General features: G+C 35.9%; 7 protein-coding genes across 10 annotated transcripts; 4 read left to right on the top strand and 3 right to left on the bottom strand.

Annotated features, from left to right (window-relative positions):
- Positions 1-49,665: 49,665 nt before the first annotated feature.
- LOC122525945 (protein dachsous) lies at positions 49,666-171,460 on the top strand (the record flags this gene model as incomplete). Its single annotated transcript, XM_043648987.1, has 17 exons — positions 49,666-49,701; positions 121,706-121,886; positions 126,894-127,367; positions 142,977-143,140; positions 143,293-143,697; positions 146,014-146,422; positions 149,957-150,235; positions 150,951-151,174; positions 151,351-152,017; positions 152,106-152,456; positions 154,873-155,199; positions 155,291-155,774; positions 159,061-160,006; positions 160,143-160,428; positions 165,003-165,299; positions 168,149-168,605; positions 168,701-171,460. Coding segments are annotated over 17 exons (8,313 nt in total), but the record flags the coding sequence as incomplete, so codon positions are not given.
- A 4,094-nt stretch (positions 171,461-175,554) lies between these two features.
- Positions 175,555-187,220, bottom strand: LOC122525226 (excitatory amino acid transporter). Of its 2 annotated transcripts, none has more exons than XM_043647920.1 (11): positions 185,941-187,220; positions 182,673-182,798; positions 182,374-182,581; positions 181,767-181,809; positions 181,431-181,684; positions 181,115-181,348; positions 178,294-178,488; positions 178,076-178,210; positions 177,876-177,984; positions 177,662-177,796; positions 175,555-176,876 (listed from the first exon to the last, which is right to left on the bottom strand). In XM_043647920.1, the coding sequence occupies exons 1-10, from the start codon at positions 186,113-186,115 to the stop codon at positions 177,674-177,676; spliced, it is 1,602 nt and encodes a 533-aa protein (XP_043503855.1). In that variant the 5' UTR covers positions 186,116-187,220; the 3' UTR covers positions 175,555-176,876; positions 177,662-177,673. The 2 variants fall into 2 exon arrangements, with proteins under 2 accessions (XP_043503855.1, XP_043503853.1); XM_043647918.1 differs by having other exon boundaries at positions 177,678-177,796.
- Positions 187,221-201,780: 14,560 nt separating this feature from the next.
- On the top strand, positions 201,781-248,108 carry LOC122525218 (gamma-aminobutyric acid type B receptor subunit 2). Its single transcript, XM_043647909.1, has 19 exons — positions 201,781-201,820; positions 206,611-207,968; positions 218,634-218,951; positions 219,114-219,218; positions 220,828-220,893; positions 226,198-226,401; positions 228,826-229,050; positions 229,393-229,453; positions 238,245-238,368; positions 239,303-239,419; positions 239,532-239,670; positions 239,766-239,882; positions 240,524-240,685; positions 240,858-240,961; positions 242,264-242,557; positions 243,115-243,359; positions 245,513-245,713; positions 245,981-246,208; positions 246,312-248,108. Exons 2-19 carry the CDS (start codon positions 206,667-206,669, stop codon positions 246,932-246,934), a joined length of 4,635 nt encoding a protein of 1,544 aa, XP_043503844.1. The 5' UTR covers positions 201,781-201,820; positions 206,611-206,666; the 3' UTR covers positions 246,935-248,108.
- A 1,543-nt stretch (positions 248,109-249,651) lies between these two features.
- On the bottom strand, positions 249,652-256,460 carry LOC122524891. Of its 3 annotated transcripts, none has more exons than XM_043647382.1 (6): positions 256,291-256,460; positions 255,783-255,865; positions 255,517-255,686; positions 254,978-255,195; positions 250,082-254,882; positions 249,652-250,005 (listed from the first exon to the last, which is right to left on the bottom strand). In XM_043647382.1, exons 3-6 carry the CDS (start codon positions 255,544-255,546, stop codon positions 249,979-249,981), a joined length of 5,076 nt encoding a protein of 1,691 aa, XP_043503317.1. In that variant the 5' UTR covers positions 255,547-255,686; positions 255,783-255,865; positions 256,291-256,460; the 3' UTR covers positions 249,652-249,978. The 3 variants fall into 3 exon arrangements, with proteins under 3 accessions (XP_043503317.1, XP_043503324.1, XP_043503333.1); XM_043647389.1 differs by having other exon boundaries at positions 255,801-255,865; XM_043647398.1 differs by lacking the exons at positions 255,783-255,865; positions 256,291-256,460 and having other exon boundaries at positions 255,517-255,765.
- A 318-nt stretch (positions 256,461-256,778) lies between these two features.
- LOC122524033 lies at positions 256,779-257,946 on the top strand. The gene is made up of 3 exons (XM_043646076.1): positions 256,779-256,903; positions 257,446-257,586; positions 257,690-257,946. Exons 1-3 carry the CDS (start codon positions 256,829-256,831, stop codon positions 257,819-257,821), a joined length of 348 nt encoding a protein of 115 aa, XP_043502011.1. The 5' UTR covers positions 256,779-256,828; the 3' UTR covers positions 257,822-257,946.
- Positions 257,947-258,252: 306 nt separating this feature from the next.
- Positions 258,253-263,437, top strand: LOC122525878 (polyphosphoinositide phosphatase). Its single transcript, XM_043648885.1, has 13 exons — positions 258,253-258,513; positions 258,587-258,812; positions 260,015-260,384; positions 260,450-260,696; positions 260,773-260,968; positions 261,056-261,254; positions 261,345-261,929; positions 261,998-262,110; positions 262,179-262,419; positions 262,503-262,718; positions 262,784-262,966; positions 263,043-263,217; positions 263,290-263,437. Exons 1-13 carry the CDS (start codon positions 258,430-258,432, stop codon positions 263,392-263,394), a joined length of 2,940 nt encoding a protein of 979 aa, XP_043504820.1. The 5' UTR covers positions 258,253-258,429; the 3' UTR covers positions 263,395-263,437.
- Positions 263,438-263,581: 144 nt separating this feature from the next.
- LOC122525450 (ubiquitin-60S ribosomal protein L40) lies at positions 263,582-264,824 on the bottom strand. The gene is made up of 3 exons (XM_043648280.1): positions 264,722-264,824; positions 264,056-264,255; positions 263,582-263,923 (listed from the first exon to the last, which is right to left on the bottom strand). The coding sequence occupies exons 2-3, from the start codon at positions 264,243-264,245 to the stop codon at positions 263,727-263,729; spliced, it is 387 nt and encodes a 128-aa protein (XP_043504215.1). The 5' UTR covers positions 264,246-264,255; positions 264,722-264,824; the 3' UTR covers positions 263,582-263,726.
- Positions 264,825-288,358: the final 23,534 nt, after the last annotated feature.

Genomic DNA, 288,358 nt, shown 5'->3' with positions numbered 1-288,358 from the left:
CGCGAGAAGAAAAATGCAGATTTATCGTTGCGAAATGATTTGTCTTTTTTTTTTTTTCTTTCTTTTTTATTTTTAAGTAGAAGTTAAAATAAAAATTTGTCATTTTAATCATGGCGATGAGTGGTAGAAAATTGATTTGAAATTCAACGAGTTAACGCAGGAAGACTATATTTAGAGCGTAACTTATATGTAAATAGCGAAATAACTTATAGGAAAGGTTGGCTCGGGTCGATTAGTACCGCTATGGTATGCTTGTGGATGTTAAATGGCGAAGAAGAGTAGGTTATTCGTTATGATCCAGGATCGGTAGTAGTATGGATTTATGTCAAGTCACTATGGGCGATGGGGAAGTGATTGTCATTAAAAAATATGACTTCCTAATGATAGGCTAATAAACGGTTATAAACCGTCAACCTTCAATCCATTATCGATTACATTGTATATCGAATCGATTTGATCGGTTTGATCGTTTTTCAAGATAAACATTATCTTCTAAGTACTTCACTGTTAAGAAACGTATTCGAGAATAATGAGAAAGTTTAGTCAGTGAATCATAGTGAATGTTAATCTTGACTTCGTTACTGTTACCATGATACCATACATCCTGACGCGTTAAATTAACGAGAAGTAATTCATATCAAAGAAATAATTATTTTCTTTTTTTTTTTTTATCTTTTTCTTTCAAATGTTTCAACATTCCATTTAAATTAATATTTAAGTCATTTTATAGAATGATATGACATTTCATGAATAGCTAGGTAAAATATTCACCAAATATGCGGAAAAGGTCTCGAGTGCAAAGGGTTAATAGTTTGAGCACGACTAAAATTTTCTCTCGTGTATTTCTATCTCTCTCTCTCTCTCTCTCGCTAACTAAGTGTCTTAAAGGTACGAGGGAAAATTGAGATCGACGTCTAGCATCTTCGTTTTAAGTTTGAATATATGCGCGACAGAACTCGTGACATCGTGCAGTGAAGTTGTGTCGTCGCCTGACCGCTAATGAAGCATACTATTCTCTCGGAAGGATTCTTAATAGGCAAGTGCGCTCGGCGACTTATTCGCAAAGTACTATCAGAGAGTTAGAGTTGTATTACATGGGATGATAGTTACGCTATAGTGAACTTAACGTGTACGGTATTAGTTGTCGCTAATGAAACGCTTGCTTCTTGCCACGTTCTATCCAATGCTCGCGTGCTTTTGTTATTGTGCTTGTGCTCTGGTCTTCTACCTACTACTACTACTGCACTATACTTACTACTCCTATGAAAGAGAAAGAGAAAGAGAGAGAGAGAGAGAGTAGTAAATACGCTTGTTGGATCGGCGCGTAGCATAAATAGTGACATAACTCGTGGCAAGGTAGCACGAGTCAATTAGTTCTCTCTCCACTACCGAAGGAGAGACGCTGCGTTTATAAGTAATGGTTAAACGTTAGCGTGCCGTGCACAGCGATTTATATTAGTCTTTACTAATGAACCTTATGCGCCTTCTTTTCCAACAGCATACGTAATACTCACTCCCTTTGCTTTTACGTTATACTAACGCCTGTTCAACGTCTCTTAGATTGTATTCAGAAAGGAAAGCAAGAGTCTCCTCGCCAAGGTCCAAGTTTAATCCCCTCCCATAAAGTTATGTTACTTTTCAAATGTCCGTTTATATATTTTATTACATTTGATAAAAGAGTATACTTTATACTATTTAGTATATCATATTAAAACATTAACTTTCTTTACTCAGAAATATATTTTTTTTTTTTGTAATTTCCAATTTGTATGAACAATGAATATTATTTGTACTATTACTTGTAGTTACAAGCTAATTATGTAAGATTTATTTATACGATGATCGATATTACCTACTAACAGTTTAATCGAAGATAAGGTCAATGAGGAGTCAAACAATCATAAAAGCAAATATCTATACCGAATCAAGAAACATATTCTCTTCTCCAGTTCATTGTTAACATAACCGCGTGCGTGGTTGCATAGACTGTCAACGCTTCATTGTTATACTTTAATGCATGCAGCCGACTATACGTCCACGCATTTCAACCGATCCATTCTTTCTTATTCTTATTCTTATTCTTGAACATGCATCAGTACGTCGAACTATCATCATCATCATCATCATCATCATCGTCATCATCATCATCATCATCATCATCATTATCATCATCATTATCATCATTATCATCATAGTCTTTGTTGTATTTGTACTCCTACCCGATCTTTCTTTCTAGATTCTATCCTTCAAAGTATCGAACAGCTTAGTACGAGTCATTAATTAACGAAGGATATAATAATTAATAACTCATCGAGAAAAAGAAAAAATGATAGAATATTTCATCGATGATGATTCCTTTCAAGAATTGCCATTATCATTTTTATTTCCTTTTTTCTTTTTTCTATTTTTCTTCTTTTATTTTTATTTAATTTTATTTTTGTTTGTTTGTACGTACGTACACACTTTACAATTAATTATATTCGTCTTCGTTAAAATTCTTTTTAGATTGTTATTAGTAATCGCATATTTCTATGGATATAACAAGCATCTTTCATTCTATTCATTTCATTCTAGACTGATTATTTTCCCACGTGTTAGAACACCATACCTTTTCTCACTTTCCTCGATGTCTTCTCGCATCTATGTATAATAGTTGCACCTGGTGTTTCGAGCTAGATACTCAGCTAAGATAAGCGGCAATACGATAGTCGTAATTAATATGCGAAACATTAAAACATAGCCATAGTGAGGATGATTTATATCGCGAGAAGATATAAACGAACTCGAATATTACCTACTTCGAGTACGTGCTACTCGATACAAGTATATAACAAGGTATACATACACTTACTATTGCATTTCGAGATCAAGAATACTTGTGGATTAACGGTTCGCTAAACGGATCAACGATTTACAATTTTTTGTTCTTTTTTTCACTAACACTTAGATATGTCATTTGTTATGTTAATTTATCATCTATGTCTCCCGCGTGTTATAATATATTTATCTTTTTTTCTCCCTTTTAGAGATAAGAACAAGAATATGATTTATTTTTTGATTTATTTCTAATATTAAGGATACCGTGAGCGTTTTGAATTTTTCCTATTTTCTCTGTCCAATTTAATTTTTGTTCGGTTAACTTAAGTATCCTTCTAATTCTATGATTACATTGTGGGGGATGAACATAGCAAGTTTTTCATTCTGTACAGAGTGAACATTGATAGATGAATCTCTTCAAGGTCGGCCGTGAACCTTGTTCGTACTTACGTAGGATCGAGTACCTATGAACATTGGTTGTCGAGTCTCGAAAGCCCGAGGAAGAAAAAGAAGAAGAAGAGAAAGAAAGAAAGAAAGAAAGAAAGACTAGTGAAAAATGAGAAGAACAAAGGAGAGAAAATAAGTAGATACGGGATGGAAGTAAAGGAAGAGAAAAGGAACGGGGTGGAAACGAGGTGGAAGAAACGGGGTGGAAGAGAGGGAGGACTGGGGAGGGAGCTTTTGATTTAACCAGCAAACTAGTAATTACTCGTAATAAATCATTATTCCGTCATTATTGTTTAATTATAATCAAAATCGCGACTTGAATATTGATTAAAAACTGGTCATGGTGCTTACAGCTGCGGAGGAGGGTCTACTTGATTTTTCTTATTCCTCATCTTCTTTTCCTTCTTGATCATCATCTACCTCCTTCCTGTTTCAAAGATACAGTAATTTAAAGAAGGAGGGAGAGAGAGAGGGAGAGTCAGAAAATGAGAATTAAAGTGAGAGAGAAAGAGAGAGAGAGAGAGAGAAAATCTTGGTCATATCATAAGTTACACATATATTTTGACTATTCCCAACAACGGTAGAGAGTCAAAGTATATATCAGCGATATAGCAAATCGCCAATAATTGTATCGAGAGAATTTGTTTATATTTATTATAAAGAAGGGAGACTGGATAAGATCATCGAAGAAGCTTCTTTCTTCGAGATTGGAGTGGGAGAAAAAGAAAAGAGATCAAGTATACGTGGTAAGAGGTAGAGAAAGAGAGAAAGAGAGAGAGATGATGATGATGAAGAAGAAGGGGAAGAGAACAGATAGAGCCGATAAAGAATAAGAGCAAGAGAGAAGAAGAGAGAGAGAGAGAGAGAGAGAGAGTAGAAGCTTATAGATCCGATCAAGTACAGCCGCTCATAATTCTCTGTTGTAATTATTGCAGAGTCTCGGAGCCAATACGATCCTCTTATTTTATTGATTAAATTGCTATTACGTTATATACGCAGAAGAACGAAGAAGAGAATGAAAGAGAGAGAATGAGAGAGAGAGAGAGAGAGAATTATCGTGCACGATGAGAAACTAGCAGGGGAAAAGAAGGAGGGAAATTCTCATAGAGGTTGAGAAGGGAGGAACCAGATAAATATGTCGGTACGAGGCACAAAAGAGAAGGCGAGCTCGCAGAAAGAAAGAGAAAGAAATACACAGAGAGAGAGAAAGAGAAAAAGAGAAAGAGAAAGAGAAAGAGAAAGAGAAAACTCGATCCTGTTGGGGCCGAGGAGGAACTCGTGTAAAGGATAACCCCACAAGGTTCGTTGGATAACCTCGATCTAGAAGAGACAGAGAACGATGTTGGGTGGAAGGAGGATCGAGAACTTGGCTATTAATCGTTCTCACCTCGGGAAAAGGTGCGTTACTACTTTTGCCATCCTTTGTCATCGTTTAATGCATCCGAATAATGCTCCTCGCGTATATTATATTTTCATTTGAATTTCGATTGCAGGATGATGATCGCAGTATTTGAATAAAATTGATAACCGACGTCTTCTCTCTCTCTCTCTCTTACATCATCTCTCTTACATACTCTCTTGGCATCATCGGAAGGTGTCATGAAAAATTTTCCTAAAATATCTGTGTTCATCTTTATCGTAAAACACTACTCTGAATGCAAAAGGTGTAATCCGATCTGTCCTACCGGCCTTACTAGCCTCCAGATAGAGTCACTTGCTACTTTCAGTCCTTGAGAGAACTCTTTATTCTCTCTTTATCCTCGTGTGTTTGTATATCTATGTATGTGAAATACCACACACGCGAACGGGATGCGAAACGCCGCGACAAATCGGCTTGGTGACAAGTTGCTCGTAAAAATGGTGACCGGGTTTGGCGTTGCAAGTACGCGAACGAAAGGATGCAACTACTCCGAGTATACTCGGTTCAACATCGGCCTCGTATTCAGAGCAATGAGCGGAACCTCGAAGAAGGAAGAAATTGAGAGGAGAACCGATAAAATACTCTACGATTCTTCGTTTTAAAACGATCCTTCTTTTACTCTCTCTCTCTCTTTCTTTTTCTCTTTTTTTATCTTCTTTCCTTGTTTGCTGTCAACGAGTGCCCTCCAGTTTGACACTTTTCATGAGAACGACGTGTTTTATCTCGCGTTAGGAAGGAAAGCACGATTAATCCGTAAGACGGATCTCTCTTCGAGGATTCAATTAAAGAAACAAGTCTTATCGTAACGTTTCAAGTCTCCTGTCGTTTTGACTACTCGAATACGGACCGTTTGATCTACGTGCTAATTTCGATGTTTTTCTTTCCATATATTTACGATAAACATTTCTTTTTTTTATTTTATTTTTTTTCTTTCTTTTTTTTTTTTCTTTTAAATAAATGAACTCCTTAACGAGCCCCGCTTGTGATTATTTTTCATATTGATTGTTTCCAGATACAATATTTATTATTTACATTCGTTATATATTATAATTATAAGATACTACGGTTAGAGAAATATTTTCGTAATTGGATATATGTACTTGTGTAGGATATGTATGTGCAACGATATTCCAGATTGGTATGCCAATGTCGAGTTAGTTGGATAGCTCGTTCGAAGTTTAGAAAAACTTGGTAAAAGGTTTCAATGCGAAATGGTTTTGCAGAAGCAGTTTCATTCTCTCTCTCTCTCTCACTCTCTCTCTCTCATCTTCTTCTTATTTTACTCTTTCTCTTTCTCACTCTGTCTAACCCGTATAACGTAGAGCTTCTCCCATGCGCGATAATGACACGGGGCGGTACCCGTGTCGTAAAGTATCGCCGAACTAAATTTATGGGGGTAAGAGAGGCTTGAGGATACACCATAGCAAACTATCTTCCTATTTGCACGCATATGCAAGCAATGTGCATACTACTTTCTATGACGTTATACGTATGCACATGGATTACGTTCTTAGATTCGAGAGTTTATCGTATCCCCTTTGCGTTCCGGGCTGACCTTTCGCGATGACCATCTACGTGATTTAAACATATTAGCAACATGGATTATGTAATCTTTATATAGGATTATTGCGATTTATCTGACACGTCGTTGATTCTCCTCGAACATTTAAATCTTTTCGATTACTATATAAACGTTTAATGTCCATAAAGAAATATTTGATTGAGTTTTTATGCGAATTATCTTCTCATTTTTTATTTCAATCTTTTCCATCCCCCTTTACCTCGCTCGCTCGCACGATCTTTTTTAGAAAGAGTAATGAAGAAGAGTACGTGAGATTCCGAGTTAAAAAATAAAAATAAATAATCAAGTATGGGTGGACGTGTGTGTGCATGTGTGTGTGTGTGTGTGTGTGTGTGCAATTTTAGCGAATCTACGGTGGCCAAAAAGAGACGGATAATACGATCGCCGTTCTTATTTTCAAGGAAGAATTTACTCACGACCGTTTCGTAAGAAAGAGGGATAGAGATAGAAAGAAGAGAGAGAGAGAGAGAGAGAGAGCGGCTTTTATAAACGAAGAGAGCGGAGTTGCTCCACATAATAACGCCGATACGAGCGAGATATATTTCTCTCTCTCTTTCTCTCTTTTTATCTCTATCTCGTGTTCCTCGTCTCTCTTATTGCGAGAGGAAACCACTCAAACAGGCTCGAAGGTATAAAAGAAAGAGAGAGAGAGAGAGAGAGATGCTGTAAGTCGCACACATGAAGGATCGTAGCTCGTCGTATAATGCTCGCGTACACCGATCGGAGGCCCGGACTAATCAGACGGACATAATTGATCTCACTTGTGATCTTGAGATTCGAAAGATCGCGGACGGAGAGAGGCTCGAACCAATAATTATTGTTAATACCAGCCGCACCCCACTCCAGCCACCGTCTCACTACACAACCATCTTCTTCTTCTTCTTCTTTTTCTTCTTCTTCTTCTCTCTCTCTATCTCTTTTCTGCCGTTAACAACCATAAGCGCGGTCTCTTCGTCTTTCTGTTTATCTCCTTTTCGTCCTACCTCTCTCCACTCTCTTTCTTTCTTGACCATTCTCGAAGGAAGATCCTGCTGCTGCTGCTGCTGCTGTTGAAGTTGCAGGTGGTGGTGGTGGTGGTGCTGTTGCTGCTGGCTTTGGTCCAGCGCTTTTATTTATATTAATTTCGTAGGCTTTTTGCTTTTTGCGCTGGCTTTCGGAGGCTCTCGAATGCTGAAGCGAAGGAAATATGAAATAATAATGATAATAATGAGCCATTTTGCGCGTAATAATATGGTGAGAGCATGGGGAGAAAGAGAAAGAAAGAGAAAGAGAGAAAGATGCGTCGCGAAGGAAGCTGAGCGCTATCCGCCTGGCTAATAACGCTCAGACATAGCAACGTTGTCCGTTGCCGATCCTGTTGGTGCTCTCGATGGATCCTTGCGTTGTTTTCTCTTTCTCTTTCTCTCTTTCTCCCTTTTTCTCTTTCGTGTTCATATCTTCCGCCCCTTTCTTCTCTCTCCCTCGTCTTTTTCCTTTTTATTTTTCTTCATCCTTCTCAACTCCGCCTTTTCATTCTTCCGCATCCCCCTTATGTGTATCTTTCCTTTCTTTCCTTCGTCCATCTTTCGATCCTCGTTTCTCGGATGATTTTTTTAATCGAAACTTATATATCATATATATATATATGTATATGCAATATATCAACATTTTCATACACTGTCATTTGTTCGATGATACCTTATTCAATGTCGTCCAATCGATCTTCATCGTTTCGTATAATGAAAATACCTTATTCTTTATTCATGCTCGTAATATCGTTAATAGGTTACATCAAAATATTTTCAAAGAAAGTTTTTCAATCCACCCTTTCCTCCCTCTCTCTTTCTCTTTCTCTCTCTTTATCTCTTTTGTTCTTAATATCTTTAGTTATCGGATATACATAAAAATGAAACAAAAAATCCGAAAATATAGGTAGTAATGCGAAAAGAAAAGAAGAAACTGAAGGACACGTAATACGCCTCCCGTCGTGCGAACGATGCACCACTCTAAGAATTTTATGACACGGAATGGGATTTGGGTACACTTAGCGGTTATAAAGCGGCGAAGGTGCAAAGAAGCATCCTTAGGCCACCCTCTCCGCGTCTACCAGTCGGCTCCTTTCATCCACGATGGAGACCACTTCTTTTCGGGGGGTGGGGGGTAACGAAGCTTTTACGGGGTCGCGTCCCGCCCCCTCTCTCTCTCTCTCTTTCTTTTCCCTACTCTCCCACCGTACTCTACCACCTGAAAATGCTTCCGAGCCTTTACCTTTCTCATAACTCTCAAAATCGATAGTTTCTTTTTTCCTACCCCCCTCTCCCAAATCCCCTTCCCTTCTCCCTTTTTTTGCACCACGTTCTTTCTTTTTTCGACGATGATTTTGACTCTACTGGCAACGATTTGTTGTTTCTCGATCGTAAATACTCGTCTTAGGCTAACGAATATCTTTTGGTATGAAAAAAAGAAAAATAAAATCAACAACAACAACGACTCGTATCATCTCAAAAAGTATTACGTTGATACTTAATGCGAGGAGATATAATTTTACGCCCGTTTTATATGTACATAGAAAAAGAATAAAATGAACTAACCGACGTTTCAACGGGTGGCGAGGGGGGGGGGAAGAGCAGGAGGGGGATAAAAGAGGAAGAAAATGATTTCTTGGTTCGAAGGTTAGGTCGTTCTCGAGTCTTGTTCGATTCTTTCTCGTTCATAGGGTGCGAGAGAGTTGCTTGTACCTCGCACCCAATCAACTTAGATCCGCGGTTCCAGATAAGGTACTACTATACTCTTTCAAGCGAGCCGTGAAACCCAGGTCGAGCTGAAGAAGAAAGAAAAAGAGAGAGAGAGAGAGAGAGAGATAGATAGAAAAAGACAGAAGCTGTGCGCAGAATGTATTTATACGCGTAGTCTGTAAGCAAAAGCGAGAGTAAAGAAAAGTAGGGTTTGTAAAGAGGAGGTGAGGGAGGGAGAGGTAGTTGCGGGGGCGAGCCAGTAAATACTAAGTCAGTGGGTGCAAATACAAGGGGGTTGTCTTTGGCTTCCCTTCTTGTAGTTGGATCTTCTACCCTTTTCTTTCTATCTCTCTCTCTCTCTCTCCTTTTCTTTCTCTTTCTTTCTTTCTTTCTTTAGTAGAAGTATCTCCGTCTCCCTCTTTTTCCTTCCACGGCATGCATGCACCCGGGTAACGAGCTTTCATTAGCGACGCTGTAGGCTAATGAGCCGTGTTAGAGGCTCTCGAGAATACCATCAGGATATTCTCTCTCTTTCTCTCTCTCTCTCTCTCTCTCTTTAACTTTCTTTCTTTAAACGTTGCTCTTGCTATCCAGCGCCTTCTACTTCTTCTTCTTCCGCCTTCTCTTATTCCTCCTCTTCCACATCTTTTTTTCCTTCTTCTTCTATTTCTACTTCTCTTACAGTTTCATATTATCCAACGTATTTGCAAACTGTAGGCAAAATTATTAAATAAATTTTAATATCTTTGTCCATTATAAAATCTATGAGATATTTACGTTAATTTATATTTTTCATTTGTTTTTATAGTTGATTGAAAATTTAATTAAAAAAAAAAAATAATAAAATATTAAATAATAATTAATTATTTCACAATGGTATAATTATATAACAGTTTATACTAAATAATCTAATGACATGTTTGATCGCTTAATTGTTTTCATTATTATGTCTTCATATAATATATATATACACGATTAAGATAATCTTTAATGATCTGTTCTTGATCTAATTTTTTCCTTTTTTCTGTGTGTTCTAGGTAAGTCTTCGTCGGGATGATAAATTACGGAAGGTATAGCAAGAGAAAAGGATACCCTAGTAGTAGTACGTGGAAATCGTAGAAACAAGCGAGCGATTAGCACGGAATCGCGAGATAAGAAGTTGAATCGCGAATAGGGATCGTCGTCGTGGTCGGCCCTTAGGACGACGACGACGACGCTGATGCTGTTGCTGTTGCTGTTGCTATTGCTACGCGGTCAGTTCATGGCAAGGAAGCGCTGGTATTTATGTTAATTACTGTCAACGTTAATTAGAGCCAATGCCTCGTGCAACCGGGGTTCTCCTTGGTGATAGGACACAGGGAAGAGAACGAAACGATACGGAGTGAGATCAACGAAAAGAATAAGAAAAGGATAAGGATTTAGTTCGTGTGCAGATGTGTGTGTCTGTGTATGTGTGTGAGAAAGAGAGAGAGAGAGAGAGTGAGAGAGAATAAAAAGAATGAGAATGCAAACGAGAAGAAAAGAGAGAGATCAATCGAAGTTTCCTACTTCTCTGTCTCTTTCTTTCTTTCTTTCATTCTTTCTTTATTTCTTTCTTACTTTATTTCTTTACCACTGTCGACATGGCTATTGTTTGTAATGCTCCTTTCGAGCATTGATAAGTACCGTAATTTCCGTGAAAAGGAAGTGGGGAAAGGGCCGCTTGTTAATGAGATTCTCTTAACGAGCCCTTGGACGACAGTGTGTTCTCCTGAAAGGTGATCGCTCGACAAACTTGCCAATGAAATCACGAGTCATACGTTAGATAGGTTCTTCTTTTAGTTTTGCTTCTTCCTTCGAATTTTCTTCTTCTTCCTTTCTTCTTTTTTTATTTCTTTTCTCTTTTCTTTTTTCTTTTTTTTTAATGTAATCTATCTCGCGGTTTAGTTTCTTAAGATTGACGTCAGTTTCTTTGTGCCGATGATTCAAATAATAAGTGTTGAAATGTTGCTGATAATAGAAGTGGTTGCGATAAAAAGACTTAGTGTTTTGAATGAAAAAGTGAACGAGTTAGATAGAATAAGAATGGAGATAGATAGATAGATAGATAGATAGATAGATAGATAGATAGATAGATAGATGGATGGATGGATGGATAGAACTAGCTTGAAGATTATCTTCAGTATATCGCGACTAGCAACTTTTCGATTATCATCGATCGATGTACGTCGCTGTTTTTCGATTATCTCGACGACAGCGTGCAATAACGCCGCATTGATTTCGCGTTGGGATAGGACAAGACGTTACAATGTTGAGAATGAGAGAGAGAGATAGAGAGAGAGAGAGTCAGCCGGAAGAGGAGGAAGAAGAAGAAGAAGAAGAAAAATAATAATAATAATAAGAAGAAGATAAGTTCTACCGAGATCGTTTAACTTGAGACAATGGACGAAAGAACGCGTCGAGTTTATGCAAATTAACTAGCCGACCGCATAGTACATTATGCGTTCGTTCGCTTTCATGTCTCGACGTCAACGACATAGAATACCTTTTTATCTCAACAATATGACCGATTATTAATCCTAATCGGCTTGCTTTTTCCAACTACGCGTTTCGAAAGACATTTCGATAGGTTTCAACTAAGGACCTTCGTGGCAGATTAATTTCTTATCTATTCGGCTTATCTCTAGCAAGTAGACTCGGAAAAGAATATTTTTGTCCTCTCTCTCTCTCTCTCTTTCTCTCTCTTTTTCTCTCCTTCGTTTTTGTGTTACACGATAGAATGTAATTATCTATTTATAAGCACTGCAAATTGTACTGTCTTTGTCTCTCGAATGTGGTCGTCGTATCAATTATATACAAAACAAATTCCAAATATCGTACACACGTTAATACACGTCTAATTCTCTTGTGTCAGTAATTTTCTAATTCGAAAGATCAACGATTCCATAAGCGAGGTTTGTTCGTACGGGCTTTCACCATGTGAATAAAACGAATTGAAATTCTCACGATGATTTCCCATAGCGTTTAAGCATAAACAACAAAAAATACTTAAACTTTCGAATAGTGAAAACGATTACACTTACCTTATCGGATAGAAAAGAAAATTCATATGTTGTCTTTAGTTGAACAAACTTTAAAATAGAGTCGTTGTTGAAGGAATCTCGATCGGGCAAGGGTTAAACACGAATATTCTCGTATCTCTTAGGGGGTATTTCCTTTAAGCTATATCCCTCACGACATACGAGCATAGAAAACCAGAAGCATGCTTTCTTCTTGCTGAATACGATGATTCTCTTTTTCTCTTTCTCTCTTTTTCTTTTTGTCTTTTTCTTCGAAGGGACGTTTCATAGGGGGTGCAGGGCAAACTGACGTTCGTACAGACGTATCACATAGTCGGTAACATAGGTATAAGAGACCAAAGAAGAAGAAGAAGAAGCAGAAGAAGAAGAAGAAGAAGAAGAAGAAGAAGAAGAAGGAGAAGAAGAAGAAGAGGGAGTACCGCGGGCGGACAGTTTATGATGCGGTACGAGTTGAATACTCAAACGTGCCGCTAGTCGTGTCCTTTTCCTCCTATCCCTCCCTCTCTCTCTCTCTCTCTCCTTCATCGTCCACCGTTCTTAGCAAGACACATACACATATCCACACACACACACACGCACATCTACACAATGCTATCTATCTGCATTGCGTTCCTACGTTTGTACACGAGCCGGTTCCTCTTCGGAACGAAAGCGACGGAAGGAGACAGAAAAGAGAACCGACGACGACGAGTTCAAGAAATCTACAGGAGATACGCGAGCCGTTTAAAGAAATTCTCTCCTCTCCTCTCCTCTCTTTCTCCTCTATTTCTTCTTCTTCTTCTTCTTCATCTTCATCGTCGTCTTCTTCTTCTTCCTCTCTCTCTCTCTCTCTCTCCATGCTCGACGTCACGAAGCCTCCGTAATTTGCATCGTTGCACGCTGGCCTACCTCGTTCTTTAAATCCATCCTGCCCTTTGTGAGATTATTTAGATACGGGGAAATGCTTTTCCGTTCGCGTTTCTACTATCTCTTTCTCTCTCTCTCTCTCTGTATCTCTCTCTCTTTCTTACTCACCACGCTTGAGAAAAGAGCCAGCCTGCACGCTGGATATGCACGAGCTGCAGCATATGCACGCTCGTGATTCTAACGTTTTTGATATATACCTCGGAAGGTTTCGCATAGCTTTGAGAGATTAAAATCGTTCCTCCTCGGATGGCTGCTACGAGCCAGTAGGATTATTCTTCTCGTTTGTCTCCAAACGTTTCTCTCTCTCTCTCTTTTTTTTCCTACGTTTTTATCTCGTCTCTTGTAAATTTCTCGTTACAAAATGTAAGCAAGTAATTTATTTTCTTTTTCCTCTCGTCGAAAGATCGGATCCGTTAGGTTTTCGTTGAAAATTTTCTTTAACGTTTTTTTCTTTTTTTTTTCTTTATGTTTTTGACATTTTATTTATTCCGTAGAAGAGAAATAGGTAGGATACGAAAGTCAAGGATTTTTAGAAAAACTCTTTTTGATTATCAGAAGGAGCGATTGGAAGTCCAGCTAAACTTGTTGGTGCTACGTACTTGGTGTACCTACGTATATCTAGTTCGAACTTAATGTTATAGTATAGAGCGTACCGTTACCTACGCTTATCTTTGCACTGCCAAAGAGGAAGAAAGAAAGAGAGAGAGAGAGAGAGGGAGAGAGAGAAAAAGAGAAAGAAGGAAAGAGGAAGAAGAAAGAAGCTTTGCGACTAGAGTAGAACTTAAATAGCGGTTACGGATAACAACGATCGTTATAACAGTATGCCGGGGCTTGACTAGAAGCAATTGCGATTGGCGACAACGATGGAAAACAGGAATAGCTAACCGAACTGCCGTCAGCAATAATTTTACAATTGTCGATACTTTCCGTTCAACTTATATGGGAATTAACATAGTTTGTTTCCTATCTTTTTTCTTTGAAATTTTCTTTTTCAAGCAATAAGAAACAACATAATATAAGGTATTTATTTCGATCATTTGCATGTTGAGTTCAATTAAACCATCGAGTTGTGGGAGAATTATTATAGTTTGTATCCTTTTTATTCAAATTAGAAAAGGAGTAACGATTGTTTATATGTTTTTTTATTTTTTTATCTGTCTATTATTATTATAATTATTATATATATATTTGTTTTTTATTTTTATAAATATTTTTATTATATATACATATAAATTGCAATTAATAATTTATGCGTTTTATGTTATGTCTATTATTTTATTGGAATGTCTTTCTTTAAAAATTGGCATTAATGATATCAGTTTAAATTGTACTTATAACGCGGACATAATCCATGGGGATATCTTTGGAACGAGAATCCTAGGTAATAGGAAAGAAGATACAAATTACGTGCGATAGGGAACTAAATTAACGGCGACGTTGAGAAATAAATTCAATAAAGGATCAAAATATATATCGGGAGAGAAACCGAAGCTCGATCCTTTAAATAGGTGCGATCTGTTTTCCAACAGCCGTTTACTACGGCTTATTTTGCAAACGAAGATTAGCATTTCCAAAGGAAAGGTAATAGGGATTATCTTAAAGGATCATTAAACGATTCGACGATCGTCTGATGATTTTTAAATATGATCTCTATCTCGAATAATCGTAATTTTGTAATAAAGTTTTTACCACGAATTAAATACCGTGCAATAAAAAAAGAAAAAAACAAAAATAATCTACAAATTATTACCAATATAATAAAATAATATAATCGATCGAAACGAATCGTAATGTTGCATTTTTGTCGGGGATAAAAAAATAAGAAAGATTAATAATCACGGAAACGGTTATACTAAACTAAGAATAATCGTGCTCGTTTGCTCGCGCATAGATCAACGATTAAATACTGTTTTTAGATAGATCAGAATCTATTATTCATTTAGACATTAACGACTAATCATTATTTTAAAACCATACTCGATCTAACATGTCCTACCATCATACTTGATTATTACCATCTCGAAGGATTACAAATTTATGACGACGAATTAAACTCATAGTTTAGATTAATCTTTTTATTTTTTCTTTTTTCTCTTTTATTCGTTTACGATGAATCTTGACGGAAGTGCGAATTGAAATTAATTTCGAGCGTGCATGGTTCGTATACGTGAATACAACGAGACGAGAGGGAGAAGAAGAATCGATAGGAGGATACACTTGAAAAGGTAAAAGAGGAAGGACAAGGACGGCGAAAGCGACGACTCTCTTAGGTGAACGAAGAGGTGGGTGGGGTAGGGTGGGAGGGACGAAGGTAGAGGTGGGTCAGCTATCAGTTAGGTGCATCGAAGGGAGCAAGCGTGTTATGGAATCCCAACCTCTTCTTCTCCTCTTTCCTTTTCTTCTTCCTTCTCTCGTTCTCCTCTTGTTCTTCCTCGAAGTCACCCATCTCGCGCGGGGTAACCCGGCGTGGAAGAAGAAATTGGAAAGATACGCGAAGGCACGATGCGGATTCCGTGCAATTAATTATCGGGATTGGTTCGGGCAACGCGCGCGCCAAAAAGTATCCGGTTACCGGTCTCTCTCTTTCTCTCTCTCTCTTTCTTTCCTTCTTTCTATGTATCTATTCATCTCTTTTTTTCTTTCTTATTTTATAAAATACGAAGAGTTGGAAGTAGAAGAAAAAGAGGAGTGAGGAGGAGAAGGTGGAGAAGGAAAGGAATCGAAAAAGGTGGAGTAGGAGTTGGATCTACCTTTTTTTACTTTAACAGAAAAAGAGAGAGAGAGAGAGAGGGGGGTGGAGAAAGGGGAAGACAGTTCGGATAAATTTGTTGTTTCGTTCGTGCCGCCGACAAGCGTACGAAGAAAACCGGCTGTGCGAATTTACGAACTTTGCTCCTCGACGTGGCACAACTCAACCTCGTAAGCAATTTCTTCTTTACTTGTATCGTTTCCTTTTTTTTTCTGTTGTTGTTTCTTCCTTCCTTCCTTCCTTCCTTCCTTCTTTCCTTAAATTTTTATTTCTGTTTCTTCAATGTACCTATCTCTGATGTACCGACAGAGTAAATCACAGAGAGCAAGGCAATCAATCGAAACCCAAACCCCGAGAGCAAGAAATATTTATTCCGTGGTAGGTATTAGCATAGAATTTGAAAATTGTCTCTAAAAAGCATGGAATTTTCTCACTTCTTTCTCTCTCTCTCTCTCTCTCTCTCTTTCTTTCTTTCTACCCACATGATTATCGGGTTCATTATTATACAGAGAAGAAATCAACTTGGTAATACGAGACGGCGAATGAAAGTAGAAAGTATAGTGAGGAAGGTATATACGCATAACTCGAATCGATTGGTAACCGACTTACTTCTCGGTAAGAGGATACCCGAAGGAGTTCTGACGCCTCAACAGCCGCCGGCGCGCAAGGGCCCTCCTTTCATCACGATTCGTCCTGCTTCTCATCTCGCGATTCGCACTTTTAACCACTTCGACGGCTAACTACGTAGCGACTTATTCGCGAGAGAAGGAACCTTCTTCTTCTTCTTCTTCTTTTTCTTCTTCTTTTTCTTCGTTTATCGTGCCACGTTTCGAACGGGAAGAGGGATCTTACCAAGTGATTTCCTTTTTTCCCATTTACGTTATTATCCAAGAAACGAATTAGGATTGATGAGAGAAATAATTGATCGTTAAACGATCTTCTTCTCCGTCTTCTTCTTCTTCTTCTTCTTCTTCTTCTTCGTTTTCCAAAGGGCTCTTGTTTTTTCTTTTAGTTTATTTTTTATTTTTTTACCTTTTTTCATGTTGTTTTGTTTTCTAATTTATGCGGAGAAGAAGAATTGAAAGATGACAGAGTTTTTTAATTGAACTGGATTAATTTTTCAATCTGCTCGGTTTTTTCCTTTATTTTTTGTTTTTTGTTTACCGTCAATTTTATTCCTCATTCGATTATAACACTTTTTATTATATAGTTTTTTCATATTTCTTCATTTACGTTGTTAATTAAAATAAGTGGCAATAAGTTGATAGAGAGAGAGAGAGAGAAAGAGAGGGGTTGTCCAAACTGACATAGAAACTCTCATTAGCATATTCCAACAACTTAAGAGGATAAGAGTTAAAAATAAATGAGGGTAATATTTTTAAAAACATCAAAAAGTACATTTAATGCAGACGTGAACGTGACAGGAATCTCTCGAGTATTTTATAAGGTAAAAAATCAAGACCAAGGAAACAGTTCTTGCTACTTTTGGGCACTCACCGTTTCCTTCCCTCCCACCTCACTTTCTCTTTCTATCTTTCTCTTGAAACCTTCAACGAGGCCGCTAATGCGCGAGTGCTCGTGAACGTCGAAAGACAACCGAGATTGAATCACGCTCGTTATCTCAACTCGAGAGAAAAAACTTCCCTCGTTTCGAGATTACGAGAGAAAGAAAGAGAGAGAGAAAGAGAGAGAGAGAGAGCTTTATACTTTCACGCCTTAACGCGATCGTTCGAGAGTTAATTACCGCTCGGTCATCGTACGTCCGAAAGTGGTGGTCATCCCCCCTCACTCGCCCCCCCCCAAGCTCCTATTTCAACCCAATCCTCCTCCTCTTTAACCTTTTCGTTCCTAAACTTTGTTTCTTTCGAAAAGATTTTCGATCTTCGATGTAGGTAAATGTAAACTCAACGCGTTTGATATTGGATACAAATATGCAACACACTTTTCGTACGAGGAAAATTTAGATCGTTTCGTATTCCTTCGTGGTATCGATAGAAATATTGGAAAAATAAAAAAGAAAAAGATAACGGGTGTTTACCTTTCGATGAAGGTTAAATAATTCGCTATAAAAAATCATTAGTATCATTATTATTATTCGGATTGGTTATAATAACGGTAGGATCTTTCCCTTGACATTTCTAATATCCCTTTTATAAGGGACTATAAGAGTACCTTTGCTCTTCAACTTAGCCGATCCTTATTTACGCAAAGGCGGTCGCGTTAAATCAACCGATTATCGAGCTTCGTGCTTCTCTTCTTCTCGCATTCCGAAGTTGAAAATAAGAGAAGTGTGCTTCTTCTTCTTCTTCTTCTCTTGTAGAAAGAGAAGTAAATGCTAAATCAAAAGCAACAAAAGTAGAAGAAGAAGAAGAAGAAGAAGAAGTAGAAAAAAAATAAGAGAAGACTTTTTCTTTGGATGAAGTTAAAGTAAAAGAAAAATAGAAAAGTACGGAATGAAAGAAGGAAGGACAGACAGAGACAGAAATGGAAAGTGAAAGAAAGAAAGAGAGAGAGAGAATGAGAAATAGAGAGTGACCATAATTTTCCGATTTTCAAATCCTCCTAGAAATTTCGTGATGGTCTCTTCTGACTATCTTTCTCACCCCACCCACACCAGCTCGGGGCCGAGAGAGGAGCTGAATGTGCCGTGGCTAATCGTAAGGTGTAAGGAAGAGAAACGTTCCACGGTGCTCGAAGGGACTTATATATGTATACGTCTCGGACGTTTAATTTATGTCCAAGCACCGGTCTTCGTCTCGAACTATTCCCCTTTTCTTCCTATCCCTTTTTCTCTTGGTAGCGAGTATCCTTCTCTCTTACTCTTTCTATCTCTCTCTCTTTACTTGACCCTCTCTCGATACATATAGGTGTATGTATAGAATAGAAAGAAAGGAATATATACATATATATGTGTATATATATATATATATATATAAATATATGTGTATATGTATCTTTATATATATATGGGTATATACCAGAGAGTAGAAAGTTCGTTAAGCGATTCATCTCGCCGATGGACGTAATTTAACTCGACGACGCCCCCTTTCGCCTCGGTGTTTTCCACGTTTCACGATCCTATATACCTTTATACCTCTTCCTTCTAAAAGCGGAAATCGGTACGTTCGTGTACACGATACGGGAATATCGATAAAGTTTCGATAAAGTCTCTTAGAAGACGATTTCAATCATTCAGTACAATACGCGTATTTTCGATAAACAATTTGTTTCATTAATAAACTTAAAGATTACACTAACATAAATTTAACTCGAAAAAGAAAAAAATCAGTATCGATTGATATTAAATAAAAGTGTAGAATATTGAATAAAGTTTCGATTAACCGTATTTTCTTCTGCAAAGAATTGAAAATTATTCGTAACATCGTTTCATTTTTAATTATGTTAATTAATTATATCAAGGATATATCAATCAAATGTATAATTTTGATTAGTAAATATATATGAATTTGTCAGTAATATCGAGCTACGTATAAAATTTCGTACGCAATATTCTTACCTCTCGTATGTATCGATGTATCAGCTTGAGAACATTTATTCAATCGATAGTCGAGTTCCTCTCAGCAGGTCTCATTCTCCGTTCTTCATCTTTCTCTCTCTTACTTCGAGGCACGTACCGCCTTTGGGCGAAGGGCATTTTTCATTCGCGCCCTCCTTCGCTCTCCTCCTCCTTCCCACACCCTCTCCGCAGTACCTCGACTACTTTCAAACGAAGAAAGAAGGTGGTGGAATTTTTTTAAGGGGGTTCCAAAGAAATCATCCCCCGTCGATCGAATCGCGTGGATTTTGGCGCCCCGGTGTGGACCTCTTATCCCTCCTCTTAATCCCCCCTACCACCCCACTGTTTTTTTCTCTCTCTCCCTCGTTTGCTTTCTCGTGAAACGATTTTACAGAGAGCACCGCACAGAACGATACATGCATTACGTCTTCGCGCGAGAGATACATGGCTCCCGCCCCTTCGAGTCACTCTCTCTCTTTCTCTCTCTCTGTCTCTCTCTTTCTGTCTCGTACTCCCTACTTCTTTTCGATTCACCGGCAAAAAGGTTACACAGCACGATCGGTGCATGTAACGCGAGCGTGTAAATCGATCGCCTCGAAATTGCCGGGCTCTCGTTCTTCTTGTCCTCCCGCGGAATGTACCAAAGAGCGACTTAATTAGGCCGTCGTCGGTAAGGAAGCAGGATTAAGAGCATCCGAATTGAAACGCCGGTTCACTGTTGTATTATATGTATATATATATATATATATACCTATATATAAGTTCGATTATTCTTACAGGAGAATAAATTATATCGGTAAATAAAAATAAATTTATATTTATAGGATAAGGTAATTTAACAAAAGAAACGGGTTTTTAAAGATCGTTAGAACGACAATCGTAGTTAGTCATTAAATTGGAGGTAGGATAACAACAACGGTACACCTGGTGGGTTTTAAAGAACGAAGACAGGAGAGGTTAAAGGAACGTATAAGTTCGTCAGAGTGTGACTTGACTCGTCGTCGACCCTTCCCACTCCATTTTCCTTCCCTTCGTCAAGCGGACAATGCGTAGGACCGATCGGTAATGAACTCGTGCTCATTGAATCGACGTATGTACACTCTACTCGAGTTAAGTGGCAATAAGTGTCCGGATAATGGCTCACGGCTTTGCAACTTACGATCGTCCAAACGTCCCCGAGTAGCGATCACCTTCCTTCATGTTTCCTTCTTCCTCTTCTTCTTTTTCTCCTTCTTCTTCTTCTTCTTCTTCTTCCTTATAGTTTGACATCGCATTTATGCCTTTTCCTATTTAGAAAAGCTAGTACCTAGACTTTCGCGTGTGTATTCAGTACCTTCTATCACTATCGTTACGTACTTAGAGGTACGTACCTATTCCAAACAGCGAACCCTTTAAGCATATTCCAAGAGAGTTCTTTCAACGTGTAGTCCTTTCTCTCCCTCTTCCTCTCTCTCTCTCTCTTTCTCTCTCTCCTTCCCTTTCTTTCTTTTTCTCTCTCTTTCTCTCGTCCTTTTCCTCGCTCGTTTAATTTACTGTCGGCCATATGGCGAACGGTGCGCGCGACAACCACGACAATTTGCCGCGGGGACCTTCTACCTTCCTTATCGTGTTCTTATTTCTTCTTCTTCGCTCTTACATGCCGTGTCCTTCCGCCGACAGGATGTCGAATTTAGCTGGACTTTTTCTTACCCTTTTCTTTTCTTCTTTTTCTTTTTCTTTTTTCCTTTTCTTTTCTTTTTTATTTATTTCTTTAATTTCTTCTTCTTCCTCTTCTTCTTCTTCTTCTTCTTCTCTTTTTTTTTTATTCATCCTCTTTAAAGCCAAGAGAATTTCCTGTTCCCTCCGAAAGTTCGACGCATCCTTGATCGTTTCAATCAAATTTGTAATCATCGTTCAACCCTTTCTCGCTTAATCTCGACGAAATATATTTCTCCTATGGGGATAAAATTAGAAAATAAATCAAATATTCGAAGGATAAGGTAAAAATTAGAAGATAGGATTTGGAAAGGAAAATAATCCTTCGTCTTTTTCAATCTATTTTTGTTTTTTTGTTTCTTTTTTCTTTCTTTTCTCTTAAAGTCGTATTTTTAAGTGACCGAAGATTCAGAGGTCACCTCCTGGTGAAGCACGACCAAGGCACACACCATTTCGCGACTAATTAATGAACGTTGCTTCGATCAATTTACATTTACGAAGTGTACCCGGCACAAGAGCTACAGGAAGCTTCCTTTCCTCATCCTCGTCCTACTCCTCCTCCTCCTCTTCTTCTTCTACTTCTTCTTCTTCTATTTCTTCGATACTGTTGTAATGGTTGGGGTGCGAAGGAAGGGGTGTAGCTTCGTTAGCGCCTGAAGAGACGTCTTAAAGATTCACCGTGCACGACCTCTCCCATGAATACCATAGTGAAAAAGGTCCTCCTAGCTCTAGCATCGTTCGTGTAATCGAAATACTTTGCGAGAAATAAACTGTGTCGTCTCTTAGTTGCGTATTCTAAAGAAGAATAAGAAGAAAAAGAATAAGATGAAGAAGAAGGAGACCGTAATTTAATTAATAGTCCTTAATCGTTAATCCTTTTATGGATAACCAACAAAAGACCGATCTTTGTTTATATAATGAAAATGTTAGAGACTATGAAAAAAAAATCGATTACAACAAATTCTATTCCATCTCCTATATTTCATTACGATCATTAATCTTGTTAGTCAATGTTAATTTCTCATTCGAGATATTATATCGCGATGATAATTTATTAAGAGGTAAGAAAAGAAACAACGTTCTTCTCGATCGTCGATTTCTTTACTTCTGTTATGTGGGTAATGAGTTAAAAAATTAGAAAATATCAAAGGATGTTTTAATCTTACCAGTCCATTGCTTGTTATAATACGATCGTTAAGAAATTTGCATTCTCTTTGTTTTCCTATGTAAATGTTTTTTTCTTTCTTTCTTTTTTTTTTTTTTTTACTTACAATTACAATGGAGAAACGTGGGAAGATTTCTCGTTGGGATTTTACAGAATAATCGTAGATTTCTTTTGATATTTCGTAATCGCGACTAAGAATGAAAATAAAAAATAATTAGGAAAAAACAGCGGGCAGGGGGACAAAAAAAGAAAAGATAAGAAGAGAAAAGAAAAGAAAAGAAAAGAAAAGAAGAGAAAAAGGAAATCACCGGGGAGTGGGATCCTCCTAGCAGGTAATCGTCATTACGTCTTCCCGTGTAAATAGCATCCAGCCGCGAGGGACACCTACTCTTCGCTTCGTACGGAACTTTCGAAAAGGATGATTATTTTATCTCACTCAAGGTCCTATCCCGAGGAGGTTCGCGGCTAATTTTGCGGTCGACGTTGAAAGAGGATTGTCGAGAAAGAAAGAAATAGAGAGAGAGAGAGAGAGAGAGAAGGAGAGAAAGAGAAAAACAAAAGATGCGATTTTACCACTCCAAAGTTATTTACAATCGCAAGAAAATAGAAATTGCTTTGTTGTCCTTGAAATCTTTATCTCTCCCACGTTTCTAATCTCTTTTTTCAAAATCTCGCGTTTATATTATATCTATATACGAATAGAAAATTATTTTTATATACAATCATAATTTATAATATTAAATAATTATATATTAAATATCTTAATACTTCGATTACTTTTAATTAGAAATCAAATATTTCGCATTTAATTATCTAACAAGAAAAATATATAATATTTGTCGTATCGAAATAATACGCGATTAGAATTTTGACATATTTGAAATAATATAAATGCAAGAGAGATAAGTATAAAATAAATAATATTTCGTAGTGTTATATCTTAGCTATTATGTGCATACATACAATATATATATAAAGTATACATACACACATACTTACACGTTTCATACACATACGTTTCTAATCTCTTTTTTCAAAATCTCGCGTTTATATTATATCTATATACGAATAGAAAAATATTTTTATATACAATCATAATTTATAATATTAAATAATTATGTATTAAATATCTTAATACTTCGATTACTTTTAATTAGAAATCAAATATTTCGCATTTAATTATCTAACAAGAAAAATATATAATATTTGTCGTATCGAAATAATACGCGATTAGAATTTTGACATTTGAAATAATATAAATGCAAGAGAGATAAGTATAAAATAAATAATATTTCGTAGTGTTATATCTTAGCTATTATGTGCATACATACAATATATATATATAAAGTATACATACACACATACTTACACGTTTCATACACATACGTTTCTAATCTCTTTTTTCAAAATCTCGCGTTTATATTATATCTATATACGAATAGAAAAATATTTTTATATACAATCATAATTTATAATATTAAATAATTATGTATTAAATATCTTAATACTTCGATTACTTTTAATTAGAAATCAAATATTTCGCATTTAATTATCTAACAAGAAAAATATATAATATTTGTCGTATCGAAATAATACGCGATTAGAATTTTGACATATTTGAAATAATATAAATGCAAGAGAGATAAGTATAAAATAAATAATATTTCGTAGTGTTATATCTTAGCTATTATGTGCATACATACAATATATATATATATATAAAGTATACATACACATACTTACACGTTTCATACACATACGTTTCTAATCTCTTTTTTCAAAATCTCGCGTTTATATTATATCTATATACGAATAGAAAAATATTTTTATATACAATCATAATTTATAATATTAAATAATTATGTATTAAATATCTTAATACTTCGATTACTTTTAATTAGAAATCAAATATTTCGCATTTAATTATCTAACGAGAAAAATATATAATATTTGTCGTATCGAAATAATACGCGATTAGAATTTTGACATATTTGAAATAATATAAATGCAAGAGAGATAAGTATAAATAAATAATATTTCGTAGTGTTATATCTTAGCTATTATGTGCATACATACAATATATATATATAAAGTATACATACACACATACTTACACACACGTTCAATTCGTTTGCTTTTAATAAACAGCAAAGTAGGGACGAGTACGTTACGTACGGTACGCGCGGAGTAGTAAACAAACCTAACTCACTACGAGGAGACGTTGAAAAACACACATGACTCGATTAGTCCTCTCTCGGTTCTCGTAGTATAAACATTGAATTCTAGCTCGGAGAGTTAAATATTAGATACGTTTTCGAAGCTTTAATGTAGTAGTAGGCACGTAGTAATAGTATATACCTTCAAGATAGTAAATTATTCGAATATTTTAGAATCTTCAAATGGTCGAATCGTTAGTAGCAAAGTCACCATCCTTCTTCTTCTTCTTCTTTTTCTTCTTTTTCTTCTTCTTCTTCCATTTTGAACACCACGAATTGCCTCTGCGGTTGGACGTAAAACAATCAGGTAAGGATTTTTTTGTCTTTTTCGCAGTTACTCGTTCCGCGACCAACAACGAGTAAAGCTCTTGTATATCCACGAATACTGTGTGTTGGACTACTGACTCAACTAAAAGAGAAAGAAATAAATAAAGACAGAAAGAAAGAAAGAAAGAAAGAAAGATAGAAAACCTTTACGGTCGGCCAACAACGCGATTAAAGTTTTTGCCGGAGTATGGTGGCCTCGGAGGAAACGGGCCGAGGAAACGGGGAAAAGAAAAAAAAAGAGAAACAAAAAAATAATTGCGAAGGATGGAAATGTCTTTGTAACGTTTTAAATACTACATCGAACATATTAGATTCATTTTATTTAATCTTCTAAACTTTACTTGATCGTAAATTGAATTTAATAAATACAATAGGAAAAATAAGAAACTTTCTCCCCCCACCCAAAAAAAAAAGAACGTACGTTTTATATCGTAAAAAAATAATTATTTTTATCTTCTCAATGATCAATCGATTGTTCGTCAATTTCATCAGTTACATTGTACAATTTTTCTTCGTTTCTTAATATTAATCGAGAAAGAAATGCTGTGCGGATCGACGCGTGAGGGCTGCCAAGGTGCAAACCTCATACACCTGGATCGTTACATCGTGAATCAGCGATTGCTTTTACCAAGTCCGAGGGATATTGAAATCGAGGGCTCGGGAGAGATAGATAGAATGTGAAAGAATAAGAGGGGGGTGAATAGAGGGGGGTAGAGGAGGTGGGTACCTTGGGACTCGATTTACGAAGATGAGGCGCGCTCGATTTACCTCGTCTTCTCCGCCTTCTTCGATGACGCCGACCTTCCTTCGTAGCATCTTGGCGTCGATGATTATCGCGATGAGACTCTTTCTCTCTCTCTCTTTCCCTTTATTTCTCATTTTTTCTCATCTTTCTTCTTTTTTCATACCTAAATGCCTATTACGCGTCGTTAATGTCGGATATCTTGCAAGCCCCCGGATGACGTTAACGATTTCCCGAATCGAAATTTTGATCGTTCCTATAGTTTTCTTAACGATTAATATTATAAGTATGTATTAGGGTTACCTCAAAAGTATCAAAGTCGATTTTTAAATATACAGAGGAGGAGGAGGAGAGTGTATCTAATAATCGTAATATAACGTTGTACCTTTTTCTTTTTACGGATAGATCAAATTTTTGGATCGTTTATAAATGAATGGTTTAACGTTTATATTAGGAATAAATTTGATGTAAGAGTTGTGCAAGGTTGGGATTGTATTATTATATAAAACTGTTGATATTAAATCAAGCATATATCTTTATTTCTCAATTCGATATATAAAATTTGTATTAGTACGATAGGGATACACATAGTTTATTTTTTCATATTGATTTGCTTTGTAAGAATAAGAAGACACTCCTCCTTCCAAGGTATTGATGTTAGGTTGAAATCGTGCCTTGTCATGGGTTAGATTTAAACCCATTGGAAAGTTCGATGACGTAAGGGATCGGAAAATAAAATAAAATGTAAATTGGTTTGTCAGAGCTTATTAAATCTATGTGAATAGATTCAATAAGGTCTATACGATAAGATCGCTAAAGGTGAAAATAATGAATGGAAAAGCGTGAAGAGTTGGTCTTCTTACTTTCGGGAGGGCCGAGATCATCTTTGAAAACTCATATCGAAATTTCGATCGCCGTGGATCAATCACCTATATCGGTATCGAGAATGACACCATGGTACGAGTCTATTAGGCACCACGATAACCACCGGATGCCACGTTCTTCGAGACACGCAGGCTCCTATCGTCGGACCCCATCGGCATTCCTTATCGACGCGATAATAATTTATTACCTTATCCCACAGTCCCCTGGTGTCTTTTCTCCTTCCTTCTTCGTTTAAAGAATAGAAGAAGGAAGAAGACTTTTAAAAGCATCCTTTCGGAAGGTTAAAGACCAAATTTTACCTCTCTAAGTAGTTAAAGAATGTTTTTTATCAAACCGACTAATCTTTTTCTTTCATTTTCTATCAGATATTAGAATTAGGAAAATAACGTTAGTTTTTTTAATCAGATTATTTAATCGATAATTACGACAATTGTTTCAATCAAATATAACACTGTGAACGATTTATTTAATTGTTGATTTTATAATAGATTTTTTTGTAGAATTTTTGTAAAAATTCTGCAATGTTTATCAATCAATTATATCATTTAAATCCACTTTTATAATTATCTTCAAAATTGTTTTCATTTTCTTTCGATAAATTGTCATGAAGTAATTTATCCAGTATATAAAAAAATCGTTTAATATGTTTATCGATCATTCGAATGGTCTATAAAAGTTTGCTTTCGCGAAGGTTCGTGCGCGGTCGTGATCGAACGCAACAACAAAGTTCGTTTACAAAAGACGAACAAAAGGAAGAATAATAATAATAAGAAGAAGCAAACAAGCAAGCAAGCAAGCAAGCAAGGAAGCAAGCAAGGAAGCAAGAGGAAAGAGAAGGAAAGAGGAAAGTAAACGGGTCCTTAGTAATAGCGGGAACGGTTTCGTGTCGATGGCCGAGGTTATTGGTATGTTTTTTAGGCCTTTATTACGTCTATCGCGGTCGGGAGTCGAGTCGACGCCAACACGTCGTAAGTCATTGGGTGGTATAGCCGAAACGTGATAAATGGTTTCTCATTGGTCGATAAAAAGAAAATACATGGCATGATATTTCTCCTCTTTCCTGATCTGTTATTCTTCCTCTTCTTCTTCTTCTTTATTTTTATTTCTGTCTCTAGGGATAATATTTAATACCATCACGAACAATCGTGAATTACTTGTTTTAAAAGGTGTGAAACGAATAAACCGTAGAGAACACAAATCGTATGAAATGAATTCTCATAGAAAATAAATGTCTATCCTATTTAAAAGAAATTCAAGAAAATATGAAAGTTTCTATACCAGTCGTCGTCGTCGTCGTCGTTCGATTAAAATGAAACAATTCAAAGTGCTAAGGTATATATCGTTCACCTGAGGCTAAATCAATTAATTTCATTTGTTCCAGCGTTGGGTTCGGTAACACGATGTAGGTACCATCCGGGATGATTGTGACGTTATAAATTACTTGGCCAGGGCCGTTCGTTCTTGAAAGGTCGACCCCACGATTAGAGGCACTAAAACGTGCCTTTGCCGTACAATCAACAGCTATTTGTTACTACGATAATTGTGGATTGTCCGAACGTGCCTGATCGAGTATCACCCCTTCTCATATTTTCTCTCTCTTTCTCCTTAACTTATTTCCCACTCGATATCGTTGTCTCTCAGTCAGTCGTTAAGTTATCGGTGACAAGTACCTACTCGAACTCGATCGGGTTCGTTGATCTTAACTTGGAGAAGATTTTTTCTTTAATTGTCATCTTTCTTTTTCTTTTTTTTTTTTATCTTTTTCTCCCAAATAATAATAATAAAAGATTTGAGAGAAAGAGAAGGGAGAATGAATGAATGAGAGTGGGGGGTAAGGGGTAGGTAGGATAGGGGGAACAATCAAAAGATCTATCCTTCTCTCGGAGAAAAAGAAGGAGAAATATACATTCCATTCTAGAGGATCACCAGGAGGACGATTTTACACCTACCGCAGAGTGCAACGGCCCTAACGACTTTAGCAGGGCAAATGGCCGGCACGGCGGCCAAAGGTGTTTCGCGTATAGCTGTCGAGAGGAAGAAGAAGAAAAAGGAAAGATCCTTCGCTTGGAAGGAAGAGTAAAGAAAGAAAGAAAGAAATAAAGAAAGAAATAAATAAAGGAAGAAAGAGTGAGAGAGGAAAGCTGTTAGGATGACTGAGCGCATAGTTTTGTACGCACGTGTACACGCGTGAACTTACATCATCGAGAGTGGCTACACGTTGTCGTGATTCTCGAAACCGAACGTCACGAAGAAGACGATCCCAAAGGTTGTACTTGCATTTTCGAATCTCTACAAACAATGAGCGCGTGTTCTTTCGACAAGCTTTTGTCGAATCGATCAAAATATTATAATTAGAATTAGATTGTTTTTTTTCTCTTGATGTCGTTGTTGTTGTTATTGTTGTTGATGTTCTAAACAAGCTTAGAATTATCGAATTATCAATTTCATTTGGAAATATTACTATACTATCGTAATTACTATCTTTGATAACTCGAGAGACATACTTTCATGGCACATAGTCGAAGCTTATAATTTATAAATCTAGTTTATATTTTCTAACGCTTGGATGTAGAAAAGATTTCTAACAATGTCGATCGAGTTACGTAATGGCAATTTTATCGATCTTCAAAGTGATATTTAAATCTTATTCAACGACGCTCGCTACAGCTTATGGATTTAATCTGCAAAGTATGATTTGATTTACTAGGATAACCCACGCACACGTATAAAATACACACGTGGAAACAAAAATACCTTCATTTGAAATACGTTACAGTATTAGTTTAACTCACGGTTTCTAAAGTAAGTCATAACATTAGACAATTTTGCGTAACGCTGGTAAGAACTAGAAAAAGAGATAGAAAGAGAAAGAAAGAAAGAGAGAGAAAGAAAGAGAGAGAGATAATATATAGTATAGGTATTAGATACACGAGTAAAGGTGTTAAAACACGCATTTGCTATGCGAATACCGGTCTGCATTCCCATCGTGTTTCTTTTCTTAGATGACCATATAAAAAAAAAGGAAAAAAAGAAAAAGAAGTATTTGACTATAAAGTTTTTGTCAACGAGTTTAACGATTCGTTAAGTTTTATTACGGTAACTTGATCCTCTAAGTTTTTCCCTCTCCCCGATGATATTGCATCGAATTGTGTTAGATAATAAAATTAAAAAAAAAGAACAAACAAAGGAGAGAAAGAGAGAGAGAACATAAAATAAATAAAAAAAATGGGTGTTTTGTGTGAGCAAGTAATTCAATGAGATCGGACGGGAGAAAGGCGAAAACTCGATAAGGAGCTACCGACAAGAGATCGGAGCCAACAAATTCCAGTGCGTCGTTTCGCCGACAGGTAAACTCGGGTTCGATAGCGAAAGCTACGATCGATCTACGGCGTCTTTCCTGCAGGTAACAGGTTGCAGGTACAATGCGTTCGGTACCGAGCAGCGCGTCTACACGCGTAAGCGAGAAATCCGCATCTCTCAGTCCGTCTATCCGTTTCTTTCTTTTTTCTCCCTCTGTTTCTTTATTTCTTTCTCTTTCGCACTTGTATTCGCTGGTATACACTCGATGGGTTGCTGTTGGGTACAGCTTTTAAGTCGAGCAACAGGTAATCCCATGTACAGCAAGGGGAAACACTAAGTAGATACTTGCTGATTCTACCGATGAGAAAAGAAAATATTTCTCCTTTGATTTCTTTCTCTTTTTTTTGTTTTATGTTTATTTTTATATCGTTATAGGTATTTATAATCGAATTAAAAAAAAAAGAAAGAGAGAGAAAGAGAGAAAAAACATAAGAAAGGAAGGTAATTAAATAGGTATTTAAATAAAGATGAAAGAAACGTAATAATAAAATGCAAAATATTCTCTTACGATAATATAATATTTAATAAAATATAATTAATTTTAAAAAGTGAATTAACAGGAAAGTTATTTCATTATCGTACTTGCAGGAATACTTCGAAACGATGAAGAGAGAACGTAGCAAAGAGATTCTCGACGGGGGTGCATACGAGTATTAAGCGTGAACGACCTTGAATGGGCTGCATGCGTACAGAGAGAGAGAAAAAGAGAGAAAGAGAGTATTGAGCGTTTTATGCGTCAGGGTTGCTATCGATGATAGATGAATCATGCCGCCGGGAATACTGATCGCTTCTGCGTTCTCTTGCATCGTTACTACTACCACACTTTTACTAGACTACTCGTATGCGTGCTTATAACCGATTACTTCTAAGGGAGAAAGAAAAAGCTCGGGAAAGATAGAGGAAGAGAGAAAGATTGAACGAGCGAGAAAGAGAATAAGATTGTTAGTAAGAAAAAGGATAAACCGAAAGCGAGAAATTCCAATGCTTTTTCCTTCTTCTTATTCTATGGCTTGCTTGGTGTTTTAGCTAGGTGGCAATAACGATAGAAAAAGACAGAGAATATCAGAGAGAGAGGGAGAGAGAGAGAAAGAGAAAAAGTGAGAGGTGGGAGGGAGGCAAAGAGAACGAATCTCGATCGCGTGCGTGAGAGCAAATAAAAAAATACGAAAGTGAATTTATGCCTTCCGATCGGCCAGAAATGTGTCTAGAAATAATTAAGGGAAAAGGAAGAACGGTATATATGTTATATCGGATTTGGAATTTTCCTCGAAGGTTTTTCGATATCGCGATCTTATTTCAGTTTTACAAATGAAAAACGAGTAATACTCTGACACGGGTTTATCAATTAAAATTCTATTTTAGAAATCATTTTCAACGTCCTCGAGTTCGATAATTTCATTCCGTATTTTTTTTGTCGAACGTATACGTTCGATTAAATCGTAATACAATTTAAAAAGCGATTTAAGAAAAATACTTATGAAATACCTTTTTTTACGGTTAGTCACCGAATCGTTATTATGATAAACGTTCGAAATAAATCATAGTAAAGGATCGTCAAGCTTTCAACGAACGATGCTAGAAACGGCATTTATTACTTAGCGCGGCTACGATCAAAGTCCGAGTATTCTCTCTTCGTGTTCGATGATTTTCCGTCGCGCGAATTTAATATCGCCATAACTTTGGTAGTTTAATTCGTTGGTGGTATCACAGCGTTTCGTAAAGAAAAACATAAAGAGAAATAAAAAAAAGAAAAAAAGAAATACGTTTTAGTCCCTTTTTCCTGACACTTCTTCTTTGACTTCGTCGACACCATTAGAAAATAGAATGAAACGAACGAAAACCAGAAATCAATATAAACGTCGTCAAAGTGTACACGATACTCGTGTCTTTAACAATATATTCTCTCTATAAAATAGCAATTTGCATGTCGCGTTTAACCTCGCTCATAAAAGACCTAAACGTTTTCACGATCCTCCTATCCTCGACTGGTAATCATTCGAACGTTTTCTTCTTCGTATTTCAAAGTGATTCGTTGAGAAACTCGCGAGGTTTGATTTATCGGAAGTGTGTGTGTCCATTTTTACGCAACCGCGTGCGTATCCTTTGGCTCGATAGGCCCGCATCTTCCATCTCTCGTTTCTCCCTTTTTTCTCAGTCTGCCTATCTCGAAAATTGCCCACCATATTTTTCCCATATTACTTCATTTTTAAGGTACCCTCCCTCTTATCTGCGTTATTCGAGCGTTTCAACCGCCATCGTCGCCGCCATCGCCACCGCCGCCGCCGCAGCCGCCCTTTGGATCGGTTTTCGATATTACCTTGGGCCCTGTTTATCGCTCCTCCTCGTCTCCTCGTCCTACCTCTTTCTCTCTTTATTTTTCTCGGAGGATCGGCCCGTCATATCCATCCTCCTTCTCCTACCTTCCATCCTTCCTTCCTTCCTTCCTTCCTTCCTTCCTTCTCCCGTTCGCGGTCATCGCTTCTTCTTCTTCTCCTGTTGCGCGCCATTTTGTTGGCGTACCTTCTTCCTCTCTGTATCTCGCTCCCTACGAAAATTGCTCTTTCTCCCCACCACCGCCAAAAATGGGAAGAGCACCCTCTCGCTTGGTTAACCTTATATACCACGCTGTAGTATTCTCGAGAATCTAGAAGGTACAACAACAACATGGCGATCGTTTCTCTCCACCGCAAGATGCAATATGCACTTTTTGCAATAAAATTTGGAGCGAATTTAAAATAATGATCGTCCCCTTTTTCGATGGATAACGCGACGGAGGATAGAGAGAGAGAAAGAAAGAAAGAGAGAGAGAGACTTAAAAAGGGGGAGGGAAAGAAGGAGGAGAAGGAGGAACAGGAGGAAGAGGAGGTGGACCCTCCTCAAAGAGAAACAAAAAGAAGAGATGGTAGAAAGAGTAAAAGAAAAGAATAAAAAAAGAAAAAGGAGAAAGAGAAGAAGAAGAAGAAGAAGAAGAAGAAGAAGATAGGAGGACGGGCCGGACGGGCGAGTTAATGAGATCACGCGTAACCGAAAATTGTCTGCCGTTCCGATTTTATTGGAACGGCCATTGGCCACGCGAAACGCGCTATCGAGACTACCTTACACTCGGGACGTTCCTCTCCTCGGATACTCACTCCGTCGTGGGGTACAATATACCGTGCGATGGCAGATACCCACCTTTTCAACAGAGGAGAGAAGAGGAAAGAGGAAAAGATGCGTGTGTACGAGAGAGCCGCGTTAATAATAGGCATCCGTACGCGCATGCTTTTACATGCTGCGTCCCTGTCACGAGCACGTTGTCTCCTCTCTCCTTCTCCTTCTTCTTCTTCTTCTTCTTCTTCGAGTTATTCTCTCCTCCTTCCTCTCCACCTCCTCATTTCTTTTCTCCACCCTTTTCCTTCTTCTTCTTCTTCTTCTTCTTCTTTCGATGAGATCGCAAGGCTTAACCGAAAATCATCGGACGATGGCTTTGCGGTGTTCGAACCGTCAAGAGAAGACGGTTGTTGCTTCGTTCCCAACCATATCAAGAAGAAGAAGACGACGAGGAAAAAGAAGGAATAAGAAATGAATAAGAGTAGTACGGTTGCACGGATATATCTATATAGATATATATATATATATATATATGTATATATATAGCTAGGTAGTTATATGTGCTACATTGTAAGACCGAAGATGATCCTGCGTTAAGTTAATTGGAAAGCTTCGTGAACGTTGCAACGTGGTAATGATAGCGTTTTGATACCTTCTCCATCGAGTTGCTCGACTTACAATCGAAACCTCGAGATACTTTTTATTTTATCTTACTCTTTCTTTCTTTATTTCTTTATTTCTTTATTTCTTCCTTTCCTCTCTCTCTCTCTCTCTCTCTCTTTCTTCTATATATATATATATATCTCTTTCCTTTTTTTTTTCCATACTATACCTTGTAATTCCTCGTTCCGAACTCGAGCAACGAGTACGTTCGGGAATTGCGTACGATCTGGTGCAATGTCAGGATGCTAAGCGAGCGAATCGATTTCGGCGATAATGACTTTCACACGCGATTTCTTCTATCTTTATTTTTCTCGCGAGAGAAGTAGTCTTCGTAAGTCGTACTTAGGTATAAACTGCCATCTTTGAGGAAGAAATATTCCGTAATACTCAGTTGCGTTTGCTTGTTCCTTTCTTTCTTTTTCTCTCTCTCTTTCTCTCACTCTCGAGGCGTATTCGTTCGTTTCTTCCCTTATCGATGATCAAAGAACGTCCTCGATTCACTCTCATCCGCGCGTAAACGTAAATTCCGCAACCCGTTAATTGCAACTTCATTCGAGTTATTTTCAACCGTATTTTCTTCGAATTGCTCGAAGCGAATCACGAAAGGTAGCCTTTTATCGGGTGCACTCAATTGCCCGATAAATATAAACATAAGTAAGAACACGAAATAACTGAAATTCGATGGGATCGGGTGCGAACAACTTCATACGTTTGCGTCAAATTCGGCAAAGAAACCAACAAAAATCTTTCATACTCGATGACAAGGGGGCTTGTCCTGTAAAAGATTTCTCAATATCTTAACAACCGTTTAAAGAAACTAATGCAAACTCTCTCTCTCTCTACGGGTGGTTGTAGATTTATTTAAAAGAGAAAGGAGAGATAAAAAGACGACTGGAAAACATCGTTCCTTATTTAAAAAGATTAAATTCGCATAGCTGACTGATCACCAAATTCGTTTAATCAGGCAATTGAGTAGATATTGCTCAATCTAAACGGAATAAGTACGAATCGAATCGATCATGTAAAAGAAAGAGAAAGAGAGAGAGAGATCTAACAGAACGTAAAGGGCACGCCCTGGTATATCGTGATAATAATACCACTAGTATAACCCTTTTCTTCCACGATCCTTCCACGATCGTCCTTGTCACACCGGTGTCTCAATGGTTCCGTTGCTATTGCTAGGAGATACGATCGGATACGCTCTCTCTAGGAAAAGGAAAAGCAATAGGAGGAAGAAGAAGTATAATAATAATAATACGAAGTGTACAGGTACCAAGAGACCCCTGCGAAGTCGAGAAAGCTTAAGAAAGAGACACCGAGAAAGAGAGAGTGAGAGTTAGAAAGAGGGTCTCGGAAAAGAAGGGAGGGCATTGGATACCAACTGACAGACCGGTCGTTACGTAAAGACTCGTTGCAACGGCTGCTGATAACCTGTCTACCATTACTGCTTAACAGTAGAACTGTTACAATGGCAGGCAACTGTTACACGGTCCGGCGACGGACGATTTGTTAGTCGACTCCTCGAGGAACTGTTGGATCGCGGCCACGAGGTAGGAGATCGGTTCGCGGTAGACATTTGTAACTGTTCTTTACCTTTACCTTCGATCCAACTTATTTCAAAGATCCAAACGTTTAAATTGCAATCCGATTTCCGACACGGAAATCGTTTCTTCTACGTAACCGAGAAGAATGAATTTTTCAGCTCGAATAAATTGTACGAACGATTGTGTTACCTACTTGATTCATTCCATTTCACGCAAACTAACTTTCTTATTTCTTTATTTCTTTATTATTTCTTTTTCTTTTTCGTTCTTATCCAAAATATCGATGACTTACTTTTGGTCTTCGATTTTGTAATACGTTTTTATGATTTCCTCTTTCGAAGAATAATCGTTCTATCGGGACACATTTTTGTGTGTGTTTTTTTTTTCTTTTTTTGTGCTAGATTCGTGACCACCTTGAAAGATGGTAGCCTAAAGGTAAAGGATACCTATCGGATCTTTTTATTTCTTTCTTCTTCTTTTCTTTTTTTTACTCTTTTTTTCTTTTTTCTTTTTCTTCTTCTTCTTCTTCTTTTTCGACTTTGTAGCCATCGGGTGCGTTCAACCATGGCGTAATTGTTTCGAAACGTATTATCAGACCCGTCGGATTTTATTTTCTTTACCAGTGGGTCCTCTTGTCTTTTCTCTCTCTCTCTCTCACTCTATCTCTCTCTTCTCTCTTACATTGACTTCCTTCTTTTTCTTCCATGATCGTTCCTACGATGGCCTTTTGTTTCGGCTCGTTGCGGTTTACCGAAGGACAGAATTCTCCGCGATCGAGTTGTACTTTAGAAAGTAAGTTCTTCGAGATTTCGAATCTTCGATAAAAAAATACCCCCTCCTCCTAAAAAAACGATATTACTTCGATTCGTTGAAGCAGGAAGATGAAGAAAAAAAAATGATTAAATTTATCATCCAATTCTAATCCTTTCTCCGTTCGTTCGATATTTCAGAACAGATGAGAAAAAAGAAGGAAACTTCAATTTTAATTTCAAAGTGTGCGTAATGGATCTCTCGTCTAAGGTACAAGGCACAAATTATATAATATATATTATATATTATATTATATATATCAAATATATTATTATATATTATATATTATATATTATATATTATATTATATTATATATTATATTATATATATCAAATTATATATAAGGTATAAATTATATATCTATGGGATAATTTCGACAAACGGTCGGATAAATCTAACGTGTTTTTCTATGCATTATGGTCGACGAAAATGTATAATATAGATCGTAGAATGGGTTAAGTTCCTAACCATAAGACTCGCTAGAGAGTCCACCATGGAATTAATCTCGGCATTATTTATTCCATGGTTGCCTATCCTCAATATCGAACTTCGCTTTGTAAGTATCAGAAGGGAATGTGCTTGAAAACGATCATTGTGCACGCTTCAACGGTGAAAATGCTTTGCAGAAGAGAGAGAAAGAGAGAGAAAGAGAGAGAGAGAGAGAGAGAGAAGAACGAGAGGGTGCATCGGAAGCTCGACGAAACGCGCGAGAGACGGTAATATACATAATGATGGGTTGCGAACAGACTAATCATAAGTCGGGCTATGAAATTTGCGCGAATCCGTCCTTGGGGCTTCGAAAGAAGTATGAAATAAGAGAGAGAGAGAAAGATAGGAAGAAAGAAAGAGAACTAAAACCGACTAATGTCTTCCTCACACTTTTTTTCTATCTACTTAGGTATATTCCTTTTCTGTTTAGACAAATTATTAAGTATAGGAAATAGTATTAGGTGTATAGCACCTAGCATAAATCTTCGAAAATCGGTTTATTTTATTCCATAATAATTTAGGTACATTTGGATTGCACTGTTGTAGTTTATCAATGATCTCATTACAGTTTGATATTTTTTCCGATCTTGATATAGGGGAAAGTAAAGATAAAAGATTTAAAATACTGCAGGTGGTTACGTTGCGTCAAATTTCATAAATAATTCTAATATATTATTCGCATAATTTACCCAAACCATTAAAAATTGATTCGAAGAACAATATAACTGAGATTAGAATAAATGTCAGTAAATTTTAACTCAATACAAACGATATAATATAACGTCTAATTAATCTTACAAAATCTAGCTATAAAATTATATTCTTGAGAATATTTGATTTGCACGATTGTAGCAATACTGTTATAGGTACCAAGTTTCTCGCTAGGTGGTATCGTTTGACACTTATTTTCAAGAGTAACGGGTAAGTGTAAAGATTTTCCATAAACGAGCAGGAGGTATCGAGAGAGAAAGAGAGAGAGAGGTTGGGATCGGTAGTTTATTCTTGATCTATTTCGTAGATCCCAAGGTAGGCACGCGAAGGATAAGCGTAACGTGTGCTAACGTAACGAGCGGGTACAGAAGAAGAAGAAGAAGAAGAAGAAGGTCCGTGTTACGGTATAGGTAAGGAGCGCGAAGCGGCAACAACCTCCGGTAGGAAAGTACTCAAGAGAAGGATCGAGAAGGAGGAGGAGGAGGAGGAGGAAGGGGCAAGAGAAGAAGTAAGAGGGGAAAGAGGTAAAGAAGGTGGAAGAAGAGGAGGTGGAGGAGGAGGGGAGGAGGAAGAGGTAAAGGAAGAAGGCTGGTAGGCAGACGGTGGTAGTCTCTCGACGGTGCTGGCCTGCCGTACCATATTATTAAGCCGGCCAACCGGTGTGACGCTCCGCGGCCCGGGAGCCAATGGGACCGCGTCTCATCGCGACTGGAATGCGTCCACTCCTACCTCCTTTTGCCCTCCAAACCGAAACCAACTCCCCACTGCGTTTGCCGTTTCCGGCACCAAAGACACCACCCTCCTTCCTTACTTTTTTCCTCCTTTTTCTAACAACATTTGTTGTTCTCTCCTCGCATCAGCGTTATCAATAAGTTTATTTTTTCGTATGATTACATTTTCTTTCCTTTTTTTTTCTTCTTTTTTCTCGATCTTTAGCGTTTCTTCAAATTGTTTTCTTCTTTTTTTCATTTTTATCGTATTTAAAAGTTTATCGTTTAGGACGGAAAGTGCTTTTTTGTTTAAAGATAATTTTGTCATTTGGATCGAAAGATTTAAGGAACGTTTTAATATTGTAAATTCGGTCTTTGTTCATATTTTTTCTTTTTTTTTTTGGAAATTAATGTGGTTCCTATTCGTTTCCCCGAAAGAGGATTATCAGAAGTCTCGATTAGTCGGGGTAGTTGAACTCCCTTCACCTGACGAACCAACCCGTTCTCTTCCAATCACGATCTTAATAACCACGCACGCTCGAAAAAGGGACGAAGGAGTGCACCACCATGGAGGAAGGGAGACAGAATGAGAAAAGGAAAGAAAGTATGGAAGAGAGAGAGAGAGAGAGAAAGAGATCGTGGTATCTCTGGCGCGTAATAACGATGACCAGAGCCTCCGATCTCCGTGGACAATTTACGAGGGCAAAGTGGGTCATAAATGTAATTACGGCTAAATTATGATTATAGAGCTACACTTCCGAGAGGACTAACTCGTCTGTCTTTGACGAGAGACGAGGAAAGAAAGATAAGCGTCTTAGAGTTTGAAATCATCGACAAATGGCGGAACTTTTCTAAGATTTCATCGTGCGAAGGTAGCAATGTAAAGAAAAGTTTGAAATTCTTTCGAAGAACGAGCTGGAAGAGGAGGAGGTGGAGAAGGAGGAGGAACTGTTAAAAGAAAGGGGAAAGAGGATTAAGTATCCTTATTAAAAGTAATACTTATTCGGGGACCCGAAATATCCCACCCACCTTTTTTCTTGCTCACTCTATCTCACTTTTTGTCTCCACCCTTCGGCGCTCCGTCAATTAAGTGGGATTCAACGGGTGGATCCAGGTTGGATCCAATTGGAAATAAAGATCCCCCAGATGCTTTCGCGATCTTTCGTAATCATAGAGTTTCGCGATATGCTTATTAAATCGGACCAATCATCGACCGGTATCATGAATGCAACCTTGTATATCCTAAGGGGACTTCTTTCTCTTTCTTTCTTCCTATATCTTCTTTATTTTCTATTTTCTTTTCTTCTTTTTGAAGTCCTTCTGTCTTCTCACATCACTCGGTAAGGTTACAGAAGGAACAACTTTTTCCTTCTATACTTAAATCTTCTTCTCTTACTTCGAATTTCAATGGGTAGTTAGCGTCTTTTGATTATTTAACTACTCACCCGGTGATGCGTTGCTTTTACTTTTTTGTTCCTTTTTTTTTTCCCCATATTTTTTTCGTTACTTATAATATATTATATACGTACCCATAGCTCGTAATTTTATCTATTTTTTTATCTCACTGTAATCTGAGTGGATTATTCTCGTGGCCACGATCATCCTCAAGGACACACACGACGACGATCGAACGAGTCATCGATCGTGAACGATCGTGAACGTGGAACATTCAACGATCTTCCGCGTTCAACGAGATCTTCTCTCTTTCCATGGAATCGAAGATATTCTCTTAGGAATGCGTTTAGATCTACGGGGTTATCTATACACGAGATGTTTATCTTTCCACGATGTTTCTTTTCTTTTTTTTTTTCTACGAACGTTCGTTACTTTTGAATAACAATCTTCCAAATTAAGTGAGATTACAAAATTCAAATACTATGTAAAATAATTAAGTTGAAATTCGCAATTGATTTAGAAATTTAGATAGTTTCGTTTAATTTTGTTATTTTAACGATATTTCTTCAAAGTTTTCTCGCATCAGGATCAAATACGGAATCTCCGACGTGTCCGGTACTACAAGAAGGGCCTCATGGGTCAGAGCCGAAGGTCGAGCGTGATTTTCCTGGCCCGCCTCAGCCACGTTCTGCTTCCCTCTTCCTCGGCAGAGACCTACTTCCTTAAATTCCTTCCTTTTACAAACCTTTTAACTTTACTTATTTTTCCATTAATCAAGAAATTAAATAGAAAATTCAAACACTTCGTTTTTCTTTTTTATCTTTATCAATGTTATTTTACAGATTAATTAGACGTTTATAATATTTAGAAGCTTATTTATTGTAATAAGTATGAGAATAAATTGAGAAAAAAAATGATTTTTTTATTGACTCGTAGGAGGGTTGTTAGGATTAAACAATGATATTCTTCTTGGAAATGATTATAGTAAAGATGACAGTAGTATGTAAAAATTTGTTGGATCTAGAGTCATCAGGAGACCGCCTCGAAGACCCCCACGAAGAATCGAGCATAAGATACGTCGTCGCCATCGAGAACGTTAGCGCGGCGCTATGCCGTCGCTACGAACACGACGGGGTGTCGAACTTGCTACCAGCCTCCTTTTTTACGATTATTTGGCAGCGTTATAGCCGCTTGACCTGCCATTAAACGGTTAAATGGATAGCACTACGAGAAAGAGTGAGGAAGATAACGAGATCAAAGGAAAAAAGGGACAACTAGGTTCTTTGATTTGATAATTCAATCGGTTGTAATGTTCGAATAACGATTCCAACATATTTCAACAATATTTTCTAATTTTTATCCTTGGTTGAAGAATTTAAAAAACGAAATAGAATGAATAAAAAAAGAAAAGGAAGAAATAACAAGTATTCTAGTAATAGAAGATTCAGTAAGTCCAACCATCTTTCATGGAAAGAGTATATTTTATCTGGACAAGTTCGATGATTGCAAGTATGGTGAAAGATTCATGAATTTATCAGTCAATTCCTTAAGAGAGTCTAACAACCGTATGAGAACCTGTTCCTCGTCCAGCCGATAGATCAGTTTACTTCGATAGATTTGTCTCTTAAGTTCTGCTTAATTAATACCACTGTTCCGTTCAATCGTCGCGGCTTGCTTTCGAGTAACGTTCAATTGCACGCTTCAACGCCTACGTTTATTATCTATTTGATCGTGATCATATATATGTGTATGTATATATATACTTTAAAGGTTTTATTTGGTTAGAATAATCAGACACAGGTATGTGTCCAGAGGTGCAGGTACGGAGATCGATCTGATGACGATTTGCGATTCGGTGGGAGAGCAATTTGTAAGTGCGTCTCTCTTTCGTGACTCGTTATCTTTTCCTCTGTTTCTCTCTTTCTTATTTTCTTTATATTTTTTTATTTCTTTTATACAAAACAACATATCAAGAATACCCTTGCGAAATCTTTTGGAAGCTCAGAGGAACGAAATCGGAAAGTCGTGTTGTAACCGTCGTCTCTCCTTCTCGTCGTCGTGATATCAAGAAACCAACAAAGACGACGACGTGGGTCCCCGCCTTAATTCCATTTATCGGTTCGACATTTTTCATGATCGCGGCATACATTAAGCCACCGTTGCAACACGTAGCCTCGCGGATATACGGTTAGGCCCATGTTTCATGCATGAGCCATAAAGTTCCCGGGGACGCGGCTCGACTGGTGCAGCAGCAGCAGCAACAGCAACAGCAACAGCAGTAACAACTGCAACAGCAACAGCAGCAGCAACAGTAACAACAGCAGCAGCAGCAGCAGGAGCAGGAGCAGGAACAGGCAAACAGGCAACAGCAAAGAACCGAAGGAGAAGGCTCGTGTGTCCTCGTACTATGCCAGAGTTAGTGTAGTTTGATTTTGCTTCCTCGATCGTTGCGTGGGTTCTACGTACGTGCAGCGATGCGCCTTGCACGTGGAAATGCGTGCGCGCAACTGTACTCTTTGTTATTCAATCTCTCTTCTGTCTCTCTTTCTCTCTCTCTTTCTGTCTTTACCATCTTCTTTCGATTCCACTGATTCCCCTAGTATTGTTACTGTATAAGAGAGCAGCCTAATTGAACCGAACGGTACTATCCGCTTCGCATTTACCAAATCTAACGATTCTCTTTAAGGATGACGGGGTCTTGATACTTTCTTCCTAATCGAATATACATGTAAGTGATGTTGCTATTCCCTTGGTATGGTTAGAGATCCTATCGACCAGTTGCGTATTAGCGGCATACTAATGTGTAATAGCTTTTACGAAACATTTCATTCGTTTATATTATCTCGATCGTACGTACAAACGCGTATCTTCCAATCAATATACTTTAATAAACTATACGAAAAATAAAATCGCTTATTATGACATCAATTCAAGAACGTACAATGCGCAACGTATAATACAGTTGTTAACAAGGAAGATCGCAGGAAGTGAATATCGCAACCCTTATGAAACTTGGTTAGTGTTTCAATGAAAAAAAAAAGGTATTTTTCCCCTTTCCGCGCACTTGGTAAACGAGCGAGGTAACGGTGCGTCGACAAACGAGACGTTTGTTAACCATGCGGAATACATTGAAGAAGAAACGTTGGAACAAGCTAGGCTCTCTTCTCTTCGTTCCTTGAGACGTCGTCTTGGTTCGACGAGGAGAGGAGGACGGTTCTAGGGTACGGATGGACGTTCTTCTCCGGTGGCAGCGGTGGTTAACCGCTGCCCGTGCTGTCTCATTTGCATTTACCCGGGAACTCGGGCGGCGCATAAGTTGCACGTAAGGAACACATATGGGATAGCAGTCGAGAAGGATAGAAAAAGAGAGAAAGGGTGATATTCTCTCTCTATCTATCTTCTTCTCCTCGTTCGATCGCGCTTCTTCCCCTCTTTCGCGTTCTTTCTTTTGCCCCCCTTTCCCTGCTCACTCCTCGCATCTTTTATTCTTCGAAGAAATACGTATAGTAACTATAGTTTCTTCTTCTTCTTCTTCCTCATTCCAAACGATACACCATCCTACCCGTTTAGGTTATCCGAAAGTTCCTTGAAAATCTCTTTAAATAGTTTTTTACATTTGACCAGGGTGTTTCGTGTTAAGATGAGAAAGAAAGAAGGAAGGATTTAGAATATCATTTAAAAAGGTGCAGGTGAGATAGGTGGTATAGGTAATTGTAAGTAATCGAGCCAGCTTGGTTGTGTATGTTTAGTTGGTGTAACTCGTGCCGCTCGTTGTTCTTGTCGTTTATGCCGATTCTCTTCTCACTGTATAACGGCACATCACTCGGAGGATAAGGAAGGAGCATTTGGAACGATCACTGTATTTGTCTGCTTGTATGTTGTGTGTGTGTGTGAAAGAGAAAAAAGAAAAGGGGAGGGAGAGAAAGAGAGGTTGCTTGCCAGCTCCGGGTTCGTCGTTTCGAGTTACATGAGTAACTCGCAGCGTGACCCTCACGACGTTTGCCTTTGCGATTCCGGGACCATCACTGCGAGTCCTTATCTCGCCCACCTTTTCTCTTACTCGCGGCAACCCTTGCGAAAATCCGTTACGACGATCGTTCATTCTATTCTCTTCTTTTTCTTCTTCTTCTTCTTCTTCTTGTCCTTTTTCTTCTCCCTCCTTCTCTCTTTCTCTCTCTCTCTATAAAATCACCAACATCAAATTTCTACTATCTATCTACTCTTTCATTGACTACTTTCGATTTATCGAAGGAAGACTTGAAAAAAAATTTCCACTCAGACGATAATCATTCTTGATCAGAACGAAAGGAAGAAAAAATAACTGAGAACGACCTTCGAACCGGATATGCACCGACAAGAAGAAATGGACGATGGCCGATAGTTCGAACGACCTCGAACTTCGCTCGACTTTAAGGAAGGTAAAAGTACTTTGAAGAAAAAGACTTCGACGAATGTAGAACGAAACCAAGAGAAAGAGAAAGAGAGAAAGAGAGAGAGAGAAAATCTTATCTAGATTGTTGGTGGCCTTGCACGTCGATTTATCATTCTCGCATAATAGGCCGTCGGAGGAGATATCCTCCCTCTTTGCCCCCCCTTTCCGATCCCCCGTTCCACGAGTTCAGCCCTTCAACTTTAGCTCTCGAACGGTCCCGCTTGAGAGAAGGGTGGTTCGTTGCTTCTACTCCCTTTCGTGCTACTCTTCTCTCACGACGCGAGAAACTCGATCCAATCTTAGCGAAGGGATCTATGTAGAACGCTTCGCTCATTTGTCTACCGTCCTTTTAAAGTTGAATTTCGCGATGGAGCTTCCTTCGTGTCGGCACGTTTCCCCGGGCAGAAACTCGAACTCTTTGCTGAGTGCAACAGAATGAAAGAGAGAATAAGAGAGAGAGAGAGAGAGAGAGAGAGTCAAGAACGAACCGGATACGTTCCGTTTGCTGCCGTTGCTGTTACTCGCGGATCCCTTTCGATCGTTTCATCGTTTCTTCAGAGAAAGAGAGGAAGGGGAGAGAAATCGTGACGTAGGAAAGTAAGTAAGTAAGTAAGTAAGTAAGTAAGTAAGTAAGTAAGTAAGTACTTATGTTTGTGTGTAGTCAAGACTCTTGGAATATGACGGAGATACCAACGCTATTCTCTTGACCATATTTTCGACGTTACTTATTTTTTTGTTCTCGAGATGAACGAGTTTAAATCACTGCTCATTAATCTTTAGTTTATCTCGGATGTAAAGACCGTGAGAGAATGTTTGTTATCTCGTACGAGTTGAAAAAGGGCAACCGGATAGAAAGAGTTAAGAAATTTTTCATCATTTTCTTCGAACGAATTGTTTTGTTTTTTTGTATTTTATATTTATTAGATTTTCAATAGAAGTCACGTAGGTAATGAATAGATTTTTCTTTAAATAATAATCATAGTTATATATACACTTGGGTAACTTTATTTGGGTATTGCTTTTAAAATTTGAATAATAAGTATTGTAATACGTACGTTCTCTATTTTAGTTTTAAAACTCGTTCGAGGTTGTAAAACATTTGCATAGAAAAATATTATCATCGTAACTTGAGCAATAGGATAGACAAGTAATTTATAGGCAGAGATTGTTATAGGCTAAGCTTATAGGGAAAGTAGTAACAGGTGGATGGATATTGGAACAACTCATGCAAATTCGTATCAATTCTTCTATCCTTCGATACATATTCATCCATTTGCAAATTGATTGCATAATAACTTTCTAACGGTCGACTAAGGTGTCTGTTCTTCTGTCGATAGATAAAACTACGAAAATTGTTAGATAGGAATTACCGTACGGTACAAAGAGTATTGTGGAATTTCGATTAGGTGATTCGAAAGAAATAAACAAAAAGAAAGAGAAAGAGAGAGAGAGAGAGAGAGGGAAGCGTGGGTCGAATCGAAGGAGCGAGATCGCAAGATATAAACAATAACGATCGTTCGAATTCCTAGAGGGTAATTTGTCTAGGCTAGGACAGTTCCGTGTTTATCGTCAACGGTACAGGACGTTTGGATTATCGAAGTCTATAGGGGACACCAAATGTCTCAGGTATTTTGCACTAAAATAAGATTCTTTCTTTTTTTTCTTTTTTAAAATATAAGATTTATTATTTAACGCTATAACAATTCAGTTCACCCGATTATACATTTTTATTTGAAACGTGATTTATTATTTATCGCTATAACATTTTAGTTGAGGGTAGATTATAAAGCATTTTTTTGTTGTTGTTTTTTTTTCTTATATCGTACGTAACGATTACGATACTTTATATAGTTACACATACCGATATACCCTATGTACTTGCAAGTGTAATACTTATTTATACATACGTTGTAAATACGTTTATGTATAGGTTGTTTTCTTTTCACAGCGCATAGGCTACTCTTCCTTCGTGTTTCTTCGAACAGCCATACTTCTTCGCGTTCTCCATCGTCTCTTTCTCTTTACAATTATACGTTCCAAATTGCTGGTTGTAGCGGTACCCCCGACTAACGTTACAATGTTCTCGCTTGTAAAAGAATAAAGTTTGCCCGACGGTGAGGTCGAAGCAACTGAATACGAACGAGATCGTATCGCTTTATCGTCATTTGATTTATTTTTGTCTTTCTGCACTTGGATTAATTTTTATTTCTTATTCTTCTCCTTTTTCTTCTTCTTCTTATTCTTATTCTTATTCTTCAATCTTTTTTTTGTTCGTTTCAATGATAGATTTCTCTTTCTTCGAACTTAACGTTTAATCTTTCTATCCTATTGTTTATATCTAGATACGCATGTATGTATGTATGTATGTCTTTTTACAAAGAGACAGATGTAATTTTATAGTAGTCGTTGAAAAGAGTAATATTCATTTTTTTTTTTAAGAACGGAAGTTAGTAATTTGCTCGACGATGCGTGAACCAGCCAGTGTGGGAAGATAGGATCTTTTATGGAATCGTCGAAATTATGATTTAGGAAGAATTCATTCATCGTCTTTCTTCCGTTTCTTTCCTCGGTAAGAGCAATTTCTATGAAACCATGATCGTTAAAAGCTCGTGGCCCTTCGTCCTTAAAAACCGAGTATATATATGCCTACAACTATAACGCGTTTTAACGACGAATTCACTTTGATGTATTTCGTAAGGTAAAGAGATTTAAGAGAAAGGAACTGTTAAGGAAAATAAGAAAACTAAAGTGAACAAAGAAAAATAGAAAGGGGAAAAAAAAGGAAATATATACACGAATAGGAAGAATGGCAGAAAATGGTCGTTGGCGCGTCCAAAGGAACCGTTACGAGTAATTGCTTTTCTAGAATGCGATTCCTGGATTCCACGGCGCGTTCCAATGCAAAAGATATAAAATACGAAGCGTTTCCGTAATCGTGCCGCACCAAGATGTTTTCCCGTTCCCGTAAGCTAGCCTGTAAACAGCCATTGTTTTCGATCGTTCTAGGCGACTATAGGTACCATAGGAAATACAGAAGCAAGAGAACGAAAAAAAGAATAAAAATAGAAAGATAAAGAGAATGTGTGTATGTATGTATGTATATATATATGTGTGTGTGTGTGTACGCCAGGAAGGGTTCGATCGAAGCTCGTGCACTAACGTAAACCTATCTTTCGCACGATCTACTTGTTCACGTCAAAATTCTTTCTAAAACACACATGGATATTTTGCTCGCACATTTGTTAGAAAAAAATTCACGAACGAGATCCAACCGAATAATTTTCTATCGAAAAATCTACATAATGTAATATAATAAATGATTGTGTATAATTTGTCGATAAGATTTCAACGACTGTTTTACGTAGTTCGATAAAATATGTTTATAACGAGTGGAGAATCGCGGTGGAAATCGATGCGTTAACAGGATCGTAAATGTCGTATTTCAGTGATCGGATTAAGAGAGAGAGAGAGAGAGGGAGAGAGATGGTCCATGCAGATAGGTATCTCTTTCCTTCTCTCTTTTGAAAGGGACGCCATCGGATAATCCTCAGCTCTTGTATCTCCTTGTATCTCTGGAGCGATCGATAGATACAACTCGGATCTTTTCGATTTATCTTCTTGCTAAGCGTCCATCGCGTGTAATCCATATTAATAACGTTTCGGCGTTTTACGTGGACGTTGTCGATTTAAATCGATCATAGACAGATATTATATATATCACGTATAAACCAACTCGAGTTAACTATTAATTATATTGGCGTATATAGAAAATATTTCAGATAAGAGAAATCGATATGTAATACGCGTGATTACACGTGTAATTAAGAATGTAATTGAAATTTTGTTTAATTAATAATTATACGCTTTAGTTTTATCCGTCTTTGGTAGGTATATTTATTTAATGCAATAATTAACCGATAATTGAAGATAATTGGGCATAATCGGTATACTTCGATAGTCTATATAATTAAATATTAATTTCTCTCTCTTTAAAGAGAGAAAGAGAGAGAGAGAGAGGTCATGAAAATCTTTAACAAATGTATCTTTTTATTTTTCCTCTATTTTTATTTCATTATACACCCTATTTTGAATGTTTCTTAAAGAAAACCGTCCGGCGGACACCCTACAGGCAAATCCTTGATTATTCTTTCAAAGGAAAGGAGATATCAATGCCCGGGTAAGAAAAGTCGCGAGTATGGCGGTGTGCTTTAGCGAGTACGAATAGGCTCAGAAGAACGTTTTACCGCTGTTTACGAGACAAGGAAATTAGTTAAATGTGTAATAATGCTCAACGGGTGGTAAGAGTCTCAAGGGGGATTCGTTCTTCCCTTCGTTATACTCCTCGTTTCGTTGAATAAATTGCCACATTCGTAATATACATATATTCCTTTCTTCCGAACGTGAATTCGTTTTATCTTCTTCTTCTTCTTTTTCTTTTTTATTTTATTTGTATTTTTTTCTCTTTCCATTTTGCATTTCACTCGTGTGCTCATTTTCATTAATTCATATACGTTCGTTTTCTCTCGTTAACGCTTCGAATATCAAGCTGTTACGTTTAATCTAGAAGACATTTTTAAATTGTCAATGATCAAACTAATACCATCGATGAGCAGCGAGTCTTCATTTACTAACTCAAATAAATTCGAAAAAAAAAAGAAAAGCCCGTAATAATATTCGATTAGAAAGCGAGAGTTTTAAGGAATATTTTTGGATACGTTTCTCGTATCAGGATTTCAGGGCTTTCAGTCTGTACATCTTTCACCTATTAATAACGATGAAATATGCGGCACGTCGTAAGGGCAACGTTTATGCGCAGAAAGAAAAGTAAGTACTACCCGTGAAAGCAATAATTATGCCGCACTCGTAATTAATTATTACGGTCTGATCCGCCGCCTATCGCTTATCGTGTTCCTTCTCTCTCTCTCTCTCTCTCTTTCTTTCTTTCTTTCTCTCAATGGAGAGTCCTACGTAAAGATATATTACGTCATACGATTACTGTATACGCGATAATTGGAGGAGAAAGGGCCGAGTAGTGTAATTATCGGTAATTATAATCGTCTTGTTGTATCTCGTTTCTTTTATTTTCTTTTTTTTTTTTTATCCTTTTTTGATTCGCAATGTTTGGAAATGTCTCGCGATGGATTGGATCAATAAACAAATTGATTGGTAGAATTGTTTTTTTATTTTTCTTTAACAAGTTCATTAAATTATATTTATTATATTAGTTTATTTTTGAGTATTACGTTTAGATATAAAAATGATAATAAAAATGTATTAAGAAAATGTTCAACGTTTGATATTTATTAATTATATTTATGCATGTAACTTTAAAGTATATATAAATGTATTACAGCGCGCTCTTATTTCGTTTGTAACGAACGAAAGACACATTTCACGTTGGCAAAGTATATTTTGGCGAGTGTTGAATTTAGTGAAGAGTCATCGCGATTAATCGAAACGAAAAGGTAGTTTTCGCAAGTCGGCAATCGGACTTTAATTTCTATCGCATCCAGCGGTAAAAACTACTCGATACTTCTTACCTACACGAGCAAGTGGGTACTTAAGTTTTAAGAGACGGCTAAAGATACGAATAGAGATACAAATAAAGTTGAAAGGTGGTCATTAACGTCATACAAAATATGGTCGTTCGGTTGGTCGCCTAATAATCTGTTTCTTTTCCGTCTCAATTTTCTAAACACGCCTTCGTCAAAAAAATTACATTGCTTTAGCTCGAAATCTGATTTTAAAATCAGTAGCACTGAATATGAATTTCTTTTCTACTTACCAATTATCATATCTAATCTTCGATAATATATATTAAAAAAAAAAGAGCAATCAGGTTTGTGTCAAGTACACATATTCGGATAATAAACTAGAATTAATTACTATCCAGAATAGTATGAAGCAAGAAGTTAACGCTTTAGCAAATCCAACAACGAACGTTGCTCGATTCATATATGTGAAAGTAAAAGGAATTCTATCTTTCTTTCCCTTTCTCATGCAGTTAGAGGCGTGAGACGATTACTATTCATTGCAATTGAAACGTTCACGTGACATCCGATCTGACCGATGCTTGCTTTTCTTTCTGTTTCAGGTAAGGTGGGACCTTCTTTTTCCAGCGGTGCAAAGGAATTTGAGAAAAGGGATATGGTTGTCTCTCAGAGTGAAATTCGATACGAAGAAGAGGAGTAGTAGTAGGAGTAGGAGGAGGAGGAGGAGGAGAAGGAGGAGGACAGTACAAGCAGAGATATAAACGTACAAGTGGATACGTATAATCTTTTTCATTTGAAAAACAACACATACACGTATATATAGTAGATATGGTAGAAGTTGTTGAGAATAAGAGATACCTACGATTGAAAAAGAGAGGTAGAAAGAGATAGATAGAAAGAAAGATAGAGGGGAAGAGTCCAGTGACTCTGCTAGTTGCGTAAGGGCTGGCGACCTTCGCGATCCGAAGATCCGTTATGCAGGCTGCACCGACTGGAATCGGCATAGCATTATCCGGACGCACTCTCCGCACCGCGAAACGACTTTCAAAATCGTTTCGCGGTACTCGATACTCTGCCGCAGCTGTTACAGTCCTGACCGCATGAAACCATCTACCCAATGAGAATCCTTTATCTCCTCATCGAAATCGAATCCTGTCGAAGGAAATTAAAATACTCTCAACGCGAGGTATAATATGTTTCCGACGAAATGTACCAGTAACGATTTCTTAATAGAAATATCTTTCTCTTTTCTTCTTCTTCTTTTTTACATTTTTTTTTTATTTTCTTATATTTTTTTAAATTAATATCCAAACAAATTGTATAGACGCAATTGAATTTAATTGTATAGAAGTAGTTGACCACCGATCAAAAAGAGTGAAAGAGATTTGATTTTTTTAATCGGAGCATTCCATCGAATGCTGACCTTCGCAACATGCCAGTCACCTGCTGGATGATTTTCCAATGGTGAACAACGGACAACAATATCTCTCTTTCTCTTTTTTTCTTACTCGCTCGCTAACTCACTCACTCACTCACTCACTCTGTACGTTCTCAATGTCAGAGCTACTTCTGTCTTTGAGCCAATACGAGACCGATACGATCTGCAAATCTCATCTCTCCTTTCGGTTCTTTCTCGAGTAGTAGTAGTAGTAGTATTAGTAGTAGTAGTAGTAGGTGGAGAAAGAGAAAGAGAGAGAAAGAAAAATAGAGAATAAAGGAAGATGGACCGCCTGTACCAGAGCCTGTACGTGCAATGTACCCGAGAGAACGAGATATCGGACACTGACCCGCGCAACTTACCGACTGACTACGGTTTCTCGCAGAGAATATATCATTTACTCTTTACACGGCCATTGTATGCATCCTCTTGTGGGAATAACGTATTTCACGGAGGCATACACCACGTTTTCTAGCTAGAACTATTCAATGGTTCTTTTTATCCAAGACACGTCCCTGTATATTCTTTTTTTCTTCAATGAAAGGGAAATGATTTCGGTACGGGTTTACAAAAAAAAAGGAAAAAAAAAAAGAAACTAAATGTTCCACTTACGTTTAACTACCATGATAAATCCCATACATGGGATATTTCACGGGTGCATACGGTTTTTCTAATTTGTACTAACTAGTGACTCATGTAGGTCTAAAACACGTTCGTGTAATTTTCTTTTTTTTTTTTTTCTTTATTTCTTTTTCCTCTACTTTATCGTCTAACGAAAGTGAAATAATTTCGGTTCGGGTTTACAAAACACGAAAAAGAATAGTAATTAACTAATACGATAAACCATATCCACGTATAGGCATTTATTATTATAGAAAAAATATCTCGGAAGATAGTTTAGATGCAAGGATTCTTTTGCTTCCTTAACGTCCGAAGTAGATCTTATCGAAATAACGGTAAGCAGATTTTTTTAGCAACTCGTTAGATCTGGATTGTCAGTAGCCAGAAAGATCGAGATGAGATCTCGATGGTGGTAGGTAAATCAAGTCGGAATATCTATCTACCTATATATATACCTTCTTGGAAAATTTCTTGTCATCTTTAATTGGCACCGATCAAAGTTCAATGACATTAATATAGAAAAAAAAAAAAAAAATTAAACAGTCAAATTGTAAGAAGAATAATTAGGCGTTAAATATTAAGAAATAGATACACAAATTTATCAAAATGGGAAATAATTTTCAAGTAGAGAAATTCTATTCGAGACAATGTGGATACAAGTGAAAACGAGTTTTTCGAGAGTTAATAGTGAAGTAAGTTAAAATAAAAAGAAAAGAAAAGAAGGAAAAAGATAAAACAAGAGAGAGAGAGAGAGAGAGTAAAAGGGCCCGGTCGCAGGTTTCTTTTTCCCTAATTGGCCGGCTCGAATATTTTTCGGAAGCGGTCACGCATATCTCACGGACTCGGAGCGTGAGGTTCATCGGAGGAGACTAGATTCCTGGGTTCCGAGGGATAAGAGTAGAGCGAAGGGAAAGAGGACTAGTCACCGGTAGCTAGGTGGCCAGTTAGCGGCCGAGTGTCGTGTTTGCGTTGGCTCGTCGTAAACCTGCCAAGAAGAGGGACCGTGGATAGCCACCGTGGAGGAGGCTGCACCTATCTTCTCACCCTCTTCTTCTTCTTCTACTTCTACTTCTACTTCTGCTTCTACTTCTACCTCCATTTCTTCTTTTTTCACCTCCTCCTTCTCTTCTTCGTCCTCTTTTTCCTTTATCTCCTTCCAACTTCTTCCACACTTAAACTTTCCTGTCCTTCTTCTTCTCCTCCTCTTCCTGTACGCGTCGATTTAAAATCTTTTCTACTTCTTACCGTCAAAGAATCTCGAAAGGAAACTATTTCTCCCGATTCCCATCGTTTTTAAAAAGAATTCCTAACTCTCGATTCGAGTATTAGGAAAACTTTAACGCGCTAGTCCGTTCCGAATGAATTTCTATTCGAATAAATATCGGTCCGATTCAATCGTCGTGTAAGAGAATTTTTTTTATATAAATTAGGTAAAAAAGAAAAAAAAAAGTAAAATACGAAGAAGAAAAAGAAGAAGAATATAAGAGAAAGTAGATAATATATTTATTCATCGCTGATACATAAAACATTCATTTCTTTTACGCATCTCGGTATCCGGTTCTAGAAGAAAAAAAAAGAAGAAACTCTATGAAAAATAAAAAATATGGTGTTACTCAGCCGGAGGAGGCGGCTCGTTTAAAAACACAACTTCGCGTTCCTCTAAGTAAGCGTAATCAGAGTCGGGATAACTAACTGGATATCACCTACGCGAAGTTACGACTAGATCGGAAATATCGAAAGGATTCGTTATCTGAGGAAGGTACTCGATCGTGTCATAGCAATGGCAAAAACAGGTTTAGTATCGAGCATGTTAGCGTGTGTAGTATAACAGTCCTTTGCCATCCTAGTCGTCGTCATCGTCGTCATCGTCGTCGTCGTCGTTCTCACATGGGTGTCTAGCCGATTTCCTGCTGGATTACCGATGTTCATGGCGTCCTTAATCAAAAGCCAAATGGCGAAAAGATTTGTGGGAACTCCGTGGTCGTAACGTTATATATATCTACCCAAAGGATCATTATTTATTAAAGGAAATTCTCAACGTTAAATTCTTATACGTGTCCTACGAGATCTTAATTCCTTCTTTAATACAATTAAATAAACGTCGAATGCGTATAGATACGCGTATTCGTACACATACACATACGCAAACATATATATACGAGATACTTACTTTTCCTTAGAATTAGACAGATCATTAGACGAATATTTGCAATACTTTCATCGCGAGCATGACATAGGAGGTAGCCGTTGGCCGTTTCTCGTTAATTTCTTCTTGTTTTTTTTTGCTCTATACTTTTTTTTCTTCTCTTTCCCGAAAGATATATATATGTATAGAAACCGGTGTGCGCGTGTGTGTACGTCAAGAGTAACATTTCGATGCAACGTATCGCATGATCGATGATCTCACCTTAACCACGTCGGGTTAGAAAATCTTAGGAGCACGGTTAAAGTCTCTAATCGACATTCTCGAGGTTGCTGCGATGGAAAACGAAGTGGGGTAAGAGTTGGAAAGAAGAGGAGGAGGAGGAGGAAGGGGAGGAGGGGAATTGAAGGAAGGGGTTTCTAGAGGGTTTCCTTATCCCACGTGCTATTCCTTCGGCGTTGACTTAGCGGAGAAGCAAACGAGAGTAAGAAAGAGATGGAAAAAAAGAAACAGAAAAAGAAAGAAAGAGAGAGAGAGAAAGAGAGGAGAAAAATATTCCGGTACACGAAAGTCACGGTACCGCGGACTCTCATGAAAGTCGATGAAGCAGTCGATTCGCTCGATGGTGTTCACGGCGAAGAGACGTCGTCGATTTCTGCCTTCATGCTCGACTTCCGTGCACGTCGCAAGATTATGCTCTCTTACTCCTATCTCTTTCTATGTTTCTCCCAACTTCTTCTCTTCTATTTTTCGAATAAACGAACTAGCTTTAAAAGAGAGAGAGAGAGAGAGACAGATCACCTTCCGGTTCTGCTATCCGTGCCTTGAAAGTAGATTTTAAACACGTTTATTTTACTCTTACCTTGAATTATGATTTTATTCAGTTGTTTTTTTTATCTTTTTTTTGATTCTCTCTTCTAGAAATTCATATATAATAATATAATTCCTATTATTTCTATATTATACGAATGTATATAGATGCGTGTGTGTATAGAGTTTGCATGTATAATTTATCACGCGATCTCTATTAATGCGAATTTAATCTCACACAATCGTACCAAGGACAATTTCTTAATTACACGATTGACTGCAAAGTCTTGATTTCGTAATAGAGGAATTAAGAAATATTGAACAAAAGAAAAGTGGACTTTAAGAAACGTGAAAATCGTTCGCGACTACTCACAACTGTTGTTACTTCATACGCGTTCACCTCGAAACCCTCCGTGAAAGAAGAACTCCTTCTCGTGATAATCCTTTATCCTTTCGACCTCGTTCTCAAATAATCCGTATTCACGATCGGCCGAGTCATTAATGATTCTTCCGTGCGTGCGTGTATGTACGTACGTTACATGCGTGGGTGGTGTGGTAATCGGTACGTTATAGTCGGAGATTGGTAACTGTGGATCTTGATATTTTGATCTTAAGTGACGAAGGATAATCAAAATTATTTCCATTGGTATGAAAAATTGTCTGATCATTTTTTAATACGATTTCAAATTTTTTTTTTTTCTTCGTCGTAAACGTTTATTAATTCGCATTTAAAAAAAAGAAAATATATATATATATATACATATATACGAATGAAAATAAATGTGCATGAATATGACGTTGGAAGTATTCAAATTTACCAATCAGGATTTCGAGCAAGCACCTTAACTCGACTTTCACGAAGAAACAGTCCTCTGGGAAGAGACACGCATCTCTCCGAAGAAACCAGAAGAGAGAAAAGAGAAAGAGAGAAAGAAAGAAGTCTCGGAAGGATGTTACGTAAGAGAGGATCCGTTCCACGAGGTATTCTTCCTCCTGGCGTCCACATCTATGTCCTCTTTCTCTTCTCTCTTTCTTGTTCGCATCGAAAAGCATGCTCGTTCCTTCTGGCTAAGGCGCGTCATAACTCAGAGACATCACCGTTTCGTGATTACGAGTCATTAAGGAGCTGCGAACCGGTCGCTAACAGCATCCTACTCCTTTGTGCGTATCTACCCTATCTCTCTCTCTCTCTCTTTCTTATCTTTTTTCTTTCTTTTCTTTTTTCTTTTTCTTATGTTAGTGACGTAGGAGGAAGAAGAGAATATAGCCGAAGGTGAGGCAGTGTCGCGTGGAAATTCCTCGTGGCTTTCGAGTTCAACATTTCGGTGGGTTCAAAGTTCAACCCTACGGTCCAGATCATTTGTTAACTTCGCTGCGGGAGCTCGTATCTCTGTCAAATTCTTCATCTTCTTATATTACATATGTATAATATGTTACGTTTCGTTAAATTTTTGTTCCTTTTTTTCGTCTCTTCGCACTTACGTTAACAAGATCCTATCGACAGACTCGAAATCGAGTTCGAAAGTATAATATATTTTCTATCTTTAAATCACGTTTCACGTACAGCGTCGTATTATTCGTTAAGTTCGATTATACGAAAATTCGAGTGACGCGGGGTTTGATATAACGGCAATGGTTGAAGGATGATAGTGGGAGAGAAAGAAAAAAAATTAATAATAAAAAAAAAAAAAAAAATTCTATAGGAATTTCTATGGTCCATTCTTAACTGATCACGCCAACGGAATTATTGAATATTTATAGCGTCCGCGACGTAAAACAATGAGTATTACGAGAGCCCACGCAATTCTCGACTTTGTCTACGTCCTACGATCATATGAATTTCAGCGTCTTCTTCGTTTTACGACTAGTACGTATATAAAGTCTTATTCGTATATAACGTAACTTAAATAGATATAATAGATACTCAAGATTATATTTTTATCCTTTAATTATCGATATAAAATTATAATGATTGAAGGCGAAGTTATTCTTATTTTTTTGTTTACCCGTTATTTCAAATAACGACGCTTATGCGTGCTCGTAATATGCACACGTACGTGTGCGCGCGCATGTGTGTAGAAATTAATGGACAATTAGCGATTATTTAAAGTACAAGGGGGAATAAACGTGAAATCATTTTCGTCCATTCGCTTTATCGTTTCTAATCGTCACCTTCTAATCTTTGCGGGCGAGTACCTAAGCAGTAGAAAAGCTAATTATCTTCAGGCTCGTTAAATAGCCGGAAGTGCCGTTTAGAAAGCTTTCTAATATGAAAAAGATTCGTAATGAAATAGAAAAAGAAAAAGAAAAGAAAAGAGAGAAAAAAATGAAAAATAATTGTATTATTGAAAAAAAAAAAAGAATCATTGCCGACCTCTCGACATCGTTCGCTGATTCAGCAACGAGCTCGGATAGAAGAAGAAACTCTTTCTTTTCCCCTTTTTCCGATTGACCTTGACGAAGCGTATAGAGGAACGTCCAAACGCGATATAGAATTCCATTAGCTGAATCGCGCCATTTCCTGATTCGTCGAGGCGAAAAGCGTACTTACATACACGTGTACACACATACATATATATATATATATATGTATGTATATATTCTCGGGAATAGGAATACATGGAAGGAAGCGTGCCTTAACGCTAATCGACTAATCTGCGAGCACCATCATTGAAGAAACTCGCAAGTGGTAGCGGCATGGATGGTGGACCAAAAGAGCTACGAGTCACCGATGATGCGCACAAGAAGGAAACGTCAACGCAAGAAAACTGGGAACCGTAATGTCCGCGATGGCTGCTTCTGCTGCTGCTGCTGCTGCTTCTGCTGCCTAATGCACTTCTCGCATGAGAAAGAAAAAGAAAGAAAGAGAGAGAGAGAGAATGTGTATCCCTTTCTCAGTCTTTCTTTTCCATCCGTTTCGCGTTCTTCTCTCGTCATCGGTGTAACCATCAAGAATGACAGTATCCTACTGAATATTATTTAGTCGGATGGAAAAGAAAACGAAGATTTATTAAAGTTGAGAAACTCGTAGTGTATTCTCACGTGTTACCTTCTACGCAGATTATTCGTACGTTTCTCTTTCGTGATCGGGTGTGTTTAGGATAGATGGATAAGAGGATACTTTGATCTTTGATGATTACCCTTTTTTTTTTTTTTTCGTTTTTCTTCTATCTATTTCTTTCCTACATCGTAGTTTTCTCTTTGACAATTTATTTCACGTAAGAATATAATATAATACTTTTTCCCATTTTTTAACGCCGTCCAATTTCCTTTCGTAAAAGAAATTTTAAACGAAATGAAATAGTCGTAACGATTTTAAATTGAATTGGTTATTTCGTTTCTTATAGTAATAATAATAATAATAATAATAATAAAAAAGTGTCGTAATAGCGCGTAAATGTCTCGTGATTTGATTTCTTTTTTTGGTATTAATTTAAACAAAAAAAAAACTCGTTATACGCTAAAATTTTTCGAATAAAAACGAATTCGAGAGAGATCATTGTAGAAAACGTAGACGATTCGAAATCGTACGTAAGAAGGGGTTATTCGCGAACCTTTACGTGAAAATAAAAGAAAGAAAATTATTCTTTCATATAGGACAAATATATCCGTAAGATTTTACACAAGGAATAAATATTCTTGCACGTTATCCGAGATTTAAGATTCGCGTGGCGGAGAGTAATCGCCGCATAGCGCGAAAGTAAAAAGCCGCGAGGTGTCCGATATCGTCCGCGAGCTTGTAACACGATATATCGCGAGAAGTCTCGGTGTACTTCTTGGCTCCCTGTATTCGTTTAACATTTGAAAATTCAATCGACCGAGATACAGGAATAACGCAAATTAATATTAAATATATTTATTGTTTTTTAATATACGTTTTGAATTAGTGATATCAAGTTTAAAATCGAGTTATTAAGAAAAATATCAATTCGAATGACATGGGTTAGATAATAGGGATATATGTTTTGTGTTTTTTCATAAGATTGCGAGCACGGTTGCAATATAATTAGACGGAGAGAAGAAGACTATTCGAATTGTTTTAATTACGTTATTTTTTTATTTATATGGTTTTAATATACGTTTTGAATTTGTGATATTAAGTTTAAAATCGAGTTGCTAAGAAAAATATCAATTCGAATGACGTGGGTTAGATAATAGGGATATATATTTTTTGTTTTTTCATAAGATTGCGAGCACGGTTGCAATATAATTAGACGGAGAAGAAGATTATTCGAAGAAAATAAAAATAAAAAAAGGAAAAAAAAAGTTGACCAGATTTTCTTCGTTCGCGTGTTAGAAGAAAACTTGTCCGACCACAGAAAGAAACTGGTCACACCTTGCGGTCGAAAAGTATCCATCCCTCCATTCTCGTGTTCGTAGTTTTCATCCATCTTCTTCGGTCCTACCTGCATTACCCCATTTCTGTCTCTCTCTCTCTCTCTCTCTCTTTTTTTTTTCTTTCTTTTTTCTATATTAGGTGTATAAAACATGTGCGTGTATATATCCTTGGTCGTTTGGTTATTTATAAACGAGCTTTTGCTAAAAGTCGAGCGTGCGTTCCCTCTCACTGGGTTCTAGTTATTTATAAATCGAGAAAGAAGGTTGGACCGACAGAAGTCTCCTGCATTACATCCTTTTTTGCGTCCATCTGGCCCGCCTTCTCGACCTTCACAAGAGTCCTCCACTCTTCTCTTCTACGCAACCGACTCGCAAAAAGCTTCTTCTCGGATCGTGCGAGTCTTTTCCAAAGGACTCTCTATATCCATTTCTCTCTCTCTCTCTCTCTCTTTCTCTTTCTTTGAAGACACGGATAGGTTAAATTAGTCTGGTAGGATGAACGAGAGTTACTTTTTTGTTGAACTTCTATAAAGTAATTTAAGTTTTATAATATACGTCGAGATAATTCGACGCTTTTGACAGAAATTTATGTTACCATGCTCTCGTAAAAATGGATTCTAAGTGATTGCGAAATCAAAGAAAGCAAAGCGAAATGAGAGTCTTGATATTATTTTTCTTTTTCTTATTTTTCCATTTGTTATTTTTACTTTTTCGTCGTTCGCTTTATTGTTTGTTTGGTCAAGGATTTTTAAGTAAAGTTTCGCGAAAAGAGATAAACGATCTCTATCTCTTTCTCTTTTCTTTTAAGCACGACTTAAGCGTACAAGAAAACCAGCGTTACATTGTGGTAGAGATTAGATCGGCTTTTAGTTTCCGCGTAAGAATCTATAGAAACGCGTGCCTGTGAGCAGTAAGATCGAATTGGGAGTTGGGTTTGGTTTAAAGTCCGGTCGTGGGAAGGGTCGAAATTGATCTCCTACGAGAATTACTTTCTCCTCTTTGTAAATACGTAGATACATACATACGTTGGTGCGTTAAATTCTTACTAACAAGCTAGGCTTTTCATTCTCATTATTGTCGCGTAACGAGTTGAGAATGTACAAATGTATCTAAACAAAACAAAACAATTTAATTGTTTTATTAGTATAGAATTTCAAACAAAATATCCTTTCGAATATTCTTTACGAGCTGATTATAATGCGCAACACGTTTCAAACTCTATAAATTATAGTACCATATATATTTCAAAATTAGTCGAATATTTTTCTTAAATACTATATAGAATAAAATATCGTTACTTATATACGAACACAACTTACGAAACGTTTTAAATTTATAAATAAATAATAACAATATAAATTCACTTAAAAACAATCGAATATATTTATATTAAATACTATAAAGTTTAAAGAAAATATCGTTGTTGTGTTTACGTAGCACAGTTACATGGGTAACATCTTTTAAAGCTGTAAATTGCGGTATCTCAGGTGTATCTCACGAGTATACATATATATATATATACCATAGTACAATCTCTCTAAAAGACATTTTCCATTTGTGTCCTTTGTTCGTAAAAGAGTAGGTAGGAAGATGGAAAGAGGAAAGAGAAGAGGAATGAACGCGTCGAGCATGATGGAAAAAAGAAGTTAGTGGGGAGGAGCGTTGGATATTATTTGCCACTAAAGCAAAGGACAATTTAAAAGCTATTACTATTACTCACCGGAGCTCGGTATGTACACACTTAAGGACGTGTCTTCTCGAAGGATAGAAGAAGAAAGAATAAGATACAGTCGCAGAAAGAAAGGAAGAAAGAAAGAGAGGGAGCGAGAGAGGGAAAGTTGCGCGAGGGGTTTCACTCCTCCCCCTTCTCTTTCATAGGATCGTTTTGCGTGACCGAATGCTTCCCTTTTCCCTCCCGCCCTTCCTTTTTCTTCTGGCATCCCTCCTCTTGTTCTTTCTCGCACCCCTGGAAGAGCACAGAGCAACGCTATTTTCACGGTGTTACGTGCGAATGTTTTACGCTCAAGAGTTTTACACGAGAAAGGTTACGCTCGCTCTTGCAACAGTTGCGAAAAGGGGACGTAAAACGATTTTAAGAAGAAGAGGGAGAGAGAAGGAGAGTAAATCTCGGTTTCGTAGCTTCAAAGAATCTCTTCTCGATCTTGCAACCTTCCTCCAAGCGGAAGGTTCCTTCGGGCTACCGCCTTCGGAGAACTCGTTTGCGCGAAAATCGTAAAACGCGAATGCAGGCTTGCGCTCTTTGATCCTTCCTTTTTTTTTCCTTCTTTTTCGTTGTTTTTCTCTCTTTTCTTTAAGTTTAAAGCTCGATGAATTCTCGTATTTATTTATTTTTTTCTTCTTCGGTTAGAGTACGGTATCGGTGAAGTAGAGTAAATTCAATATATATATATATAGATCTAAAAGATACAAATAATTACGTACCATGTCGAGGTAAGATATTTCTAAAAAAAAAAAATTACATTTACGTGATTAGAAAGTGTAGTATAAAAATGAGTATTAGAACGTGTTACATCGAAACGTAATGCAAAGAGAAATACGTAAGTGTCTTGCATTATATCTTACAAACACCTCCTCTGATAAAAAAAGATTATTATATATATCTGAATTACTTATTTTTCTAAGGTGTGTTAAAAAATATCAATTTAATATATTTCTACACGGAAACGATCTCAACATAACATTTTCAATCATTCGTATTAGTGAGGATATAAGATTAGCTTTCTAATAGCTCGATACATTTCTAATCTAACACATTTTCGTAGTCTGATCTATTAATCTTTAGATTGTATGTAGCGGTCTCCGAAGCGAGATAAAAAGAAAAGGAAAGATGATCCCGCTACTGGTCTCTCTCTCGAAAGAAAGAAAGAAAGAAAGAAATGCTCGTGTCGGGCGCGGTCGACCTCGAGAAAGGAAGGAACGAACGTATACTATACTTACTACTACCTTTGAACGAACACACCATGCGTCGCAACGTCCTCTTCGTCTTCTTCTTCCACCTCCTCCTCCTCCTCATCCTCCTCCACTTGCTTCTCTTTCTCCTTCTTCTTCTCCTTCTTCTTCTTCTTCTTCTTCTTCTTCTTCTTCTTCTCTTATTCGAGGCGCAACATTCTCGAATTCCTTGCGCGGGAGATTAAGATCGGCCGCTCGAGAAAAGCCAAAGAAGAAGCCATGGGGACTCTCGTGTGTGCGTGCGGTGACTCCGTTAAGACGAGTCAGACGAAAGAAGAAGAAGAAGAAGAAGAAGAAGAGGAAGAAAAAAAAGAGACAAAAGATATAGAAGAAAGAAAGAAAGAAAGAAAGAATGAAAGAAAGGATGGCTGCATAACGACGAAGACGAAGACGAAGAGTATAAGGAAAGAAATAATCTCACGAGGTCGGCCCTCGTTAGTCTCCGAAATCTCCGAATAATGGTCCATCCTCCATTAAACAAACAATCATTTTTGCTGAGTGTGCCTACGAATTATACCATGTCGATCTTGATTCTTATGTCGACGATTAAGTCTTCGGTACCATCGAGAAAAGATTCTTCGAATGATCTATGGATCTTATAAGTGGAATCGATTACTGTATATGATGTAAAGAAGAATAACGATGTGATCCTTTCTTAACGAATTTCATTTTCTTTTTCTTTTTTTCTTTCTTTTTACTCGGTTAATGATATTTATTATTTTGTCGTTGATATATATATACATACACAAATTTGTTATTTATATTATTTTGTTTTTTTTTTTCTTATACAAATTGCACGATATTTTTACATTGTTACACGATATAATGAATTTTTGTAAAAGAAAACTTTGAGAGACGTGGTATATAAATGATATTACTAGACGTGAGTTCATGCTTTTGGACTAATGATATTTATTACGTTTCTTTACTGAGAATCGTTGAAAGACAAGATTTCGTGATATACTCGTCATTACAATTTGGATGAAATCAGTGCGATATAACGAAGGAAACAATTTGAAGAAATAGATTCTTCTCTGAGTGGTGGTAGCCAAAGGCGATTTTTCGAGAGGTTGGTACTACCCCACTCGCGTCGGCAAAATCACTGACGATCACGACTCCTAATTCTAATAGCCCGAAGACTGCACCTGCCGTAAACACGCTACTCCTTACCGCACCTTACCGCACCTTACCGCACCTTACCGTGCTGTTTCATTCGAGGCGAGCACCGACAATCGTCCTCTCGCGTTTTTCTTTCTTCCTTTTCTTCCCTTTCTTTTTCTTTTTATTTGTTGTTTATTACTGGTAGCAACGCATATCCATCCACGGCGTGTCGTGCATGTAGCTCGTAAAATTTACGAATGGCAGCTCAAATTGCTCGAAATGGCTAACTTTTTTTCGGAAACTTTCCCAATCTCTCTCGAATGTGTATACTTTTTCGATGGGCAGGCAGGCATATACCGCGTGCATGCTTTAATCGATGATTTTTATAAGAGAAGGGTAAGAACCCCCTACTTTGTTCGACAAAAAGAAAATAATCGAACGAAGTAAAGTCTACATTGTTGCACGTGCAAACTGATCGATCTTTATATGTAATCGTCTCTCTCTCTCTCCTCAAATAATATTATAGTTATTAACTTTAGCGCGAATACGATCATGCGACGACGATTATGAACAATCATCGACAAAATTAGATTCTAATATGTTTTCCAATCGCGTAATGAGTATAACAACGATCTTTTTTGCGTTTTCATTTCCAATCGTGTAGAATTTCTCTTTTATATAATATAGAATAGTAATCGTTAAAATCGTTACAAAAAAATATGACCAATCAAAATGATTCGAAAGTTTAAACGGAAACCAAGGATATCGTTATGTGGAAATAAGTGAAGAGATAAAGAAAATAAAATAAAATAAAATAAAATAAAATAAAATAAAAGAAACTAAAAAAATAGTAAGAGAATGAACAGAGAGACGAAAGAGGTAAAAAGTTATGGGAATCACGTCCCTAATTATTCGCCGTCCGTATTACCGTATTCGCTCGCAATTCACGGCCGCAAATAATACAGCGTAGCGAGTAACACGAGGAGCGCAATCTCAACCCACACTGGTCACACGGCAACCTTATCCATGTAGATAAAAGAGAAAGAGAATGAGAGAGACAGAAACTAAGGACCCTAAGAGGATATCCTTTTTTATCATTCGTCTCCTTAGTAAACACACACACACACACACATACACACAAACGCACTCTCACTTTCTCGTTCTTACTTCATTCGCGTTGATTACGTGCCGCGATTGTCTCTCCTGTTCGCGACGACACGCATACCTCACCTTAAGCCTTAACGAGCTTGAATCCTACAGACTTATTAGGGACAACCATGAAGTGCCATCCCTTCCATCCTAACCCTAATATACCACGAAGAAGTCATTCTCGTTAAATTCTTGATCAAAATGTTTTAATTCTTCTGTACAGTTTTCTGATGTATTATATTCTCATTGTTTCATATTTCCTGGGTTTCATATATAGTCGCAGAAGTATTCGTACATGCTTTTATAATGTAAAATATTAGAATGATTATTGACTGAAACTTATTATAGGATAATAAATGCTTACAAATTGATTTAAATTTGAATGCGGATGAAAATGTTATTGTTAGAGAAATACATGTATATAATTTTGCAAATGTGATAACAAAAGTTAGCTTTAAAAGATATTTGTGTGCGCGGTTCACAAGATATAATTCAAATATAATGAATATTTGTATAAGTCGTATGCTTTTCACACGATTGAGCATACTCTATATATTTTCATAGTTTGAAATATATTTGATTTCATAAACGCGTTACAATTTTCTAGAGCGTGGAAGGATTTATTAAGTAAAAATGTAGAGAAAGGCAAATGGTGGATGAAGGAATTACGGGCTTTGGTAGTCACGATAGAACGCCTAATGATCCGTGAAATAATTAATGGGCTGCGACTCGTTCTCGTATTCAGTATTGAGGAAGTAGTTGAATTAATAAAAGGAATCTCTCGCCTCTCTTTACCCTTTGTTTTTTACTATTTAATTTGATCCGAGAATCACGGCAATTTCAGCAACTTCCCGAGTGATTTAAACGACGGTTATATCTTCGTGCTACTTAAGACTTACAATATTCTTCTCTTGTCGTGAAAATACGAATAGATAAAAGAATGAGAAGTTAAACGTGTACCACCAACTCTGGGAATAGCAAAGATTTATTTACCGAGCTAGCGAATCTCTTTAATTTAAATACAATAGATAGCAATATAGAGTATTGCTCTCGTTTCGTTTCGTTTCGTTTCGTTCGATTCCGTGCACGAAGATAATCTTCATCGATCATTCGCCAATTAAATAATCCCGTCCATTGTTTCGCGTAATAGAAACGTTATTATTTTAAATAGTACGTGTCAGGTATAATATGGAAAAACATTTGAAAAATGTTTTTTCGAATGTAAGAAGAAAAAGAGGAAGAGGAAAACAACGAGAAAAAGAAAAATATAACGGACGTTAAAGTTGAATAAATATCCTTACGCAGTTACGAAGTAACATTCCAGTTCCTCGCGTTCTCATTTTATCGTCAGGTGATTATCGGGAGCGTTCGTTGAATAAAAAGGGAAGACCACACGGCTAATTATACGAGGAATTTAATGATTCGCGCGAAACGACGATACGAAAGCGACGAGTGGAAGAGGTTCCCGTCGTCTAACACCCAATTATCAAGGCCACCGATAACGGTGGTGAAACGATCGACGAGAAAATCGATAGGCGTTCTTTCTCTCTCTCTCTCTCTCTCTCTCTTTTTCTTATTCCTCTAACATCCTACTTCTTCTCCATTTTCTCTCTTATTTTCGATATAATTACACGAAGGTCTCGAGAGCAAAAGAAAGAGAGAGAGAGAGAAAGGGAGGGAGAAAGAGGGAGAAAGAGTGCGATCAGCACGCACTGATATTCCTGTCAGCAAGGAAGAAACCCTCCGCTTTCGAAGTAGAAACTGGGCCTTACTTCGGCCGGCTACTTTCGAGACAAACCGCCGATAGGCAATTAATCTCGAACGCGACGTCCACGAAGAGAAAAGGAGAAGAAGAAGAAGAAGAAGAAAAAGAAAAAGGAGAAGAAGAGGGAAAGAGAAGGGGAAAAAGAGGAAGGCCGACGTTAAGCGAAAAATCTACAGAGTATCGTCCTTTCCTCTCTCTCCTCTCTCTCTCTCTCGTATAGGGACTCGCTCGGGACACCATCCAATTTGAGAGAGATATCTTAACCTGTTGCTAGTAGTCAGCAATACGGTCCAATAAATAATGTCGTGCTAAGAACGAGAGAAGAAGAGATAGAGGTAGACTCGTGGATAGAGATTAGTACATCGTGTGTTGCTGAGTACCATCCTTTACACCTCGTCCCCTCTCCTCCTCCTCCTCCTCCTACTCCTCAATCTCTTCCTCATCCTCCTTTTTCCTGGTCTCTCCAAAGAAGATGCTATTTCTGTCCTATAATTTCTGACCTATATATCTCTTTTATAAAACAGAAGAACCTTTTTCAATCTCTCAGTATTTTTTTTTTAGATAGGGATAAGTGTTCGGATAAACCAATGGACTACTTTCAAGATAGGTTGTGTCTGAGTATACGAAAAAAAAAAATAAGAAAAATAGTAATCATTAATGTTTTTGAGAAAGGAATGTTGAAATAATTTCTGACCTATTTATATCTTATAAAAAACGGATGAACCTTTTTCATTCTTTTAGTAATTTCTTTTTCTTTTTTTTTTTAAACGAGGATAAGAACCGAAGGACTACTTTCGAGATTGCTTGTATTAAAGTATAGAAAAAAAAAACAAAATAGAATCAAATGTTCTTTTGAGAAAGAAATATTGAAATTAATAGTTCACCAAAGGTGTTTCCATTTGGATCTTTTTGGTCTTATTAATAGTACAATTTGTGTTATTCATAAATCAACATATTCGTAATGCAAGAGTGAAATGACTCTTTTGAGTTGTGCTCGAGGGTTATCGTCGAGATCTTTATCGACTTGGTAATGCTAGCTATACTAGACACATTCTCTCAAAACACTGTCGCTCGATATTGCTTCTCGAAATGTATCAAGTGGAATCATCTTTAAAGACCTGATTCTGATTTGCATTCGTTGACATGGGGACAGACAGCAAAGATAGAAAAGAGGGACAAAAAGAGTCACAGAGAGAGAGAGAGAAAAGAGAAAAATAGAAAGGATTGAGCAAAGTAGTATTCTAATATGCCAATCAGTTGAATCATTTATTTCGAAGAAACATTTTTATGAAAGAAAATTGTATCCGATGAAATAACAATCAATACATAATAATTATCCTTAAAACGATTAATTAATCACATAAGAGAGATCAATTAGTAAACAATGTTCTTATTATTAGATAATCAAGAATACAATTGGAAATGTTTATCGGTGATTATGATAAACGTGTGTGATCGACGTGTTTAAATTGCGATTAAAAGTGAAGACTGAAGATTTCCATTGGTAGAAATCTCGCGTAAGAGATGTCACCGGTAAAGAGAAATATATTCACTGCCAGGTACATCGACGCATGTGCGAACAGGTGCACGCAGTCTCGTCGTACTTTAGCGCGTTTGCGCGCGCGCGCGCGCACCCATGCAAGCAAGCGTGCATGCGTGCATTCGTACGATCGTGCGTTCGTTCATTCGTACGTGTGTGCTTGGTTGAGAGTGAGGTGTGCGCGCGCGCGCGCCACTATACCGCCTACGGTGCTGGATTATGGAACGATACCGCTGAAACGAGCTGAGATCGAGTTATACCGATCGACTCTTGCCTCTCTCTTTCTTTCTTTCTTTCTTTCTTTATTCCTCCTTCTTTTTCTCCCTCCCTCCTTCTCCTCTCTTTACCCTTTCCCTTTCCCTTTCCCTTCACCACTTCTTCTTATACTTCTCCTCCTCCTCCTCCTCCTCACTCCCATTGCGTGCCACAGAACGTTCGCACGAGATTTCGCGCACATGGCTTCATTCATGTTCCTTCCTTCTCGGGAAGATCGGACGCAACTTGTACATCCGGTGAAACGGGAGTAACGTCTTAGAGAAATCTCCATCTTCGGTCTCTATACTCCATTATTTAACTCGATGCTTTTTCCACGATCTTTCCTAATGTACCACAAACACGCGATTCCATTCGCCATTCTCAAATATCTGTCTGAATTATTCTTGATATGCATTTGTTAATATATATATATATATAACATGATTGCGTTTTATATATGATGATTTGTAAAAGTAATTTAAGAAAGATGTTTTAGCGTATTAGGATTGGTTGAAAAATAATACGAAAGTGTATGGACGATTTCGTACGCGTGTTTTCTAATATTATGAAAATATCTGGTATAATTATTATTTAAATTTATGAAATAATGTATATTAATGATTATGTTCTATATGAATTTTTGATAAGTCATTTGGAAGGAACATTTAAGTGTTATGTTTAATTCACTTCGTTAGGATTGGTAGAGAAAGGAAGAAAGTGTATCGGAAAGGCTTGCAGACGGTCCCAGCCTAGATCGAGTTAATGATTACAAGTTTGGAGAGAAGGCAAAGGGAAAAGTAGTAGATAGGTAGGTAGGTAGGTAGGTAGGTAGGTAGGTAGGTAGGTAGATAGGTTATATATCTTTAGGAAAAGAGTTTCTGGCCGATTCGAGTTTGATGGTTTTACCAAGTGTGGCGATACGAGGGTCGACCAGCCGTTTCGAGGATTGCCTTTTATATATATAAGAGTTGAACAAGCTCGACTAATAATAAGTAGTACGCGGGGCACGATGAAAACGATTAAGGGATTTTCTGATAAATTAGACCCCGAACCATAAAAGTTTCAACCAATAAATCACATCGCGATTCAAGATAAACGAACCTCGTACGCAATTAATTATCGATAGACCTCTGGCTGACGCAAAGTATCAATGTAAGATCGCTCTTGGAACCGAGCCTGACCTCGCGAGGGCCCACCGTTTTCGGACCCCCTTTCTTATCAGATTCGAAATATTTTTGCTACCGTTTTACCGACCCTTGACTTACTTAACTCTTTCTTTTTTTTCTCTTTCTTACGTTTATCCTATAAGCTTATGGAATTACATTTGTTATATAATTTTTCAAAATAATTCGATAACGAATAATACATTGGTAGGATTTAAGGTAAAATGATTGGTGAACACAATTACGATATGAAATATTTTTCCTACCGTCTGACCGACTATTGACTACTACACTACTCACTTATGCTTACCAAACTGTATGGAATGAAATTGATTAAATAATTCTTAACTAATTCGTTACCGAATATCAATCAAACAGAATTTGAAGATACAAAGATACGTAAAGAAAATATGATTATGAGATTACTCGGAAAGATGTCGAAGAATCGATCGAGCGAACTGAATGTAAACGTCGGAGATCTTTGGCATGCGTTTAAAAAGAAAAATAAAAAAGAAGAAGAAGGAAGGATAGAGAGAGAGAGAGAGAGACAACTTTGGAGTTACATCCGCTTGGGCAAATTTCCATTTGTAATAAGACCCTTTTATCTTCTATCGAATTAATATGCATAAGAGAGTTCGGCACGCTCGATTCCTGGTACCGCAGACGGAACCGCCGGAGATCGGAGGGCAAGCTCGGGATTAAGCTTTCTTTTCTCCTAGCGGTAATTAACGTCGTTGAAAGAGTCACGAGGCGACGGAACTTTGTTTAAACCGCGACGTTTGCGATAACCGAAACGATACGGATATGTATGTACACTTGACACACACATATATATATATATATATACATAGTTATACAGATTCATACAACGATGTAACACACGCATAGCTATACGTAACTACTCTCACCGTATATGGGAATATAGATAAATACATGTGATAGATCTCACACATACACAAGTATACTTTTATATGCAAATATACAACTACTTACACACATAGATAAAATACGTATACGTATATCTATCTCTACGTACGATTGAATAATCGCGGAACTCGAACTGTCGCGTTGCGGTTTCTCGCGACGATGCCAGTGGCTTTCGCTCGTAATTAACGGAACCGTTAATGTATGTGTTTCTATATGCGTGCAAACGTTTCATTATGTTCGGTGTATTCTCTCTCTCTCTCTCTTTCTTACCAATATGCAGCTGTATCGAATGAAGCAACGGTTTATTTACAGGAGAAAGAGAGTTTTTAAAGATATAAAAAGAAAAGGGGATGAGTAAGACGATATCAATGCTGTCAATCTTGGTGACCATCGAAAGCACGAGGAACGATACACTAATTACCAACGTTTACGGTAAAACCATTCACAATGGCGGAGGTAGTTTCGCGGTTAAATTCGAGTAAATATCCTAATTGGCGATAATCTTGCCGCGAAAGATGCTCACGTATACACACACACACACACATACACATATATATATACGATCTTCGAAAGATATATCGTACGAACAAATGATTCTCATGAGAATAAAAATTCAAACCACCAACACGATTCAATCTTTTAAAGTAAATACTTCATTCGAGACTTCGTTGCTGTTTTATCTTTATAATAGAACATCGGTTAGAAATTAAAGTGAACTAAATTTTGATAAGAAATATTTTTCTTACCGTCTGACCGAGTATTTACTACTTTATTCTCTTTATTTCTATCGTTTATCAAACTATACTGAATGATTCCTAATGAATTAATTATTAAATAGTAATCAGGTAGGAGATTTTGGGTTCAACGTTTCGCGAACAAAATTTCGATGAGAAATATTCTTGCTATCGTCTGATTGACCCTTGACTACTACTCTACTCTCTTACCAAATTGTATGGAATTAAATTCATAATGTGATTCTAAATTAGATCATTACCGAATGGTAATCGAAAAATATCTTCTGCCTTGACTATACATTTAGAAATTTTAAAGAGTATCTTAAATTTATAACAGATCGAATATCTAATTTGTTTTTTTTCTAAGAAAAATATTTCGGATATTTGGAAATAACGCGAAAGTTAGATGGAAATGAAGGAATAAGAAGATAAAATAAAGCTCTAGGGACTTATTTCTTTCCACATATCGATTTATATTCCGCAAGGATTTATCGTAGGAAAGAAGAACATGTTCGCCGGTGTAGAAGCAGCGTCATGAAGGGGACCGTGATCTGACTACATCTCTTATGCGAGCTATATATCAGTCTGTCGGCAGTCGAGTGAGCTGAACGATGTATAAAAGGGAGAAAGAGAAAAGAAAGATAAACCGCAGCTTGGTGGAGTTTCCAATTGAAGAAAAGTGAAAAAAGAAATAAGAACAACAAAAGGAACCAATTTTAAGATAATATCTTCTGTCGTTTTACTTTTTTTCTTATTAAATTTAATTACTTTTTTTTTTCTTATACATTCGCGGATTTAGCATATTCATATTTTCTTTTTATCGTTGTTGTTCTATTTTGATTAAACTTCGTATATCTTACTTATTGTTAACCTTATCTCTTTGGTACCGGCACGTACATTTAGCAAAAGAAAAGAAAAAATTTGTTCGTGAACAATTTCCAAGAAAGGGGCGATGGTAACGATATAACAAAGCCGGGGCGGTCGTCACGTTGGCCCTTCTTCATCTCGATCGCGATGAAAGACGAAAAGAAGAAAGAGGAGAACCCATGGAGATCTTTTTCTACTGCTGGATCGTGATGACTTCTCGACGAGGTCGACAAAGAGAAAGAGAGACCAAAAAAATTGTCCCGCGGTGTATTTGCTTTTAAGATTAGCGAAAAAACGTGTACCGCCTTTCTTATAAGAAAGAGAAAAGCAAAGAAAAGAAAAGAAAAGAAAAGAAAAAGTTAAATAAGTAATACGTTAAAATACGTAAAAAAGAAAGAAAAAAACAAATAACAGAAAAGAAGAATCTTATCATTCATCATGTTCAATAATTAAAAAGATAAATTTATTTGGTAAAGATAATTAAGAAATAACGTTTACGTTAAATTTATTACAACAACTCTCGAGATATCGTTCAATTAATTTTAGTAAATTCATTATCGGTTCGAAACGAGAGAATGAATTCTTAAAATAAATTCCTTCCAGTGTTTCTTTCAATCCTTCTTTTGAGTTCTCTTCCAAGTATAGACCACCGCCGTTATTCTCGTGGTAAGTTCTTGCCTACCTTCTTTTCTCCACCTTCCTCTCCTCGCTACCTTCTCCCCACCCTGGAAGGGTGCAGCCGGTAGGACCTCTTCCGAACGCCGTAAACCTAAGCTTAATTACCAATTAGACGTAGCGCGGAGGCACGCTTTCGCCCGGTTAAAATCGATTAGTGGCATGGGACACGACGAAGGAGCAACAACGTGGTGCCGATGCTGTTGCTGCTGCTGCTGCTGCAGCTTTGCTCCTTCTCGTAAAACTGCTAGCTTCTATGTCTCTCTCTCTTTCTCTTTTTTCTTTCTTCGACATCTTCGCATCTTCTTCTTCTTCCTTTTCTTCTTTTTCTTCAACGTATGTGTTATGTGCAAACGCTATCGTTTGTGAGAGCCGCGACAACGACGACGACGACGGGTCTTATGCAAATAACCACCGTGCCGTGAAAAACATCTTACGTATATACCACCCTCTTATCTTTCACATTCTTCTAGTCTTATCCAGGCCAGCCAATAGATTTTTATTAGCGATTAGAGAAACGAGAAAAAAGAGGAATCCTCCCCTAAATCCTTATTCCAAGAGTTGCTTCTGCGAAATTCAATGATCGATAACGTTAAGATTGATCAAACCAAACACCCTTCTCTTATCGATTTAATTATTGTCGAAACGAGTTTCATTGCTATTGTCTTATCTAACGGATCTTTCTTGTATTCGTGTTATCTTTCTTAAGATTCACGACAGTATTCCGAGAAATGTTTGCAAAGTGACGAGTATAAATAAATGAATTTAAAACAAAAAGAACAAAACAATAAAAACGTCCCCTTTTCTTTCTCTCGAAAGAATGGAGAGTGAATCTTAGTTAGGATATTCGGAGGTTTTTCTTCCAAAGTGATTTAAGTGCGACGAAATCTCGCGAGGAGATATTTAGGTGTGTAGGGTGCGAGGAAAGGAAAGAATCGTAAGTAAGATTCGTGGCTGGAGAGGTACATGCAAGGAGGAGGAGGAGGAAAAGGAGGTGGATGAGAAGGTTGGGGGAGGGGATTGGTCAGGTTGTTCGTGTCGATGCTCGCCGGTAACACAGAAAGTCCAGCGAGGCAGGGTATCAATTTATGCGGTGCAACATTGGCGGAACGCGCGCTGGCCCTCATCTCGGTGGCGTAGGGTCGCCGAGGAAGGGAATAGTAGGAGGAGAAGATGAAGGAGGACGGTAAGAGGAGAACAGGGGGGTGGGGGAAAGAAACGAAAGGAAGGGCTGCACTCTGTGGTGCAGTCGAGCGCCTTGTAAGACCGTGTTGGAGGTCAACGATAATTCAGACGGAGGAATACCAGGCCGGTTAACTTTCGAGAGCTGAAAGAACTCCGCTTAAAATTATGTTCCTTCGAATTGACTACGGCTACCTCCCCACTTCTCCCCCCCTATGCCCCACTCTTTCACTCTTTCTCTCTCTTTCTGTCTTTTTACTTTGCATTGGTTACTTCTTCTTCTTTTTCTTCTTCTTCTTCTTCTTCGTCTTGGTTTTGGTCTTCCACCCGCGTGCTCGATCGAAAAGGCGTCACTCTGCTCGTTGGATCGATGCCTCGTTCAGGATGATGGATTCTAAATCACTGTTGCGATGCGTTTTGATTAATTCCTGCTCTCGGATATTTCGTAGAAGAGAGAGAGAGAGAGAGAGAAGAAGAAGGAGAAAGAGTGGGAGATCTCGAAGAAGGCGGTAGGTGTCTTCTTCCTTTTCTTCTTCTTCTTCTTCCTCTCTTCTTCTCTGGGCATCACAATGCACAGGCTCGATAAATTTGACGGACCGGTCGCTCGTCGATTATGTTCTTCGGACACTGGCCTCAAGGTCAACGAACTTTTTCTCTTATTCTCTTTCTCTCTCTCTCTCTCTCTCTTTTCAAGTTGTACATCCGCACTTCTTTAAATTTATAACGAACGTTGAATGTTTTATCGGTTCTATCCCTTCAAAAGAGATTTTTTCCTTCTTCCAATGCTTTCCAATGTACATGAGAAAATAGAATGAGAGAGAGAGAGAGAGAGAGAATTCGAACGCCGGACATATGACGTGCCGAGTCAAGGACGATTTTTCAGGACTCGATTTGTCAAGGACGCTATCTCGGCTTCTTTTTCACGAACGAGATTCCATATCGGGTAACGCGAAAAACGCATGGCCGATTTATGTCGGCCATCCTTACTCTCTGGATTATCATAAGGAATTATTTTGCCCGGGTCATCAGCCTTCCTCGTAGACACCAAACAAATCACTGCAACACAATTGCATTCTAACAAAATTACTACAAAGTTACTTTCTATCTTATTTCTTAATGTTCTATCACGTTCAATAACATTTTAATGAATTAACTTATTGTAACGGATAGAAAAATTTAGGTCATCGTCCTTGTCGTTCTTTTTTTTTATTTTCTTTTTTTATATTTAACAAGATAAGAGTTAGAATTTAGGATCGTTGCATTAAGTTAAATATCCTTGACCAGGAAGTACCACCCAAGGTGGAGGAGGAAGAGGAGACGAGTTGGGTACGCGCCCGCGCGTACACTCCGTTCCTCGATACTCAATTTGTCAACAAGGATACGTGGTTTTGTCCCACGAACCGGATTCCTTTTCGATGTACGCGCGACAGGGCAAAACACAGTCGATCGGGCACCCGCCTCGGCACGCTCGCTCGATTACCGTGCACAAGAGTAGCGCAAATCCTCCTCCTCCTCCTCCTCCTGCTGCTGCTGCTCCTCTTCCTCTTCCTCTTCCTGTTCTTCTTCTTCTTGTTCTTCATCTTCCTCTTCCTTGTTTTCGTCTCACCACTCATCGCAATATTCCTCTAGCTCGTACACTTTTCTTTCCTCAATAACCCATTAACTTTTTTCCTATCTTTAATATAATTCGAATGAAATATGTTAACCGTTCATTGTCATCTTATTTGTAATCGGTCAAAGTTAGATTAACTAAAATATTATCTTTTTTTTCCCTTTCTGTCGTTTTTCTAACGCGAATTTTCGAAGGACAACAAGGGGAACGATTAAGCCTTTTGCGAAAAAGAAGATAAAAAGTATGGAGAATCTGGAAGGAAGGTCATAGGAAGGAAGGAAGGAAGGAAGGAAGGAAGAAGGAAGGAAGCAAGGGAGGGAAGGAAAGAGTAAAGGGAGTAAAGGGATGACGAGAGAGGTGTAGGAAGGGAGAGAAAGAGAAGAGAAACAGCCTCTTTGGACGATTAAGCAACTTAGGAGCCGCGGGCAGGCAAAGGCGCCGCCTGGCGGTTGCTCGTGGAATGATTAAATAAATTAGTTGCTCGGACAAAGAAGGGCAGCAACGGGATGACTGGATGGGGTCCATACGAGGGTAATCCCCGTTGAAATCCTCCTAATTATGCACGCTTTACCATCACGGCTACCAGTGAGTAAGAAGAGAAAGAGAGAATGGAAGAGAAAGAGAGAATCACTGAATGAGGAACGAAGATGTAAGAAGAAGTAGAGACGCTGTTAAAAGTAAAAGGTAGAAAAAGTTTAAGAAACTGACTGAGAGAGAAAGAGGAAGATAGAGGAATACGAAGAAGGAAGGGTGAAAAGAGAACGCGAGGGAGGAAGACACATGCAAAAGGATATGTGCGTGTGTATACGCGGTGTGGGTTTATATACATGTATGTATATCTATGTATCTCTTCTCTTTTTCTCTCTCTCTCTCTCTTTTTCTTTCTCTATCTCTCTATCTCTTTCTTTCATTCTTTCTTTTCGTTTTCTTCATCGACCTTCTTCCAACGCGCCCTTTCTCGACTACCACCAGACGCAGGAGTTCTACCATCAGCCGTTTTACTTACAAATTCAATAAGCATATATCATATTTAATGCACGCCCTGAGCCGGGAATGTTTCGACCGCCCTGGACCACCTTTTTCCACTTCTTCTTCTTCTTCTTCTTTTCCTTCCTTCCTTCTTCTTCTTCTTCTTCTTCTTCCTTCCTTCCTTCTCACGAGTACCGAGCAACCGTGTAGTTAACTCTCTTCTTCTTTCGTTTGTTATTCCTATCTTTTTCCTTCCCCTCTCTTCTCTTCTCTTCTTCCACGGAATTCTCATTCGCTAAAAAAGGAAGGTAAGAATATAAAAAAGAATAAGGGAATTCGTTGATCTCTCAACATAAACTTAATCCCATTGATGATATCTTGAAATTCTAGGAAGAGGAATAGATCGAAGGACAACTTTTCTTAATTTATATTAGTATGCAGGTACGTTAGTTTTAATAATCATTCGATTAATCTGGCTACTATGGTTACGCTCGTTACCTCTATCAACCTATCAACGTTAAAGTTAAGTTAAGTACTTGCGAAATAATCTTTACCTACTTGGAGAAAATTCCTTATGAAATGAATTTAATAGCGGGAAAAAAGTATTATTTCATTCTCTATTTCTTTCCCATATATACGGAAAGTTAAACGGTCGATTGCAACAATCCTCGTTTGCGCTTGTTTTGTATTTTAAAAGAATGTCAGTACGTGGGAATGACCCGTGCATTAGTTGTGAATTCTTTTACATGCATACACGCATACGTACGTTCATGCATAAGGTGCGTGCTCATTTAAAGTATGTGCCAAGGTTGATTTCTATTAGGAAACGATGCTAACGTTAGATCGTAGGATTCCACGTACAACAGGTATCTCAGGTTTACGCATAAAAGTCGACAAGTTTTACCTGATTTTACTTGAAATTACTTAGACGAGAATGCAATTGAAACTTGATTTACATCTATCGGAAATTAGAATACTTAGAATAACTTTGGAGGGACATTGGTTAATTCAAAGAAACTGGTACATGGCTAAGATAAATTTTGTTGCTGGTACGAAAAGGGATATTATAGTATCTTGTTTTCGAGCATTGTCCTTTAGACAGAATTTTTTGAGAGGATCTTTCGCGAGGATACTTTTTCGGTACCACGCAGTGCCGGAAAATCGATTTGACGAAGGCACGGTGCGGGCAAACAAGACGTGGCACAACGAGGCCCTTTATATCGACGAGACTTTACGATTGAATGGCCTGTTAATAGACCTCACACGTCGGAACTTCGAGGCGTCAGGGATCGTTTTTAACCAACTTACCAATCCTATGACGCAATGTCATACCTTGCATTTGCATCTCGCTTAATGAGCATTTTTATCTTAACTCATTTCAAAAAGAAATTCGTTGGATTTGTTTGATATTACAATTGTATTGTCATTTCATTTATTTGAAATAAAATTGATTTGAAAATATATGAAAAAATAAAATGAAAAACAAATATATTAGCTCGATAACAAAATGTTCAATCATTAAGCAAAAAATCATGTCGTTCAATAATCTCTTTGATTAGTATTGAATAGATGTGAGAAAGTATTCGGAGAGAACTATCGTAAAAAAGAAAGTAAAAAAACACCATTTCGTTACTTATTGATATTATTTTATTATCATTCGGTTATATGTATCTTCTTATTCGCGCATGTCACTTTGTAATTGTTCTTTATAATCCCGGAAAACAAAACAGTTCTAGTTCAAACTAATATGTTTACATTGACGACAATCGATCGTATTAAATTTTCACCTTATATATATATATATATATATGTATCTTTCTGACTGTGAACGAAGTCACCTATGAAATAAAGTGTAAACACAGCGTCGTTCTTCCTCAGTTGTTCACGAGACTTCGTAAGAAACACAACACTAGGCCTACCGTTAACATCGTAGAGGATCGTCCAACAGCAAATGGAATCGGTAAGAAGGAGAAATCATTTCCCGTTTACGATTCAATTATTGCTCGTACCTACATGCCTACTTTGTCCGTTTGTAATAGCAAAGGTAGCTAGCGTTATCGTTTGAATCCAGAGTATCTTCCGATTACGAAAACGCGACTAGGTATAGGAAGGATAAGAAAGAAGAGAAAGAGAAAGAGAAAGAAAAAGAAAAAGAAAAAAGAGGAAGAGAGTGAGAGAGAAAGAGAGAGAGAAAAAGAAAGAAGGGACTATTTCTATGCGTGCAAACCGAAGGAAAGATTTCATGCGAGCGATAACAGAAGAGCAGCTTCATTACTCATCTCACCACGATCCACATAGGGTACTCGTTTTCTCTCTATCTTTATCTATCTCTATACCTCCTCCTTCCTTTTTCTTTTTCTCCCTTCGAACTTCATGTTTTCTTGGAGAATCCACGGAATTCAAACTCGAGCGTGCGCGTGCAACGCCGTTCTCAACAGATAAACGCGCTAACGTTTTCTACGTCTTACGATAATCCTGATAAGAATAAACGTTAAGTTTCAAGTTGATGGATTTAACGAGTACTTTCGTACCTTCCACTATCGATCGATTTTACTCGAACAACGATCTTACAAGAAAATATCTATTCTTGTTAAATCGTAAGTACGATCTTTTCAATCTCTTTGATAGTCCAATGAGAATTTATAAAATTGTAGGTAATCTTGTTGTTTCAAATCTTTCAAACAAATTTTATTCTAAATACATTCCGAGTGATAACGTTTTAAACACGATCAATGCATAGAAAATTATGAAAGTTTTGCCGTTGGTATGAAAAACGTTTAGTTTCAAATAAAACAACTCAAGTTTTTTAAATTTAATATTAACATTTTATAGATCGTTGGCCGATTAATCGGTTTATCGATTTTCATTTTTCTATCTTTTTACAAAGAATACATATAAACTTTGCAATATACACATGAAATATTTTTATTTAACGATTCGTCGTAGATTTATTAAGAAGATACTATAAGACAAAAGATAAACAAATATTGTTTCTATCATTTGTATTTTTATTCACGCATTCACACTTTTATCACGAACGATAAATAAAACGTTAATTAATTTTACAAATAATTTTACAATAACATTTATATTATAAAAAGAAATATTACGTGATATAACATCGCAATAATAATTATTATCAACGAACGTGTTAATTGCAGATGGTTATTTTTATTGATTAAGTGTAACGCGAAAAATGATAATAGCAAAGATAAGAAATAAGGATGAATATAAGAATGGATAATAAAGTATTAAATATGTATGTAGGTTTAAGGATTCCATAGAATTTACTTGTCTCCTTTGCAAGCTAAGTTTCATCTTGGATTTGTGCTCACGCACTCAGGCACGCACATAAGTAGGTACAACTCGAAGGTTGGACGTAGGTAGAAAGAAAAGAGAGGACAAGACACGGGACCGCGTTACCTACGGCGTAGTCGTCGGACGTTCGATAGAGAAGGAGATAGCGGCACGTCGTACGGTGGGAGGCCACGTATCAGGACGTATCTACTAATTAATTTATACAGGCTCCTTCGAGCGGCTCGCACTAATAGAAACAGCCGGAGAAGGGAAAGAAAAAGGACTTCAGTCCATCCGTCCGTATTATTCCTTCTTTTCTTCCTTCCTTCCTTCCTTCCTTCCTATCATCCTTGCTTCTTTTCTTTGTTCCCTTGTCTCTCGTTATTTTTTCTTTTTTTATTTTATTTCTATTATATACAATACAAAGAAACGATTGAGTTGATTGCACTAACGCCATTTTGTATTCTAGAGATGCGTTACGAAGAATCGAATCGAAGAAAAAATACTTTTCTTCCATGAATTATATATTTAAATATATATATATATTTATATAATAATTATAATTATTGCTTATCACAACCCGAAGAAAAATAAATATCTCCGTTTGACGCGTTCCTTTTTTCTTTTTTTCTTCTTCTTCTTAGTAGCTCCGAGGTAATTCGTGGAAAAGAAAAATTGTCTTAAAGAATAAGAAAGATGGATTGATCGTGAGGCTTGGCGAGGAATCAACGAAACGGGCGTTAATATTATTTATAAGGATAATTAAGATCAGCCACAGGGCAAGGAGCGAGCATCGAAGGTACGCGTGCGCGTTTCGAGTCAGGTACGCAGCAGGAGGTAATAAAATATCTTTAATGCCTTTTCGATTCAAATTCGAGCCCTTTAATGGTCGTAATAGCGATCATCGGCGCTTGCTGAGGAGCGGCTCGAATCGGTCTCTTTGCATCTCTTGATTTTCTTCGAACGATAGTTTCAGAGTAAGAGTAACTTCGTATATACCCACCAACTGTGGGGATAAGTCGCAAATTGTGCATCGGGAGTAACGGCGAGCCGTTGCTCGCGAACTTGAACAAGAAATAGTCGTTAATTTTAACGAAAGAAGAGATGGCAGATACGAACGGTGAGTAAAAGAGAGAGAGAGAGAGAGAGAGAGATATTCGGAGCGTCTTGAAATCTCATGATCGACGAAGGAATCGATGCTTCTTGTCGAGCAACGTTCCTACGCGTACGGTCTCAAGGACACATTGGACATACTGGAATCCAGAACCGGCACGGACGACGGACTTGTCGCGACATTTTTGCATTTCTTGCTATCACCCTCCTCTTTCTTCTCTTTCTCTCTTTCTACGTCTACTGTGCCAAGGGTGCAAGAAAACTTTAACGCGATTATCTATAAACATCACTAAAGTATGCCATTCATGAGGCAATTTACTTCGTCGATTTTACTAATATCAGCAAATATTTCTTTTTATTTAGTAATTTAACGTATTTAATAGTTGAATAAATATCATACGGGAAATGAGAGATAGAATTTTTATACGATAAATTTTTTCAATTTGTTTCGTTTGAAATAATAATTTGTATCGAGTGTTATGTACAAAACTATATTGAATTTTATTTAAACGAACTAACGCCAATGGGATATCTACGGTCAAACCCATAAGTAAGTACCCTTGACCTTTCGTTCAAGTTCGATCATCTTCATAGAAAGAGAGGGATGAGTCCATAAGAAACGATCAAGCGGTTGGTTTATCGATGAGGAGACAAAAGATTTGCAAGAGCGTTCGAGATGAGAAAAAGATTCATTCCTGACGGCTGGGATGATTCACACCAAGCGAGAGAACCCCTCGTACATCTACCGAGTGCACGTAGCGGCTCGGAGAGAAGATCGTCCGTAAGGAAGATCGTTTCGTGGAAAAGATAGAAGCATGAAAGAGAAAGAGAAAGAAATAAGGAGAGAAAGAGAGAGAGAGAGAGAAAGAGAGAGATCTCAGTCAAGTAGAAGGAAGCACCGAACGAACGAGTTTCTTCGATGTTGCGTAACGGTGTACATACGTAATGGCGTCGACGATCTTTTAATGCCTTTTTCAAGGTCGCCAGAAAGAAAGAAAGAAAGAAGGTAGGAAGGAAGGAAGGAAGGAAGGAACGGAGAAAAAAAGGTCTTTAGTAGTGTAGGAAATGGAAAGGGTAGAAAGAAATAAAATATGAGGAAAGATCGAGGCCCATTTCTGTTTGAGAAAGGACGTGGAAGTAGAGATCCGATTGTGAAATGACCGGATGAGCGACACTGCTTTCAATAAGGCAAGAACACGGCTCTGCAAACCGCAAGTCATGTTGGTTCATTACGCCGCCCCACGTGAGAGTAAGATGAGGCTTCGAAACTAACCTAAGCCGCTCTGATGGGTCCCGCCTCGTGCGTAGCGGCCTCGCCGATAGAAGAGAACCCGCGAACACAGTATTCTCTCTCCATCCTCTCTTCAAATCGTCCTTTTGCACTCGTCGTTCTCCACTCGTCCACTCTCCGCCAAAGTAGAAAAGAAAACGAGCCGAATAATGGTAAGAATATTTCGTCGCTGACTCGGTAAGTTCGTTTGAGAAGAGAGAGAGAGAGAGAGAGAAAGAAATCCATCGTCCTTTCATACATATAATGAATCCGATCAAGGAGTAAACGTGTTTTACCAGGAAGTTCATTCGGTTCTCTGATCTTAGCTTGAATATAAATCTTATGCTTTGATCATTTATGTGGGAGTCCTCCTCTTTCGTGTACGTTCCTATGCGATGATGTAACTTGATATATGTTAGATTAGAACGGAAGAAACTGCAGTTTTCCTGGATAAATAAATTTCACTGCTTTTCAGTATATCCTCTAAGTTATTAACGTTAGCTAAAAGGATTAGCATGAGATCGGACATTTCCAGAGTTATTGTCGATTGATGTATGTATAAGTAATATGTATTATTCTTTTATTCTGATATTATTGAAATTTTATGTACGGATACAGGAGGGATACAGTTTCTTCCATTCACAGATTGTAAAAAACAATTTTATATTTATTTAATACTGCATTTGCATTTTATTTCTTCATTTAACAATCGCCCTTAATAGGGAGAGGATAAATGCTGTATCTTAAAGCTTCCTTTTAAAGGGAACTATTTTCTTAAATAAATTCTTCTTTCGAGATTGTTTAGATCGAATGTTCTAAACAAAGTAATAACCTAATCGTTGAGCTAACTCAAAGAATTTCCCATGGTCGGTACTCGGTTGAGGGGACAACCGATTACCGGCTGACGATCTCGAAATTGCAATTCTTAGCGAGGTCACCGTACGTGGATGGAAAAAGGCGGCTCGCCACGTACGCCGCGACTTATGATCACTAAATTCCAATTAACCGACCCGACTGTGTAGTGTAACCGCCGCTGGATTCTAACTCATATCCCAGATGAGTCCTCCTAACCGCATACTTCCTACTCGCGTTTAATCATACTCCCGTACTCCGATCCATTCGTTCGGTGAAAGAAGAGATCTCCACCTTTCTCGGGAGGTCAACTTTATCCTCCCAATGTTAACGCGTTGATAATCTTTATCACATAGATCACCCGAGAGAGTAATCAACATTAAAATCCCATAAGAACATTAACGTTAGCGATCGCAGGATATTATTCGTTGATTTTGACGACAATGTTGTTGGTATCAACAGGGGGGAACTACTACTTTGTAAATTTATTCGCCTAACCAAAGATCGACAAACAGGATAGGTACTGTAAAGAAGTTGCAGAAGACCGATCGACGAAGCATCAGAATTCTTTTCGAGTCGAGGATCACCGACGAAAACTCGTCCTAGCTTTCTCGTTTCCGAGAAGTGCCTCCTAAAGAATTCCGCAGATAGTCCTGCGGACGTCCTGTCGCGGTGTATTCGCCTGGGACACCGTATCTACTCTCTCTCTCTCTCTCTCTCTCTCTTTCACGATGATAGCAATCTACATTCTTAATTCCGCAGGTTGTCCGCGGTCGCCGAGGTGGATCGTAAAGTCGAAACGTCAAAACGTGCACCGTCGCGGCTGGCTGGCCGGCTTCGCACGCCCACCCACGCGTCTCTTCGTATGTATCTTTTAGAGAGAGAGAGAGAGAGAATGCTTAAAGATAGATAAGGAAAGAAAGAGAAGGAGAAAGACCCGATTCGTGAGTCAAGAAAATGGTACTCGCGTGTAAATCCTGCGAAATACGCGAGCGCCAAGTGAAAGGCGCAGTGTACAGCCTTCTTGTAAGACGTTTGTATTAGTTGCGTCCTGTCGCGTGCGTCTACTAATTCTATCCGCGTGCATACGTGTTTTGCATTAATCTCGCGAGTTTCTCTCTCTCTCTCTCTCTCTCTCTCTCTCTCTTTCTCTCATTCCTTCTCTTTCGTGACTCGGTACTTTTCATTCATCTTTTTCTTCTTTTCGAGCGTCGGCGTACACGTACGTAAGTGATATCGGTAAACGAAAGTATACGATACGTAGTTTTAAATGATATTCGTTTAGTACGACTCGTTGTTTCTCCAAGTGAAATTAAATGAATTTATTAGATTTCTTCTTGATTAGCTGGCAAATGACGAAAGATTATTCTGTAACGAGTACTCCTTAATTATTATTATCTTTTTTTATTTAATTATTATTTGTTCGCGATTTTCGCGAAAGTTCTCGTCGAAATTAGGGCAGAACACATACTCACTCGTCTGATCTTTCATCGATCTCGATTGTTACTTCGCGTGTAATTTTCGCGTTACCGTCTTAGTAACGAACTCAACTCGTAATCAACTTTTAATATCCTAAGTACATTTGTCGTGTAAGTATAACCATACTATATATATATATATATATATCGTTTCTCGTTAATAAGTATACTCCTCGAGTGACATTAAAATTCTTCTACGGTAATAAAATTCTTTTTACGACTTCGACCATAATACCTTAACTGCGAGTAATTACAGTCTAATTCAATTGTAGTTCGTTCATTACAGGATAGTTGAAAGAGAGAGAGAGAGAGAGAGAGAGAGAGGGTGGAAGACGAAGGGAGGAGTAATCTGGGGGTGATGAATCGAAAAGGTTAGGACAATTAGCAACGATCAAGCTCCTGATTTTTTACAAAAACATAATATCAGCGATTCGAGCTCTTTACCGTGCCGCTTCCACGTCGATTAATTTTCTTTCGTTAAACAAAAAAAAAAAAAGAAAAAAAGAAGAGAAAAACGAGGCAATGTAATTAACAATCGGTAGGAAAGTAATAAGTTCGCGATTAAGTGCGAAGAGATAGAGACGGATGAATGCGTTTGCCTTTTCGCTTGGGCGAAATTGCATTTCGCTCCTTCACGACTCTTTTTTTCCCTGCCCCCTCGAAGATGGGAATCCTGATCATCTCGTGCGAAGCTCCTGCTAACTTACTGCTGGTGCCGTTGCTGTTGCTGTTGGAAACTGGGTGGACGAAAAAGATGAAGAAGAAAGAGCAGAGTCGAGATAAAAGAAAGCGAATTCTCTCTTTGCAACGAACTTAAAGAAAAATAAAAGTACACCTCCGATGGAGGTAGATAGGGGAGGGAAATTGGAAGAAGGAGGAGGGGTTGTGACGGTGGTGGTGGTGCTTGTGGAAGAAGGAGTAAAGAGAGTAACGTCGATGAAAAACTGGAGCTGACATGTTAACGGCCAACAAGAAGTCGACTTTATTGGCCGTAAACGCAGCAATCTCTAAGCCGGTCTTATCCTAGTCAGACTCTTGATGCACTTCTCTTCTGCAGCTACTAACGTCGAACTCTATTTTTTATCTTTTTTGGTCCCTTTTTTGTTTTGGCTCTTTTATATTTTTTATTTCCTATTTTTTGGTATTATATTTTTCTTCTTTTCAGCCAGCATATCCCATCTACCATTTGTCCATCGAGTTAGGCGTAGCCATTTTGTTATCTTTCTTCTAGATCGGTAAAAAGAATTTCAAGGAAATACGTTTGGTTACTTTTTTAAACGGTTCTTTATCTCTTATCTCTTATTCGATAAACTTGAACATCCGAAGTAGAACGACTCAACGTAAAGATATATATATATGTATAGTTATACACACGTTAGGTCGGAGGATAGATAGACTGGAATTTAAGATTACATAAGTCGAGGTCGTGAGAAGAGAAAGGTTTTCTCAAAGTACTTGGAGTAGCATCGAAATGCATATTTCATAGGGAAGTCGAGGGGATTTTAGCGAGGGACAAGAAGAAACACGAAAAGGGCTGCTCCCTGTACGCGTGTAAACGTCCAACGATCCTCGCTTTCAGTGCTCACAGAGAAAGAGGAAAGAAAGAGATAGAGAAAGAGAAGGAATACTCTCGTAGTCGGTATCGTGTATGTATTTTGTATGTGCACGTGTGTCCTGTGCGTGCGTGTGTCCGATTTCGATGTTTTTTTCTTCCTCTTCGTCTTTACTTCTTTCTTATCTTCGTCGCTATTCTCGACTTATTTTATTTCTTTTTTTTTTGTTTGTTTTAACTTTAGCAGAGTTTGGTGCTACATACGTGTTAAGCCTTTTTTTCGTATCTTTTTCGTGTTCGTAAAACACTTGTTCGATTTGCACCGTTATCATCGTACCTTATCAAAGAAGAAGAAGAAGAAGAATACCAAACAAAAATGTAAACAAGATGAAAAGGGATATACTTTTCAAGGCTTCCCAATAAATTCCCTTCTACAATTTCATCAGTATCTCGTGAAATTCTTGGGACGTTAGGGACGTTGTCGGAGAGACAGACGATTAGGTTTAGTTCGACACCTGTCGTCGGTCATCGTGAAGATTGAATATTTAGACCACCTCGGAGAGATCGTTTTTCTCTTTCCCCTTTCCTTCGTGCTCGTAGGAATTCCAAAGAGTAGCATCTGTATAACGTGATACATGGTGGTAACTACGTTTAACAAGGAATTTACTTACTTATCGATGTCGGATAATTTTCTTGAGAATTTCTTAAGCCATGGAAGAATTAAACAAAAAGGTAAATAAGTTAGTATCGAACAATCGATTACAACGTTCGGTGAAGGTTTGATTTATCGTTTAGATCAAATCGATTTGAGCTAGGTAGACTTTCGAAGTAACATTTCTTCTCTTAAGCATGAAATCGTAAGCAGTGGAAGATCAAAGGTCTCAATAAAATAGTTTTCAGTAAAAGTATCAAGTATTATATATATATACATATAGTATACAATAGTTAAGAATATGTATACGTAGAGAGAATGTTAGATCATTATGCTTATTATCAACGTCGGAAGAGAGGAGGACTTTTCCACGTAGTGTTGTATATTACTGGCACTCCCGTTGAGCACCTGTCGCCGATATAACACACCTTTCCAATATTGTTGTAGGTTAACCCAAAAAGGAAGTCAGTCGGCTTCTTTCTGATTTTTTCTTTGGTCCACTATAGTCCACTTCTTTGGTCTTTCTGGTGTTCATCTGAAATGAACCTTATCTCACTATACCGCGTCGCGACATGACGGATCGGTGCATTAGCGTGCTGATTAGGTCGTCCTTTAAAATTCTCTCTTTCTCTCTCTCTCTCTCTCTCGTTTATTCTTGTTCATTCGTTCATTCATTCGTTCTTTTCGCCAGGTTTTGGCAGCCTCCGGTCTCTTCTTTCTTTCAAATTTTTTTTTCTTTCTCTCTTTCTCTCTCTTTTAAACTATCCCTTCTCAGGAAACGATATGTCGTCAAAACGTTCACCACAAAGAACGAAGACTTAATTAAGAACGGATAATGTCATCCTGCTGCGAAAAATTCGATAACTCGAAGAGACGAATAGAATCCTAAGAATTCCTCCTATGATAAATAATATTTTGTTCGTTCTAAGCCGATAATTATTTTTTTTTTGTGAATTTTTATAGATATTTTTAGTCCATTATTAATCCTTTTAATACAAATTCCGATAATTATGACAGTGGAGTAATTAAAAATATACTGAAACATTGATTTTATTATTTTCATTTTACGATATTTATAAATAATCGTAATATCGTATAAACCGTAAAATCAATTATTTCAAATTTATTTAACTTTAAATTGGCTCATCGTTATAATTACCGGCACATATAATTTCGCGTATCTGTCTTATATAATTATTTTTTTCTTGCCAGTAAAATTAATTGTCAGTTCGTGTTTCAAGAGATTAATGTTTTATAACTGTAAGGTCCAGATTACATAAGATTTCTTTTTCTTTTTTTTTTCTTTTACGAACGAATAAAAATTAAATTATCTAGGGTTAACTTTTTTGCGTGCTCGGTAATGCTTCGTTAATCTTCATTGTTCGTTTTTCTCTTTCTCTCTCTCTCTCTCTCGTTCTCTCTCTTATTCGTTCTTCCCCATTCTCTGGGAATTATAAAAAAAAAACTTTAGAGAGACGAGAATGGTACTTGATACGAAATGATCCAACTGCTAGAAACTTTAATAATACTTAAACATAACACATCAATGTAGAAATACGATCGCTACGAAATGATAAAACGCGATAACACAGGAAACGTATTCTCCCATTCTCTCTGCTGGTCAAAAAGAGATCCTTCGGCAAATAAAGATAGCCATACGGCGTGCAATAATATCGATTTTCTCGCAATCACCATCGATGCACTTCGATCCACGAATCGTTTCCGTTATCTCGGATCCGTCGAAGAGGATCGACGAAGAAAAAGAAATTAATTTCGCCACGGAATATTCCGTTTTGTTCATCCTGCCTCCGCAACGGCGGCAAAGAAGAAAAAGAAAAAAAAGAAGAAGAAGAAGAAGAAGTAGTTGTAGTATTAGTAGTAATAGCAGTAGTAGTAGTAGTAGTAGTAAGAAGAGAGAAGGATGATGAGGAACAGATGAGGAGAGTGGGAGAAGTTTGTTGGAAGTGAGAGTGAGAAAGAGTGATGGGCGGGAAGGGGTGGAGAGGGGAAGGCTCGGTTTCGCCGCGGCAATCATTTGCGATTTGCGATACCTACTTGCCCGGTAATGGATTTCTCGAGGCGTAACGTTATGATTTTGCAACGGATAATCGACGATGGATTGTTTAACAGTGCGAACCGAGTGGTACAACGAAATACCACGAGGTAGAGGTAAGATAGGACGCGTCATAATGGGGCCGAGAGATGATGATGAACTTTGGCGCGAGAAAGATGCCGTTGGCTAAAAGAAAGAGAGAGAGAGAGGGAGGGAGAGAGAAAAAAGAAAACCAACTGGCTTAGAAGATTGACCAATTCACGAGCCGTGCATCTAACATCTAACTAATATCCTCTATCTATATATGTATGTAGAGGAGTAGAGTCATACTGTCTAACAAATCTGCGCAGGTTCTTTTAAGTTGAAGAGAGTGTGCGGCATAAATAAAGGCGAATCGAACGCGTCGGTGAAACGGTTAAACGTTCCATGCGAACATCATTCACATATATATATATATATATATATTAAATTAGGTAAGTGTGCAGGTGCGTACGTGTGTTAAAATGTCAGACGATGCAGCTCTTTAAATTGCGTTTCAATACAAATTTGCTCTATCCTAGGTAAACGTGTGGCATATATAAATATATATATGTATATATAATATGTATATACATATATAAATACACTTATGTTCTCGCATAGGTTTCTCGTATAGCTTGCGGTCGCAAGTCTATGGTATATCTGTAGAATGAAATCTTTAAAACTGCGTCGTCCCACTAACGAGTATACCGAGGAATAAAAGTGTCCAAACTGTGAGGGAATGCCTCCGGCGTTCGGTAAAGCGTGTATATCGTGGATCGATGTGCAATAAATTCTTACGATTAGAGAAAAAGAGAGGGAAGGAAAACGTAAACTCGATGAGCGGTATAATTTGTTAGGATAGACGGTACAATCCAGATACGGTCGAGGGAAAGCTCTCTGTACTCTGGAGAGTAGGTACATACTAATGGATGCTGCGTGTCTTTCATTTCGAAATCGCGTTTTCTGGATTTTCTTTAAAAGTCATGCGGAAGGTAAAGTGTTTCTAAATAATATCGGAATTTAAAAAGTATATATGTGATAGAGAGATAAGACACACACAAAAAATGTGAAAGTGATCGTAAAAGAAGATGCAATTATTAATAAAATTGATAGAAACAATTTACTATTATAAATCCTTCGAGTATAATAATATATGGCTAATCATAGATATATATTACTAAGTTATCTGAAACATTTTTCCATCGTAGAAAAAAAGAAAGAGAGAGAGAAAGAGAGAGAGAGGCAGAGAGAGGATGTAATAAAAGAAAGGAAGCACGATATAAATTATGTCATATGCAGCCGTTGAAACAAAAAGCCATAGATGTATACGTTCTCGCAAATGTAAATTATCCGATTAATCGGAGCTCTTCGATTACTGCACGTCGAAAGGCAAACAGGTAATACGCAGTCAAGCGAGCAGACCAAAAGACGACGACGACTACGACGACGACTACTACGACGACGACGACGACGACGACGACGACGAGGACGAGGACGAAGACGAATCTTTAAAAAAAAAAGCCACACGTTCGTCTAGAATCACCACGAGCCGTTTTCTCAGCAATAATCGCAACTCTCGAGCTCGATGCAAAACATTGGTGAATACGATAAGGGCGACAAGCGCATGCATACACAAAAAGATGCATATGCACGTACGTATATACATACAAATACATATAGTTATATATATATATATAAATACATATAAACGTATAAAAGAAAGAGAGATAGAGGGTTGCAGAGAGGTTGTGCGATGCGTAGGTATATGCTTCATGCGCACAGCGGATATAAAAATAAATCAAAGCTCCAGCGGGCATAATTCATCATCTCGATGATATTAATGCGATTGCGCGGCCGCGTTAGCCGGAACGTAGGCTCCTTGCGTCGTCGTACGTGTACGAGAACGACCACGGACTTTCGACGGGCCCACTCCCGAGAGAAACGAGAAAAGAAGAAGAAAGAGAGAAAAAGAAAAAGACAGAGAGAGAGAGAGAGAGAGAGAGAGTATGTAACATCCCGGGCCTCGGGATGTTTTCGCAGATGAGAGGCGATACCGCGAAGGCTCTACCTGCGCGCGGAACTTTATTGATGACGAAATACGCAATCTCCGCGATCTACCACCGCGCTACGTACCCTTAATTATATATAAATAATTAACTTTCCGTACCGGTAGACCGATGCGGTCCAATTAAATCCACGCGATGCGGATCGATTCGCTCCAGTTGATTCGCCGAAACGAGTGAAATCTATAGAAAAAGCTATTTCCTTTCTTTCTTTTTCCCCCTGCTTTCTTTCGGTTTTTTCTTTTCCCTTTTCTTTTTTTTTTTTCTTCTTTTCCTTTTTGTTTTTTTTTCCTTTTATTTTATTTCCTTATCTTCTTATTTCATCGTTGAAAGTTGCTAAACGAGAAACTCGCGTGTTTCGTATTTGTAACAGGTGTTCATGATTCTACAAAAGGGCGGAAGGGAAAAAGGGGAGAGAGAGAGAGAGAGAAATAATGTTCGTAATCTTTTTTATGAATCTAATCTATTTGAAATACAAGATAACCGATCGAGAAACAACCCGGTCACCTAGAAATGTTTCACGAAATGAAATCATCCGTGGAAATATTACGTTAGTAAGAAAAGAAAATCAAGATTTGAGGCAGTTCTCATTCTTCACAACGAGTATATTTAATGTTAAGATATATACATACTTACATATATTATATATATAATATATGTAGAACCCAACTATATATGCGTATACGCTTGAAGTAACTAATTATGCAGATAACGACGGAGTGCTGGAAAAAAGGACTCCATTGAGATACGTGTGCCACCTTTCTCGTGCCTTTTCAGCAAAGCCACTCTCTTCGATATACCTCTACCACCATAGAGACGTTCTTGGTTCACCTTACGAGCCAGATAAACGCGATTCGAGGTGCGGTAGAACGAGTCAGGATTAAAATTCAACTAAACAGAGTCATATCTATAAATATATATTTTTATATACAACCTTATTTATTATTATATATGTGTCGGTAATTATGACACTGGACTAATTATAAATTTAAAAATTATGCAAATTTATTTCATGATTTATTTTACAATATAAATAACGTTAATATAAAGTAAATCATACAAATACATTTTTTCCAGTTTTTTCTACTTAGAAAACTACTGTAATTACCCACACAATTTATAAATGAAAACTATGTATAAGATTTTATCGAAAAGGTGTAATATATAATATTTGAATATAAATACGATTAATCAACGCAAAAATCGCAACAATTTTTTAGCTCGCTTAATGCATAAATAGAAATATTGTATATGTATAATGCATATAAATGTCACGGATTGTTTGAAAAATTTATTTGGAAAAACAAATACGAGCGAGATCGAAGGATTTTAGTAAGCCATTCCCGTTAACCAGTGGAAAGATCATTGGTCCAGAGTCTTTCTCTCTCTTTTTCTGTCCCAGGATTGCACGCACACTGGCATAGTGCAGCCTGTTGGAGGAAAGAGCGCAGCAGTTTCTCATTAGCGCGGCCGCTTTTTCTCTCAACGAATTATGAATCGTTTTTATTACTTTTAAAATTGCTAATCAACCGCCACGGCCATCGAGGGCAGTCCCATACTCGTTACACGAGTCAGAGAAAGAGAGAAAGAAAGAGAGTATCGGAAAGCAAACGTAGTGCCCTTAACGCTTCTCGCAAGGCCGCTTTTAAACGCTTCTCATCTCTCGATCCAGACTTTTCTCCTTATTTCGGTATCCTTTGTTTCGTCGAATTAGAAGGTATGCGAGCTATAAATGCGATTTTTATTCGTCGTTATCTTAATTGGATAATTCGTTGTTCTTTCTATCTCTCTCATTCTATCTTTTTCCTTTTCAGTATTTATGTAGGAATATTAAGAAAAAGAAAGAAATTTTAATTCGACATATAATAAAAAATCTTCTTTATATACGTTCATAAAAATCGAAATAAATTATTGTTAAATTATATAGGACGTAGTCGGTAGTCGATAGTAACGATTATTCTAATTTAAAGCTGATATTATAAGGAATCAACGATTCGTCTCGATCAATAATAATCTTTTGTTATGAGAATTACGAGGAGACAAAAGGAAGATACTTTCAAGCTTGTTTGAGTGGTAGCGCCACTCCTACGCCTTTCGAAACATCATTTTCCATCTTTCATGGACATGATTCGAAGACTCTGATTCCTCGGTAAGATATCTTTTAGCAAAGGTACCTTACCAGTGATCGTCGATTTCTTAGCTTGAGCATCGTCGAAATGTCAGCGATAAATTTTCACGGGCTTATACGGCACGACATTTCTTCGGTTGCGTTTCGTTTCGTTTCGTTTCGTTCGATTAACATAAAAGCTTGAAGAGAGTTTGTAAGGATTTAACTAAGTCACGTTCCGCGAAAAAGAAAGAAATAAAAAGAAAGAAAAATCATTGGTCGTCATACCCACACGTCATACCTAGTTTTAGTGTCGTGTTTAGAATGAAAGATGGTTGTTGGATCTTATAGATACCTACATGCATAAGTTTGTTTTGTAAAGATAATAAAAGAATAATAGAAGAAGCGTGACACGTATGTCGAGAAAACTTGAATCCTGCTTTATAACGTAATGTAGATATCAGTTATATTGCGTCGAAGTAGATGTTAATGCCAGATATGTAATTGCTGTATTAACGTCTCTACGCATATATGTACCACGTCTTTTATCTTTTATCCTATTTTCTTTCTCTTTTCTAGTTTTCTTTCTCTTTTATTTGTTTGTTATGTTAAGCATACGCATCTCTCTGTGGACGACAAAAATCATAAGTCGTATTTGTACGATATATATATATATGAACGCATAAATTAAGTAGTAACATCTGTATTGAATCAGACATCCCAACGTGCAAGTACTTATTTACTTACATACAACTCGAGAAACCTGATGGTTTCTTCTTAACGATGATAATATACATCGTAGTTCGATCGATCTTTTTAGTACGTGTACACAATCTCTTTCTTTATTTATTTGTCCCTTTACACGCAGTAGGTACTTTGGAATAAATTATTTAACTCGAAGGTTAATATTCTCATATGTATCGGGGTATCTATAAATAATTTTTGATTCATATTGTATAGAATATATATTCGACGAAGCAGACATTAACATAACGGGCGTGGCCCCGTTGACATCTTTGCACGTCGAATCGATCGATCGTTGAGGTAGGAGAGGGGTGTGAACACACGCGGGGGTGTCTTCATGAGAACGTTCACGTGGGTCCAACGATTCCGAGAGTATCCTTTGCTACGAAGGGATGTTCCAGACGGAGTTTCGGACGTTAGGTGATTGATCGGTTCCAATATAATGAGAACCGATAATGACCGACACGGGACAAGGCATGGCACGAACGGAAACCGATCGGTCCGAACGATAGGAACACCACTGAGAATACGCTAACCTGTTCTTAACACTCGCACGCGTTTTTTCCATTCTTTTTATCGAAAATTTTACTCTAACGCAATAAGATGAAATATTTTCTAAATAAACGAACTATCTGTACAAATATTTCTTACAAATCTTTCCAATTTGCTGATCATTTTTTTGTTTATATGTACATATTCGAAATTTCGATATGTTTTCTTCCGTTTAAACGAGAATAAAGTAAGGAAGAAAAGCTCTATAGAGATTTACCTTACAGCCAGTTGTTACCCAGTGACACAACGAGGATTATGTTTGCACAAATGGCCATCGTGGATGATGTTGTCGACCCTGGTGTCGGCATTATCTCGACATGGAAGGGTACTTACCTACCGATAACATCTATCCCTCTCTTTTCTTAACTTTCTCATTCCTTTTTCTTTTTCTCTTTCTTTTTTCTTTCTTACGAGTACACAGTGCATTCATATATTTTTATTACCTATTAATACGTCAATCATAGTGTTATTATTGTATTTTGTATGTAATTGTAGAAAGAAGATAATTTTAAGTTTAAATCGGTCAAATTGAGGTTCGAGTTCTGTTAGAAGTAAGAGTTGTGATCGAGGTAAGAGTAAAGGTAAGAAAAGTAAAAGTAACGATGGTAGATGAATGGAAAAAAAAATAGAAGGAAGAAAGTAAAATGAGAGGAAAGAAGGAGCAAGGCTAAGGAGTCTCTCTAAGTCCGAGCTAACTGTGGGTAATGAGACGAGGAGAGGTTATCCTCCTACCAGCACCGTGGGTGCTGTTTATGCAAATGCAACCACGAATCACGTCGACGGTGGCAGTCGCTTCGGGAATTATTCCGAGATCGGCATAAAATGATTATTCCGCGGCGTTAAACTTAACTCTTCTAGTTGGTCCAACTCATGGTGGCACTGATATGTTATAACATCTAACACGTTCCGTGTTATTATACTTTTCATTTTTGAAATGTTTCTCGTAGTTACTCGCATATGATTCAAAGATCGAATATATAAATACGGTGATCGATATTGGATCATTTTTTTCGTACATTAATAACAAGGATACTACCTTGAGATAATAATCGTTGAAAGAACAACAAAAAGAAAGAAGAAAAGAAAAGAGGAAAAAAAAGTATCATTCCATGTTTAAATTAGATAAGATCGGTAAAAAAGTTTCTTTATAATTTTGAAAACTCGTTCCTACGATAACAGTCACATGTTTTTTCTTTCTTTTATCGTCTACAAAACGGAAGTGTTATTTTCAAAACGAACCATTTCGAACTTGACCGAACACAGAAATACAACTACACGTATATACACTCACGGAAACACACGTATACATAATCTCCAATTAAGCGGATTTAATACTTCCTTTTTTGAGAATCGGCAGGACCTTTTACCAAGTCTCGTGACAATTCCAATTAAGATTTCGTCGCTCGAATAAGAAAATATGTTAGCCTTGGTTCGAGAAGAGCGACAAAGGACAACACTTTGGTTGGGGGCAGCTTTTCCGTTCACGAGAGCATATACACGAACATGAGTGAGAAAGAGAGAGGTTTCAAGGGGAAGAGGTGAAGGAGGAGGAGGAGGAGGAGGAAGAAGAGGAAGAAGAAGAAGCAGAAGAAAAGGGAGAAGAGTAAGAGGTGGTGAGAAGTCGAAGAGGTGCAGCGTGGTCGTGGCCCATTAGGGACTATCGGCTGAGCGGCGAACCGGGGCATAAACATGCTCGACACCTCGCCGCCTCGTGGTAATGCGTTCGTAACTCCTGCCAATATCCTTCTCTTTCTCTCTTATTCTTCTCTCTTTCCTTCTCTTGACTCCGTTGGCTTCTCTTCCTTCTCACCTTTAGCTCCTGAGTCCAACCCTATTCCTTCGGAGTTCCGATATCGAAATGCACCGGACACACATTTCTTCTTTTCTTCGTTTGTTACTCGCAAGTGTATAACCCCCCTTTGGATATTTCAGAAAATTAATTCTAAAGATAGAAATATGATATAATTTCTTTATTTTTTTTTTTTCTACTTTTAGAAGAAAATATCAAAATAATAACGTATTAATACTAATTTTTTAGTATATTATTATATTATATATTATTATAATTAATAATAATGTATTATCATATTTTTTTTTTGTAATTACATTAAATGTCGTTATTAATTTTTCGTTAGATTATAATTTAATGATTATCACGCGTGATGATCTCGTTAGTATCGAATAGACCTTAAATGGAAATAATATTTATCATTGGCTTTCTCTTTTTGAATTTCTTAAAATACATTCTATGAAGAAAATAAATCCGTGCTATAAATCGATCGATAGATGATCGCCTAGTATACAAGACTCGAAACGCGTATTCTCCATTAAAGAGAATACTTCGAACACTTAGAAGAGAAAAAAAGAAAAAAAAAGAAAAAAAAGAATAAGTTTGTAATTCGGTCCGACGTATCGGTGGTTCGAAAGTTCGGTCTTTTGAGGTCTCTCTCATGTAATTTTGAAGTTGAAGAGATCGCGTTTTCTATCTCTCTTTCTTTCTTAACTTAGATAGGTTGGAGTTCTCTTCTAACGATATATCACCGTCCTAGATACCACGATCCATCGAGGCGCGTTAGATCAACGTCACAAGGCATTAGCCTTATACCACCTCGAAGGGTACACGTGAACGGCTCAAAGAAATGGGCGGTCGATGATCAAAAGACGGGACCTCTGGTATCCGTTTCGAAGGTTCTCCGCTATCCTCCGGGGCAAGAATTAATTTTGAACATTTTTTTCGGTTTTGCTTTTTTTTTCTTTTTTTTTTCATTTTAACAAGAGCACCTCAAAACGTGAACAATTTTTTAATCAAATATATGAAAATATTTGATCTGAACATCGTGCAGGAGTGGGAAAAAAAAATAAAAATAAAAAGATAAACACGCTTAGATATGATTTGAGGATGAAGAATGAGGAAAGGAATGTGGTAGCAAGAAATGGATCATTAGGATAAGTCAAAGGATCATTTCGATGAGTAGTGCGACACGTACTCTTTAGAAGGAAAGTAACACATCTTTACTGATATCTCGGAAGTTGTATAGTTGTCGAGGTTCGACACTTTGAGTTCGAGGTCGATGAGGAAAGGAAGAAGAAGAAGAAGAAGAAGAAGAAGAAGATGATGATGGTAACGTAACGAGGGCCGAGATACATTGAGACGTAAGTTTTTCGTCTTCGGCTAATAGCGACATTAGTCATTTCGTTTCGCGTCACTGATATACAAATGGAAGCATCAATAACAGAAAAAAGAAAAAAAAAAGAAATAAGAAGAAATAAGGTGATATTTCGAAAGAGAGAGAGAGAGAGAGAGAACGAACCGGTCAATTCCAGCCACCGAAGTTTCGTTTCGGTAGAAACATTTTAGCGTTTAGGAGACTCGGATAACGCACGAGATTAAGATTAAGATTCCATCTTATTTCGTTCTCCTTCAATTTGATTTCTTTCTTTAAACTCTTCCCATATAAACACGAATCGAGGCAGAGAAAAACGGTAAAAATTGACCGATGTATATTATTTCCGAAGATAAGTATTTATCGATCTTGAAATATATATAATAATCGGAAAAGAGAGGGAAAAGGGCAATAAGACTGTTCGAAGACGAGTAACCTCGTTACTAAGGATTATTTACGAGTAATTAGCTCAGGATCGTTCGCGTACCGGGTGCACGGTAATTGCGGTAGGTACCATTAATATCGGGCGCCTATAATTTCGGCGGACGTACCTTTCGTGTTCTCACTTGCGCTACAAGGAACTTGTTACCGTCGAATCGTTGCAATGAGAGAGAGAGAGAGAGAGAGAGAAAGAGAATACACGTGATATATAGAAAGAGTGAAAGAGAAAGACAGAGAGAGAGAGAGAGAAGAGAGAGATTAAAAGGAAGAAAGAAAGAAAAAGAGAGAAAAATGTTCGTTTTGAGATCGAGCAACAATCATAGCTCGTAAACCGTATGAACCAGCTCTCTCGGCACGACGACTCGCAATCTCAGGAGAAACGCGATACGATGGAAGGTAAAGAAGAACACCTAAGAAACGAATATAACGGGCTGCGAAGATGCACGGATTAATTACTCATAAATCGCAATCAAATTACGAAAACGCGTATCCCATCGAGTTGCTTTTGCCATTCTTTCTATCTTTCATTCTTTGTCTTTATTTTTTACTCTCTTTCTCTTACCTTTATCTTCTTGCTCTTTTTGCCTAGCTATACTTCTACTCTCTCTCTTTTTTTTAAATGTTGCCATTACGTCCAATCACCAATTCGACTCCGTTAATTTCGCGTTTAATTACACGAGACTGCGATCTCGAGTTCTCCTACTCCGACTCTTTCTTCTTGCTTTTTTCTTTTTCCTTTTTTTTTTTCTTCTCTTCGTTTCTCCTCGATTCCTTCGTTTCGTCCTCGAAGTAAAGAAACGATAAAGAAGGAGAATGAGAGTATGGGAGAAAGTGTAAGAGAGAACGGTGCGACATGTTAATTGGAAACGCGTGAAACGCGTGAATCTAATCGCTCGTTGTGAGACGAACGTTGAGATAAGCCGTCGAGCGAAACTATAAATTCTGATCGAGCCGCATTAGCACGTAGTGTCTCTCTTACATTGGGCTCCACTCGTCCAGGGCCGTATCGTAAACGGTTTTTCTTTAGATTTCACGCCATCCAAGTAACTACGACCTACGCGAAGAACTTTCTGCGATATCTTTTCTACAAACGGAACACTTAACGATCTTCGATTTCTAATGAAAATAATAGAAAAGATCATTTTCAAAGAAATTTTTTTCTCATTTAATTCTTTCAACACTCTGAATGCATATACATGTTCAGCGAAAACTATTGGTGTGGTGCAAAAGTATGAGTTCGGCAAAAAATCAGCTATTATCTAAAAGTAAAACGAAAATATCGTACTGGAGATAACATTCCTAATCTCACAGTTGAGAGTAACATTTGATAGAAACTTGATAGTAATTTAAAAGACTATAGGAAAATTGTTTAGAAGAGGATATTAATTATCTTTGAAATCCTAGATAAAGTGATTCTCTGAAACGATTAAGGCCCTTGTCTCATTAATAACCGGCCCCAGAGTTTGAACACCGTTAAATCGGATAAATATTCATATGAGAGCACAACTCGTGCGTTAAACGATAGCTTTAGCAGGAGGTTGGAATAAATAAAAGGTAAAGCGTTCCAATGTCGACTTATCCTCGACAATGGTCTATAAAACGTGCTTTATTGCGGAGAGTCGAGCGTTTAAATAAAAGCACCACCGCAGTTTGCGAAACTAAGATGAAAGAAAACGTAAAGAAGAGGAAGATAAAGAAAGAAAGAATGAAAGAAAGATAAAGAAATAAATAAACTAATAAAAAAAAGAAACAGAGAGAAATATACACACATATATATAAAATACCTGAGGCAGTGAAAGGCAGGCAAGTAGTAGATGAGTATCGTGCCGATGTAAATATCCGTGACAATAGATCGTTTTATGCTATTGGTTGCATACTTGACACGATTCTTAGATACGTGAACGGTGTTAACAGATAATTACAATACATTCTCTTCTCTCTCTCTCGGTAGCTGCAAGGTGTACGTAGATCTTTTACCTTGAACTCATCATCTACTCTTTTATTCTCCCACGATTCCGATAAATCTTTGTTTTAAATAGACAATAGGATGTTCGAGATATTCGTTCGTTCCAATTCGTATGCCATTACAGATACAACAAGTTTAAATGATATTTCATTTAGACAAACTTATTTCTATAGCAAGCAAATAAATAAATTCAATGATAATTTATAATCTCTAATTTGTTTTAAAATACACCGACGCGGAATGATATTTGCATCTAGATTATTCTAATATACGAGTAGTACTAATCGCGTATTCTTATTGCCAGAGGTCTCACTCCATTAGTTGTAAAAGCGCATGTAATTCGTTTATACGACCGCCTACCGATAATTAGATATTGTATAGAATGAGATAGATAGATGTAATGCTGCGTTATTACGTGCATACACATACACACACACACACTCCTATGTACCTATCGAAACAGTCGAAGTAATCTTCGTTCGAAACTAACAAATTTGTTATTAAACTTTCTATTAGTCAAATGTAATTAGACACGTATACAGGTACTAACACCGAATAGAAAGTAGGAGCATATTTCAGGACGATCGTAAAGGTAATTCTCTCTCTAAAGAATAAAAATAATAAGAAGAAGGTGAGTCCAATGTGGTCTGCCTTTTATCTTTAAACCGGAGCCAACCTGAGTGGAGGCTACTGAGAGAAGAAACGATCGCGTTCCATGAATTCAATCGAATCTCCTTTTATACTTCGCTTGGGATAGCGTTTTACTCCGCCAGTAATAAATTAGACCGTGATCTATCTAGTCGATACCAAATGGCGAGCCAGTTTTAACGAGTAAAACGCGTTACGACACACTGACTACCTCCTGTTTTTTTACCCTCTCCCCTCTCTATGTTCTCAATCCTCTTTTAAAACACCAACAGGTAATATAATTACCCAGATTGTCGCCAATTTTCTTGTTTTGTGTTTTTACTTTCCCTTATGCAATAAATTGTTTTGTAAGAAAGGATTATTAAGACACGTATACCGGTATATCTTCTTCTTTTTCATTTGAATATTTTAAACAGTTCTCGTTTATAATTAATTTTGATAATTATTATCATATATCTCATCGTAGTGTGTTGGGTTAATTAAAGGATTAATTAAAAAATAGAAGAAAAAAAAATATAAATGAAAAAAAAAAATTGATTTGGAAGAATGAAGGAATTTCGTGGAATTTCAAGGGAGAAGGGATATTAAACACAAGGAGAGGACATAGATCACGGTGGATTCTCGCCTTGAACTAATAGATCGTACCGGTCCATTACGTTGCACCATGTGCGGTGTACTCTCACACTCGACCGCCCGCCGATAATTAGGTACGGTCTGCGTGAGTTTCTCCAATCGTACGCGCGTCTAACGTCGATTCGATGCTTGCAACAACCCCTTTTCTTCCGAAACTTCTATCTCTCTTTATTTCCCTCTCTTTCTTTATCATATGAAAAAGTAAGAGAAAAAAAGTTGCAGATGCGTACGAGAAGGCAGTTTGTGACCCGCCGAGCGGGACGAATCGAAAAACCCGTGGGAGATCTTGGAAAGAATTAAATTCAATATCCAAAGAGAGAGAGAGAGAGAGAGAGAAAGTTGCATCCTTTTTGGAAACCACGAAAGTGGTAGATGAGATCCCATGAATAATACTTGTCAATTTAATTAAAAACGCAAACTATATTATTTCCCCTATTTTTCTGAATTAACCTCACTAAGGAGTATAGAATTAAAAAGGACAAGGAAGGTGTTCGTGTTTCAGGATACAATTATTAAATTTAATTTCCGGTTAGATGAAAGTACCTTCTTAGGAGGGTTAATGGGAGGAACAAATGGCGGACAAGGTTGCTCCTCTTACGTATCAGCTCTTTTTGCCTTTCCAATTCCGGAATTCAATTTCCGTTACTCGTTTTCCTCGAGTCTGTAAGAAGAGCAGAGAATGGGGACGATTATGCGAATAGTTGGATATTCTTTTCATTCGATTTTTTTCTCTTCGTCCCGTTCGATACGCAAGGAAGAATCTAATTTCATTTTAAGACGCTTCTTCTCTTGGAAACGTTCAAGGATGTTTTCCATCCTCTTCGCAACATTCTTTCGATGCAATTTTTTTTCTATCTTCTCTTTGAAGGGATCATACGCAAAGAAATAGTAAAAGAGAGACCACAAGAGCTAATATTCATCGTCTATTGTCCTCCCCACCTGTGGGGTCGTAACACATGTTATTATCTTTCGTTTTACGGGTCCCATTCTCATAATATTCCCATATACTTCCTAGAACTTTAAAAGGAAAAATCAATGGAAAGTTATTTTCTATTTGTTTGTTTTTTTCGAATTTTATTTTCCAACGGAAGGAAGAAAAAGCGATTGTATTCGGTGTCTTATGTACGATTTCAAAATATTAATACATTTCGTACCATTCGATTAGAAATATTACTGATTTCTTCGAACTAAAGTCGATCATGAACGAACTCGATTATTCATTCTTACGACATTAGAAATAGGAGACTGTTTGGTGCATTTTAAAGAGACACGATTCTGCAGGATCGCTTGCGTGTTGGTTTATACCACTCGTAAATGCCTGGACCAATCGCTAAACTCAGTTGAAGTGAACGACACGATCGATCGTTCGACATCCGCGTTCCACGCCAATGGATCGTCCCGTATACCAGACGATCATTTTTCTTTTTATCGTTAAAATCGAATATCTTCTCGAGGAGTTTACAGTTTTATTTAAATCAGATCGTACAAAAACCAGTGATTTGAAGTAGGATGAATAGTCGAGTATTAGCCGATGTGATTACAGTCATCGATTGGTGATAAACATTTTTTTTTATATTCCAGAAGAGGAATTCTTCTATATTTATCTATTTTAATCTTAAAAACGGGTCTAAGAATTTTAATATATTATAATAAATTTCTATTTCAATGCATAACAATTTTCACTATCAGAAAATGATCTAGCTCTAAATGTGTACTTTAAGAAAATTTATTTAAGTGATTGAATAACCAGATTAAAGTCTAGAAATTTTTTACTACTATCCTTATCCCTTTTTTTTTAAATTATTTTATTATTATTTCAAATATTTCAAATAAAAACTATGTAAGGGGAAGAATCCGTCAACGTTAAAAAACTTTCTCATTTATTTTATTCTACCATGATGATAAAAAGATAGAGAGAGAGAGAGAGAGAGAGAGATTGAAAGAAGGGCGAGGAAACGGTTGAAACAAAACAAAACAATAAAAACAACAAGAAAATAAAAAAAATAAAAGAAAGATACGCATTTATGCTAATTCGTTTGGCGCGCTGAGCTATCGTCCATCTTTCTTTTTTTTTCTCTGTCCAGAACGAATCGTCGAAACGTGAGCACTGAAAACCAGGTGGATACACCTGGGATACTTTGGTGCTTACGCTTATCATCTCTTATTCCGTCCTTCTCGTTCTTATTTTTATTCAGAAGCCATCTCTACGTTGTACGTACGTTCAATTCATCATCCCCGCATCGATCTTATCGATTAGAGAATAATTCGGTAGCGTGGAACGAAATATCAGAGTCGATTTCTCTCGATGACAAGACCCAAATTCTTGATAAAAGAAAGCAAAAAAAAAAAAAAAAGAAAAAAAAAACAAGAAAAGAAAAAGAAAAGAGGCCTTGAAAAAAAATATCATCCTGAACGTAACCCTCTCGTTAGAAATTTCTCGAACGAGTTTCAACGATTTATAATATCAATCCTTCGAAAAATACGAACACGTTTGATGTATACATCGAGTAGATCGTTTAACAATATATGTATATCTAAACTGTTGGTATAATGAATTTAAAAAAAATAATATGAAATATATTAGATAGAAGTTAGTTATCCTATGTAAAAGAAATAAAAAAAATAGAAGAGCAAAAAAAAAGAAGAGAAAAGAAAATTAATAATCCAAAAAGAAGTGTAGATCGCAAGGCACGTTCCTGATTTTACGTAGGCGCACTGGTTCCTCAACGTTGACCGTCTATGCATGTCGGTGTGTTCTCGTACACGGGATGCAAGGAGGGAAAAAGAGCAGAAGGGAACAGAGAGATAGAAAGAGATAGAGAGAAAGAGAGATGGAAGGAAGGAAGGAAAAGGGAGTCAGCACACGTCGTGGAAGTACAGTAGCGGCAGCCCCGGGCATCACCGCGAAGGGCACCTCATTATTTATCGCGATATCAACCTATATTTCACGCACACGCTTGTAACACGAGGAACAAGAATGCAAGTAGTGGAGGAAGAGGAGAAGGAGGAGGAGGAGGAGGAGGAGAACCCCGATCGAGAATGCGTCTCCTTTCTTCCTTTCTTCGTTCCTTCTCCTTTCTCTTTTACTTTACCCACATAATGTTTACGCTTAGGTATGCCTACTCTTTCTTTCTTTTTTACTTTATTAGAAAAAAATAAATGAAGAAACTAGGACGAAAGAAATATTTCTGGCGAACGTTAAGAATTTTTCTTCTATTCGAGTCGTCGGTAGTCGTCTAGTTTTGTTTTTTATTTTTAGTTAATTTTTGTTTTATTCCACGAACCGATCAGACGCGTTTAGAGTTGACTTATGTGGATGTACGATAGAACATAAAATTTTTTTTCTACTTGTGTGTAAAAAACTTAAAAAACCCATCGTAATATCCATTTCTTCGGGTCTTCGGACAAGATGGAAAAACGTGGTCGCGCTTAGGTGTCGATTATTGCGAGGTCCTTCAGTGCTTTAAACGTGGAACAGGATGGAATGGAAAGCAAAGATAGAATAGCACGAAACCGCACATTGCCAACATCCTATCTCGGATATTTACCACCACCACTACCGCCATTACAGATATGATTTTACGAGGATGTCGAGGTTTTCCTTCTCCCCTAGTAAATGTAATCGTTGCTTCTTATACTTTCCCTTCCTTTACTGTCTCGAGCAAAATCTAATTCCTACGCGAATTCTCATGAATCATGGAGACTTTTTTCTTGTTTTTTCTTTTTTTTTCCTTTTTTTTTCTTTTTTTTAATTTCAACAAAAAATAAATGGTTAAGGTATTCTAATCGAATGAGACACACTAGGAACGTAACAACTATAGGTAGAAATAAATATAATGGTCGAATGAAATATCGAAGTACGACATGCTCTTGAAGATGAGGAAAGGAGACGCAAAAGAAAAGGCCGAAAGTTATGAAACCGCAGATTTTATAGCGCACAGCGCATCACGCAGTGCGCATCGCATCGCATCGCATCGCGCATCTTTTCCACCGAGATGCATCTATTATGGCTATCGTTTTACGAGCTACGTCGACGTATCTCTCTACGTTCGAGAAACTCCGGTGTAATCTTCCTTCGCTTTTTCGATTTATACGAGCGCGTAAAGTGCCATCATCGCGTTGGTAAGTGATTCTGAAATAGCAACAGCCTCTGTTTTCTACAGTCTCGTTTCGAGGACTACGTTTCGTTCATGTGGAACCTTAATGAGGACATACCAATTATATATACATTTATACATGTAATATACAATGAATATAAAATGATCGGTTTCGATAAAAAACAAAAAAAAAAGTAATAATAATAAAAACAATTAAATTCTATTGCCGTCTCATAGATGAAAATAATTCTCTTCTAATCTTAGTAAAGTAAAGTGGCAATATTTTAAAAATATAATTCTATAAGCATAACAGTGTACGATTTTATGAGACACAGTTATTGTATATACGAATAAATTAATTATTTTCCACGCGAGACTAGAAATACAAAGTAATTAATTTATTTTCTCGCGTAAGTCTAAAGAAGAAATATAATCAAATTGAATAATTCTTCTAGTTATTCGTATACTAATATATCTTTTTAAATTCATGAACGAAACTAAAAGGATATTATGTTTTCTTGAAATAGTATTAGCGCTGTCGCGAATGTTAATTTTTGGATAGCTCGTCTAATTAACTCCCACGATTGTCGGCCCTCGTAAGAAATCGTCGAGGAGTGCACGCTTACGACTAGAACTAATCTCGGTTAACTGAAAAACTGGGTCTCGCGATAATTGAGGAGCGTGCTAGTAGGTACGAAAGAAAGAAGGGAAAAGGAAAAAGGGGGGAAGAAGCGAAAAAGAGAAAGACGTAGAGTATATATCTTTTTGCTAGCGGCCACTCTTTAAGTTATTTCGCTTTACGTGTGACCCGACTCGGAGAGATCCACTATGAATTTCTTCAAAGCTCGTGCACGTCATTTTACAACCATCCTCTTTCTACGTTTTCATCGCGAACGTAATATGAAATATAATTTCATTGTTGGTTGTTCGCAAAATTGGACAACTTTTTGCCCTTTTAATTTTTCTTTTAAATAAAATCTTGTCCCAGGTCACGCACGCTTTTTTCTAATATTTCATTCAAAATTTTCATCATCAACTTCGATGATTCACTTTCTCCGACCAACGCAAAACGTTTATTCGATTCGAGTCAGAAAATTTGATAGATACGAAATGTATGTTTTTTCTTTTTCTTTTTTTTTCAAATAGGTTCGTTCGCGTCTTCGAAATATTGACGCATTATCGAGTTCTTGGATCGATCGATCCTCTCGTTCTTCCATCGTCGCAGATTGATATTGTGTAATACTTGTTTTCTTTCCTTTCGACGAGAGCGTGTAACAGCGTGATACCGGTGCGTTCTGTGCGAACAAAAGTTTCCTGGCGCCACGGAAGTTTCGACACGAGCGAAGACGACGTTATAAGCTGACACGTGGACCGCTAGAGTAACAGAGAGAAAGAGAAAGAGAAAGAGAGTAAGATAGAGAGTGACAGGAGTAAAAGAAGGAAGAGGAAGAAGAAGAAGAAGAAGAAGGGGCCCCCCGTGGGTCGGCATCCAGTGACAAATTGTTTCTTCTTCTACCATCCTTCCTCTCAGAATCCCACCACTTCCAACAGGAAAGATGTTCATTCACGATAATTTTTGATACTTGTTAGAACCAAAAATTTGCTTCGTAATTTAAAATTATCTATAAAGTAGTCTCACGAGTAATGAATTACAATTTATAGCTTACATTACTTTACAGTAATATACATTCCAATTAATAATAACATCAATCCGAAGTTATAATACTTAACGAGATGGAAAATTGATAATTGTATTATTTTTACAAGCATTACAAGCCTAATTTAGGTACGACGGACGATTATAGTGGTTCGTTCTCTTAGTAAAATTTTGCCCAGTCGATTTCTTTGAAAAGATCCGAACGATTAATCAAGGATAAGAGTGACGAAGGTGATCATGCCAAATTAGTATAACGCAGACCCCCATCTTCCTCTTATATACTTTTCAGCGAGTGGAAATACGGATCGACGTTTGGTATGCGCCAGTCAAATGGATGAGCCTAAAGAAAGAGAGATAGAGAGATAGAATGAGAAAGAGAGAAAAGGGGGGGGCAGGGGAAACAGATAGAGAGGAGAGAGGAGTTGGAGTATAGACGTAGGGAAGATCGAAGTCAAAGAAAAAGAAAGGAACGAATTCGAATTCGATCCAAATGCAGCACGACTGGTTCTCCTCGCGCGATCGCAGGGAATCTTAAGCACCTGCCACTTAAGGACTGGATTGCATCGCGCGAATGAGAGAGAAAGAGAACGCCAACTCGAACTTAAGGAAGAGAGAAAGAGAAGAAAGAAAGAAAGAGAGAGAGAGAGAGAGGGAGAGGGAGAAAGAGAGAAATGTATCCTTAAGAATCGAACGATCCATGAACCTCTATCGACGTACGTATAAATGAACGTTCTCGTGAAACGACGCGGCGTTACTATAAAACGAAATTGAAAATGCGCTATCGGCTACGACCGGGTATTAACTTATCATTAGCGTGCTCGTTGTTATCGTAAACTTTTGCAAACTTTCTTTCTCTTTCCAACAGCAGCGGCAGCAACGAGCGGCAGCTCGTAGATTTGCAACTTTCCGAGTGTATGCATACATATATGTATATGTTTCTGTGTGTGTGTATGTGTATATATGTATACATATGTAGATAGCAGCATACGCGTGCAATCTGGTTTAGCGAAGGAACAAAGAGTACGTTATTGCACTTTAAAGATCGTGCAAGAGTATTTTCAACGATTAATATATCGTTGAACTTTTAAGGTAGTCTGGTAGTTATTAAAGCGACATCGGTGACCTCTCCGAAAAAAAGATACTTTATTAGTTGGATAGTTAGCGTGTATGATTTTACAAGGTGGAAAATTTCGATGCAAGGCCAAAACTTAACGATAAGAAAGAAGAGTTAAGAATAAATTTCACTCGTTACAGGATGATGATGATGATGCTCGAACTTCGCGTGGGAGAGTTTAACGAAGATAAGAACCAGTTTTTCAAATGGGTATGACTCATTTGTCGTATGAATATTTCCAGATACGTATATATCTATATAAAGTAATCTTAGTAGAGTATTCGAGTTCGTCTTTATACAAATATTTTCATCGAATAGAAAAGATCTGTTTGAGTTAATACTCGTGTGTGTGTGTGTGTGTGGATCTATCGAACGGTGGCTATCCCGGTACACGTCCATTACTCCTTAATATAGTCGAAAATTTCAATTCCAATGAAATTTATCGATATTAAAGCCGTGGCAATTTGCGTTCCGTACATCGTGTATTCTCGCCTGCCGATATCTTCTCGGTGCCGATTATCCCTGTTAAAGAGGAAAAAGGGACAACAATGGTCGGCCCACGGCTCGTGGATCGAACTCCTCCGAGCAACCATATTCTCTCTTTCTCTCTCTCTCTCTCTCTCTCTTTTTTTCTTTCTATCTATCTCTTTCTATCCATCTATCTCTCTTTCTCTTTCTTTATTCGAAGACGCGCCGCTTTTGCCGGGCGCCGTGTGCCACGGCACGACCGGCGATGAAATCATAAATTGGTGAACGCCGACCCGCCGGCACTGATAGCGAACAACCAATAATTATGCTAATACATACATCGTAATACATCCGAAGAGGCGGTCATTCGTACGTACACCGTAGGCTGCTAAGACCGGCCCTTTTCCGAACCTGGCTCATTCCTTCGTTCTCGCCCTTTCTGTTCGGGGTTCGAAGTGTGTCTTATACGTATGATGAAATCGTAGAGATAGACGAGAGCTCCTAACGTCTAAACCCCTCCTATATCCCGATTATGCGTGTCGCCTAACTATAAAGGACGTAAACTCTTCCCTATCTCTCTTCTATCGCTTTTATGTAGCCAACATATACATAAATATACGTGCGTGTATACACGTGTAGTCGAAAAGTCGCAACATTGCAACCAAGTGGAAACGTCGTGTAAACCGTTTTCTTGCTTTTAGTCGTCGATAACGCCTCCTCGATGCTTGAGAAAGTTCCTATAAGCGTGTTAAAGTAAAGTACCAAGTATACTACTCGCGATACCACCGGACAGCAACATCCAAGGATTCATTATTTTCAATGATTTTCTTCGTGAAACAAGCGTAGGATTGAAGAAAAATAACTTCGGAGAAAGATGGTTGAACGATTCTTAAGATTAATAACGGATCGACTCGCGATACACTTAACGCAATCATGTTACTAATGTTTCCTCACTAGTTTCCTGACGTTTCGACGTTCGTTCGATCCTCGACCTCGTTTCTCGATCGATATACGAACACGCCAGGGAAATTCTTGCACACACAAACGTTGTAGCTTTTAAAGTTCTTTGAAATTCTTTAAGTAAAAACATTCCGTAAAACGTGCTCATTGACCGCAAAGATCGTTGATGTATCGAAGCGTAGTCTTACCTAACTATATTTATGTATCTAAACTTAACTATACCGTTGGAACGAGAAAGAAGTTGATTTCAAGCTACGAGATAGGCGATCATTCTTCTTCTTCTTCTTCTTCTTCATCATCGTCTTTCTTTTTCTACTTCTTCTTCTTCTTCTTCTTCCTCCTCTTCTTCTTCTTCTTTCTCGTCTCTTTTTACCTTGTTCCTCTTCTTCTTATTGCTTTATTCGTACTTTTTCTTTTTCTTCTTTCTCTCTACTTGCATCACTTCCTCGAGCGTGCGCTACCTCGTGTAATTACCGGTACAATGGAGCTGTTAATTGTCAACATTAATTGGCGCGAAAGACTACAAGGAGCGAGTGAGCGCGCTGTGTCCAGCCCCCGAGCCTCTTCTTGATGGAAGGATCTATCGCTTCTGTTATTGAAGTACCGTTCTTTGCGACGATCTTATATACGCGCATCTTGATAGGCTAAGATCGTCGATAATTGACGCATTAAGTCCGGCTTTCTCTATCGAAGCGTTTCAGTTACAGTTAAGAGCCATGACCGGCCACGGTATTCCGGCTATGTACACTGACGCATTGATAACCGGTTAATAATACTTTTATAAATTACTTACTCATTTAGGTAGCTTCAGCTAACCAATTAATCCTACCTTCTGTCTTTGCATCGAGTATTTCATTAAACTTAACTTCTGTTTATGTATATACAAATGAGAAGAGATAAACTAGTTGTGTAACGTATATACTTATCAACCTCTAAGAAATGAGGATTGTAAAAATATGAATTGATTGATCGAAATATTGCTGTCATATCACAGTATATAAAAATGAATTTCATACATTGGCGTAGACTTAACTTAACAGGTTAATGATTCTTCAAGGAACTACTTTTCTTCGTAGATTTCATGGCATAAATTGAAAGGGTTCACCCTAAGCGAAGAGAACCTTTCTCTCTCACCTTTCCCACCTTTACCATCCGCGTTCCTTAGCTCTCGAGGTTCGTTCGGTAACGTTAAAATATTGATTACAAATGCGTCCTTATTATACGACAAGCCGTTACACGATAGCCTCACACATACTATTAACCAATATGCGTGTGTGTTAGTGTTCACGATCGGAAATACGGTGCGGGTCGATCGACCAGAAGGTAGAACCGACGCCTCGTCGGCCATAATAAATTCGTCTCGCTATATTAGGTGCCAGGTCGTCGTTGGAGACGTTCCAGGAGAGGTAAAGGGGGTACACCGAGATCGTACCAAAGGGAAGGGAAAGGGCGCGTTATTCGGAGACGCGATTATTAATCGGTACGATCAATTAAATCGCAATGGGATACGGAGGCTTGCGTGTGCAGGATCAATAACGTCTTCGACGGATGTACAAGGCGCAGAGGAATCCTTTAACGCGAGGATAGGTGTATCGATTATTGCGATCTTTCCCTTTCGTTCTTTTGTCGGCAACGAAGAGTACCTCGCAAAGATACTTCTGAATTTATACCTTATTTATCTATTTCTTTCTTTTCGTTTGTTTTGGTCCGTATTTTTCTTTCTTTTTTTTCTTTTTGGTTTTTTTTTCTTTTTTTTTTTAATAAATCTTCCTCATTACGTTCTCGGCATTTAAATTAAATCGATTCAATTTTTATTTTCACTTCTACGTTTATATTACATTTGGCAAATTTTTCTCCCTCCAAGCATCGTCTAAGGGAAAAATTTGAAAAAATGAATAATTGATTAATTTAATAAACGGATTCAAGATTTTCAGTAGCTCGATATTTACGATTCTACGAATGTTTTCTCTCAGTCCACGACTATCGTAGCACGCGAATCCAAAGTTGCTGGAAAATAAGAATGAGAAGTATAATAAGAAGAAAGAGAAAGAGAGATAGGTAGTAGTGGAAGAAGAGACTATGGGATGCACGCCAGAGAGCAGACAGCTATCTTAATCGACGACCTTTCTCTTAACCCGACGAAGGGAGACCCTCTGGTGGCGCAGCGCGTTCCCTCTGTCGCGACTTTGCTTTCAGCGAGGGTTCTCGCTGTGAAAGAGAAAAAGAAAAAGGGGGGAAAAAAAGCTGAAAGAAAAAAAAAGGAAAAAACGAAAACGACAGATAGAAATAAAGAAAGAAAGAAAGAAAGAAAGAAAGGAAGAGAGAGAGGAAGAGAGAGAGGAAGAGAGTCGCGGAACGCGGAATCTACAGACCGAGAGAAGAGAACGAGTCGAGGCAACCAGTTGGGACACGGAGAGATCGATCTGCGCGTGGGCGGTTGCCGAATAATAATAAACTGGCCTCTCCAAAGTCCAGACCCTTTGGGACCCTCCTCTCACCCTCTCCTCTCAGCCCTCTTCCTCCTCAACCTCCTCCTCCTCCTCCTTCTCTTCTTCTTCGTCTTCTTTTCTCTTTTTATTTTGTTCTTTTTCTTTCTTTTTTGTATTGTTCCCTTTGAACATTGCTTTTATCTCGATACAAACTTCACCGTGAAGTATTAATGTACCAACTTTCTTTCCTACAACTTCTCAAAATCAATGTTTTATAATCGATTTTCAGATAAGACTCAAACAGGACTCGAATGTGTTCGCTTTTGGGTCACCCCGTGTATGAACATATACGATTGTTGTATATCGATACCACTCTCCAAGTTGTAGGTATATGATAAAGACTATGTCTCTTCTCGATTCACCAATCCACTTACCTACGCTTCTGGTTATTCGTTATCGGATACGATTCGGTCCGTTGGTGCAATTCAACTTGCTCGCATACTTTTACAGCATCATTCCCTCTCGTTATATTTTCTTCTTCCTTTCTTTCTTCTTCTTTGTTTTTATTTATTTAAAAGAGAAGACTCCACAATACACGAAAGGACGGAGGAGAGAGCACTTAATAAAGCTCGTTTGCTTTCTTTTTTAAAGTTTCTTCCATTGCTGTTAAATCGCGAAGAAAAAAGGAATTATTGTATCTCCCGTGTTAAAGTTATTCTGTTTTTATTTCAGTAGCGGATTGAAATACTTTCGTATTTTAACCGAGGTTTCACTTATTTCTGTCTCTCTCTCTCTCTCTCTTTCTTTACCAGCCAAACGAAATCGTCGCATTCCAATTAGGTACCACTCGGAGTCGCGCGAGTTTTGACTCGCGCGGTTAATATGCGTATAAAAAAAGAAAAAGATAAAACGAAAGCAGAGAAAAAAGGGAAACAAATAAAGAGATGAAAAAAATATGGAGAAGAAGAAGAAGAAGAGAGAAAAGATTCTTCGCGTATACGCGGTACACCGTACAAACCAAGGTCCGCGTGTTTAAACTGCGAATTTAACTGTCGACATACGCCCACGGTTTTGCGAAGCATACGTTGCCTCGATTGTAAAGGCAGATTACTAACGAGCCCTTCTGCGTACTGGCACTACCACCTCTTCGCTCTACTTTTCCTCACGTCGATGTACTTACGAGAACGAGTATGAATTTGAAAAAAAGATTGGTGTGAGAATGAAGGAAAAAATAAAAAGAAACAAGAAATATCTAATATCTGTTATAAATTCACATGGAAAACTGTATTCAAACAGGAATGTTTGATCAGTATCATGTAAAAAAGAGATTTCAATGCTTGCCGAATTCGGGTTTCGAAATATAATGTAAGAAAATTTTAATGAGATACGTTTAATTTGTCTATGTTTCAAACGTGTACGAATTAAAACATTAAGATACGATTTTTCAAAACATAAATTCCCTTTTGGGACCTTTTTCCCCAAGGATTCGCCAGGTGTGATTAAAGAAGGCAAATGCCGATCCGATCGGTGACAACGAGACAAACCAGCACCATTATACGATTGCTGAATTTGTGAAAAATAAAGGCACGTTCTCTCGATGCTTGGGTTCTCGTCTCTCCGAGAGAGAAAAAGAGAGAAAGAAAGGGAGAGTAAGAGAGAGAGAGAGAGAGAGAAAGAACTGAAAGGGTGATAACGAATGGTGGAACATACGTCGCCGGGATAGCTTGACAAATATATATTAAACTATTTTAATGAGAAGTGGCCGCCATATCTCATCGCAATTACCGGCCACCGACCCGACAAGGTCCTCTCCCTTTCGACTTGGTGCTTCCCCAAAGGCTCGCCGGTATCCTGCGAAAGCACACACCACCACTGGGGAGAGCAAAGGTTAAAAGACGGTGTGTACGGAGTTGATTTTACGTCTTTCTTTTTTCTTTCCTTTTGTTTTTCTTTTTCTTTTTATTCTTTCAAAAATTATACATTTATTTTCTTTTTTTATATATAAAGAAAATCATTTCCGTGCGAGAGAATATTTATTATGCAATTTCGAACGATAAGTTTATAATATAAATTTTATTTAACTACCTGTAGAACATAATTCTGTCGTAAGAAACGTAACGATGAAATAAGAAAAGAGAAAAAAAAAGAAAAAAAAGAGAAAATACAAAATAAATATGTGGAAGAGATGAAATCGAAGAGCAATCGAGGGAACATCTTTGCTTACAACTCTTCCTTACGAGGAGAGAAGAAACGCAATGAAGGATAATAGTCGCGGAAGGGATCGATCTTCGACTTGCGATGGGCCCATACGCGAGGTGCGGAAGAGACGTGGGTGCGATCGTGCGAGGAACACGATCCTTTCCACATTTAACCGATATTTCTCTCTCTCTCTCTTTCTCTTTCCATAAGTCAGTACCTACATAACACGTACACGAACGTCGATACTTTCCATTGAAAATCAACGTCGATGAACCCGTTGTGGAACGCTGGCAGGACGCGAGAAGCGGAAAGTACTGGTGAAGAAGAAGAAGAAGAAGAAGAAGAAGAAAAGAAGAGGAGGAAGAGGAGGAGAAAGGTGAGGAAGAGAGATGAAAAAGAAAATGAAGGGAGAGAGACGAAAAGAGTGTGCCTCTCACGGCCGATTCTCTGAGCACAACAGTGAGTGACAGCTCTATAGAGTTCGTCGGGTTGGTAGCATTGTGCGAATTTCCTCCTCCTCCTCCTCCTCCTTCTTCTTCCCCTTCTACTTCTCCTTCTCCTTTTCTTCTATCCTTCTCTCTCTTTCTTTCTCGTTCACCCTGATCACTTTTGCCGTCTCGCGAGCTCGTATGTAAAGCATCGCACGGGTCTCTGTACCGGTTAGGACGTTTAGTACCGTACGTCGTGTATACCGGCTGTATAAACGAGTCGAGGGCAGGAGACGACGAGACACCGAGCCGTAGACACACCGAAGCTTCTTCTACCCGTCTAACGTCTCCTACCTCACGGAGACTTTGAATCGAGACCTTTTCTCTCTTTTTCTTATTATTATTTTTACTTATTTTACATTTTTTTTTTGTCCTTCCTCTACTTCTACTCATTTCTTTTTCTTCCTCTACGTCCTAATCGAGCGTTACCTCCGCGTTTCACCTTTTCCCTTTTTACACGATCCTTCGTATAATAACTTCTTCATTTCTTGTACGGTGGCACGCGTTGACGCGTTAAATATTTGACGATTCTCGAAAGATCGGCTCGGTTTGTTGGGATAAATTAGAGGATGTTTGTCGTTAATTGGAAATTCAGTGTTGTATAAACGATATTTGATTGGTATATTTAAGCTTGACAAAAGAAATAACTTTCCATAAGGTTTACCTTTCAATCTAGTGAATTCTTTTTTCTTAAACCACAGCAACCTACGTAAGATCGTACGATTGTGTAGCGTATACGAAACGTACGAAGAAGAAGATGAAGAAGACTCGGGATAAGAATGAGAAAGAAAGAAAGATAGAATGAAAGAAAGAGAGAGAGAGAGAGGATGAAAACGGTGGAAGGGAGCAAACACGCGCATATTTATTTATGCAAAGGGAATACGCATCCAGCTAATTGTGGGGCCGCACACCCGCGGTGACTCACGTGACGGGCTACCCGGGCATCGTTCCTGCATGTCAATTCGCGTGACAAAGGGTCGTGGTACTTTTGCTCGTCCACCCACGATACTTCCGGCTCGTCCTCCTTCTTATTCTTTCTTTCTCCCTTTCTCTCTTTCTCTTTATCTTTCTCTCTTTTTCAAGGTTAAAAAGAAGGTATGTATGTGCGTGTCCAAGAGGTTTGAACTAGCAGCGCGTGGTTGCGCTATTAGCTGCTCTTATGTGCAAATGAAATGGAATTTTAAGTAGCACTTTTTGCTTGAATTTAAATACTCTACTCCTAGAAAATAGGAAACTCATATATCAATAGATATATATTGCTCTCTCGAAGAAACGAAAATCTAAACATCGATAGAACGTTCCTTTATGTTTCACAAATTCAACATTTGCTTAATAGCGCCGGTTTCTCTCGTACCATCGTATAGAATGAAGTTTCGATTGGAGATGAAACTACTTGATATATGAGGAAATACCTTTTTTTTCTTAAATAATAAAAATACAGAACAAGTTACATATCAATTCTTTTGTATATTAAATCCTCTAATGGAATTATATATATATATACATAGAAATGTTTATTGACAAGATGATAAAAGCATCGTCGATCAATCGCAAAGAAGGAAAGCAAAAGAAAGATAAAGAGTTTAAACGAAGATGGAGGGTAGAATCGAAGTGGTTTGCGAAGCTTGGCGGGTAAGTGTCAGTCAGACAGAATGAAAGAAAGAGAGAATGAGAGAGCGGAAAAGAGAAGGAAGGAAAGAAGGGGGAGGGAGGGCGGCGAGCCGGGAATACCGAGGATAGCTTGCCGGCTTAGTCGGAGCGAACAGCTCTATCTGTCGAGGAGTTCGAGCTGAACAAAAAGCTGCGGCCCGCGTGGTCGCACGCACGACGAGAGACGAACGGAAAGTCACCGACAACGACGACGACGACGACGACGACGACGACGGGGGGTTAGGTCCACCTCTCTCCTCTCCTCTCCTTTCTTTTCTTCCTCTCCTCCTACAAAGAAGAAGAAAAATCCCCTCCCCCCTGAATACTTGGAGTTGCAGGGTGCATTGCGAGCGTGCAATAATCGAAAGATTGATATATACGTAGAAATGTTTCATTTTCTTTTTATTTTTTTAATTTATAATCCAATAAAAAACAAATACGATGGAATGTTTTATTATATTGCAAGTAAGATAATGCAATGATGATACTACGTAATGTTTTTAAGATGAGAATAAATGAATTTTTCATTGAAATAATGATTAAGAATAAGTATTAGACGTTTATCAGTAAAGGTGGTTAATTTTCAGGAAGAATAGCGCGTGATAATTCTATGAAATATCGGTATATTCAAGTATTCTCTTACAAGAGAATATGGATAGCGGCGTGTTAAGTAGAAACGATAAAATGGCGATTCTCTTGGCATGGTTGACCCTAGGGAATGCAAGGTCCTTCGGTAGGTTCTCCTTGGGTCTTTAAGAATTTGATGCAATATTGAAAAATATTTTACTTCTTTTTTTACCGCTAGATAGAAATACCGTATACAGGCGGTGGCCATTAACTCCTTCAATCGCTCCCATTAATTTCAAGTCAACGAACAGTGTGAACAGCAATTATTTAGGCTTCGTCTTTCCAAGAAAGATTAAGAAGATATTAAACTTATCCCTTGTTTTCTTCTAAGACGTTAAAAGATAATAACTTAAGTACAAAGTTATGAATTTCGATAAATTTAATAATATTGCCTCTTGTTAATTTAAAGTACCCGGAAGTATGTTTCGATAGAGGAAGACCATCCATTCCGGATGAAATAAATCCTTCTTCCTATGATCAGAGGATTCGATTGGAGATGAAATTGTTGGATAGATGAGAAGATACTTTTTTCTTAGATAAAGATACAGAACAAGTTACATTTTAATTCTTTACGATGGTTAGATCGTATAAGACGTCGATGAAAACCGGTTCAGCAATTACATCGAATGACCGATTATAGTTTCTTAATAGAACCTCCCTAAGGTTTTTCGTACTTCATTTTATTGTACCGTAACTTGGCAGTAATTGCATCGTACACGCGAACGTAATACAATTTCCCAAAAATAATATGGAAAATCCAGTTCATTGCTAGGCAATTAATAGAGATTTAAAATAATTCACATTGGTCCGTATGCTTGATAAAGAGGGTTGCTTTCCTTTACGATAAGATCTTAACGAATGTTAAGATTACGAGAAATGTTCATTAACCGGTTGAGAAAAATTATTATTGCGAAACTTGCATCTTTTTTTCCTTTTTTTATATCAAAACTTTAATAATGAATCAATGATATACAATAAAAAGATAAGGATTGAAAATTCATTCGAATAATTATATCGAATATATATTAGTTATGATAATGATTGGTATATATTATATTAGTTATGATAATGATTGGTAATATGACTCTCGTGATTTTCTAAAATGTGTGATCAGAGTTAAAGGGAAATAAGAGTTATAAAATTGGCATGGTATTCGAGATCGATTAGGGTGGTCGAGGATCGTTCTCTTGTCGAAGAGAGTGTAGCGTTTGGTCAGGACCACGAGGAAGGGTCCTCGTGTTGTAGCGCAGAGGCAGAACTAAGGAGAGAATCGGCCGTACGTGCGGTGGCTGTCTACACCGGTTATAAAATACGATGCCTTGGAAGGTTCTCAGCATGCTCGCGCCTCTCTCGCTTAAAGGACGACGCGCGAGACTCCCCTTCTTGTCCTCCCTTTTCTACCCAGATATCCTCCTCGCTATTTTTCTTGTTTTATTCTTTTTCTTTTTTTCCTTCTTATTCTTATTCTCCTTCTTCTTCATCTTCTTCTTCTTCTTCTTATTCTTCTTCTTATTCATGATCTTCTTGTTTTTTCGTAATGAAAGATACGATAGTTTTGCGAATTAAATTAAATTTAATTTCCATTGAAAATACTTTCAATTATATCTAGATGATCGAACAATGTAGTTAACAGGGATGTTTGATTTTTAAATCATACCATGACAATAGTATAGAAAATTAACCGAAGTAACATTGTAACGTTTACAAATGATCGTAAGATTAAAGTTAATCGTAGTTGTTTGCGAGTATGTTGATTTTTAAGGACGAGAAATATTCCTCGAAGAGTATATCTCGTAAGAATGCAAAAGGGTTTAATCCATGAAGAAGAAAGAAAAGAAAAGAAAAGAAAAAAAAAAGAGAAAAGAGAAAAGAAAAAAAAGTATATGTCTTCTCACAGATCCCGAATTCAAGTCGAATGAAATCGTTGTGAGTTGGGCTTTAAGATAAAAGGGAGAAAGGGTAAAAAGGTAGAAGTAGAAGGAGAGAGATCCACGGCGCGGATTGTATTCCGCGTACACGCCGATTGAAATCGATATTCCTCGCAAGGTCGGCCGAAAACAAAACCATTTGAACAATGCGTCACGTGGTCCATGTTCACTGGGATATAGCAGGTAAGATTGCTCGCGATTTAATATACCCCTGTGATCATGCGTAAAGGTATGCGATATATATGTACACACACACACATACACATATATACAGATATTCAAAATCGAATTTGTATGTATGCGTGAACGTGTGTCTCTCAAACTCGTAGATCCGGTGATAAAAAATAAAAATGTGTGAACGATATTAGGAAAAATATCGAATAATTTTTCATTTGAGATGATTTAAATAAAACTAAGATCTTTTATTAATAACAATTCTAACCGATATATTCGAATTAATTAAAAATACAATCAATAAACGTACAACATTTATTCGTCCCTTGATCCCTTTTTCGAAAGCGATGATATTGGAAGAAAATAGACAAGGATCTAAATGGATCGAATTCGAATAGAAAGATAAAACTAACGAGGAGATAGATAGAGAGAAAGACAGAGAGAGAGAGAGAGAGAGAGGGAGAATAAAAGATATTTCAACGGGGAAAAAAACGCAGCGTGGTCCCGTGTGGTGGGGCCCCTGGAAGCGGCTTCGAATTAGCTGGCCAGATCAGCACCGATACTGCTCGGCAGTAATTCATTAGCATGATTGTTTGGGTGGAGAGAGGAGACCGAAATCTCTTTCTTTTTCTCTTCCTCTTCCTTCTTCTTCTTCTTCTGCTTCTTCTCCTTCTTCTTCTTCTTCTTCTCCGCCACTACGGTCCTTACTCTTCGTCTAAGATCTTTTTTTTCTCTCTTTCTTGTTCGACCGAGAAGGATAAAGAGAGAAAGAGAATTCTCCTTCTCCTTCGGGAGGAGGTCTCGTGCACGAACCAACAAATTTCTCTTCTTCTGGCACCGCCTTTCCTCCTCTACCTTCTCCCCGGAGCTTCCTTTCTCGAGCACCGGCGTGTATCGGAGGCTGGGACCGAACCAACGAAGAAGAAGAAGAAGAAGAAGAAGAAGAAGAAGGTAGAGCCTTCTTCAAGGTGGCAACAGTGTTGGCGGGAAAGTTATTCGAGCGGCTACCACTAAATCATTCCTTGCGGACTCCTGCTTTATTATCTTCCGTCTCTCTTCCTCTCGCCTTCTCTTATCCTTTTCTTTTTCGTTTCTTCGTACCTTTTGCCTCCGACTAGCGCCTACCGACCGCCTCCCGCGATATTCGCTCGATTCTTTCCTTTCAGTACCTTACTCCTTCTTGCCATACACGATACTCCCGTGTATACGCGTCTGTATGTGCACGCTCCTCCGTCCAGGCTTATGCATATTTATGAAAAGGAAAGGGCTCTTTAATTTTATTATGTGTAAGCTTGAACTTTCGATCGAATTCGAAAAATGTTGTTGTAAGTTTAAAAGTAAGATCGATGAATCCGTCTCGTATGATCTGAAATCACTACTTTTATCACTATTCCATATTATAATTATCTACTTTTCTCTCTTAATCGCGATATTATGATTTATTTAATATACTATATATATATACGGTGTTGTTACTTATTTTTTTTTTCTTAAAGAGTTTCTTTACAATATCATTTCATAGCAGATGTAACTTTAAAAACGTAGTAGCTCGAGACAGAAGTAGAGTATATGTCTGATATATACGAACGATCTACTTCAAATACAGAGAAAAATAAAGGATACCAGCCAATTAAGAACCCTCGAACAGATCGTTATACGTATTCGGAACGAAACTCTCCGAGACGACTACTGCTGTCTTTGCTGCTCTCTAAACAATTTTGTCCTCGACCCACTCTACGGGACGAGCCTCCTCTTCAGACTTTCGTATCTCGTTAGAATCCCAATCGTTTCTACAAGAAGAAGAAGAAGAATCAATAATTTCCCATGGTAAGACAGCTGAGAATCTCAAACAACGATCGTTCCTTTTTTTCCATGAAGAAATCGTTAGATATTTATATATATGTACATATATATATATATTATCTTTTGTCTTTTTCTATCTAAAAAGAAGTAAGCCATTAAATTCGTCCCACCCACAAGAAGAGAAAGAGAAAGAGAGAGAGAGAGAGAGAGAGAAGAGACTTGAGAATTTTCTCGACGACGAACGGTCTCCTTAATTACGTCTCGAGATCGCAATCGCATTCTTTCCGCGCACCCTCTCGACGATTCTCACGCACCTATGTTCCCTTAGCCGGAAAGTTCTTTAGTGCCATGTGCAAACCTTATTTCCCAAGTGTTCATTTCGAAACCTATGCGACTCATTACGCTTCGAACGTTACTAGACGTTCTTACTTCTCGACGATGACGATAATAATACTCCAACTACTTTTATATCATATATGTATATATTTATCTCTTTTTACCATCTAATCAATTTAATAACAACATAAGCTATCAATCCTATCGGATTATTCAATGTTCATTATATCGACGATTGTATTGTATCACTTACATTAGTTTTCATACGAAATAGATTGCCATGAGATAACATTGGAGATCTGAGTTGTTTTAATAAACACAATACTCTAACGTGTTGTCATTCCACAAGGAGTAGCACAACAAAGATCAAGTAAGAGTGCCGTCAGTCGGAGTTGTGTTGTAGACGCCGAACGAGTAGGACGTCCTTCGCGAAACAGGTTATCCTCACAATCGCATTCATTAGTAACTACCCCTCTTCCCCGTTAAATAACATTCTTCGATCCTATATGCAACATTTTATCGTATCTCGTATCTACGTTCTTCGTACCTAAACGTACCTTCCATGAATATTTCTTCGAAAAGGAAAGTTCAACCACGGTCGTCGTGATGTTCCTTCTTTTATTTATTTACTTTCGTTCATTTTTTGTTTTCCTTTTCTATTTTCTTCTTTTATTTTCTAGCGATAAATGGAAATACCCTATCGTAGGAGAGAGAAGGAGATCTCAAGTCGCAAAACTCGAATATTCTCATTGGACAGGTCGTAACGAAGTAATCGATCATCGACGGGATCCGATCCTTCATCAGATCGAAAACGATTCGACGATCTTCGTATCAACTCAGGGCGTATCCCGAGTATTCAAGAATATCGTAGTTAGATCGTACTCGCGAGATATCGCGAGAGTACGCGAGAGGAAACTTTAAACTGTCATTAAGGCGACTCGCTCGGGTTAAGGGGTTCATTACCGTTCCGCAACTTGTTTCTATCTTTTATGCTACCTCTTTCTCTCTCTCTCTCTATCTATCTTTCTCTATTACTACTATCTTTTTCTCTACTAGGCTCGGTTTCTTCTACACGAGGTACACGAGAAGACTACCACCGTGGTACAAATTACGTCTCGGTTGGATAAATTTACGGTCTCGTACTTCGTCTCGTTTCTTCTTAATCACACTTTCGATAGATTCTAATCTCTCTCTCTCTCTCTCTCTCTCTCTCTCTTGGTCGGTGGATAATAATTCGAGTTACACATTTTTTAGATGGAATCTTTATGCCTTCTTAAAACATATGATCTATCTTGATAATCGAATAAAACTAGGGAATAAAAATATATATTTTATAAAGGAAGAATGATATGTAAATCGGAAAATAAAGGAGCATGGATTTTGTTTCTTTTTGTTTTCTTTTTTTTTTCCGTGTGTAAAATCGCAAGTATCTCTCTTCCATCGGATTTCTTCGAGTCGACGATACATCCTCGTAGAAATAAACGAGCCAGTGGTTAACGCAACGGAGGCGTCCATCACCGCCTCCACGTCCGTCCACTAACGTCTCCTGGTAGATACTTTTTTATTTTTCTTTTAAGAGGGTAGGAAGACCGAAAGAAGCCACTCGCAAATTAGTCACCGGGTCCAGATTACGAATGGACCACCTCTCTGCAAAAAGGCCCCTTAGGTATCCCGTTTCAGGAACGTTAAGAGAAATTAAACGAAGTACTTCGACTCGAGCGACTCCACCTTTTAAAGGTGGTTCCCGATGACACGACTCTCTTCGTCATCCCTCATACTAAGTTACTTTTGTCTCATCCTCGTTCCGTTACATTGTACGAACATACAGAAATGAAGAAAGAAAAAGAATTAGGGAAGAAAGATTGTTTTAACATTTCATATGCTATTCATTTAAATGATAGATTTCAATCCCTAGTAGACAATTTGTTATTTATTAAATCATCTAATAAAATAACTTTACTTTGATTTCCAGGTACAAGCTACCGATCCGGATTGCGGAGTAAACGCTATGGTGAATTATACTCTGGCAGCCGGAAGATTGGAAAGTGAATTTCTTCAAGCACGTAGCGACACAGGAGACATTTGCGTGAGAGCACCGCTCGACAGAGAAACTGCTCCCTACCTCGAGATTCCTGTAATAGCCACCGACAGAGGTGAGTTTCCCAAGGAAGATATATTCCTGCTTACTTGCCATTAGGATATCGAAGAAATTTTCTTCATTTGTTTGTTTATTTTTTTCAAAGAATATCCGCGTCACCTAGCTCAGATGAGTATCGACGTATATATACCATACCATAGGACGTATATCGTAGAAAGTTTAAGTCAGATCATGATAATTTACGAGCGACATAGGCCCGTTAAGCCTTGTCAATTTGTTAAGCGATTTATCGAGCGCTTTTAGCGCTACGAACCGAGCAAGTTTGCCGAGTGTGTCTAACCAAAATAGGCGAACGCGACCTGGCCGTTGAACGCTGCGGGCGAACAATGCTTTCTTCCTGATCCTCGTATGTAGCTTTTATTCCTTCGTTGTGCTCTCGCACGGGGAACACGCGATCGGGCAGGTGAGCCGCACCGATACCAAACAGAAATAAACAAATAAAGAAATAAAGAAAGAGAAATAGAAAGAGACGGAGAAAGAAAAAGGATATGGAGAATGCACGCAACGAAGAAACAGAAGAAGAAGAAGAGAAGGTGGAGGAGGAGGAGGAAGAGGAGGAGGAGGAGAATACGCAGGAGCAAAAGGAGCGAGGCGTGAGAGGTGGCTATCGCCGCGCCAACATCTAGTAGCCCTGTAATAGGCTTTATGATTTATGTCGTCGCTGAATTCTGTACCCATTTTCAATAGAATACGACTGCGTTCTTCTTCTTCTCCTTCTTTTTCTTCTTCTTCTTCTTCTTTCCTTCTTCTTCTTCTTCTTCTTATGGGAAAACGTACGGCTTAGCTTAGTGTCGATCCATTGATCGCGGAGATGTCCTGGCGCTTCGTTCGTAGGACAAGCTTTACCTACTTGCTTTTAGTCCTTTCAAGTTTTCAACAAGTTTAACTTCTCGTTTTACAAATATTCTTTATATTATTAAAAGAGAATATTTTTAAATGATAGATACATATATATATGGGGCAAATGGGCAATGCTTTTCAATGGAGTAAAAAATGATAAAAAAGTTTCAGCCAAATCGCATGGAGTCGGAGTCAAAAGTGGTCGATTTGACGTGGAATGCCTCATATTTAATATTCGATTAAGTAAATAATATTAATTATATGAATGATAAGTAAATAATTGAACTTTTAGTAATTGATTAGAAAATATTGAAAATACGTGTAAATTCAATATTTATTTATTTTACATATTTTTATACGAATAACCACGAATTTATTATCATCTAATAAACGGTCGACGTTGCGTACGCGTACCAATTCACGTAATTCTATACGTTTTAGTTCTAAGAATAATAAAAGGAGGAAAGGGGAAAGAAAAGATTAAAAAAGGAAGAAGAAGAGAAGAAGAGTCGGAAAGAAGCCGCACGTATCCCATTGTCGCAGGTTCGCACCGTTTTGCAAATAAGCACGTTTGTATGTACTCGTAGCTCGTACCGTAATTGTCGCTCGTTATCGATACGATTGTCCGACGTGTGCGCGCGCGCGCACGAGAGCACTGGCTGGGGGTGTCACACACGAAGATCGAAGTCTCTGCCGGCAAACACGAGATACACAATAGAAAAGGGCCCGGATATGACGGCGATCCCTGCAGCGCGTAGGAACGTTCCTTTGCGAGATAGAGAAAGAGGGTGGGGGGAGGTAGAAAGAGAAAGAGAATGAGAAAGAGAGAGGAATGGAACGGTGCGGAGGATGCGCTTCTTCTCGCGTGATTTATATCACCCACTGACGAAGCAGTGTATACTTACCAGCACTACCACAACTACTAACAGTAGGACTAGTAATACTACTACTACTACTACTACTACTACTACTACCACAACCACTACTCTTTACCGTCGCATGTTGTCTACTCTTCTCTTCTTACCTTCCCTTTTCTCTCTCTTTGATCGTTCATGCTCCTGTTTGCTCTTAGCTACATGCTGGGATGGTGTAAGACACTGATGCTCATCTCTTCTCTATGTCGATAGAATTTTCATTGATTGTAGAATTATCTGTTAGATTATCTACGTTAATTTTACGGTTAATATCAGAAAAACGTTCTCTTCTGTAAGTATAAAATTATAACGATTAATTTTTTAAATTGTTCTTTCGCTACAAGTAAATATTTATTATTTTTATAGAATTTCAAATGATATTAAAGATTAGTATCTGTAGGAAAAGTTTTGCGAGTTAAGATTTTTCGTGGTCGCGACCGTACAATTTCGGCTGTTCGTAGGCAATACCTACTTACTTCGTCTGATCATATATTTCAGTTACTACTTATGTCATTGCATAGGGAATAGGATTGCATAGGAATATGTCCCGAACTAAAAATCGTAGAGATTTCAAAGAAAAAACATTGTAAAGTATAAACATTCTAAATAATTTGATTAAATTTTCTTTCAATTAAGAAATGAAATATATATTATATTTGACATTAATTAAATTTCAATCTAACACAAAAATACAAAGAAATCGGAAGTGCTTATCTAAACGAGATGCAAGACTTGTAATTAATGTTACCTATATACAAATTCTAAACAAAGAAGATATGTTTGAAGTTATACAAAGGAAAGGAGGTACGTTGATTCGGGATAAAAATGTATTTACGTAGATCGTTGGTCCGAAGATTACGAGAACTAGGAAAGTTAACCTATTGCTTCTTCGACGATCATCGAGCGGAAAGGCCGAAGATAAGTCGAGTTGAGTCTTGTCTTGTATCTCGCGTTAATGGCGAAGGATAACGGTTGGATACGCGGTGGTGATCGATAATTATTACCTACGAGCGAGGTTGCTTTGAATCACGCGCTGAGATCCGCACCATCGGATGAACATCCTATACGCGAGCTTATAAGATCACCTCGAGGTGTGTGTTACTTTGTTTCAAGTTAGAAAAGAGAAAACAAAGAATATGAAAGATAACATAAACTATATATTTAAGTATAAATTATAGAAACTATAAACGCAAATCTTCATTTGGCTTAATAATACATTTTACAAAGTGTCCACGCTTACAATTAGCATTATTATTCGATAAAAAGAGAATAAAAAAAAGAATCGTTATGCGAATGCGCGCATTATTATCTCGTGCAAATTTCAAGCGTATCATTGATTTTCTTTTCCTACATTCTTTTTGATATCTTTTAAAAAATTTCTTTTTATCTCATATATATATTCAGTCGGACTCTCGCGATTACGTTTATTTAACTTCACATCGAAATCCTCTTATCGAGCCAAATAATGTCGGGGTAGTGAACGAAACTACGAGATTTACTTCGAGCAAAGTCGTCATAAATCACTAGAATCCTGCTTACCGTCGTCCTTTTTTCGAGTCCAATCAGCCGACCGTTTTTCTTTTTTTCTTTCTCCCGCTTTCTCTATCGCGTTTTGCATATAAGTATACCTACTACCTCTCCTTCGACAGTTGAAAGAAAATTCATTCAAGGGAGGACTTCTTAATGAAAAATAAAAGAACAAAAAAAAGAATAAAATAAAATAAAATAAAATAAAATAAAATAAAAAAGAAATATAAAATAAAACAAATATGAAAAAATTCTTATCTTAATGAAATGACGACATTCAATGATAATCAAAATCATGTTTATAATTGTATAACATAAGAATGATAATGATCCAACAGTTTTGATTAATCGTAAACGATAAGTTAAGAATGTCTCCTTTAATCCAATTAAGAGGATTACTTTAGTCATATATATTATAAACCTATAAATAATCCTTATCACGAGCGCATAATCGTAGGTCGATTGCTTTGACCGTTATATGGAATCTTCCGATTATAGAAGACGAGTGTTCAGCAAATGTATGTCTATGTGTATCTATACTTGTGTGTGTGTGTGTGTGTGTGTGAGAAAGAGCGAGAGGGGTAAGTGTTAATATCAAAAGACAGTATGTAAATCGGGTAATCCGATGTTTAAACGGTTTACACCCGTAACTCATAGTAATGTATGGACTCGAGTGCTCGAAGGAGCTCCGAGCTGAGAGGAGATTTATAGGTACTAGTGTCATTGGAGTCATGCGTCAACGGGCAAGTTTTCCCCTTTCGTCCCTCGAACCTTTCGACCACCACAGTATCTTCACCAGGGCTGGGGGAGCCTATACTGAGAAGAAAAAAAAATCACCTGGCTTTTGCTCGCGGTGAAGAAGACCAACTTCGTTGCATTCTCAACAGTAACGAAGTCAAAGAAAGCCTTCTTCGCTAAATGTATCAAATGAAAAGCATAAATTAGAACACGAAACATAACGTAAATCGATATTTATTATATAAAACTTAAAAGTTTCGATTTTTTTTTTTTTGTGATCGCTGCATCTTTTGCATTTTTGTTTTGTTTTTTTTTTTCTTGAAATTTTGTATTCAGCGTAGGATCAAAGGGCGGCAAAAGGGAATGGTTAGGTGTTTCCGAAGGACTCAGGGGTGTATCAAGTTTCAAGGCGAGTACATCGAGCACGGACACAGAGACATCGGAGGTGACTTTATTGACACCGGCATCATAAATCTTCGAGACTTAACTCCCACCTCCGTTATTCTCGACATTGTCGTACTCGTATTTCTTCCCCCTCGTCCCCTTGACTCTTTTTTTTTTTTCTTAACTTTGTGCATGCGTGCACAATTCGGCGCACATTCGTAGCCAAGCATGAAATTTTCTTACCTTGTATAACGTTCGAACGAATGCGGGCGTACAACAAGCTCACAGAGGTTGTGCTACAAACTCTAACACGAGTTACCATTTTATTCTTTAGACAATTTCTTTATTTTTTTACTTTGAACTGAGTTACAATATATTGTTGATATTGCGTATATACGATTATGTATTATATTTACGATCGTCAACGGTTTACAATTGTTGAACATTTTAAAAGGATCAGGTTTGCGAATATCAAAGTACACCGAATCATTCCAAACATTCCTAAATCATTTCAAATGGAACAAATAATATGAATTAAATTATGTAAGAAATGAAATTAATTTCATATATCTATTAACAAATATTTCATTTTGTTTCAGGTGGTCTCAGTACAATAGCAATCGTCCGAGTACAAATAACCGATGTTAATGACAACAGTCCAATATTTGAACCACAGAAGTACAACGTGACTATAAGAAACGACGTCCCATTTCAAGGACCAATTTTAAGGGTAGCAGCGAGTGATCTAGATGCAGGATTATTTGGAGAAGTTGAATATAGAATAACCAGTGGCAACGAAGCTGGAGTATTTCGAATAAATCGAAACACCGGTGAACTTCACGTTTCAATGCCAAGTTTTCTTTCAAGATCGGCTATATACAACCTCAATGTTACGGCCACCGACGCAGCTGGATTAAAAAGTACCGTCGATGCGGAAGTTAGGATAACGATGTACTCGCCAGGACACATGATAACTACTTGCGAAAGACCACGATACGTTCTTACAGTTAAAGAAAATCAACCACAAAGTACTGTCATCGGTGGTATTAAGGATACTACGTCATCATTATCAGGTAAGTTAAACTCTACCTTCGCTCGTTCCATAAATAAATTTTTCATCGTTTCCAAACAACAAATGCAAAATTTACAGTTTAATCTTAGATTCGAATCGGCAATGAATCAGTTTTCATAAAAAAATGAAAACCGACTAGGACTAGTTAAACGATCTTTATCAGTTTTTCTTTAGATTGCGTTTCTAAATGTACCGCGTGAATGATCAAGGTTAAGATTCCGTTATGTTGGAATACTCTCCATCTAAAAGATCAAAGAGAAAAATAAAACAAAACCAAATAGACAAAAAATAAAGAAGTGCAACGTAGCATGTAACTCGAGCGATCGTCGTTAGAAGTACCCAGTTCCGTCGTAATCGCAATAGCTCCGGGGGTCATCGAGAAGATCGGATAATACCTTCCGCTCATAAAAGAAGTAATCTAAAAAATTTGAGAAACGCGTTAGCATCTTCTCCTCGAGCTAGGCAGACCTCGCGAAAACGTATACAACGAAAACGTATTCCACGCGCGGCGCTACCGCGTTAGCATAGTCGCGTCACGAGAGTGAATAAGAAGAGGACTGCGACGAGGACGACGAAGAAGAAGAAGAAGAAGAAGAAATGGGGGAGAGAAGGAGGAGGAAGAGGTGGAAGAGGAGGAGGAGGAGGAGGAGGAGGATGCGAAAACGCCTACGTGGCGATTCGGTATACCTACAAGCACGTGCAAAGCACGATACACTATCGTAGGTAAAACGAGCTTGCTCTCGAGAATATTCTTCTCTTCTTCTTTCTTCCATTGGCTCTTCGGTTGGTTCCCTCAGCGAAGAGAAAGAGGGAACGAACGAGAGAGAGAGAGAGAGAGGATAAGAAGAGGTAAGAGAAGTTGGTATGAGCAAACGGCATGTAAATCATACGAGAATATCTATTCAACGTGATAGGAACGTGGAACACGCGTCTCGTAAGGATAACGCGCCATGCTCGTCACGGGTACTTCGTGCTTGGCTTCGTGCCCACAGGATTCGCAGTTTTCCTTATTGGTAACGACCCCATTTTGACTTCCATTCGGATAATTTAAACTCGTATTGTCGTACCTACCTACGTTCAGTCCGTCTACGATCTCTCTTCTCTTTCTTTATTTCTTTATTTATTTATTTATTTCTTTCGTGATCTTTTTTTTTATTTTTTTTATCTTTTTTTTTCATTTCGATCAACTAACATAGAAAACCCTGATGGATTGTCTGGGATCTTTAAACTCGAACAGGTTGATTTTCACCATGCGGGTCCTTCGTTTTTAATGAACGAAAAACCTTGAATCAATACCCAAGGTCGTAGAGTAGATTAAAATAATTTCATAAAAAAGTAAGAAAGAGTAAACAAAAAATAAGAAAAAAGTACAGGAATAAGCGAAGGTCCGTCCTGATGTACCAAGTAGGGTTTGTAAGGCGGGTGGAGTGGGAGGTGGGAGGAGGGGTGGGTGAGGTACGTAAAGGAAAAGGTAAAAGGTAAATGGAGGGAGGATGAGAGGTACGTATCCGTGTTTCCACACTGGTGGTACATCCGATGCAAGATACGGCGCGTCACGACCTGCGCTCACCGCGCCATATACCCGGTGCACCGTGTAAAGTGTCTCGGCGTGCATCGAGCACGGCTCCACGGTACATTATAGTCCCGACAATGGCGGATAGTTTACACGGTGGTGCCTTACCGGTGGTGGTCGTATTGTTCGACCGCCATGGCCCGCATATGCAGACCTCTTGCATATCAATGCGGATACTTTCGCGAGAGGGAGAGAGATAGAAAGACCTTATCCACCTTCCTCTCCCTTTCTCTCTTTCTCTTCTTATTTCCTCTTCTTATTTCTCCTCTTTGTCATATTATTTTTTGTCAACATTTCTTTTTTATCGGAAATATAACACGATCCCGTTGGTAACGAAATGTGTTTCCCAAGACGAGTTTCAAAGTAATGTTATAATATTTCTTCTTTTCTTTTCTTTTCTGTACTACTTTTTTTTTAATCGAAGAATTTGACGCTACGTTACGATCATTGCTATCCTTAATGACGAAAATTTGTGCACGTTTATTCGTAAAAAACGCAATTCATGCATATTGAAATGAACTCATCTACTTTAAAGTAAGTACATTTACATATTTCTTTTTTTACCCGAAACGCTCTTCAACTCTTGCCATTTAAGCAAGATCGTTCCATTTATCGAAAGTCGCTGATATCCTCTGGATCGAATCGCTGATTTTAGTCGATGATGATGAGACAGAGAGAGAGAGAGAGGGAAGGAGAGGAAGGAGAGGGCCACGCGTCCACAGAAGAACCTGTTCGCGCGAGAAGATGCGGCCCGGCGTGCGAGTTCGCAATATTTGACACACAGCAGCCAATCAGATTATCAGATTAAAGTTGAAGGGAGCCGGTGAACGTTTGTGAACGCTTGCGCACAAGGCACTCTATACATACACACAGACACTACGATTCGCATCGATGCTCAGCAGCTATCTTTTCCCCTACCCCATTTTACGACACCTGTTTCGATGAACACGAACTCGTTCTCCAGATGAAAGGAAAGGAAAAAGAAAAAAGGAACGCCATGAAAAAAGTTTACGAGAGAGAAAAGACAATGAAGGAATATCGTTGTTGTCCAATTGAATTTGTCCTTAAAGCAAAATTTCACAAGCTTCGAGAGAAATCGAAAAATAGTTGAAATAATTGTGAAAATTATAATTTAATGAATACTTAATACTCGCGAATTCTCGATTACATCGCCGACCAACATATCGAGCGTGGATGAAATAAAATGATAGGGGAGGGGATTCTAGAAATGGAGAAAAACGGATGACGCGGGACTTGTCCCCTCGAGGTCGATACTTAAAAACACTTGGAAGTAGACGAAGTCCTTATTGGGTGCGTCGTTCGAGAGGTGAACATGCCGGATACTGTATCCTTCCATAAAACCTCGCGACAAAATGAGGAACGGCTTTCATTTTACGGCCGAGTTTATAGCACCTCGAGAGAAGAGAGAGAAGAAAATCATCGGTCCGCATCAGATACAAATGAAATCTACCAGTCTTATCTTATCTAAGAAAACAACAACAACCGGCCGCTCCTAACTTTTCAGATATTCCACGCATGTTTGAAAAAAAATCTTCGAAAATCAGTAAAAAAGAGGGAACGAAATTCTTTTTAACGTGGATCGGTTTTTAAGAAAATACGTGCGCGAACTGCTAATATTACTGACAAATTTGAATCATTCGAAATAAAGGATTCCGAGGAAATTCTGACTTGCTAAAGATGAAGAGGAAGGAAGCATAATCGAATACCGTGACACCCGTGAAACGAAACAAGATCGATATGAACGTACTACACGACGATAGTTTGTCTTTTCTCTCGGATGTACGAATCAAAGCGGAAAGAAAGAAAGAAAGAAAGAAAGAGAGATTCCTTTCTCCGAATCGTTTCAAAGTACATCGGAAGAAACGATAACGACGGTAACAAGCGTCTTCGTTAAGGGTTTAAACGTAATCGCATAACGATCGGGACTTTCGCGACTCGTATTCTCGCTTCGACGAACTTTCCCGTAACGATCGTAAGTCTCGTAAGAGTACCTAAGTTCTCCAATCCAATTGGATTTTCATCGTACTTTTAAAGTTAGCGCATTTCTTCGGAATAAAACAAAAGTAAGTAAGTGAGTAGGTAAGTGAGTAATAAGTATCCACTGTTAAACGTCCATCTTGGTTAGGCTCGTGTTCAAAGTTCCCCGAGTTAATCGAAAATACTGGTTAAAATGGTGGCAAGCGTCCGAGGACAGGCAAGGGATTCCATCCGAACTAGCAGTATTTCGTACTTTTCGGAGTCTGAGATTCTTCGTCCCGAGAGAATGCGCCTCGTGTGCCGTTGAAAGAAGGAATAAGATGAGAAGAAGGAGGTGCAGGACCGTCGTCGTCGTCGTCGTCGTCGTTGTCGAGGTCGCATAAATCGTCGCGAGTCGGATTCCGGGCAGCCGAACGCAAGCTGCCATTGTCCAGGACTTTTTGCCCCTCTCTTTCCACCATGAAAGAGAGAAAGAGAGAGAGAGAAATGCTAGCTGCTATGGAGCTGCACTCTTTGCATACGCTTTAAATATCGCCGCTCCGTTCGCCTTTGAGGCCCCTCACCCTCACCGGATCCTACTCCTCCCCTCTTTTAACTCTTTCTCGACGTGGAATGAGATACGAGGGATTGCCGATGTGAAACTTGACGATTCCTTTTCGTGAGAGAAATTTTCTTGACTTTAATCCCATTTGATTTTCTCTTTTTTTTTTATTAACAACATCAAAGTGACAACATTTTACATCGATTATTTCGTGTTTAACGTTTGATTCGTTTCAAATCGATCGATAAATTCAAATAGAATTCCCTAATATTCTACTAAAAAAAAATCAAATTTCTTTGCCTCTCTTGCTTGTTTTTGCTTGTTTCGTTCCTTAATTTACGCGCGAGATATTGAATTTTGTCGACCGGAATACTGGTTTCTTGAAACGTTCCTAGTCGCGGTTATTATCGTTCTCCGCTCGTGTCTTCGTAAATTCCACGATATCGAAAGCGTGGTAATATAATCGAAATCTCGTAACGGTCGAACCCAGTTGCCTGTATCAGCCACGATCGGTAACAATAACGTTAACGACAAATACGCCTACCAAAAAAGCCGATTCCGTTCCTCTAATTGGTCGGTCGTGCCGATATACGATGAGAAGAAAAAAGGGTTGAGGGATGAGGAAGAGGGGGCATGGTAGGGGAGAATGCTAGGCGGAGATAATTATTTCGACACGATCAGGAGGAGCCGAAGTATCCTTGGCCTAAACCAATGCTGATTGTATTAGCACCGTTTTATATTCCAAGATAATTTTAATTCCATGACAAGAGTCATTTAATTTATTTATCACTTCTCGTAAAAAACCCGACTACCCTTCCTTTTATTTCCTCCTTTTATCCCTGGGTCTACTTAAATCTCGTCATCGTACTGTCCGTCTTTCATTCCAAACTAAGCGAGATAGAAACAGGATTCATTTCATTTTTATCGAAGATCTTTTGTAACGATAAAAAAGAAGATAATATGAACGATCGAGTCTCCACGTTTCCGAAATTCTTTATAAGCGACGAATCTTTTCGTTCGTTTAACGATTGCTATAAAGATCAAACTATTTTTTTCATGGCCGATTAAAATCCATTCTCGAGTTTTTTTCAAAAATACGCGTGATGAGGTCTTTCCGAACGCGGTTGAGTATACAAATGGAATTGTGACAGGTTTACGTTGAGAGTAGTGGGATTGTTTTACTTCGATAAAATTGCTACGAAAGGAAATCTTTTCTTTTTCTTTTCTTTCTTCTTTTTTTCTTTTCTCTAACAAGATTTTATTATACGAATATGTAGTTACCTTTAAAAGTTCTTGTCCGTCGCAATCGTCTTGTCCACCTTACATTAACTTCGTGCTTACACCGGACTTGCAAATTTTGTGCGACCGTCGTCGTTGTCGTCGTCGTCGTCTGTTGGTTGGTTGTTCAGTCCACGAAACTACTCGCTGAATATCCTCGACTTTCTGCATCTCGAGCGAAGGGATTTCTCGAGGAGTTCCGTGCTGAAAGATCCGCGGTTTGAGATAGCAAGGAGTTTCTTTTCTCTCTCTCTTTCTCTTTTCACCATGCAACGACGAATGCTCGCGGTCTGATTTGCGTAACTCCGTTCCCGGAATTTTGTACACCCCCTTCCGTCTCTCTCTCTCTCTCTCTCTGTCGTTCACGTTTATATTTCTATCCTCTTTCGGCACGTAGAATTCGGAGTGGAAAGAATTTAAATAGAATCAAACTGATTCAATTACCATCGCGTTCGGAAAGTAAATTGGACCGTTTCGATGTAGAAAGGTTACAAATCGAGCAAGATCCGATCGGTAATAACGATCATTCTTTTTCCCCGATTGTTCGCTATGCGTATTTCGACTACTTTCTGCAATTCCTACATATATCTGGCATAGAGAAATGTACACTATTAATTAGAGTGAAATTACATAATCGAGGATATCGGTAATGATCGGTAACTCTCATAATTCGTTCGAGTTTACCTCTATTAAGTTTTCCGTGATTGTAGGAAAGTAATAAAATCTACGTTAAGAAAATCGTTTTCGCATAAATACTTAAGTATTTTCTAGATCGATACGTAAGCTCAATTACAGATATAAAGGATCCAGAAACTAATGTTTAGTTCTTCCTTTTCCTCTGGTATTAACATCGCCATGAGAGATGGGTAGACGAAGGGGGGCATGGGGATGGGGATGGGGATAGGATGGGGATGGGTAAAGGGAGAGTAAAAGAAGCTCGGAGCACGTATGATAATCCCAGTTGGCTTCGCTCGGCGGGCCTCAGCACCCGTTTATATCATTTTCGACAGCGGCTGTTTATTGCCCGATGCAAATCGTTCTCTCTCTCCGTTTCGAGAGGGACGACCTCGTGGCATCTCGGCAAAGTACCGCGACGCTGTGGATCTTCTTGGGTTTTGCTCTTTCTCCATTCTACAACTCTTCTCTAGTTTATCACATCATTAGCAAATTTTATTGCACAATACCAACCCTTCAATTCGTTCCACGGTTTAATCTACGTTTAGAAATCCAAAATGTATCTCTTTCCGCAAGATTTACTAAATAAAATCAAATAAATAATTGCATTCCAAAGATTTAGGAACAACGAACATTTGGTAAAATGGAAAGAAAAAAAAGAAAGGAAAGGGAAGGGAAGGGAAGGGAAGCGTCGATCGATTTGGAAAAGGGAACAACAACGTGCTTGATCGGGTTCCTCTCAAGGCTAGGAAAAATCTTAAAGCGAGTACCTCGGTGAATCGGTGGAATCCTTAGATGCTCGTAAGATATACCGAAGCGCGCGCACCTCGGTACGCCTCGGTATCTCGTCTGAACCGTATACGAAGCGTTTCTCTCCCTCGCACATATATACACATACAACTTTAATGCATACACCTATATACCTATAGCACGATCGCTGGTTATTGGAAGACTCTGCTTGTACTACCGCAGTGGCTACGACGAAAAAAGTACGCTCGGGCGTGCAGAAATCACGGCTACTTTTACGACGTGAATCCATGTATGTGAGAATTGATGTAGGATGTGTGTATATGTCTAAATGTGTGTGTGTGTGTGTATAGATACGCTGAAGATACGGTGCATATGCCGCGATCCTAGATGTTGTAAAAGGCCAACGATAGACCGGCTCTCCCTTTTTCCCTCTTCTTCCCTCACAATCCCCTTTCCCCAACCCTATCCCTCTTTCGTATATGATGCACCTCCTCGACCCTTATCTCGCGCCTCGTTATCGCCGTTTACCATCGCCGCTAGCATAGACGTTCTCCGTCCCTTTTACTCTCTCTCTATCTCCCTCTTTCTCTCTTTCTACCTTTCTAACAATGTGTATGTGTGTGTGTGTGAATATATAGGTATCTATACGTCCTTCTCCTACCACAGATGCATTTCTTTCTCTCTCTACCCATCTCTTTCTATCTTCCTATCAGGTATCTTGTGCCGCTTCGATTCGAACCTCTTTAAGCTCGTGCCTCACTTTGGAATTTCGACGAGGGAGAATTACCACAGGGTAATACTAGATGAGATTGTTTCCTTGCGAAAGAGGATGGTAACTCGTTCAAGAGAGAAAGAGAGAGAGAGAGAGATCGTTCAACGTTTTCACGCATTTAACTTTTTTCCACGTAATTGAGGAGGAAACTGTTGAAGAATCTTTGATGATACGTCATCGAATACGAGCGAATTTAATTTCAAAAGTTAATTTTGTTTTTAAAATAGGTATTTATATATACGTTCGTATATCGGAATGATAATTTTTTGAAATAAATTATACTAGAGTAACAATACAAGAAACATACGAATATTATTATTTATTCATCCCGTAGTTAGAAACACAGATCGAATAGGCTTGTGAATCTGAATCTAGGAGGCCCCAAGTTGGTAAGACAACGTCTACCGAGCCATGTACGCAGAGTTTTGAACGTGTAGGAAAGAAATCTTCTTCCTGCGAAAGAAGGGGATAGCAATGGTGGTAGTTGTAGTAGTAGTAGTAGTAGTAGTAGTAGTAGTAGGTCTTTGGTGGTAGGCTCGCGCTAGCTAATGTCGAGCATCATTTTAATTTATTTTCGCGTCGTTGGATGCCCGGCAGCCTTATTGTCGCCGTCCATTGTCTTGTCTTTCTTGCGGTGCAGCGTCTTGCTAGAGAGACTCTCTCTCTCTCTTCCGTTCTCTCTTCTTCTCCTTCTTCTTCTTCCTCTTCTTCCTCCTGCTCTTTCTACTCCTTATTCTCGTTTTTCTCGAAGGAACATAGCCGACCATTTAGCCGCGTCCTACTCCAGGACGTCTTACGCATGTACGAAGCCCTATTCGTTTGTTTACCGATCTCCAATGCGAGCGTACGTTTCTTGCACTATTGTGCACTACTCCAATGCACGGCTCTTGCTACGATCCTCGACGTAAGTATATACGTGTATATCCTCCTACCAATGTTTTAAGAAAACGATTTCCATTTAGTATTTGTAATCGCGTTAAATGTGATAACGCATTTGAGTGAAATTATACGATCGGTTATAATGTATTCTTTATTATTTTGAAGAAAAACACATATATATCAACGTTTCTTTGGTATATGTTACATACGTGAGACGAAGCAATTTTTCAAATATTTACTCGAATGAGAAGAAAACACGGGTTAAGTTTTTTCAACGGGACGGTTACATTCGAACGACCACTCGCGACACTCTACGAAACTGAGGGAAAAACGATCTCGTAATTAAATAATGATGATTAGCCCCAGGATTCGCGGTAGAGTCGAGCGACGCGATGAATGCGATGAAGAAGCGATATCGCGGGTAAAGGAACGTTGTCGTTGACGGGGGTCTGCTCGTTCTTCTTCTATCTTCTTCTTTCTCTCTCTCTTTCTTCTTCTTCTCTCAAGAGTCTTCTTCTCCTTCTCGAGACTATCCGGCTTTCTCTGAGCCAACTCGCGACCCTCTCCTCACATTTCAATCCTATGTCGATTCGTTTAAGGAATATATATTGACGTGTCGTGGCACATAGACGCTAGGAGGACTTTACGAGACAAGATCAGGCTAACTCCAATCCCATATACCTAAAACGATTTCTCTTACTATCGGCAACTTTAATAACTGTATATACATCGGTTATAAAATCCTACACACGCAGGCACGTACGAATTAGTATAAATTCCTTTTTATTATATTAACAAGAAACAAAAATATCCACGAGAATAATTATTGTTAATTGTAATTAACCTAATTACTAATGTAGTATTCGTGAAAAAATTGGGCCGTTGGACTGACTGGACCGGGACTCGAACCCGGATCTTCCGCTTTTCGGGCGACTGCTCTTTAACCGTTGAGCTATCCAGGACCCACCGTCCAATCTCCTCATGAATGCCTATTTAAGTGTTTGGCTTGGAGACGCTCGCATCCCACACTAATTACAACGATTTTACGTAATTCTAAATTGTTAAAAAAAGATGAACCAATATCGGTAAGAAATACTAGTGCATGCAATTAGAGTTCGTGGATTGTACGTTAATTAACGATAGAGAAAACAAATTTTTCTCTCATCTTTCTACTAAGTAAGCTCTAAAGTAAAAGAAATAAGAAAGAGAAAGAGAGAGAGAGGGAGAGAGTGAGAAGAATAGAAGAAAATGAGTATCGTTCTCACGTGATCGTACCTATCACGATCGGCTCTTATAACCGAGCTTACCGGTCCAATTAAAAATCCTCGGATTTATGCAAACGATTAAGGGTTCCTTTCATAGTCTTACACTTGGTCTTGGACGTCTTAGCTCCGAGAAACCCGACTTGGGACATTCCAGGAGTCCTCCGCGCGGGAATAATCGATCGCGCCGGCTGCCGAGCACGTGTGTGTTAAAATGAAGAAAAAAAAACATTAGGTATGGGGATCGGAGGAAATGAGGGGAGGTGGAAGGGAGGAAGAAGAAGAGGATAAGAAAAGAAGTAGGAGCAAAGGTAGCGAGAGAAAGAGGCCGATCCCCATATTTAGAGCGGTACGGCTCGTAATTCGGCGGGTTACGGCCTCGCAAAATGGACTCCCCCTGGCCCCCCCTACTCCCCACTCACTCTCTCTCTGTTTTTCTCTCTGCTTCTTTTTCTTCTTTTTCTTTTTCTTTATCTCTTTTATGTTTATTTTTCTCTCATCGTCGATAGGGTAGCACGGTGATGTCGATGGAAATGTGTTCGTTGGTGTTGGTGGTTAAGAGATGGCCAGGCGACAAAGTATTTAACGTAGGCGATTACGACCTTTTCCTGAACGATCGTAAATGCGCGAGTCTCTCTCGTCGTTGGTGAGCCAGTGTGTGATGACGGCGCCGCCCCTGAAAGAACACAGCCGGCCGGCCGGTGACCGGACGACCGGCCACCGGAGTCCGACCTCGCTCGGTCCATGGGATGGCCCGTTACGAGTTAATTAGCAAAATAAAAGGAGCTCCAAACTTCACGACTACCATCTCGGTGAGCCGAGTTATTGAGAATGGTGGAACGTAAAAGGGAGCACCGCGTACGATACGTATCTTATATCGATCTATCATTATTTTTTTTATAGTATATTTCACTGATTTTATATTCTAGTTCTATAAGTTTTCTTTATCATTTCTTTCTCTTTTTGTATTGCAATGAATTATAATCGTAGGTAGAAATATTTAAGATACGTATTGTATGTATCTTACGTACTTAATTATACTATGCATAAAGTTTCTCGAAAAATTCGTGCCCCGCGATCTATAAATGTAAAATCGTTATCTTTGTATATACATTATAAAATCTTCGTGAAAATATTTTAGATCGAATCTAATGTTTTCTATGCAAATCTATAAATATTTCTACGTATAAACTTGAGATATAGATATTATTGAACGATCGTCGATTAATGGAATATCTCTGTTTAAGGGATCATTATAGATAAAGTCAATCTCATAGACGAGATTCACGGCTGATCGTTTGGTAATAGATTACAAAAAAATAGAGAAGATTGCTTAAAGAAAAAGAAAATAAAATGTGAAAATAAACGAAAGGAAGTTTAGAAAGAAGGTTGAGAGGTGTTTTATTAAAAGATAAACGTTTCGACCGGTTTATTATTCCGATCGGCGCTTCTGAAACACGAGAAGCGACAATAAAGGATAAGCGCTCGTCGTCGAGTAATGCCGATGGAAGGAACAACTTAAAGCCCGTGACAAATACGAGCCTGAACGACGACGTACAACGCGCTCTCTTACGATTTACGATCCTTCTACATTCCCAAACCCCCTTTTCGAACCACCTCGCACCCGTACCAATAAAACACCCCACCCTATCCCTTTCCACCCACCCTCGTCAACTTAGTCTCTCTCATCCTCTTCCTAATGTCAAAAGGAACGATCTAATTTAAGAGATTTAAGCTGCGACCCTCGCAACAAAGTGAAGAGTTAAAAAAAATAAAAGTTTAGAAAAAAAATATATAATTCTTCGGGATAGATCGGTCGATTATTCCGATCGGTGATCATTCGAAATGATTTCAACCAGTTTAGCAACGCCTTGATTTCAATATAACCACTCGGTACCAATTAGAAACTTTTTACCAAGATCGACGACGGGATCGAACTAGTAGCTACCAAGTAACCAAGCTACTCTCTTTCTCTCTCTCTCTCTCTCTCTTTGTGAGTATCTTTCTTTCTTCCACTCGATCCTTGCAAACTCACTCGACGTGTTTTCCGATCTACGCTCGATGCGGCGAACGCAAGAGCAAGAGAACTACATGGGCGCCGAAGGAAGAAGACGAGGAGGACCTACACCATGCTCTCGATAGATATATACTTTCTATGGGAAAGAGGAAAATCGTTTTCGAGAGATAGAAAAAGAAAGAAAAAGAAAGAGATCTCACGATCGTTCGATCGACTAGAACGACTTTTCGTGTATGGTCTTTTCGGTTTTCTTGTGATCTTCTTAGATAAATGTACACTGTTTCACGTTTAGATCTTGATTAGAGGTTGATCTTGATCATCCAAAGAAGCTATTGGCATAGAGAAAAAAGTTACATACAATTATAGGATTGAGTCGTACTTATCCGAGTTAAGTTAGGATTTATCAGAAAAGTTACCGAGAGAAGTTTTCAAGTCGACGCCCATGGTGATCGTCGAAGGGTGGCCTCTAGTGGACTCACGTGAAGACTATAGAACAAAAATAAATAATCAATAACGTACTACTACCGCGAGGACCCTTGCAGAGTCTTCCATGTCTCTGTCTTTCGCGGCCATCGTTGTCGAGTATAGGAGAGAGAGAGAGAGAGAAAGAGAAAGAGAGAGAGAGAGAGAGAGAGAGAAGAGTAGTGCGTTGTACACGTGAGAACGAGGCGAGCAAGGTATCTGAAAGGAGAAGGAATTATACGTCGAACAAGAAGGGAGAGAAAGAGGGGGAGAATAAGAAGGAAAGAGAGAAGTAGGTACATGGGAGTCAAGGAACTAGAAATGGATTCCGTTTGCGCGATTGAGAAGGAGAAAAAGGGAAGGAAAAGGATGGGGACACCAGAAGAAAAATAGAGAGAGAGAGAGAGATAGATAGAAGAGGGGGTTGAATAAAAAAAGTTAGCACGATGTCGGTTGCGAGAGACACTGCTAGGGCTAACGAGAGACTTTGTAAAAGAAAAGGAGGAGGAGGAGGAGGAGGAGGGTGAAGATGGTAGTAAATAAGGAAAGAGAACTCTGACCGAGACTTACCGTATACCTCAAGTCTCGACATTATACTACTAATCGTTTATAGGGTAGTTACCATGTAGAACGCATGAGTTTTTATATGTTTCAAACCGACGAAACTAATTGAAAATATTTTCTTATACTTTCGATGCCTAATTTTTCTGTTCTTTTTCTTTTTCTTTTTCTTCTTCTAAATTATTTTCCGTTCTGCATCCCGCGACGAGTATTCATGAATATTAACAAAAGATAAAGGAAACGTAGTTTTGACCAAGTTGCAAAAGGGGCGAGAATCAGTAATGAGTAGGTTGCAGAATGGTTTTCTCTCAGTTGTCGAGCAAGGTGCTAGCAAAAACTCGCTCTCGATTCGCTTCACGAACGCTCATCGGTCTCAGAAAGAGAAAGAAGAGAGAAAGAGAAATAAAAAGCGAGAAAAAAAAGAGAGAGAGGGAGAGAGAGAGCGAGATATTCGGGAGAAAGGTTCCAGCGTATTAATCAAATACACGAGCGATTTGTCTTCGTTACACCCACGATGGCACCCTGATGAGAAGAAGGAGACCCTCGGGAGACATGAAGAAAGAAAGACAGAAAATGTTCTCTTCCCCGTTCCGATGACCAGGAATCATTATTATTCGTTCGATCAAGCAAGCAAGCAAGCAAGCGAGCGAGCCAGCGAACAGGCAAGCAAACCCCTTCTCGCGGATTTCGCTCAAACTCAGCACGCATACTTTCATACTTAGGTATATATATATAGCAATGGAACGATAAGCTCGATCGCTCGTTAGTCCCAAAGGATCGATTCTATGCACTGATGGTGTTGGAAAAACGATTCGTCTTTCTCGTGGCCATGAAACGTGAAAGAGTCATCGATTTTCTTCGATCTCTTTCGGAATCACGTGTCTGTCTCGTGTCGAGTGGATAATTAATCGAACTTTGAGCATTAACCTAAGCCATTGGCAAATTGCACTTTACATTACAGTACAGTTTAAAGATCCTTTAGATATTTTTGTTGTATACCAAAGGTCAACAGTCACGATATCATCGATCTTACCTTAAAGATACGGAATGAGTATTGCGATGGAACGATATATTGAATAAATGTTTTCTTCTTTTTAAGAATAAAGCCAAGAGTAATAAGATACCCGTTGTCGGTCTCTTTTAACCAAAAACAAAACTACCGGGATACGTCATAAATGTTAATCCGTTTGATGGAAAAATCTATTAGATCTTTTTCTCCTCGATAAATTTTTATCGAATCCTTACGTTTTTACTTAATCGATCCAAGGATTTAGAATCAGATCGGTCAAGTTTGTGTTACACGAGCACACATATTCGTAACACGTATATGTATATAGGGCGGAGTTTGAGGGAAAGGTTGGTGACGAGGAAAACGAGTATAAATAGCGGTCAATAAATTATGCCGGTCACGTAAGGGAACGAGTAGCATCTTTAAGGACACTGCCTGAACGGCCCGATGTCACTCGATGTCACCGATGACGGTCATCCATGAGTAGGATGAGAAAGAGGTGGAACAGTTGGAGTAGGGTGAGCAACGGGGGGGAAGCTACTTTGCCGTCGAACGCCATCGGATATCGTGGAAATGGAAGAGATCGTTCTTAGACCGCCCAGCTACTCAACAAGACTCTTTTATATATATATATATATATACCTCTTTCTCTCTCTTTCTCTTTCTCATGGACACCGTTCACCACCAAGTCTACCTAGTTTTTCCTTCTACTACTCGTACGAGAAAAACTCGGCCGATACGTCGACGTAGATCGAGAGCAACGCGGGAGATCCGCAGGATTTGTCGGAAGCGTGATCGAGTAAAAGAGAGAAAGAGAGAGAGAGAGAGAAAGAAGAAAAGAGCGCGTGCTCCGTGATCTTACAGCAAAAGGGAAGATCCCGATTTGGATCAAAATCGTGGAGGATCGATCTATCGATCTCTACAATTACCCGTACGCGTGCACTGTATGTCTAACTCCATACCGTATTTGATGAACTGTCGATCACCCTCCTACGGTGAAGTACTTATTTCTCAATTGATTTGAAAATCATATTTTTAATAAATAAATACAGCTTTATCGGACGATAGATCTATCAACGATATATCAAGAACCTGATCTTTAAAGTTAATTTACATCACACTTTATAAGTACCAATGAGATCGATCGAAAAAAAAGTCTACACAGTTTTTGTTCGATCAGTCTTTCCGAGAGAAAGAAAAATCATTAAACTAAATTACTTGCGATCATGGGACAGAGAAGGTTGAAACAGGTACGAGTCTCGAATGTACATTTTGATGGAGCCGACTTAACAAACAAACATGGAGAAACCTTTTGGCTAATTAGCCAAATTAACGGGATACAAAGCGTTCGATCGTTATGTCGGTTACAAGGACACGTCGTCGAATTCGTTTTCGGTCTTTTCGTTTTCTTTTTTCAAAAGCGTTTACACATCCCCCCATGCACTTTCCTACCAAAAAGTCTTTTCGTGCGTTCGTTCGTTGGTACGAGTCTCTTGTCCGACCAAATCGAAGCCATTAATCGAATCCGAGTAAATAAATTGATTTGACATCCCGTACAACCCTCGAATTGTTACGCTACGAGTGGGTCCTACATTTTATCTTTTAACGTTTCGCCGAAACACCCGATACAAAAATCTTAACAATTTTCTACTTTTTTCTTTTATTTTTATTTATCCTCTATCGTTTAAGTGGTTTGCCAAAAGTTCATGAATTTCCTGAATAATGAAATAACGAATTAATTAAGCAACGAAATAATTGAATACTTTAATTTATCTTTCTGTCAAATTCATTTCTTTTTTATATTAATATTTTTGTTATTATATATTTTTTCAGGTGAACGACCAAATCGATTTTACTTAGCGACAGACGAACCTGATCTATCCATGGATCCCAACACGGGGATGCTGAGGATTCGATTACCCCTCGATCGAGAAACACGAGACAAATACATTTTAAGCGTCGAAGCGAGAAACGGTGTTTCAACTGGATATTGTCAAGTGAGTTGGTTATTCTTTTTTGGTAATACGATATTTTTCTAATCCGTGCGGAGAAAAAATAAAAAAAAAAAAGAAGATGATGTTGTTCACGATAACATATTTTTCTTATATTTATTTTAACGTCAAATATTTGATATCAATTTGTCTCTTAGGTGGAAGTATTAGTGGAAGATGTAAACGACAATGCACCCTTCTTTCGAAGTGTAAGCTTACGAATTTCGGTACCAGAATCTCATCCCCTCCACACAGCCCTGTTCGTAGCACACGCAACAGATCGAGACTCAACACCACCATTACCAATTCGTTACGTGTTAGTACAAAACAGCAACGATTTATTCGGCATAGATGGACGTACCGGTGAACTTTATCTAGCAAGACGATTGGATTACGAAACTCAACAGAGGCATGGTTTGCTGATAAGAGCTTTGGATGGTGCAGGGCTCTCCGCGAATCTTAGTTTGAGCGTGGAGGTTCAGGATGTGAATGACAACCCCCCAGTGTTCGAGAGGAACGAGTATCACGTGGAGGTTCCCGAAGGCGCCAGGCTCGATTCCCAAGTGAGAAAAATCTTCATTACACGCCCGTCACACGCCCATTTATTTGTCCAGTTGAATCCGTTTCTTTTTCCACGATGTATGGGTGTCCGTATTAAATCTTTCCGCTTGTGATATTCACTACCGGTCAAAAGCTTATAATCGCTACGTAAATTCAGAGAAACGGGATATTTGTATATATTTAAACAAAAATGAATACCTTAAGAGTAATCGAGGTAGATCAGTTTGTCCAAAAATCTTATGAGCAATATATTTTACATTTGATATTATTTGTTACTTATCAGTTTGTTTTTTTAAACATTTCTAATCGAATATTTTTCAATGCTTCTCATAGAAGTTACCAAAGATGTTCCAATAAAATAATTCATTAGGAGCATTACTTTAAACTATACAAAACTAAGCTATATAAAAGCATAATAGACAATACAAAATCTGAAATCTCTTAAAACATAATTCAATTTGTTAAAAAGTTAACAAAAAAATCGGAGGATAAATCGCAATAAGATTTAGAATCTTAGTAAAGTTAATAACCTCTTAACGTCGGAGTCTCCTTAACTTCATTATTCTCTTCATTTGGATTCTTAAAGTAAAGTCTTCTTTAGCGAGTATGTAATTTCATTCGGTGGGAGTTATGTGTTTTAATAGATAATCGTCGGCCGTCTTCGTATTACGCTTCTGAATCAACTCTTTAAAGAAAGAGAAACGAGAGAGAGAGAAAAAGAGTGAGAGAGAGAGAAAGTAACCTAGACAAACGACTAGAAAGGGATTAGCTAAGTCGAATCTTACTCAAGAGGGATTAGCTTCGACCAACCGAGAGCTTAGGAAAGAAATTGTATTCTGAGATTAATAGGAAATAGCTTGATTATCTGATATATACAAATGTGAGTGAAGCAACATAAATGTCAGTTTATAGAATTGATAGGTAACAGAGCTGAAATTAAATACGTACAAGATTTTCCGCGCTTGTCTCGATCAAATAAGTGATTTGAAAAAAAAAAGTAATGAAAAATAAAGAAAAAGAAGAGGAAAAAAAAACGTCTATCATTAGTAAGGATGCGTTTTACTTGAACTCGTATGAAAAAGATGACAAAAATGATCATCAACTTATGGTATTTTCTCTTTCTCTTTCAATGATCGTCATCGAAGAAGATCTTTCTGCGGGACGGATAACCCAAGCAGGGATCTTTCTCGCGATGTTAGCAACAAACGAACGTAATCCCGAATACGAGGATCCCGATGACGAATGACCCTGAGATCTTTGCCGCAAGATACGCCCGTTAAATGACGTCACATTTTTAATACAACTCGCACGAGGGAGCGATAGAAACGACCTTTCTCTCTCTCTCTCTCTCTCTCTCTCTTTCTCTCTCCCTCTCTTTCTTTTTCTCTTTATTTCTGTCTGTCTCTCCTTTCTTGAACCTTCTCCTTCTTCCTCATTTCGGTACTCGATCTTTCGTTTTATCTTTCTCTGGTGTACACGTATATATCGGTAGTATCTATCGGCGAAACAGATCTGTGAGCTGTCGGTGCTATCTGGACAATATCTTGGCTTGCAGTGCTAAAGAAAGAAAGAGAAAGAGAGAAAGAGTACATAGCAAGAGTAACTTGGCTGCAGTGAGCGTAACCCTTCACCCGGTGCGAACTAATAACGTACAGTTAGACACATTACAGGCTGCTCCCACGTCAGGTTTTCTTCTAATGGTACCCTCGTCTCCACCTTCAGTTTCATTCTGGAAATCTAACAGATTCTTCTTTCTTCCTTCCTTCCTTCCTTTAATAATATTATTCTATTCTTTTACATTTCTTTTTATTATTCGTTGATTATTTTGCGGGGGAAGGGGAACAAGGTAGGGCTAGGTTTTTAATTTGAAATTGTATTCGTATTCATACTTGTGGTATTTGAAGTTTTATTGACCTTCCTAATGCACGATACTCCCTCACTGGAAAAGATCGACCGGTTCGAACGGGTTTAAGGTTCACGGGGTCCTAGAGGAAGTGTAATTAATACGGAACGACCGGATCGACGAGAATCTTTTCTTTTTTTCTCTCTCTCTCTCTTTTTTCCTCTTATCCCATTGGATACTTTTTCTTTCTTCCTATAAAGCCCATCGTACTATGAGAAACGTTTGACTAACACGCTTGAACCTACGTTTGATCCTTTATAATATCCGTTATTAAAAAGACTCGACATTCCGAGGTTTCTTTTAATAAACAACTTAGTGTATGTAAAAGAAAATTCGATGAATTTTAATCAGTCAATTTATTAAGAAAAAAAATATCTTTTCTTTACATTAACGACGTTCATTTTATTTCTAATAGATTCTACAAGTGACTGCAGTGGATCTCGACACAGGAAACAACGCGAGATTGAGTTATCGTCTCCAGGGTTCCGCGGCGTTTCGCATCAGTCCAAACACCGGATGGATTTACCTGGCGCAGGTGCTCGATCGTGAAAGCGTCGATCGGTACGCGTTAACAGTATTGGCAACGGACAACGGTTCACCGGCAGCTACCGCGAGTGCTTCCGTTCTCGTATCCGTTCTCGATGACAATGACAACGAGCCACGTTTTGAAAAAGATTTTTACGCTTTCGAATTATTGGAAAATTTGCCGTCCGATACAATAGTTGGTTCTGTCAGTGCAACCGATTCCGATCTTGGGAAAAACGCTTTACTAAGATACGCCATCGTTCAAGCTAACAGCAGCTTTTCTGTGGATCCTGATACAGGTAAGGAACCACGTTGTTTTTTTTATCTTCCTTTATTTTTTATTCTCTTTAGGATCAATACTTTATTTGTGATTCATACTTCCATCACTAATCTCTAATCCGATTACACGCTTGAAATTTTCTATCATTGGTATCGTGCGAATAGAATACATAGACGTCATCTCGCTTTCGAAAATTTATTGCTAATTGGATACATTAAGCGGACCATTACCCAACGGCCACCGGCGTATACCTTAAAGATTCTTCGAGATCTTAGAACGAGAATAATACACGTGGGGATATCAATGACGAAGAAATAAAGCATCCGAGAAATAATTTAACGGAAGTAATCTAACAATCGGAACGATTCCATCTCTTACGTTCGGGCCAATGATCCGATTCTCTTAATATCTTTTGTTTCCTTCTAAACTTTTTAGTATCTCAAGTATCTATTACTACCCTATCATCTTAATAGACATTTTATATAGCCTCATCTATATCGTTGAAATACCGCAAAAACAAGCTGCGATCGTAAACCCAAGAATCTATAAATTTTGAAGACTCTTTTAAACTATACGACCGCAAAAACGTGTTAATATTTTGTGTTCGTAGATAATATTATTTAATCCTTTCCTTTAACATTATATCTTAACGATGCAAAAAAGAAAAAGAAAAGAAAAAAATCTTTTTAAACGCCTACCACGTTGATTAGTTCAAAATTATTAGTTAACCGAAAGTATCAAATAAGTATGAGAACAAACGATATAAAATGACGAATGAAATCTTTTCATCTCGGACATTTTTAAAACCAACAAAAGAAAATATTTCAAGCAAAGAAAGTATCTTGAAAAGCTTTCTTCGATCTCTTCTTCTCCTTCTTTTTCTTCTTCTTCTTCTTCTTCTTCTTCTTTACACACTTGATATTGTCTGGTCCTATCAATGGATAATTACGGAACAAATTTAGCGAGACGATTCGATTTTATTTCTCCGCGTTAATTGCAACGACAGAATGTCTTGCTTCGAAGAGTTGAGTGAAGAGAGAGGCACCAGGTAGAGGAGGGACAGAGAGAGAGAGAGAGAGAAGTGGGGGGAGGAGGGATCGTATCATTAACAAGGAGAGGTGTGCTGCATTGCAACGCGAAACGCATCCTTCCGTGCAACTGCGAGAGCGTTCTCGAAACGACACGTAATAAGATGCAGTGAGTGAGATAGCATGTGCTCGCGACCGCGTACGTGACGCTTTTTGCCCTTTGCATTCGTGTATCCTCTGGGTCATGGGTATCAGAGTATAATCTCGTAAGAGGTGGTGCTTTCGCTTCATCGGCGTGTAACGAATCATCGGAAACTGGCCCAAGAATTGCTTGCGTGTAAGTGTACGTTAATGTATACGTGTTATGTGTGTGTGTGTGTGTGTGTATGAATGTATGTTTGTGCGTGCGAGTAGTCGATCCCTTCCACTCTCTCTTTCTCGTTATATACCTTTGATTGGCATGCGACGTAAGAGTATTTGTGTATGTTCTCTTGGTACGTGGCAAGACCAGACCCTTGCATTCTTCACGAAAAAGAAAAAAAGAAAAAGAAAGAGAGAGAAAGAAAGAAAGAAAGAAAGAAGTGGGGGGTCTCGTCGGACTGCCTGTTTGCGCTCGATGGAAAAAGTTAAAATAAAGAGGAGGATCCTACACTTGCCGGAAGGATCGGTCCTCTCCTCCACGGGTATTTATATGTTAATCCTTCGACAAAAGATGCTCCCTGCGTCGTTCCGTACAACTTGAAATACGAAATTAAGACGACGAGGAAATGAGACGAGAAATTCCTTTCTTACAACTTTATGATTTTGTAAATAGTCCGTAATTGTTCCTCGGACAAATATCTTATTTCGTTTTTCGAAAAGACAAGAATAAGCAAAAGGGGGAAAGAACTTCTGTCGAAACGATAACAAATTCAAGGAAGTAAAAGGAAGGTGTGGAAATTGTTTTCAAAGTTCACTCGAAACGTGATTGGATTTGGATCGGTAAACGATACACGAATATATTCCTAAATATTGGAAGGATCGCGTATGCCTTGGAAATAAAGGGGGGAAGGGGTACGGGAAGGAAAAGCGAAGAAGGTTGGGTCCCACGGCTAACACGAGAAACGCATTAGCACGCGTCCTACGATATACTTCTTATTGTTCCGCGATGGTATCCTTCGATGCCGGCGCGTTTGCATGTTTCTCGTCGATCGTTTGTCTTGTCGACGAGGTGGAGGACTAAGAACGAACGAATGAACGAACGAAAGAACGAACGAACGAACGAACGTACGGACGACGTCGACGACGACGTTTCTGCTGGGTGTGCGCGAAGGGTGAAGAGAAAAGAGAAAGAGAGAGAGAGAGAGAGAGAAGGAAACAGGGACCAAGCTACGTTGAGAATTCGTCGAGGCACGCAAGAATCTTTTTTCCTCCCTTCTCTCTCTCTCTCTCTCTCTCTCTCTTTTACTCTCTCTCTCTCTCTTTCTGTCCACGAATTATTATCCTGATCCTTTTTCAGATCCAGGAATAGTTATGCCGGCAGACTAGGCGCTTCCTTAATTACCCATTAATACGCAGACCGGTCGAATGGACAGCCAACACCAGCTTTCCCTCTCTCTCTCTTTCTCTGTCTCTCTGTTTCTCTTTTTGGTTCTGACTGTTTTCCACTTTTTTCATCTTTCTTCTTCAGCTTTCGTAATTACAAAGATGCTCGTTACAGACGATCCTACGTACGTCCTTGAAACGGTTATTATATACGCGAGAAAAGTCACTTACATACGGAATGAAAGAAAGAAAGAGAGAAAAGGGAGAGAGACAGAAAATGAGGGGGAATGTCAGAGACCATCACACGAATGACGATTATCCAATTAACCATACCTGGCGAAGAAAATTGATAAAGTCTCTCCCTTTCTCGTATTTGTCCTTCTACCCTCCATTTTATTACCCTAATCTCTTTTTGCTCTTTATTCCATAACTTCGTGTTGGAATTTGAAGCTGAAAATCGGTTTAGTTTTATCGAAGGAAACTAAGACATTTGATGTGGAGCGTTTTAAGTCAATGTGGATATCCGGTATCCTTCGAGATTACTATTAAACCATAATCGATTTCATCACGGTTATACTGTGGAATAGAAACTTGCATTAGGACTTATCTATCTCATTAGACTCGATAGGGATTACCTACGTATATGTAATAATAATAATAATAATAACGAGGACAAAAATTCTTGAATGTATCTTAATTCGCATCCGCTCGAGGATAAACTTGAAAAATAAAATATATAAAATTGTTCAAAAGCATAGTATATTAAACATAAATATCTTTTTAAGATCGAGACTGATGAGCGTATTGCTTTTTGTCGTTGCTCGTAAACATCTAAGTCACTGGAATACTCGTTTTCTTATAACGAAAAGAAATAAAAGAAACGAGTAAGAGGAATCACTAACGGATCATTAGGCAGTTCGCTATAGCCAAAAGAACAAATCGATTTTTTTTCCTTATCAATTATCATAACTTATATGTTAACTTTCTTGAACGATTTTCAGGCGAGATTACAACACGCGAGCCTCTTGATCGCGAGAGGAAAGGATCGCACGAGTTGGTACTAGAAGCAAGAGATCAAGGGACACCCTCGAGGGCAGCTAGAGTGTCCTTGAAAGTGACCGTGCTCGACGTTAACGATAATTCGCCAGAGATCGTCGATCCTCAGGGTGACGTCGTCAGCGTGAGAGAGGAGCAACCACCTGGAACCGAAGTAGCAAGAGTCAGAGCCTTGGACACTGATCTCGGTGAAAATGCATCGGTAACTTACAGTATTTTGAAAGGTGAGTTAATATAATATCACAGTTTTCGTAAAATATCGCAATAGTAAAAGCTAAATATTGACCAACTTAATTTTTTACTATCAGTTTTATCCGTCTTTCATTCCTTCTTTATTTATCTATTAATTCATAATGTTTGAGTTTCCTTTTCGTTTTATTCCGGTGATGTTCGATCATTGTCCAATTACGATTATCTCGGAACGAGCTGAAAGCATCGCAGTCGCTAATTACGAGAAACGAGAGTGAAAGGCAATAATAATGTCTCGTTGCTTAGTGGCTACGAAGCTGTTGCTTGGTTCTTTATTATCGACCAAAGGGTTGAACTTCTTAACGCTTTAATAGCCAAAGCGCAATTACCCAAACGATTATGCACGGCTTTAATGGCAAAGTTAAGTGTTTTTGTCTTACAATATCCAACAGCAATATAGTATCGATTAGAGAACGTCGCCGCAAGACATTCGTAATAACAACGATCGGAAATGAATTTTCTTTCTAACAAGTTTAAACAAGATTCCTCGATGCCATTTTCAGAGAGCAAAATCTTCAACAGTTATTGACACTTACGAGTCCGTAACTTTGCACATCATTTATTTTAATTTATTCCAATACTTTTGTCAAACATATTTTTCGTCCAAATTATTCTGTAAATCGAAACGGTTAAGAAATCATGCTTCAGTTTGAAATTGTCAATGGATCGTTTGAAATTCTATTATCACAGATCGCGACTCCGATGGTTACAACGTCTTCACGATCGACCCGATCACCGGCATGATCAGGACCAAGGCCGTTCTGGATCACGAAGAACGCAATGTATACCGGGTGTCTGTGAAGGCAACGGACGCTGGCCGGCCACCACGACACAGTGTCCGTGCTTTGAGAGTCGAGGTTCTGGCACTTGCCGATAACCGGCCGACCTTCACCAGCAGCAGTTTTACCTTTAACGTGAGTACCATACGTTTTACCGCACTATAGGGTTTGTTCTTCCCTCGTTTACTTCCTTTACTAACTTCTGGATCGTTCATGACGTGACAGCTATACCTAACGGGAATATTCTAAAAGTCTAAAAGTATCCTGGTAATTTGAGATATCAAAAGTTTCGAACGAAAATAATTTCACAGGTGTGCGAGGACGCAAATATCGGACAAGCAGTAGGATCGGTATCAGGAGCAGGTCCAGCAGGACGAGTGGCGTTTACCTTGCACTCGTTAACTCCCATCAGTGAATTCCCAGCTTTCGACGTAGATCGAGGTTCAGGTCAATTGGTGGTCGCCCATTCTCTTGATCGCGAAAATGTGAGCGAGTATCATCTGGAAATTCGTGCGTTGGACACTACGTCGATCGGAAATCCACAAAGTATAGCAGTTTCGGTGAAAATCGTCATCGAAGATGCCAATGATAATCCACCACGTTGGCCACAAGATCCAATAACGGTTCGAGTCTCGGAAAAAGCTATGATAGGCTCGACAATTTATAATCTAGTAGCTACCGATTTGGATAGCGGTTTGAATGGTGATCTGAGGTACGGATTGGTTGCTGAGTTTCCTGCGAGTGGTGGATTCGTCGTTGATTCCCTAACCGGTGCCTTGTCTCTAACTAAACCTCTGGACAGAGAAGAAAGAGCGGAATATACTTTAATTCTTAAAGCTTATGATCGTGCACCACCTGGCGAACAATTGGCTTCAACTGTTACGGCTCGAATAATAGTCCTTGATCAAAATGATAACGATCCAGTTTTCGTCGCTCCAGAGACCACTAAAATCGCAGTCACATCAGATATCTTACCAGGCAAGAACAAATTTATGAACTATTATTTTTATAATCTGTGTATCTGTTAAGATTCTTATTAACTTATTTGTCATGTATGACATTTCAGGAGCGACTTTAGTCAGAGTGGTCGCCGTAGATAAAGACGCAGGTGACAATGGTCGAATATCCTACGTGATTACATCGGGAAACGACGAGGGAAGATTTTCAGTAGGTTACGAGTCCGGTATAGTGAGCCTGGCGAGACCCATGATCCGACCCACGGAACTCGAGATCACGGCCAACGATCACGGATCACCGCCACGCAAGGCCACCCTGAAGCTGACCTTGACCCTTGCCGCTGGACAGACCAGAGGACCTCCTCGACTACTGCTTTCCAATCCTGTCGCTCGAATCTCCGAGGATCTTCGAACTGGCGCATCCGTTATGGACGTTGCTGGACCAGCCATCGTCGATCAAGGTAAGAAAAGATCTTAATGATTATTTATTTCAGTAGTCTGTAACAGCCCTTAAGAAAATTTGTCGAGCAATTTAAAATCTCTCTTTTTGATAAATGATATATTTATCTTTCTTCGACATTGTTCAAAGAATTAATCGAGTTCAAATGGCAGTTCCTGTTATTAAGAATATAATCGTGATATTAGAGTTGGATCACGTTGTAATACTTTCGTATCTACTCTTATTATTTTTTCACGATCTTTTCTAAAGAAACATATCACTCATCATCATCATCATCATTGAGTTCTAGTTGAAATTACAACCTCGGTTCTTCTATCTTCATCTCTTCTTTCATCCTCATACTCGATCCTCTTGATCTTCCTCTCTTTCAGCAAAGAGATATAATACTACTTTCCTGGTATACTCTATAAGACACCACCTACACGTACGGACACGCGAAGGGTACATAATCGGAGACCTCGTCCACGAAGGATGTCCGTTCTCGGCTAATAGAAAAGCCTTGCTATGAAAATACCTCGAATAATTGCCTTGAATCCGACCGGTACAAAGCATTATAGTAAATTCAACGAAATGACTCGCGGGACTACGTTGAACTCAAGAACGTGTTTCCTCCTTCCTTCCTTCCTTCCTTCCTTTCTTCCTTCTCACGAAACTTCGCCTTACTCTCATAGAAATAAAAAAAAAAAAGTATCTTACTTCGTAGTATTTAACTTTGATCAACAAGATCATCGATTAGTTTAAAAATGAATTAAAAACAATTGATTAAAAATCAATAAATACATTCCTTATCTTACTTATCCAGATATTCACTGAACAAATTCAAATAACAATAACTATTAATCCTCGTGTTTCTTTTATTACACATAAACACTATAGAAATGGTGTTAGGATTTATAAAAGAAGAAAATAATAATCCTAGTAGCAAAGCTTACCTAGATACTTATGTTAGTAGCTAAAGCAAAATACTTGGTAGTAAAGTTGGACATCATGGTATATAGCTGGTTTGCCCTTATCTACGGGGGCGCTCGTGTATCAGACGAGCGCATTAGCGCAACCCCGAGAGAAGCGGCAAAGGACGAGTGTTTCATGGGGCTGTAGAGAGTAAACAGTGAGAGAGACAGAGAGAGAGAGAGAGAGTGGGTTGGTGGTGAAGGAAAGGTAACGGGTGAAGGAAAGGGACGAGGAAAAACAATGGTCACGTATATCATCGTGCCGCCAAGCTGCCGCCAAGCTATACGCATAGGCCATAGGGCCCATAGGCAAATCACCAAGCAAACACACCGACGACACATACTATCATCGTCTACGATTCTTTCTTTCTCGTATTAGTACCTGTTCTTAGGTGTGTACACGTATAGTATATGTATGTGTATACAGGTACTACCAACCTATCACTGGTACGCACATGCTACCAAACGTGTTAAGCCTTCGCTTTGTTCTAAAACCGCTAAAAATCGACAAGCAGATAGGCCGATTTCTTCGTCCTATGGAATTTGAGAGCTTCGAACCTGCTCGTGTCTCTTTTCTAGATATACCCGAGGAAATTTTTATCACATCAAGAATTCCTATGCTATTAAGGATGTGAGGAAACACAAAGAAAAAGTTATTTACCGATTATACTTACAATTAGTTTAATATCGTCGATCGGATCTCGATTAGAATATTTCATTGATTTTAGTTTTTTTTTTCTTTTTTCCCCCCATCGCTTCTAATGATTTTATATTCTTGATCTTGTGTCAGACTTGTATGCAAAATAGGTTACAAGTGCATGAGATATAACTACATATTATAATACTTTATCCCGGCATTAAATTCTTTCGACGACTTCGAATTTGTTTTATACTTTTTATACGAGATCTTTTGCAAAACGTGAGAATTTATTGGAGGACTCGCGTTTCTTTTTATACAAATGGAAATAAAGGAAGCGGGTGAGATACGGGAAAGAAAAAAACCAAGGATCCTCTTCTTTCGACGAGGCCACCCAAATTCCGATCGAACAACGCGCGAATTTTTGGTCCTCGGTGTTAGCGTCTTACAAAATTTATCCACTCAAGGGCTGCTTTTTCTCGATATTATTATTTTATAATACACCGAAAGATAGAACAACAAACAAAAACATATCTCATCGTGAAAGATTTAAAACGATAAGGATTCCTGTAGCAAAAAAAATTCGAAAGAGTTCAACGTTGTTTGTTTCTTTTTTTCTTTTTCTTTCTTCAAGGAGTGGTCAAGAACGATCTGCGTTTTATTTCCAACAGGTGAATTCATCCTACCGGAATAGTTGCATTCTTAAAAAGATAAAACAGCTATTTATAATCCTAATCGAAATAAAAGAGATTCTTATCTAAATCCTCTTCGTCATTTGACTTTTCTTTCATTATTATCTATATCATTAGAGAATCTTTCGTTTCTTCTAGGCAACATTAGCTTCAGCATACCGACAAACGTAGCCGCAGATAAGTTCGCTATTTCACCAAGCGGCCTTGTTACTCTTCGAGGATCTTTGGATAGAGAACAAGTTTCGGAATACTATGTACCAATCATCGCTAGATCTTCGAAGCTTTTGGATATCACAACTTTGGAAGTTCAGGTTTTGGATGAGAATGACAACAGTCCAAAATTTCGTGCTGGATCTTGCTACACTTTGGCTATACCCGAAAACGAAGAAAATTCTATTATTCATACTATCGCTGCTATGGATGCCGACGAAGGAAAAAATGGTGAACTTTATTACAGCATAATTGGTAAGTTTTACATCAACAATAAAAAAAACAACGTTCTATTGCATCAAATAATACAATATAAATAAAAAACAAAATGTTTTTCACCTATCAGGTGGCAATATTGGAAATAAATTCAATTTGGATTCTTCGTCTGGTGCATTATCGATGTTAAATCTCGATCGTGAAACCGTGCCAAAGTATGTTCTTACGATATCAGCGAAAGACAAAGGACGACCAAGTTTAGAAGCTCGTTGTAATCTGACAGTGATCGTTCTCGATGTGAACGATAATGCACCTATCTTTTCCCAAAATCAATACACGGAATCACGTTCTCGTGGTGGACTTCAAATCGATTACAGCGGTTATAGTTTATCCGGTGGCTTTCAATATGGATCATCAAACTATCCTACGAGTTATCATCCTGGAAAATACATCGCGACCATTTCGGAAGATGCTGCACCGGATTCGAGCGTAATGTCCGTTAGAGCAACCGATCCTGATCAAGGTGTCAATGGAAAAATCACATACGCGATTGCTGAAGAAAACAGCTGGTTGTTCAGGGTTGACAATTTGACTGGTGTTATAACTACAGCTGGGTGAGTACAAAATTCTTTCTAGTATAACAAATTTCAACGTAACAATATTTCATATTGAAAAAGGATCGTAAATTTATTCCGCTAATCAACGAAAATGTGTTTATCGCTTATAATAATTATAACAATAATACTTTTCCGATATTTTTTCTTTTGGAATACTCAAAGCTATTGTAAAAGAAAACGAATGAACAAACGACCGAGCGATAGTACTGATAGATAAAACAATTAAAACGTCCAATTTGCTTTATGACTTTCAAAGAATTTCATTCGACGAGTTTCCATTTCTCTTTTTCTTTCTTTCTTTCTTTCTTTCTCGCATCACGTAGAATCACAGTCTAGAACTTGTCTACCTAGCACCGAGGAACGTATCTTCGACCAATTTCATCCAAGCGTTAATTGCCGCGACCTTTATTGCGCGATTAGGATCATCGTGGAGGGATATTACGTTCGTAATGCTACGTCGTAAAATGTAGAAGCTGAGAGAAAGAGAAAGAAAATTATAGAAATAGATAGTGAAAGGTAGACAAAGAAAATAGAAGATCCATTCTCAAGGAATGAAGAAGTCCTATGATATGGCGAGCGAGGGAGGATGAACGTAGAAAATGTTCTTAGGAAAGTCATAAAATTATAAAATCCTCTGATGTGCTTCGCGGTTATTGTACTGTAACCGATTAGATGATTCTGTATGCATAAGCCGTTCGTGTATCTCGGAGACTAGAGAGACGGAAGAATGGATTCTTTTATTCTTCATCGCTATATCTCTATCTCTTTCTTTTTATTTCCTCAGTTATCCTGTATCTTCTAGTAATGCGTAGTCATACTTTCCTTTTTTTTTTGTTTTAAATTTATTTTATTCATATAACTGTGTATGTGTGTGTGTGTGTGTGCTTATTAAACTCATATCTCGGAACGTCATTAAATCGAAAAGATTTTTTCCAACTTCCGTCTTCCCAACGGTGCATTAATAGAATCACGGTTTAACTAATTAATAGATGATTTCACCGTATAAACGCAACGAACTTTGATCTTAACCATGCATACTCGGTTAAGTTTTCTTCGTTAAGATGTTCGTTAATAATAATGTTCGATCTGGCATCTTAGGCTTCATTCGAATATTTAATTATGCGTTTAAAGTAGGAAGAAGAAGAAGAAGAAGGGAAATAGAAAGATAAATAGATAGAAAGAATCTCAATTGGTAAAACGTTTCGTGAACGGTGCACGCTTTTAACGATCGTATCTCGCTTAGGACCGATCCATAAAGATAATCTTTAAGATAAGGTAGATTCCCGTAAGAGTTTCTCTTTCCTTCCGCCCTCCGCCATCATCTTCTTTGTCGTCGACGTCGTCGTTGTCCTCGAGTTGTTTACTTGAAACGAATGCTCAGCATACGCATAATGAGATCCGTTTCTTCATTAAAACCCCGAAGTTCCGAATTGAAATTTGCTTCACAATAAATTCCGTTTAACTTGGAAAACTACCATGGATGAATAGAATTCAAAATGGATTTTTATTTAACACACTCGATGACTCGAAAGAGGAACATCAAAATCTCCATCTTAGAACAACGTGTCAGGGTCTTAATTTAGAAAGCAAGAAGAAGGGTTGGTTAATCCCAATGGAGTCGGACACTCACTCGTTAGACCTTTTGTTTATTAATCCACGTTTCTCAAGAGCCTCTCTCATCCTCCTCTTGTCTCTTCTTCTTTCGTCTCTTTAAAAGACGCTCAACGGTGCGAGCAAAGGTAGAGAAGGATCGACCGTAACAAGACGGAACGTTAAGGTAGAGTGAGGGGGAGTGGGAGGTAGAAAAAGAGAGGAAAAGAAAGAAAGAGAGAGAAGGAGATGGTATTCGTAGCTGCGAAGGAGGAAGGCAAGGGCGTACTTTTGCGGCACGACAGCCGTGTGTCATTTCAGCGGGACACCATGTGGCATTTCAATGCATTATTTCAACCGGCAAAAAGGCTGATATGCAAAACGAGATCCCTAGTCTGGTTGGTCTCTTACCTCCTTCCTCTATCTTTCTCTCTCCCACTCTCCCTCTCTCTCTTTCTTTATTCTTTTTTTAAGCGATCAGTAGCCAGGCAAAGCCGCACTCTCATGTCGCGTTGTTACTGTTGCTGCCGTTATTGTCGTTGTTGTTTCCACTGCTGTTACCTTTGAAGGCCAACAGCGTCCACCGCCACGTACCCCGGCCAGCTCTAACGTGTACAGAACCACGTTCCAGGACCACCCGGTAGATAAAACGCGAATTCTCAAGTCGGATCTGGTCCTCGTTAGATCAACAAGATAGTACAGATTCGATGGAAGATTTGGAGTAAGGACGATTCTGGCAGTATAATTCGCGACAAAGCTAGCGGATCTTCTTCTTCTTCTTCTTATACTTTTTCTTCTTCTTCTTCTATTTCTTCTTCTTCTCTTTATTGTTGTTGTCTCCTTGGAGAAGTCCTTCGAGAAGCCATTAACGCTCGTGCCGAGTCAAAGGGGACACCGAAATACTTTGTAAGCTATCTTGATCTCATGCAACTCGAGCAGCCCATTTAGAACGATTTGCTTGGGGTTTGGCTTAACGAGGTAAAACAGACGAGAGAAAGAGAAAGAGAAAGAGAGAGAGAAGACTTCGTCTGTTTTACGTAAGAAGCATTGACGACGACAAGGAGGAGGAAAAGAAAAGAAAAGAAAAAAAAAAGAAACGGAAAGTAAAAAAAAAAAATAAAGAAATAAACGGGAGTTTATCGGGAATTGAATCGATCACAGTTCGAAAATGATAATTCACGCATTCCTTTTCTGCGAGTCCGCACGATTAAAGACGCGTATCGGTTCAGCACAGCATCTACCGCTTAGAGTGGATCCGCAGAGTTATGGTAATGGTGGACGTGGATTACACAAGATCGCCGTGCGCGATTAAGGTTTCCGTCACACAAACAAGCTGCCCGCCACGGAGCCGCCATCTCCTACTTAAATCCGGACTTCCATAACCCCCGTGGACGTTTCCCTTGTCGATTCGTACTATCGCTTATTCCTCGATGAATCGCCCAATGAGAGAAGGTACGAATGGCAGAAAGTGATAAATTCCTGCCATATTCGGACCCGACGTATTTTATCGTATTCCAAGTTTTACCCTCCTAACAGTCGATCTACATTATCGAACATGAAACTTGCATGAAACGTGTGTATACATTCTTTAACAAACAAACAAACTAACTAACAAAAGCCAGGAATCTCCCTCCTCGAAAAATGAATCTTATTTATTCAACGTGTTAGTAAGTATCTTTATTGGTAATTGCAGGCCCCTCGATCGTGAACGTCAGAGTTCGTTCAACTTCCTAGTCGTAGCTACGGACAGTGGAAAATACGACGCTAAGAGTACGTCGATACCGATCGAGATCACCATCACCGACGTGAACGACAACGCACCGGTTTTCGAGGAATATCCGTTCCGTGCTAGAGTATCGATAGGTACTCAGCCAGGTCAGAATGTACTTCGAGTCGTGGCGAAAGATGCTGATCACGGTGCTAACGGTGAAGTCGTTTATTCGTTTGTGCACGAACAAGAGAAGCCAAAATTTCGTATACATCCAAGTACGGGAGTAGTCACGGCAACTTTGTCATTGTCGCAAGACAACGGGAAGACTTATCGATTGGAAGTCCTAGCTCGGGACAAAGGAAATCCACCAAAAAGTGCTAAAGGTTTGATCGAGGTTCAAGTAGGAGAATCGGCCGATTTAGCCCCAACTTTAAAATTCCAAAATGAAACTTACGACGTGGTGGTCCAAGAGAATTCCTTATCTGGCACCGACATCGTCCAGATAACTGCCGTTCGTTCCGACGGCAGGAGACAACACGTGTCCTATTCGATAGGATCTGGAAACGACTTTGGTACATTCGCAATCGACGAGGATACAGGATTATTGCGTGTGAACGACCCAGCCAGACTGGACGCCGAGCTTTGGAACGATCTAACGGTCAGACCGAATGACGAACAACCAGACGAAGGCCGCACGAATGCTTGGGGTAGATCTCTCGAGAATCAACAACCTAAGGAAGAACCGAGGGAGAGCTCCAAGCACACATTGACTGTCGTCGCTAGAACGGCGGGACCGGATTCCCTTGAGGCCTATGCCAAGGTCGTTGTCAGGGTCTCTGACGTCAACGATAATCCACCGATCTTCACACAAACGCAATATTCCGCGACGGTACTTGAGGGTAACACTAAAGGAGATTTCGTGGTCAAGGTGAGAATAAGATTGAAAATATATATTATCAGTTACTTGTTTTAACCGAAATAGAAAGACTAAAATTATCTCTGTTAAAAAAGAAACACTTAATATGTTTATGCTTATTTTATTTATAATCATTTTCATTTTACAGTTATCGGCAAGCGACGCGGATCAAGGATTGAACAGTAGAATACTTTATCATATAGTTGATGGTAATCCAGACAATGCCTTCACCATCAGTCCCCCTTACAGTGGCATAGTTCGGACCAACATAGTACTCGATCGTGAGATTCGCGAAAAGTATAGATTAACGATCATTGCAACTGATCAAGGAAACCCACAATTAACTGGTACAGCCGCTCTTAGCGTCAGAGTAATCGACATCAATGACAACCATCCAACATTTCCTGAGCATAACGTAATTTCCGTGTCTGAAGGTAAGTTTCGCAATAAGAAATTAACAACAACAAAAAATGTAAAAGGAAAAGATAGAAATTTGGTGACTCGTCGTTTGCTAAGGTAGTCAGCAAGAAGTATTTTCTCAGAGATTTATAAGAAGACGAAGGATGCCGTGGCCTGTTTCGACACGGCACAGAGCGTACAGTGATTAGCTTCTCCCTGTAACCACCCTACACGTATGCTGTAATAGCTTAATTACCTTTGCTTTAATTAGCCAATAAAGTAGAGCGTTGGATATGAGTCAAGTATATACAAGAAGAAATTTGCTGTCTCTTTCAAGAAGGAAGAGAGAGGGAGGGAGGGAGGGGGGAGGGAGAGAGAAAGTCTTTTTAACGATTCGACGCGCGCGCATATCTCTCGCTACGAGATGCGAAGAGGTTATTATTAAAGGGGCGAGTTTCCAGCTTTCAGTCAAGCTTAGTGTGTCTTATTAACTCGAGCATTAAATCACAGGACTTGTCCCCGAGGTAATTTGTTCGTTGATCGATCGCGTTTATATAATAAACAATTAGAATGAATAATACGAATTGAATATAATAATTCATGACACTTGTCCATGTACCATCTCAATAAATGATGACGTCTGACGTGTTACTCGTAGTTCTTCGAGCTAATCAAATTTTCATCGTAACGAGTAAGGTTTTAACATTTAGCCGGTAGCAAATTCCACGTTGAATCTATGAGAAGAGCCGATAGTACGTAGTAAGTACGGTTCGGGTTTCAATCGTCGGGCTCGCGTGCACTCGTCTTCACGTGCAGGTCTCTCGAAATCTAGCCGCTCCTATGCGGCGGCGGTGGCGGGGGTGGTGGCGGCAGGTTAACCGGTCGCAAGGTCGCCCACGCGAAGAGAGAAAGAGACGTTCGTGCTGCAGGACGAAGTGTGCCACGGTGATCCCCGTCCCCTAAGAACCTACAGGCAGAGAGTATCTTGCTCGTGCAAGAAAGAGAGAAAGATATATGTATAGGTACGTGTAGGTACCTATAGCAAAAGAGCGCGAGAGAGAGAAAGGGTTAAGTTAAAGAGGAACGAAAAGCGTAGAAAGAAAAGGTAGAGAAAGAAGAAGTACCACGAAGTTAGGTGGGAGTGCGCTTTGCTCTCCAAGTATAAAGTTAAGTGGTAAAGGATTTATGCTGGCATTAAAGTCCGACTGTTCGGAACAATCTGCATAACTTAGGGCACGCTGCCGATGCGGGTTTCGTGGCTAACCATTTCTCTCCTTCTTCGACGTCCTCCTCTTCCTCCTCTTCCTCCTCTCCCTTCTCTCCTCTTCCATTCACTTTCCCTCTCCGAAGTTCTTACTTGACGGATACGATTCAATGTTCTCGAACGTGTCCCAATCGAATTTATTTGTAATGTATTATATATATACGAATATCGAATCGAGTTTAAAACAACCGACTGATTTATTCAATAGGATTAACAATTCATAAAGCACGGAATGAAAAATTCTAATGGAACATATCGAATGGGGCCCGGAAGGAAAAAAGAAAAAATAAAGTCACGTAATACTTCGTTTAAAGAACAAGACCTTCCATTCCCTTCGTCATGAAAAATCCTGATAGCGATCTTATAATTCGGATGATCCTTAATTCAAGTCCATGCTAATTGTCGGAACAAGTAAAGGACGCTTCCCCTTCTCCACTCGTTAGGTACCTTTCCCTCTTACACCTCCTGTTTCTTTTTTCTTTCGTTTTTTTCTCTTCAGAAACCTTGAAACCTTTCTTCCAACATCCAAGAAGAAGCTCGCGCGTTTGTGTACTCTCGCGCGCCGATGGCGTAACGCGAGATTACTATCTAATTTGTATCGCCATAAAACTTGAAGCCGGTGTAAACGAGGCTACCTACCACTTCTGTCCGCGATGCCGTGCCCGATAGAATTTATTTAACACCGCCCGCACTCGTGCACAACGAAAGGGGACTCTCGCACACGGAAAAAGAAAAGGATATCCCGGTAGCGAGTTAGCGCCGCGGATCTTTTCAGAGCCACCTGCAAGAACCCCGTAGAAATGTCACTCGAACGAACGAGGATCTGATTAAAGACCGATTAACAATATCCTCTCAAACCTCCCTCTTCGTTCAAAACCTTAACCTTTTACCCTATCTCATTCTCTTGAAGAAGATGCTCCCTCTTTCTCTCTCTTTCTCTCATCGTATATAATAATTAATAAAAGAAAAATATTATTCGTTTAATTCCCAATAATTTTCCTCGTTACGATAAAAGATAGAAATTAGATTATTTTTATAGGATATTAATTCAGCCAGAGATCGTTCTGCCCCTATGGGAAATATGCTCGATGCGAGGAACGTATCGATGATATCCTTCTTATCCTTTTTAGTTTCTTTCTGTCTCACTCTTTCTTTCTCTCTCTCTCTCTCTGGTTCTCTCTCAGGATTTCCTCCGAGCGTAAATCCCCAACAACGTCGAGGCGATAATCATTAGGGTCTCTCGAAACGGAAATCATCTCTATCGCGTCTCGAACTGCTGCTCCGATCGTATGTACATATATACGTATATATAAATATATGTACATATATATATGTAATACCTTTCGCCGATGCGCAACAAGGTCGAATTTGAACGTGGCACGTAGTAATCGTTCTTTATTACCCCGCCCCGGAATAAGAAATTTAATTACCCGTTGCGTTAGAATGAGAGGCGCGGTCGTTGCTTGATAACTCGGAGCCTCGCTCGCGTTCTTGCTCGAAGGCCCTTCGAGGGCCACGTGCGCCCATTGCGCGAGCGCGCGACCCTTTTGCCAGGGGAGGATTTAATCAAAGGCATCGATCGATTCCGAAAGTGGCATTGACACGAGATATCGAAACAATGGTAGACCACCGACGAGTAGATTTTCTTCCTTACAAGGAACACACCACGACCATTTTATTCCCATCTTGAGATTCCCATTCTAGGAAGCTTCGGAAACAGATCCGGGCACTACCAAGTAATCGAAATTAATTGTATTCGCGTTAGAGTTAGATGGGTCTTTCTAACATTCTCTGAGAACATTCATTCTCCTCTTCTAGAAAAATATTTGGCTTGATGCTTAAGAGGTTCGTCATTAAACGATCGTTAAAACAAACGATCCTTCGGTAATCCTCTTCTCTGTGTACATATATGTATATACATATACATATACATATATATATGTATATATATATATACACTTATGTACTTACTTACGAGTAGTCTGCTTAGCGTCGAGATTAAAGGCAACGTTTATAATCTTCGCATCGTCTTTCATCGTTTCAATTCTAATACCCGCATTTCGAGAACGTAAATTTTCCTCCCTGACAATATCTTTCTCCAGCATTACGAGTTACGAGGTTGGAGGGGAAATTCAAAAGATTAGTCGATACGTAAGGCACACTCGAAACCGATTTACACGACTTTAACGATCCGCGTTGAAATTTATGAACGGATTCAGCCGCGTGCCAACTAGTTGCCGAGGCCCCCTCGGACACGTCGCGCTCCTACGGAATAATTCTTTCATCGCCGCAGGTGTTGCAAGCCAGTCGATGTTGCTGACTCCACCAAGAGTGTGAACTCTCCTGGAATCGAATTCGAATGTCTCGCGATTCAATGTCATCCATTTTCACGTAGTTCTTTTACAATCTTCTAAGGATTGGTTACACGAATACGGAGGCTCCTACATTTTTATTAATAATCCTATTCCATATTTATTTATCTATTTATTTAATAATTTATTTATTTATTTATTTATATATATATTTATTTAACGAGTAGGAAGGTCGTAAAATTCGATTACACTGTCGAGAAGAATGACGAATAACGAGGAACTTATGAACGGATGTTAATATCGATCGATGAAGAAATTTTTACGAGAATAAACGTCGAAGGCTCGTTACGCGTTTACGAGCCAAGAGAAATTATTACGACTAACCAAAATGAGAGTCTTTGAAAAAGAGTTAAACAAGAGGCTCCGCAATTCGCTACTCGCGACAACTCCCGTACGATCTCATTGCTAAGAGATCCATCTCATTCTCTCAAGAGTGCTTCTTCTTTGCACGAGCGAGATAAAACGACGCGATAGTAAGAATCCAATGCATTTTAAACGCGACTCCTTTGAAGGGAGCTCCTTGCCATCGCAAAATGGCGCCACTCGATGTGAAAAGAATAAGAGAACGAAGAAGAATGAAGGAGAAGAAAAGAAAGACCAAGTTGATGCTCGAGTTTCGTATCGGAAAAGATCGTCACCGTTGACAATGCGAAATGAAAGATGTCGCGCGAATAAATAAAAATCGTATCTTATAGTAACCAACAAAGAATAATAACATTTTCGCGATAACTTCTTTAGGCTTATAGTTCAATTGAAAGTCTCTTTGTGTACAATATATATACGTATATATTATACTTGGATCAAAAAATGTTTCAATGGGTTCTACTTATTTAAGAATAATTGACTATTGTATAATATACAACGTAGAAATGTATGCGTAATATGAAATTATGATTAGACTTTAAAATACATTTATATATTCTTACCTTAATCGTAAATAATGTTATTTCTAACAATCTTTTCTATTTGACAGGTACTGCGGTAGGAAGCGTATTAACGACCATGACAGCGAACGACGTGGACAGTTCACCTGCGTTGATTTATCGCTTTAGCAATACAACGGATCCAGGTCCGTTCAGTATCGACAGATATGGTGGGAAAGTTATTTTACGAAAATCATTGGACGCGGAAAGAAAATTCGAATACACTTTAAGAGTAATAGCGAGCGATGGGATACACGAGGCAACAACGGATATGACGGTACGCGTAGCCGATTTGAACGACAACGCTCCGAGATTTCAACAAACTGCCTACGTCGCTACACTCTCAGGTAGGTATCTAACCTTTATACAGAGTTTAGAGGAAACGATAGAAAGAGGAGAACTAAAGATTAAATAGATCTTAAAGAGAGAATGAAGAATTCTGATCGAGTAGGATTTCCTTTTATCGCTCCGGACCGTGATGCTGCGTCCTTTGATTTATCTCAAAACGATGCTTTTTCGAGATTACCCACGGCCTTCTTCTTCTCTAGCTGCCATATTTACTATCGTTGGACCGTATCCTGTTCCGAGTTCAGTGTTATATCATCCGATAGCCTTTGTCGACCGTAAAGATCATAAGATTTTCTCAGATACATCGGCGATTCGATTCCAGTAAATTGTTCTACTACTCTCTCTCTCTCCCTCCCTCCCACCCTCTCTTTTTTCTCTTTTATCGATGATATAACAATGTGGGAACGTTTCATCGCTTTTAGTTCGCGTACAATTGCGTTTATCTCAATACACGATAACAAGAGATGAACGATTAATCGTCTTCCACGAGTCAAAAGACAATCACCCCTATTAATATAATAATTTATGAAAATGATTCTACGTAAATATCTTCTGCTGTGTTTCGCGTGATTATTCGCGATCTTCCAAATACAAGGAAATTAAAATAAAAACTATCGATGTTGGTTAAGAAAAAAACAAACTCGCAGCTTGATAACCGAGCCAAAGATTTCAGCTTGCTTTTGCATGTATTATTTTGCCGTTGAAGGACGAGGAAGAAATAAGAGAAAGATGAAAAATGAAGAGAAAAAGAGAGAGAGAGAGAGAGAGAGAGATACTTGGAACGAGCCCCCTCGGTGCGAAATAAACGCGCGTTTAAAAACTGGTTTTTAGTAGACACGCGTTGTCCTGTTGCCCGTGTTCCAAACTCGAATTGACACCGCGCCGAGATAAAGCGCGCAAAGAAGAAGAGGGAGAAGAGAGAAAAAGAATGAGAGAAAGAGAGAGAGAAAGAGAGAGAGAGAGAGAAAGCGATGAAAAGCTAGCTGCAAAAGAGAGAAGAGGATTGTCAAGGGGGGCAAGGAATAATGTGGGGTGAGGCGGTGGATTGCAAACGCCTCGCACATAAATAAACGCGGGGACACCGTTTGCGAGGCAGCCGAAAAGCCGCCTTCGTTCCAACCACCGACCGAGATCGCCGGCTTCGAAGTCTTTCGAAACTTATTAAAAATACATAGGACCAAGCCTAATGGTGTATTTGCTTGCCGGAGAGTGGGAAACAGAGTGAACTCCGATTGGCAGGAGGATTCTCTCTAGAAGAACATGTTTCGGGATAATCTTACGAATTTACATCTTATTTCTTTCTTTTATTCTTTAACTTTCCCCTCTTCTGTTATTCCTTCTTCTTCTTCTTCTTTCTAAAGTTTTTTCCCTTTTTTTTACACATCGTGAATTCGTGACACAAACCAAAAATGTCTGCAAAAGTTTCGTTGTAATGGATAGATATTATAATATAACGTTTCCCAAAATAATGTTACAATCGCGTTGTTCTCTCGACGAGATGAAACTGAAGGTACATTCGTGTATGTATTTGTGTGAGAAAAAGAGATAGAGAGAGAGAGAGAGAGACAGAAAAAGTTGGGATGGTCACGTGGTACAATGAGAGAATTCGAAAAGCGAATTCTCGTCCGGGGATCTTACGCACTCGGCAATAATTATACGGTCCGTCCCTCTCGAAAGGGTTTAAAGTCCCTTTTGCCATCGTTGTTCGAGGTCGTCCTACCACCTCACCTCCGAACATCCCCCAAAGGGCAACCGCGAGCTTTATATGCTCCTTATTTCCGATCCTACCTACCTTTCCTACCTTCCTCCTCCTTGGCCTCTCGCTTTACGCCGCGGCTTGGCACATTAATGCCGAGTTATCCGACGATTTGAAACGCATCGAAATGATTTTTGTGCGCACGGGGCCCTGGTCAGGCCCAGGGCTCCGCCGAGCGATTTATATAACTGGTTATTATTTCATACTTCCGTTCGGTCCGATGTCAGGACGGCTTATCCTCCTCCTTCGTCGGGAACAAGCCAAAGAAGAAGAAGAAGAAGAAGAAGAAGAAGTAGAAGAAGAAGATGAAGAAGAAGTAGAAAGGGTGGGAGAAAAAGGAGGACGAAGAAGAGGAAAAAGATGAAGAGGAGGAGGAGGAGGATGAGGACGTAGCTGGAAGAAGAAGAGCCCGAGGGTACTTGACCTCGACGCGCGTGATCTCTCGATCCTCTCTCGAGAACTCTTTTCGAGAGGTCCCGCGGCCTCCTACGATTCGATAATCGATTCTCACCGAGTGCGACGCAAGCATTTCTCTCTTCTACCTTATAACGCTTTTCGGTGTCGCCAAGACCCACACTCGGTAGAAGAAGAAGAAGAAGATGGAGGAGGAGGAGGAGGAGAAGGAAGAGGAGGAGAAGGAAGAATAAGAAGAAGAAATCGCGTCCCATGTCCGACGCGACAATAATTACGTGCTGGAAAATTTATTATCGGATCTCCCGAGCGTCATTCGCGTGAATTATCGTCTTTCGGGTTCTTGAGAGAACGTTTCTCTCTTTCTTTATTCGTCTCTCTCTCTCTCTCTCTTTGACTCTTACTGGCTCACACAACGCTTTAAACGACCAATAGAATATATTTTCTAATGGAGCGGATTGGGTAGACCGAGATAAAAAAATATTATTCTCTCTCTTTCTTTCTTTCTTTCGTTCTTTCTTTCTTTCATTCTCTCTTCGTCTAATACGCGTTGCACTTAGCATGGCTAATTTAATGCGTGGGTGACGCCGTGAAAGTTGCGTTGTGATTACAGTTACACGCTTTGTTCACGTTTGTTTAACTCATCTTATGTACAATCTTTTTTTTTTATGTTTCCTTTAGAAGGACACGGTGGACTGCAAGAAATACTCACGGTTAACGCTACCGACGACGATTTCACGGAAGACAATAGCAGAATACGATATTATCTTTTACAACCTGTCAAGGGTTTCACCGTTCATCCAAGTACTGGTGTATTGACAGTTAATCGTACAGCAATACCAAGACCATTACCAAAAGAAGTAGAACTGACGATTGTGGCCGAAGATCATGGCAAACCATCGGCTTCAGCGACTTGTTCGGTCGTTGTAAGACTCAGCAGTCTTAAGAACACTTTACCTGGACGAGAATACAAAATCAATGCGAAGGAGAACTCATCGAGGGGCAAGACTTTGATGAGATTATCGGATGTCGATCTTTTGGACGGTGCTATCGTCGCTGGCGACGAGACTGGAGTTTTCGAAGTGTCCAGGGGAAGATTGATCTTAGCTAAATCGCTTGATCGAGAAACGAAAGACATGTGAGTATTATATTTTTTTTTTCTTCTTTAAATAATTGCTATTATTTCACCAACTATTACAATTATTTAAACCTCTCTTTTTTGTTTTGTTTTAGATATACACTTAAACTTGGTTCGAGGGATGAGAACACAACAATGGGTTCCTTGGTAGGAGATGAACTTGTCACAGTGACAGTTATCGTCGAAGATATAAACGATAATTATCCAAGCTTCCTTGAAGAACTTTATCAAGTTTCGATTAAAGAAGACGCAGCATTTGATAGTACAGTTGCCATGTTACATGCCAAGGATGACGATTTAGCTGGCACCCCAGCTGCCACTTTGACGTACGATATCACGTCGGGAAATGATGCTGGACTCTTTCGTGTGGAGAAGAATACTGGTGCTATTTTGGTTAATGCAACTCTCGACTGCGATTTAGAACCAGAAACTCATAATCTCGTTGTCATGGCATGTGACAGCGATCCCTTGCTACCTCTTTGTGCTTTGGCAAGATTAAGAATTCGTTTGGAAGATGTGAACGATAATTCACCTAAATTCCCTGTTTCTGAATATTTAGAATTCGTTGGTGAAAATGAGCCAGCTGGTACGATCGTTTTCTTAGCAAGAGCATCCGATCTCGATCGAGGTATATTTGGATCGTTGAATTATTCGATCGTATCGGCAGCTGCAACTGGATTTTCTGACATCGACGATAGTTGGAAACTTTTCGAAGTTGATGCGAAATCAGGAACTGTCACTACGTGTGCTACGTTTGATTATGAACAACGAAATCGTTATGCTTTCACGTTGCGAGCAACTGACATGGGTGGTCGTACGGCGGCAGTAAGAGTCAGAGTAGAAATCGAATCAAGGGATGAATTCTTCCCTCAATTTACCGAGAAAATGTACAAATTTGGAATTCGAAGTGGTTCTCAGATGATGCCGGGTACTGTGATAGGTCACGTAACTGCTACCGATCGTGACAAGGGACCAGATGGACGAGTGGTTTATCAATTGACGTCCCAACATCCTTATTTTAAATTAAATCGTACTACTGGTGCGTTAATCATCAAACAAAAATTAATGCATATGGATATGGATGTTGAAGGATCTTCTAGATTAGTAGTAAGCGCCAGTTCCGGAAGACAAGGTTCTCTGTCGAATAGTACAGTAGTAGAGATCACTTTGGTAGATAACGACAGTAATGATTTCAGAGGAGCAAGTGCTACAGCAATACCAAATGATATTGGATCCAATATGGCCGTTGCCGCATCGAACGGTTTACCTGATTGGGCTCTTGGTCTTTTGATAACTTTACTTCTTCTGGTTCTCGCATTTGGCGCTGTATTTTTGTATTTTCACTTGCGAAATCGTCGTCACAAAAAGCCTGGGACAAAGCCAGGTTTAAACGGAGAAAACAACGCCACTGCCTCCAACAGTTATGTGGATCCCAGTGCCTTCGATACTATTCCAATAAGAAGCGTCGTTGGAGTAGGTGGAAACGGAAATGGAGGTTCTGCTGGAGGTGGTGGCGGAGGAGGTGGTGCTTCGTGTCAGTTCGCACCACCCAAGTACGATGAGATACCACCTTATGGAACTTCAGGACAATCCGGTCAACAGCAAGCTACATCTGAACTCTCTGGTAGCGATCAATCAGGATCATCGGGACGAGGATCAGCCGAGGACGACGGTGAAGACGAAGAAATAAGAATGATCAACGAGGGACAACAAACGGGAGACTCAGCGAGCGATTTGTCCGTTCACAATACACAGGAGTATTTAGCTAGGTTAGGTATCGTTGATCCACCAGCTGGTACTCCGAGAAGACCACCGGAAGCTCTTCCTTTGGATAGTCTCCATTTATTTGAAGACGAAGCTGCGACGGAAGCAGACATCGCTACATTGATATACGGAAAAATCGGCGAACCTGGAAGGCCTACGTCAGGTCTGGAAGTACCTGGTGGACCCAGCATGAACGGTTCCTTAAGTTCCATTGTTCATAGCGAGGAAGAACTTACTGGGTCTTATAATTGGGATTATCTTTTAGATTGGGGCCCTCAATATCAACCATTAGCTCATGTTTTCGGTGAGATCGCTAGGCTCAAGGACGATGCTGCCAGCGTACAAAGCGGAAATTCTGGTAGCAGTGGTAGAGCCAAGTCTGTACATAAAGCACCGCCGCCACCTCTTTTAACTTCTGTTGCCCCAAGATCCTTGGCAGCTCCGGCCTTGGCCAGAGCTATCTTGCCAAGATCACCAATCAGTCACGATGCTTCCACTTTCCCTTCGGCTGCTTTGAGTCCAAGTTTCTCACCGTCCTTGTCACCATTGGCTACTAGGAGTCCAAGTATCAGTCCTTTAGTTCCACCTACAACGCAGAGAGCCAGTCAAAGTGCCAATAGAGGTATCCCCGTTACCAACGCTGAATTGAGGATCTAAATTAATTACTTCAACAAATTTGTGGAATAATATTAGTATTGTTATTGTATATTTAAACTAACGGCTAATGGCTGTTGTCATCGAAATCAATAACTTTATAGAAAGACTGTGTAAAGGAACATTTGTATACTAATTAATTTGAAAAATTGTTAGAGACTCTTCGTTAAAACAGATCAAACGTGATAGTTTTGTATTGATTATTGGGTGCTGTTGAATAACGAAGATTGTATTGCGAGTGAAGTGTCGATAATAGTAAACTGTAATATTTGTTTTCAAGTGAATGAATGTGTTTTTTAACTCCTTGCATGGATAATACATTATTTCTAACCGAATGTAATAGAATTTTTGTGTTCTAAAATATTGTCGTTAAAAGGAGTTTATGCATTTTCTTGAATGAAATGTTTTCCGTTTAAATGAACTTGTTGTATTTAAAATGTAAAAGAAGAACTTCTTTAGTAGATAATAATTTATAGATTTTTCTTCGTGTCGCGAACGTAAGATCATATATGTTCGACAAAAATATAAAATAAAAACGGGATGTGTTGTATGAATGTAAATCTGGTGATAAAGAGAATACGAGCGAGAAGAAGACTGATCGCATTTTAAGAAGAGTTCTCAATAAGATGTATTATTGTATAATAATTATTTCGATCGATCGACGTTTTATCGATAGTTTAAATAATAAAAAAAAGAAAATAATACTCGTGCGAATATTGTAAATACGATAAATAGTTTAAAACGTTTAAGTAGACGTGTAAATAATTAATTAAATCGACGAAATCGTAAGGAACTCGCCGTTATAATCAAAAAATATGAATTTCAAACAAAAGGTCTAGAGACTGTTTGTAAAATAGAACAAATAAGAGAAGAAGAACAAAAGAACTTCTTAAAGATCACAACGCGTTCGACGAAAGTTTATTACGCTCTTGTACAGTTAAAACTAAATTCTCTTGTAATAATTTTGTAATAATTATTTCTAATGTAGCGTGTTCAAGTTTATAAATCGGTAGCGTTTCTTTCGTCGAACACGTCGTGCTCGTTCGCATAATCGATTTAAAAAAAACGAACGCATTGTCGCGATCGTACTGATCGCTATTAATTAAATATTCGCGACAATGTAACCTCCAAAAGCATTCCTTTTCCTCTTAATATCTTTTTGTTCATTTCTTTTCTCTCTCTCTCTCTCTCACTCTCTTTCTTCTTTCTTTTTTTTCTCTCATCCGGTTCTCGAAAAAAAATCTCGATGTAACGAGAACCGGTCTTCATCTTGTTCAAGTAAATGAATATACATACTCATCAGCGAATATAGATAATGTCATATTTTGTATAAAAACAAACGTTCTCTCATTCCATTGTACAAAGACTCTTCCGAGCCGAAAAGGCCTACTTTATGGTGGGCTTTAATTAAATGAATTTTTTAACAAAAAAAAAAACAATCACTCGTACTTACTTTCTTAACACCATCACAGACCCTCCATTTTCAATTGCAGGAGATTTAAGCTTTTTCAAAGAAAAGCTTATTGTTATATCTATTAAACACAATAATACTTTTTAATCAGTTAGCAGCGATTGACGAGAAAACTTTCATATGCAAACTATACGTTTAAATTAAGTATACATTAATAGTTAATATTAAAATTAATTATTTTATACAAGAATAAAAGTCATTTAATTACAATTTAATTTAATATTACAGCAGCTATGCATACTCTTTATTTCACGAGTATACTCGTCATAGTTTCATTTTGATAACACTATTTTCAGGTACACGCTTTTCAAAGAAGTCGCCACTACTAACTGATGAGAACAATAGTAAAAGACAAGGTAAAGGATTAATTAACAATCACAAATTTCTCCACGTACAAACCTGTATTTTATTATACAACACGTTAAGATGTTATATCTATATATTAACACGTAGTCTTTGAATATCTTGATAATTTGATAATAATTACTTTTTTTTATTCTTTATTATTCTTGTTCTTGTTGCTGTTGTTGTTGTAGTTGTTGTAGTTTTGCGTTTAGTATGTTACTTTTAAATTATTCATTTTACGAACACAGACAGAACAAAATTTGTTCTTTCATATATATATATATATCATTAAGGTATACTGCACGCGAGCGTAAAAGGAATCATGTCCGATAATAATCTTGTAATCTGAACACGTTTTGTTTTAATTAAAACGTGCAAAATGTTGTTTGAATATGTGTATGTGTGTTTATAAGAATTCAAATGAAGAAATCGATCGAGATCGGAACACCGGCTTTATTTATATCTAAAATTATTTCGAAGCCTTCGTAACGTGTGACAAAAAAGAAAGAAGTGATCATTGGTCTCTAATCAATACCGTGTACACCGGTAAAGCGTTTTTTTTTTTTTTTGTTTTTTCCTTTATAATGGTACAAATCGCGTTGGCCAGCTCGCATGAAAGTTATTCACAAAAGAGATTGAAATTAAAATAAGAAAAAAGTAAAAAAAAAAAAGAAAAAAAAAATAAAAAGGATAGGAAAAGTCGAACTCGCCTCGTTTCAAAAATCCGTACGAAATTGAAACAACGTACGTACCACCTACGTAAATGCTACGTACTCGAAATATTTTGTACATTGAAACAGCCTCTACGATAAAACACGTATCGACCTACCTATTTAATTTGTCTAAAATTAGCGAAACCTTATAGGAATCGTTTACCCATAATAATACATTATGCCGATGAAAAAGACGATAATATTTATCGTATGGCGTGTCCAGTCTTGATTATCGGTCCCACCGAAAAGGGGACCTAACTAATTAACTTTCTTTCTTTCTTTCTTACTCTCTCTCTCTCTCTCTCTCTTTCACTTTCACTCTATCTCTTTCTCTCTCTCCCTTTCGCTCCATTTCTCTCACTCTTTCTTACTCTCTCTCTCTCTCTCTCTTTTTAACATCGAGATAAAAATTGCAATGGTATTCTGTTCTCGGACGAAATACTAACGACACTTTCCTCGATAACTCGTGAACGATGATAAAAGTGGGATGCATATGTGCTGGTTTGTTCTTTCTTTTTTTTCCTTTCATTCGTTTAATCATTGTATGTGTGTGTGTATATATGTGTATATATATATATATATGTTTGTAGTGTATATATATACTTGGAAGGCGAGCTGTCTTACTGTGGAACACTCTAATTACAAAAGTGAGACAGAATAATTATTATCTTGATTGATCGTTGTTCATCGCATTCGTCGCTCGCGAAAAGTTCGAACTGGTATGAACAACTTTTTAATCTTTCGAGGAGACTCAGTGAAGATGCTATCGGAACATCTTTTATATCATTTTCAATTTTGTCGTCGATTATTTACTTATATATTAAAAAGTATCCTCTAACTTCTCCTCACGTTTTATTTTCCAAATCGATACTCGCAAGTTTTTACCCTACCCCCCACCCCCTCCCCGCCTTTTCTCAACCGGAAAGTAATCGAGGATTGTAAAGGGTTTCGAAAATGATAGTTAACGCTGTATCTGTATACGATAACCCTCTCTCGTGTGTTAATTTGACAAACAATTAAACGCGAAACTGCGCGATATGACGTTTTATACCTGTATCAGTATTATTATTTGAAATCCTCTCTTCTTATCTATCTCGTCGCAAAAATCGATTTGAATCCGATTCGATCGTAAGTAAATCGACGAGAATGTAGAAAAAGCAACGTTTGTCCTTTTTCCCTTACTTTCTTTCTTTCTTTCTTTTTTGTAATCAATTTTTTGCTTCTTCTTCTTCTTCTTCTTTTTGTTATTATTTTTTTGATTATCATGTCCTTTACTTTTCTTTTGTTTCTCCTTTCTTTTTTTTCTTTTTTTTTTTTTTTATTATACAAGCAATCGAATCATCATAGCCAATGACGCGAACACTACGAGAAAAAGAATAAAAATAAAAGCTAGGCTAACTCTTTTCTCTCTCATTCGTGAGAGGAAACAACGACGTCATTAGTCTTGCGTAAACATCTCGTAGCACCTTTCGTTTTATTTTATTTTTTGGTTTTTTTTTTTCCCTTACGTTCTCTCTTACACGACTAGCAGCGCATCGCGGATATGTAATTATACTTAATTACAACGAACTTTTTTAATATCTTAGGATATCTAAGTATAATCCCTCTAATGTGGTGCATTATTCTTTTACAATCATCATTATTTTCTCCCCCGAAGCGGGAAGGGAAATACGATCGAGTAATTTGATTGCTAAAAACTATCGGACGAGGCTTGTATTTGTTTAATGCATTTTTTATATTATAAATGATTTTTTTTTGTTTTTTGTTTTTTTTTTGTTTTTGTTTTTGTTTGTTTTCAAAGGGTTCGATGATGCTAAACACGTTTAACACGCAGGAAACACTACTCGTTTAAAATGTATATTTGTGTTTAAATCCTTAAATCTCACTCTTCTTACTAGTTCTCACTTACGATGTCTCACTTACTATAGGTATCACTCGCGATGAAATTTTTCTTTTACTTATTTTTATTTCCTTTTTTTGTTCTTTTTTTTCTCTCTCTCTCTTTTGTTTATCTTCAAACCACTGACACGATTTCTATCGCGTCATTGACTAGGATCGATCGATCGATCATCGTACGTCGATGATTTTAAATACAAAGTACTAAATTAATTGTTATCATCATCGTCTGTCTTCGACGATAATAATATCTAAGAAAATGTTTGCAGGAAAACACATTACTCGTTTTTTTTTCTTTCTCTTTTTCTCTTCTTTCTCTTTTTTTTGTTGTTGTTGTTGTTGTTGTTTCTCTTCAAAGAATTAATGGATGATGTGTTGTTAAAACGTTAATGAAAATTAATACATCAACGACGCGCATTACTTTCATCGCACCTGATCCGAGGGCGCATCGAAATTAAGGCACCACCATTCGACGATGCGAATGATCACTTGTCAAGTGAGACAGACTAAATATTTAGTTTTTTTTTTTCACGTTAATAATCGACAAGTATGTTTTTTTTTTTTTCATTTACCAGCAAAATTGTCCATCGTTTTTTTATCGTTCTGAAAACTACCGTTTCATTCGGAGTAACGAATACCAATTTTGGTTAGAAAAAGAAAAGAAGAAGAAAAAAAAAACAAGAAAGAAAAGAAGAGGAAAAAAAATCGTACGAAAAAAAAAAAGAAAGATCTATTAGAGAAAAGTAGACGAAAAAATAGACGGGAAAACACACTTTCGTAGTATACACGAGCGAGATTTTTTTACGCGCGAATCATCGAATCTCCGCACCTCGTTGCTCCTATAATAATTTATAGAAGCGCATTTTTTATCTTTTTTTAAACTTACGTATCTCAAATATTTTATTGCTACTCTTGTATCGTAAACGCATGCACGTCTCGATACGATATTGACTCCTTTTCATTTTTTTGTTTTGTTTCAATATTTTGTTCCTTTTAAAATTGTCTTGCGTTCGAACCTTCTCTTTTTATCTATCCCTCTTTTTCTCTAGTCTATCGAATCGCAGTCTAAAAACTTTGCTCACTTAAACTCTTTCGAAAAATGGAGAAATACTAGTAAATCCGTGACTTTTCATAGTCATCGAGTGTCCAAGCCGAGTGTCTCTGTCGACATTTTCTTTCTTTTGGGGGATTGAAAAGTTGGTAACTCTAGTTTTTTTTTCTTATAAATAAAATTAAACGAAAAAGAAATGAATAAGGGGGAAAATAAAGGCACTGGCGTGCCTAATGTTTAACCTCGCCACTGAGAGTTTATGTTCTCATTCGATCGGCATACCTCGTTGGTATACCGTATTAAATTGTCTTGCGAGATCGGCCATTAGTCAAACGGTCTCCTCCGTTACACTTCGTGGTATTGGTAGTACGCTGATACTAAAAACAAACCAAAAAGACAAATATCCAAATGTAAAATAAAGTCTTAAAGTGTCACTTTTGATAACGAAGTTTGAACTAATAGCAAGATTGTTTCCTGACATGAACAAAGGGATAATACATCTAATGCAACAAATGCACGATCAAAATGAATCGAAGGTACTTCAAATGATTCTACATCACGTGCGATAATATGTTCTTGAACGAATGACAACAATTAATGTTAGATTTATGTAATTAGTCAAATGAAAGAAAGGATTGAAGTTTGCACTGTTGGTACTTGTTAGATATTCATCCAACGAACGATCGATTTACAAATAACAAAACGATAAAGCAGACTTTCATCTATAGGTAGAACAGACAATAGTATTTTTCCACGTAGCTCTAGCCTGATCATTGAACTATAACGTGTAAACTGAATGTTCTTACATCATCACGTATCGACTTATCGTGTTGTATGTATTTTAAAGCTGGTTGCGCAATGATTTGCATACAAGCACATGGTGGTGAGTCGAGTTCGAGACTCGTTTCATGAATCGTTCCAACGACAAGCGCGTTACATTACCATCGATCTATTATTTATGCAATCTACTATGTAATCAATGACTCACCCTCAAAAACAAACGAAGTTAGAAATAAAAGCGTATTAGAGGATGGTTTGATGGTTTAATAAGCATTTGATTTTCAAATGAAAAAGAAATACTAATCGATAAGCTTGAGTAAGTTGATTGGATTTGCAAAGCGAATGTCGTTAATGAGCATATAAAGTGATAGCCTAGCCCTACCAACAAGTTAGTTTACTTGGCGATGCCGGCTATCCTCGTGTCGTCTTGCATTTCAACGACGATAGTATCAGGATCGGGTACCCTGTTAGCCGAGATGCATCCATTGGCTAAGGTTGTGGGCAGTACTGTTTCAGACTTGAAGAAAGATCACAAATACCGATTAGTAATGATACTTAAATATACAATAATTACCCTAACATTGATTGTAATCTACCTGATAAGCTGCTGCGTCCAATGCCATTAATTCTTTTTTAGACAATTGTTCTACTACAGCAGCCGCATAACAATCTCCTAACATATTATTGGTCGTTCTTATACGATCTCTGTAAAACATAGTTCGTATATAGATTGTATTGAATTGTGTTGAAGATATCTATATAGAGATATAACTGTAGTATAAAATAAGAAACTTACACAAACCAATCAATAGCAAAGAGAAGAGAAACGTCATGAACAGGTGCGTCAATGGCACTCAAAACAACTAGTAATAAAACTAGAGCTGCACTTGGAACCGAAGCTGAAGAAACGGATGCTGCTGTGGATGTCAAACTACAAAAAGAAAGAAATGAAGTTTCTTGTGACTAGTTCATTAAATATTATTGAACAACAAATATGTTAAGTATTAAACTTACATAACCGTAATGATCTCCCCGAAACCCAAAATAATCCCGTTCATCTGAGCGATGAAGATACTTGCAACCGCGACGAAGAGCGCGGTACCGTCCATATTGATGTTGCACCCAATCGGGAGGACGAATCTGGTGACTCTGGGATCGACCCTGAGCTTCTCGGTCATCAGTCGAAAAGTAACGGGGAGTGCGGCGGCCCTGTACAAAGCTATGTTAGAGAAACACCAGGCCAACGTTCTCGTTTTTAATAAAAAAGGATAAATCCGCATGCCCCAGGGTTGCTGCCGATAAGGATCATTCTGGCGTTAAATAAGAGATCTTTTTCTATCGATTAAAAGAAGTACTTTCTTTCTAAACGATATAAATATTTTAGAAATGTATAGTATCATCGTATTATTACATATTCATCTATATAGATAATATTATACGAAATGATTGAATTGGCAGTAATAATAGTAATGATAACAATACGGAGAGGTCATTTCATGCTCACGAAACCGAATGATATGCAAAACGAGTCGACTAAGACTCGTTCATCTAACTCTTTTTCGTTTCTAAACGTACGAACGGGAGAAGGATCGAGAGACATCAGAGAATCTATCAAGGACAGCCAGAATGACCGTGACGAAGAACTGAAAATCAAGCGGCATTAATCACGGATTATGGTTGAGGTGGCCTGCTAATCGGTCCAATTTCCAAGTTGACGTTGAAGTTAATTTAATCTGTAACAGACAATTGTATGTACCTTCATCTGCGGCCATTAAATACTTACCAAGGGCCACCCTCGGTCATTCTCTCTCTCTCTCTCTCTCTCTCTTTCTCTTTTTGTTAGTGTCAACCACCTGCAAAAGGCCGCGTGCAGCGCGTGTTCTAATACATCATCATGATATTCATATAGTCTTTGTTCAGATACACTGATAACTCAGTGTCTCACAGTGTCACAGTGTACGCACAGTTGTGTACGATTCTTTTCTGGAAAAAGTTAATCCACAGAGAAAACAGGTTGAATTAGATATGCACTGTCGATGATTCGACGTTAACGATGATTATGGCTGAGTGATTAAGGTCCAGGGTGAGGGAGAGAGGAGCCAAGGAAAGCTGGAGGTCGACCGTTCTGGTTAAACCACAGATTTCCATCGGATACTTTTTCTTATTGGCTGGTGGAAATGAATTCGTGGATTGACGTAGAAATGATATTTAGAAAATTGTTTCGAACTTTACCGAACGATTCTAAATTTACATTAATTTTCGAATCATGATCGTAGGAAGAACATTTCGGAATAACACTTACAATTTTAGGTTCGAAGAAGGAAGACCGGATTTAATAATATTTTTACGAACAAATAAAGAGACTTTACAAGTAACGCGATTCGTTTATGAAATATATCGAAAATATTAAATAATATTTAATATAGATTTTGTTCAAGATAGATCGGTGAAATTATTTCTTGCGCACTCTTTAATATAAAAGTAATTCTACGTCAGCGATTTGGGAACGTGGAAAGGTCATTGAACTGGAAAAATGATCGTTGCTTCGCGCGATCCGCACAAATGAATGATCGAGATGTAAAAAATAATGATCGCACGTGGTCCAGCAGCTCTCGCCAGTCAAGGACGTCCCCGTCAAACCTGGAAGAGCGGGCTCGGCGCAAACAACCAATATTTTTCCAGTTCCTCTTGAAAAATTGTACAAAATGCTAATACTTAGCTAAATAAACGATGAAGATATTATCAAACGTGGAGCCCTCCTCGAAGAAATTCGAGGAAGCTTCCACGCCACAAATCAGTCCAGGTGACACGGAGTCAGCCGATTTCCGGTGTTGAACGACATTAACAATTTTCCTGAAGAGTTCCACCAACTTTAAATAAAATGAAAAATAATATTGCCTAGATGAAAAAGTACTTTTTACGTGCGTTACGTGGAAATCTTTCACTCCGATTTTCACTCGAACTTCCGTAATTTAAAATCGATAATTGGATCGGAGGAAGTTCGAGTCACGGAGTATCAGGTACCGGTAGTAATCCACATCCTAAGTGCCACCCGGAACTGCATACCTCTCTCCCTTTCTCTCTCTCTCTCTCTCTTTCTCACTTTTTCATGGGGCATGACGAGCTCTCCTCGCGAACAACGCGATAACAATAGAGAGATTGTGTAAAATGTTCTAGGAAGGATGGGAAAGGATAATTATCACGGCTAGAATTATACAACGTTTTGTCGACATGAAAGGAAAAAAAAAAAAAAAAAAAATAACAAACCTAATTGACAAGACGTTTTCCGCAATAGGGAAACGATAATGCAACACGATAAGGTAAAATAATACATCTTTTAAACGCCGTATAAATCTTAGGGCCAAATTTTAGGGAATAGGATTCGGGGACCACGGCCTCGTAAAGCCACTCCACTCGGCTGGCTGAAACACATTGTTTCTATAAAAAATCGATTCAAGTCGTTTCGACACGCCCTTCCGTTTCTCGAAAACGTTCACTGTCTTCACGTCGTCATCGGTATATCGTGCGCGTGCAGATTTAATAGGACGATCACCATCACGTAAGAGAGTCACATATGATAAATAGATTAGAAAAAAATTATATTGAGAAAGACGTTTGGGAAAATGATTATTTTTTGTAGTGTTGGGAATAGAAGAAACTGATATTTTCTTAACGTTCTTTCTGTTCTCTTAAATGATGTGAGGAAATAGAAAAGAAAAAGAAAAGTGGAGAAACAGGATCGAAATCGACAATGACGATGACGACCGAGGCCCCTTAAGGCAGGCGTGATGGGTTCTCTGAAGGTCGGGCTGGGATTCGAAGGTCGACGACTCACGTTGATGCCATGGCGAAGGCGGTGAGTGTACCCTGGGCGAGGCCGGCGTAGAATCTAAAGGGGTTCTTTCTCACGACGGCCAGGTAGATCAGCTGCATCACCACCAGCTGATAGAAAAAGACACCGATCACGATCGTGACGATGAACCAGGCTAGCTGCGACATTACCAGCGCCAGATCGTTCACACCGAGGACTTTCCCTGCTATTACCGAAGTTATACCTATTGGCGTCATCCTGTTTAATCAAAATGATTTTGGTTAATAATCTATTATAATTTCAATTGGATTATTTTTCTTGTTTTTTAAGATTTACGTACCACATTACAGTGGAGACCATTCGCATAATGACCTCGAAAACAGCCTTGAAGAAATCTATCACAACCTGACCCTTTTCGCCAAGGGTACCTAGGAAAGTGCCAAAGACTAGACAAAAGAAGACGATGCCTAAAGTATTGGTACCACTTCTATATTGGATCACTCTTATCAGGTCTTCTTCGCCAACTACTTTGACCGATAAACCATCGGTTTGATTTTGTACCGGTGGTTTTCTTGGTACGTAAACGGTATGTGCCTTTAAAACAATATCCATTATCATTATTATTCAATCTTTTTATTTCTTTTTGATATAAATAATTAAAGAAGATTCTTTTTACCTGTTGAAATGCAGCTTGAAAGAGGTTGTCAGGAAACATGTTCCTAAAAATAAAAGCATAAAAAAGGATTGAATTAAATGACGTCTCTACACCCAAGTAGCGTTTATATAAAGAGGACACTTTACGATTCGAAGACTTTGAACAAAACGTTTAGCAGTGCCGCCCATATGACGAAAGATACCACGGACAAGGAAAAAGCGTACTTCGCGCATGAATAAATCACGCACGATCGATGCACATCTATTTTGGTCTCTTGGTTAGTAAATGTAGTAGTGTCCGTGATCACAATGAGTGTTCTTCGTTTTAATAGTTTTGGCGATCGTGAAACCGAGCGACCTTAATCCTTCAACTTAGAAGCTACGATATTTCACTTTTTTCCCTTTTCTACTGTCTTACGAGTTAAATCTTTCATTAATCTACACCTACACAGTTTTCACGCAATAAACCACGGGGCTCAATGTTATTTTGGTTATTCAATAAACAAGCTTATTGAATAACAATAAGAAAAAAAGAAATAAAGAATTTATTAGGAATGGAAATGAAACTTGTCGACACCTACGCCTTGGAAAATGCCAGGATGGAAGATAAAAATAGAACTGTTCATTACCTTCCTAAATCCAGAAGGCTGTCTAAGATGTTGACGGCTCTGGCGTGAGTCGGAAGTGTAATCGATTCCCTGATTCCTGGATTTCCAGGATGAATAACAAGAACAAGGATAACTCCTATTACGGCATTAAGGAAAGACGTGAGTATGAAATAGACGAGAGTTCGTACGGCTATCATTCCGTTCATCCTAGCGTTCAAACTGGCTGAACCTTTAAAATCAAATCAAAAAATGATATTTAACAAATGTGATATTAAATGTATTATTTTGTTTTTGTTTAAAGTATATATAATAAGACTTACCTGATATGAGGCTAGCAATTACCAACGGTAGGATCATTAATTTCAGTATTCGCATAAAAAGTTCTCCAGGATAGCTGATCAACATGACAGCGTCTTCGCTAAGGCCCAATGGTCGCAAACCAAATCCTTTAATTATAAAAGATAATTTTTGTAATAGAAGATACTGTAACATGGTAAAAGTAGATTTCAAAAGAAATTAATCAACTCCTTTAGATTGAAGTATCCCATCTATCGAGATAATTATATCTCTAATTGAATAAAGTTTTCTTTTTTAATATAAGATGTTACCGAGTAATTGGTAGAAAGCGTTGGTGAACGTTTCATTGTATTTAAATAAGAATTTATAAGACGTACTAAGAAGCTCGTAGAAAGGAAGACATTTGATAAGTTGAGCTTTACTCTCTCTCTCTCTTTCTCTCTCTATTCAAAGAAAATAACTACTTTTCGAATAATCTTTCAAGGAAAGGTTTACCGAATGAGAGGATTACCGAAAAACCGTAGGTGGAAATGCACTACGTGCATTCTATATGGATTCTAATTCGATATAATATTAAGAAGAAACAGAAACCGTCCTTGAACCTTTCCAAAGGGTCATGTTAAAGATACGAGTTTAAGTAAGATCGAGTTTCGGTAGGAAAAGTTAATTAGATGAGACTTTTGAAGGAAACCTCTCGTCGATGATTGACACCTTTTAACGGGATAATGTGACCACAGCAAAAGTTTTACGTAACGAATACGGTAATTTCGAACTGGGTCGTCAATAACGTACGAGTACACACGTAATCAATTCCACCCCGACCTATTCGCCCGACACACACACACACACGCACACACATTAGAATAGTATTCTTTTTCTTTTGAACATAATCATTCAGAATTTTTCATTACGTCCTCGTTGGCACGAATTCTTACGAAATTCACGATCGATATTGCGAAGATGACTCGAGCATCGCAGATATGAAAATTAACGGGTGGAAGCCTTGAAGATACGAGCAAACGTTTCTATGCATAACCGTTTCTAAAGAACAACGTGCGTGACGTTTCTCTTTTGAATACGTTTCCTAATTATTGTGTTATCTATTATTATAAGATTATGATAACAATTTTTGTAATTATTTTTTAATAAATGATTATGCACATATGACTACGTTTTTTAAAAGCATGACGATACGTTTTATAATACAATTATGTTAGTTTACTTATGAAGTGTAAACTTTAGAAAATTGATTTTTTTCTTCTACTACTCGTAAAGTTAATGAAATATTATTAGATAGTCATTTGAAAGCGTATAATCGAACGATCCCTCGTGTTAGTCTTCCTTACGAATGAAATAAAGTTAGAAAATGATTCGCTTCGTAAATTTTACTGAATTCTCCTCTCGATCACTATTTTACGCGTAACTTTGTAAGTAAAATCTATATCGTTGACGTGGAAATATAAAATATAACTCTCATAAACTTAAGCTTTATCGATCGAAGCAAATACCGACTTTGCAATATTCTTTGCATAATTATCTTTGTAAAATATACTTTCTCTATTTTACAAAAATAGTTCACGAGATTATAGCTGGCTTTGATTTGTAATTTAATTTAATATTTATGAACATTCTAGCGACGAAAATCTAATGTCATCGGGTATTGAATTATCAACGAGAGCCACATTGTTTTATTATGAGCTTTCTGTCGTACGCTTGATTCATGATCGCGAACAATAATAACAAAAAAAAAAAGAAAAAAAAGAAAAAGAAAGAATTCTTTCAAATAATACAAAGTTGATACCATTAAAGATGACAACTAAACGATATTATTCAGTTTCTCGAATTATGGCTCAGAAATATATTGTCATTGAAATCGCATCGAAGATATAAAGAACATTAAAGTAAGAGTCCACGTGATAAATCGTTTTCACGATATGCCAAGAGCAACTATATGCCAAGAGAACCAAGGCCAACAGAAATATAAAGGACAGTGTACATATGATCAATCATGAAGAAAAAAAAAAACTAGGTAGAAATAAAAATGAGAGGTGTTCCACTATTGACAATAACGATAAGTATCTGTTGTTTGCTTCAACACAGTAACGAACTCGATCGAATGCAAAGAAAACATACGAATGCCAATGGTAAAATAGTTCGTTATTTGGTCATAGTTGTACACGTCATTTTGAATAATAATAATAATAATAATAATAATAATAATAATAATAATAATAGTAAAAATAGAAAAAATATTTGGTTAAAATGGCTCGTGAACTTTATCATATCGTTTTATTAGATAGGATCGATACTGTATTTTAAAAGACCAGTACTTGGAAACGTATTATATTTACATGTACGATAGACAATTCTTTGTACAAGAAAGAATACAAAAGCGATGTGGGAATTTGAAAGGACAATAACTTTAATGTATATGTACCTAGCCCGATATTCCCTTCTCGTTCTATAGACAAGCAATTACTTATCGACCATACATTTGCATATATGCACTTGGTACGTGTGTTACTTCAACATCCGTACAATCCATTGATTATCGAGAGTACACGTGTGATACGATAGAAATACGAATGGCTCTATTACTTATTTCAATTTTTTTCTCTTAAGATAACTTTTGATTTTTTTTTTTTCTGTTTTTTTTTCAACGAGCGCAACTTAACCTTATTCATTGAAATTAATTTGAAACAATTATTTAATCGATAAAAATTATTTTACAAATACGTAAAAAGATCCTTGAAATATTTTATCCGAGTAAAATAATAAATATTGAGAGAGAGAGAATACAAAATTAAAATTTCGAGAATAGATATGACACGTAGCGTAATATAACGAGGTGGCAATTATCGGTTACTTTGGCTTCTATGGTAAATCATTAATTCGCACTTTATCCTGCAAAGTAAAAGCCGTTTGACCCATCCCCGTCCGAGGTTTATAAATAAACAAATGCGGTTACTGAGAAAACTGTTAGGGTAAAATATGCCTTGTTTTTTTTTAATCCTTTTTTTCCTTTTTTTCTTTTTTCTTTTTAATATCAATAAAGAGCTATATCATAAATAACAAATCAATCAATCTCACTCTTATCGCGTTATTACCATATTCAAAAAAGAAGAAGAAAAAATGTATGTATGTCCAGTTAAAGCATAGATAAAGTATTCTCCTTGGGGATATTTCGTATGCGCGATCAATAAATTGATTGCGATATGATAATGAGATAAATAAACGAATTACTAAATGGTTGTTTCTTTTATTTATTTTTTTTTTTTTCGGAATACCTACCAAGGATCACACCAAGAAGTACACCTGACAGAGTGATCATAAGCAAGAGATTCTCCCGCATCCACTTCCTAGTGTCGGCGGTCACCTTGCGGGGACCCTGAGAGGCCGAGACGTCCTGCCCGTCCATCTTGGCGAACAGGTACTCCGAGAAGCGCGCCGAGGACTTCTCCTCCATCTCACTTGGCCGCCAACAAGATGCGGCGTAGGAAGCGGTGGTAACGTTTGCGGAGGAGGCAACCGATCCGCTCGTTGATCCTCCGATCGATTCTGCCGTGCTCCCTTCTCGCGATCTCTCGCGGCTAACGGCGGGGCCCCGGCAGCACCACGACAACGACGGGTTGCCGTTTTGGGAGTGTTGAGATAAATCACTGCGGAACGAGCAATCGCGAGCGCCTACCAGACGTCCCAACAGCCTGCCGGGCTTCTCCCTGCCTGTTAACTCGATCGTTGTACTTGAAAGAATATTCGACACGAATGTTTCGACTGATCAAATCGTGTTTTGCACCTTATCCTCCCTTTTTATTTATTCGATTTCTTTTTTATTAACTTCTTTTTATCGTAGAATAGGAGAACTAAATCCTCTCCGAGAAGAGAGGGAGTAAGAGAGACGGAAATAGACAGACAGAGGATAAAGGAATATAGACGCAAACCGATGTCTCGTTTCTCGATGAATATCACTAATAATACTTTATCAATAAATATTTTTCTTTCTCTTTTTTATGGATAGTTAGTCAAGGAACAAGTTGTAGTTTTCAAGTGATCTCCTCCTTCACGTTAGAAGCTTTGCGATAGGATCGGGAGAATTGCCACTGTTGCACAGGGTCAGTTACCTTCGTGATATCTACTCGATACCCTACCAGCGATATCACCCTTCCTCCCCTTCTCTTGTATTCACAGAACTACGATTCAGAAGGTGGTTCCGCCTTCCTTCCTTCCTTCCTGCTTTCTTCCTTGCTTGCTTGCTTTCTTTCTTTCTTTCTTTCTTTCTTTCTTTCTCCCTTTTTTCCTTTCTATCTTCCCTTTTTATCTTCCCTTATGCAATTAACGTCGCTCAACTTCCTCCTTTTCTATTTTCACTAGTAATTATTTGGTTTTCTGGTACGAGGTCGATCCTCGTTTATGACCTTCGACCGAAATGGACCCTCCTGATGACGACTATGCTGACGTAGTAACGTTGTTGATCTTGCACTAGCTTCGATGCGATACTTGCAAAGGATGAGCCCCGACTGGGCCGGTTACCGGCGGACATTGCCGTATTGATTTCCCTGACGACCCCTTCTGTCTTCTCTCACCCTCTTCCCATCCTTCTCTTACTCGCTATCGCGAGCTTTAGCAAACGGGCGCATGTGCGAACTCAGACCGCCTAACTCGGTCGCGACAGAAAACGAGGATACGTGCCGATGCTGATACCTTTTGCTGCTTGCTAGCTCGATCGCATGAGAGGCGAAAGTGAGATGCTAGAAATGGAATGAGAGAAAGCTTCATGACAAAGGAAACGAGAAAGGGAAGGGATTTAGCCGAAGGGCAGAAAAGCTTTTCATTCTTCCAATGCGTTATTATTGTTTGGAGCCCTATGCGTCCGTCTGTCGAGAATGAGAAAAAGAGACACGTTTTTCAAGTCATCTCTTTATTTTACCGAATAAAGAAATGATACTACATTTTCTTTTCATTCTTCTTTTTTTTCCCTCGGTTTTAGTCGTCGTCGTCGTCGTCGTCGTTGTCGTGAGAATCCAAGCCGATGGGAATAATTTCATGAATACCTACGTACTACTCGTTATTCCAGTTATTCGTCGATCTTTGTCTCGACTCGAGTTGTTATGTAATATTTGCTATATGCATTATGACCCAATTTTTAATCGTCAAGGTTTCTTTTTAGAATCAATCCCGCTGAAACCACCCTGTCCCAATTTCGGCCACGATTAGATTGTATTTTAGGTGCAATTAAAAACTTTACAATAGTTACATGCCCTTACTTTTTGTTAAAATTTCGTGATTGTCCGAGATTGCCTTGGGTATTCTCCTCGTAAAATAAATATAATTTTATCTTAGGAAAATCAAATTCTTAGATGTGTTGAAGAAATACTTTGCCGGAAGAGGATAAGCGAATTTTTACGTTAAATAAATTTTCGAAACTTGAAAGGTAAAAAAGAGCTTTTATTATTACCTAACCAACGTTAAGTATCTTATCAATCGGGTTTGTTTCGGTTTCGTGATATCAAATTTCTAGCACAAAAAAGATGGCATAAAACCGCAACAACGGAAAAAAATGAATAAGTGCTCTTAATTGCTCACTAATTGCTCTATCAAAATCCATAATTGCTCACTTTATTAATAATGAAATATAATAGAAGTTAATGCGAAGTCTGTTATTAAACAGTTACCGTATATAAAAGCAGTACTTTACTATCTAAATGTTTTAAAATTATCAGCCATATAAAAAGAAAGTTCGTATGTTTTACGTAAAGATTCCTTAATAATTAAATTATAATTTTTCTTAAAAATATATTGTACATATATATATATATATATACTTAAACTATAACATTTCACTTAAATATGAATAACTATGTAGACGATTGTTTAATTCAAACAGTGAATAAGTAAGTTACTCGAGTGAGCCACTATAGTGGCTCATCGACCTGGAAAAAATAATCGCAAAAGCCACTTTAGTGGCAGGCCGGCTAAGACCTATATCGGTAATTGTAGTGCTCTACCTTTATCATTTCGACCGTCGGTAACTGCCACTGTTGGTAACTGCCATCGTCGGTAACTGCCACTGTCGGTAACTGCCACTGTCGGTAACTGCCACTGTCGGTAATAGTAGACTTGAAATTTTTTTACTCTACGTCGGTAATATTTTGTATTTAGGTTTCTGACGGTCAATATTATTAAAGTACAAACTCTCATTAAAAACGGTCGATGTTTTAAAAGTAGGAATCAGTTACCGACGGTGGCAGTTACCGACGGTAGCAGTTACCGACAGTTGCAGTTACCGACGGTCGAAATGATAAAGGTAGAGCACTACAATTACCGATATAGGCCTTAGCCGGCCTGCCACTAAAGTGGCTTTTGCGATTATTTTTTCCAGGTCGATGGGCCACTATAGTGGCTCACTCGAGTAGCTTACTTACTCACCGTTCGAATTAAATAATCGTCTTCATAGTCATTCATGTTTAAGTGAAATGTTAAAGTTTAAGTGTGTACAATATATTTTTAAGAAAAATAAAAAAACAGATCGATAGAAAACTTCTTGGTATTTTTGTTTGACAACTAAAGATGGGTGCACTATGATTCTACTTGAACAAAAAAAGAAAAAGGAATATTATTATTAATAGCACGAGCTGTTAAGTACTACACTGTCGAAATTTGCATATATTTATTACTTAATTTACATCAAAGTTTTAATACAAGAACATTCTTCTTATCGACAACTTTTTGAAGAACATTTTTAAAAAGAAAAAATGCATCTCAACGCGCTATAGAAATACAGTTAAAAGATATTTCTTTTTTTTTTAAATAAGATATCGAAAAATAATTTGAACCTAGTAATTTGCAACTCGTTAAGTATAGATCTTGTTTGTTAAAAAATGATAAAAAAAATTTCTCGACAATTTCTTTCTCTCTCTCGTTACGCTTATCCGATAAAAATTGATAATAAATTTTAAATAAAACGAACGATATAACTTTTTGATGAGCTAATGCAAATATAGATCATATCCGTATTAATAATCTGTTGCGTATTCTGTTATATCCATTATTCCTTAACACGTAGAACTGAAATTTCACCTAATTTCCATCGGACCAAGAACATCCAAGTTTCTTGACGAACATATCAGACCAAGTTATACTCGGTACCTTTTCCCCTAGGATAGAAACAACTATATCGAGATGACCTTGCTCAAAGCTCTCTCTCTCCCTCTCCCTCTCTCTATCCCTCTCTCTATCCCTCTTTCTCACGACCGAAACATCCAGATAGGATATGATAAAAAACGAAAGATAAGAAAAGTTACATTCGCAAGAGACAAACGTGAAACGAAATAGATATACGAATGTACTAGTAGTAATCGAGGTAGAGAACAAAAATTGGCAGCTTATTCCACGAATTGATCTTTCCGATCTAACCGATTCATTCTTATCCTAACTTCGTTGTTGAATAATGGAGATGGCCTAGAGTACATTACCGTGCTAACAGAGTCAGGTCTCATCCAGCTCGTAAATAATCCGGAAGCGTGAGTTCACCGTCAAACGTCGTTTCTACGCTTGCTCGCCTATTTACCATGCTTCCCTTTCCATATACAAGAGCTTGGCCCGACGTGTCTTGCATTCTTTCGTTTTTAGATGCAAATGTTCTCCCCTCGCCCCTTCTCATTCAGTCAGTTTATCCCCTAACCCGTTTCCAGAGTCCCGGTTTCTCTCTCTTTCATCTTCATCTCTAGAACGAATAGGGAGTATTTTTCTCGTTCTGATTCGAGTAACAGTATTCGGGATACTCTCGCGAATAACTCAACACCGAAGGATCTCATTAGAATCGAACGACAACGTAGGAGTAAAAAAAAAAGTAGTTAGGACGAGACGAGACGGGACGGGACGGGACGGGACGAGTCGATTCAATTTGTAGACCGTTCGAAAGAGAGATAGAAGATATAGGTAGAAGGAGGTGGGATTTGCGCGTAGGTAGATGAGAAGCTTGGCTGAAGTTGCCTCGGAGTGAGTGAATCGTAAGGTCGAGAGGGAAATACGGAGGATTACTGTGCCGCCGGAGAGGAAACGTAGATTCGATTCCCTTGGGTAGTTTGATTTCGTTTTCTCTCTTTCTCTCTCCCTCTCTCTTCTCTGTATCCTCTGCGTTTCTCACTGATTTTTTTAAAATAAAATAATAAAAAGAAGAAATAAAAAAAGGACGCGCAGTCTTAGGGAAAAAAATCAGCGATACTTCTCAAACTCTATTATGATTGTCCCAAATAGAATCTTTTGAGATTTGATCCTATCTATTCCGAGGGAGTTGAGAACAAATTTCTTATCCTTAATAGTAAGACGAATATGAGAGAATTAGAGAAAAAAAGGGGATGCAGGATTAGGGGAATTGATGTAGGACACGAATTTAAAGATGAAAAACGTAAGCTTTCTTTTCTCTCGTATAACTCTTAAATACCTCTAAGATACTTTACAAAGTAAAAAATAAGAAAGAAAAAAAAAGAAGGAAGAAGTATTTGCAGTATTTGGAGAAGAAAATCAGCGATACTTTTACAAACTCCATTACGATTATTTCAAATAAAATCTTTCGAGATTCTATCGTATTCGTTCGATTGAATCGGATTACGAGGAAAATTTGTTATTCTAATTGTGAGACGAATACGAGGAAATATAAGGAAAGATAAATAAAAAAGAGCTGCGATATACTCGAAGATAGATGTAAAACTTTTTTTTGTTCTTTTTTCTAATCGAAAAAAAAAAGGAAAGGGGGAAGAAAACGTGGGAGAGTTAAAGGAGAGGTAAAGAGAAAAGAGGAAATGAGGAAGCGTAAGGCGAGGCTTGCTAAGCAGATTTAACGACGCTGGGTGTCGCTCAGCGACCGGTGAGTCGCCTCAAGCTTGAATAGAACTTGGAACCGCGAAGACAAGGGCCATTATACCGGCACGTAAAGCCACGTCAGCTAAAGCCTCGAGTGTTCCTTCTTCCTTTGCATCTTCAACAGGCTCCTCTTCTTCCTTCTCCTTCCTCCCCCTATTCCAACTTTCCCTTCCCCCTCCCATTTATGACGTCACGCGGACTAGCACAGTAGTACCAGTCAACCATTTCGTCTCCTACCACCCTTTCCACAATCCTTTGTTATTTTCTTTCCCTACTTTCTACTTTTTTCTCTTAACTTAGTTCTCGTTGATGTTCGGTATCGCATCCTAAAAGATATGCAACTATGAATACCTGAACGTTTCCTCTATCTATTCCCCCTTTTTTTCGCTTTTTCGAAAATCACTCTTTCGCTTCATTATATCCTGAGAAACGTTCAAAGTTATACTCTCGAATGTATTCCTACTTTTTCTTTTTACTTCATGCGGTGTAGTAGAGAGTTTTTACTGGGTCAGGAGGATGATTCCGTTTGAAAGTTTTGTATGTCTTTCTCTCAAATATGTTACACCGGGAAATTTGTCTACTTTTCGAAACTAACAATAAAAAGACGTGGTCTGTTTCCGGGAATATCATTTGTGAATTGTCAAATATATATATATATTGATAATAATATATATTTAACGTTATGTAAATGTAATATACGTGAAATGTTATTCGTTCATATATTTTACAATAATTTTCAATCGTCAAAGGAAGATCGCAATAGTTGTGTTTCTCAGCTTTGTCCCAGTTTAATTTCGTCTTCAATCAAAAGTAATTACCACATCGATGTTAAAGACATTATACTTGAAGTATTCTTGAAAATCATTTTCAAGAATACGACTGTTGAAAGAAATTGAAAGGAATTTAAACTGCTTCAGTTATTTCTACTCTTTCCTTTATATATCAAAAGACACCTCAAACGTTCACTGTGAATTCTTGGTTATCTTTAAGGTTAACGCTTTTAATAAAACAACCCCTTTTCTTTCAAAACCATTTCACCTAAAAGCATTTGCTATTTAATGGAAAGATGATATTAAACTTAAGATTGGTTTCCTCTTTCTTTTTGTTCTTTTTTAACTAGCGTAAAAAACATCCACAAATGTATTAGCAAAATAATACTCTACTGTATCCGAGAATTTCTTTAACGATCTTCGAAGAAAAGAAAAAAAAACACGTATATGTATATGTTACTGTCAATGTATAGAATCTGGGCTAATCTATAGAATATCCTTGTCAAATTTCGTTTGCGTCTATGAACAGATTATCCTGGACATACTCTGAATATAATCTATTAATCTGATACCACACATTGTTTCTGTATTATCTTCCCAAAAATCTAAGAAACACCTACGTTCTCTCACGTTAAATATACGATGGAATAATTTAAAACAACGTCCTTGTTGCGATGGATAATGTATTTTAAAATAAAATCAAATGATAAATTTGACGGGAATCTCTCCCAAAGGATATTTCCTGGAAAGTAACTTCTACTACTTTTGAAAGGTCATCATGATGTGGTCGCAAAAGTATCATTTAGTTTTTCCAAAATTAGTTCCTTCTAAATTGCATTAAGCATTCTTCAAGAATTATCATGTTTCAAGAAAATATTTTCATTCGTATAATAATTAACAATTCGTTGATCTAATTACAAGTTCATTAATTAATTAGTAATACTTAGAACTATTTTATATTTATTAAATATTCTTCAAGAATATCACACGTTTAAAAAAAATGTTCATTGATAAAATATGAAATAATTTCTTGATCTAAATATGGATTCATTAATATAATTATTATACCAATTGCAATAGCAATATAATAATAACCAACATTTATTCAAGTAACATACTAGCATATGTGTTCTTTGAATATAACAGAAAGAGTTGTAGTTTTTTTTTCCCCTTATCTCGAAAAATGATAAAACTAACGTAAATATTGAAAGTGATATTCAAAAGATAAGAAAATTGTTCTTCGAATATCGCTTTTTTAACAACACAAATTTATTCTCGGATAAATGCATTACTTTTTCTTTCTCTTTCTCTTTCTTTCTGTTTTTTTTTCTTTTTCTCTCTTTCCGGATAGTGGTGGCTTCTTATTCTGAATTCCAACAACATTGCCGGAAGCACATCGTCGTCGTAACAATACCATTTCCACGTTTTACACTTGCATAGTCTAGACGGCGAAAGAGGATATCAGCTCGAATGTGTATTATATTCTTGCGGTGGTATGCAACTTAGAAATTCGCATCGTTTCTTCAAACTAGCAATAACAAATCGTTTCCAAATACGATAAGAATAAAATAGGAAAACTTTCCTTAAGGATTTTCCATAGTTTGCCCATACTATTTCGAAAGATTTTTGAAATTAATGATTTCGACCGAATAGAATCAAAAACTTGAAAAAACATTAGATTTTAATCAAAACTTTGAAAATGTAATATAATAAAAAAGCAAAACGAATTGTTTTAATAAACTAGATTTACGTTTTACCATCTGATAGATAAATAACGTAAGAAAAAAATCTCGAGGTTTGTAGGATAAGCTGCACTCTCGTGAGACGTGAAAGAAGGAGAAGAAGAAGAAGAAGGCGAAGAAAAAAGTAATAGTTTAAGAAGAAGAAGAAGAAGGCGAAGAAAAAGAAGCTTTTGCGCGACGATAGTATCTCGACTTACAACGAGTGCATTTTATCCTCCCATTTTTTACATTCTCTCTTTCTCTCACGGGACATTGGTTATCTATGCAAATTCAGATTAATAATTCTTAAGAGAAAAATATTGTATAAAGTAAAGATCGAGAAGCGACGTGATGATCTATATAAAACGAACAAATTCTTATTTAACATAAATTGAATCTGTTCTAACGATCAATAATAGAATTTAATTATTGGTACTTTCAAAGCCCACTCATCTATCAGATCATTTTCTGTACGTACAGATAGATACCTATGCAACAGCTTGTTTAGAACGAAATGTGGTTTCACGGATAATTCAACGGATTTCTAAAATTCTCTTTCTACGAAATACGTATACCTATATTACGTATTAGGTATCACGTATTAGCTATCAAAACTGTTCCAATTATTCATAACATTATTTTCTCGTAATTCGTTATCATGCGATTTTTAATATATAATTTTAAATAAAGTAGTACTTTATGTAGCCATAAGAGGTAGAAAAATCTTTTGCGGAAATTTCGCTCCTAGTTATTGGACAAGGAGAAACAACGCTTAGATACTAGGAAAAAGGGTTGTGTCTGTGTTAGTATGAATATGTGTATACAAGTTGAACGATATATACGTGTGAGCGAGAAAACGTTCAGGATATTGGTTCTCTCGCAATAGAGACCTTGCTTTTCCAAGCTACGAAGAAATTGTCAGACGCGACTTTAATATGTCGTTACATTATTTCAATATAAAATCGTATTTTCATTCGAGATCGACGAAGTATCGATAATTGACGAGCTAACATTACATGTTCGAAACTTTGCATAAAAAATAATGTACGTAGCCTCCAGGCACGATAGAAATGAAACTCGTATTATCGTGTAGAAAATAATCAATTGATTCATATATACAGTGAGTGTCCCTTAAAATTGTACACTGTTATAATTACTCGACTTTTTTCATGAAACCTATTGATATAATGTGTTTAAAATGAAGACGATACATTAGTATACATTAATTACATATTTAATAAATATAACTTGAAAGCTTTAATTATAACAATTAAATTAAACAAATATGAAAATAATATACAGGAAACATCTGTCACTAAAAATCGTACGAGTTGGTATAACTGTAAAAACAGGACGAATACCTGATTTTTTCGCATCAAATAAATGATCATCCTTTGCTTTTAACTGTTATTTAAATGTTTTTATAATATCAGAATCAATTGAATACTTATTAAAGTAAAAATAATACAAAGTACATTTATTTCAAAATTACGTATCTATTAATATACTTAGAATATTAAATAATTACGATCTGATATATTATTAAATGACAATTTTCAACTCAAAGACATCAATGATCAGGAACGTTAAAAATATCCTAAATATTGGTAGAATATATTAGAGTATTAAAAATACCTTAAATGATTAATTAATTAATCGAAAAAAGTGTATATTGTAATCTAAAAGCACGGAGTATAAGTTCTAGTTGTCACTAGGCTAAAACGTTAAAAAAAATATATTTTAGTTTAAACAATCGAAAATATTAATAAAGTACATTAGAATGTTCGATCTATTTTAAATGATTATTAATTAATCGAAAAAAATGTGGATTGTAGTTTAAAAACACGGAGTATAAGTAAGAACTACCTTCCTCTTCGAAATCCACCGTTAGACTGTTTCATTGTCCCCTATGAAAGTCGTTTAAATTTCTTATGTTGATTGTCGTTTATACTACTTTCCAAACGTTATATGTATGCATACCGAAAACAATATGTATAGTAAATAGAATATATTCTTCTGAAAGTAATAATTAAAAGTATTTCATTAATTTCCTAAGATTATTTTCTCTGTTAGCTTTTTAATTATAAATCACGTAACAAATTTTTAATTTATTCCTTTATTAAAATCATTTCGCGAAAAAAACACCCGAGCCCTTCGAGAGATACTTCTTTCTTACGATCTATTTCGTAACGTCCAACCCAAAACCGCAAATAAATTTGTAAGAAAGAATTGCCTTCTCGGATTGGGAAATCAAATTGTCGCTGGACGAACGCACGGGGGTGTATTAGAAAGATAGAAAAGGGAAAATAATAAAAGTAGGGTAAAAAAAAAAGTAGTGAAAGATTGTAGGGTTTAAAAAAGGGACGAAACGGTATGGCTAATTGATCAGTCCGGACATTTCGTTTACGTCCTTCATTTGCCACCTGAGGAAGAAGAAATAAAGAAATTATATTTTAACAGCGTCTACCGGAGGGTAAGTAACTTCGTAAAAATTTGCAAAACGGAAATTGTTAGTAAGCGACAAGTTAACTTCGTACTCTTTCGTACATCTTTCCTTGAAGAATTTGAATAATCGATGGTCTTTCTTTTCAAGGATTTGAACATTTTTTAAACTATCGCCTAATCGATTAAAGATATTCAAATTTTAAGTGTAAACCACCCTGTGTAAAAAGTTTAGGAGGAAAGATTTCAAGTTAAAAGAAAACAAAGAAAGAAAAAAGAATATATATTACAGATATAATCATATAAACTAGGATTATATATTTCGAGCTGCTTTATTTTGTTTTATTTTTCACCAGTTAAAAACATTTCGAGTATAAATCATTCGATTTTAGATGAGATATAAATCGTAATGATTTATATTACCTATCCCATGACCTTACCACAGATTGCTAGATTAATCCGTTAACCTTTGCTTCCCTTTTTTCTTCTTCTTCTTCTTAATCTCTGTTCTCGTTTGAACACCTACGAATGAACTACAAGCATACGTGTATCCATGTATCAGAAAATTAACAGTTAAATGCCACGCCAATTTATAAGAAAATCCCCACTCGTATGCCAGGCTGAAAACTTTTCAGCTCGTCTCGTATGCCAGGCTCAAAACTTTTCAGCACCTCTCGTCTGTCAGGCTCAAAACTTTTAAGCCCGTACGAGAGCTGACGGAATTTATAAGGAAATTCCCGTCATCTTCTTAGAAGTGAAAAAAAGTTAAGTGTGACCGTGTGTTAACATTTTAATTCTAACGAATTGTCGTAAAAATATGAGAAATATCTTAAATTCATTTAATTTTTTATTTCTGGGTAACTCAAGGAACACTTATATCCGCTTTAATTTCTACTCAAGAATATATATATAGATATATACATATAGATACGTAACTCTTAATCAACTTCCCTCATTTAATACTGAAGATCTTGAATTTGACACAATTTCGAAATACGCGGTCGTGCAATCAAGGTACTTCATCCTCTTATTACACTTAACGCAAAAGACGATAAGAGATCGATAAAGTTTCAAGTTCCAAGACAGAATGAAGAAATTTAACCCATTGATTCTATTTCTCGTGATTTTAATGGGACCTATTAGGTCGATAGACCACTATCGTTCAAGTCTGTCCAAGTCTTTGGATTACAGTCTACAATCTGGGAATTAGGTAGCACTAACTTCCAAGCACGTACCGTTGAATTTAAATTAATCTAACAATTAATCTAACTTTGCCGCGCCAAATCGATTTAACTACTGTAAACCACCTGTGTACATCTTTGAAACTACAAACTGGTTATTTTTATTATTTCTATTATAAGGATTCCTATAGTTCAAACATGAAACAAACAACGATTACATAAAAATCTGAATTTCTCGAAAGAAAAAAAGTAGAAAAGCAAACGATCTAATTTAACTTAGTTAATTTGAAATCAAATTACCAACCATAAACTAATCGTTTGATTATTCCAAAAAACACAGTTAAAATAACGTGGATCGATACGTCGTTGTCATCCTATTCTTAACCCTTTCAGTACTATGGATACGTATATGCGTTTATCAATGTTCTCAATCTCCCTAACGCTCTTAAGATTCTTTTCTTTTTTGTCCATTTATTCAATCAACATAGTTCACATTAGCAAAAAAAAGTATTCCTTAGATAACAATCGCAATCGCTAGACACGTGCTGTTCAACCGGATTGCTTTCTCCCAGGCGTTTTCAGCGCTCAAAGGGTTAACTAACAGTAAATGATCCGGAATATCTACAAAGCATGACGAACAACCTTGAAGAAAAGTTAGCCCTTACGAGATATAGGACTAGGAATAATTAACAAGTTCCTTAAAGTTATGTGGTGCGAAACTCGTTAGGGTTGTTTGGAATGATCTTCCAAGAGCAAGCATGTTGGGTGAGTGTAACTCCAAGAGTTCATCGCTATCACCGCACAAAGACCACACACTCCTGCCGTTCCACTCTTCAACCATCTATCTCTCATTCTCATTCTCGTTGTCGTTGTTGTTCCCGTTGGTGGTCTACGGATGGCCTACGTAATCGGTTTACGCTAGCCACCAAACGAGGATGTTAACTCGATAAGCAAAGCAAAATAACATCAACTGGATATATAGTACCAACCTAAAAATATAAATCGATTTTTTTGAAGTTTCTTTTTTTTTATTTTTACTTCTTACTCTATTTTCATATTCTCTCTCTCTCTCTCTCTATTTTTAGAGGTTTCTATTTCTCTCTCTCTGTCTCTTTTTCTATCTTTTACTTTTTCCCCCCCGTTTCGTTGGAAGATCGTAAAAGCGAAATTGATTTATAACTCGGTAGAAAATCCTATTAAAATGGCGAGGAATGGAAAATGTAATGCGAAATAAACTCAATCCGTTCGTTGCAGCTCTATATTTTGTTCTTCTTTTTCTTTTTTCTTTTTTCTTTTTTTTTTCCAACAACAAATTTGAAGTAAGCAAGGCTTTTGGTACTCCGCTTCGAACGTTTTTATTTATTTACTTTCTTTTTTATCTTCCTTTCTTTTTTTTCATTTTAATTGATGGGTCCTTCTATAAAAGGATTTCATCGAAAATTCGATTTCGTCGTAGGACGACGATCGATTGATACGTTCGTTGTGCTTAACGAAATTATTGATCCTTCGACGTTGCCTAACGAAGGTCCTCAGAAAATTTGACTTTCCTTCCATCCAAACTCGATATTACCTATAATATGCAATCAGCTTCTTTTCTAAGTGTTGCATAACTTTTCTAATATTATTATTGAGAATTGAACGTTCAGTCGGTTGCTGATGCAATTACTTAAAAATTAATATTTGATCTTTCCATCGAAAATAATAATGATTTCAGTTTCTACAAAAGAAAAAAAAATGATTATTCTTGAGATGCTAATTTCATTCTTAATCAATGAATTTTAAAATGTGAGTGAAGAAAAAACGAGTATGAAACGAGAAAACATCGAAATGAACGAACGAACGAACGAATAAGTTTCTCTTTTCATGCTTTCATTAACTTCTCCAATTAGCAAGTTCCTCGTCTCTCGCCGAAATACATCTGCGAACTTACCAATCAAACTCTGCTTTGACTTGGTAAGTACAAAACAAAATTTCTATATTTAAAGACGTACTTACAAACAAGGGATGATTTTTTCTTTTTTTTTTTTTTTTTTTGCGAATATAAAGAATAGAAAATCTACATGATAAAGAAAGTAGGAAATCAAAGAGACGGACGCACTACGTTCTTTGCTTTAATTAGACATGATTGCAATCGAGAAACTCACAAAAGAAATGTTTTTTCTTTGCATTTAACTGGTAAATATACGATAGTTATATTTCTATCGATGTTAATCTCGAAACCACATCGACAACGATATTATAACGATAATGATTTTTATCAAACCAACGGTTGTAATCCATTCTCTGTAAATATGGGGTAGGATAAATGGTCCAAAAGGTACGATTAACAAATAAAAAAAGAAAAAAAAAAGAAGGAAAAAAGAAAAACTCGATAAAGCCAAAACGAGAACTTCAGGCTTATAAGGGTGGTTTAGAATCGTTTGGAAAAATATGTCGAGGAAATTCTTTTTTTTTATATATTATAGCTGTATTTTTTCATCTATCGGCCGTTTGAGGACAAGTGCTTTTCTTTTTCCTTTTTCGTAGACTAGCGCAAGTTTAGTTTTTTAAACCGCTTTAAACGAGGATTACTACGATGTCCGTTTAAAAAAAAAAAAAAAGCGACGAATCGATTATTTTAACAAAAATTTCGATCGAAGTCCCGCGTTATCTTTTTTTCATTTTTTTGTACTCTTATTCTAATTCAAAAATCAAATTTTTGTTAACAAAAAATATATTAACTATAAAGTTGGTATCTATCGTATCGAAAGAAATAAATGTTAAACGACAGCTGGTCGATTAAATTCTACGATGAAGAAACTTGTAGATTATTATCGTATTAGAGAGAGAAGCAGAACCTTGTAAAAAGTTATCTACGAATAGGATTTTAAGCTGAAAAGATTAAAACTCAGCTACATAAGTGTTAGTTTGACTCATTAAATGATACACCCGTTTCAAGCCGGTCTAATGAAATAACTTTTGAACTATCTCATTGTTTCTTTGGTCTTTTTTTTCTTTATCATCAATTTAAACTAGCGACAAACTTAACTATTGCTTAAGACAATAAACGAGCAAATTAAAAACAGGATATTACTTATTCTTCTGCCAGACATCAAAGGTATCCAATTTATTATTTAAAAACTTTTATGAAACTCTTAATTGATCATTTTAAATAATATATTAATTAAATAAATTTATATACATTCTCTTTCGATTATCGATGAAAGTTTAAACGAATTTCTGAAATTCTTTCTCAAGAGATTTATCCGTAATATTAGAAAAATAATAAAGTTTTTTTTTTTTCTTTCTTTTTTTTTTGAAAACCTCAACAAGTTTTGGGAAAAAATTAAACCGCGTGGTGAAGGAAAATATTTTGTCGAATCTACTTTCTGTTATTATTATAAAAAATAATGAAAAACCTAGTGGGGTGGACTTAACTTGGAGGAAAAGAGGGAGGCGTCTGCGCATTGACTAAGAAGGAAAACTATCCTCTGGTGGTAGTGATGGTGGTGGAGAATTCGTCGAGTTTGACCGAATGACGACAGTGTGCGAACCGCCAGCACGCGACGCGGTTGCTTTCGTACAAATGAACATTTGCTTGTTTTCAGCAATGCTTCGATTAATAATTCTTACATCATAAAAGAAAATTATTCGACGAGAACGATAAGACTTATAGAAAAAAAACTTCGAATAATAATAATAATAATAATAATAATAATAATAATAATAGTAATAATTCAAAAATTTATATATATATATATAAATATTTTTTTTTGTCATAACGAGAAAATCCTTGAAAAGTATGTAAAATATATCAATTTTGTAAGAACATTTGTGTGAACATTGGACGAAAAATTTGTCATCGTTGTTATTATTTCTACACAGCAACGACAAAATATATATGCTATCGGATGAAAATAAACGTCTGTGGAATTGTGTGTGACATTCGTGTGCGGTTGGACACGACGACGGAGATTGCAAAATCATTTTATAACGTAATTTCGCGCGTAAAAATTTCGCGTTCAATATTGAAATTTGAAATTTCAACGCGTCATCTATACTCGGTGCGGAATACATACATCCAATTGAAATTGCTCCGAGGGAAAATTTAAAAAAGGAGTAACTACGAAAAAAGATAAAAAAAAAAAAAAAAAAAAAAACAAGAGAAAATGCTGAAAATGAAGCGGAAATGTAATATTAATATAGGAAGGATACGGTACGTCGATTTGTACAATCATACGTTTTATTTGTTGAAAATTATTAAATAAAACCAAACTCGCATTACGTATACGTAAATATTTATACATCATCGTATTAACACCGTAATACGACTAAAACGATTACAATACAAAATTAAAATACGCTTATCTGCAAATTTTTAAATAAATTCATCCACGTATTCTCATAAAGATTATTAATAAAAAAATATTGAAATTATCAATTTAAATTATTAATTTAAATAAAATATAGGATATATACATATATAGGATATATACAATATATAAATAGAAAAGAGTACTTCTTACCAGCTACGAATTTTCCCAAAGGTCTCTGACAAATTTAAAAACAATTTGGAATACTTCGAAATAAGGATTCGGCGGCTACTGAAAAACTTTGCTATCGAGTTTTCCATGAGTTCTCCAAAAGAATTTTCCTTGAGACTTCTTGGGACTGGAGGGAAGAAGGGCTTCGGAAAGAAAAAAAACACGAGAAAAAAATATGATCTCGAGCAACGTATTCCCCCGTCTACGTATAATAATTTAATACCCTACCAATACTAACAATTTGATCAATAGTAGTACCAGCTAAAGTACCTAACGAATTTGAAAAAAAAACTTGCGAAAAATTTTCAGTACTTTCATTTTTATCACACACGCACACACGCACGCATATATATATATATATATATATATATATATATATACGCAAACTGAATAAAACTAATTAAAAGCTTTGGATTTCATCGCAATTGTTGGAAAATGAAGGAATGTCCACTATTACACAAGTATCTTTTACATATAAGACAACTAGGGTATACTCTCGAAAGTTTAGTCATTTTTATTTATGGTACGTCAACTCGTTGAACAATCTCGTGAGACTTTTTCTTGAGATAAAAATTCACGAAGAAAAAAAAAATTATTCACTCTGTTCTCTCTCTCTCTCTCTCTCTCTCTCGAACAAACGAGTAAGGACAACTTCAAAATCTCGTATTATACGTGCTTTACATTATAATGAAGCTTCGAGTTTTTTTAATTATTTTAATAGCAATTATTTCAATGTAACTATAAACTAACACAAAAAGATTTCATATTATTACATAGATATATAGTAGAGATTTATTTTCACTGTTTGTCGTATTACATTATTACGAACGTTTATATCCAACGTGATAAAACAAAAATTTTTCGAACAATAATTTCAATGGGTATTCTTTATCTCGTAATCTTCTAATCCGTGAAAATCTATTTAAAAATGTCATTTATAACGTTTCACACAAAATATCGGATTATTTTTATATATCGTGGCTCTTTGTTTTATATAAAGATAGTTAATATTTGTTGTACGAATTGTGCGAATGATTGGTCCCGTTTTCAACGTGAATAACATTACAGGATAAAAAGAATGGATGAACGGATTTTCATATTATGTTTCTGCTCCTCCCCTCCCCCTCCCTCTCTTCTTTCATTGCATGGTATATCATAAATGCAACGTTTAAAATTCATATCGAAGGTGAACACACGCTTTTATCGCATAGAAAGTAGAACGTTTTCCTTATTACTTTACAATGCAATTGGCAACAGCACCTACCTTCTATAATGTAATTTTCTTATTGCATATATTATAACGATTTAGAAGTGTTATTACTATGGATGAGAAAAATTAACGATAATTACATAAAGCCTGTCACGTTACGATATATTAAATCAAGGGTAACATACCCGTTTCACGCGTTATACGTTGAACAAGTTTCTACATATCCATAATTAATTGCTGGAAACCACACGAGTACGCTAACGCACTACCCTCCTCTTCAACATAATTTCATAACTATTTCGTAGTATAGGACACCTATATGTTTAAATTAACGTACGTCTAATAAAATAGAAATGTCCATTAAAAAAAGAAAAAAAAGAAAAAAGAAATAAAATAAAGAAAAGAAAAGAAATATAAAGGAAAAAAAGTTTGTTTAATGGAGTGTAATTTTCAAAAATATAATCTTGGCATTAACGAAACTCATTAAAAATTACGAAGATTTTATATCAACCAGGTGAGATGTTTTTCTTTCCCGGATAATAAAAAATTCTTTCTCCATGCTTTTTCTCTTTCGCATCTTCCTTTTTTCTTTTACCCCGCTTTTATCCTATCATTCTATTTTACCGTCCTCCTTTTCTCACTCTGTCTCGCACCCCATTCTGCTTTCTTATTTTTTTTTTCTTTTCTTTTTTTATTATTATTATTATTATTATTATTATTATTCTCTATCCTTTCTCGCATAGTTTCCCCTTTTCAAGATACGAAAGAGCAATCGTCGTAAAAAACAAAAAAAATGCGGCTCATTTTTTCCCCGAGTATCCGGGAACGGTGTGATATATTAATCATCAAATAAAATCAACGATAACGTAACAAGCCACTTACGGGTTCGATTATTCTGTCATTTTTAATAATACTTTTACGTGTTAAATATTCCTTTTTGTATCACTAAGACAAATGTTCGCGTTATTTCAAATCATGAAAATATTATATTGACAAGAGCTTCGTACCGAACAGATTACATCAAAATTTGAAATTAAAAGAAATCTTTAATCGATTTCATTTAATAATAAACTATGATCCATACCTACGTTGACTGTGTAAATATACATTCGTCATAAAATGTAACAAAGTTCAATAGAATTCACGTATATTCTATAGCATATTTAAATCGAGAAGCCTATACGCATAAATATTCAGATAATATTAACATATTCATAAGCCACGTACCATCGGGTTCGATTATCCACAAAATGTCAGTTTAAATCCTTCAGTATAAACGTACACAATCCTCGCGCCTTGTCTTTATAAATTGTCAAAAATATTTTTTCAATACGTTAGCGATACAATATGGCGGTATTTTTTTGCGTTATCCAAAAGTTCATGGGGAATGTCAAATATTGGAATTTATTGAAACGACCCAAACTGCTTTTTTCGATACATTCGTATATTCGATAAGAAAACAATGACGGAGAATTGTAGTTGACACAAAAAACCGATAATATTATCGAGGCCTATTTTTACGGTCACAGTTTAAATTTAAAGGCAAGCAGATTCGTATAGACTCCATTTATCCATTGTTTTCATATTTCTGAATACTTTCGTTCATTTAATCTTTCCCCTCTTACACTTTTGGGATACACATACCATACAAAGGAGTTTATATTGTGAGGTAGGTCAGGCGGTCGAGAGGTCTGCCCTAATATGAGACTTCGAACCTTCCAGTTCTCTGTCAACTAAGTACCTATCAGAAGTGTCACGTCCTAGTCCATTCCATACTAGTTTCAAGGACATTGTAATAAAACTATGACAGCATCTATAAATCGAACCGATCGATTCAAAATGTTACCTTCCTTAAATAATCAATCAAATTTTTCTCTTTAAAATAGATCAAATTTATATAATATAGATTTGAATTAATAATCAAAATTCATCGATCTCGATCAACAAGGAATATTTGCATTCAGTATCAAACACAACAATTTGATAATGGTCTCATTTGGCAGAACATTAATATACGGTGGACTGTTAACGGGTAGCTAGTACTCGACAATGTCATTTGACGTTGCATATATCTATGCATTGTAGAAGGCGTGAATACGGATCTGTATGTCTAGCTCTCGAATCGACAGAATGCGGATCAAAGGTATTGTCCAAATCCCGCAACTAGGGTGTCACGTTACGAGCCCTTTCAAAACTCTCTATAGCAAGAAGTTCGTCATTGAGAAGTGGATCGAGGATGCTGGAACAGTTCCCTTTTCGAAATCGATAATATTCTTTGCTTCTTTTTTCCTCTCGTTTTATCTATCTCCTTTCCACTCTCCTTTTTTTTCTATCTTTTTTTCTGCAAATGTAATATTGTCTATGCGAATAATATGCCTAGGTCGATTCATATTATGTTCTAGTATTTTCATGCAAATATAATTTCTTTTTTTATTTTTTTCGAAAATGTTTTCTCTCAACCATCCCCGCATCTATATGAGCTTCGTTTTTAATTTCCAATCTTTTTATGTTTTTTTTTTTGTTTTTAGGATATTTTTACATCCATATATAGTTAAAAAGAAAATATATATATATACTGATACGTGTTACGTTTGTATATACGCGAATTTCATTTCTTCGTCGCTTAAAACTTCATATTATCACAAAATATATATATATATATAACGTAATGTAAATTTATATATGTAACATCGTGCATTAAATTCATTGCTCGACGAAGCTATTGCATTTATCAAACATATATAACTGCGTTATAAAAGTCAATATCAAAAGAAAAGAGCAACCGAGATCTCTTATTGTTAACATCTTTTCAACTTAAAACTTTTATCGATAAATAACGTTCATTTGAAATAACAAACCGAACTTTCACCCTTTTTTCTTCTCGAAAAAAATTGCAAAATGTTCAGAGATCATATTTTAAAATAATATTTTTTTGTTTCCGATTCTCGATATTTAATTGATCGTTTCATCGATATAAATCGAGCTGATAATAATGAATTAGTGTAAAAGAAAAACAAAAAAAAACAGAATATGTTGTTAAACTTAGGATAAAATTAATATAATAGAACATAATCAAATAAAAATGAATTTAATTTGTGTGAGCGCGCTTCAAATAAATTGTGTCTCTAATGAGATTATCAAAGTTATATTCAGTCGAGCGATCAGAGTAGTTTAAGTTGATGGTTTAGCAAGAACAGTTGTTGCAATTCAAAGAGAAAGTAATATATCCATTGGTGTGGTTTCTGTTTGCAGACGATGAAAATCCAAGGGGCAAACCCGAGTCGTCGAAAACACGACGACGACTGATTATGAAGTTTAGTCGCACGAGCCGTCATTTCTCTCGTCACCTCCTGTCGTATTCTCCCTCCGAGGCCCTTCATCTTCGTCACCTTCTAACCTTCCTATTAATCGGACTGACCTTTTTTCGTAGTGTTTTACCATGCAATTGCGAAAAATCTAAACGATACGAAACAAACAAACTTTTAATAAAAGAGGATCAAATATTATATCCAAGAAACGACGAATCCAATGAAAAAGAACAACAAAACGTGTCTATCGTCGAGGAGTTTTCAAGTAAACCGGAAGTTCATGATTCGATAGATGAATCGATCCAATCCGACGATATTTTCGTGAATGATCTTTTAATAAAGGAAAACGATCCGAGTACGAGAAGACGGAAAAGAAGAAAGAAAAATCGTACAATCGTAGGTACGTCACAAAGGGAAGATACTTTCGTGGTAAATGACACGGATTCTCTAACGATTATTTGTGATAATACGACCATATGTGACACGAGAAAAGAGAACGATATTAATTCGACTGTTAATGGTACATCAGTAAAATGGATTACTCAAAATGTTAGTAAAGTTTTGGAGGAAGATGCACCGTTTCTTGGTTTTGAAGGTTCCCAGAAGTTTCCCGTTAAAGTTACACATAAACCACCATTGGTAGTTCCGCAACAGGAGAAATTTGATCGGCGTCATTTTGGTCCACCGAAAATTGACGTTCAAGAACCGACGGAGTCAGCAACGTCGATAGAACCACCTGATCTACCGAAAAGTCCAAGCAGAGATGTTCCTTTAAGACGTAAAACGGAGGAGATCGAAAGTTCGACGATGAAAGAAGAAGAGAAGAAAGAAGAGGAAGAGGAAAAGGAAGAGGAAGAGGAAGAGGAAGAGGAAGAGGGGGAAAAGGAAAACATCTTTCAAATGTCTGAAATTTCATCAACTACAACAGACGAAACTTCGAATGTGGATATCGTTTCTACGATCAAATCTACGATATTCCCTATCTTGACGTCAACAAGTGCGATCGAAAAGGATTTCCCTTCTTCTCCTCCTCCTCTTCCTCCTCGTGAGAATGTTGAACGTGTCGTAGATATCGAAGAAACGGTGACGAGGATAAAAGAGGAAGAGGATACTGTCACGGATACGAGTGTCTTCGAGAAAATAAATGTTACAATCTTGGGACTGTTCGAGATGACACGAGGACAAGAACCAAGATCCGCAGGACCTACCGAATTCCAGGCTGCTAAATTGGCCGTTGATCGGATCAACGAGATGAACATTCTGAAAAAATTTCATCTACGTCTCATCCATAACGACACTAAGGTAGGAACGCTAGAAAAATTGTTCCTATTTCTTACTTCTTTCTTTTTTCTTTTAGATATTAATAGGAAAATACCGTGTTTTGAACTTTAAACAAAATTTATCAATATTAAATCAATACGTTCGTCGTGATAAAATACAAAATATTCGTTAATTCGAGCTAGGAATGATTTTATTTACGACAGAACATTGATTTCTCTAATTCATATCTATTTCTACCAACGCTATAATATTTTACCTATTCTTTGCTAACAATGCATTGACCGATCATGAAATAGATCTGCACAATGGTCTCGCAAAGAATGATTCATAATACGATGCACGCTCATTCATTCATGTACAATGAACGCTCGACATTGCTATGAGTTTCTGGTAGACGCTTCGACGAAACGAAAACCACAGGTATCCTTTCCTTTCACTTCGTTTCTATAAGTAAATTTATGCATGTACACATTATATATATACATAAAAATTGTATAAAAAAATATAATAATTGAAACAAGTAGCGTAATGTACAAGAATATTGAATATCGTACAAAGCAAACATCTGATTTTGGTTTTATTTCTATTTATCGGAATCATAGTTACATGGTTTGAAATTTCATACGCGTTTTATTCCATAAACAATCATCCATTAACGAATAATTTGCTAAGAGCCATTCCATATTATTTATCACATATCTCACTTCCGCATCGCTTTAATTTATGTGACAACGAAAAAGAAAAACAAAACTTCAATCGATAATTCGATAAATTTTATAAAATCGATTGAATTCTTCTTCTACAATTGCAAATGACACGTGAAATAAAATAAATGAAATCAATCAAACGCGTTGATTAAAGTTTGATACTTTTAGCAGCGTCGTGATTAAAAAAAAAGAAATAATCTTAGCTTTTTATATTATGTCTATTTCAAAGAGCAAAATATACTCGGTATGCCATCAAAAAGGCAGCACACGTAATCGATAAAAGTCAACTTTCATTTCGCGACGCGATAAACATTCCACATACGACGATTTTCCAAATCTGACAAAGTACAAACGTCAATTTTATTTTTCGGTCCGATCGGAACTTGTTGCACCCTCGTCGAATCGTTCGGACAAAAACGTCCTCGTCAAACGTCCCTCGAAAATTCGTTCTATTTTTCTCAACCGAATTTTTTTCTCCTTTACCTTTTTTCCTGGGTCTCCCCGTCCAGGACAAACGAATGTCTTTTAAATTGCAATTGTTATTAAATTGTAAAGTAATCGAAATGGGTTCCGGCGTGGCAACATCACTTTTTTACGATTATTGACGAACGAGTTAACTTGACTCAACCTTTTTCAATTTTTGACTCGTTAAAAATGATTTTAACTCCCACATCCCATCCACCCTTTTGAATGTTCCCTTGGTTCTATCAACACCATCATTTTCAGACATTATCGTTGTAACCGTATTCATGATTTTGCATAATAATAACAGATTCGTTTCAGTTTACGCTTTTATGCATTACAAATATGTTCGTGTGTGATAACAACATATTATAATTTTAAAGTGCTTATATATAATATATTGAAATTGGTATCATTTTGAAGCTAATCGAACAATATAATATAATATTCATAAAATTGTAATAGATAAATTATAGGTAAAATTTGGATTTCATTGAATTCAGCCAATTAATCATAATCATAATTAATGACGAACATATATAAAGTTTCATTTTTATATAGAAAAATAAATATGATAAAACATAAAACTAACACTAATGATTCCGTTAGAGATCCGTGTGCACACGATGACGTGTGCTCATTCTGTACAGTAATTATCGTATAATTAATCTTTTACTCATCCATTTAATGAATCCAAATGTTTCTTTTTTGCGAATAATAAACTATCACGAGGATTAGAAAAATTTTCTCTTTGAGATAAATTTTCAATAGAAAGAGTAACACGAAAGCACTACAATTAGCAATATTTTTCTTATATTAAATAATTTACAAAAAGAAAATAATATTTCTAATTAAATTGTAAAAAGTAGCAATCGTAAATAAATAATATTAAAAATTTGTATATGTGCATATTTGACATTATGAAGGAAAGCGTTTAACGACATAGAACTCACACGGGAGCGTAAACGAGCTTTATTAGTAAAACTACTTCCATCAAAATCAGGATGGTAAGCGCGGGATCAAAGGAATTTTCCTCATCCCTTAAGTTACCTCGACGTTTAACGTCACAAATTGATAATAAGAGTCAATTTGGATGCTTAGAGAAATTCAATTAAATCTTTCTCTCTCTTTATGTATGTCTCTCTCTCTCTCTCTCTCTCTCTCTCTCTCTTTTTCTTTATCTTGTCGAAATTTACCGAATAAAATTCTTCCCTAAAAAAGTAAAATTTCAATTTTTTTAAAATTACAAACAAATTCATCTTCCTCGGATAAAATAAACGACAGATGAAAAAAAAAATGTAAAGTACGTATGATCATTTCCCGAGTTCGATGCAATCGTGCATCGTTGACCCCTAGCTCTGTCGAAAACCTCATTAAACGAGTAATCGAAGCACCACGTGGCTTTTATACGCGTTTGCCCGGAGCAAGTATGTATATATATACATGTGAACCGTTTACATCAGTTGTGTTACAAACCATGCCGCAAGCTATTCTGTAATTTAACCAATCCTCCACCGAACGAAACTCCATAAAAGCTTTGCCTTATACGATTGAGAAAGTATCCCGAAAAGTATCTCGAGTGTGACTAAATTGGAATTCGAGTTATGTTTTTCGATAGTCGTAGAAAAGGTGCAGCCTTGCGTATAACACGAACCTTCCTTTTACCTCCTAGCCTTTCAATTCCCTTTATTCTATATTTTTATCAATTCTTTTATATTACCTTATGTAAATAAATTATATTCAAATGTTTGTTTTACTTTTTCTTATTATTAGTAAATTTATCATAGATAATATTTTGTATTTTATGACATTTTACTGATCGTGCGAATGATATACGATTAATTTTGTTCTATTCTACCTTTCTCCATACATATCGTATATAGTTAATTTAAATATAAAAAAATAAAAAATATTCTCTATACGCGCAAAATTTACTATTTTAGCGAGGAAAAAGATAGAAACTTTTGAAACGACTAAACGTATATATTTGTTAATGAATAAAAATATAATTAAGAGGGTTTTTTAATTAAATGCTTTCTTTCTTTGAAAAATTTGATTACAAATTCACGAAAATTCGATGAAATAATCTTTAATAAGAAAACAAGGATTAGAAAGAGGAGGAAGAGGAAATTTCGTTCCACGAGCGTTGAGATTGAAATGGGTTACTGTTTCGAAAAGTGAATTATCGTGGAAAGCACAGCGTGTTCGGTATTATTCGATTAAACTGGAATAGAGTAAAAAGGTGGAAAAAGTAAAAACGTAGGTATAACACAACACCTACAGAGATATATACGTCATAAAATATATTTTATTTAAATAAGCTTATTTATTTTTGATTTTATTTGTAATTAATATTGATTTCCAGTAAAAAGGATACGAAGGATCGGATCCGGACCAGATGTTTCGCTTGTCCGCAAGACGATTTTAAAAAGTTAACGACGAACGAGAATCGTGCATTTACCAGACGCATCTACATATTTTAATTAAATGAAAGCGTTCGCACGTGAGAGCACGATTCCGTTCCAGAAAACGAACTCAAACTAATTTGCACTTCTTCGTTCAAGGACCAAAATCAATTTAGATATTAGTTTGACAATTAATCGGACGTAATTGGCCTTGACAATTTAACATTTTCTCTCAGAAAAAGAAAATGATTTACGAGAAACGTAAATTTTTCAACGAAAATTAATAATAACGAATCGCCGTAATTATAGATGAAGAAAATCGAACGTGAGTTACGACCAACTTCGAAAACTTTTTTTCTTCGAATTTGGCGGCCCTTTTACGAGCTCGCTATATATATATATATATAGCAAACAGCTTTCTCATGAAAGTGTGTAAAAAAGCGCGTGATCGATGACACGGTTTTTCTTGACATACAAAACGCTTTTCCACTTGCCCGTAGCCGTAGAGTCTTGATGTTTTGCGCATATTTACATAACGCTGAAGCGCGTATTCTTTTTTAAAACACGCGAGAGATCAAAAGCTGGATTGTACTTTCTATTTAATGTATACATACATTTCTTCTTACACTTCTCTCTGTGTAATATTTTCTTTCTCTGTTTTTTTCTTTTTGTTTTTCTTTTTCTTTTTTTCTTTTATAGTTTTAGTTTTAGTTTTAATTTTGAGCAAATCGTCGAGGAGAAATGCATCATCGTAGAAAATATTTATATAGTATCACGTTACACGTATCGTTATCGATGCTTCAATAAGTCCAACTGATGTATTAACATTTAATTAGCTAGCTTCCACGCAAGTTCACCTACGTAGATAATTCGTGACGTGCTCAGGAAATAATGAATCCTTTGTATGCTTACTAATTAGACGAAAAGTCATAATAATGAAGAAACGACGATGAGGAATGTGGGTGATTTATAAATTATTCAAATGTTATCACAGTTGGTCGTATAAATCGTGTTTTATCTGCATAACCTTTTAGGAGAATTATTGTCGAATTAAAGATTATAAATAAAAAAAAAAAAAAGAAAGGGTCAACTTTCGGTGGTAACATTTAACCGCGATCAGATAGAATTTTGATTAATTGCTAACTGTCCCAACGTGATTTCCGTTCTCGACACGATTCATTTTAAATCATATCTCTTCTTCCATCTTTCTATCTCTCGCTTACTCTTGTTATACCTAACGTAAACCCTTAAAATCCTTAAGCTTCTCCACGTAGCGGAGATCACATCGTGTTCTTCTCGAAAACGGCATACGGCGGGCCAGATTTACGGTATAATCGAACTTTCATCCTACTCAAATTCGTGCACTTATGTTACCTATATATATCTGTTCTTATTCAGCGTAGAAGAAATATTCTATTCACTCTTTCATATATCAGATCAAAAATTGATATCGCGTTGCGATAAATTATTTGGATAATGAAATTTCTAAATCTCGAAAGCTCGTCAAACATTTCGATACTGTCGATACAATATTATCATTTTTAATTACTTCTACGAATGTATCATTTTCACGACGAACTTATTGGAATCTCTCCTTTTGCATATTTTTAAACGAATTAAAATAATATTTGTCGAATAGATACGAGCATAGATGTATCTAAATTTTCGACTTAAAAACGTTAGATGAATCAAAAGTGTTAGAGAAACGACAAGCTTGAAGCTTATTTGTCTCACGTAGCACTAAACGAAAATATTTTCACTAGAATTTCATCCTGAAAAGATAAATTTTGGAAAGAGAATATATATTGCGGTAACTTTACTTTTCGAACTTTACATTGTTGCTTATTGTTCTGCTGCAATCTACGTTCCTAAAAGTAACTTGTGACTTCGTATTTTATAGTTGTATCGTTGATTAAATGCACAAAGTTCGCTCGAAGGGTTGCAAATTGCAGTTACTGTTTGGGATCTCTCTGGTAACTCATTTCAAGGTGTTACAGTATAACGTGACAACAATTCGAAAGTATTTTATGAACCGCCGGTTAGAATTTTGTTAAAAGCTACCGTGATTACGGTAACTTCTTTCAAATTGGCGAGATTTCCTTCAATTTAGAAATCGGAGCCAATTACGTACGGTCACAACGCTTTGGATTCCCTTATTCGATATTTGCGTGTATGTGCACGTATGTTTTTCTGTATGCGTGCGTGCATGTGCGTGTATGTGTGTGTCACCATTTTCTCCCCTTTCTACGTCTCATCTGCCCTTCGCAATTATCTTCCAACGTAAAACCTTTAACCATTCCAATGTTCGACACGTCCTTCGTATTTCTGGAACTAGAAAACACGTTTACACGACTGAATCGTGGTTTCTTTTATATTTCCTTTTTTCTTTTTGGTTCGTATTATTGAATCGAATAAAACTCGCTGGTATTTAAACGATCAATAGAATCATTTTTGTCTTTTTGTTTTTCGTTTTTTTCAAACTTGGGAAAAAGACAAACGAATAAAAATAGTTGAAAAATAATTCGAATGCGAATCGGTTATACGAGACGAATATTAAAAATGATTTATGCAGGGCTCGTACTAACTTCTCAGAAAGTTAAACATTTTTTTCTAAATATAAACGAAAAAGAATATGAGAATTTCAATGGAGAAGCATGATAACTCACGTATATATAATATATATATATATATCGTAAAGGACTGATATAGAATTATAAAATAGTCAAGTTAATAAAAGAAAAACATTCGCCAAGTTGTCTCGTTTCACATTCAATAGAAAAGAAATATTTCTTGAAATCTTATTATCGAAGTAATCCTATATTCATTCTGAAAGGTGGTGAACGTGTCTTTCACAGTTTCCTTTCTTTTACATATTACTATTACGAATACTAAAACAAAAATAAATTACGTTTCTAAATTGCAACGCGAGACGAATAATTATTTTTTCATTCTTTCGGATTAAAAGTATTTTTAGCAGATTTTATTTTTTAGCATATTACAACATACCAATATCGATGTGACTATACAGAATAGGAGCTTTCGAGTGATCAATAAGTAGCCTTAGGCAAATTACTTAATTAATATAAGATGGATTCTCAAAGCGAATGAGATTGCAGGTAGAAATTTCAATGTGCTTACATTTCGTGTAGTAATTTATATTCACAGGTATATTGTTTCATACGCATACGCATCATTTAAATAAGAATAAAAATTTATCCAGTTGTCTAATATAAAATATTTAACTTTTTTTTTTCTAATAAAAGCAATTAAATTCTGTTTCACACGAATGTATGTACAAAGAAAATTTCTAGACTGTAACGGGAATTTGTACATGGCGTTTATCTTTCCTCTTCCACTTTAATTCTTTTACTCTTTCAACGTCGATCATCGACTTCACTGTGATAATGAAGCAGAATCGAGTAAACTTGATTAAATTAGCAACCATTTTCCATTGTCGCTTTTATCTTTGTTTCTTTCACAAATAACTGTCCTCGCAAATAACTTCCCTTTTAATATTGTTGAAGATAAATCGATGAGAAAATACAAAAAGAAAAAAAGAAGAAAGAAAGGAAAGGAAGAAAGAAAAAGATCGAGGAAGTTCCTTTCGAAAACTTTTCAAATGAAAAAGTTGAAGTTACCTGGATGTTAGGAATCGGTGCTAATTGAATCAAAACTCGAAAAGGTTAACTTAATTATCCGACAAATCAACTGTACGATCTTTAAATTTATCACCGAGCCAATTTGAAAGTTATCGAAATTTCGGATTGATTGAAAAATTCAATCAAAATTCAATATTCCAACACTTGTTCGTGATGTACTTAGCCTGATTTTTTGGTTATAATAGATTTTTTTTTAATCGTATTAGGGTTCTTTATCTTGAATATAAGGACTTTGAACAATCCTATCACAGAATACACACTCTCCCTTCCTCTTTTTCTCCTCGGTTTCCGTTCTATTATCTCCCTTTTCCCCCTAAACAGGAGATCTTTTGCGAGAGACGAGGGCGACTGGCCAAAGAAGAAAATGTTTTATCCAGCTGGCATTTATCGTACAACCTCACCGCATGACGTACGAGCGGTGGCTTCATACGGCATCAGCATTTTACGAGCTAGTCAGTGAGATGCGGGAAAGAAATGGGCTAAATGTTGAACGAAGAACACCTTTTGGAAAAAGAGATCAACGAAAGACTAGTGTGTACACACCTGCTGGCCCAGCGCATCGATCCTTTTGAAATTTTCCCGATTTTCTACCGCCCACACCCCCCCTCCGTCCTATTTTCGCATCAATCATCCTCTTTTCTCCTTTTTCACTCTCTATGTATCATTGTCTTCCTATTTTTCCACACTACGTACATACTCCATCTTGATATAAATTATATTATATTTATAACAAATCTTACGATTTTTCTTCTAAAATTCATTCAACGCTTAATTCAATCTTATATATTGAAAAGTTTTATATAACATAAGGAGAATATTGTATCCGTATCTATTTTGGAGGATTAAGTATAATATCTTGAAATTTATTAAATCAATTAAACGGATAAATACAAAATGCTAATCAATTTAAACTTTCGTTTTGGTATTTTAAATATCGTACTCGGTAATATAATTTTATAAAATAATTATCAAGTTCACTCCAGGTTCATTCTTCATAATGTTCATACTTTGAATTTCATGTATAAATATCAGCAATATATAAATATGTTATAAAAGAATATGTTAGAAAAATCCGAAAAACGTTTATACCTCGGGAAAGAAGATTTTTCATAGCTGTCAAGGTTCTCGTCTTGTCACACGTCTTATTTCGGGATTTACCTTGACAATTGGAAAAAGTCCATTTCAACTTTCTTCCATTCTAGTGATTACTCTTTCTCTATTTACTTCAGTATCTTCTCAGCTTGCTTGCTTGCTTGCTTGCTTGCTTGCTTGCATTGGTAACAATTTATCGACTACGATTCGCAATCTGTTAAACGTTTCTCAGTTTTACCTTAAAAGTGTCGACAACACGTTTTCGTTTCTCTCTTTTCTTCTGTAACAAAGTAATAACGTCCACCTCGACCGGACACAAATTGACTAGAAACTATTACGAACTCACTAAATAAATTATTATAAAATATATTATATATTAATTATATATTATTTATTATAAATTAAACAAATTTAAATAATTAGAGAGATTATAAATGATCACAATACAAAAAGTGAAGAAAATAAATTGGAAATTACGAGAGTTTACTTATTATTTTCGATTTTGATTGTACAACAGAGAATACACGAAGATCATTCGAAACGATATAAGACTAATTAAAAAAGTATCATAATTCTGTAATGTGGACTAACGTAAAACTCATTATCCATTGATATTGAACTACTTTCGCAACAGGTCTCAAGCTACAAGTCGTTATTCTGACCATTACTTTCTTTAAACATATTTTTTTCCATGTCGTAATAATACTTAGAAAAAAATAATCCTTTATCCTTGAGGTGTCTTAAAATAATTAAAGAAAATAAAAAACAAGAAAAATAAATCTCCATGGAAAAATGTATAGAGACGATCTGTTAGAAAAAAATATCCATCATAAATATTGATGATCTGAAACGAAAACTTTTTAAAATGTTGGACAATGATAGAGATTTGGAACAAAATTCGAATAGAAAAAGAAGAAAATTTAATGAATTTTATTTAATAAATGAATATTTCCATATATATTAACGAAACTTCTAGGATGGATTTTGCAATATTTATCAAAACGAAATAACTGGGTGCTTTGCGTGAGAAATTCACTTTAGGTCCAATCTGAATTCTAGGACAAAATATTTTTTTTTTTATTTCGAACGATTTTAAAATAGATTATCGAAGTTTGATCTTACCTATAGAAAAAGACAAAATTATTTAATTTGATCTTTATTGCGAAATGATAGTTGACAAAAACTTGTGCGAATATTGTAACGGTTTATTCGTATAAATATATATATTCAATTATTTTTTTTCATTTTTGTTTTTTAATATTAATTAAAACCCGAAAGATACAAAGAAACAGAAGTCGGTAAAACCGAGAATCAGAGAATGAAAGAAATAGTAACCACTGCTTTTACGTAAACAAGAATATTCAGGGACGAAATAAAATACCAGAAATTAGCGAGACTAAGCTTTTCATAAAAGTATTGCAAGAAGAAAGTTTCATTTTGTAGTTGTTGCGAGAGTAAACTAAACGGGCGTAAAAAAAATAAAGCGTTTTAAAAGTGGCATTAAAATTATGTAAATATTTCCTTTAGAATATTAAAAATTTCCTGATACTTGTGTGCTTTCTCGAGTTAAAACAAAAAAAAAAAGAAACTATCGAAAGGCTAAATGAAATATAATAATTCTTGTTTTCTTTTCTTTTTTTTTCTATTACTTTATCAATTATATTAATATCTAAATTTTAAATTATTTGAGCAATGGAATGGTTCAATATTCGAATTTCGTATTCAAGTAGCTAGTACTCGATACGAGCCCGACGAAATTGTAACTTGTAAAGTGGGAAGTACTCGAACATGAATTGAATCAAGAAGTTCCTACTTCCTCTCGACCCACCATGAAAGGATTCACGCAAGAAAACCGTTAAGCTTTTCTGAGTTTCCAGCTCATCCGGGTTGAATAATTGCTCGTTAAGATTTACCTGCTTTTCTCTCACCTTACTGGATCTAATAAATTTGTATTAACTTTTTTTTTTATGTTTCGTGCGTGGCTCAAATGGCATCCCATAGGTTATATGGGATAACTGAGTTGATCCTTCACTCTTCCTTCGCCAAAGATACCTCCTTCATTCTACAAAGGAATCTTAATAAATCACAACTTTTTTTTTCTCTTCTCGTAATAAATGTGGTCACGTATATATAATAAATAATAAGAAGAATATTTTATTTTCAAACTTGTTTGAAGTCTAATTAAAATAATATAATGAAAGGAAATGATAAAATTTACACGACAACAAACTTATCTTTAAGAAAGTAGAAAAAAAGAAAAAAAGAAAAAAGAAAAACAATACATCCAAGAAAACACATAAATTCAATCTAGGTTAACCTAATACTATCTTCTACCTCATTTACTCCAATTTCATGTTTCAGTGCGATCCTGGCGTAGCCGTGGACAGATTCTTCCATGCTCTCTACTCAAGAAGAACTAACAAGCTGATGCCTCTCCTCCTTGGTACAGCGTGTTCCGAGGTAACTGAAACCTTGGCAAAGATCGTACCTTACTGGAACGTGATTCAAGTATCTTTTGGCTCGACCGCACCTGCACTCTCAGATTCGACCGAATTTCCATTGTTCTTGCGAACTGTTGCTCCGGATTCCAGTCACAATTCAGCAAGGATAGCTTTGATCAAACATTATGGTTGGGATACAGTAAACGCGCTTTCACAAACTGGAGATATGTATTCTCTGGTAAGTAATCAGTCACTAGTCTAATTACAATTCCTATCATTTAAATAATAAATATGCAAAATTATATTCGCCATACGAAAAACAAACAATACATCTACATAGTTACACATTTCTCTATCCAGTTAATAAAAAATGTTTAAATTTTAAAATATATCGTTGCAGGCAATAAACGATCTAGTGACGGAATTGGAGCAAGCCAACATCTCATGCAGGGCAACCATCACCTTCGCTGAAAATGATTACAAGGAGCAACTGCGAAATTTAAAAGTAAGAATTACTTACTGCAATTATTAAAACTTACAATTCGTGTCAATTTTATTCGACTTTATTCGCTTTAACTTTCGAGTGTACGAAATGCGACGTATGTACCTTTAATCTCGAAAAAAAAGTACAATGCTTCTTTCGCGTTATCTAAAAAAAAAAAAAGAAAAAGAAAAACATTTTAAACAATTATCCACGTTACCTAATCACTATATTTAGTTAACGAAATTCCAATTAAAGTGGAGCCAAGTCTTTAATCAGTTAATTATTGAAAAACGATGCGCTTTAGTGGAAGATCTTTCGTTTTAAGAAATGGCACACATATAAGAAGATACCTCCTACTACCTAAAGTTACCAGGTCTTTTGTATAACGGAATTTATGAAGAAGAATTAGGGTGGTACATTAAAGACCATTAGGTCGACGCGTTAAATGAGGCGAACGCTATTACTCTTACGTTCTCTCCGTTCAAGGAAGGAGAAGGTTCCTCCCCTGGCCCCTGCTGCTCGTTTTCGCGACTACGTGTGAAACAGCCAAGTGCAACCTAGCGTAGAAAGTCAAGTGGAATTATTAACCTACTTCTCGTATGCATTTTATTTCGTTTTACGATTTCCCAACTAACCGAAAAGTCCCACCTAAATCGAACTTTTCTACCATTGTTCAAACGTATAAACAAGAATATAAAGAATAATAATAGTAGTCTGTACTACCGACTCGTTCTGCCTTATAAAAAGCGACGTCGAATAGGGGAGGAGGGGGGGATTGGTTAATAAAAAAAACAGGTAGAGAGAATGAGGGGGATAGAAAAACACAACAAAAGATATCGATCGACTACTATACGTTCGTAATAGATTCGTAAAACTATCAATTCGAGAGAATCGTTTTAACGAGAATTCCTTTAGTAGAAGGGTATTATCCAAAAAAAAAAAAAAAAAAATTAAATAGAACAGACGTTTCGTCGTCGTCGTCGTCGTCGTTCGAATGATTCTCTCTCCCCGGCTGCCGGCTGATAAAAGAAAAATCTATCTGGATAATCGAGACCAAACAACAGCAACAAAAGAAAAAGATTAATTCACGTTTATGCGACACCTTAATCGAGCTTTACAAAGAAACACGCTGGTAATCGATGATTCATCGTTATTTACCTATAATAAAAATTTTATTAAACCAAAACAATTATGATCGAGAATACATTGATGTCATAGTAAAAAAAAAAATAGAAAAAAAATAGAGGCGGGGGGAGAGGGTGGGGATAATTTAAAAATTATCTACGAAAATTTAGGAAATAGAAAGAAAATGTTGTTGTTCGTCGTATGATGTCTCGCTTTAGAAACTCGTAACGATCCTCTCGTCTCCTTGACTATTTTCGTTCTGACGAACAATGTCACTCGCAGATCGTTACGAGAGTTCCCTTTCTCCCACCCCCCTTGTTCTCCTCCTCCTTCTCCTCTTTCTCACGTTCTCACTCTCTCTCTCTCTCTCTCTCTCTCTCCCTCTATATCTCTATCTATCTATCTTTCTCTATATCATTCGTTTGATTCCGATAATAACCATTATCGGCTTGTTAATTACGCGATAATTACGTGTACGTTCTATCAACTTGATGTTTTATTACAGGAGCTCGATACTCGAATCATCATCGGCAGTTTCTCACCAGAACTAGCACCCTATATATTTTGCGAGGTAAGTTATCTCTTTTTCTATTTTTATCCGAGTATAAGAACTTTGTATGCTTTAGAGAAAAGTATCCTCTCTAACTTTGTTAGAATTTATTGGAAAATAGGGAGTAAGAAGATAAACTCGGATTAAAAGAGAGTAAATCCTTTTAATGGTAACGTTAGTATCAATCTTATAGAAAATCATTAAATATATTATTCATAATATATTTGTGTCTAACTTTTCTAACTTATAACACCTTCTTCTAACTTGAAAAGTAACTTTTCAACCGAGATATCTTTATATTCGAATTTAAAGATGATAAATATTCATCGTAAGTTAGATCGTTGATTTCTTTAATCTACAGGTATAAAGAAAAAAAGTGCTAATTACTATGAAACTTACGTATTTACTTTCGTAGCTTAAATACTTGTAGTATGTATACAGTATGTATAAATATATATATATATGTGAATGTGTGCATGTACTTTCAAAAGTTCTCCTTTTAAAAAGTGTACACTTTCGTTTGACTAGACACCATGCATCCTTCTACAAACACATTTATCTTCTCGCATGCAATTGCATTTAATATTGGAGGGTACGCAAAGATTGTCAAGTTAATGATTTGTTTTTTTTCTAAGATCATATTACCTATTACTACTGAATCTCTTTCGACGTATATTCCCCTACCACAAACACGTACATTAAAAGTATTATTGTCAGTAGAAGTTTACAAGTTTAATCAGCCATCTAGGTACGTTCTCAAAGCGTTTTTAAAAACTAAAGTTTTACTATAAGGATTAATAAAAAAGATCTTGTACAAACTCCTAGATATTATTTAACAAAACAACATTTTATTTCATCTATTTGAAAAAATACGTTTTCTTAAAGCCTGATATTAAATTGTTAAAAAAAGAAAAGAAAAGAAAAAAGTAAGAGAGAGAGAGAGAAAAGATAAACCACACCATCAAACAGGATTGCATTCCTTTAAAGTGGACAATCTTTTGAAACAAGAGAAAGAAAGTGTGCTTTTAAGTTTCTTTAAAAACCTAATGGTTTCCGTGTTTGAAAGGGATGTAGAATGAAGATGTTTCTCTTAAGAGATATCTTCTTCCTATCTTGAAACTCTGAGCGAACTTAACTGTGCGCATCTCCGTGTGAACACGATAAACAGTAGGTGGAATAGAATTTCTTCAATATAGATCTGAAAGATCGATTTGCTAGATCTATCTTATCTTGGTCAAGCTTTGGAACGATCCAATAAACAGATGGCCGATGTTCATCGAGTGCCATTACGTTAAGTAATATCTCTAACGGGTTTTCCTGTCACTCGAAATAATCGATTCGGCCATTGGTTTTTTTCAATATTTAAATAGGCACTTATTATTCTCATATTCATGAGAGAACACTTCTGAATACTTTTTAAAATATATAATATTTTTCTCTCTGCTCTCGTAATACGAAAAAATGAATGATGAAAAGATTTCAGGTAACTTTGTGTTTTCTGATAAATGTGAGAATAACGCATATGCGAAAAAATGACATATTGACGTGTCTAGTTTTATAAATGATTAGATTGATATTAATAGAATCTCGATAGAATAACTTATCGTTTTTTTTTTTTTTTTTTACTAACAATAAGAATATTACGATCATATCGAACTGGGATACAAATGAGTGTAGTGGAGTAAAAAATTAATTATAAAAGGCAAGAAACGTTGAGAGAGATAAAAATATGTACAATTTCATTCGAGATAATTAATTCTATTAATTGTTAATGTTTTCTTTTATTAATATCAATGCGACAGTCGATGTAACTTTATTGCACATAATACGAATAACAAATATAGGGAAATAAAAAATATTATCGATCGGTCATATGATTCTAAGATATATTAAATAACATTTCATATTGTGTTTCCTAACAAAACATTCTACTCGCATACCGTTGGTGATACGTTGAATTTTTTCTCAAGGATCATTTATTTTTATATGAAAAATATTTTTTTACCTTTAAAAAATTTGCGTTAGATACTCGCTAAAGAACGAAGAAATAATTTTTGTAATTAGTAATAATTATATTATATTTCACCCCTATCATTTTTTCACTAATTATTTTCTTATTTTCAATTAATATCGTAATTCACGTTTTCTTTTTCAATTAGATAAATTTTAACAACGAATGAAATAATAACGTGGGCCATCGGTGGCTTATGCGACTTGAATGGAAAAATTAACGTATTAATTATCTTGTTCTAAACTGCTGATAAAACTTTCGATTACATCTATTTTTACAAAAGAAATAAAGTTTTACGATTACTGTGTTTCCATTAACGAACTTCAATTTACCGCATAAATGCGTTTCCAGTCATGCGAATCGAATCTCGTGTTTTTTCATCTTGCACAAATAAAACGGGAAGGATTTTTTTTAAACGATAAAACCACGTGATTCATTTTCTGCGTGATCAATTGTAATCAATGGAATTTACGTAAAAAGAAAAAACAAAATGTACGTAATCTCAACGCGTGGTAAAAATGAAACTTGTAATATCACGTGAAAAATAATCAATTGATTCGTATTTACAGTGATTGTCCCTGAAAATCGTACACCGTAATAATTACTTGATTTTTCCATGAAAACTATTGATATAATGTGTTTAAAATGAAGAAAATACATTAGAATAAACAAATTATATATTTAATAAGTATAACTTAAAAGCTTTAATTATAACAAGTAAATTAAACGAATATGAAAATAAAGTGCAGGAAACATCTGTCACTAAAAATCGTACGTGTTAGTATAACTGTGAAAACAGAACGAATAGCTAATTTTTTCGCATTAAATAATTGATCATCCTTCGTTTTAAATTTAAATGTTTTTATAGTATCAGAATCAATTGAATATCTATCAAAGTAAAAATAATACAAAGTACGTTTATTTAAAAATTACGTATCTATTAATATACTTAGAATATTAAATAATTACGATCTGATATTATTAAATGACAATTTTCAACTCAAAGACATCAATGATTTCAGGAACGTTAAAAATATCCTAAATATTGGTAGAATATATTATAGTATTAAAAATACCTTAAATGATTATTAATTAATCGAAAAAAATGTGGATTGTAGTTTAAAAACACGGAGTATAAGTAGGAACTACCTTCCTCTTCGAAATCCACCGTTAGACTGTTTCATTGTCCCCAAAGAAAATCGATTAAATTTCTTTTGTTGATCGTTGTTTATATGACGTTTAGAAGGTTGCGCATGTGTATAACTAAAATAATATTCGTAATAAATAGAATCTCTTTCTTCGGAACGTCATATAAACAACAGTCAATAAAAAAAATGTTAATTTACTTTCATACAGGACAATGAGCAAATCTAACGGGGGGTTTTGAAGAAGATGGTACGTTGAATTTATACTGGGTGGTTTTAAATAACAATATATATTTCTTTCGATTAATTAACAATCATTTGGGATATGTCGAATATTCTCAAGGTATATTCATCCCCACTAATTTCCATAAACAAACGCATCTAACAATAACTGTCTATCGATGTATATCATACATACCTACGCGCACACATACATACACATTACACTTACACTAAAATCTTCGATAATTTCGTTCAACTGTCGATCGACTGTGGGGTGGTTATATTTTACTCTCTCTCTCTCTCTCCTTTGATGAAGTTTCATAAAATTTTATCTTCATCGTCTCTTTAGAAGTTATCACTTCAAAAATCGATCGATTAATCTCATTTTCTTACAACGTTACAAACACAAAAAAATAAAAGATAAGAGAAAAAGATAAAACAATAAGAAGAAATGTCGAAAAATATTATTCTATCTGATGAAGAAAAATTACGAAGTATTACATACCTACAATAAGATTAAACTTCGAAGTTTTTGAATAACTTTAACTGTTAATCTCGACAGTGAGACAGGAATTTTAAAGTCTCGCCTATATATTTTTGTTATCACTTTTACTACTTTCCCCAGTTGAAGTGCAAAGTAAAGAAAGGAGATCCCGATTTACGGCAAAGTGGAAGAGTCCGATACCGTGAAACGATGGTTGCGTATCGATTTTTTCATTCGCCTTCTTTTATCCTTGTTTTTTTTTTTTCTTTCTTTTTTTATTTCTTTTCTATTTTACTTTTTTCTATTTGTCGAATTATTTTTCATCAGAGAGGGATACATATTTTCTTTTTGATGGATCGAAATAAAAAACGAGTCTTCGACTTTTCTTTTTTTTTCTTTTGAAAATCATTAAAATGCGACAGAGTTCGTAATAACGAATGGAAGAACGTATATGCGAATGTAAAATAGAAAATAAATGTAACGTATCACAGAATGGTTGGTGCAAGTAATACGCGTTTGATTGGTCGAGACAAGAATAGTATATAGTTCGTTAGAGATTCAGTTTTTTTTCCAATTAAAATTATAACGTGGGATGAATCTTATTTTTATTGTTTTTATCCTCGTATAATTCATGTATTTGGTTCAAAACGAGTGCAACACAACGGTCTTTTTTTTTCTTTTTTTTCTTTTCAATGTTTATATTTTTCCGAATTGTTACACATTTGTTTTCGTTTCATGCGATATGGGATATTTCAGTTTCTAAGCGAGAAGTTATACGATAACGTTTTAATATCGATTGCCGTTGCTTTTAAAAGTAGTTAAAGGTCGGCGTTGGTTAAAAGAAACGAATAGACGAAAGGAAAGGAAAGACAAAAATAAATGGAAGAAAGCAAATGGACGTATATATGTGTGTGTATATATATATACAATACTGTATAAAGACTTTAGGGTAGGGTAGCTCTATTTCTTCTTGATGTCATTTCTCGTTATATCGAAGATAACGTCCAACTGTCAAAAAAGATTTTTATTAATAATGCGAGAATCCGTCTATCATTTCTTCAATCAGACAAATAATTCTCTTGATCTTATTACGTTTCTCAATTCTGACACGTTACATCAAAGATTAATCAAGAAAAGAAGAAAAAGCCGCGCGATTGCCGGATATTAAAATCAAATAAATGTAATAATGAAAAGAAAGTAGAATTTTCGAACGTTCAAGGACCGGTAGAAAAAAAGTTGTCAAGAAATATGAAAAAGTGAAAACATAAGAAGGAGAGGTAGAAAACAGGTACAGTTAACCGTATACAGGTACTCAAACAAATTGGATTTCACTAAAAGAATTGTCCAAAGCTGTTATGAAAATAACTCCGGGTAATTCCAAGAGAGAAACGTTGAAGAGAGTTAAATAAAGGATAGAACAATTAATAATTCATATAGCTTGTATTGTCTTCCTTTGTTTCCAGGCTTGGAAACTTGGTATGCTCGATGGGGATTACGCTTGGATTCTACCAGGTGACACCATGAACCGGTTTGAGGGGCCTGACGATTACATACCCTCCGGACCTGAGGAATGTACAACATCTCAGTTGATGCAACCTTTGGATGGGGTGATCATAGTTAAAAGTCATGATCATACTCTTAAAGGAGAGGTCAGCTATTCCGGTTTGGTAAGATTTCATTAAAAAGTAATCAAACAATTCAAATCTTTATCTATAATGTATGTTTGTAATCACGAAAAGAATGATGTATATATGTATATACGTAAAACTTATTTGACAACGAATATTCCAGTAAAATCCTCGGGATTTATAATAATAATAAATATGTAACAATTCAAATTAGACTAATGGAAATGTAAGAAAATTTCTGTTCATTTTACTTTATACTTCTTCTACTTAAACTTTGACATTCTTTCTTTTACATTCGAGAAAATAAAATTCTTGTTTCATAAGTATTATTATATCTTATCGATTAATAATGATATTACTTAGAAACTTATCTACCCGTCATCCTTGCCGATTAAGGTTAAAGGTTCAATCATTTTCATGGTAATAAAACGGATCAAATGTTAACGTATAACAATACTTATGGTTAGCCAAGAGCTTCGGTATGGTATAGTTACTTCCGATCAAAGTTAAAACCCATTGTTTCCTCACCTTACGATCACAAGGATTACACTATACACTGTGAGTAAGAAAATTGTTAGATATAATAATATAGAGGTTTGTACTCTTTGTTATGGATACATAATAATCGTAAACTCTTGAAGGGAAGCGTAGACACGAGAATAAGCCCGAGAATAGAAAGCTAGTTTGCAGCTGGTTCTGGCTTGTACCATTGTCAAGGCTACTAAGAGATGAACTCACTGTCATCCCATATTCTTGATTCAAGCGAGCATCGCTCGGCTTGAGAAAGAGAATGCTTGGAATATCTTACCGACCTTCTCAATATCTACCCAAAATTGTTATACTCTGATATTAATCAACTAATGAAAAGCTTCAATGTAGCAAAATTTAAATAATTTTACAGAGAGAGACGAAAACAAAATAAATAAATAACGAATGAAAATATTATTATTACTCTAAAATATTAAAAGAAAATAATAGGCAGTTTATTTCGTAAGAGTTCTACTTTAAAGAACACTCATTTCTTAATATTTATCGGTTGACGCATTAAAATTCAAATAAAACGTGAAACTCTATTGTCTTATTCTACGATTGCGTCGCCAACGGCACACGTACACTACGACTGCTCTTTTAATATGTGCGTCACAGGGCACCTTTTTTTTACTTTAACCGTGCCTTCGCCCATTTCTGAAAGCCGAACATTTCGCGTAGGCGGCGAATGGCCGACTTCTGCTATGTTTCAATTGTCGTCGTTCTTTTCTCTCTCTTTCTCTCTCTTTTTCTCTCTCCAATGCCGAAATATTCTAGAAAAAAAAAAAAATAAGCTAGGGCACTTCACTTCTTTAAACCATTCCGCTTCGTGCGTCGATGTTTCTCAAGGACGTAAAAACAAAAAAAAGAAACAAAAACCTTTATCTAAGAAACAAATGAATTTAAATAATTACATGCTAGAAAATAACTCGAAAATACGAACGCGCATAGACAACGGTAAAATAATAACTTTAAACTCCACTCGTACGCTCTATTTAATTAACTTCAATGTGGACAATAAGTAATTAAAAAAGCCAACAAATCAAAATAATGTTGTTAAATTATGCTTACATGTAGAAGAGACTGGAGTAAGTTGATTTAGAAGTAGGTCAATAAAATCAAATTATCTGGGCACTGTGTATACATACACATTCATTAATACTAATTGTTTAAAATTTATTATTTATCTACTTATTATGATATAATATTTGAACAACCGTATATGCTGACAATTGCAATTCCCATGGTCTAACCTAATTGGAGTGACAGAAGATCGTTACACGAATTACCTTAGATGACGATAGACAATCTTAATTTATTCAATCTACGATGACAGAGAATATCGATCTTTTTAAAATATGCAATAATTCATATAGTAAATGATCTCAACCTATTATTCAAATAATTACATTAATTTAACTATAATAATCAAGAGACAGATTAATATTTCGCAATTTGACATATAAGTCGAAGTTTGATAAGTGAAAAGCTTCGATTATAGAAATCCTTTAAATAAGGGTTCAAGAGTAGTATGAAAGTATTTACACGTGATCGATAAAAAACAACTTCGATCATCCATAAGATCATTCGATAATCTATTTCTGAAATTTTGTCTTTTCCAATTATCCAGGATTTACATTTATTAAAGCGACTTGTAACATTAAAGTAATTCGACAATAATCCAAATAGACATTGAAATTTAACAATTTATCCAATTAAACATATTTAGCATATCGAATTTACATAAACATTAGAAACAGATCTGTTTCATAAAACAGATGTATAATATAATGTGCAATATGCAAGCTTTAAAGGGAATAGATCATTGATAATTCTAAGTATCCAAACGATTTTATAAATAGAAAAAACTTTCCAATTTTTATTTTTTATTCCAAATATTTCATCTATTTAACAATAATCTGATCTCTTTCACAGACAAGCACTGAATTTATTTCGGAACTCGCTAAACGAGGTGTAGCATCTTCCAAATTTGCTGCACAAACGTACGATGCTGTCTGGGCAATGGCATTAGCATTGAATAAAACTGAGACTGAATTAAACGAAATGAACATGACCATGGCCAAATATACGCATCAAAACAAGACTTATGCTGAATATCTGCTCGGACAACTTAAAATCTTACACTTTATCGGTGTTTCGGTAAGTATAAGAGGATGTGGTTTATAAAATTTATTATAAAAACACGAAAACTATTTTAATTTCCATATTTATAATACAATAATAATAATAATAATAATAATAATAATAATAATAATATAAAAAAATAAAGAATTTTTTCTATTAAGAGAGAAGTTAAAAAAATCGATCGTACGAGGACATTGGCTTAGTTCGTTGGATGTATTTCCCGAGAAATATACACTATCCATCATTTCTATGTAGCAAAAAGGAGGGTTTATTAGCTTAGCGGTGATACGTCGATATATCGCGAAAGGAGTAGAACGAAAGGAAGGAGTTTCGCTTTGACAACGCTTTTGCTTTTAGGGGCCGGTTTCTTTTGACGGCGCGGATCGTGTTGGAATCACCGCCTTCTACCAAAGGCAGGGTAAGTTAAAACGCTAGATTAATCTTGATACATTCCCTTTACATCCTACTAACGCATATAAATGCAAGAGAAAGAGAGAAAGAAAGCCGTGCTTATTCCAAGGTTAAACGTTGTCCTAAAAATTCCTTACGAGCTACCACGTGTTGCACTTTTTTTTTCATGCCCGTTCAAATGCATTTAGTTGCATTGCTGGAATGAAAAAAAATCGAATATTCCAAACACTTCTATCATCTCTTTCTTCCTTTCTTTCTCTAATTCTAATCTAAAACTGATTTATTCATTATGATATATAAAATAGTGTTATATTGATAATAACTGATGGGCGTGTTCTGAGACGCATAAAATGCCTAAAGCTGAGTAGAAATTGTCAGCAATTATCTACGCGTAATACTATAATAAATCGGATATCCTCTCCACATATCGCGGCTAACTGGCACGTAAACGCTCCGATGATTCCATTTATGAGATTTCCATTGTGAAGTGCACATCCCAACGATTTTCACGCTATACATCCGTTACGGTAAAAGCACGTTCGTTTATAGCCGATATGTTGTAAAAGCTACGTTCTTAACCAAACCAGGAAAGATCATGTTGCCGTGCGGAAAAACGATTCTTCTTACATTAGAGTTTCTTGAGAGAAAGAAAAAAAAAAAATAAAGGACCGTTACGTTAACTATTACAAAAGGAACAAGAAATTTCTCGAAGAAAATGAGAAATTTTATATTACTGAAAAAGATCAAAGTTAACCCGTGGTATATCGAATTATTAATAAATTTTATCCGTTATCAAAGTATAAATTATTATTATTATTATTATTATTATTATTATTATTCTTTTCCAATAACTCGATTTACATGGTTAAAACCAGGTAAGTGTAGTAAACTCCACTCACACGGGGTTTTTTCCCAACCAAGTATGAATGGGTTTTCCTATTCATTGTGTTGATGGATCCATTATCTGGATTTAATTGTTTCTATTTTTCTTTCGCTATATAGAACAACATTCATCCATTTCGTTTATCCACTGCATACACTATCTGAGTTTTCCCGTCTTTATTGTTAATGGTCAATGATTGTAATATCATCGAAGCACTTTCGACATATACAGTTTAGGATTGTTGTGTGCTGTTTTGTGTGGTTATATCCGATTCGAGTGTCCCACAGGGTGTGTTCGTCTACACAATCGCACCCTACTAGTGGTCTGCAAGCTGTACCCTTCAAACATGGCCTGATGAACCTCAGGAAGGAGTCCTATACGTTTTCTTATTGTTTTCTTTATCCATTTTTTCTGGATTTTTCCCTTTTAGTCGCCTCTTACGACAAGCAGGGATTACTGAGGGGGTATTCTTATCACCCGCCCCTCTCACGGGGTTTATTATTATTATTATTATTATTATTGTTATCATTAATTAATCATGTTTTTTCTGTATACAAAATGCACGTAACTGACTGTAAATTAGATTTTTCTTTCCTAAAATAATGATAATAAAAACTCATTACATTCTACGACGCGAATAACTTCGTGAAAATATATAATTTTCGTAAAGGTGATAAATATATACATATGAAAAGGTAGAGATGGAAAGACGATAGAAAGAAAAAGAGAAAAATCTTTAGAAAAATATTTTGAAAAAGTCTCGAACTATTATGACAGATTTTAATTATGCCATCTCAACGACAAATACAATTGTTATTTCTAACTGGAAGGGACGATGTGTTCTTTTATTTCGACGTGCATTCTCTAATGAGTGAATATTTTTATACAATTTCTTTTCCTCGTCAGACTTTGATAATTATAACATAATTGATGCTCACGATAATGGTGTAGTTCTTTGCTGACTAACGAAAGAAAAATAAAAAAAAATAAAAAAGAAAAAGAAATGAAAGAAAAAACATTACTCGCATACAAACATAAATGATTTTTGTGCAAAAATCCCATTGGCGTTTGGATCATTTTGAAAAGTGAATTCATTTCTATCGCGGAAAATAATTAACTAAAAATGAATATCGAACGATAATGATCGTCGAATTCATAATTAGGAAAATCCCACTACACTCACGATTACCTCGATTTTGTATGTAAATTATGGAAATTGCATATTCAACTGTCATCAACTAAAATGCAGATTACCATATTTTAAAATCAAATGTCTATTAATAAACTCCATTGATTCACTTTTATACGATTATGCACACAAAACAATGAAAACATTACATAATCGTTATGTAATAACTCGAATAAAAGTGTGACGTTATCTGAGATAAAAAAAAAATGTATTCTCGAATTAAAATACATAGTTTCGTCGATTAAATTTCGATTTGAATTTCTCTCTTAAATTAAAATCTGTGAAAGATAACTGACAAAATGCAACAACACCAAAATATAAATTAAAAAATAAGAGAAGCAAAGAAATCGCACGAAATAATTGAATCGACTAAAGCGAGCATGGCAATACAGGCAAATCCGATGATGAATATCCAATCAGTTAGTATAACAAAAAGGGAAATAACCACGAGAACAAATTCAACATCGAACTCTATTAATTTTTCCGATAGCAAGCCGATCAAGTTTCGCGTAATATTTATCGCCGCAGTTCAATTAATGACCGATCGAATTATTATTATCGCTGCTGTCTTTCATTTTCAAAGAAATTGCGTATAACGTGAAACGTTAATCTTTTCTATATAAAATCTTTTTCTATATAAAATATGCATTACGATGTTTTAATGTATGTTAAATGTTTATATTTCTCTATATTTTAAGCGTACAATAATAATGGCTTTTTGCGTTTACTGTTAATTAATTAATTGACATAAAAATGCGAAAAAACACGACACATGTGCGTTGAACATTTTAACTCTTTATAGGTCCGTTTAACTTTGAAATCACGTAACAATTAATTAATATTATCTTCCAATATAATTTTCTTCCCCCTACGTGGTGCATATATAATATTTCATAACGTTTATTTTGTAATCAAAAATAAAAGATCCCTTATGTGTCGATATCAATTTTATCTTGAAATACGAAAATAAATCACGGACGAAAATAATCGAACTATAAAGAAGTTCAAATCATTTTAACCATTTAAATAAAACCTAACTTACGATCTTAACTTAATGAATTAAAAAAACAATTACTTTTAAAGTCTATATAAATCTTTTAATAAAAAGTTAAAAAATTATAATTAAATCTAACTTAACTAGTAATTTTAATGAATTAAACCAATGACGTTTAACGCCCAGAGCTTGTAACTAAAAGTTTGAGAATCTTTCTCATGGGGTGGGAAAAAAAAGAAATTCGAAGAAAGCGTACTACGGTTACGGGGTGATCTCTAGCGATTTCTACAAGTTGAAAAGTAAAGGCCGTAAGGCATTTCCGATATAAAGGAGATCGCGGACTATAAAACGAGAAAGGATCGTAGGATGGAAGGAAGGTTCGTGCGAACGGGGCCAAAGATACTTGGCATTCTAACTACTGGATATTGGCAAAGCGATGATGAATAATTAATCGGAAGAGGACTTCCCTTGGGAAAACGATAGGGAAGGTAAAAGGTTAAGATAGAGAGATATCTCGTGTGATAGTTAAAAAGAGATAGTAGAAGATAGCACCGGTCAATATTACTGTTCTCTGTAAGAATTTCAAATGTTTGTGTTCGTGAAAAATAGAGGGTATAAAGAAAGAGAGAAAGAGAGAGAGAGAGAGAAAGAGAGAGAGAGAGAGAGAAAGAATGAGAAAGAGAAGCGAGAAACGGATTGACGGCGAAACTAGTGTCAAATTTAGACGGCCACTTTCTGTCACGAAATCGAATTAAACTCGACGCTGATAAATGCATCGTAGCGAATACGAGCACGTTGACTATCGGAAATGCATCGGAACGCGTATAACAAAATGAATTTCGGCGGACAATGGAAGAGGGACAAATAACATCGTATTTTCAAACCGATGAATGTTTAAAGAAAATACGAACCAAAAACAATAACGCGAGAAAAATATTATTCTTGCAAGAAAGTGCAGCGCAAAATCTGCGATGAAAATAAATAAATAAATAAATAAATAAAAAAAGAAAAAGAAGGAAAGGAAAACAAACGATTCTTGGCGCAGGTGTGTGCACGAGCTTTAATTCATGATCGCGCACAACAAACTAATACTATAGCTTATGCGTTATCTCACGAATATACATATATGAAATTTACGACAATGGTCGAAAGGTCAAGACTAGAGGTCTCCTTACTCGTAAGAAACAATCCCGATGCATAATTTGAACGAACCGACAGCATTGGAATGCTTATGGTAGTACGCCAAGTATTCATGGTGAAATAATAGCTCGAGGGGTGGGAAGGGGATGACTATATAAGTGCATTCTGCGCATGCAAAGACGTCTAGGAAAATGTATGATCATCGATAAAAAAACGAAACGTATGTCCTTTGGTATCTCCTATAATATCACGATAAATAGTTTGAGATATATGAGAAAGAGGGCCCATTAATTCTACGAGATTTAATATAGAGTGGTGTGTGTTTCATAGTCTTGTTTACTGGTACAACCCGATCGATCACAAATGAAAAGAAAAGAGAGAGAGAGAGAGAAAGAGCGCAGTAGCAAACCGTGTCGAAAAAATCGAGGCCGCGATTCATTACTTTCTTTGTCTCGACTCAATTGTCTTTCGGTCGACGAAAAATCAGGCTGGACTGGAGAATCGTACAATCTCTTAAAAGCTTCGACAAAAAATTCTGACGTGTACCTATACCTTTCTCTCTCTCTCACGCCACTCTTTCGAATCCTAGTCTTCCTATTTAAATCCTTATCCCAAGACTTTGATATGGATAGATAGATATTCAGATATACCGGAGAAGGAAATATCGACTCGATGATCAGCAAATCTTTCAAGATTCCCTTAGGATAATATTCAAAATTAAAAAAAAAGAAAAAAAACAGAAAAAAGAAATATAGAGAGCAAGAGAGAGAGAGAAGAAATAGATATTTCCTGTGACATTACAACAGAATTTTTCTTCCCTGAGTAGTTCTCTTCATTCGTTTTCGACACACTCATGACGAAGTGGATGAACAGCCTTAACCTTTACGAGCTCTACAAACACTACTAACATTTTCCTCAAGTATCTATCTTTCCTTTCTTTTATCATTTCTAGCTTTTTACTTCTATTTATTTTATTTTATTTTATTTTATTTTATTTTATTTTATTTTATTTTATTCATTGGCTGATCATTTTTTCAAACATCGATTTTAAATAAAGCCAATGAACTGGCCACGAATTTACTTTCACCCAATGGTACCACGCTTAAAAAGAAAAACGTATCATTTGTGTTTCAACAAATTGGATTTATCATCGTTGCATTTCTTTTTCTCCTATATATTTTTGTTTTTTTCTCTTCTCTCTTTCTTTCTTCTTTTTTTTAATTGTTCCACCTACACGAGCATCACGTTACCCGATCGAGGTGCTACGCTCGTCGAATTGTATCGAACGATCCTACGGCTATAATCCATCAAATAGCATGTCGTAGGGTGGTGTATCATTGGACCTTTCCGATGATACGCTTCGAGAACGCAAGCCCCAAGGCGAAAAAGAAGAAAAGAGAAAGAGGAAAAGAAGGAAAGCAAAGTTTGGTCTTTCTCTCTTCTCAAAGTGCTGATAAATCGTATGACAGAAACCTGACATCATCTAACAATACTGATTTTCCGACCTAAAAGCGTACTACATAGGATACGAAAAATGATAAGAAAATTGTGAACTAGTTTTACTCCGTTCTTTATTAGGCATTAACGAACAAATTTTGTCTTGGTATAGCAACGTTTCATCATTCCAATCATTTTAACATTATCTTCTGACGCTTCTTTAATGAGAGAGAAATAGAGAGAGAGACAGAGAGACAGAGAGAGAGAAAGAAGAGAAAGGAAAAACTTATAAAGAGAAAAAAACAAGACAAGACTTTGACGGCGAACCCTTTGTCGAGATATTTTTTTAGAAAGTCTATTTACCGCTGCGAACGTGCAGCAACAACAATGACAAAAAAAAAAAAAGAAAAAAAACAAAGCCGTATAACAGCAATAGACGACGGAAAAAAGGAAATATAAAAAAAAATATAAAGCAAATGCGTACAATGTTAGATGTTACTTAGGGAAAAAAAAAAAAACTTGTTGTAAATTTATGAGAACAACAGAAAAAAAAAGAAAAGAAATAAACTTTTTGAAATAGAACCGAGAAGTTGTGAGAAAAAGAGAGTGTGTGTGAGAGAGAGAGAGAGAGAGAGATCCGTACTATTACATATCTGAATACGTCATATAAAGAAGTTCGCACGAGTTTTCCTGTCACACGTTTGTCAAGGGAAATTACCTGTTCCATGTACCGAGTCGAAAAATGTTACGAATAAAGGTTACTAGGACGCGAAAATAAAGTGTTGGATAAATAACTTTTACAACAACTATGATAGCAAATGATTCATCAGTTTTGATTATAACAAACTGAATCATTTTGTCAAGACAGGTAGTCGCTATTAATTCTTTAATATTATGTACTTCTCCTCTGAAATAATTCATTTTTTGAACTGTTAAATTCGACAATATTTCGCATCAAATTTTTATCGTTCTCTTTGGAATTCTTCTTTTTTTTTTTTAATAGAAATAAAAAGTTCGACAAATTATGGCAGGAAGAAGGGGAGGAAAAAAAAAAGAAAGAACAGGAAAGAATAAAGTTTTGATAAAAGTTCAGGAAAAGAAACAGAGCGAGGAAACAAGTAAAATTCCAAGTTGAGAAAAAAGTTTCGCGCTCTTTGTATCGAGGCATGTTTAATGAAATCGAGTGTAGACAAAAGGATGATTAAAAATGAAAGTAAAAATCTTTTTTTTATGCTTTCGGGATAAAGTTCGTGCTTTTCTTTTTTTTTTAAGAAAAAAAAGAAAAAAACCGATAAAAATTCTTGAAACAATGATGAACGATCTAACATTAAGATTTATTTATTATTCACAATTCCAGTTGATCAAAATTGTCTCGACCGAAATAGAATTTTTTTTCTAAAGCGACGTCGATGACAAATAAACCCCGAAAGTAATTTCGTTTAATGATCGCCCAGTTCGCGAAGAACTCTTAAAATGGTCCATAAAGAACAGATAAGAAGAAGGAACGTTTATATACCAATGTGATATTTTTTAGGATGCACAGTGAATCGTTTTAAGTGATCACAAGTCAGACATCAAATGTGTGGTCAGACATTTTTTTCAAAGATTCATCGTAAGATACGTCCTAGCGAAAGATACGGGAGAAATTCCATCGAAAAACGATCGTATATATACGAGTTTTTTTTTTTATTTTTTTATTTTTATTTTTATCGTTCGATTCTTGTCGCCTATCTTTTCTGTCCTTTCGTTAAAAAATGTACCAGACGAGTTTGCAATAGTTTCGTCAATTTGTCATACTACCCGAAAAAGAAAAAAAATGGGCGAACATTTTATCTCGTCGTTCCTATTTTTTTCTTTTCTTTAATATTCCTATAAAGATGATTTATATGAGTACATATATATTTTAATATTTGTTCTTCAATAATTCTATTCGTATAAAAGATTATTATATTTTTTATTATTAAATTTCGTCTTTCCTTTCCTCTCTCTCTCTCTCTCTCTCAATTGTTTTACGATCAAACGATTGAGGAATCAAAGTCATCAAATGATCAGCAAATATAAAAGTACGAAAGATATCAATAATTTATTCGAATCTCATAATCCGTTCGAGATCGTCTCCAAGAGAGTTTTACGACTAAGAGAAAGAGGAAAAGAGGAGGAGAATGGGGAGGGAGGATTCATCGACGTGGACATTGCCGAGCACTTTTACGACTTTAATTTTGTCATCTTTTCAACAGATACGTATATATCTCGAAAATCTATCGACTTTGACCGATAAGTCGGCATAGATAGATAAGTACTGACATAGGTATGAGGATTAGGAAATGTAAAAAGAAAATAAAAAGGGAATGTGAAAAATCATCGAACGAGAAAAGGGTATTAAAGTCTCGAAAATCCTGTTCGAGTTAGTTAGCCTTTTTGACGTCTCTAAAGCTCTTTGCACGAAACGAAACCAATTATCCTCAATTCGTGCTCGACCAGCACAAGATCCGATCACAACGATGAAACGTGAATCCCTTTAAAATGATTGCACCAACTCGTTCGTTCGTTCGTTCGTTCGTTCGTTCGTTTGTTCGTACGTAAAGGATACGAAATCCAATTCGTCACAAGAAAACGAAATGACGATTATTGTAATATTAGAAGAACTGTGATCTTTTTCTCAAATAAAAAAGAAATAAAAAAAGTGTAGAGATACGATATTTTGTTGCGTTCAATCACCGAAAGGAACAATAATAATTTTTCAATTGATATCACCCCGTGACATTTTTTTTGTTCTTTCTTTATTTTTCTTCTTTCCGTGAACAAATTGTTTAGCAAGCTAAAACACGTAACGATGGCCGATTATCGTTGGCTTTCAGTCGCTATAAAGCAGAGGCACAATTGCCGCAATAATGCTCCGAACGATGGAACACCGGGCAATAACGAATTTATGATTAGTTACTGGCGTTATTGCCCTGATTTATATATATGCAATCTCGTATACGTATCTAGATAGGTATGGTTACATGTAGTTACACCACCTATATGCAAGTACTTACCTATATGCAAGTACTTACCTATATGCAAACATATAGTTATATTTTCGTGATTAAAATAAAAAATAATATGAAATTGATATGATGAATATCGATCCAATAAAAGTTTTCTTGTTATAGGTCATCGTACTAGGAAGATAGCTATCTTCACTCCGGAGGATGGGAAACTAATAATGAACTGCCCAGAATGCGTTGCTACAAGATGGCCCGGAGGACATCCGCCTGCAGCTCGTAGGGTCTACCGGTAGTATCACTTTTGATTTAATCGAACGATCTTTGATTAAGTTCACGCGAGATATACCATTCGAGCTATATGACTATGATGTTACGTCAATATTTAAAACAAATTAAACGATTCTGATTTTTCTTTCCATTAAAAACGATTAAATCGATTCATAGTTAATGTCATTTTAGAAAATAATTATTGGATTAAATTAAACTAGGACCTACAGTGAAACCTTTAATATCTAGCAATCTATAATGATATTCGAACGTTCTACTATTCGCGTGTTCTCTGCTCGTTGTAAAATATTTTATATTTTTCTTATTTATTTGTATTCTTACTATAAGAAAAATCTTTCATCCGAACAATTACATCCCCACAATTAATTTGAATATTGTAAGATTCTACTGTATAATGAAAACAATCGTTGCAATCAATACAATCTTATAACTTGAAACAAAAAGAAACATGTAAATCGTATATTATAAGATTTGTTAAAGTGATATTATTTCTTGAAAGGAAAGGAAGGATAATCTTTGAATAATCATACGAGATCGGATGAAAAGTTTTCTTACAAGTATAATGAGTCAATTTCGATGCTAGTACCATTTAAACTTCGGATATCTCTCTTTCTCTAAAAGAGAGAAAGCAAAGAGGTCATAGCAAGTAGAGCGAGGAATTTCAGGAGATTATCCTCCTACTCACTTCGTGGTCGCGTAAAATGTCAACCAAAACGTTTACATATACATATATATCTACTACTACTACTACTACTTATCGTTGATGTATATACATAAATCATGATTCAAGTTGACTTTCGTTGGTGTCTCAACTATAATTTCTAATATGTGTTATAGATCGACATAATCATGAAATAGTCAAAACCCTAACGATCCAGTCCGACATTTTTATATGAAACTTTAACACAACTTTACGATAGACATTTTTTATGCAGGTTAAGAGTGGTTACAGTAGCACCTGCAGCTTTTCTCGCGGTCACCTGTTTGGCAAGCATCGGGGTTGCCCTGGCAGTCGCATTTCTCGCATTCAATCTTCATTTTCGAAAACACAAGTAAGCTCTAAGATCTATAATGCTTCGTAGAAAGAAAGCAAAAGTAAGAGTTGGAAGAAAACAAAAAAGATGGAATTATAACTATAAACGTTTATTTAAATCATGCTCGCAGAAGTATTAAACTATCGAGTCCCAGACTAAACAATATGGCTGCAGTTGGTTGCTGTCTCGTTTATGGTGCGGTTATACTACTTGGACTTGATAATGCAACACTCCCAAAGAGCCATGATTATTTTCCATCTGTGTGCACCGTGAGCATCATTTTTCTACAAAGATCTAATTTCATTGACAAATTTAATATATTTGAAATCAATTCATTGTTATATTTTCTTTTTTTTTTTTTTAGGCAAGAGTTCTTCTATTATCAGCTGGATTTTCTTTGGCTTTCGGTTCCATGTTCACGAAAACCTATCGGGTTCATAGGATCTTTACAAGAAGCAGAAGCGGAGTCGTCAAAAATAAGGTTTGAATTGGTTCCAAATTTATTTGAATATAATCCATTTGATTTCGAAAATTGAAATGCGTAATAAAATGGTCTTGTTTCATTGTTTTTTTCTTTTCTTTTGGTTCAAGTGAACATCGCGTTCATTTAATTAATTATGTTAAAGCAGAGAAATTATAAAAAGAACAGATATCCTTTTCATCCTTCCTCTTTCATCGTTCTAAAGCGTCTGGTGCGTTCAGACGCGATTGATTCGATTAAATCCCATGTATAGAATACACCACACGCTGTAAGAGAGGAAAATTGATGCAATTAACGTTTATCTTTTCAATTAACAAAAGCCGCTTCTCTCTTTTTCCCTCGACAAATAAAATCACTGTTAGTGTCTTTTGATTCTATAACTTCGGCAATCATTATACATATGCAACAAGAACGAAATCCATATGCAAAAGTTGAAGAGAAACTAGAAGCAAATAATATGCAGAAGATATTCGAATATTGTACTTTTATTCGAACAACGTTCCTCGTGTATGTTCAATGAAATTACTAACGGGACAATTACAATATATAATTAAATGAAATAAATAAAAATGATCGATTTTGATCGTACAAGAAATATCATCTTCTATGATTAATGGACGACGCAAATTTATCATTCCTAGCTGCTACAGGATACTCAACTGATAAGCCTAATCTGCATACTGCTCGTGATCGACGGCTTGGTGGTGACACTCTGGGTAACCTTGGATCCAATGCAACGTCACCTGCGTAACTTAACCATGGAAATGAATTTGCAAGATCGTGGCATCATCTATCAACCACAGGTAAAGACAAAATTTGAAAACTACGTAAACGTGCAAAATCCTTTAAATGATTTTCCTACGAACATGATGCAAGTTCCAGTGGTGTCCCAAAAGTACCCGCAATAACGCTATTCGTAATTACCTTTAACGATCCGTAACCAATTAACTCCTTGCCTTTGCTCCTTCCACGTAGGTGGAGGTGTGTCGTTCACAGCACACTAATGGCTGGCTGGGTGCACTTTACGTTTATAAAGGCTTGTTACTCGTAGTCGGTGTCTACATGGCCTGGGAAACAAGGTAAGCTTTCATCTATAGGGATCGTTAATCCATATTTTCCGATTCAATGAAATTTTACTCCCTCTTGTTGATTTGACACACACTTTCAAATTATTTTTATATAGAATACATATTTAATTAATGAAATAATTTCAATTTCACTATTTAAGACGTTTCGTTCGAAATAACCCAAATATATATATAAAAGATAACTTATCTTTTGTTTTTAAATTGTTATTCATTCGATTAAAGAGTATCCTGAAAATGTTACATATTTTATGTATGAATACATTGATTTAGAAAACACTTAGGGTGAATCGAAGTATTAACCGGATGCAATAATTGTCGCTATTTCGAGCGGAGATTTAATCGCAGAGAATGACGAGCGTACTATGGGGAAATAATCCGTAGCAATTTAGCTAATTAATTACATTGTTCAACGATGGTATCAACTCGAAATGGGATAGAATTCTACGAAATGTGTGCCACTATAGATAAAGATAAAAACAATGGGATATTATTCAGCCTCTTTAAGATAAATTCGTATTTCCTCGTTGAAAACTGCTATTAACGTTTTGTAAAAGCATCCGAGAAAATGGAAAATTTGCTACAATTTAACAAATCTGGCTTATCCGTTAATTAAACAATTAAAATTCTAACTGTAATCTATACACAAACCAACACGTTTTGTATACGCAATTTCTTTCACGAGTCAAAGGATAAACAGAAGAATAAAGCAACTTTTCAATTGAAAATCAAATCAAATAGTATAAATATCACCGATGTATCAATCAAATCTATTATGCTAGTTTCCAAATTTAATAACCAACAAAAATTTCAAATAAAAATAAGAAATAAAATTAGAAAATAAGAGTACATAAACTTAATCGAAAAAATAAATCCGTCAAAGTTGAAAAACTTCGTTGTTTTTTGTCGTAAAATAAATATCTGAACGATTGGTACGTGGAAAAACGCGTGTCTTGTGATAGACTTCCGAAAATCTAATAGACGAAAGGAAATAGAGGAAAGAAATTCGATCGTAAGGTAGAAGGTGTATATCGGAAATGCAGAAGACGAATACGAAGTTTCCTTGAACGATTCGGATGACAAAGAAAATCGGTCCTAGTACGATTCGAGTCAAACGAGATTATAAAGGATTCTCTCTCGAAATTCATACTTTTAGAGAATTTCCTCCGAGGCGTTGAGAAAGACAAGAAACTTCACGTAACCGAATCGAATCGAAAAAAAGAAGAAAAAGAGAGAGAGAAAGAGAGAGAGAGAGAGAGAGAGGAGAGAGAGAAAATAAGAGAAAATTCTTTTCAGACACGTGAAGATACCAGCTTTGAACGATTCGCAGTATATTGGCATGAGCGTTTATTCGGTAGTGATAACGTCTGGTATCGTGGTCGTGTTAGCAAATTTGATGTCCGACCGAGCAACCTTGGCCTTTGTCACGATCACTGCCCTGATCCTGGCCTCGACAACAGGGACTTTAGCCTTGCTCTTTCTACCTCAATTGGCGAACATTCTAGCCGGAGAGAGAGCTGATCCTGTTGTACAGAGTCTCGGCTTGAAGATCGAATGCAACACAAGGAGATTTGTCACGGATGATAGAAGGTAAGAGGGCTTGCTTTTCTCGATCGAATTGAAAGAAGAGGGTGAAAGGTGGAAAAGCCTTTAGATAGGAGGAAACGGGTACCGAAGTCGACGATAAGAAATAAATTCTAACGTTGGCCAAATACAGAATTGGTCTTCGAGACAATAAACGTTATCGCATTCGGCTTCCCGATCGAGTTCGTACTTTTCAAAGCAGTTATACGAAAGAGAAAATAACGTATCGGGTTTGCCAAATGAAAACAAAAATCCAACTATGCTCTCCCTTTCTTTTTCTTTTCTTTTTATCCAATTGTTGTCTATTTTTATTTTCATTCCTCCTTTCTTTCTTTTTTTTCTTTTTATTTTCCTTTTTACTTTTTCCTTGTTTTTTCATCTTTTTTTCTTTTTGGTCTTTATTTGAAGCCTCGAGAACGTCGATCAATTTGTCTATTAGTTTTCGTTCGTTGCTTGATCAAAGAAAACGATGCCCTTTCTTCGAAACGTGTCCCTTTCCATGCAAATCAATGGAATGCCAAATAACAGTGCCCTCGTTTGATGCAATTAACGTGATTCCGCAGAGAGCTACAGTATCGAGTAGAGGTGCAGAATCGAGTTTACCGTCGCGAGATGGCTCAGTTGGAGCTCGAGTTGGCCAGATTGGAAAAGCAGTTGGCCCAAGAACCGGTCGAACCATCTCACGCTTCTTCGAGTACTTCGATTCCACAACGAAATCCGAGTATCGGGGGTGGCTTACCCTTATTGTTGCTCAGCGTTCTCCCATCGGTTATTCCGAGGGCCAGTTGGCCGTCCGCCGATCCTTCCGGTAAGAACGATACTATCAAATTTATGTTTCACGGGACTTAGTCGTGCAAAAAAGTAATCAATCGATTTTTATCGATTTTATCAATATAAATAAAAGAAAAAAAGAAAAAATTAACAGAAGAATGAACGATCGAAAGTATTATATATATATATATTGAAATTTAAAAAAAAAAAGAGAAAATAAAAAACATATTTTGCACGATGAGTCTGACTCGTTTCGAGCAGAGAAGGAAGGAATCAACGTTTATATTAATGCTATCTCGCTTCGTTCGTTCCTCCGCCATTCAGGTGTCAGAGAAAGGTGATGGAATTTCGTTTATTGCACGTAAATGCTTTTATAACGAAAGCCTATGTTCACTTGCTTGACGTTACGACACATAAGAAGAGATGTCCATGATACGGGACGTCGTCGTAACGTTTCAATTTTTAGAGTAGAAACAATGACGATCCTTTTTCAAGCTCGTGGACGTCCGAGTATGCATGAAAACGTTGAATTTTTTATTGATTTCTTTTCTGATATTTTTTTATGTTCCTTCTTTGTTTGTTTCTTTCTTTTTTGTTCTCTCTCTCTCTCTCTCTTTATTCCCTCTTCATGATAAATCGAAGAGGGGCCGTGTTTTTGGCAGCTCCACTTTCCATCATTCGTACTCGTTACATTAACGACAGATTGCACATTATCCAAATAGGGAAATTACAAATTCTCAGCGTATTAGAATAAATCCTCGAAACAAGTAAGCAGCTGTATTACGTACGTCTATTTTATTCTAATAATACGAATAACCCGTTCGTACTTGTCAAAATGTAAGTGTTGTGAAAAATCGTTCGAAAAGGAAGAAGAAAAAAGAAAAAGAAGCTTGAGAGAATAAGCGAAAGACCGGCTAAGTTATTTCCTTAATATATCATCTTGGATATCGCTCGTTAATATTTCAAAAAAGTCTACATCTAAGAAATTTCGTCGTACGTTTTTACCTCAAGGGATCGTTCTTCTATGAGTACTAACATCCAAGTTGTAGCAAGGAGAAAATTGTGCAGTATTATTTGCATGTCAGATGCTCTTACATGTCGGAAGCATTCGTCATGCATGACAAAACTTTCTCATCCCTCTGATACCTCTCTCTCTCTCTCTCTTATCTCTTTTTTCTTATCACTTTCCCTTTCTTTCTTCAAACTTCTCCTCCTCTTCTCGCTACAGTTGGATGATAAAAAAACTGTAATTGTTTCGTACAAATATGAAGCACTTTCTAAATTAATTCGATCATTATACAGCATGAAATTACAACATTTTCCTTATCTTTTTCTTTCTCTCTCTCTCTCTCTCTTTTACACTATTTACGCTTCTTGTGCAAACCTACTAATTGGTTTATCAACATCCCTTATACCTTATCGTAAAAAATAACATTTAAGTTTCCACGAGATATCGATTGACATCTAGGTCAATAAACAACAATTTTCCGAAGTAATAGCGAAACGTATCCGTGAAAAGAATCGTATCTGTTACGCGTCGGTTGCACGTTTCGCTTCTGATATTTTCAAATGTATCGACGAAAGATCTTACATCTAGAAATAAAGGGACAAATAGGTAGGTTTTCTTTTAAGCGTCGTTAATAGATAAATTAATTTTTGGAACTTTGGGATTTTTGTCGACAAAGCTTACGTAGTCTTCAAATGCGATATAGAACACACATTAGAAATGTGCATCGTGCAAACATATAAACGAAATTAAACGTAATGAACGAAAAATAAAAACAAAAGAAAAAGCAAAAAAAGCAAGCTTCATAAAAGAAAATACATGCAACTTTTCTTCTCCTTCCTCTTCTACTATTTAACTTAGTTTGCTTTTCGCTTTTGCGATGCGCTTTCACCCTTCTTTTTTAATGCCATAAATACACAACAGTTGTTGATTATGTAACGGAACGACGTTTAGTTCAATTTAGCCTGACTAGAGGGAAAGTTGACGAAAGTTAATCTCTAAGCATCCTTCCGTTGCGTTTTAATTCAAACCGCTATCTATACAAAGAACGAAAGATATATACCAACTGGAAGAAAATAAAATAATAAGAAAAACAGAAAAGAAAAAAAAAGCACTGAAAGCATCGCGATCTCGCTCGATACGGGTTATTCGAGGAGTTCCTGTTGACCCCTTGTTGAAATTAGGCATGCGCCGCGGTACCGTAGCGTTTAGCAGTCAACCGGATCTGGAACCGGATGGTCCCAGAAGGAGCCTAGCCGACATTTACAAACTTCATCGTCGCAGAGAGACCGAGGGACCAAATCGTCTGGGCGTTTTCCAACGGCTCTTCAGCCTTTTTGGCAGCCGTCCGACCAGTAGAAAAACATCCACGGCATCGTTCACAGGTAAGTCATGGTAATTATTTTTATTTTACATGGCCGATAATAACTTTAAGAGGTACTATTACTACGAGATGATCGTTGTTTAAATAAACACCGAACTATTATCTCCAATAAACCGTAGCGAATTGAATTTTCGTATGCACTGACGTAGTAGCGGTATTGCTGGCAAGATTGATTATAGTCTTCGTAAGGTCAATCGATATCTACCGAAAATGATTCATTATCATTTTCATAGTATATGTCGTTATTATCAAGAGTAACCGTATTTAGGTGTAGCGTCTGCGCTGAGAGTCCACATGGGTTATATTGCTGGTCTAGTACCAGGTGCTAAAGCCGCATCAACCTGCCAAATGGATGCACAAGGCTCAAGGCAGTCTCATCCTCGATGTGGTTCTGGCCCAATAATTAGTATCACTAGTGAGGAAGACCGCAGATTAAGCTTCGGCTTACGCCGTAAGGAAAGCAGCGAGCCGAGAGTAAATTTTACTTTACCGCCACGTAAGTTAATCTCATTTAATATATATATATACATTAATAAAATAAATAAAATATGATTACATCTGAAGTCAGTTAATTATTCCTCAATTAATCGAATTTACAGAAGTTAACAATAATCAAGGTTCGTCGCGAGAAAAGATCCGTGGTTCGCCTAGATTTCCTCATCGAATAGTCCCAGCAAATAGTCTAAGTACCATAGCACCTGGACTATCAGCGACCAGACCTCATCGTTGGCACTCGATGGAAGATGCGAGGAGACCTAAAACAACCTCGACGCCTCGTGGTTCCTCCTGCAGTCCTCTCTGCGATGTTTGGGCAACTCACGAAGTTGGCATACCTCTCAGCGAATTGGGTAAAAGTGTGAGGGGTAGAAAACCACCGGAAAGTTTGACCTTAACAATAAAGGCCGACTCGAATATCAGTCCTGACGATGCCAAATTGGGAAACGATTTGAAGAGACTGTTTCGAGAAAGTGACGTTTCGAGTGATGTCAGTCCAATCGAAACTGAACTGTCCTCAACACCGACGAACTTGAAACTATCTAGTACAATAAACGACGTAGTCCTTAAAAATGGGTCTGGTTCTGGTTCCACGACGTTGACCGTTGTCCTTAAGGACACTCTCCAACAAGAACAAGAACAAGAACATTCTCAACCCACGAGCCCTAAAATTCTCATTGCTAAACTTGACAAGGACGTTCTTCGAGATTCTTCGTCCAACGATTAAGGATCTACCACCGTCTAATCCTCATCGTTTGTGTTCCTTAGTCATCGTGCCAAAGGAAAATAAACGGGACCGGTAAGAGTACGCGACACGTGTTTGATTTTTGTGTATCGCGGAGGGACCAAGCTTCCTTCATTTTTTTTCATTTTTCATTCTAACTTCCCCCTCCTATTCTTCTCTGGATTGTAAAAAATAAAACAGACGTTGGGCGAAAATTTCGAACAATATCTTCAAATTCTCGACAACGTTTCGAATTATATTCTTACCGAATGTGTGTCGATTATAATAAAAAAAAACAAATAATAATAATAATAATAATAATAATAAAAAGGGAAAGATATCTTCTTGGTACATATTTTTTATACGTCCAACGAAATCGGGAAAAACAATAAAAAAATTTTTCACGTACTTGGATATTCGTAAAATCTGCCAAAAAATGGATCCCCGTTGAAAATGATTTCTCGCAAACGTCTAAAGTTAATTGAAATGACATACCTGCTCTTCTCACTCCCTCCTCCCCCGTACCCACTTTCCACAATTATTAATTACTGTTTAGAATAAAAAAGGATGTGACGTAAAATAAAAACCACTGCTGTGTTAATAAATGTATTATTAAATATCGAATGTAGTAAATAATCGTATATCATTTAGGATCAAAGATAGTTGAGCTCTGAACTATTGTTCTGGAAAAAAAAAAACCACGATATGTCATTCAATTAAATTTATTATTAATTGTAAGATGTGAAAACCTTCTCCACAATTATCTATATTTACAAATAGATCTAACGAAGAAAGAAAAATCGCAGACAAATCATCTCCACTAATCGACTAAAAATCATTTATTAAGAAGATTAAAATGATGAATGAAAAAATAGGAAAAGGAACGTTTTTTTTCTTGGGCCCACAATATAATTAAAAATAAATTAATCGAATTATTGATTGATTCAAGCACGTAAGAAGCACCGCAAATACTCTTACAGGCCCGAAATCAAAAGTGTTCAGTGCCCTAAAGCCCCTTTCTCCAGTACCTGTATTCACGTACGACGCGAATATATCTTTCCAAAAAGTATGAAGATAATAAATATAAGAATATGCCAATTTCATTCGTAAAATAAGTACGAGTCAAGATATTATATTGATATTTTCATGCCATAATTAAGATAATATCTATATCTAATAAAAAAAGAAAAAAGAAATAAATATATAAATAATATACGTGTGTATATTGTATATGTGCGTGCATATATATAAGACATACATATATATATATTTATATAAAAAAATTAAAAAGAGTTCGCGACTTTTCTCGATTAATGTGAGTGATTGCCATTCGAACGACTTCGTACCTCGAATATCTTTGTGTCAATCATTGAAGTCTTTAATTATTGTAATAAGCAATAACTGTCATTGTCAAAAGCGGAGTAATAAAAAAATAATATATATATTCTATTTACTATTTGACTATTTTCAATCATCAACATGGAATCCTTTTATCATCATATTCCTATATTATTTTTATAACTAAACATTCAAAATAATTTATCGGATGTTCCATTTCAATGATTTATCAAAAAAAAAAAAAATATTTTCTATCCTATCCGTTCTATAAAAAAATGTTTTAAATAAAAGTTACTAAGTTTTGCAGGAGAAACGTAATATTGTTAATTACTAGATAATTATTACATGCCATTTTTGGTGAAGTATATCTAAGGTAAGGTAAAAGTTTTTATGATATACTTTCAACTATTTATACCTTTTATAATTTATTTATATATATATCGGGATGGTAATGCTTTTTTCGCTACAAGACTAGTAAATTTTATAAGGCCAAAGCACATAATAATATAAATAACAATTCGTGATTTCTAATATTTGTAAGTATCGAGCAACATGAAATGAAGAATAAAATCATTTGAACATACAGTATAGAGAATGTTATCTCGTTTCACTACGTATAAATAATTAATAAACAATTTTAATTTATTGAGTCTATCTTTATCTAATATAAATATAGGCAAAATATTTTTTCAAATATTCCAACTGTTTATATTGTTCAATTCTTAAGAACAAAAAAAACAAGCCTACAAATTTGCGACTGGATAAATTCATTCCAACTTGTTATATAATATAATTTTCCTAACTCTTTTATTGCTTTGTATATTAATGAATTTGAAAAAAGTGTATAAAGCTAATTAGACGGTTTAAGAAACGAAAAAAAAATCACGAACATTATTAAATTTGATATAAAAGCACCTTCAATTATCAAATATAGAAATGTATATGTGCATATACATGTTTACGCATATATCTATGCATAAAGAAAAAGATATATAAAGAGCTAGAGAAAGAGATATCATATTTTAAATTATATTTTTAAGGAAGACAATATTTGAAATATCACTGCAGCAATATTAACAATTTATTTAACTATGCCAAATAATTGTTAATCTAATAAATGTATATTTGTATATATATATATATATATATATATATGTATATGTATATCAATATATATATATATAATTTAGTACCCATAATCAAAAAATTAAATTTGATAAAAATTTCTTCCTCAAATATATCCTAAATAGAGATTTTACGAAATTCTTTTAGACAATTTCGCATATTAATCTCTTTAACACAATGTCTTTTTCATTGATAACAAAAATTTATTAGATAAATTAAATTAAATTATTTATAATAAAGTAAAGATTTAATCAGACTATGTTTACTGACATATCTTTAATATCTAGAAATACTAAGATTAATAAGTAATTATACTAACATAACACAAGTGATATCTAATATATCATATTTTACAATTGATCTCTAGATGTTTCAAATTCTAGTAGTTAAAAATGTACAATTATAATAAACTCTTTTATCGAGTTATTATTTGCCGACAATTTAAAAATTTGTACAGATCTTCATCTTCAGATGCTAGATAGTTTTAACGAATGTACAATAAATTATCTACAATTATGAATTTGTGAATCCCTTGAAATACAAAAAATATGAACATACTATTTTACAAGAACTTTTGCCTTTAATCATTGGGTTGCCTCTACTATCGTAGCCTAAAACAATAAATTAATACTGATATATTTATACGCTGTATTATTTCAAAATGTTTTTACATATTAGATTACTTACATTTATTTTTTCAAGGATAGTATTCGATGGATTATCCCGTTTTATAGGTTCTTTTGTACTTTCTTTTTGAAAGCTTTTTTTTTCATCGTTGACTTTTACATTTTTCTCTGGACTTTTCAAAGCATTTTGAGCTTCTATTCTCTTGCGATTAAGAAATGCCATACCATGTACTCGGAGATGTTTATCAACGGAAGCTTTATCTTCAAATACAGCCATGCATACGGAACATTGATTAGCTATCATCGCTTTTGTTTCATTGTCAAGATCATCAATACTATCCGGCGCATATGACGAATTTTTATTCATGTAAGAAATAGGATCTTCTATTCCATGGAAAGCTTTCAAATGCATCTGCAGACTTGGTGCAACAACAAAGTTTTCGCCGCATTCTAAACACACCAAATATCTACCTTTGATCCTATGATTGGATGCTATATGCTCTCTTAAGTCTGACATATTCGCGCATCGTTGATTACACTTCCGACATATAAAATTACCCTCTTCATCTTCTATGGATTCTTGTTCCACGTACAACCCCAAACCAAATGAATTATTTGAATCTGTATGTTTCTTTGCACTCCATCTTCTTTTTTTTTTCGAAATCGGTACCGTTCCTTCGGATTTACGCTTTTTATTACTAAACAATTCCTTATAACCACCATTAATAAATTCAGGAGTTATTCTTAATAATCTTGGCGTTACAACAGATAATTTACATTCCTCCGAATGCCTTGCATTAAAATGAATACTTATAATAGGCCAAGCAGTATTTATCAGCTCACCGCATAAATGACATACATAATCTTGATGCACGTCCTTTGAATTAGTTGGACCATTTAATGCTATTCGCCACGGTCGTTTGATATTAGTTTTACGATTTCCAGACGTATGAGAAATCGTACGACTAAATTTTTTTATTTTATCTTCTTGCTGATTCCTACTTTCTAAAAAATGTTGAGGAATTCGAATTAAAGGTGGTGGCTTTGGTATGATGTTTATATCATCATTCATTTTATTATCGAGATCGTTGTTTGTTGATAGAGTAGTTACTGGTTCTGATTCTATTACGCTCATTGAATTCAAATCATCGCTTATTTTTGTTTCATTAGGCGTTTCCGTTAAAGGAGAAAGTGTGCTATTAATTTTTTCAACTACATTTAATTTACTGTCAATTGATGTTAAAATTTCGCTTGTTTTTAAACTCGATTCATTTAATTTGATGACAATATTGTCAACACCATTTACTTCTTTTTTATTTTCTGAAATAATACTATCAGTTGTTATACATTTTGCATCACTTTCTATACTTTCTTTTGCAGAATTACATGTTTCTTTTGATTGATCATTTACAATAGATTTACGTTTTTTTGTATTATCATTTGATTGTATTTCCTTATTTTCTACACTTACTTTTTCCATGTTAGCAATATCTGACGAACATTTTTGATCTTTTGACAAAACACTAGCCATTGATCGTACATCCAAAATTTTTGGTAGATTATCTTTTTTATCAGTGTTTAAGTAAACTATTGAACAATCCGTATTTTCTAATCTAGCATCCGAAATATTAAAATTCGACATTTTATTCGATATGATAGGCCAAACATTGTCTTCCATCTCAATTTTTATTGTTGATTGCATCGAACCCAAACCTTCATTATTATCTGATACTTGTTCAAAATCTTCTGATGCAATAGTTCGTGTATTTATTATTTTAGGTACCATTGTATCTTCATTTTCATTAAAATTTCGGAGTTTTCTGAATCTTTCATAACTTAATGGCTCATTTTCTTTAAATAAACATTCATAAAGACTAGATGGTAAAATATCTTTTAATATTTCCGGTTTAATAATTTCTAATAAACGATAGAGGTGAACTATTTGAAAATGTATTTTGAATTGCATTAAAAATTGTTTGCTTTCGAGATTATAATACGAACAAAAAGGACATTTCAACCATATTATTTTTCGTACACCATAATGTTTCTCCAAGTGCATCATATATTTTTCACACCGATTAATACATTGCCCCAATTTGCAGATCATCAGTCTTATTGGTTCAGATTTAACCATAGTCGAATGCATTTTTTCACGATGCCTTTTATATTCATTGTACGTATCTAATACCATATTACAAGTCTCGCATGCTATCTTTTTACTACTATGCATAACAGCAAAGTGCCTTGCTATGGATTCCGTATCTTGAAAACCATCTATCTGACATATTTTACAACAAAAAACACGCTTTTTCAACATATGGAAACAAAAAGACCATGTATGTCCTTCGAGTGATCTAAAAGAAGGAAATCTGCGGAAACAATCAGGGCATGCGTATGGTTTTTCTTCTTCGTGAAAATTCTGATGTGTTAAAAATCGAGTAACGTTACCCTGATAACTACGACATTCTTGACAAAAATGTTTGTAACATGAACAATATACAATATCATTTTCAGCTGGTTTAGAAAATCCCGGAATATAAGTTTTAGGTTTCATGACTTTATTGCATGTGGCGCATTTGAAATTATTAACATATTGACATTTTGATTCCCAATCAATCGATATTTCTTCATCATTCCATACATCCTTCATATCTTCTGATTCGTTATTACAAGACTCGAGAGCATCCTCTAATGCTGTTTGTAAATTTCGAATTGATTTTAATGTATCTTCTATAGCTTTGTCATCCGCGAAATTCATAACACTCAGAATTTCTTTACGGACATTTTGCAAATGTCGAATACGTTCCATTAATTCGGGATAATTCAATTGTCGAAATTCGTTCAACATATCTTTTCTACAATTTGGTATTGTTACAGTTGTAACTACGTTTAGCTGCTTGGTACTACTCTTCGTTTTTTTTATATTCAAATATATTTCTGCATTTTCGGCCCTACGAAATGACAAAGCTTCACACAATCCATCGTTATTCAGTAAATCCAATATAGACTGTTTAAATTTCGGTTTCAGGTAAGGTCTGGATATCTCTGATTCTTTTTGCACACAAACAGCAGAATTTTGTTTTTTTTGAATTTCACAACTTGAACTATTTGATAATTCTGACGAAGATGGTGATGGCGTAGGCAAAGAAACATTTGTTTCGAGTAAGTTAAGATATGTATTTTCAAACAAAGATAACTTCGTTGCCCCATTTTGATTTTTTGTAATATGTTGTACGACTTGCAAATTATTTGATGAATCAGGCGACGTAGACGTGCTTAATTGATATACATCATTTGATGTATGTGTAAGAATATATCTTCTCCCATTTCGATATACAATTGTACCTTCAAGAGAAATCTGTTGAGGAGATTTTGTTTTATTAGAATCATCTACTATTTTTTGTAAATTACCAGAAATCTTATTGTCCTCCAATATTGCACTATTACGTATATGTAAAGGTATTAATTTTGTAGATACAGATTTAGTATCTTTTTCATAAAATTTTGCGTCAAGCGTTACATGATTGACTGTTTTGTTAACCCCATCCATATCTTGACCAACAAATACAATTTTATTATTCGAAAGATGAGACGGAATTTGAGTAATAAGTGCATTCATTTTGACAGAGTCTGTACCTTGGAATGTTGGTAAATTTGAATCATTTTTTATAGTTGATAAGTGTTTTTGTTTTTCATATTCCTGATTCATTATCCCTTTATGAGATAAATTAGGCAACAAATTAGCATTCTTACTAATTGAATTCTTAATTAAATTATCGGTACTATTCTGTGTAGTGATTGCAATGGAGGATAATTTTCCACTATTACTACATTTGTGGGCAAGATCTTTTTGCATATAACTAAAATCTTTCTCCAAATTTTGATTAGAAAAATCTTTAGCACTGATGAAGTTAGATGATCTATTAGGTGAAGATGAAACGGAAGTAATATAATTAATAGTTTCTTTTTTCAATATTTTTTGCTTACTTTGTTTTTTCGTTATCGTTGATTGTATATTCTTATTCATATATTGCACATAATTTGAATTCGTCATTTTATTATCGTGTGAAGAATAATCTATTAATGAGTCATATGTATAACACTTATAAGTAGGACCACAATTTACAAACGTAATATCAGTAGGAGTGCAAGGATTATCTTCATTCTCAAGAGTATTCTGACTGGACACAGGATTAGCTGTGGTTATAATACTCATATCGCTAATATTTTTATTACTATCTTTTTCATTCTTCTCTGATCCTACTTTACTGAGTCCCGAAGTAGAGGATTTGAAATTAAGTTTGAACAATGAGTTCAAAGGAACCAACTCTGCATCTACTTTAGCTACATCTAAATGAAATAAATTCCTTCCATTATAGGTTTTTATGATCTTTGTAATAGGATTATCATCATCAATATTATTTTCAACTAACTTCCACCAATTGCGATTAATTTTATTGGCTCTTAACCAATCCATGATATGTACTCTTATCATGAAACAATATTCCAAAAGTGCTTCGCAAGCAAAATCCATTTTAGATGTCCAATCACCCTCCACATTTGGTAATGGCATTAACATAATATCACATATACTGACTAAAGATATATTATGCAATTTCAAATGTGCAAAAAATTGACACTGATTATAAAAAACTCTAATAGTTCCCATTTTTTGACGCTTATGAATACCTCTCTTTTTCATATATGATCGCTTATCTTGTTCCATATTTACACACAAATCACACGGTGTACTACTATTAGGTACATGTGTGCACACTGTTACGAAACATTTCTGACACCAAAATCCTAATATCCAACTGTGTCGCTGACTATGGTCTTCGAAGCTGCTTTTAAACCAAAAGCTAAGATAAAAATAAATTTATTCAATGCATTGTTAAATAAAGTCTACTTTCTTTGCTTGCGATAAGATTGCTTAGAAATAAAATATAATTCTTACCAATCTTTGCATTGTTGACATACGTATACTAAATCAGACTCTCCATTATCACATTTTAAACAATCTGGTGCTTTTAAGGGCACAAATGGTATAGGGTGCATCTTAAAAACAGCATTTCTCACTGCTGCATGATACTTCAGTCCCCATTTTTTATAAATTCTGTGTGAGCTACGGAGTATGATGTTCCGATTGTTACGTTTCAAGCTAGAAGCAGGTTCCTAAAGCATAAAGATCAATAACATGATTTAAGTGATATAATCATTTATTACAATATTACTATGTAAAAGTTCAATGTTAATATAAATAGAACTATCAATTACAAAGATAATTAAACTAATTCATATGCTGATAATTGTACACATATTAAACAGCAAATTATAAATAGATATATGTATACCATATTTTTTATTATTATTATTATTATTATTATTAGTATTATTATTATTATTATTATTGTATATAAATTTTAATATAACGAAGTAACTAACGTAATATCATGTATGTGATTAAATTTATATATAAGTATCTTTTTCTCTTACCATTTGTAATCTTGACTGTGTATCTCTCATACTTCATTAGAATAAGTAAAATAAATTAATACATTGTTATGAATCACAAGATCAGCCATGACATGTTTTCAACTGTTTGTTGCTCGGTCGATAATATAGAAAACAAAGGCGCTAATATCGTAATATTGAATTATCTAACTCTGTAGAAATATATTACAAAACACAAATAAAAATAATGCTTATTATCTTATAATTAATTTAACATCTGGATAAATAACCCAGAAGAAAATGTTTACCTAAAGTATATTAATTACCAATATTCATTGATACTATGTTACAGCTGAAGTGGTCTTCAATGGTTCATTCATAGATCCTGACACTAAAAAGATTTTAAAGAAAAATATTAGATTGTAAATAAAACATAAGCATATACATTAATAAATTCAGCATTAATCACAGATATACAATATTTAATAACTGAGATATTCTAGGTTTCTCATTTACATCACAGTATACAATATTTCCTAGTAGGATTGTGATTGTAGTCATGGCAATTAATTTAGAGGATAATTACATTTATGTACATAAAAGATAAGTTTTATAACATTTAGATACCGAAAATAGTTTGTTATTATATATACTTTTACTTGTTCATACTATTTTACATAGAAGTATTATAATATCTAAAATAGCTCTATACAACAAGGATAAAATTGTTTAACAGTAGTACAGAAATAAAGAGTATCAATATAGATATTATCAATACTCATATTGACTTATAAATTGATATATGGAAAATATTACCTTGTATAAGATATATAATTCTTAAACATCCGGATATTACCACTTAATAATTTAGAAATCATATATATATTTATAAAATTATTAGATTTTCTCCTACTTGTAAAATTTATCTCCAAACTATCTCAATAATCTAGAATATTAAATGAACATATTTTGTCTAACCCCCTTATGATAAATTTATAGATGTCGCTATATATGACTAAAAATATTTATGAAAAAGTTCATCATATATCAATATATCAATATATAACTTATTATTAAACAATGGAACTTTGAAATTTCTTTTCTCTTAGCATTTTAATTAGTCCAAAATAGATTTTCTTGAAATTATTTGTCAAAAATGGAATTAAACTATTTTTTACTTTTTCTTATTATTATTAAGTATTCTACTAAATAAGAGACAAAACTATCAATTTTCAGAAAAAAGAATGTTTAATCTATAACTATCTTTATCGTGGACTTTATTGAAGACTATCTATATTGAATGTACTCTATGCTTGCTAGTGAAGGTTGTGCAACTATTGGACTCTACTAAATAATGACCTACTACGAGTTCAATCCGTTTACTGGACGTTTGAAAGAATCTACAAGATTTCAACCATATTATCCATTAGTAAGTAATAATTGAAATATATTCGCCTTATATTTTTACCATTTTCAAATAATTGACAATTTACAAATTTAAAAAAAGGTTGACTTTCTTGTAAATTACCTCCATCATTACTGATGACAATTTTTTAAGCACCAGTTAAGTGTTTTCTATTGATTTATGTTATTTTTTGAACTGTTATTCAGTCATCATTATTAAGTAGAAAACAATCAAAATATTCGGTATCTTATACTGTATTCCATTTACTTATTATTCAAATTATATTTCAATTGTTTTACAGTACTTGTACAGTACTTGTTTTACAGTACTTTAGCAGACGACATATCGATCACGTAACAAAATGTTCTCACATATGATTTTAATAAGACTCGCGCGATCATACATTATTATTTATATTTTATATAAGAACAAAATTTAGGAAAATATTATTTTATAATAATATATACTAATTTTATACACTAATTTTTACTTATAAACAAAATTCTATCTTTTTAAACTATTTTAATTTATTATTATATTGATAAATGAATTTTATATTTTTGCAGAAACCTAGTGCATTAAATACAGCAGAACAAAAATTAATTTGGGATACAATGGCAACCAAACCAGCAGAAGTTAAGCCATCGGCTTCAGTTAGTACCTCATCCGTTGACTCTAAACTTCTTCAAAACTATAAATTTTTCCAGGTAAATTTTACATTAGGGTTTATATATATATATTCATATTTATATTAAAATGAAATAAATTCATGTTTTTAATATAATCATATAAAATTATTGTTTTACACAGAGAGATATCCACAAACCAGTTTATTTAATGGGAGGAACAAAAGACAGAGTACTATTAGGAATAACAATTGCTCTAACATGCTTGATTGGTGCTGATGTAGCAAGATTTGTGTATGATATGACAAAAAAATAAAGTATTAAATAAATGTATATAATGTAGAGATATAGAAAAAAAAATGTAATACATACTATGCACATTATGTTATGTGTTGAATATAAAGTAAAATAAATAATACAATTAAAGATTCGTACAACTAATTCTGTTCCTATTTTGTAATATACTATTTTTACTATCCTCTTCCTATTGGAATGAATCTTATTACAATAATACGAACAAATATTTTTTATCGTTTAAACATCTTATTTTTTAACCAGCTATGAAAAATATGTACATATATCAAATTTATACATAAATGACAAATAAAGTTTTGTGTATTATGACACTCCAATACAGCACTCTGCTAGTGATAATATCAATGTGTCATGTTAGATTATTTCTTCTTTAAAAAGAAACTATTAAATAAAAATATGATTATAGTATTAGTAAATATATTTAAAGAGTGATTTTCGTATTTAAATTGATTAGACAAATTAAGATATATTATGTTTATCAAGATATTCGTTGCATTTATGTATTTACTGATAACCTAACCTTGTCAACATCATTGATAAACAAATTAATAGCAGGTGATTGCATTGTATTAATTATAATACATGTAATTATCATTGAATCGATTAATAATGGATGACAATACTGCCCCAAATATGATATTTCATCCGATAATATCATCAATACAAAAAATCGCACTTTATGAAACAAAATCGGTAAAATTATTTATATTTATTTGTAAGTTAATAAGAAAATAATATTTAAAATAATATTCTAAAAATATTATAGCGATTTTATTTAATGGGATCGAATAATACGCTGACACGATTTCGTGTATTAAAAATTGATCGGATGGAACCAAGAGAACTTTTTGTTGTTGACGATAAAAGGGAATACACTCAAGATGAAATACAAGATCTTGTTAATATGATTGATATGGGTAATCGTACACGTATAGGACAACGCAATAACATTGGCGGTGTTGCACGAGTTGTTTCAGCTTTTGGTATTGTTGGTATGTTAAGTTCTTATGTTATATTAAATATAATAAAGGTTCTAGTATGGTGTGTAAAGAATTACAATGTTTATCATTGCATGTATATGCTTCTGTAGTCAATATTTGGTATGGTTTATAATATTTTTATGAAATTTTTACACTTTAACAATCACATTTATCGAGTCATTATCACAATATCATTAAAACAGTATTATTTTAAATATGATAGTCTTAAACCTGCCTATGGTACGTAATCATTTTATAAATGCAACAGCTTAGGCTCCTCAGCTTTGCACATAATTTTTTGTCTTTTTTTATAACACAATTTATGTTATAAATATTGAAAAATGCTATGTAACTTTTTCATTTTATTATTATTATTGTTAATATTGTTATTATTGTTATTATTATTATTATTATTATTTATGAAATTAAAAAGAAAGAAAAGACTAATATAATTATATCATATCAGAACCATTATTAATTATAATGTAAAGAACACAGCTTATTTACATATGCTTGCTAACAAAGGCAGCAATAATAAAGAATCCAGCACAAATATATCAGAGGAGTCTGAGCAGCATCGGTCAGAAAAGCCGATGCACAAACCGACAAAAACTAAATTCACCTGGAAGAATATGTGGCAGAGAGATACTTTTCCCAGGCTAGTGTCAGCTTTCGGTCTTCTTGGTAAGGCTCATTGCAGTTTTTATTTTCTGAGCCAAAAAAGAAATATTTTCTCTTTTTTACTATAAATTATTTATCATCAATTAAAACAATGGACTATTATAAATACTATTGTTTATATGTATTGTAATAATCTTCTAAAATAATCATATAGAAATTTTTTTATGATGGTTCAAATTATTCTTTAATATAATATTTGAAGAACTGCTACATTCTAAAGATAAGATTCACAATTAATAATTATGCACATATAATTTATAATATAACATGGTATGTATGTTAATTTTTTGAGCATGGCTCTATTTGTTAGTTATCCACGCATGACATTTTGTCAGCGATGTAATCATTGGTAGATGAAGCATGTTCTGATGCACAAAATGTGGGATATTTAACAGCAAATCAAAATAATTATATATTTGTTGTATGATATAATAAGTACAACAGAATTTCTAGTAAATGTTTATATTTTTATCTCATATTTCTCTTTTCTAAAAATATTTATAAAAAATTATTTAAGAAATCTTCTGTAAAAGGTTTTATACGCTTCCTGGAAGGATATTATATCATTCTTGTAACGAAACGTCGTCGAGTGGCAGTTATTGGTCATCACACAATATATAAAATAGAAGATACTTCAATGATATACATTCCCAATGACACTGTTCGTCTCTTTCATCCTGATGAACAAAGATACGTAAAGATGTTCCAAGGTATTGATTTAAGTAGTAATTTCTACTTCAGTTATTCCTATGATTTGACGCACACTTTACAATATAATATGGCACCGCCAAAGCACATTAAATTAGACATACCTAACAATGCTAATCAAAAAGAAGATGATATAGAAGAAGCTGAAGATTTTTTTAACATGTGGTCGTTCCATAAAAATTGGCAGAATGATAGGTTTGTAATTTGTTTGTTACAATAAAAACAAAATAAAGCATATTTCATCTTCTATTTCTTTACAGTAAAAAGGAAAAGTATATTGATTATGCAGTGCGTAGTAATCCAAACCGTCGGTTCATATGGAACTCACATTTATTATCACCAGTGGAAAAAGATCTTCATAGAGATTGGATTTTATATGTTATACATGGTTTTATTGGACAATCAAATGTTAGCATCTTTGGGAGATCTGTGTATATCGCTTTAATAGCTAGAAGAAGTAATAAATATGCAGGCACTAGATTTTTAAAGCGTGGTGCAAATTTTGATGTAGGTTTTATATTATTTATTTTATATGACATTTATTCAAAGTTCTATGAATATATATACGAATTTTCATATTAAGGGTGATGTAGCAAACGAAGTAGAAACAGAACAGATTGTTCATGATTCTGGTGTGAGTTCTTTAAATAATGGAAGATTTAGTTCTTTCGTGCAAATGCGTGGCTCAGTTCCTGGCCATTGGAGTCAAGATGTTAGCAAAATGGTTCCAAAGCCTACAATTGTTTGTGATTTAGCTGATCCATTTGTAGAAACAGCTGGTAAGAAATTGATTGAATGATTCAATTATCCATCCGAATATTCATTTAATTTAAAACATGAAATTTTATAATTAAATTCTTTTCTAGGAGCACATTTTAATAAGCTTCTTAAGAGGTATGGATCGCCAATTATAATATTAAATCTTGTTAAAAAACGTGAGAAAAAAAAACACGAAAGTACATTAAGCGAAGAATTAAGTACGGCTGTGAAATATTTAAATCAATTTTTACCTCCAGAACACCATATTCAGTACATAAGCTTTGATATGGCCAGAATGCTCAAACGGTAAATTATAAAAATTATAATCATAAAAATCATCATAATTGATTAAAAGGTATACGTATATTAATAATAAATAAAATGATTTATGTACAGAAAAGAAGTAAATGTAATGGGTCGTTTAGCAAATATAGCCCATAATGCTGTTTTAAAAACGGGTGTTTTCCAATCGCATAATCCATATTACAGTCAAAGAAATTTATTCATGCAACAACACAGTAATGCTAAAAAAGTTCACAAAACAAATTCAAGTTCTGGACTATCATTTAGTTCTTATGATGTGAAAAATTCTCTTAATAATTCATTAAAAATAGAATATAATAATTATTTAAAAACTCATAACACTTTAGAAATACCATCCATCGAATGTAATAAAACGTATGATCCAGAATATTTTGAAGATCATGTAAAGGATTATTTTGCAAGAAAAGGAATCCCACAAACTGGAATTATTAGAACTAATTGTGTGGATTGTCTAGATCGAACAAATACAGCTCAGTTTGCTATAGGCAAATGTGCTTTAGGATTTCAGTTATGTGCTTTGGGAGTATTGGAAAGTCCTAAACTTGAATTTGATTCTGATTGTGTAAGAATGTTGGAAGAATTATACGAAGATCATGGCGATACATTAGCTTTACAGTATGGTGGATCTCAATTGGTACACAGAATCAAAACCTATAGGTAATAAACATAAATTTTAATGTAATTCATCAATGACAAATAATAATAATCTGTATTTGTAAATTTAGAAAAACTGCACCATGGACTAGTCAAGGAAATGATATTATGCAAACATTGAGTAGATATTATAGTAATACTTTCAGCGATCAAGAAAAACAACATACAATTAATTTATTTTTAGGTAATTAAGTATTTGACTGGGCAAATTAATTTGAATTGCAAATACTGAAAGTATATATTTCTTTTTAGGTCTTTTTATACCAGAAGAAGGTAAACCTTCAATATGGGAATTATTAACAGATTATTACCTTCACCATAAGCCTGCTTGCCAATATCTTCGCAAAGGAAGATTGCTTACTCAATGGTGGAATAAAAATGTATTGAAATGTTTACCATATGCGTTCAATGAAGTAACAAAAACTTGTTCTGAAATGATACAAGTACAAAGTACTTATGAAGAAATGATTGATATTTATTATGATTATCATAGGTAAATGATATTTATGATAATCATTACTTTTCATTTTCCTAAAAGATTTAAACAATAACTAATTTCACAAACCATTTTTTCAGGCCTTATGAATTATCTATATTTTTGGATTTATATGCATATATAATAAGTCATTCAGTTAGAGATTTCATGCCTCATTTTACAACAAGTTTTAGTCCATTTGCTGTACGCATAAGACCAGGTAGAAGAAGAGAAGAAACTGGTAATAAAAATTTGAATATGAAGAATCCATCTATGACTGGACAAAGTAGTACAAGTAGTACAACGTCTAGTGCAAGGTATAATTATTATGTTTCAATACATTTTATGTTATTAAGGATGCTACTAATTTTATTTTACAAAGTTCAAGCGAGGATTCAACTTCCGACGAAGATGAAAGTCATCCACAGATGAATGAATCACAATTATTTGCATCTAAAGATAATTCAGAATTAATGTCCTTTGAATGTTTGTTTCCGTCAATGAAAGAAGTATATGGAATGCAGCCAGAATATCCAGCAAGGAATGATATTATCCTCTATAAAAGGTAATTTTTTTTTTTAATTGTTCTATTATGCTTAGTATTTAATAATTTACTGTTTACTGTCTATTTGTTTTTGCAGATTCGTTTTAATAGGACGTAATGCAACGTATCCGATAGATCAAACAAAACTTCGTTCGAAACTAGTGCAGCAAGCATCATTTCCAGAAAATCCACAACCACCAACTGTTACTTCTTTACCCTTCGTCAAAGAAGCAAGCATAAATATATATGAACAGTATGTTAAAAGAGCAAAGGTAAATAATTATTATACATAAAATAAGATGTTTGGTAACTTCGTCCTTTAAAAAATTATTTGTTTAAAATAGGTTGGTGGTTCTATTCCAAATTCTAACGACATGCATCTTTATAAGAGTTATGCAAATCAAGAACAGCTATTATTAAAGTTAGTACGTACTAGTAATTGTACCTAAAACTTTATTTTTATTATATTAATTTTTATCAATTATATATAGAGAGACATTTAATTAAATTAAATTTAAATCTATATTAAAATAATTAATAAATATTTATAAATTAATAATTCTTTTAATATGTAAATATTATGTATTTTAAATAAAATATTTTTAATTTAAAGGTGTGTTTAACAGAAATAAATTATTTAGTATTGATAAGTTTTTATTGTAATCCGTAATAAGAAATACACATTGTCGATTAATCAATCATGTTGTATTGCTAGAAAATGGAATATGGATAAAGATGGAAATTCCAATTTTCCATGATTTGGACAAATAATCCAAATAGTTTACTTTAGCTTCTTCTTTGGGCGGATGTTATTAGTGTGTCCACATTTCTTTTTACGGCAGTTAGTTGCACGTGGATGAAGACGTGCATAACATTTCCTACAGATCATTTTATCGCAATTATATTTCTGCGCAAGAATACGAAGAGTGGGTTCAATAACTCCACCTCGAAGACGCAATACCAAATGAAGCGTTGATTCTGTTCGATGAATAATAAAATTACTTAACATATTACATTACCCAGATAAATGAGTATAATATATGTGTACAACTATGATCAATAAATTATTATTATTGTTATTATTTTTATCATTATTATTATAGAATGTACCTTTTTGAATGTTATAATCTGACAAAGTACGACCATCCTCCAGTTGTTTGCCAGCAAAAATAAGTCTTTGCTGATCGGGAGGAATTCCTTCCTTATCTTGAATTTTAGCTTTTACATTTTCTATAGTATCAGATGCCTCTACTTCAAGAGTAATGGTTTTACCCGTAAGGGTCTTTACGAAGATCTGCATTGTGACTTACCTAAATATGGATTACAATAAATATATATACAACATTTGTACATAAAATTGGATAGATCGTGGAGAGAAATTATAGTAATTATTAAATTGTTTTAATCCTAGACGATTTGTATAAATTTTATTAACATGATACCTTAAAAATATTATTTCTCAATTATTCTCTTGATTATTTTAATATTTATTTTATTATGATTTATTAGTTTAGAATGAAAAAGGTTTAATTTTTAGGATAAAAAAATTCACTGTAAACTTGAAAATTTAGATATTACGATTTAGTTAACAGCATGTGTTATTGGCAACGTGCCGTGATGCAGTTGTTTTATAACACGTTTTTGTTTCGATAGATTTTAGATTAAGGAAGGAAATTGACGCACTAATTACGTCTCGTTAAATACAAGTATTTAATGTAACAAAAAATTGATAATATTATGAAATAATAGTTAAGATTTGAAGAATTATATTCTTACCGTTTTAACAACGTGCACGACAGTAAAATCATAGAGAAGAAGATTTTCTATAGATGATAAATTAACTTACGTTTTCATTTTAACGATTACTCTGCCATCTTACGAATTTATTCAGTTGAATGATTTTGATTGGTTAAGGCTATTTACTATTTTCAACCGAAGAGTACGCAACTTCAGCGACGCCTATGGACAAAATGTGAACCAAAAGTGTAACTAGGGAGCAATATATTTCTACTATAAACTTTTAGTAATATAACTATTAACCCTTTCAGTACGAGCTCCGGATATATCCGGCATATATCTGATTACCTATGTGTACAAGCGCCAGATATATTGCCTGGGTCAGACAATGTACGATGTAACATTACACTCATGGAATACATAAAAATAATTTATATATATAAAAGAAGAGCAGTTTTCCTCCTCTACGTATAGAGGAGGGTTAATAAATAATATAAAGAAAAGAAATAAATAATAAATATTTAAATAATAAATATTTATATAATAAATAAAATTAATAAATAAAAATAAAGAATAAAGAGATTTAAGATTATTTAATTATTACCATATTTTTAATATTGTTTAAATAAATTAAAATTACTTAAAAATATGAATTATTTAAGAAAACTTTAAGATTTGCGCAAATTAGATTTGCTGAATTAGAATTCTTTTCTAATTACCGTTAATGATGTTTAAAAAATGTATTATTGCTTAAGGTTTTTCTTCAAGAATCGACATTGATAGATTTCTTACTTGTTACTTAACACACGCATACGTATAAAACGAAAAATAAAAAAATCCTGACTTACTCTTGAAATTATTTTCAATGACCGTAACTTTTTTCTATAAAAAGGAAAATTTGTGAAAAGGAAAATTTACGTTTAGTGGTAGATATTATTCGCTTTAAACGATACATATATCTATCTATTTGCTTGTATGGTTCTGGTATAAATGCAGTGAAATTTCTCATAGTGGTCTTTCTTCGGAACGCTTATCGCTTTCCCTTCTTCTAGGCCCTTTATATTTTGTAAGCACCTCCCATGAAATTATTTAAAGGACGCATTGCATCGTATCGCTTTTCCAGCTTATCGCGCTGTTTACATTACGGGTTTCAGATCTGGGCTTCGAGAGAAACTCCACCGATCTACGTGTTAATATTCTTTCTGTAAACATTTACAAGAAAGATTAACTATGTACAAAGAAATATTCTTTAATTATGTGATTTAGTATTCGATTAATTATCTACTCTTTGGCTCGTGAAATAGAACACAAAAGAAAATTTTACTAAAAATAAATCTAAAGTCAAATTTGATTTGTTTTTAGAAAGTCGTGTAACTATGAACACACACACACACACATAATTATTTGATATGCATGGAATAATATTTCCTATTTATTTAACAATGCGAGTGAGAAATTACAAGAGCATTTTTTGTATTCGTTATTTGTGGTAACAACAATCTGATGTTGTGGAGTATTGTAGATATACATATAAATTCATATCCATGTACATATATATGGATATATTATATATACTTTATACTGTATATATTCTCAATCGTAGGTTTCTTAGGTGCGCACGAGGGCTCGCGCCTTGAGCTCGAATGATATGCAAATTTCAGTAGTAACCCTTAAACTTTATACTCTGACCTAGATGCTCACCTGCCTAGAGGCCGTTCGTGATTATATCCGTTTTAATACGTCTTCAAGGACCAACCTTTACTTATCTCTTAGACTTTACAGATCAAGTCTTTCAAGAAGAGTATAGTTCTCTTTCTAAATTCATGTCATTTAATATTTATCGATTCATAAATATTAAACATTTCTTTAAGAAATATAAATCATTCGACTTTATAAACTAACTTAAATAGAACTTAACTTACATAAATAGATTTTTTTCTACGTACTAATTACTTTGTTTTTTAATTCTTTAACGATATCTATAGTTGCTCCAAATTTAATTTTTTAATATCTTACGGGAATTTTAAACGATACGGAGCGAATAAATAAATTGCTAGCGAATAAAAATTGTGTATTTTACATGCCAATGACAAAAACGAAATAACGGAATCAATGACATTTACAAATCTTCTCTATTTACTTTACCTATTGTCCTAGTTTTATGATTGTATTTATTTATTTTCTTTTTTTTTGTTAAAACAGGAAAAAAGAAGAAAAAGAGAAAAGGTACGAAAGCGAAAAAAATAAAATAAAAAATAACCCGAGCTTCAATCGAGAGCAATCCTATTATATGAAGTTTTCATCAGAGGGTATTCTCGCTCGTATGTATTTTTATTATTATTCTGTTTTTTTTTTTTTTTATTTTTCCCAATTTCCATGTGTATTTGCTGGGTCAAATCGTTGGAAGTACAATATAAATTATAAAAAATGTAAAATCGATATAAGCATAGTACATGCAATGCAATATCCAATTTCCACGTATTCATACATTATCATTTATGTATTATAGGCATATATGATTTTCTAACACAATCACTATAATATGGAAAGAGAGAAAAAACTGTGATAGTTTAGTTAAAATTTTCATTTAAAAGTTCAATAATTTAGGAACGAGTTAATTATGATGATGCCGCGTTAAACAGCCGAAAATTCCACACCCACCTTACATTTCGGTTAATGAACATCCTCCGGCGAAAATCTGGTATTCCTTAGATAGTTAATAACGACGAGGCAAATCTCACGCAGCATCGCCTGAGGCGAACAAACTTTCCATGCGTTGGCGTTAACAAGGATACGAATTTTCCATTTTCAACATTGATTACATGAAAAAGGTAACTTACAATTAGATGTACTCGTAACTAATTCAAAAATCGATTTTTATCGATTTATTACGATCATTTTTCCGTTCTTATATTTAAACTCTTCTTGTATCTACATTATCGACCAATTCAAATTCGCGATACAGAATTTGAATAATTGATGGCGCCATACGTTTGAGTTATCGCACAAATTTAATTCTTTTTAAATCGTTTATCGATTTTAATTAATGATACTCTATATATCATTTAAATAAAAGCTGATATTTGATTAATGAAAAATAAAAGAAAATTAAAATTGAAAGAGTATAACTTAAAAAAAAAAATCTTTTCGTCGACTATTCAATTTTAATGGAATCTTTCAAAGGCAAGGCGTGCAAATTTGATAAGGAAACTTTTCGTTAAATTTCAACTTTTTAGGGATGAATTTTATTTAAAGAAAACGTGCGGTAGATTCGCACCGTATCGAAATCTTTTAAGCGGTAGCGCACGTAGACAGGTGGGTTTACCCTCGGGCAAACTAATAATGGAAAAGTCCGTCTGAGTTAGTAAGATCATTAAACTATGGGGGCTGAGCACGGTGGTGGGAAGATATAGGACGAAACGGAAGTTGAACTTAAGTCGAACTAATTCAACTCGGTTAACCTTTCATGACGCTTCGACCTCGGTACGAAGGAATGTAGCTAACGAGAAGGCGCGAATCTCGTTTCTCCTCTCGGTTCCTCGTATTATCGATTACGTTCGATAACGGAGTATCGTCACGCTCTTCCGACTCGCTTCGTGTTTCTCTCTCTCTTTCTCTTTTATATTTCTCTCTTTCATTCTATTTTTCTACCTTTCGTGTCGTATAATTTCTTTTACTCACACTCTCTTTCTCTCTGCTCGCTCAGTTTGGTCTCTTTTTTTCCTAGTCGACTTTTGATCAAGGGAAATCGGGTAAAGAGCAGATGAAAAGTTATTTATCATCGTGGATCAAAGAAGGTGGTTTCGGCTAAAAGCTTATTCGATCCTGTTTGTAATTAAAGTTAGACGACTAGCGTATATAGGTGTATTTCTCTCACTCTCTCTCCATAAATCTTCCATTTCCCAGATTTCGTTTTTTCTATTAATCGATCGTTAATAGCCTATAAGAGAAATGCTTTTTAATTGAGCACAATTGTTTGAAAAAGTTAAAGTCTTACGTGAAGTCCTTGGTGGAAACGCAAAAGACCTTCATCACAAGTTCGTGAAATGTTACGATCTTGGGACGACTCGGAACAGGGTAAAACCTGTTTTTCCCGTGTGACAGTGTTAGAAGTAAGTTTCACGGTGCTGACCAGTAATAGCTACTCGCCGTACGTCGGCAAAGAGGTACTTCGTGTACTCCTCGATGGATGAAGACCGGTTTGACGTCAACACGGTGCGTGCACGGCCGTTATAATCCGTATGAAGTCATTTCGCATACCGTCTCTTGTGTTTTACGAACGAGCCGCTTCTCTCGAGTATTCGAGTAAATATACGAACGATCTCGAACAAATCTCTAGAAATGCACGACGCGAAAAGCGATGCTCTTATTATACGTTTCTTTTTACCGGAGATCGATTCGAAATAATCTGAAAAAATTTCTTCCTTCCTGTCACGTTTTTTTTATTAATCCCCCTATAAAGTTCTGTAACTTTTAATTGATATATTCATATGATATATACCTTTACATCTTTTTATTTTAATTTTTTTTACCGGATAATTAATGGTTGTCGATATAGTTATACTAGATACGAAAAAATATTAGATTGCAGAGGGTTGAGTGATAAATTCGAAAGAATCATCTTTTTTTCTTACGAAGAAACTTCTGCTTATGCATGCAATTTCGTATCTACTTTCGATCGTTGTTGATTAATAAGCAAAGTTCTCGTGTTCCAAATTGGAATAGAAAAAGAAATGAATGAACGGGGGAAAGTAAAATTAAGTAGAGATAGGCAAATTTCTCGCACACGTTTACACTAGGACGAATGAATTTGTCACGATACGCGCGCATGCATACTTCTCCGCTATTTGCAATGCAATAGACTTCGATCGAACATACCGGATAAGTTAACGTGCGTTCTGTTGTGTTAACTTTCTCTACGCGTGTTACACGCCTAATACAACCATCAATTTTTCTCTTTCTCACATGTGCCGAACAACTATAGAATCATTCTAATTGACTTATCAATGCAAATCTGATCAAACCAGTTGTTTTCGATAGAATGTTAAATACGTGACTTCTCATTAACCGCGAATATCATTAACATCTAACCGATTCAAGTTTCCAAGAGATAATAACTCATATTATTAAGCGATCAAGTTCGACGAAGCGTTTGTAATAAAATCTATTCTAGCCGTATTTCACTGGTCCGTATCGAATCTCTTGGGACAACTCTTTCCGTTCGAAAAGAGGATCGATAAGTTCTTTTTGTTCATTTCCGCACGGCATATATTATTCGATTTTCCTCTTTTCTCTCTTTCCGCACTGTTCGCTTCTCGATATGGATACGAAGCGCGATGCATGAAATGGGCAGATTTTTTACCAGGTCCGAGCGTGCGAGAGATGTTGGTAGAAATGGGGTGGTCGGGAGGAAGGAAGAGAGGGAGATATCGCCGGGATAGTCTATGAGGGGGATGGAGCGGAGGGGAGGGGGGTAGGATGATTCGTACGCAAACAAATGCACAAATCTCTGTTCATGTATGTTCATAGCTAGCGAGCTGAGGGAAGGAGGGACGTGCAGTTGAAATGCGGTAGGTGCAACCGTGCAGGTAGGACACGCAATGCAGTTTCGTTGAAATTAGGTCAGCGAGTTTTCGGGTTAGAGAAAGACAGACCGAGGCTTGGAGTGGGTGGAAGGAGAGAGAGAGAGGAAGAGAAGGAAGGTTGGGGAAAGAGAACATGTACCCTGGGGGTTGCCGGACGAGGGTTGGAGAACTACTAGCAGTCGTCGTTGGTACTCGTCGACTAGAGAGGGGAGGGTAGCCGCTACGGAGACACCGCGGGTCAGGCTATTCCGAGAAAGAGAGATAGAGAGGAAGAGAGGAAGCACTGTCGGAGTAGTGGAAGAGTAAATGTATGTAAATTAAACGTCCCTCGACTTTATTTAGCGCGAGAGTTTAAAGGAGCACGAAGAGGTAGCTGCCTTGTCCGTATCCTCTGTTTCCACTCTCCTTTTACTTTACCCTTCTAGCTACGCTTCCATCTCTGGCGCCGCTCTTCTTCTTCTTCTCCTCCTTTTCCTGGGAGAAACCCTGAGGGAATTTTCTTGAATAAGATACTCGCTCGAGTACCACCAAGAGTTACGCTCGACGTATCGGCCGGTGCCGTCGTTGTATGGTGGATGGACAAGTTCTAACTAAGTCTCATAGAAAATTCGTATGGTCCTCTTGTTGTCTGAACTGGCATACTCTATTCTATGTACGTACTATGCTTTTCTTTTCTCTTTATTCTACTCATCCTCCTTTTCCTCCTCACCTCGAGAGCATTTTCAAATGAAATGTCGTAGTTCCACGAACTCGTTTTAAATCTCTACAAGATGTATCCGACTCCAGATTGTATCTTTATCCTGTTCGGCACGTTTTGTGAAATGATATCGGCGAAACAAATTTTCTCTGTTCACATTGAATACATACTACGTATATAGTATATAGCACGCGTTTCTAACGCTTTTTCCCCCGATTCTTTTTTATTCTAGTCCGAGCAAACCTTTCCATTCGGGTGCGCTTTGCTATCGTTGTTTGCCATTGTTCGTTGAATTCCCTTTTTGAATTTGCAACATTTTCGAGTACAACGATGACACCTCGGTCGCTCGACGATTACCTCAGATTATACCGTTGCGATGCTTGCTCGTTCGCTCGCTGCAATTCTCGCTGCAATGCTCGCTTAACGTCGAATATAATCGCGTGTCATCGCACGGATCAAGCTACTAAGCTCGTTTGATGGCATGTCCTCGCTGTCGTGTTTGTCTTTCGTTAACTAACGCAAGTCATTGGATATCATATCTATTCAGAATAGAATAGTTGAAATTAAAATAATTATGGATCGATATATTTCTTGTTTAAATGATAATATACTCAGTATTAAAAAGAATTACGAGTGGTATCTTATTATAAATAAACGCATTCGAATTTTCAGGCTCTCGTTGATGAAATTTTGTTTTCTCTTTGAAGCAAGCGCGCATGGTTCATTAACGTAAAAATTGCGATGATGGTGTAGAGAGAAAAAGAAAGAGAAAGAAAGAAAAGGGAGAGGAAGAGAGAGAGAAAGGGAGGAGGAGGGGAACGGGAGAGTTTGAAACGTATTTAGTAATTAACGTTTCGCGGTGGGAAATGGCAGGAGAGCCATTCGAAAGCGATTCGGCACGAGCGGATGGAACAAGCCCCTCTCTTCTTCCTTTGATTCACGAAACCAGACCGGAAGCGGACGGTCGTGCGCCGGTTTCCGGTTCAAAGCTGCGCCGCACGTCGACCGCGCGTTATTTCGTCTTTCAGAGCTGTGAATGGCAGACTGCATATGCGGCACTATTTCCATGCCTATCACGATAGCATTGTAATAGCGCGATGAATGGCCGCAATGGTGGCACCGACGACGGACCCTACGGAGAGCCACTCGTTTCAACGAACAACTGCCGAAATCTGTTCGACCTCTTCCTTTCGCCTTTTCTTTCTTACCCGGAAGGACTCCGTACAAGATAATAGAATGACTTCCCTTTTAATTTCGTGTCTTTATTCGCACCTAAACTAAAATAGGACTAAATAGGAATGTTCTCTTAGCTCATATATTTTTTTGTTTTAATGAGAAAGATATTTAATTTTTTAAAGGATGAATAAAAAGTATTAATTACTTTTGTACAAAAAAGAAATCACTTCTTCAAATTAGTTGAAATTAATTAAAATTTTTTATTTGTGAAATATACCGAATTTACCGGAAATTTACTTTTATACTTTATTAATATTACAATCATACGCCTACGAGAAGTCTACGATATCGAGATAATTTTGCTGCTTTACTCAATTCTGGCTTCACAATGATGATAATTATCTGGATAGTAATTAGACTCTACTGTGAGTTATCAAATTTCAGTTGGTAAACTTATATGCTATACCTACTCTCGAACGTTAAGAGAGAAGAATTATAGGAACATGTTATTATTTCAAGATTAATGATGGACAAAAGAATATATAAATTATTATATTTAAAATAGTTAGATACAACAATACTTCGATTACATTAGATTGGAAAGTTTCAATAGCATTTAATGTAATAATGGGATGCGAATGTATAATGCGGAAACAAACGCATATATAATATTTGATCTGTCAACAGAAGAGAAAATGCATGCAGTGTATTCATTATGATAATTAAGGAAATGACTCATTTCTCGAATCCTAATTTGCTTGTAAATCATCTTAACATCATTGATGTTATTGATACGATCTGGTAATTTGAAAAAAAATATGTAATAAAGAATATGAATTCATGCATTGGAATTAAAGGAAATACAAATCTCAGGCCCTCTTTTCTAGTTAATCCTATTCCACGAGTAACTTTCCCTTTTCCTTCATCTCAGGCCGATTTCCTCTCCCTCTCTCTCTCTCTCTCTCTCTCTCTCTCGTTTTGATCTCCATTGCATTCCTCCTGGTTTTCTGAACTTTGTAGAAGCCGTAGAGTCGCGAAGTTGCGAATATATTGGAGGAGTATTACAAGCTGCAGCGTCTCTGTTCCGCGGGTTTCCTTCAATAATAGAGAAGGCTAAATAGTCTAATTTACTAGAGGACTGCTCGACCAGTCTGAATATGCATGTACATTCGAAACCATCCGACAAGCAAGTACAACAAGAGAGGAAGAGAGAGAGAGAGAGAGAGAGCTAGTACAACTATAGTAGGATGCACTCTCAACACACCTGCACATACATACACATTCAAAATAGAGCATTTTGCGCTGACTGCACACGGACGTGTTGCACACAAATACGCGTGTTTCGCGACGTGTACGCCTCTTCATACCTTATTAGGCGTCGCCCAGTACTACCATCTCTTCCTCTCTCTCTCTCTCTCTCTTTATCTTCTCTACCTCCTCCGTTCGAGCACTCTCCAAATTGGGTCACTCGACGTAGGTACACAATGCAATGCGTGTACAATGGATGTCGTTCCGGATATACAGGCAGCAAGAAAATCGAGCTTTGAGCGAACCCTTTAACTTAGCTTTTCCTCCAAGAATACTCAGTTCGAGTTTTCTTTGCATCAACGTGAACGCACTCTTTTCGTAGCCTACCACGAACTATTTTGTTCCAGGATACTGTTGGTACTTACAATTCTCTCTCTAGCCGTAGGTAATAATTTATTCATCAGATGAGATACTTCATATGTTGGATCTCTTTGTGAAAAAATGACAAATATACTTGGATATAATTACTCGAAGATTATATGAAATATAATTACAAAAATAGCTTTTTATCTCGTGACAAGTAGAAAATAAAGTAGATGGTTCTTGATGCATTGTCATGCGTCGTTAGGTTGATATAGTAAATATTACATTCCATGGATATGTCATAAATAGTCTTTAATTAGAATAAAGGAAGAAAAATATATGAAATGGGAATGACAATGTGGATATTTTTCACACGTAATCCAATTGGATTACTATACGAATGGAAAGCAAAATCTCGTTGGAAAAAGTTTTCTACGGGATACGGGAAATGAAAAGAAAAAAGGAGAAAAATATCAGCGAGCCTTTCGACGCGTCGAACTTCATTAACGATACCGGCCAATACGCGTTATCGAAAATTCTCTTATCTCCGTTCCGCATAGGGCTAATTAATTTAGAGGTACCGCACTGATGGCAGAAAATTTTCTAATTGGCTTTCATTATCCCGTTTAATGTCGCTCCCAGATTGCTTCTCCGCTGACGTGATCTCGCCAAGATAAATATAAGATTTTACAGAGTACCCGAGCGAGTAATTTCCTTCCATTAACTATCGTCTTTGATACACCCCTTTTGGAAAATACATATACGAACATACATACATCCATATATACATATGTAGATGTATATGTATATATGTATTGTAAATAGCCTAGAGGAACGATCGATAACGGTGTATTAGGAAATTTGTCGATCCACCTTCTGCCTGCAGTATCATCATCCGGAAATGATTAAGAGAATCTCTATAATAATTGACTTTACTCAATGATATCATGCCAGCTGCTTTTTCTTCATACTAAATGTTTATTTATGTAGAACCTTAGAACATAATTGTGGTAAGACGTAAGAAACTGAGAAGTAAGTGCCAATTAAATTGTTTTCACGCTAATTTACTCATTCGTTAGAGCGCTAGTTTCCAGTCCTATGAATATCCAAGCGATCTACGATCATAAATAATTCGTAACTAAGGGAATTTAATGTAGATTTAACCAACGATTCAGAAAATAATTCCAAAGTTAGAGGAAGATCAAGATCTTCGATCTCTTCTTCTACGTTCTCATGAACGAAACGATGCAGAAATCTTTAGTAAAGTAAGTTCAAGGAATCTCTTAGTTTATGAAGAAATAAGAAAATTTTCAGGATTGATCTTTATATTTCTGTTCTTGGTAAGAAAATAAAGGAATGTTTCGGAAGTTGTTGTTGAGGAAGATGTTATGGAAAAGGTGTGTAAGCATTATATCGGTGAAGAAAATGAGGGAGAGCTTGCGAGCGAGCCAGAGGATTTAGAGCTTTCACTTTCGCGACGCTCGTCAAGCTCGGTTATAAACTGGAAACTCATTTAAGCACGACCGCCACAGTCGTGGCTGGGCCGCACATCGGTTGCCATGAGTTTGCGTGTGCTGCCTCGAAACTCGGCTACAGCCGCCGCAGAATTTCAGTCCCTAGGGCTAGCATTAAACGAGTTTCTAACATACATACCTAACTGCACCAGTCGTGCCGCCGATCGGATATTCAATCAGCTTCTCTCTTTCTCTCTCCCACACTCTCTCCCTCTTTGACTCTCTTCGTGTTCGAAAATTTATGGAACCACGAACTTGACAAAACTCGTACGATGGATTTGATGCGATGCTATCGTTACGACCAACATTAGTTGTGATGCATTTAACGAAATCAGACCAGCTAAATGATGGATTTCTAGACTTCCGATCCGTGATTTACCATCAATTTTGCCAATAGATTTATTTCCGAAAATTATTATCCTTAAATACTTATACAAAACTATAAACGAGTATCTTATCGCGAAACCGCAGTTTAATTATACAGCGAACAACAATTACTTTAATTCACGTTTGATTTTAATGTATTATAATCCCAATCACTGACCCTATAACAAATTCTAAGATTATTATATTTTTGACAGATGTTTTGATAAAATTTTAAAAAATTATATTATATATTTTGTGTATAAGTATGTGCCTTCAGAAATGCATGCATGTATATATGTATTTTCAATAATAACAATTTAAAATATTCTGATGCAAGAAAATTGAAGAGGATTGAAGTTAAATCCCACGACGATCACCTATAACAAAAATAAAACTATATTAATCATACAATCAATAAACACAATCATAAAATACAAGTCGCCAAATTAGCAGATGCACTTTTATAAGTTTAATTCCTTATTTATTTTTACCAATTTCTATTTCACGTTGCATAAAGTTAAAATTAAACGCGTGATTTTATATTATATTAATTAAGAAATTATTAATTAAGAAATGGAAAAGTTTCAAATATTACGTAACTAAAAAAAAAATAAAATCTACTTTAATAAATGTGTATTACTTTTATATACCGCGTCTTTTACAAAAAAAAATATTCCAAATATATAATAATATTCGATCAAAATTAAAAATCTTAAAGACAAAAAAGATAAGACAAATTATTGTGATGTTTAACGAACGTTAATTAAGTTTAATATCTAAGAAAACACAAATCTAAATAGTTTTGACTCTATAAACTAACAAAAAACTTGTGCATCAAGAATAAGTTTGGCGTAACAAGGAGATGGAATGGTCCATCATCTCCAATTACAATTACAAATTAATGACGAGCAACAAAATTATACAATAAAATATAAAAAATGACTAAAGAGCTATTCTCGAAAAGTTCGAACTTGCTGTTGAACCTTTGAAAATAACTCAATAGTCTAGTAGTTGCCCTCTTGTGCCACAATTAAGTGGGGGCCTCTTCGGCATTAGCCTCTTCGGCATTTAGCCTCTTCTTTCTTCATTCCCTGAAAACTGCATTGGACATTTTCTACGTGCGAGCAAGATAAAACATTTTTATACTACTTTTGCAAATTAACTCGTATTTTTGTATGATTTTAATTTTCAATTATTAAAAAATTAATGTACATTTTCCGTTAGATATTCAAGCTCGTGTACTATCAATGAACTTAGAGTTCATTAACATATACACGAGCACAAATAATCAAATGCCCAAGCAGATAATTATAGTCGATGACCTAAAAACACGTCGCACTTTTCATGTCAAGCAATAAAATGAAATTGAAATAAATAATGCAATAAATGGAAGGCATTTTCTCGCAATATTTTCATTTCATTCATTCCTTACATTGAATTATATATCAATTATTTCTAATTATAAGAGAAAATCGCGATTGTGCGAAGTGTTAGTTACAATACTTAAAACTAAGTATCAAATTCATCAAAGTATTTGCGAATTTGTTCGACTCTATCTCGTTCGAGATAGAATCGAAATAGAAATGAATCTTTCAAATCGTTGCAAATTCCTTTGAATCTCATGATACATAATAAAAATTACAGAAGAGTTACAAAATAAATTTACAAAGTAAGCATAATGGAATGAATAAAAAAAAATTTTTGTAACAAATCTGTATAAACCAGGAGGCGGAATTTCCACTCCGGAGTGGAAGCAAGCCTAGTGCCCACCCATCCTGGATCCTACCTACTTAAAATTAAAGTTTTTACATTCGCTCAGAGAAATATGCTACTTGCCTGCCAATTACCCGTATTTAAAAAGAGCAAATACACATACGTACCCACCCACTCACTCCACGATTCTCTCACATACCACCAGGGTGCAAAAGCCTAAACTAGAGAGCATGCCCCGGGGCACCTCCGACACCCTAGTTCAAACGCGTGTTTTCTAAACTTATGGGAGTACGTACCAATGCTGTAATCGACTGCCAAGGCTAATGATTATTGCAATGATGACTAAAGCAAAAATACTGGTACATACTAGTATATATCAGCATACTAATATAATACAAGTATTGTCATATTTTCACAAATAAATGTGGGGACTCTACTATTCAAAACGATTTTATTAAGAGAAACAAAAATTAGAAAAATTTAATATATTTAAATAGAAAAATACAATCATGTGTGTGTATTTTTTATATCACACCTAACTCTTGGTGTGCTATGCTAAGTAGTACTCTAAGTATTAAATAATACATTAATTAAAAACTATATCACGAAACGATGTACAGTACACACTACCAATTACGCACATACAGGTGTAAAGTACATCGTGCAATCACTAGCACAATGACAGCCGCCAATAGGGGAAAAACTTAAAACTAAACATATACTAACCGTTTCTCACCCATACGAGTAGCACCTGGGCACACGTATAGATGAGAACGCAGAAAGTATAGGGGGGAGAAACGGGAGATTAGTATATTAGAAGCTGAAAATCCTAATCAAAAAAATATGATTAAAAACACACATATATATATATATATAAGACATAAATACATTTTTATAGTAATTTATCTAAGCGGCTAAGGACTCTACAATTTATTTGATAAATATTAACTTTTAATATCTTTTAATATCTTTTAATATATTTTAATATATTTAAAAACCTCGGACGACTCCTTTCATTAAGTTGGCTGTTCTAATAAAAGAACTGGGCTTTGAGCCACCACTTAACTGCTAGAATCTATCCGTCGCGAATGAGTTTGTTTTCTTGCTCATTTATTTGTAATATCGAAGTATCGATATATCAAAATTAATCGCGATTAGATAAATTAAGTACGAAGCAATGCATGTAAGACATTTATTACATGCTTTTCTGGACGAAAACGAGTAAATTAATGCTCGGTTTCATCACTACTAACCACGAACAAAACACGTAATAAAAAAGAAAGTGCATTAATTAATTGCACTAGTAATTAAATGAATTTAACCGGTGAGACAAGAAAACCTATCCTGAACTAATATCATAAAATATACAATACAATATAAAATACAATATACAATTTTCATGAGTAACTCCTAGAAAGGAATTACTCATGTGCTCGTCACTAATTTATTGGAATAATTACAACCAGTAACTCGTGCCGATTAGGACCTTTCATCCTCGACATGATTGAGCACCGGAGGGACTTTAAATTTTTTGACTCACTGCGTAAGAAGTTCTACGATGGCTCCAAAACACTCCTACTTCGCAGCAAGTGTTGCAGTCTGACGATGGAAGAGTTCCTCGATTTGGTATTGCAGGAGATCCACCGAAGATCCACCGAAGATCCATCGAAGATCCATCGAAGATCCATCGAAGATCCATCGAAGAATTCATCCCACATCTTTGATAAGGTAGAAAGTCCGTCGTCATATCTGTAAAATAAAATAGAACAAAATGATAAGTTATATGTAATATGATCCAAAATAATAAACAATAAAATCGAATGAAATGTAAATAAAAATGGATACTTACAATGCATTCCAATGGGATGAAGTTCAATTGCATCATGGCGATGCACCTCGCGTGAATCTAATAACACGTTAATAACGAAAATAAGAAACTATAGATGAGTTTCTTATCGCGAAACCGAAATTTTATTATACGGCGAACAACACTGATTCTAATTCGCGTATGATTTTAATTTATTATGCGCCCGATCACTGATTCTACAACTGTTTCCAAAGACTGCTTTGCACACAGTCAATGTAAGTAGAAAAATCTTCATTGATGCACTGGCTCTAATACGCGAACAGTCTGTGCGACTGTTTAAAGATAAAAATACAACTTTTGTCGAACAAAATCTATTGCAATTACTGCTTTGGTCGCAGTTAATATAATATGAAAAATTTCTAATACAATCGCGTAACACGAACGAATTGAAATGAGCGAACGAACGTGATTCTAATCCGTGATTTTAATTATATTCAATCGATACAACACTCCCGTATATTGCTTCGCGCACGACTGCAATCTGAAACAGAAATAAAAAACAATACTATTAATATCATTACTATTACTGAAAACAATTAAAATGTTTGTTGAATTATTAAATACAAAAATATACTCACTTTGTATCTCCATCGATGAATGCACGATGGGTCTCCTACCCTTAGGATGACGATGACAATGCACTAACACTGATTCTACAACTGCATTACATGCAGTTAATTCAATTAACACTAGATTAATGGACTAACAATAAACCACTTTGACTCTCCATTTCAAATTTCTTTGCTACATATGCTACATATATATAAAATTTAAATATTATTTTTTAAAAATATATTGATTTTTAATACCATAATGAAATATATGTAAATATTAATTCCTCCCCTCTACCCATTTCTTCATGCAAACAATTTTTGTAAGTTTTTAAAAAATAGTAAACGAAACAATAATGAAAAAATCTAGTGTTAAACGAATTTCCAAATGAATTTAATTAATAAATTGTAACACTATTCCAACGATGATCTGAAACAAAAATAAAAACAAGATTATATAGACCATTGATATAAAAACATTATTATAATATTGAGAAAATGTTTAATATAAAAATTGACTTACGTTTATTCTTCAGTGATGAATGCACGATGGGTATCCTACCCTTAGGATGACGATGGGCACACGTTTAAACCAAATAAAAGAAACTTACGGTGTTTCTTTACCGACAAACGAAACTTTTACACACGGCGAACAACACTGATTCTACTTTCCGATTCTTTTATATTTTATTTTATCGATGCAACACACGAGTACAAGTCATTGCCTACGCGCTCGATTGCAATGATGTTCTGAAACAGAAAAAGAAAAAGAACAATTAATGTCATCGTCGTAATAAAAAACCATTGAAGTTATTATAGAAATTTTTGATAGAAAAATATACTTACTTTTAGTCTTCATTGATGAATGCAGGATGGGTATCCTACCCTTAGGATGACGATGAATAAAATAAAATTAAATAAAACTCTGAAAAGCTGAAACATACTAAAAATTATATTACATACAATTAAATATTACAATATATTTCCTGGAATCATTCCTGAAGGCATGGCACACATTAAAAGACATATATATATATATATATATATATATATATATATATATATATACATATATATATTCTATATAAAAGTATTCTAAAATAAAGAATCAATGTTAGATATAAAAAGTTGTCTAATCAGCAGTTGTCGAATGTTGTAATTAGATAACGTTAGAAAGAAAATCAATAAATAGTTTAACACGTCACGTTCGTTAGATCTTTACTCGTTGAAGGACGGAAGGGGAATGGAGATCTCTCTGCGTATATCTCCTAGAAGTGTCGAATGCTCGGTGCTCGGCTGTTTACGTTTTCTTTTCGACTGTCTTTCTTCTGTTTTCACCTCGAGAAATTCCTACAAATATACATACACATTCATAATTGTCTGTAGGTGAATGTTTTGTTTTCTTTCTCTCTCTCTCTCTTTCTCAATATCCTTCTCACTCTTTCTATACATTTCTATATGGGTTAAAAAAAGAAGAACGCTTACCTCGATGAATATGTAGATAAAAAAGAATAAACACAATTGTTTGACTGAGTATATGTATTTCTGCTGGACTCTTCCAATGCTTGGAGAACTAAAAAAGAAAAAGAAAATAAAATTACATTAGTACGATATAAAGAAAATCAAATATATGAGTGTATGTGTACGAGCAACCTATACTTATGTATATATGCCTGTATGTGTGTGTATGTGACAGGAATCGAATTTAATACGAAATACGATCTTTGAATACATAATTATGAAAAATAATTAATTAGAGCATCATTAGAGATGGTAGTAAGTATCGATACCATGAAAAAAGCTGGAAATTAGAAGAAATATTGTTAAGTAACATTGGTGAGATTTGGCGGCACGTCGAGATATATCGATGTTACATTCTCACAGATATCTATCGAACTTTTCAATATTTCGTTTTGAAAACACTCACGTATGAAAATCTTGTGTGTAGCTATCGTTTGATATGTAATAGGAAGGTGTAAAATACTTTTCAATTACCTGAATTAAAAGGGATAACGCAGTATGCTGGAACATATACACTTGACAGGATTCCAATATGATGGCAGTGACGTATTACGAAGGGGGTCCACCCGCAAGGAAACATACATCTGATGGCATCATGGCTGCTTGATATTTTTTAATTTTTTCCATCTATTATAGAAAAATATCGAATAGTCAAAAATAGGATATAGGAACATAACAATTATCGAAATATATACTTTATTAAGCCAAACAATAAAAATTGATCATTATAAGTCGATATCTATAGAAATGATGCCGTAAAATAAGATATATATATAATTGCCTAGAAAAATGCAACCAATGTACATGGAATTTTTTTCTACGCAAATACTTTTTATCCTCGACATTATCGTAATCTTTCGATTATATCATTTGGAAGTCATTTGCTAGAAGAATCTATTAGTATATAGGAATATTATTTACGTTAGAAAATATTTTTTAATTACCTGAGATTAACGGGACGACATAGTATCCGTGCGATCTCCAGCACCGACGCCGCGAAAAGAAAGAAGGAAACTCAGCAAAGAGCCCTGATTGGCTGATAATTATTTCGGCAAATTGGCTGATTGGCAGATAATTATACACACGTAAAGTGACCAATTAGAAATTCCCAATAACCATATAGAAATGATTTCACGCATACAAGTTTGCCCCGTCACACGTACGTAACTCGCCTTTCTTTATGACCACTCTAGTCAAGCTTGATATAATAATTTATTTATTAAATAAATAAAAAATTTATTCTATTTTACTATTTAAGGTACACGTATCTTGTTAATATTTAAAAAAATAACGAAAAGAATAAAGACAATATGCACTATAAACCTTATCACACCGCACAGAAGAACATACATAATTTATTTATTACATAAATTAAATATCAATTTTATTATCAATTAAAATTATCTAATTATTAATCTTATTAATAATTATTCTTATCTAATTTATTTTTCTATTAGGTGTATACGTTCCTTGTTAATATTCAAAAAATAACGAGTAAGATAAAGACAATATACACTAAAAACTTAATCACATTGCAACGTTTTGATATAAACATTCCTTCAATTTTTATGTAATTGTTTAAACTAATATGCATTTGTTTTAACGTCCCTGTGCAATGATGGCTTTGGATAAAATAACATTTTCATCTAGAAAAATATTACATTAAAATTATTTTATACTCAATGTATGTTAATAAGTATGTAATGTTTAAACCAGTACATATATGTTTAAACAATCTGAAATATAAGTAGAGTGGATTAGAATATTAAAATAATCGTTAATTAATCGATAGGAATGTCTATTGTTGTCTAAAATATCGGAATATATGACGTATGTACCGTCCCCTTCGAAATCCACCGTTGAAAGGAGACGTTGTCCTCTATGAAAGTACTTTTATTAAATGTTGTTTATAAGACCTTTCAAACGATGCGCATGTGTATAAAGGGTGTCATACATCTAATACATAATCTTTAAGATTAAAACGTTTTGATTTTCGTATTTTTATCTATTTTAAGTAATTATTTCAATGCTTCTGCGCAGTGATGACTTCGAGGGCAAAATTTAGCTGCAATATAAGAAAAGTGCATTAGTGCATTAAAATAATATTTAATTAATACGTAATGTACACGTATATGTAAATGAAAAAAGAAAGTACATTTCTCTAAACAATTATACAACCAATATATTCTAACAATTAATCAACAATATACTAATGGAAAATGTGAATTATTAAAGTTTACCATTATGATAGAAGAAAGCTGAGGTGTTTGCTCGTTTAAGTACCATTAAAAATTGACAGGATTCATTTTAAAATCTTGCAAATTCTTCTTTTAGGTATGTACTTGATACACAAAACAACAAGAAAGCCTAATAGATGCTGTGCTTTTCCAAATCTTCAAATACTTGTAAATCTACAAATCATAAGATTGTATTAGTAAAGTATCAAGTTATCCTTGTTAATATTTAAAAAATAAACTGTTGAATAAAGACAATATGCACTAAAAACTGTATCACACTGCACAGAAAAACCCACAAAATTTATTTATTTAATAAATCAAAAACCAATTTTACTTTCCTATTAGGTGTACACGTTCCTTGATAATATTTAAAAAATAAAGAATAAAATAAAGAGGTTATACAATAAAATCCACACAAGAACACAATTGTATAGAAAAGAAACCACGTTATAGAAATCTTTAAAACAAATGACATAAAGCACCGTAACCATCCTTAAAGAATTAAAATAACAAGAATTTTTCCATATCGATACAGAATATGGGAATTTATACTTTCATAGTTGGCATGAGAGATTTCAATTGTTTTGTTTCAATTTATTTTAATTCTTTAAGGATGGCTACAGTGCCTTATGTCAATTGTTTTAAAGATTTCTATAACGATGTTTCATCTCTATAAAAATGTGTTTTCCTCTGGCATGCGATGTCAATTGTTTTAAATATATCTGCAACGAGGTTTCTTGTCTATACGATTGTGTATTTCTGTACAATGTGACAAAGTTTTTAGTGTATATTGTCTTTATTTTACACGTTATTTTTTATATATTAACAACGAACATTTTACAAGTATGCAAAAAACTCATAAATTTAATTTTCTTTATATTATACCAATGCTATATTACTTTATATTTTTTTTTAGGTTTCCAAACATTGGTAGAATACAGCACGAATACATATACTCATTGTCAGTCTAATTGTGTTTACTTTTCTATCTAAATAATAATTGTGTTTACTTTTTTATATTGTTATCAGTTGTTATTAGATTATCTCTTTTCTTTTATAACATAAAGAATAGTAATATAAAAAGTATGAGAAAGGGGAAAGAGAGAGAGTTATATCTTATACAAATATTATACATAGTTTGCTCGATACTTTACTAATACAATCTTATGATTTGTAGATTTACAAGTATTTGAAGATTTGGAAAAGCACAGCATCTATTAGGCTTTCTTGTTGTTTTGTGTATCAAGTACATACCTAAAAGAAGAATTTGCAAGATTTTAAAATGAATCCTGTCAATTTTTAATGGTACTTAAACGAGCAAACACCTCAGCTTTCTTCTATCATAATGGTAAACTTTAATAATTCACATTTTCCATTAGTATATTGTTGATTAATTGTTAGAATATATTGGTTGTATAATTGTTTAGAGAAATGTACTTTCTTTTTTCATTTACATATACGTGTACATTACGTATTAATTAAATATTATTTTAATGCACTAATGCACTTTTCTTATATTGCAGCTAAATTTTACCCTCGAAGTCACCACTGCGCAGAAGCATTATAATAATTACTTAAAATAGATAAAAATACGAAAATCATAACGTTTTAATCTTAAAGATTATGTATTAGATGTATGACACCCTTTATACACATGCGCATCGTTTGAAAGGTCTTATAAACAACATTTAATAAAAGTACTTTCATAGAGGACAACGTCTCCTTTCAACGGTGGATTTCGAAGGGGACGGTACATACGTCATATATTCCGATCTTTTAGACAACAATAGACATTCCTATCGATTAATTAACGATTATTTTAATATTCTAATCCACTCTACTTATATTTCAGATTGTTTAAACATATATGTACTGGTTTAAACATTACATACTTATTAACATACTTTGAATATAAAATAATTTTAATATGATATTTTTTAGGATAAAAATTTTATTATCCAAAGTCATCATTGTACACGGACGTTAAAACAAATGTATATTAGTTTAAACAATTACATAAAAATTGAAAGAATGTTTATATCAAAACGTTGCAATGTGATTAAGTTTTTAGTGTATATTGTCTTTATCTTACTCGTTATTTTTTGAATATTAACAAGGAACGTATACACCTAATAGAAAAATAAATTAGATAAGAATAATTATTAATAAGATTAATAATTAGATAATTATAATTGATAAGAAAATTGATATTTAATTTATGTAATAAATAAATTATGTATGTTCTTCTGTGCGGTGTGATAAGGTTTATAGTGCATATTGTCTTTATTCTTTTCGTTATTTTTTTAAATATTAACAAGATACGTGTACCTTAAATAGTAAAATAGAATAAATTTTTTATTTATTTAATAAATAAATTATTATATCAAGCTTGACTAGAGTGGTCATAAAGAAAGGCGAGTTACGTACGTGTGACGGGGCAAGCTTGTATGCGTGAAATCATTTCTATATGGTTATTGGGAATTTCTAATTGGTCACTTTACGTGTGTATAATTATCTGCCAATCAGCCAATTTGCCGAAATAATTATCAGCCAATCAGGGCTCTTTGCTGAGTTTCCTTCTTTCTTTTCGCGGCGTCGGTGCTGGAGATCGCACGGATACTATATCGTCCCGTTAATCTCAGGTAATTAAAAAATATTTTCTAACGTAAATAATATTCCTATATACTAATAGATTCTTCTAGCAAATGACTTCCAAATGATATAATCGAAAGATTACGATAATGTCGAAGATAAAAAGTATTTGCGTAGGAAAAAATTCCATGTACATTGGTTGCATTTTTCTAGGCAATTATATATATATATCTTATTTTACGGCATCATTTCTATAGATATCGACTTATAATGATCAATTTTTATTGTTTGGCTTAATAAAGTATATATTTCGATAATTGTTATGTTCCTATATCCTATTTTTGACTATTCGATATTTTTCTATAATAGATGAAAAAAATTAAAAATATCAAGCAGCCATGATGCCATCAGATGTATGTTTCCTTGCGGGTGGACCCCCTTCGTAATACGTCACTGCCATCATATTGGAATCCTGTCAAGTGTATATGTTCCAGCATACTGCGTTATCCCTTTTAATTCAGGTAATTGAAAAGTATTTTACACCTTCCTATTACATATCAAACGATAGCTACACACAAGATTTTCATACGTGAGTGTTTTCAAAACGAAATATTGAAAAGTTCGATAGATATCTGTGAGAATGTAACATCGATATATCTCGACGTGCCGCCAAATCTCACCAATGTTACTTAACAATATTTCTTCTAATTTCCAGCTTTTTTCATGGTATCGATACTTACTACCATCTCTAATGATGCTCTAATTAATTATTTTTCATAATTATGTATTCAAAGATCGTATTTCGTATTAAATTCGATTCCTGTCACATACACACACATACAGGCATATATACATAAGTATAGGTTGCTCGTACACATACACTCATATATTTGATTTTCTTTATATCGTACTAATGTAATTTTATTTTCTGTTTCTTTTTTAGTTCTCCAAGCATTGGAAGAGTCCAGCAGAAATACATATACTCAGTCAAACAATTGTGTTTATTCTTTTTTATCTACATATTCATGAGGTAAGCGTTCTTTTTTTAACCCATATAGAAATGTATAGAAAGAGTGAGAAGGATATTGAGAAAGAGAGAGAAAGAGAAAGAAAACAAAACATTCACCTACAGACAATTATGAATGTGTATGTATATTTGTAGGAATTTCTCGAGGTGAAAACAGAAGAAAGACAGTCGAAAAGAAAACGTAAACAGCCGAGCACCGAGCATTCGACACTTCTAGGAGATATACGCAGAGAGATCTCCATTCCCCTTCCGTCCTTCAACGAGTAAAGATCTAACGAACGTGACGTGTTAAACTATTTATTGATTTTCTTTCTAACGTTATCTAATTACAACATTCGACAACTGCTGATTAGACAACTTTTTATATCTAACATTGATTCTTTATTTTAGAATACTTTTATATAGAATATATATATATATGTCTTTTAATGTGTGCCATGCCTTCAGGAATGATTCCAGGAAATATATTGTAATATTTAATTGTATGTAATATAATTTTTAGTATGTTTCAGCTTTTCAGAGTTTTATTTAATTTTATTTTATTCATCGTCATCCTAAGGGTAGGATACCCATCCTGCATTCATCAATGAAGACTAAAAGTAAGTATATTTTTCTATCAAAAATTTCTATAATAACTTCAATGGTTTTTTATTACGACGATGACATTAATTGTTCTTTTTCTTTTTCTGTTTCAGAACATCATTGCAATCGAGCGCGTAGGCAATGACTTGTACTCGTGTGTTGCATCGATAAAATAAAATATAAAAGAATCGGAAAGTAGAATCAGTGTTGTTCGCCGTGTGTAAAAGTTTCGTTTGTCGGTAAAGAAACACCGTAAGTTTCTTTTATTTGGTTTAAACGTGTGCCCATCGTCATCCTAAGGGTAGGAGACCCATCATGCATTCATCACTGAAGGATAAACGTAAGTTAATTTTTATATTAAACATTTTCTCAATACTTATAATAATATTTTTATATCAATGGTCTATATAATCTTGTTTTTATTTTTGTTTCAGATCATCGTTGGAATAGTGTTTTATAATTTATTAAATTAATTAAATTCAATTTATTAATAAATTAAATTCATTTGGAAATTCGTTTAACACTAGATTTTTTCATTATTGTTTCGTTTACTATTTTTTAAAAACTTACAAAAATTGTTTGCATGAAGAAATGGGTTAGAGGGGAGGAATTAATATTTACATATATTTCATTATGG

Source organism: Polistes fuscatus, unplaced genomic scaffold (assembly GCF_010416935.1).
Source record: "Polistes fuscatus isolate 324 unplaced genomic scaffold, CU_Pfus_HIC Scaffold10, whole genome shotgun sequence".
Lineage (NCBI taxonomy): Eukaryota > Metazoa > Arthropoda > Insecta > Hymenoptera > Vespidae > Polistes > Polistes fuscatus.
The sequence above is the reverse complement of the archived record's forward strand: the minus strand, read 5'-3'. Positions and strand labels throughout refer to the sequence as shown.

Bases quoted from the DNA above. Each gene is read 5' to 3' on its own strand.
- LOC122525226 (XM_043647918.1), bottom strand. From the start codon at position 186,115: ATGGAGGAGAAGTCCTCGGCGCGCTTCTCGGAGTACCTGTTCGCCAAG. The intron at 182,582-182,672 runs GTAAGTCTTATT...TTGATTTTAAAG, and splicing joins AATTGCTAGCCTCATATCAG to GTTCAGCCAGTTTGAACGCT. The intron at 177,797-177,875 runs GTAGATTACAAT...TCTTTCTTCAAG, and splicing joins TGGACGCAGCAGCTTATCAG to TCTGAAACAGTACTGCCCAC.
- LOC122525218 (XM_043647909.1), top strand. From the start codon at position 206,667: ATGAAGTTTAGTCGCACGAGCCGTCATTTCTCTCGTCACCTCCTGTCG. The intron at 218,952-219,113 runs GTAAGTAATCAG...ATATCGTTGCAG, and splicing joins CTGGAGATATGTATTCTCTG to GCAATAAACGATCTAGTGAC. The intron at 242,558-243,114 runs GTAAGAGGGCTT...GTGATTCCGCAG, and splicing joins TTTGTCACGGATGATAGAAG to AGAGCTACAGTATCGAGTAG.
- LOC122524891 (XM_043647382.1), bottom strand. From the start codon at position 255,546: ATGAGAGATACACAGTCAAGATTACAAATG. The intron at 255,196-255,516 runs GTAAGAGAAAAA...TTTATGCTTTAG, and splicing joins CACAGTCAAGATTACAAATG to GAACCTGCTTCTAGCTTGAA. The intron at 250,006-250,081 runs GTAAGTAATCTA...TTATTGTTTTAG, and splicing joins CTATCCTTGAAAAAATAAAT to GCTACGATAGTAGAGGCAAC.
- LOC122524033 (XM_043646076.1), top strand. From the start codon at position 256,829: ATGACCTACTACGAGTTCAATCCGTTTACTGGACGTTTGAAAGAATCT. The intron at 256,904-257,445 runs GTAAGTAATAAT...ATATTTTTGCAG, and splicing joins TTCAACCATATTATCCATTA to AAACCTAGTGCATTAAATAC. The intron at 257,587-257,689 runs GTAAATTTTACA...TGTTTTACACAG, and splicing joins AAAACTATAAATTTTTCCAG to AGAGATATCCACAAACCAGT.
- LOC122525878 (XM_043648885.1), top strand. From the start codon at position 258,430: ATGGATGACAATACTGCCCCAAATATGATATTTCATCCGATAATATCA. The intron at 258,514-258,586 runs GTAAAATTATTT...AAAATATTATAG, and splicing joins CACTTTATGAAACAAAATCG to CGATTTTATTTAATGGGATC. The intron at 262,111-262,178 runs GTAATTAAGTAT...ATTTCTTTTTAG, and splicing joins TACAATTAATTTATTTTTAG to GTCTTTTTATACCAGAAGAA.
- LOC122525450 (XM_043648280.1), bottom strand. From the start codon at position 264,245: ATGCAGATCTTCGTAAAGACCCTTACGGGTAAAACCATTACTCTTGAA. The intron at 263,924-264,055 runs GTACATTCTATA...TTCATCGAACAG, and splicing joins AGATTATAACATTCAAAAAG to AATCAACGCTTCATTTGGTA.